The following is a 265,336-nucleotide window of genomic DNA, read 5'->3' on the forward strand; positions in this document are numbered from 1 at the left end:
CACTCTCTGAGCCTTAGCTGGGATGACTAAAATAGCTGAGAGATGCTGGTCTTCTCCACAGGGTTTACCATCCTCCTAGAATGGCAAACTTAGGACAATAGGTCTTAGACAATGTTGTGCTTCACCTAGAATGCATGTTCAAGAAGCTCCAAGACTTCTTAGGACTTAGCCTCAGAGTTTACCCAATCACTTTTACCATATTTTTCTGATCAAAACCAAATAACACAACCAATGTAGAGTTAAGGAAAGGAGATTATGCAAAGATAGTAATACCAGAAGACATTGGGGACCATCTTTGAGACTAGGCACCACACCCTAAATATATTTCTTTTTGATCTCTGGCACTACACTTTCATGTTTCATGGGATAGGCTGACATGGTGGAAACACAAGTTCTCCTGGAAGCTCCTCATACACAAGACTAGCAAGGACATAACTGAATTAGAAAGTGACTGCAAGCTGCAAAATTCTATCACACTTAATCCAAACTAATGCTATCCACCAACTCATTTTGCCTGAACTAAATGCAAATATGTTCATAGCCTCTATAAAACTGGAGTGGTGAATATAAAGAGGGCCAACAGACTTAAATAATTGGAATTAAGATATATTTGAAATTCTACAGAACATTGGACCATGTAAATCATTTCTAAAATCCCTCTCCAGGCCTTGGAAGAAGCCTGTTTATGTTATTCTACTCCAATTCTGCCCTTTACCTCCTGTCTCTGCCTCATTTCAGGTTAACCTTCTTCAGACTTATTATCATAGCCTCTGTAACTAGTCTCCTTACCTTGGGTTTTAGTTTCTCTGCCTTGAAACAAAAGTCATCATTCTAAAACATAAATTTGACCTGATTGTCATTCTAGCTCAAAATCCTCAATGGCTTTTTGCCATTTTTAAAATTCCTTAATATGATTTAGAAGGCTTTTCAAAGCTTGGACCATATATATCTTTCAAACTAATTTTTCTATTGACCTTCAAGCACTCTTTGATCCAGTCATGCTGAACTGTTTTTAATTCCTTGACATTCTTTTCAGTCTGGGCCTTCCTAACTCCTAGGTCTAGGTTAGGCACTTTATTAATCATATATGGTAGACTAAATTTCTTTAATAGAAATTTTGACCCTGAAGTTCCATGGTTATAATAATACAAATGTTGATTCATACACATGCAAAATTGAGAGTCAGAACAACTGTCCTCCACGCGGTGACCCAGCAACCCAAGCAGCTTCTATCTTATCACAGCAAGAAGGAAAGAACTTGAAGAATACACATATGCTACTGAAACCTCTACTCAAAAGTGACCTTTAAGGAGCTAGAGATATAGCTCAGTGGAATTGCTGCTTACCTAGTACTTATAAGGCTCTGGGTTTGATACCTGTGATGGGAAAAAAAAAAAGTGCTCACTGTCCTTGGCCAAAATGAATCAAGTGGTTAGAATAATTACTGATCACCACTAACCTGATCGGTTATTCATCTAACCCACTCCTATCCTACCTCTACAACCCTGTCATTATCTTATTTTTTAATTCACTAATTGTTTTGGTTACCAGGGATTGAATCTAGGAGCACTTAAGTTTGAGCCACATCCCCAACCCTTTATTTATTTATTCATTTTGCTACCTGGGATTGAACTCGGGGGAACTTGACCACGGAGCCACATCCTCAGCCCTATTTTGTATTTTATTTAGAGACAGAGTCTCACTGAGTTGCTTAGTGCCTCTGCAGATACTGGCTTTGAATTCACAATTCTCCTGCCTCAGCTTCCTGAGCTGCTGGGCTTACAGGTGTATGCCACCATGCCTGCCTCCCTGCCAACATCCTTATCTCACCTGTCGCCCAGGACTTTTCACTCTCTCTCTACCCTTTACTATCATAAAGCAATTTCTGTGAAAGGAGGAAATATATTTGTATGGCTAAATATTTTGTTCTCTCCTAGCACTTAGCAAATTGCAGGCAGTCAATGAATGTTTACTGAATAAATAAATGAATAATATATATGAACTATCAAATGTTTATTACAAGACTCAACTACAACTTTCCATAATCACTTGAAGAAATTATGAAACTTGGCTGGGTGTGGTGGTACATGCCTCTAATCCCAGTGACTGAGGAGACTAGACAGGAAGATGGCAAGTTCAAGAACAGCTTCAGCAATCTAACAAGGCCCTAAGCAATTTAGTGAGCCCTGTCGCAAAATAAAAAATAAAAAGGGCTAGTTCAATCTCTGGTGAAAGAAAGAAAGAGAGAGAGAGAGAGAGAGAGAGAGAGAGAGAGAGAGAGAGAGAGAAGGAAGGAAGGAAGGAAGGAAGGAAGGAAGGAAGGAAGGAAGGAAGGAAGGAAGGAAGGAAGGAAAGAAGGAAGGAAGGAAGGAAGGGACTGTAATCCCAATGGCTGGGGAGGCTGAGGCAGGAGGATTGCCAGTTCAAAGCCAGCCTCAGCAAAAATAAGGTGCTAAGCAACTCAGTGAGACCCTGTCTCTAAATAAAATACAAAATAGGGCTGAGATGTGGCTCAGTGGTTGAGAACCCTGAGTTCATCCCAGTACCAAAAAACAAAAAAGATCATGATGTTGAAGTTTAGAAATTACAGAGACTTTCTTTTTGGTCATATAACAAAGTTGCTTTGTTCAAATTCTAGATCCCATTTTACATCTGGGCAGAAATGGGTTGATATAACAGGCCTGAGTTGCATAAACCCTACACATTCTAAAGGAAGGATTGCCTTTGGCCACTTCCCAAATAATGGCTCTTGAGTCCTTGGAATAATGTACCTGAATATGTCAGTGTTTTCGTGCATCTGAAGCCTTGGACCATGCTGTATTCATGGTAAATGTCTGTTTGCTCTTGTAGGGGCTGGGGAGCAGGGGTTGGAGTCTGAATAGTTGTGGTCAGTCACACTGGTGCTGCCAGGAGACACAAGTGACCTCCAACAACATCCTGGACATCAAGGCTAGGTTGAACTTTTTTGGTTTAGAACTTTTTGTATTGCTGGGAGAATTATGTTCATCCCATGGAATATCAATAGGAGAAAAAGACCTAGAAACTTGCACCTGGCTACCCCTGGAACTTTTCCTATGTGCCTTTTATTTTGCTGCATTTTATCTGTATCCTTTCACTGTCTTAAATTGAAATGGAGTATGTGGCTGCTTTTCTGAGTCTTGTGAATCCTTCTAGTGAATCAGCAAACCTGAAAATGAATTGTCCCCCCAGCACAATCTCTAATATGCCAAGCTATCTGTCTTGCCAAGTTCTAAAGTCTATACTTATAAATTTGGACTTTTAGTTGAAAAATAAAAGCTTTTTATAATTAACTTTATTTATTTATTTATTTATTTGGTGCTGGTGTTGCCAAAAGTTTGGTCCTTGTCCGCAATGCCAATCCAATAAGAGGACATAGTTTTGAGAAAAAGGAAAAAGATGGTTTATAATTTTGCTAGCAAAGAAGAAACACAGGGGACTCTTGTCCCAAAGGCTGTCATTCTGCCCATCAGCAGGAAGGGGGGGCGGCTGGGGGCTTTTATAGAGGTGATTTAGAGAAAATAAGATTAGGGAGGAGAGATCAGGGAAGGGAAGATGAGGGAAAAGAAGATCATGGAGGACAAGATCAGGAAGAAGAGCTTTGGGAAAAAGAAAAAAACATGTAAGTTTCAAAGCCATAAGGGATATAGTCGAAGCATCAAGTAAACCCCTGTTACACAGGGGATTAAACCTAGGACCTCACACATGCTAAGCATGTAGTCTAACACTGAGCTACTCCTTTAACCTTTCAACTGCCTTTTAAAATTTTATTTTATTTTATTTTTTGGCACTGGGGATTGAACTCAGGGGCACTCGACCACTGAGCCACATCCCCAGCCCTATTTTGTATTTTATTTAGAGACAGAGTCTCACTGAGTTGCTAAACACCCCATTTTTGCTAGGCTGGCTTTGAACTCACAATCCTCCTGTCTCAGCCTCTTGAGCTTCTGGGATTACAGGCAATTGCCATCGCACCCAGCTCTCCTTAACTGTCTTATAATAAAACATTTCCATGCTATTTTTCAGAGATACAAAGTGCTAGATGCGAGTTTGTTAAAAGAATTAAGTTACACACATAAGAGGTTTAAATCATTCTCATGTTTCTTGGCAAGTACCAAGTAAACATTCAGCTCTGAACAGGCATCTTAGCAAAATGAAGAAAATGAGTTTGCAGTATTTTTTTCTTTATTTAAAGAAAATCATAGGGAAAGTAGCTTAATTTTAGCAAGGAGATCTACTGTTATTATTATTTTGACTTGATAATTGATAAAAATTTAATTGGAAATTCAGTAAATCTCTCCCTTAGTCAAAGATTAGGCCTTGGATAAATTTGATCCTCAGCTTTCTCATTTATAACCTGCAATGATAATTTTTCTCTAACTCCATTAAATCAGAGTTAGAAAGAAAAATGATAAAATATCTGAAAAAATTGGGAAACATTACAGCCATCTTTGAATAAAAAACATTATTATAAATTCTTAATTTAGTTGCAATAAAGGTTTATTATCAATATAGTTTAATTGTGCTCTGAAGAAATTGTGCAATTAGGTGGACTTTTTCAATAGAGAGATGTTTGTCATTTTGTAACAGTAGTCCACTTTATGCTTTGAACATAACCCTTGTTGGTCTGCCCCTGCAAGTGATTTTTAAAGAGGACATGTTTCCTTCTGTTCCTCTCTGCCCCTCTCCCTAATCTCAGGGGAAACAGGTTTACCTTCTTGCTCATCCTAGGCAGATTTATCTGTCCCTGAGTATACACCCACCATAGTAATGATGCATCCAGACTTTAGTGATGGTGCCAGAAGATGTCAGAAATTATTATCTCCCAAATTAACAAGTGAATCACAACTCCACACAGAGAACACAGAACACATGGACTGTGGCCTTTGAATCATCTCCTCAAAAGCCCCCTGTTCCTGCTGATGGGCAGAATCACAGCCTTTGGGTTTCTCCTTTGCTAGCAAAGCAACAAACCTTCTTTGTCCTTTTTCTCAGAACTGTATCCTTGTTATTGGATTGGCATCAGGGACAAGTATCAAGCTTTTGGCAACAATTGACTTACAACCTAAGTGGACCCTTTATACTAGTTAGTTGACTAATCAAGAGACTCATACAGGACCACCCCCCTCACCCATGTAGGAACCCAGGCCCAGGGTAGGACCTGGTCCACACTGCAACCTGGAGACCCACACCAGTGCCCAGACTCTGGCCCAGGACCACCCCTGGTGATCTACTGACCTATGCCAGATCCAGGTCTAGACCTAGGTCTAGGACCGCCTATGCCAACCTGCATGGGAGCCCAGAACCATGGTAGGCCGAGGTCTACCCCCCTCCCTACCTGGGAACCCAGGTCTAATCCACCACCATCTTAGGATACTGCAGCCATCACCATAGCCCTCCCCATGCAGTACCTTCACCTTGGGACAACAGACAGGGTCTGGAGGCAGCTGCATCTTGGAACAGACAGCCCAAAGACATAGTAAGTCCTACCATTTCAGCCCTATGTCTGAAAGTGGTTGCATCTGTCTTGGGACATCCCCACTGTTATCTCAACTTACCTCCACTATTGCCGCTACCACCTTTAGTTGTAATAGCATCCATCACAGGACACTGGTGGGGTCTGGAAGCCCAACACCAAGGTGAGGTACAGATAATCTGCACAGATACTACAAGATTATAGGGTAGAAACTGTAATACCTCAGATCTGCACTGCAAGAAAGGAAGACGCATACAAAACATGAAAAAACAAGGGAAGAGAGAGAATTTTTAATATTTATTTATTTATTTTTTTAGTTTTCGGCAGACACAACATCTTTGTTTGTATGTGGTGCTGAGGATCGAACCCAGGCCGCACGCATACCACTTGAGCCACATCCCCAGCCCAAAACAAGGGAAGAAAGTGTCCCAAACAAACCAGGATACTATAGTAACAGAATCCATGGACAGTGCAGTTGATGAAATGTCAGAGAAGGAGTTCAGAATATACATAATTAAAATGATCTGTGATTTAAAGAATGACATAAATGAGCAAATACAGGCAAAAATTGATTACACTAATAAGGAGATAAGGGAGAAAATACAGGTAGCAAAAGATTAATTCAAGAAAGAGATTCTGAAAAAAAAAATTAGAAATCCTTGAAATGAAGGAAACAATAGGGCTGGGGATGTGGCTCAAGCGGTAGCGCGCTCCCCTGGCATATGTGCGGCCCAGGTTCGATCCTCAGCACCACATACAAACAAAGATGTTGTGACCGCCGATAACTAAAAAATAAATATTAAAATTCTCTCTCTCTCTCCCTCTCTCTTTAAAAAAAAAAAAGAAGGAAACAATAAATGAAACAAAAACTCAATGGAAAGCATCACCAAAAGACTAGATGACTTAGAAGACAGAATGTCAGATAATGAAGACAAAGTATACAATCTGGACAATAAAGTTGACCACACAGTGAAGATGGTAAGCAACCATGAACAGAACATCCAAGAATTATGGGACAGCATCAAAAGAACAAATATAAGAGTTATGGGTATAGAGGAAGGTGCAGAGACTCAAACCAAAGGAATGCACAATGAGCTAATATCAGAAAATTTCCCAAATATGAAGAATGAATTGTAAAATCAAATACAAGAGGCTTACAGGACACCAAATGTACAAAATCACAACAGATCTACACAAAGACACATTTTAATGAAAATGACTAGCATACAGAAAAAGGATAGAATTTTAAAGGCTGCAAAAGAGAAGAATCAGATCACATATAGGGGGAGATCAATTCGTATCTCAACAGATTTTTCAACCAGATCCTCAAATCCAGGAGATGCTGAAACAACATATACCAAATTCTGAAGGAAAATGAATGCTAACCAAGAATCTTATTATACAGCAAAATTAAGTTTTAGCTTTGATGATGAAATAAAAACCTTTCATGATAAACAAAAGTTAAGTGAACTTACAGTGAGAAAGCCTGTACTACATTCCCAGGAAGATATTCCAGGAGGAGGAAGTCAAAAACAAAAAATGAAAATCAGCAAATTGGGGCTGAGTTGTGAATCAGTGGTGGAGCTCTTACCTTGCATGTGTGAGGTACTGGGTTCAATTCTCAGCACCACATAAAATAAATGAATAAAACAAGATCCATCAACAACTGAAAAAATATTTTTAAAAAAAGAAAGAAAATCAGCAAATGGAGGAACTACACTGAAGGAAAGGCCAATCAAAGGAGAAACTAAGTCAAGTTAAAAACCACAAATAAACCAAAATGTCCAGTAACATAATTCATATTTAAATAATAACCCTGAATGAGAATGGCCTAATCTCATTAATTAAAAGACATAGACCAACAGATTGGATTTTTAAAAAGACCCAACAATATGTTGCCTTTAAGAGACTCATCTCACAGGAAAAGACATCCACATTCTGAAGGTGAAAGGGTGGGGAAAACATACCACTCACATGGGAACACATAAACAAGCAGGGGTTTCCATCCTCATATCAGATAAAGTGGACTTCAAACTAAAACTACTGAAAAGGGATAAAGAAGGACATTTCATACTGCTTTTGGGAATCATACATCAGCAAGACATAACAATCATAAATGTCTGTTCTCCAAACAATGAGGCATCTCTATATGCCAAACACACCCTTCTCAAATACAAGGACCAAATAGACAACAACACAATAATACTGGGTAACTTTAATACATCTCTCTCACTGCTGGATAGATCTTCCAAACAAAAAATAAACAAAGAAACTATAGAATTCAATAATACAATCAATAATTTGGACTTCACAGATATATATAGAATATTCCATCAATCAACAAGCAAATATACTTTCTTGGGGCTGGGGATGTGGCTCAAGCGGTAGCACGCTCGCCTGGTATGCGTGTGGCCCGGGTTCGAACCTCAGCACCACATACCAACAAAGATGTTGTGTCCGCCGAGAACTAAAAAATAAATATTAAAAATTCTCTCTCTATCTCTCTCTCTCCCTCCTCTCTCACTCTCTCTTTAAAAAAAAAATATATATATATACTTTCTTCTCAGCAGCACATGAATCCTTCTCCAAAATAGACCATATGTTATGCCACAAAGCAAGTCTTAGCAAACACACACAAAAAATAGAGATACTACCCTGCATTCTATCTGACAGTAATGGAATGAAAATAGAAATCAATGATAAAATTAAAAAGAGAAGCCACTCCAACACATGGAGACTAAATGATATGCTTTTGAATGACACATGGATGACAGAAAACATCAGGAAAGAGATTTAAAAAAAATTCTTAGAGGTAAATGAGAACTCTGATATAACTTATCAAAATCTCTGGGACACTATGAAGACAGTGCTAAGAGGAAAGTTTATTGCATGGAGTTTGTTCATTAAAAGAAAAGAAAGTCAACATTACAGCTGAAAGCCCTAGAAAAAGAAGAATAAATCAACACCAAAAGTAGTAGAAGACGAAATAATTAAAATCAGGGAGGAAATCAATGAATTGAAACAAAAGAAATAATTCAAAAAATTGACAAAACAAAAATCTGATTCTCTGAAAAAATAAATAAATTGACAAACCCTTAGCTACCCTAACAAAAGAAGGCAGGAGAAAACTCAAATTAGTATAATTTGTGATAAAAAAGGAAGTATTGTGACAGACACTATTGAAATACAGAAGACAATTAGAAACTATTTTGAAAACTTATACTCTAGTAAAATAGAAAACCTCGAAGACACCAATAAATTTCTAGAGGTATATGATCAACTCAGAGTCAAGAAGACATACAAAATTTAAACAGATCAATTTCAAGCAAGGAAATAGAAGATACCATCAAAGCCTACCAAGAAAAGCCTGGGACCAGAGAGATTAACTCTTGAGTTCTACAAGACCTACAAAGAACAACTAATACCAATACTCCTTAAATTATTCCATGAAATAGAAAAGGAAGAAATCCTTCCAAATTCATTCTACAAAGCTAGCATCATCCTGATACCAAAACCAGGCAGAGACGCATCAAGGAAAGAAAACTTCCAACCAATATCCCTGATGAACATTGATACAAAAATTTTCAATAACATTTTAGCAAATCTCATATAAAAACATATTTTAAAAATAGGGTACCATAATCAAGTGGGGTTCATTCCAGGGATGTGAGGTTGGTTCAACATGCAGAAATCAATAAATATAATTCAATAGACTTAAAGATAAGAATTGTGTGATTATATCAATTGATGCAAAGAAAGCATTTGACAAAATACAGCACCCTTTCACATTCAAAACACTACAAAAACTAGGGATAGTATGAACATACCTCAACATTATAAATGCTATCTATACTAAACCCAAGGCCAACATCATTCTAAATGGAAAAAAAATTGGAATCATTTCCTCTAAAAACTGGAACAATACAGAGATGCCCTCTTTCACCAATTCTATTCAACATAGTCCTTGAAGCTCTAGCCAGGGCAATTAAGCAGATGAAAGAAATTAAAGGGATACAAATAGGAAAAGAAGAACTCAAACTATCATTAATTGTTGACGACATGATTATATACTTAGAGTATCCAAAAAACTCAACCAGAAAACTTCTAGAATTAATTAATAAATTCGACAAAGTAGCAGGATATAAAATCAATACCCATAAATCAAATGCATTTCTGTACATCAGTGATGAATCCTTTGAAAGAGAAATTAGGAAAACTACCCCATTCACAATAGCCTCAAAATAAACAAACAAACTTGGGAATCAACTTAACAAAAGAAGTGAAAGACTTCTGCAATGAAATCAACAGAACACTAAAGAAAGAAATTAAAGAAGCCACATCAATGTTTATAGTGGCACAGTTCACAACAACTAAACTATAGAACCAACCTAGATGCCTTTCAATAGATGAATGGATAAAAAAAAAAATGTGACATATATACACAATGGGATATTATTCAGCAATAAAAGAGAATAAAATCATGGCATTTGCAGGTAAATGGATACAGTTAGAGAAAGTAATGCTAAATAAAGTTAGCCAATCCCCCCAAACCAAATGCCGAATGTTTTCTTTGATACAAGGAGACTGATTCATAGTATGGTAGGGAGGGGGAGCATGGGAGGAATAGACGAACTCTAGATAGGGCAGAGGAGTGGGAGAAGAAGGGAGGGGGCATGGGGTTAGAAATGATGGTGGAATGTGATGGACATTATTATCCAAAGTACATGTATGAAGACATGAATTGCTATGAATATACTTTGTATACAGCCAGAGAAATGAAAAATTGTGCTCTACATGTATAATGTGAATTGTAATGCATTCCACTGTCATATATAAATAAAAATAACAATAATTAAAAAAAGAAACCCTCTTGTTAGACAATTACAATGTTTCACCAAGCTCCACTGCACCTGAACCTGTCACAGAACAGTAATTTTAAACAATGGACTTTCCTGAGAGCTATACAAAACTCCTAATGTTGTACATTGTAACTATAGTATGTAACTGAAGAATAAGCTGCATAATGTTACTAAATCTGTAACCCACCTAAGGACATAATAACAATAATGTACTATTGATGTCTGTGGCCTAATGTAACCTATTGATATAAATAAAACTGGCAGCTTGGACAAGGGGGGAAAAAGAAATTAAAGAAGACCTTAGAAGATAGAAAGATCTCTCATGCTCTTGGATAGGCAAAATTAATATTGCCAAAATGGCCATATTACCCAAAGCACTATACAGATTCAATGCCATTCCAATTAAAATCCCAACATCATTCCTTATAGAAATAGAAAAAAATCATGAATTTCACTTGGAAAAATAAGAGACTGAGAATAGCCAAAGCAATCCTTGGCAAGAAGAGTAAAGCTGGAAGCAAAATAATACCAGACTTTAAACTATACTACAAAGCTATAGTAATAAGAACAGCATGGTATTGGTACCAAAATAGACTTGTAGACCAACACTACAGAATAAAAGACACAGAGACAAACCCACGTAAATACAGTTATCTCATACTAGACAAAGCCACCAAAAACATACATTGGAGAAAAGATAGACTCCTCAACAAATGGTGCAGAGAACTGGAAATCCACATGCAGCAAAATGAAAATAAACCCCTATCTCTCACCATGCACAAAACAACTCAAAGTGGCTCAAGGACCTAGGAATTAGTCCAGAGACCCTGTGCCTAATAGAGAAAAAAGTAGGCCCAAATCTTCATTATGTCAGATTATGCTCCAACTTCCTTAATAAGACTCCTAAAGCACAAGAAATAAAATCAAGAATTAATAAATAGGATGGACTCAAACTAAAAAACTTCTTTTCAGCAAAAGAAATAATCAATGAGGTCAAGAGAGAGCCTACATTTTGGGAACAAATTTTTGTCACACACATGTCAGATAGAACACTAATCTCCAGGATATATAAAGAACTCAAAAAAATTAACACCAAAAAAAAAAAAAGAAAAAAAAACAAACAACCCAATTAATAAATGGGCTAAGGAGCTGAACAGATAACTCTCAGAAGAAGATTTATATTAAATCAACAAATATATGAAAAAATGTTCAACATCTCTAGTAACTAGTAAAATGCAAATCAAAACTACCTTAAGATTTTATCTCACTCCAGTCAGAATGGCAGTTGTCAAGAATACAGACAACAATAAATGTTGGCAAGATGTGGGGGGGAAAGGCACACTCACACATTGCTGGTGGGACTGCAAATTGGTGCAACCAATCTGAAAAGCAGTATGGAGATTCCTTAGAAAACTTGGAATAGAACCACCATTTGACCCAGCTATCCCATTCCTCAGTCTATACCTAAAGAACTTAAAATCTGCATACTGCAGTAACACAGCCACATCAATGTTCATAGCAGCTCAATTCACAATAAACTGTGGAAGCAACCTAGATGCCCTTCAATAGATGAATGGTTAAAGAAACTGTGGTATACATACACATGGAATATTACTCAGCATTAAAAGAGAATAAAATTATGGCATCTGTAGGTAAATGGATGGAGTTGGAGAATATCATGCTAAGTGAAGTAAGCCAATCTCAAAAAAACAAAGGCTGAATGTTTTCTCTGATATGTGTATGCTGATCCATCATGGGGGGCGGGGCACAGGAAAAATGGAGGAACATTGATTGGGCAAAGGGGGGGGAGGGGTGGAGAGGAGTTATGGGGGCGGGAATGATGATGAAATGAGATGAACATCATTACCCTACATACATGTATGACTGCACACATGGTGTGAGGCTACATCGTGTATAACCAGAGAAATGAAAAGTTGTGCTGCAATTGTGTATAATGAATCAAAAAGCTTTCTGCTGTCATATGTACCTAATTAAAATAAATAAATTAATTAGTTTTTAAAAAAGACTTATACATGGCACTTAACCACTGAGCCACCAGCCCTTTTTATTTTTTATTTTGAGAACAAGTTCTCACTAATTCACTTGGGGCCTTGCTAACTTGCTGAGGCTGGCCTTAAACTCACAATCCTCAGAGTCCTGAGCTGCTGGGATTACAGGCATGCACTGACCACATGGGGTCAAATAAAGTTACTTTTAAAGGAAGAATAAATGTAGGTTGTGAAACTGCCCCACCCAAGTAGTGGAGATGGATAAGAAAGTCATGTTTAATGTACTAATTTATAGCCTTAAAAGAGATAAAGATTAGGCCATAAAGAGAGAACATTTCAACAATTCTGCCAATGTAAAAATCATTTCATAAATAATAAATAACAGAACTTAGAACAGTCCCCAAATAATTCCAAACACAATACAATACTGTTGTTGTCGAAAGCTCAGTCCCTGTCCCTGATGCCAATCCAATAACGAGGACATAGTTTTGAGAAAAAGGAAAAAGTTTTGTTGCTTTGCTATCAAAGGAGAAGCCCAGGAGACTCCTTTACCAAAGGCTGTGATTCTGCCCATCAGCAGGAACAGGGGGCTTTTAAAGAGGTGATTCAAAGGTGACATTCTACACATTCTCGGTCTGGAGTTGCAATACGCTTGTTAATTTGGGGGGTTAGTCACTTCTGACATCTTCTGGTACCACCCCCAAAGTCTGGATTACTTCTTCCTGTGGTGGGTGTGTACTCAAGGACAGATAAATCTGTCTAGAATGGGTAAGAAAGGTAATCCTGTTTCCCCTGAGACTAGGAAGGAGGACAGTTTCAGATGGAGCAGGGAGAGAAGAAGAGAAACTGATTTTACAAATCAGTTGTATTGGGAAAGCAGCAAGGGTTATATTCAAAACATAAAATGGACCACTGTTACACTGTGGCCAAAATAATTTGATCTCGATAGACTAGGTTATGATGTGGTATTGTTAACACTGAGATCTCATTGATTAATTAAGGCATAATTCATTTCTTGTTTTTGCTGTATTGTCAGGGATGGCAGACCTTATTGTGTTCCATATTGTCATCCGGTTCAGGTTGATGAAGATTCCACCATGTAGTGATCTGAATAGTTATTTATATAAGATTTTTTCTTATTCTTTTCATTTATTTATTTTTGTGCTGGAGATTTAATCCAGGGACACTCTACCACTGAGCTACTCCTTTTTATTTCTAATTTTTAAGACAGGATCTCACTATCTTTGTCTCACTTGCTTTGAGCCTTGCTAAATTGCTGAGGCTGATCTCAAAATTGTAATCCCACTGCCTCAATCTCTCCAGGCACTGGGACTATAGGTGTTAACCACTGTGCCTAGCTCTTTATAAGACTCTTAGGATCATCATATCATAGGAAGAAGAAGCACAGAAAACTTGTACCTGTTCTAAATATCCCAATCATTTCTGACAGCTCATTTTCTGAAGTCATTCTGGCAAGTTACTTTGGCTAGGAAGTTTTCTAAGGCCAAATACAATAAGTGCTATTCATCTCCACCTCAGCTGTGTCACATGCTAATGAGTCACCACTAGTATGAAAGTATGGGAAAACATGCCACCCAGGTACAATCTGAGCCTTCCCTTCACCTAACAGAACTAACTTATGTGTGCTATGTGATTGTGTGTCATATGATTTTAAGAGACGTATGTTGGCCTATGCTGCTTGTTATGGATTGGGCGCCTACCATGTGTTCATTTGTTTCTGCCACCACATTCTCCCTTGGTAAAAGAAAACACTATTTTCCAAAAGCAGCACTTGGAACTCAGAAGAAGCTGATGCCACTCTAGTCTTCAAGACTTAGTGGTCTTAGTGGTCTGTCTTTGGTGACAGGCTTTGATTCAGGGGAAAATATGTAAACCAAGTGGTCTAATCGAGGTCAATCTCACTGACCTTGCTTGATGTGTCAGGGCAAAAGGTTCCTCTCCCAATAGGCAGATATAAAACAAGAAACATTGAAGGCAGGTATCACCTTGGGAGTGTAATTTTTTTTCTGCATAGGAAGGAATAAGCCATCTGAGAAAATAAAGCCTGAAGTAATTAGAGAAGAAATAAAAGACAAAGTCGGAATTATGCTTTTAAAGGAGCACCTGATAAATTCTTCAAGTCCTAGTAGGAGCTGGAAGAGAACAATTAGTAAGTGGCTCCAGTAGTTTATTTAAGGTACATAGAAGGCAGGGATAAAGTTTTAGGGGTAGAGTCTTGCTTCGTGATGTGTTACAGTCAACAGGTTGATTGGCATCTTGCAATCACACCCATCTCTGAGGGGTTGTGTGGCTATTTAGCAGGTCACCCCATCTCCAGCACTGTATGGGACCTGGTAGAGCTGAATAGAAATTCTCATGTATCTGGGTAGTCTTAACCAGGAGGATTGCCACTGGAAGTTCCCAGATACCAGATTTTCATATTCACTGACTACAATGCCATTTTATTCCACACATAGTCCGTGGATGGCTCTCGACAGAAGGGTACCAAAGGAAAAACCCAGTCTGAGAAGAATGCCACAAAAAACCTCATAGCAAATGGAGGCAAAGAGAAAGAGAATCCCAGCTCTGGAATTGCCAACCATGAAACCCCTGTCTTTCCTCTAAACTTGCTATTAAATGAGTCAACATGTTTGAATAAGGTCCTTGAGTCCAGGACTCTCTTACATGCAGCCAAAGACACTTTAGCAGAATAAAGACCTAAATCCTGAAAAGACCGGCAGACATACCACTTGAACAATAAATTGAAATGTCTGCAGGGATTGACAAATGAAACTTTATTCAAAGATCAGAATAAAACCAGGTTCACGTGGTAGCACACATGCTTGTGGTCTGAAGTGAGCTGAAACTTGTGACTTCACTAGAACACGATTGTGAGCCCCATTAAATGAAATGATCCCTTAAAGTCATCAGCTTTGGTGTCTTTCCTTTTCCTCCTTAGCTTTTGCTCTTGACTTCAGAGTATTTTTATCTTTTTTTCTTTTTCCAAATTTATGAAATACTATTCTCCCCTCTGTTCTCTGTCTTGCATAGCAATATCAAAAGCAACATGTATTCCTTTGCGTATTTAATTAGTTTTTTGTACTTAATGCTTTTTGTTTTGTTTTTGTTTTGGGCACTGAGGATTAGACCCTGGGGTGCTTTATCCCTGAGCTACTTCCCCAGTCTTTTTTCTTTTCCTTTATTTAATTTTTATTTTGAGACAGAGTCTCAGTCTCCTGAGTTGCTGGGATCAGAAATGTAAACCACCGTGCCCAGGTTAGTTATTTTTTATGGGGTCCTACTATGTTGCTCATGCTAGTCTCAAACTCAGAGGCTTGAGTGATCATTTTGCCTCAGCCTCCTAAGTCTAGGAGACCACAGGCTAGCACCATCATGCCACAAATAATATTCTCAAAGGCAATATCTATCAACTGCTTGGACCTAATTGTAAATTGGGAGCCAGTACACCCAACATATTACTTTTAGTTCATGAAATAGAAAATACCTGTATAAATATCAGCATGGCATTATTGTCAAATAAATTTAATTATACAAGACTTAATGTAATATTAACTAAAAATTATCATGGGCAAATCAAAATTAAAGTAGGAAATAATTAAAGTTAACTGAACATTTAAATGTGGCTACTATATCATGGCATAAATTATTGAGGATACAATTAAAAACAAAATCTCCTGTCAAACCTCCACAAAGGTAGTAGAGAAAGAGAACATTCTCATTATTGAATAAGCAATAACCCAGAATGTAAGACACATCATAGTATGCTAAGAGATCACAAAGACAGAAAGAAATCTCACCTCTTTATACAGATATATTAGTTCATTTTTTTTTGTTGCTACAACAAAGAACTTTAGGTTGGATAATATATAAGGAAAAAAGTTACTTAGTGCATAGGTTTAGAGATTGAAAATCTAAGATTGGACAGCTCTATCAATTTGGACTCTACAGAGGGTCTCACAGCCAATGGCATCATGGTGAGAATATGTGTAAGGAAGATTGCATGCAAGAGGGATCATGTGGTGATAGAAAACCATAGAAAATGTGTGGGTAAGTGTAATGGTTAATTTGAATTGTCATCTTGATTAGATTAAGTGATTCCAATGATTAAAAGGCCTCTGGGTGTGTCAATGAGGGTGTATCTAGCAATGGTTGCCATGTGAGATAGCAAACTGAAGTGGAGACCCTCCCTAAGCATGGGCAGCACTGTCCAGTAGGATTGTGGCTTGGATGAAATAAAAGTAGGAAGAACAAGGAAGAAGCAACAGATAAAAACTTGACTCTTCTTTTTTCTGAGAGGAAGGGGGATACCAGGGATTGAATTCAGGTGCACTCAACCACTGAGCCACATCCCCATTCCTATTTTGTATTTTACTTAGAGAAAGAGTCTTCCTGAGCTACTTAGCACCTTGCCATTGCTGAGGCTGGCTTTAAAATCCAGATCCTCCTGTCTCAGCCTCTGGAGACACTGAGACTACAGGCGTTTGTCACCACACCCAACTTCGATTCTCTGGAAAAGGCTATTAATTGCTGCTGCAATTGCTTGAGAATATCAGACTCTCACTTCTTCATTCTTTCAAGGTGGACCAGGCCAGTGATTCTCCAGGGAGTTTCTAGAAGTCTCCATCTAGGACTAGGGTAGCACCTTTGATCTTTCTTGTTCTGAAGATTTAGTCTCCTGACTGGTGCAGCAACTGGTTTTTCCAGTTCTTCAACTTGCAGATGGCCATTGTGGACTATCCAGCTTTTGGTCATGTAAGCCAATCTTTTCAAGAGCCATCCATGGAGTGTGTATGGACCAAACCAGCATCGTGGCCAGTGAATCTGGTATCTGGGAACTTCCAGCGGCAATCCTGATGGTTAAGACTGCCCAGATACATGTGAGCTGTTATTCAGCTCTGCCAAAAAGATCCCACACAACACCAGAGATGAGGTGAGCTGCTGCAGCCACATAGCCACACAGACTCTCAGACGCATGGCCTGCCAAGATGCCAGTCAATCTGTTGACTGCAAGACACCATGAAACAAGACTCCACTGTGGAGACCTTATCCCTGCCTTTGATACTCTCCCTTAAATAAAGAATTGGAGCCATTTTTTAAACTATTCTGTTCCAGCTTCTAACAGGACTGGAAGAACCTATCAAATGCTCCCTTAAAACTGATTCTGACTCTGTCTCTTATTTCTTCATTAATTACTTCAGTCTTTAATTTTCTCAGGTGACTTATCCCCTACTGAGGAGGAAGAATTTCCTTGGTGAGGTGGTGACCGCCTTGAGATAAACCAAATAAATTCCCTTTTTATAATCATACTTCCTGTTGATTCTGTCCCTTTAGAGAACCTTAACACAGTGGGGCTTGCTCTTATGAAACCACTCCCTCTCAGAGGAACTAATGAGATTTCCACAAGCCAATTCTGAGGGCAGCACCTTCCATGACCTAACCACTTCTCTAGGGCTCTTGAAGATTTTACCACCTCCACACTGCCACACTGAGGACCAAACTTCCAACAAGTGAACCGTTAGGAACTAGACTACATACAAACCGCAGCAACAGCCAAGCTTACAACTCATTACACATGTTTTCAAGATAAACAATGATTGGTTCTCAAGCAAGAGAAACACACATAGACCATCCTAACTTTACCTGGAAATGGGAGGAGGGCGTCTCTATTAGGGGCGATTTATATTGGCTAATGGACTTTTTCCAGGATAAAAGACAAATTTCTATCTTTACAACAGGAAGTAGTTTTGCAAATTGAAGTAACATTCTCACTCAAGTAGGTTCCATAGCAACTGATGTATAGGAGTGCTATCCTTATAATGTGTACATTTCAAGAAGATGGCTCCAATATCTTTTAAACAGTCAATTCAATTTAATTTGATTTTTGTGATAGGTTTTTGCTAAGTTGCCCAGGCTGGTCTTGAACTTTCCATCCTCCTGCCTCAGTCTTCCGAGTAACTGGATTATAGGCACGTACCTTTGTGCCCATACTCTATGGTTCCTGAGAGAGGCATTCCTAGGTCATAAATCTGGCAAATTGTTAGTCTAGTTTTCAAAGGGATTTATATATATTTTAGAAAGAGAAGAAAGTATCTCTAGCTATAAGTTTTCTCATGTAAATTCTCTAAGAAAAAATGAAGGTGTTACCAAAAGCTTGGTGCTTGACACCCTAGTAACCCAATAACAGGAAATGGTTTTGAGAGAAAGGAAAAAGAAGCTGTGTTGCTTTGCTAGCAAAGAAGAAACACAGGGCACTTCTGTCCCAAAGGCTGTGATTCTGCCCATCAGGGGAAACAGGGGAAACAGAGGTGATTCAAAGGCTCCATTCCATGTGTTCTCTGTCCAGAGTTGTAATCCACTTATTAATTTGAGAGAGAGTCATTTCTGAGATCTTCTGGTACATCCCCATGTCTGAATTGCTTTATTCCTGTAGTGGGTGTGTGCCCAGGATAGGGAAGAAATCCTCTTTTCCTGAGTTTTTGAGGGGAGGATTATGGAGGAGCAGGGAGAGAGAAAGACAAAGAAACATGTTTGTTTTAAAAATAAGTCACAGTGGCAGATCAGTAAGGGCTATATTCAAAGCATAAAGTGGAATACTATTACATTTCTCCACTGTCAATATCTACATTCCATTTATGTGGAAAAAAATGAGTGACAACATCTCCAAGCTGAGATAGAGCAAAGTTTGGGGGACTGACCAGAAGTCCTTGTTCTATATCAGGTAGGGCATGGATAAGTAAGGGTATTTAGCATCAAGGCAGTCCAGAGGTCCATTGGCCGTTGGTGAGTGACTGGACAAGGCATATAGAGGGCAGGGATCACACTATGACAACAATGAATGAGAAAGCAAAGCATTACTTTTTTTTTGTAAACAATTAGCACAAAAGCCATTAGTATTTCAGCCCATCTCTGAAAACCATGAAAACCATTGTTATCTCAATCATAACAGTGAAAAACAGATTGAGTTTATCTATGTAGAAGGTTAGGAAGATGTGAAGGTCTATGAGATCAGGCTCAAATTGACCAGGACTAATTGGTAACTCTAGAATCCTTTGTGATCATTAATATTGGGCACTCCCACACAAGAATTCTTCTTTTATAGCCTCCAGCATTACTTATTTTTGGTAGGGCTGACAAGTGTACAACTTAAGTTACATTTAAAGAATCATTTTCCTTCCTTCTAAATGTTCATGCATGACTGTGCATTGGTCATACTCTCCTGCCAAGTGTTTAAGACCAAGTTGGTCAAAATTGACCTTGTTTTTATCTTCTCTTAAGGGTCAGCTGAGATTGCTCAGAGATCACTCTTGGGAACATGTGAGAAGCCTCTTGGCTTCCTTAGCCTTCCTTTACCAGTCACACCATCTGGAGGATGGATTAGAGTCTTGCTGATTGTAGGTAGCTTCTCTTGGAAACATCAGGGACATTTCCCTCTTGGATGACTCTCCTCTTTGCAGAATGGGCACTAGTTGGCTTCCTGTTCTCTAGGTTCCTCTAGATTCCACTAATAAAGAGGTTGGGTGACTTACTGGAGTAGCAGGGCTTGGAGAGGGGTCCCATCATTTTCTGGGTCCTGGCTAACCTCAGAAGACAAGAATAAAAAATGTTGGCTGATTTTTCCTTGGTCCTTTTACTTCCTTGACTTTGGTCTCCAAGTTTTTGGTTCTAAACATCCATCAGGCCAGTTTCACTAATCTTAAAGTGAGAGTCATGGGTTATAACTTCAATATTTAATTTTACAGTTACCCCTTTCATTTAATTGGGATCAGCATTAGTACTGGAAGTCAGTATTATATTCTATCCATCCTCCAGGTGATGACTCATTGTCTTAAATTAACTCAGATTGTTCCATTAGAAGTGATACTTCTGCAAAACACTGAGAGGCAACAGTTATAAAGTTTTACAAAGAAAATACAAAATGAACACTAATGTATCTTTAGTATCTCTTGAGCCTCTACAAAGACCCATGTATCATAAATTTATCAACTCAATTACATACAAGTTTTACTTTCTTTTAAAACTCTTTTACAAACCTAAATATCTTTTACAATTTGCCCAAAACTCTACTAAAGTTTTGTATTATATTCCCTGTTTATTTTTATTTATTGATTGATTGATTGGTACCAGAGATTAATAAATCAGTAAGCCACATCCCCAGGACTTTTTTGTATTTTATTTAGAGACAGAGAGCTGCTGAGTTGCTTAGGGCCTCATTAAGTTGCTGAAGCTGGCTTTGAACTCAGAATCCTCCTGCACAGCCTCTTGAACTACTGGGATTATAGGCATGCACCACCACACTAGGCTTCATCCTTGTTTATTTGAGATCAGAGTAATTTTTTTTAGGGTGGGGTATAGGTATTAAACTCAGGGGCACTAAACCAGCCACATACCCAACACTATTTTGCATTTTATTTAGATACAGGGTCTCACTGACCTTGCTTAGTGCTTTGATATTGGTGAGGCTGACTTGAACTCTGGATCCATCTGCCTCAGCCTCCCAAGCTATTGGGATTACAGGCGTGCATCACTACATCCAGCCAAGATCACAGTAAACTTTACAACAACAACAACAAAAAAAAATCTATCTTTTGAAGTGTCATCCTACAAAGTTATCATATAATCATATATTGTTTCCTGAGTCTATCTGAATGTCAATCAACATGACACTATATTACACCTGAAACATTAATCAAACAGAAAGGCTAAGACAGTTCTGAACTTTTTTCTTGTGGAAACAGTGGCAAAATGTTTTTGTGCTCCTTATTGTCAACCTTTGAACAAACCAGTTTCTCCTTATTTTCTTCTACAAATTTTTATGTATAACTTACTGACAACAGATTACCTTTATTTAGTTATAAAACATTAAATAATAAATACATACAAAATTAGTTATTCTATATAAATCTGAGGAAGACTATTGTTACAGATAATTTTAGTTTGGAGAACACCAACTAGGTAAAGTGTTATCCTCAGCTTTACATTTTGAAATGCTTATATACTTGAAGAATATGAATACATCTAACATACAGAGAAGCTAGTAATGGTTAAGGTCACAATTATGTAGATGTCCTTATATTAAGTTTCAATTTTAAAGTAAAATGTAGAATCTATAGTATATGGTGACAATAACCACAACTGTGTTAGTAGTACTAGCAAAAATCAAAGGATAGCTTTAAATCTCTTATACACTTAGGAATCAATGTTAATGATCTAAATAGACTTAGTCCAGGCAAATAGATATAAGCCAGGCTTTCAAATGGCAGTGTGGTCCTTCTATGTCTGATACAATGTGTAAAATAAGCACTTTTGGTTTCCTTGCCAGTAGACTTACATAAACTGTCATTTTACAAACTTCCACATAACACTTAGACAAGGCTCAGACAAACATAGTTCTCAGATATATACATATGCTAGTTACATATATTTAGGGTGTCAACTATATTGTTCTAACCTAAAATAACAGTTGTTTATTTAACCAGTTATCAAGTAATCATCTAAAAGACCTTACAATTGGTACAAACCCTAATTCCTTTAAGACTTAGTTTCCCTAAGTAACAAAACCTAACAGGCACAAGAAAAAAAAATGGGGGGAATTGAACTCAGGGGCACTTAAACACTGAGGCACATCTTCAGCCCCATTTTATATTTTATTAGAGACAGGGTCTCACTGAGTTGCTTAGTGCCTCCCTAATTTGCTGAGGCTGGCTTTGAACTCACAATGTTCCTGCCTCTGCCTCCAGAGCTGCTGAGATTACAGGCATGTGCCACTGTACTTGGCCAAGAAAATTATTTTGATAGACAGGAGCAGATCAAAGTTTCAGATTTTGCTGTATATCATCAATACATTGAAATTTAAATAACTTTGACTTCGCTAATTATAGGCAATCTAATCACAAACTTTCTGAGATTTACCTTCCACTAACCTTCTGTAACTCACTTGGACATGCTACAACTTATTTACATTCTTAGTTTTGTCCTATCTTTATATTGGACTCGTAATACAAGAAACTTACTTCACCATACAAAATACTTTCTCATCCAGAAACATTTATTTTATCTTCTAATTTTTTATACTGCAATATATTTCTATACCTGTAACTTTTTATGTCTTTTTTTCTAGTTTTAGACCCTTTCTTAAAGTCATATTCTGAAATAACCCTTATGAATATTATCTGAGCATTTAATTTACACAATAAATTTCATCTTAGGAGAGGGTTGAACAATTCAGCATATAAAAAAAAAAAGAAAAAGAAAAACTGTCTTAATCTTTTTTTCTCCCAGGTTGCATTCAAAGGGTTTGAGCACAATATATTTTTGAGCCTGATCTGTCTGTGTTATCATTATCATGATGCCATCAACTTTAAGTGAGTTCACCATTGTCAATAGTACCCAGAGGCTCCTTTTGGGCCTTTTTCTTATACTAGGCATATTGATATTCAGTGGAGGATGCTCTGTCCATCTTTTTCTTTAGGCTTCATTGAAGATCCCTTTGCAGAGGCTGCCAACAGAATGCAGCTTGGCCTTAGTGTCTGTTTTTTCTTTTCTGGGTGCAGTTATTTAACCTGCTAGTCTCCCTATGCATTCTTTTAGTTTGATGGATACTTTGTTACAGCAAGAATTGCTCACCCAAGTGATGGCCAAATGGGGTGTACTTTCAGATCTTAAAAAGAAAGACCTGTCCCTAGGTAATAAACTAACAGGGCTGAAACCTACTGCCACATCCTTTGTGGCCAGTAGCCTCTACCTTCCATGGGCAAAAGGGGCTGGAAGGCAGGGCAGAGGTCAGGTCCTTTTTGTATATTCTTCTACAGTTCAGGCAGCTTTCCTGTTTTTTATTTTCCCAGCCCAGGACTGGTGTCCCTGATCCACAGTGAGATGATCTTCAGTTTCCTGGGGCCAGGCTAAGAAACAGCGCTGAGCAGAGAGCTGTCAGCGCACAGTCTAAAGGATTTAAAATTTTTTAAAAAACCTTTTCTTCTGGAGTCCTGGTATCATTGCATGCCAGAGGCAGTGCCTTTTTTGTAGGCTCAACTTAGTTTCTGACTCTTCTCTTTATCATGCAATTATATAAATGCTTGCACATATAGTTTTTCTTCCATGTATTTTCTCTCTGACAGATCAACTCCAACTGCAAGATTGTGTAATAATCCAGAAAGCCATTCAAAGGCCAGATTGTGCTATAGTAAAACATCTTTCTTTTAGGCAGATTTATATCTCCAGGTGGCCCATTCATGCAAGATCTTTCTTCCCAACAGACTACTGGAAAGATTACTATAGCATGGCCCATATCGTAAAGGGCCAGTAAAAGATGAGAGAGAGAGAGAGAGAGAGAGAGAAGAAACACAGACAACCAGAGAGGATCCCTGAAACCATGATCAACAGATGGGAACCTTTAAAACAAACAGACCTGTACATGCAGAATTTCTTTCATTTACTTTACTTCTGATAAACCAACTCCAACTAAAAGATTCTATAATAATTTAGAAAGCCATTTGAAGGCCAGATCATTACAATAAAACATCATTTTTGTTCCTTAGGCTTATACGTATAGGTGGCCCTTTCAGTCAAGATCTTTCCTAAGAGACTACCTATAGGATCAATGCAGCATTGCTCATGTCTTGAAGGGAGGCAGTTACAGATGCAAACAAAAATACAGACAGACAACCAGAGGGACTCCTGAATCCAAGGCCAACAAACTGATGAGAATCTAGAACAAACCAGAAGGGAGTAAAAATCCCCAGGTTCTCAAATCTTGCTTAACCGTGACTCCTACGCTAGTGATGCCACAGATATCCCCACAAAAAGGAACCAGATGTGTGGAATCAAGGGTCAGATGTGTGAAACCAAGGGTCTTGACATGCTCACTGGGGGACTTACCAAATGGCCAAAGGTGTCACAATTTTACTATTTCAGTTACCTTTTTCAAAAGTAGACCAAGATGAAGAAAACTGTACTTATTCAGGTAGAAAAGAAAGATGTTTCCAGAAGCAAAAGAAGCTTTGGCAGCTATTGCAAGAATCCCTCAGTATTCATAGGAAAAGATCCTCTGGTTTGACCTGAGGAAAATTCACCCGTCTCCTAAATCTCCAGCAGCTGATGCTCAACAAGTTCATCAACCATTGTTCTATTTGAGCATGGAAGTGGACATGTGTGGCATGCCTGGCCTGCCCAGGAAGGCCAGACTGGGAAGTGTTCTTGGGTTCCATCTGGGGTGCCAACATATTAAAGAAAGCTTGGTCCTTTTCCTTGATGCCAATCCAATAAGGAGGGTGTGATTTTGAGGAAAAGGAAAAAGAAGCTTTGCTGGAAAAAGGAGAAACACAAGGGTCTCCCATCCCAAAGGTTGTGATTCTGCCCATCAGAGGGAACAGGGACTATTAAAGAGGTGATTCAAAGGCTACATCCTATATGTTCACTGTCCACATCCTATATGTTCACCTGTTAATTTGGAGATAGTCATTTCTGAGATCTTCTTCTGCCATCCCCAGAAATCCAAATTACTCTATTCCTGTCATGGGTGTGTGCTCAAGGACAAGATAACTCTGTCTAGGATGGGGAAGAAAGTGATCCTGTTTCCCTGAGATTGGAGGGTAGCAGTTATAAAGGAGGAGGGTGGGAGGAAGAGAAAGAAATATGTCCATTGAAAAAATAAATCACAGTGGCAGAGCAGCAAGTGCTATATTCAAAGGATAAAGTGGACCACTGAAGCTGGTTTTGAAAATCAGGATCAGGTTTTGTTCCCTGGGATGTTGAATATTGAACACCCAAGAAACACTGAGGCAGGAGAGGGGAGGGGAGGGAGGGGTAAAGGACGATGGAAAAGCTCCAAAAGCTCCGTAAACTCAACAAGCCAAAACAACCATTTACCTGTCTAAGATTTTATTAGCAGGACCATAGTGGCCAGTCACAGAAGAGAAGGGGGGAGGGAGAGAGAGAAAGAGAGAAGAAAAGAGGGGGAAAGGGGGAAGAGAGAGAGGAGGAGGGGAGAGAGAGGAGGAGGGGAGAGAGAGGAGAGGGGGAGAGAGAGGGGAGGGGGGAGAGAGAGGGGAGGGGGGAGAGAGTAGAAGGGGAGAGAGAGAGGGAAAGGGGGAGAGAGAAGGGAAGGGGGAGAGAGAGGGGAGAGGGGAGAGATGGGAGAGATGGGAGAGAGAGGAGAGAGAAAAGAGAGAGTAAGAGAGAGTAAGAGTAAGAGAGCGAACAGGAACAGGGTATTGATATTTATGGGCTTAACACAGGATGAGGAGGAGCAAGGCGAGTGGACTGTTACTTCTTCATTGGCTGAGAGTTCACGCCACTTCAGGGATTGGAGGTGTGCCATTCAAAGTTTGCGCCATTCACAGGGATTCAGTGCGTCATGGACCTGAGCTCCCAGAAGAGAAGCGCTCCAGGGGCCATCTTTACCAATGAGAGAGAGAGGGGGGGGGGGAGGATTCCTGTGGAGAGAAGGGGGTTGATTGGGGATGTTTTGTTCCTTTTACAGATTTTAGGTTTCATTTCTTCCCTTGTCCCCTCCTTTTATCTTGCTTACATGTCCAAGGGCAAAAAAGAGCAGTCCACAGGCACTTTCCCTATTCTCCATATCTGCCCAGAAAGGCAGAAGGGAGTCACCCAGGGGGGCATTCTTTAAAGACTGCTTGCTCAGATGAACAATTCCCTGGAGGCAGGTGATCCTGGCAACAGGTGAAAGAGGGGAAGTGTTCTGGAGGTGTTAGCATTTTCTTTTCTTTCTTATTTTTTTTTTTAAGAGAGAGAGGGAGAGAGAATTTTTTATTATTTATTTTTTAGTTTTCAGCAGACACAACATCTTTGTATGTGGTGCTGAGGATCGAACCCGGGCCGCACGCATGCCAGGCCAGCACACTACAGCTTGAGCCACATCTCCAGCCCAGGTGTTAGCATTTTCATTTTGAATCAGCACCCATCTTCCTGACCCAATTATTCCTTATATACACTGACTGTCCTTTCACCGTGGTCTTACCACTGTTGTAAGGGGAAGGAAATCTCTTCCTGTCTTCAACAGGGACAATTAAGCCTCTTTTTTTAGAAATTTGTATTTGTCCTTATGATCTACATATTTTGATTTTATTTTAAATACCAAGACAACAAAGTTATTGAGTTTTTTTTTCATTCCCTAAGTATTTCTCAGACTGCCTACTACACATTAGGCATGAGCTTGGCAACCCCGAAATCTTTTATCCTATCTCATAATAAAAATCTCTGAGAATTATACAAATTTTTATAAGTCTAGTGCTGAGACTCTTCTGGGAATAAAACTTGACCTCAAATGACATGAGACTAAGTATAATCTTTATTTAGTCCACTTATGAATAACCTTAACACATTTTTCTGAAAAGTATTAATGTACTTGAATACATAGACAGTACCCTAGACTGCTTAGTTAGTTTCAGTTGTTGCTTAACTTTTTATTTTAAATGTTGAAGTAAAAAAACATTAAAATGTGGGGTAGGGGTAGAAGATTAGATTTTATATATATCTGCAGTAGCAAATATACCTAAATACTAGGGATTGATCTGTTATGCTCGAATTCGGAACCCCCAAAAGACCACCAGAGACCAAGATCGATGTAAGCAGCAAAGAGGTGTTTATTGGGAGCTTGCTCAGTCCTCCACATGCACACAGCAACTGGTGACGCTGAGAGGCCCAGAACCCAGGGTTTGCAGCAGTTTTATTCACTCTTTGGGGAAGGCAAGGACTTCACATACATCATAGCATCTCTTAGCAAATCATCACACACCGTGGGAAAATCATAAAACAACTCTAAAACATGATTAGCACATTCACTGGCGGGAACAAGTTGGGTAAGGATGATTGGTTAGTACAAGAGGGGGATTCATTTGAACTGATTGATTTAAGCCATGGGGAGAGTATGTGCTGACCTACATGGTTTCCCAACATGTTATCAACCACCATAAACTATTGGGAAGGTCATCTGGCATCCCAGGTATTTTCCCTGTCTCATGCTGATTGATGGTTGCTAGGGGGTTGCTATGGGTCCTCACCTAGCCTGACACCTGGCTCCGCTGATCTCTCCTGTTATTTGTAGATAAACAACTCAGCAGGGTGGGTATGTGCCTAAGAGTGCTCTGTGGATCTTTCCAAGGACAAGAGTCATGCCCCTTTCCTTGGACAGGCTTTGCTCTGAGGTAGAGGCTGGTTTCTCAGATTCTGTTATAGAGCTGGGGCCTTCCAAGAAATGGAGGCAGCATGAAGACCACCCCCTTGAAATCTGCAATTCTTGTGATCAAGTTAGAAAGATTTCAGATATTTACCTAAAAACAATAGGAATGAGTTTAGTGAAGAGATAGGAAAAGGGAAAATGGACACTCTCAAGCGAGAGAGAGACAAAGTGCCTCTCCTGCACTCCAGTTTTACTGGGGATCCCAGGGAAGTTTCCAGAGTCCTGTCCAGGTCCATCTTTTGACTTTTGACTGACAGCAGGGTGACATCAGACTTTCAAGTCCCTATTGCTATGACAATCTGTCACCTTGACCCAAGCTGACTGGTTCTGATTAGATTCAGGCTCTATGGTTAGAGGAATTATCCTTATCTTCTGGAATCTAGTCTGTGAACAGGGTCATAAATAGCCCTTCAAAGTAACTTGGGTTCCTTTTATGGTTATTTCCTGCCTGCATTTCCTTGGGTAGTTTGCTGAGGAATGTGACATTTCCTGTCCACTTAGGATAGGCAAAGAAAGCATGTGGGGGTCAAGAAAGCATATGGGGGTCAGAATAGTGGGCACATTTCATAGAATTATAAAATTAACCTCTTTTTCCCTCCATCCTCATCTGAATGAACCTAACAATACCAGGGGCACTTTACCACTGATCTACACTCCTAGCCCTTTAAATTTTTTTTTTTTTTTTTTTTTTTTTTTGAAACTGGGTCTTACTAAATTGCTGAGAATGACCTGGAACTTGCTATCCTTCTGCCTCAGCCTCCTGAGTCTCTGGGATTATAAGCATTCACCACCACACCTAGGACAAATGGTATTTTAAAAAATAAACTACACTCATCAATATGTACCACTTAATATAATGCAACAATTAAAAATGTGGGAAAAAAACAAAATAAACTCCACATTATATCCAGTTATTGAGATTGAAGAAGTAAAAAGAAAAAGTGGGGGAAAGTACCAATTGAAGTAAAGGGGGAGATGCAAGCATTTTGTACATAAATATACACATGCAAAATATTGGCACAGAAACTAAAACAAAGTAGAAGTTGAATAAATATTTGTTACGAAAGGTACAAGAGTAAGAACAACTGGATAGGCAGAGAAAATGGAAAAGATGATCATAGAGTAACCACAAAGAAAAAAATACAAATAACCTATTTCTAAAACTGAGGAGGAGAAAGGGGATGGAGAGGCGGTGAGGGAGGGAGGGAGAGAGAACACAGCCTAGAACAAACAGATAGTAAGAAAAGACCAGGACCATCTGCTTTGTACTTAGATAGCTCTACAGGTCTGTGAGAAACTTCAAGAGGCCAATTACCTTTGATTTTTGAAATGCTAATTAACTGACTTTGGATTTTACCCAAAGTATGTATACTTAAACTTTTAGAGGAGGTCTTTGAGAAGCCTGGGCCTAACTCACTCAAAGGGAAATTATTCCTATAGTCAAACTGACAAAGATGAGGTGGTGGGTAAAGTCCTACCCAGTCTGAGGCTGTCTATTCTTTCTTTAGAATGAGTGAAAGATACCCCAGCATTTGATAGGTTTACATTTGAAAAGAAAGGTTATACAGCATTGCAGTAACAATGTCCTTTTTCCCATGGTTCTTTTTGTTTTGGTAATGTCATCCACAGCCATTCAATCTTTAAGGAGGCCTCTGCATATTAATTATTCAGAAGATACTGAAAGCTTCCAATTGTTCCATTGATAATGTCTTCTTTTTTGATTTTTTTTTATTATAAATCTTTTTTTTTTTTCCTTTCCTCAGTTCTGGGGATTGAACCCAGAGATGCTTAACTGTATTTAGCTGAAAGCTTGGTCCTTGTCCCCAATGCCAATTCAATAACCAGGACACGGTTTTGAGAAAAAAGGAGAAAGAAGGTTTATTGCTTTGCTAACAAAGGAGAAACACAGGGGACTCCTGTCCTCGAAGCTGTGATTCTGCCCATCAGCAGGAACAGGGAAGGGGCTTTTAAAGAGATGACTCAAAGACAGTCCATGTGTTCTCTGTTGTCATTAGCTTGTTAATTTGGGAGGTAGTCATTTCTGACATCTTCTGGTACCATCTCTAAAGTCTGGATTACTTCTTTCCTATGGTGGGTATGTACTCAAGGGCAGATAACTCTGCCTAGGATGGGTAAGAAAGGTAATACTGTTTTCTCCAAGGTTAGGGAGGAGGAGAGAGTAGGAAAGCTCAGGGAGAAAAGAAGAAAAGGAAACATGTCCAAAATCAGTTGCAGTGGCCAGAGCAGCAAGGGTTATATCCAAAGCATAATGTAGACCACTGTTACATGACTAAATTCCACTCACTCTTTAATTCCCAAGCTGTGATACTGTGAGATATAGAAAGTCTGGTGGTCCATGTTCAGAATACAGTATTTAGCTTAATTGGGATATAAGATCCAGTCATAGACATTTTGAAATCCAATTGTAGCCATTTTAACTGTAGTCCTTCCCTTTGCCTGCCCCAATTTTAAAATTAGCCAATTGCAGAGATCATGACCCCAAATTCCTCTTATCAAAGCAAGGTGCAGTTGCTGCAGTTAGGGATTAAAAACAGGTGGACTGAGTAGGGTGTGGTGGTACATGCCCGTAATGCCAGCAGCTCAGTAGGCTGAGGCAGGAGGATTGTGAATTCAAAGCCAGCTACAGCAATGGCAAGGTGCTAAGCAGCTAAGTGAGACTCTGTCTCTAAATAAAATACAAAATAGGGCTGGGGATGTGGCTCAATGGTCAAGTGCCTCTGGGTTCAATCCTCAGTACCCTTTCCCTGGAAAGAAAGAAAGAAAGAAAGAGAGAGAGAGAGAGAGAGAGAGAGAGAGAGAGAGAGAGAGAGAGAGAGAGATTGAGAGAAGGAAGGAAGGAAGGAAGAAAGAGAGAGAGAGAGAGAGAGAGAGAGAGAAAGATAGATTGAGAGAAGGAAGGAAGGAAGGAAGGAAGGAAGGAAGGAAGGAAGGAAGAAAGAAAGAAAGAAAGAAAGAAAGAAAGAAAGAAAGAAAGAAAGAAAGAAAGAAAGAAAGAAAGAAAGAAAACAGGTGAACTGGGGCTGGGAATATAGCTTAGTTGGCAGAGTGCTTGCCTCACATGTATAAGACCCTGGGTTCAATCCCCAGCACACACAAACAAACAAGTGGACAGCTCTCCCAAGTGTGTTTGCTTGCCATACTTTGGTAGCATGCCCTACTGCAGAAGTAAAGTTTGCCTTTTCAGAAGTATCTGGGCATGTGTTCTATTCCTTGTGGTACCACAGGTCTTTCTCAGTTACCCTTATTCTAAATTAGACTCACTTAATAAACACTCTTACACTGTATATTATTTCTTCAAAAGATTCCCAACAATTGCAGAAGTTTATGTATTCTCCCTTCTCAGTAGAAAATAAGTTCCATAAGGTCAGAGATCATGTCTGTATTGTTAGTTCTAAATACATACTATCTAGCACATTTTGGTCTCCTAAGTAGTTGAGTAGTAAATATTTGTTAATTATTAAAATCGAAGCTTCCTCTTCCTTGGCTATGCTGATGAGATTAGCTTAACTCTGGAAGATTGATGTGCAGTCATGATTTTCATTTCCTCATAGCAAGGAGCTGAGGTTGAAGAAATCATCAACATACAAAGAAGCTTAGATGGGATACTGAGAGGGTATAGCACTGAAGTTTCCTAATAAATTATGCTACTTTATCAGGTCATGTTTGATTGATGGTCTTCCCTGATGAAAGGGTCCTTGCTTGCTCAAGGGGTTGGGGATGATCTCTGTGGCAATGTAATGCTAAAGCACAGATTTGACATGTAGGGTGTGATGTACAGCATAGAGAATGAGCAAAGAGGGAGACAGGACAATTTAGAATAGCCTCTGAGTCACTCACTGACCCATTAAACCACTTGTTTTTGTTCAGATATGTCTCCCTAATAGCCTCTGAGTCACTCACTGACACATTAAATCACTTGTTATGGTTTAGATATAAAATGTCTCCCTAAAACTCATGTATTATATAATGCAAGAATTTTTAGAGGTGAAATGATTGGGTTATGAGAGCTTTAAACTAATCAGTAGATTAATCCACTGATAGGGTTAAGTGAGTGTTAATTGTAGGAAGGTAGTGTGTGACTGGAGAAGGAAGGTCACTGGAGGATTTATATTTTGTCCCAGCTGAGGGAAACTCTGTCTTTGCTTCCTGTTGCCATGTCCTGAGATGTCTTCCTCTGTCATATTCTTCCATCATGATGTTTTGCCTCATCTTGAGCCCAGAGCAATGGAGTTGCCCATGTATGGACTGGGACCTCTGAACCCCAAATAAAACATTCCCTCCTCTGTGTTGTTCAGGTCCTTTGGTCATCGTGAGATAGGAAAGGATAGGCAGTGGAGAGTAGGGAAGGGACAGTGAAGGTTGACCAGAGGGCAAGCCCCAGAACAGTCATTTTAACATCCCTCGTCATGCTATAAAACAGTTCCTATTTCTCAGAAAGGGTATAAATTTCCTTGTCTAAGAAAGTGACTAAATAATCTGTATTCCAGCCTGTGTCTACTGTGGAACAACTGTAATATCAAAAAGGAATCCAGAGGACCTTATCAACTTCTTATCTACTTTTAAAGGGAGTAGTGCTCTAAGTCTTAAATGTACTCTTGCCCTTCCCAGGCACGCTGCACTGGGATCCTGAGTCTTTCTCTCATTTTGCTTCCCCCTCCACCCTTTTAAACTTGTTTTAATTAGTTATACCTGACAGTAGAATGCATTTTGACACATCATACATAAACGGAGTATAACTTCTCATTCTTTTGCTTTAAGTGAAATTCCTGCCCCCCTTGCTTACCTCGGCAGCATTTGCCATGTTCATTCTTCAACTCCATGGAACACAAACCCAATCCCCAACTTCTGTTGGTAATGACAGCAAGGAAGAAACTAAAACACCACTGACCTTCATCCCATCCCCTGGTCCAGCAACATCAGCATATCGCTCACTTTGTACTGAACAACCCAGCACCATTGTTACTTACTACCACATGGACATTTCTAAGGCTCTTCCAATATTATATATTTAAAGTTTCTATTTAGTTCTACTAGTTCAATCATTTCTGTTACAGAGGATACTCACAGAAATCCAAAATGTTTCTGCCAGTCTTGTTTTGACTCAAGGATATGTGCCAAATATTAAAACCAGCAAAGAGCCATCTGCGCTTTATTATTGTGTGCATCCATGTGTGTGTGTGTGTGTGTGTGTGTTTTAAATCATCTAGTCATCCAATCACCATTTTAAAAACAAAGCAATCTACAGGCTGGGGATATAGCTCAGTGGTAGAGACCTCGCCTAGCATGTTCACGGCCCTGTGTTGGATACCTAGTGCTACAAAAACAAAACAAAAAAAGGCTGGAAGAAAAATCCACCTTTTTATGGTAATCAGCAAAAATAAATAAATAAATAAATAAAGGGAGATTATAGCATCCTCAACTCTTTGTAACAGAGCAGCTCCCTCACTCTCAAACTCTCTTTAAATGGAATGACTTTCTCCTCTTCTTCTTAATCTTTTCCCTAATCTTTTAAGGACCCATCCCTTTCACAGGGTATTCTGATTCTAAAGAGAGATCTCCATAATACCCACTCTATTCTTTAGCTCATTGAATTGAATTGTAGAGAAGTAATGTGCTTGTTAGAAAAGAAAATGCTGGGCTGGGGATGTGGCTCAAGTGGTAGTGCTCTTGCCTGGCATGCGTGCGCCCCAGGTTCGATCCTCAGCACCACATACCAACAAAGATGTTGTGTCCGCCGAGAACTAAAAAATAAATATTAAAAAAAAAATTCTCTCTCTCTCTCTTAAAAAAAAAAAAATGCTGGTACTGGCCTTAGGAGATGAGGTATTTTTAGACATTCTGAGAGGGAGCAGAGACAGGCAGGTATGCACTGTGGAGAGCAAGGCCCTTCCCAGCATGAGCATTTCCTGCCCATTGTCTCTCTGCACCCTCTTTTTCTCCTATAAAAGCCCTTTCTGCTCCTGAACCCCATAAAATTGTTTCCTGCCACCAACTTTGAGTGGCAAGCAGCATGGGCATTTGATTCTGGCAACACTATGGAAGAAGACAGTGCAGACATACTTTCCTACATCCTTGGCTTCAATCTTTTGAGACTGACATAGCTAATGAGGCTCTAGAACTCGTCAAGGAAATTTCCAGAGACTTCTAAAGCAATCATCCTGCATAAATTCACATAAGCCTCATCTTTCTAAGCATTTGATATCATGGCTTGATCATCTTCATGAGAAGTGGCACATTTCAATTAATTTAGCTCTCAAGTTAGCATTGCACAGGAAGAAATCTCAGAGCAGTCAATGAAACCATCACCCGTAGTTTGGAGAGCAATTTTCTGGTCATGGAGGAGTCCTGGAGAATGAGACTCAGGTCATGAAGTATACCTGTAGGCTCTAAATCCAACAACTGTCCAGGTATCACACCTTCCCCCTAGGGCCTCAGGAGCAATCTGGGTCTATTGGCTTAACTTTCTGGAGTATCCCTATGGATGAACAGGTAAAAGCCCAAAATACAAAAAAGAAAAAAATTATTTACATTTTGTTTTAATTTATTGAGTATAGATAAAGGATTATTTCCCATTTTTTAAGAGAGAGAGAGAGAGAGAGAGAGAGAGAGAATTTTTTAATATTTTTTTTTTTTTTTTAGTTTTCGGCGGACACAACATCTTTGTTTATATGTGGTGCTGAGGATCGAACACGGGCCACACGCATGCCAGGCAAGCACACTACCGCTTGAGCCACATCCCCAGCCCCCATTTTAAACCATCCTTTTATTATAAGACTGTACATGATAAATGATTCATTTTTATAACAAAATATTATTATTATTATTATTATAATACCTGGGGTGCTTAAACACTAAATCACATCCCCAGTCCCTTTTTTTTTTTTTTTTTTGAGACAGGGCCTCACTAATTTGCTTAGTGCCTTGCTAAATTGCTGAAATTGGCTTTAAACTTGTGATCCTCATGCTTTAGTCTCCCAAACTGCTGGGATTATAGGTGTGTGCCACTGTGCCAAGCTCTTTATTCATTATCAAGGGAATCTCATTGTTATTACTAACAACTAATACATAATGAGTGCCTATACTGTGCCTGACAATATGTTAAGCATATTGTGTGTATCACTTCATCTAAGATTATAGTTTTGTGAGAAGCTTTCTTTTTTTGTTTTAAATGACATCACCGTGCTTTATTGATGTAAAACCAAATGTTCTACAAGGTTGTTCCATACATCCACAATACTGTTCTTTTTCCTTCTAGAGGATGCATTTAACATGCCAACTCTCTTTCACAAAAATACATTGTTACATTTGTGTTGAACAGCCCCACACAGGATTATTATGTTGGGGATAACACACATACTTCTAACACTCAAAGCTGCTCTCAGGTGCTACAACTAAATGAGATTGCCTTTACAGTTAGGGGAGCAACTACTGAAATCATGTACAAATGGAGAGAACTGTACTCCCTGCATAACAAGAGGATATTTTGGAGACAGTTGATAAAAACTACACATCCTTTTTATTGTGAAGTCATAAAGAAGTATCAAAATTAAAAGCAAAAATTACAGGGAAAGACTTAACAAAACTATTAGAGTGTCAAAGGACGTGAAAATGGGACTAGACGCAGGGCAATATGAATCAATGAACACTGGAAGGACAAAGATAGGGAGAACAGTGAGCATACACTGAAGATACCAGGGGAGAGGATCTGGTGACACTTTGATCATAGACAAGCACCTAGGTAAAGAAATATTGGGATAAGATTTCTAAGCCCCACTATGTGCTGAAGAGTCATCCTCGCCATTGCCACTGTCTCTGTCATCCTCTCCTTCCTCTGCCTCTTTTCCCATCATCCTTGATCAACTGCAGCTGGTCATCCCCCATCTTCATTTTCATTATCATCCAGTAGGTCCCCCTCCTCAGCAGAGTCATCTGCACCCCCATCTGCACCCGCCTCAGACTCCATCTTCATATTAGTTTCCTCTTTCTTCAGGGAGTTGCTGCTCTGCTTCTCTTCCGATTTATCATTCTTCATCTCTACTGCTTGTTTGCTCTGCTCCTTTTCAACTTTTTCCAGGCTTTCCAGAAGAGAATCCATTTTTTGTTTTATTTGGTTCATCATCTCCTTTCAACTTTCCAGACTTGGAAGAAGATCCCCGCTGTCCTCTCTTAGAATTGAAGCCACTTTTGCCCCTTCAGGTGGTGTTTCCTGATGCACGCTGGCGTTTACAGGGCACTACCCGCCCTAGCAATGGGAGGAGGAGGAGGAACACATGCGAGGTAACTGTACATTCTGTCAAAATAATCACATTGAAAGTCATAGTGCAAGTCATAGTCCAGTTCTGCTACTGGCCCGTACATCTCCGCTGCAGATCCTATCACACCTGCTTTTCCTCTGTCCACTTTTGGCTCTGCAGCCAGATTAATATCTAAAATCTGGCCAGAAATCCTTCGGCCGTTCTCTCCTGCTACAGCAGCCCAGGCGTTTTCTCATTAACATAGTGGATGAAGGCAAAGCCCTTATGGAGAGAGCAACCCACAGTTTTGCCATCCTTGGAGAAGATTGCTTCCACATCGACGTCCTGACCTACATACAGTGTTGACATTCCCAGTGAATACACAGGAGTTCACGGAGCGTGGATCTGTCTTGTTGGTAACGTTGCTAATCATCGTGTTTGATAAGGTTTCTTACAAAAGTGAAAGAATGTAGCTGAAGGTCAAAATAGATAGATAGATAGATAGATAGATAGATAGATAGATAGATAGATAGATAGATAGATAGATAGATCTCACAGGAATGGGGATGGGGAGAAGAGATTCGTTCTGAATCTCCTACTCCCAGATTCTATGTGAAGAAGTCGACCACTGCTGCTCAAGGTCAGCAAGGTGGCTGACATCGCTCAGCCTTCCTCTCTTCACAAAATGAGAAGCTAACTTTTATAAGCTAATGCCTGAGATGCATTGTATAACTAACTGGTTATTTCAATAACTATTGTGACAGCAGCCCTTTGGAAGGTCAATTCTCTTTCTTTCTTTTTTTTTTTTTTTTTGTAATGGGGAATGAACTCAGGAACCCTTAACCACTGAGCCACATCCCCAGCTCTTTTATATACTTTATTTAGAGACAGGGTCTCTCTGAGTTGCTTAGGGCCTTGCTAAATTGCTGAGGTTGGCTTTTAAATAGGGATCCTCCTGCTTTAGCCTTCCAAACTGCTGGGATTTCAGATGTGTGCCACTGTGTCTGATGTCAATTAACTTTCAAATAAAGACTATATTTTTAAAAGGAAACTTGGAGGATATTTGTGGAAAATTAATAATTGTGGCAAAACCACAGATAAAAATGAGCAGACAAGTTTGTCTCAGTGTAATAGGTGGTGGTGGGAATGTGGGGATGCGGCTCAATGGTAGAACACTTGCCCAGCAGGTTCAAGGTCCTGTGTTCTATTGCCACTGCCAAACAATCAATGTATTTAGTAGGGAAAGACTGATCTGAATAGAACATAAGATTACAGATTTCTATATTAACACCTATGTTCTATATTATCAGTTATAAGAAATAGCAATATGTCTTTGCAAAATACATGTTAGTTTCATTCTGTTTTTATTCTTCAAATACTAGTTGGAAAAGTTAAGTAACAATATGTTTAAGAACCTCCAAACCTGGGTGCAGGGCACATGCCTATAATCTCAGCAATTTGGGATGCTGAGGAAGGAGAATTCCAAGTTCCAAGTTTGGCCAGTCTTAGCAAATTAGTGAGACCGTAAGTAACTTAGTAAGACTCCATCTCAAAATAAAAAATAAAAAGGGTTGGAGAAGTGTTGCAGTTATTAAGTGCCCCTGGGTTCAATCTGTGGTATCAATCAATCAATCAATCAATCAATAATAAAATGAGCTGAAGGTGTAGTTCAGTGTAAAGTGCCCCTGGGTTCAATACCCAGTACTATGATACCATGAGAGAGAGAGAGAGAGAGAGAGAGAGAGAGAGAGAGAGAGAGAGAGAGAGAACCAAAACCATACGAAATAAGGCGTCCATCAGTGTTGAGTTTAAATTTTACCTTTAAGTCTCTACTTAAGGGGAAAAAAGAAAAAAAAAGCTAAGATAATACCTTGATTTTTTTTTTTTTTTGTGACACTAGGGATTGGACCCAGGGCCTTGTGCACATAAGGCAAGTACTCTACAAGATAATATCTTTAAATATATTTGAGTATCATCACATACTTCAAAGAGTTTGCCTAAACATATAGAGATGGTAAATTCCAGGGATAATTTTCATTCTTTTTATTAAAACAATGATACATTTGCAAAAAAAAAAAAAAAAAAAACCTTTAGAATTTGTATTTGAAAGCTATGCATTTTCTTTAAGGATACTAGAGCATGAACAGAAGTATCCATGCCTGGGAGTCAGAATTCATAACTCGTTATCTGTAAAAATGTAACTCAGCTTTGCATGTTGGTTTACCAGCTGTAAAGTCAGATTAATAATGGATTTAATCTGCAGAGTTGTTTATAAGATAAAAATAAATTTAATTTTTTTGCCCTAGAGAATTAAATATAATTAATGAGATGACAGTTGTATTTGCCTATGCACATTTATAGAAAGTTTGTGTATTTATTTGATGGCTGTATATTTAATTTGGAAATTTTAAATTAGATCTGAGTGGCAAGAGTCCCAATGCTGAAGCATTCTTAGTTTTCTTTTTTTGGTACCAAGGATTAAATCCATGAGTGCTTAACCACTGGACTACATCCCCAGAATTCCCACCCATTCTTTATTTTATTTTATTTTTTTTTTTAACTTTGAGACAGTGCCTTCTTAAGTTGCTGAGGGCCTTGCTAAGTTGCTGAGACTGTCCTCAAATTTGAGATTTTCCTGCTTCTGCCTCCCAGTCTCTGGAATTACAGGCATGTGCCACTACATCTGGCTTTCTGAAACATTATTGAATTGAATATTAAAGTGCACATTTAAAAGTATTTGCCATATTTATCTGTCTCTAAAAGTAATTTGTGATCAGTTTTAGGATTTTCACAAATTTGGTATTTTGTCATAATTATCTCAAATGTTTAAATAGAAATTTAAATGTAAACTTGACTTTAGCAACCAACAGAGCTTTCTGTGCCCATCACTCAACTTTGAATTTCATGTGGGATACATAGTTTCTTTCTTTTTTTTTTTTTCAGACACGTTTGTCTTTTTATTTTGTTCATTCTCACTCAACTGTATGTTCTATGACAGTCTGATAGAGATGTTACTTGATATTATTTAATACCTACTGAGGTCAGGCAATCCAAGGTCATCATTATGCTAAAATTAAAGTTACTTATGGAAGTTCATAGACACTTCTAGAATTGGTTTTACCTCCTACATGGGAACATAATCAAGAATCCCAGAACAGGTTTACTGATATGACTCAACTCTTCCCATTCATCAACCCCTGTTCACCAGTGGTACAGAAAGAGGGTTCTTTAACAAAGCATTACACATAACACCTCTACTAAACTAAACAAAAATTTTTTTTGTAGTTAAATGCAGAAAGTCTTTTTTCCCCCAACCCTTAATTGTTTTTTTTTAATATTTGTTTTTTAGTTGTAGTTGGACACAATACACTTATTTTATTTATTTATTTTTATGTGGTGCTGAGGATCAAACCCAGGGTCTCGAATATGCTAGGCGAGCGCTCTACTGCTGAGCCACAACCCCAGCCCCAATTGGTTTTTTAGTCAGCTCAGGTAGTTATAACAAAATACCATAGACTGAGTGGCTCAAACAACAAATATTGATTTCTCACAGTTCTAGAAATTGGGAAGATATGGATGCCAGCATGATTGGGTTTTTGGTGAGGGCCCTCTTCTTGGCTTGCAAAGGCAGCCTTCTTCTTGTGTGCTCACATAGTGAGAGAGCAAGCTCTCTGGTGTTTCTTTCTATGAAGACACTAACCTCATGGTGGAGGCTCTTCTCATGACCTCATATAAATTTAATTACCTCTTAAAGGCCCCACTTCCAATACTCTCACAGTGATAGTTAGGGATTTCAAAATATAAATTTTGGAGAGACAGAAACATTCAGTTCATCATATTTGGCTAGGGCTACTGTGATCAAGTACCACAAACAGGGTGACTTACAAAGCAGAAACTTATTGTGCCACATTTATGGGGGCTGAAAGTCTGACATCAAGGTTTCAGTAGGGCTGGTTCCTGCTGAAGGCTGAAGGAGAGACTATTCCATGCCACTCCCCAGCCTGTGCTGCCTTGCTGGCCACCTTTGGTGTCCCTAGGATTCTGCTGCTGTATCACCCCAAGCTCTCCCCTCAACATCACCTGTTGTTCTCCCTCTGTGCATGTCTAGGTCCACATTGTCCCTTTTTATGAGGACGCTAGTCATATTGAATTAGGAGCCCACTCTATTCCATTACCACCTCATCTTAAATAATTACATCCGTAATGACTGTTCCCAAACTCACATTCTAAGATACTGGGGGTTAAGACATCAACTTATGAATTTGTAGAGGACATAATTCAACTCATAACACCCAGTTACACTTCATATCTGTGAAAAAAAATCGATGAGGATATAAAACATATTATTTAGCTCTCAAGTGTTTATAGATTATATTATTTTTTACAATATTATGAAATATTTGACATTATGAAATATTTAATATAGTATGTGGTCTATATCATGTTCTGTGAGAAGTATTATTAATATTGAAACAAAATTCTAGGGCCCGAGAATGTAGCTCAGTGATAAAGCATTTGCCTGCCATGTGCAAGGCCCTGGATTTGATCCACAGCAGCAGGAGCAGGAGCAGCAATGACAACGTTTTTTTTGAACATTGTGTAAGAAACATTCATTTACAAAAAACAAAGTGAGTGCTATGTGTGTTCTTTGAGAATATTGCCAGATAAAATTAGCAATTTTCTCAGTGTTCTGGTATGATGCTTCCAGGTTTAAAATGGTTTCTAAAGTAGCTGTGAAAAAGCATTTAATTTTATATAAAGCAGTTTTCAATACAAAGCCTTAATTAAAAGTCACTACTTAATTATTTATGTACCACTCAGGGTTATCAGAGGATTTAGAAAGAACTAGCAAGCAACCTTTTACATATCTGGACCCACTGACACATAATAACTCAGTAAATTCAAAATCCTATCATGATTTTACTTTTTTGAGTTTGTATCATTAGCCTTAGGGAAGGCTGTGGCCAGCATGGTCTTTGATAAGACCAAAAGTCAAGAGATGGGGGGAAGTATTTTGGAATACTCATTTGAAAGTCTAAAGAAATTTAAAGCTGTCCCCCAGCACCTGACAATGACCATTCTATTTTCTACTGCTATAGATTTGATTTCTATATACACCTGCTATAAATGAAATCATACTTTTGACTTTTTGTGACTGGGTAATTTCACTTAGCATAGTGTTTCCTAGGTTCATCCATGATGTTGCGTGGGTGGCAACATGTGTCATATTTGTTAATCCATTTATTCATGGATGTTTGGTTGGCTGCTACTCCTGGAATATTATGAATTATGCTGCTCTGAACACGGGTATATAAGTCTTAAAAGTTTTAAAAAACTGCTTTCAATTATTTTGGATATATGCCCAGAAGTGGAATTGCTAGTATTTTTAGTTTTTTGAGGAATCATCATGTTTTCCTTGGCTGTGGAAAACATCACACAAACATCATACAAATATCACACAAAGTTTCTAATTTCTCTAGATCAGTGCCAGTACTTGTTGTTTTCTAGTTTTTTTTTGTTGTTGTTGTTGTTGTTTTGAAAGTAGCCGTCCTTTTGAATGTGAGGCAGTATCTCATTGTGATTTTTATTTCCCTAATGAATAGTGACTGAAAATGTTTTTTTTAAATTATTTTAGTTGTCAATAGACCTTTATTTTTAAAATTTATTTATATGTGGTGCTGAGAATCGAACCTAGCACCTCACACATGCTAGGCAAGGCCTCTACCACTGAGCCACAACCTCAGCCATGAGTATTTTTTTTAATACACTTGTTTAAATAGTAATTTGGGGTGTGTGGTTTTGGAAGGTGCTAGAGATTGAACCCATACTAAGTGCGTACTCTACTACTCTGCTCAGATTTTGTGTGTGTGTGGGGGGGACAACTGGGGATTGAATTTAGGGGCACTTTACCACTGAATAATACTGCCAGTCCCTTTTACTTTTTATTTTGAAACAGGGTTGCATTAAGTTGCTGAGGCTGGTCTAGAATTTGTGATTCTCCTGCTTCAACTTCCAGAGCTGCTGGGATCACAGGTGTGCACCACTGTACTCAGCTTAAAATATAATTTCAAGTGTATTTTTTTTTTAATGTATAGTTTTGAATGATTATAAGAATAGTTTAGGTCTGGTATTGTGGCTCAATGGCAAGGCACTGGGTTTGATTCTCAGCACCACATATAAATAAAGGTCCATCAAAAACTAAAAAAATATTTAAAATAAAAATATTCAAAAAATTTTTTTTCTTTTAATTAGAAAAAATTTTGAATGTGTGTGAAAAAAGGGATGCCAGGACACCTGGATATATACATGCAGGACACAACCACATGCTACTGAAAGGTGTTGATAAAAGAATCAGAAGACTCATAAAAACATTGCGCTGCTGAGAAAGCATTTTATGTTTGTGTTTTATTCACAAAATAAAACACTGTTTTTTTCCTTAAACAATGAATTGTTCTCCTCCTCCTCCTCCTCCTCCTTCTTCTTCGGCTGAGTGACTTAAGAAAGAATCCATGAATTCAGGATCTGTAATGATCACAAGGCTGGTGAGGAAATCCAACCTCCTAGGTAAACACGGTTTACAACTATAAGGAAACAAATGCAATTCTCTAAAACAAATATTGCTTTCCATAAAACAAAATGTCTTTATGGCCAACAGTACTTAAGAGTTTAACTAATACAAGCATGTTAAGTGTAAATATAAAAAACATACAAAAATTGACAAATCAGGAGGAAACTCTTTTTCCCTTTTTGTAATCAGACTAAGATTTAACTTTAGGCCAATAGAGAACATAAATAAAGGCTAGATATTTAGCTTTCTCCAATCTCTCTCTCTCTCTCTCTCTCTCTCTCTCTCAATACTAGGAACTGAACCCAATCATGCTTTAACCACTGAGCTGTATCCCCAGCCCATTTTATTTTTTATATTGAGACAGAGTGTCACTAAGTTCCTGAGGCTGCCTTTGAACTTGCCTTCTCCCAGCTCAGCCTCTGGAGCCATTTCATTTAGGTGAGCATCTGTGAGGCTCAGGCTGCTCAGGTCCTTGGCTACTGCCCTGGAAGGTAGCTGAGCCTCTGGTGAGTTGCCTGAGCTGCCTTGTAGGGTGGGCTCTCTTCTGTGTGTGACTGCCCAAGATATAGTTTGGAAGGATCATTCAACATAACGAAAATATAATTTTTTTTTTTTTTATACTGGGGATGGAACTCAGCGGCACTCAACCACTGAACCACATCCCCAGCCCTATTTTGCATTTTATTTAGAGACAGGTTCTCCCTGAGTTGCTTAGCATCTCACTTTTTGCTGAGACTGGCTTTGAACTTTCAGTCCTCCTGTTTCAGCCTCCTGCGCCACTGGGATTTACAGATGTGCGTCATCATCCTTGGCTAGCATTTATTTTAAAGATGACAGTTTAGAGGAACATTCAAAGCAGCTCCAATCTCCGTATCCAGCTAGTGACTAATCAGGATTTTTCAGCTCTGCTTCATTACTGTTGGATCGAATTTAGGTTTCCTGGGAATTCAAGTAGAATTAACTAGAATCTTTATTCTGTGAGATAAGTCTGGATCTATCACAATAAATTGATATAAAAATGTTTTCCCACCACAATACTTTTATTTTCCTTAATTAAATATCGATCTGTGATACTTTTTCTGACTCTCCTCTCACCCATTTGGTTCAGAGCCAGGTGCCTTTGGCTTCTGTTTCCAAGCAAGTTTAGAATATTGTTTCATCTCCCTTTGTCTGGGCTGGCTTCTGTGATTGCTTTCTCCTTCAGTCCCTCACTTCTCTTCTGGAGTAATGACCTGGGTGTGTGTGTGTGTGTGTGTGTGTGTGTGTGTGTGTGTGTGTGTATGTGTGTCCACTGAAAGATGGTCTATGTAATTCCACTGAAAGATGGTCTATTTAAGAACAAATTCCACTGAAAGATGGTCTATGTAACAACAAATTTTAAAAGGGCAAAGCATGAAGCTAAATTTGGTTCACTCTGGATATTAGAATTCTGGAAACTAGCATCACCTCTATCCAGTCCAATCAAGATTGATAAATCATCTTTAGCACTAAGTATTTTACTTTTAAAATCATTTTTTCAGTATGTTGAAAAGGTAAAGTGAGGCATGAAAATTATTTTGAAGAGTTTGAGCGAACAACAATTTATAAACTTGGCAACTATAAATCAAGTAGATTAGGAGCTCCATTGAGGGCATGTTACAGGATAGACAAAGAAGGAAAGAAAATATTTAGTTATAGTTATGCAGTTGTCTTTTGGTCTATTCTCATGGACACTCCCTACTTATATAATTATAAATTTGTTGGTAACTTTACATTGATTAGCTTAAATTCTGTCTTTTAAAAATTATTTTATCTTACTTTTTGTACTGGGGATTGAACTCAAAGGCACTTAACTAATGATCCACATACCCAGCCCTTGTTATATTTTGTTTAGAGACAAGGTCTCCCTAAGTTGCTTAGAGCCTCCCTAAGTTGCTGAGGCTGGCTTTAAACTTGTGATCCTGCCTCAGTCCCGAGTTGCTATGATTACAGGCATGTGCCACCATGCCTGCCTTATTTTCACTTGTGAGACAGGTTCTCACTATGTTTCCCAGGCTGGTCTCAAGCTCCTGGACTTCTGATTTTTCCTCTTCAACCTCCTGACTAGCTGGGACTATAGGTATGCACCACCGTGCCTGCTTAAATTATTATTTTTTTAACATAAGCATTTAATGAGCTCAAATTAAATTTTGCTTATGTTTACAAATCAAGCAAGGTCCTGAAAGAAGCTTAACTGGTTTTCTCTGCTTTTGGATTCTTCAGGCCTGATCTCATTTTCATTTCTGTTTTTGCAATGAGGGGGGGATTAAACCCAGGGCTTTGTACATGCTAAGCAAGCACTCCCCTACTGCAGTACACCTCCATACCTCAGGGCACATTTTAAAATTTACTTTAAAAGTGCTGACCGGGTGCAGTGGTGCATATCTGTAATCCCAATGGCTGGGGAGGCTGAGGCAGGAGTTCAAAGCCAGCCTCAACAAAAAGTGAAGTGCTAAGCAACTCAATGAGATCCTGTCTCTTAATAAAATACAAAACAGGAAAACAGGGCTAGGGATGTGGCTCAATGGTCGAGTGCCCTGAATTCAATCCCTGGTACCCCTTTCCTCCATAAAAAGTGTTTATAAAGGGGAGGGAAAATGAGCGTCTCCAAAACAGACACCCAGAGACCACATTTTTTTTTTTTTTAAGAGAGAGTGAGAGAGGAGAGAGAGAGGGAGAGAGAGAATTTTTAATATTTAGTTTTTAGTTCTCGGCGGACACAACATCTTTGTTGGTATGTGGTGCTGAGGATCCAACCCGGGCCGCACGCATGCCAGATGAGCGCACTACCCGCCTGAGCCACATTCCCAGCCCCCAGGCCATATTCTTTAGTTGGCTATTGTGTTGTACAATTCAAGCTAATTACTAATTGATAATTACTAGTTAAATCTCTATGTTTCCGTTTATAAAAATGAAAATATATAATGAGTTACCTAAACTCCATATTTTTATGGAAAAGGAACCATTGATGTTTTGGAGCCAGTATCCTTCATTGCTCTAGAGCTAATTGCTAACTGAGATGTGGACAAAAGTAAGTGGCCCTGGAGCTGTCATTTCATTATGTCAACACCGATTCCTCTTTGTGTCCCTTCAATTACTTAAACTCAATGCCCTTCTTTCTTCTCTATTTTTCCATTGTAAGAATATGTTGGAAAGAAGGGGGAAAGTCTCCCTGACCAAAAATGAGATTCCCATAGGGGACTCTGATATCCAGAGTGGCACACATATTTCACATGAGAGAGAGTTGTAGGGCTGTGACTAGCTTCTAGAGTCACTATGGCTTTGCAAGCCCTCACCAGCTGGAGGCTATTTGTTTTTCTTAGAAGTAGCATATTCATTTAAGAGTTCTTTGTAATTTTCCTGAATGCCCACATTTTTAACATATTTTGCAGTTCAGTCTTCAAAGGCATCCACTGTTCTCCCTCAGTTACTCACAAATCTTTCACTGTCAGAATCATTTTCAGCATGATTTCAAGAACACTTCCTCACACCTAAAATAATGAAATAATACACAAATCATAATTGCTTCTGGAGAGTTTGTTAACTTCTAGCTTTATTTCTATTGTATCCAGAAAATAACATCTTTTTTTAACTCAAATTAAATTTGAAGGTGGAAAATAGGACAAAACTTGGAACTGTAACTAAAACAACTTTAGGCACAAATGTTTGACTTACACGATTATTTTAAACCATAGAGTGGGAAAGACCTTATTAATAGCTTCTGCGAATTTCATTGAGCATTTAAAAAGTATGATTTGTAGAATTAGCAAATCTTTAAATCATTCTACTATTTTTTAGAGTCCCCTGAAAACATATCAACAGGATTCAAGGAGGTCAGGAGGCAATTTCAGAGTATCTCCAAGTCTAGGTCTTATTTATGGAAGTGTAGACTTATAGATGGAAGTCATTATGTTGAAACATCCTTCCACCCCCGCCATTTTTTCCCCTTGGGTGGTGCTGGGAATTGAACCCAGGGCCTCTCACATGCCAGGTAAGTGCCCTACCTACATCCCCAGCCCTGAGTTTTCTGACTTTTTAAAAGAAGGAACCAAAGTCATATCAAGGTAAGAATGAAGGGCTGGGGATATAGCTCAGCTGGTAGAGTGCTTGCCTCACATGCACAGGGCCATGGGGTTCAATCCCTAGCACCAAAAAAAAAAAAAAAAATCATTTGTCTACAGATCTATACTACTAGAAATTCTAAAAATAGGGTTTTGTTTTAGAAGAAAGAAATCATATCAGATGGAAACTCTGATTATTTATGAAGTGGAGCACCAGAAATGATAAATAGGTAAAAGAGTCTGTTTTCTGTTGCTATAATTGAATATCTGAGATTAAGTTATTTATAAAGAATAGAGGTTTATTAGAGTCATGGTTCTGGAGGCTGGGAATTCTAAGAGCTGGCAATGGCATCTGCTTAGCATCTGGCAAGGGCCTTCTTGCTGCAACATAATGTGGTGGAGGCATCACATGGTAAAACACAGCTAATGTGCCAGCTCAATTCTCTTCCTCTTCTTATGAAGCTACTAATGCCATTCCAAGTTCCTGGGTGACTTCATCCTTCCCTAAATACATCCCAGGAGCCCAACTTAGAAATACCATTAACCAAAGAATTTGAGGATTAAGTTTCCCAAACCTGAACTTTGTGGGAGACATGCTTAAAACTTAGCACAGATGTTTCTGAAATTATTTAAAATATGCATAGAACTGGGGGAGGGGGACATAGCACAGTGGTAGAGTATGTGCTTAGGATGTGCAAGGAATTGGGTTCAATCCCCAGCATCCCCCATAAAAATACACAGAATTGTCTAAAACAAAAATTAACAACATTATATTCTGAAATCTATGTTTTTAGATTTAATACATATGACAACTACTATATGAAAGACTGGGGAGAGAGAAAATGGAAGTATACAATCACAAGGCATTTATATGTTAGATAGTGTATTACAATAGCAGCTCCACCTAGAATGAAAACTTAAGATATTATAAATCCTAAGAATCACTACAAAGATAATTGAAAAAGTAGGAGATATAACTAATGGACAATAGACAAATTAAAACAGAATTTTAAAAAATATTTGATGAATTCCAAATGAAGTCAGGAAAGGAGGGACAGAGGAATAAATACAGCAGTGGGCAAAATAAACTATAAAATTGTAGACTTAAATGCAACTACATGGATAATGGACCAAGCCAGGCAGAGTGCACACTTGTAATCCTAGTGACTGGGGAGGCTGAAGCAGGAGGATTGAAGGTTTGAAGCCAGCCCCAGCAATTTGGCAAGACTGTGAGCATCTAGTGAGACTCTGTCTCAAAATAAAAAAAATAAAAAGGGCTGGGGATGTGGCTCAGTGGTTAAGCACCCTTGGGTTTAATCATCCCTGTAATAATAATAATAATAATAATAATAATAATAATAATAGACCAAACATAACATTTAAAAGGCAAAAATTATCTAAATAGATTTTTTTTTTCAGTACTGGGATTCAAACCCAGGGCAAGTGAAGTGCTCCACCACTAAACTACATTTCCAGTTTCATGGATTCTTTTTCCATTTTTTTTAAAGCAAGAGTCTATAATGTACTATGTACCAGAGCCATATTTTAAGTACAAAGACACAGATATAAGTTGAAAGTAAATGAATAAAAAAGATATGTCATGCAAATAATATGCCTAAAAGGGTAGAGTGCTATGCTAATGTCAGATAAAGTAGAATTCAGAATAAAGATTATTACCGGAGACAGAGAGATATTTCATAATGAAAAACCAGCCAATCATTTGAAAGACATAAGTTTTCATATGTCTAATAATAGTGCTTCCAGATACATGAAACAAAATTGGTTAAATTAAACAGAGAAATGTATAGTTTATAATCAGAGCCAGAGATTTTAATACCTCCTTTTCAGTCACTGATATAACTATGCAAATAAAAAAAAACATTAAGGATGCAGAATCTCTGAACAAAGCTATCAACTACCAAGAGCTCATTGATATTTATAGAACACTCCACCCAACAACTGCAGAATACACATTGTTTTTAAGTGCACATGGTACATTCACCAAGACAGACCATATGCTGGGCTATAAAACAAGTCTCAGTAAATTTAAAAGCACTGAAATCATACCGTCCATGTGTGTTTTCTGACCATAATGGAATTCAACTAGAAAGCAGTGACTATAATATGCTAGAAAAAAGCAAATATCTGGAAATTAAACAAAGTGCTTGTAAATCATCCACGGGTCATTGCCCCTGCTCGTAATGTTCAGAAGTCATTTAGCATGTACGTGCTATGATGTGAAACATGTTTTGATTAGAATAAAAAACTAGAGGCCATATGGGCAAAATGAATAGCTTTTCTAAAATCCATGGGAAAACTTTGAAGTTGGGCCAAAGAGATAAATGATCAAATATTTCATGCGTTGCAGTGCGTTAGTTCTGCCTCAGAATTTTTCAATCTTTTGTTGCCAGTTCATTAAGTTGTGTTCTGCTATGTAGATTCCTATATGCAATTATACATAAAATCCATTCATTTTTTACTCCTCTGCTGCCCTTGGGATCCTCTCTATTATCTATCAGTTTATTTTGAGGTTTGTTATAAATAATCATCTCCTAGATTCCATCGTATTTGCAAGAGCTGCCTTTTGGTATTGCAAGATGTCTTTTCCTACTGAAAAGAAGGGGAGAAAACTGAGTATATTTTTCTTTCTTTTTTTTTAAAAAATATTTTTACTTAGTTGTTGATGGAGCTTTATTTTACTTATTTTTATGTGGTGCTGAGAATCGAACCCAGTGTTTTACATATGCTAGGCAAGTAAGTGCTCTACCACTGGGCCACAACCCCAGCCCCTATTTTTATTTCTTTGCTCAATAAGGAAACAGAAAAGTTGAGAAGAGTCAGTTCCCACATATTTGGGATTGAGTTTATGTCAGCTGCCAGCTATTTCCATGGCTCCATCTGAGTCAGATGGCTACAGGGTGCTGACATGCATCCTCTTACATCAGGTAAAAGCTGCCGAAGGACGCTGTTACCTTGCCTCCAGAGATGTTTTCTAGTCTCTCTGCCTCTCTAATGTTTCAATCTTTAATCAGCCTTTAAAAACAAAATTAAATCTTCCATCTCACTAATCTCTTATGTTGTGCCAATGTCTGGACCTGCGTCTGTTCTAATTGTCTGCTACCCTTAGGTCTCTTGGGAGATGTGTTCCAAGGTGGGTTGGCACCTGAAGGTTAGGTTAGTTGTTTTTCAAGCTGAGCATGCATCAGAGCCACCAGGAGGTCTAAATAGAGGAACCCTCCTCTTCTGATTTAGCAGGTCTGGGGTGGATGCTAACAGCATGCATTTCCAGCAAGCTCCAGGTGGAAGATGATGACGCTGGTCTGGGGACTGCAAGTACAAAGTTACTGGCTTTCCTGGTAAAGGGGAAGGAGAATGCTGAGATAAGGTCTAGATTTATTCAAAGATTTAGTCTGTTGTAGGAAGTTCAGGCTTTTCAAGCCAAGGCATTTCCAACGCTTCCATGCTTCTTGAAACTATTTTAGGGTTTCAGAGAAGACAGGAATTAGAGTAAAGTTAGAAATTATGGAAATTCATTAGCTTTTGAGCTGGCCTAACCCAAGGCTTCATTCTATGGTCTTTTATGGGGTGGGCTTGCTTCAAACAGCCTTTTACTGGGGTTGGGAATCATCCAGCCCAGTTGTTCTTAATCTGAAGTCACTGGATGAGCGCAGTAGCACCACCTGGGAACTTGTTAGAAAAGCAGATCCTCAGGCCCCACCACGGTCCAGGGGTCCTGAGTCAGAGCTCCTGGAACTATTATTGTCAGCTATCTATAATTACCAAGCCCTCCTGGTGATGGGATGCACATTAAAGTTTGGGAATTGGTAACCTAGCCCAGTGATATTTTACCATCTTAGACCTTCTCTAGGGTGTAGACGAAGTTAGGCTGAAGAACTCAGCTGGCCAATATTTTGTGGTTAATACCCACAAATGTGTTGGCTGGGTTGTTATAGAGTCAAGTTACATAACCCCCCTAAAGTGTGAAGACGATTTTATAAATAAATTATGGAAACACATTTTATTGGCTCTGTCTCAGAGAATGACACAATCAATAATGTTGCATTTCTTTTTAGTGCACTAATCCAAGCACTCACCAAGAAGCAGAATGTGGTCCAGTGTTGAACTTTAAAAAGAAGGTATAGAAGCATGTAAGGATAAATTTATCATCAAGCCTTCAAAAAGGAATTCTTAATGCACATTTGCTCATTTATTCATTCAAACATTCACTGAACACCAACTTCCTGCAGGCTACGTGTTGTGCTAAATGGCAATCAAAAACACAGAGTTGAGCAAACTACAATCCATCTTTTTTGGCTGAGGACATGATGTACTTTAGAAAGTCAGCACAAAAATAGACCTTAGTAACCACTTGTCCCAGCAGTTTTCAAAGTGTGGTCCTGATACAGAGGAATCAGCACTGCCTGGGAACTTGTTAGCAATGCACATCTTTAGACCCTGCTGGACAGACCCTGGGGTGGGGCACAACAATTTTAACCTTTGTTAGGTCACTGGTCTAAGAATCTAATGGAAATAGTTTTGCATACTTCTTTCTATAGTTCACGGTCTGAGTTTAAGGACTAATCTTGTCCAGTTCCTCATTGTATAATTAAGTGAAATAAATACTAGTGGTAAAGTGATTTGCTAATTACTTAAACAGCGAATTAAAGGGCACACTGGTGGTTCCAAGCTCAAGTCAACTAGTTCTTGAATCCATCTCTCCTGTACTTAGCAGCAAAGGTCAAATGTGGTAAGACATACAAACTGAAGCTTCAGTGATCTATGATTTCTTTTTAAAATCTATCTTGCCTCTTTAAAATGTGACTCTACTCTTTCAGAGAAAGCCAAGATCATTTTCTTTTTGTACTGACTAGTAGAGGAAAAGCCTGTGATCCCAAATTATCTCTGAAGAACAGAAACGTGCTTAGGAGTTATGCTCTGTGCCAGAAGAGAACAGGACAACCCTCTGGTTCATTAAAAACAATGCTTTCATGATTCATGTGTTCTTGCTGAAAGAGCTAGACATTATTGTTGGTAGATCAACCGTGTTTGCTTAATCATTCACCAGAAAGCAACTAAGCACAGAGAACCACAGAAAGCAAAACAAAGTTGAGTGAAAGAAAATATTAACAAAATAATACTGCATCCATTTCAAACACAGGCAGAAGGAATCTATGTGGCCAGAATTTTCCTTGAGGGTGGAGACTAGGATTGGCAGGAGGCAGGAGGGAGTTCCGTTCGATTTCTTCATTTGCTGATCAAATAGGTGTGTTCTGTTTCCATTCAAGGTGTAGATGTATCTTTCTACATGTATTGTATTAATACTAGGTAAAAAACACATAAAATCTAGGTGTAGAAATTTTTAAATATGTGAAGACCAGCTCTAAAACTTGTTTTTCATGGAAAAAAAAATATTTTGTAAGCATCTGTTCCACAAGTAGGAGCCATAGCAGTGCAGGGGTATCTACCAGGAGAGACCTTGAAGTCCACCATTTTTCTAAAGTACAGACAGCAAAGGAAATAATTGCCATTAGCTCAGAGAAGGTGAGGTCAGATCACTGAGGAGCCTGTGCTGGGAGGTGTGTTAGTAAGAAGTAATGAGACACACATTGGCTCAAACCATCGACCCTGGGACCAGGAGGGACCTGATGTGTTTTATGATTGTTGGTTTCTTGGCATGAAGATAAAAGATTTTTACTTTCCTCTGCCTCTCCAAAATTTTATAATTTGATAACTGCTGAATTCAGAAAGTTCCATAATTTCCTATTTTTAGAGGTTGTAATAACAAATTAATTTTTCATTTCCTTTTTTTGGGAGGGATCTTAGGGATTGAACCCAGTGATGCTTTATCACTGAGCTACACCCCCAGTTCTCTTTATTTTGTATTTTGAAACACTGTCTTACCAAGTTGCTGATGATCTTGCAAAGTTGTGTAGGCTGACCTCAAACTTGAGATCCTCTGCCTCACTGCAATTATAGGCTTGTGCCACCATGCCTGGCAAATTTATTTTTCCATTTCTCACTGAAAGAATCATTTCAAAATATGCACCAAATGGGAATTAAATGCATTCAAATGTACAAATGAAAATTCAGAGAATGGGATCATGTTATATTTAAATCTTTTGACCCAAATTCCATTCGTTTTAATAACCATGAATGAATAATTTATGTAAAGAATATTTTAAATGGCATTTTTAAAAAGTAATGTTATAAAATATCATATTACAGAACAGAATAAAATTATACCTCATCTATACCAAGAACAATTATTTACATTTAAAAATCATGTTTTTGAAGAATAATTACTGTGTTGATATGGTAAAATGTTACAGAATACTGTTAAATAACAGGGTAGAAAACTGGTATAGAGCTTGATGTACTAGTACATTCCTGTAATTCCAGCTACTAGAGAGGCTAAGGCATGAGAATCAAAAGTTTGAGGCCAGCCTCAGCAACTTAGTGAGGCCCTAAACAATTTAGTGATACCCTGTCTCAACAAATAAAGTTTAAAAAGGGATGTAGATGTAGCTGAGTGGTTAAATGCCCTTGGAGTATAATCCTTGGTACAAAAAACAAACAAACAGACCCCCCCTCCCCCAACAAACAACCCGGTATAAAAAGGACTTGAATTTTTAAAGAATGAAGCAAAACCATCTTTTTACAAATATAAGAATATTAGAAATGGTCTTCTCTATGGGTGAATACTGTTCAATGTTGTTTCTTCTAAAAGCTCTTTAATGTTTTAAATATATAAGGATTTTTAAAATTATGAAGATATTGGATGATCTTTTTTAAAGAAATACAAATAAATGTGTAGAAAAAAATCATCTTTTCCTTCCTACCGGTGCCTGAAACATAGTTAAGAAAAACAATTATTCACAATAATTATTAAATTTATGCTTTTTCTATGTACCTATAAGGTATATTATATATACACATAGTTCTTTTTCTTCCCCTTGACACTGGGGATCAAACCCAGGGGCTCATGCACTAAGCACACACTTTACCACTGAACTACACCTTACCTAGTTTTTAGCAGAGAAAATATTCTTTTGGTTAAGTTACATTTTTCCTTCCTTAAAAAAAATTGTTCATTTTTTCCTTGATGATACATTGTAAACATCTTTGAGCCTACCTCAGTCTCTGATAAGGATTCATCATAAGCTAATTGGTCCCTTTCTCAGATGTTCTAATTTACCAGTTTTATTACTAACACAATAAACAGTCATCATCGTATTTAGTACACCTGTGGCATGATTTTTCTTTTTTTTTTTTTTGGTACTGGGAATTGAACCCAGGGGCACATGACCACTGAGCCACATCTTGAGTCCAAAATTGTTAGTTTTAAAAACACATTTGCTTTAAGTGTAGAAAGTTATTAAAATAGGCCATAGGTGTGGGTGTCTAAAGATGGGGCTTCCAGTTCCATCGTTTGCTGACTCTAAGCCTTCAGATACCTGTACAGTCTTGGGTCTCAGCTTGGTTACCATAGAAATAATGGGGCAAAGTCAAATGTGCTGGAAAGCAGGGGCCTTTGCACTTTCTCATGTTCCCCTATATACAACTAAGTGTAAAACATAAAATAAAACTCACACAGTCTACACAGAAATAACTTGCACATAACTTCCAAAATCTTCAAATACATTTGTCAGCATATTTGAGAAGCAGACTGAATTTCTGAGGCACACCTGTTGAGTATCCTGACTGGTAATAGACATTTGTCAAATTAGTTGGCCAATTTTATTTAATTAAAAAATTTTACTTTTTCAATCCAAAAAGGCACACTAACACACACTCTGTAATAGGAATACCATTTAATTTCATAACTCCAAGTTTTAGATGGAAAGATAGGTAATGGAGACTTGTCATAGGAACATAAGAACATAAGAGTGGAGATTTTCTTTAAGAACAATACATTCCAGAGTTGTCCCTTTGTTTAGTACCCTGTGCTTTTCATCCCCAGGGCAGTGAACCATAATGGGATAAGTGAGTTTAAGTTTCTTTTATTAAACAGAAGTTGGGCCATTGTGAAGTGGGAGACTGGGAAGGAAAATTTTGCATATGAAAGAGGGATGTTATCCAGTAGGTCAATTTTAGGAAAGAATATAAATGTGCATCCAGAGGTATGCTAAGCACCTTAGGGTACCATAGAACTCTTTATTCTGTGACTTCCAGTCATTCTGGCCAAAGTTGTCCTGTCACATTTTTTTGTGTACTAAAAATAACATTTTAACACATAGATGATTTAGGTGTGTGGTCAGGTCATAGGGAAAATGTTTTTTCTTCCTGAAGACAAATAGAAAACTAGGAAGCATCTTTTGCTACAGGATGATGAGCTAACAATAAAATTTTTCATATTCTTATCTTGGAGTTACCAATATCTCCTTTTTGTTTTGATTCTTTTTTATATAAAATGTTTGCCTTCTTGGAGACTACTATTACCTTAACAACATTAGGGCAGTATCTTAAAGAGTTTTGTTTTTGTTGTTTTTTTTTTGTACCAAGGATTGAACCCAGCAGTGCTTAACCACTGAAACACATCCCCAGCCCTCTTTATATTTTATTTAGAGACAGGGTCTCATTGAGTTGTTTTAGAACCTTGCTAAGTTGCTGAGGATGGCTTTAAACTCTCCATCTTCCTGCCTCAACCTCTGGAGCAGCTGGGATTACAGGCATGCACCACTGCGACTGGGTCATATATCTTAGGTTTTTGATGAGTAAGACTTATGTAATAAAACTGTAAGCTTTCCCAAATGATCAGATGTTTCATATTATTATTGAGAACAGGATAATTTTGAGAATTAAATCACCCACTTATAAATAAACATAAACAAACATCAATATGCCTATACATCTGTTAGTTCCCCTTTATTTTTATTTTTTTGGGGGTACCAGGGATTGAACTCAGGGACACTTGACCACTGAGCCACATCCTTAGCTCTGTTTTGTATTTTATTAGAGACAGGGTCTCACTGAGTTGCTTAGTGCCTCACTAAATTGCTGAGACTGGCTTTGAACTTGTGATCCTCTTGCCTCAGCCTCTTGAGCTGCTGGGATTACTGGCATGCACCACCAAACCCGGCCAATTTTTTATCTTACTTAGATTTATTCTTATCCATTATTATCTTTTACCTGGGATTATAGGTGTGCGCCTGGCTGTTAGCTCCCCTTTAAATAGGGAAGAAATAGAACTGAGGAAAACACGAGAAGTATGGAACTATATTTTACATGTTTAATAATTAATGTTAAGAACTTCATAGTGTTATTGCCAATATAATAATATATTTTGGGCTCACTTCTATTTTACTATGGAGATAACTGGAACGTATTACTTAACGATGATAAGAGGCGCACATCAGTTTTTATGGGTGGTAAGAAATGCAATTATTCAATACCATGGACAAAACGGAAGAAATCCACTTGTGTGAAAAGTCGTGTAAAGAAATGAAAGCTCTGAGAATATAAGCGCAGATTTTAAAAAAGCCATTTATTTTAAAAAACTGGTTTGTCAAATCACATACACGAGCAGATACACAACTACCAAAGTGGCCCTGTAATAGACACCAGTGGGGCGTTCACCACACAGTACCTGAAAAATACAGCTAAAAAAGAGGAGTCTGCCGAGTATTGAGTTTCAGATTCCTACTGGACTCCTGGTTGAATGGCTTTAAGTTAGCAGACAGTGAGTGAGAGGTAGAGTCCCAAGTGTCCTAGCAATGCCTCAGGGCTCCATTAAAACAAAACAAGAACAGAAACCATTTCCCCTTTGCACAGGGGAAGCCTATCCTATTTTTTTTTTTTCCTTTGTGAAAACTGAAGCCAAAAGTTTCTCTTCCCAAATGCATCAGGTTCTCAATCAAAAAGTGTGTGTCATAATCCTAGGTATTGTGCTCGTCTGGGGCCTTTAATTTTCTTCACCTTCTGATTCAGATTCTAGGAGAGAAGACAAGAGAAAAGTCAGGTATTTCTGGCCAGGTTCCTTTAAATAAGATCATGAAAAAATTCCTAATCACCATCCCTCCAACCTTGTCATGGACCCAGGTCCGTTTACCGTTACTAGGTAAAACAGATAGCTATGGGGACTGATAGCAAACTCTTACTCCTTTTTGCCTTCAAGGGAAATGTTGCCTTTCTGAAAAATGCAACCTGCTCATATGTATTACTGAAGAATATAGACTCTTTCATTCTACGGCTCCTAAAATAAACTTTTTATACCCCCCCCCCGCCCCCCGTATTGGGGATTGAACCCACGGGCGGGCACTTGACCATGGAGCCACATCCCCATCCCTATTTTTTTTTTTTTTTTTTAATTTAGAGACAAGGTCTCATGGAGTTGCTTAGTGCCTCACATTGCTAAGGCTGGCTTTGAACTTGTGATCCTCTTGCCTCAGCCTCTTGAGCCGCTGGGATTACTGGCATGCACCACCAAACCGGGCCAACTTTTTATCTTACTTAGATTTATTCTTACCCATTATTATTTTTTACCTTGTGTTCACATTTTAAATATTGGTTAACTGGTAAAGGTGCTATAAAAATCCACATAGCTCTGTAATGTGTGATAAAGCCAAATATATTTTTTTTCTTTTACATCTGCTGATTATTTCTTCCTCATTGTCTCCTATCAGGATAGATCATTAGTTTCTTTTCTTTCCAACTTTGTACCATCTAGATATAGGAAGGAACACTAAGATATAGGCAAAATGTTTGATAAGGGAGACACATCAAAAACTTTGGGCCAGGTGCAGAGGTGTACACCTGTAATCCCAGTATTCAGGAGGCTGGTGTGGGAGGATCAGTTGAGCTTAGGGGCTCAAGGCCAGCCTGGGCAACATAGAGTAAGACTCTATTTCAAAAAGAAAAGAAAATTAAAAAGAAAAGAATAAGAATTTTAGTCTAAGAAAGCAAAGGCTGGGGGGAGCAGTGGAAGAGGTATATAATTTAAATGATAAACTATTTGCCTCATGACTCTCAAAGTTGTTAAACGAAAGAAAGCATACCTTCTTCTGCATTTTGTAACCACTCAACAAATTTCTTCATCTGGTCAAGAAAAACACTTTTGCCTTTGGCAACGTGTGCTTCTTTATACCACTTCAGTATTGCTTCTTCACTGAGAACATCAGCTGCAATTTCAAATCAAAGATTTTAAAGTTACTACATGAATGTCACGTTTTATTTTCATTTTTAAACGTATTTTTGTGCTGTTGGGGATTAAAGCCAGGGCCTTACACATGGTAGGCAAGTGCTTTACTCCTGATCCACATCCTCAGATTGACTATCATATTTCAAAAGAACCTCAGATCCTATACCTTAGTACAAAGTGATCTCTTAAGAATAAAAGCTCCATTTTAAAAGAAATCCAATCTGAAACTTACCAGAAGATCTAAGCTCATTTCCAAGTAGCATAGTGACACATCCTAACAGTTTAGTAATTTCTTTATCGATGATGATGGCATCTTATCAGGCATGATATAACACAAGCATATAGCTGGGTAATGGCATGTGGAAATCTACAGCATTGGTTTGCTGGTAGGAAGTAGGGTTATTATGTAATTTTGCAAATGAATCAGCAGTTCCAGCATTTTAGAATACTCTGTGTCCTGCCAAGTTCAAACATATCTTGATTAAAGAGCAACCTCAAATGATTATTCTTTTAAGGGAATTTTATTTTCTAGGGGAAATTGGCAAAGGGGGGAAAAAAAAGTAGATAGGGTGCAATAATGATGCTAATAATTGGACATAAAGATGACCTTCTTGGGTATGCAGTGGGATCAAGATATTTATAACCCAAAGTGCTACACTTAGGCCATCACTAAATCACTCATTTACTTTCATTCAGCACATTATCCTAAATCATACAAGTAATATTATCCTTGTACTTCATTACAAGAAAAACAGAAACACAGTAGATAAATTTCCTACAGGTTTTAAACAAAAAGTGTTAAGCACCTATTACTAAAACTTTAAACTCTACCATGTACCGTCATACTCTCAAGTTACCATTGAGATTATTTAATGTTAAAAAAAGAAAGGCAAATATGGAAATAATAGCCTAATGGTCTGCCAGGGTTCTGATGGATTGTCGTTTGGGATCTGAATAAGAAATGAGAGAGAAAATATATAATGAGCATTTATTTCTGTCCCCACTAGCACCAAATCCGTTACAAATGCTTGTAAATTCATGCAATGTTGACAAATTATTATAATGACACATTGCAAGTAAAATATAATTCTGCTTTATGAAAATGATTCAATATTATTTTATTTAAAACAAAACTAACCGTTTCATAAGAAAAAACCAGTAAGGGTTATTTTCTTCCTTCCTTGTAAAAAGAAATCGGCTCTTGAAAGAGGCTCGTGAATTGAACTGGAGACTAAATTGACTACAAATGGACACGAATCGGTCTTAGAAAACAGGTTTTTTGGTTTACTTTTATCATTAAATGCACCACACATTGGGTAAAGGAAGTCTGGATTTATTCATTCATAAGGCTGGAATCCCAAGAGCTATACTCAAGAGGTCCAAGAGAATGACTCTTATCTTCCAGTCTTTCAGCTGTTTATATTTGCTGCTCTCCATTATCTACTCAGAAGGATGACAGAAATTTCCACTAGACATCAAAGGCCAGTTTTTACAGGTGAGCAGCAGGCAGCCCTGGCTTCAGGAACTGACAGTGACTGTGGAGGACTGCCTTGCAGAGATTTTTCAAGCACACTGTTTTGGGATTGTAAAGCCCCTTTTATATAATTGGTAAACTATCTTTAGGATGCTTGTGATTTATGCAACCCTGTCAGGAAGATAATTTTGAGCATATTTTTGAGTTTATAAACCACAATATGCAGTTTTAAGCTATTATTATTAATGTTATAAAACACACAAAAAAAGTAGATTTAAAAGATATGACAAAAATGTGAAGGGAGATTCTATTTTCTCTCCATACCTTAGTGAATTGGGGGTGTAAAAAGAACATTTGGAAAGCTGATTTAGTCTGCTGCTTAGTGATAGTTTTTGTCTGCGGTTTCCTTCTGAAGATTGAGAGAGCATTCCTGTGTTTTATTGCCCCACAGAGGCTGAAAGAGGCCATGCATTTACTAAAATGCTTGTCAGTGACAGTATGAGAAGAACAGAAAATGATAAGTAAAGCCTATGAAATGCACTGTTCCCATACAATCAGAAAAGCAGGGCAAGTTGAGTTCTTAGATATTAAGACCCAATTTAGTAATAAATACTTGCTGGAAGAACAAATTTCTAGTACCAGGGAATTAATAACAAAGAGATCAAAGCAGCACACAGCACAACTTATGAGGCAAATCTGGAACATTAAAAAGTTTAAGAACAAACTTAACATCTATTTAGTGAAAAATCTCATCTAAAAATAAGTCGTTGAGGAATGAAGAGAAGCATTTTTTTTTTTTTCCTAACAAGGAAAAGTGGGAAGAAGGGCTAATTAGAATTGGGAAACCATTAAGTCGTTTTTTTTTTTTTTTTTTGGTGCTGGGGATTGAACCCAGGGCCTTGTGCATGTGAGGCAAGCATTCTACCAACTGAGCTATATCCTCAGCCCCACCCATTAAGTTTTTATTGAGATTTTCCCAAATGTGCCTACCAGCAAGATACAACATCAGTGAAAGCACAGTACAAAAGGAGACGTTCTACAATTGCACTGAGTTCCCTCAGATTAGAATATATATTTTTTCCTTCCATCTGGCCATCTTCCTCATTATGTCTGCAGCAATTATTTGCACCCCTTGGGTGCTTTCTCTTCTCCTTCTCCAAATGAGCTTCAACCCTAAGTTAGGTTCCCTTCTCTGTCTTCCTCCCATTATTGACACCCTCTGTGAGAGGCTTGTTTTTAGCAACTGACATGGGACTGTAATTCTGTTTTTTTCTATATCCTGAAATTGAGATAGTAGGCAGCTACTTCAGCATTTAACATAAGATCAGAAATTTAGTGTATATTTAATACATGTATAATGGACAGATACAATAAGTTGATGAGAAAATTTAATCATTTCTCAATTTGTAGAGTTCTAATTTAAAATTTGGGTATTTATAATGATCAAAGAGACCATATTATAAAAGTGGTTCAAAAAGTGCTAAGCTTTAAAAAAATGCTAGCTATTTAGGTGTTTAGTCTAAAACTGTATTGCTTACAACTTAAGAAATTCAGAATTTTTAAAATTAATGATGTCACTTAGGAACACAAAAATTTCCTCTAATGCTGGGAATATCTGCTAACAAGGCTATTCTTTCCTTTTCTTTCTTACTTTTTAAAAATAGAACCAGAATAAGACACTTCTTTTAGAAAAGTTTGCATGAGGGACAGAATTTAACCTAAGAAATTTCTGCAAATAAGAAAACCCATGAGAGAGATAATAATAGTACCTGAGAAGGCAATTTTATTTATAGACCGATATGCTGAGACTGTGGCATTTACCTTCAGGAGAAAGGAAGGGAGAAATTATTTTAAAAAGTGAATAATGCGATGGTTGAAAACAGCAGATTTACTATTTATTCCCACTGTCTTAGGAATATAAAACTCTAGATTTTAATATAGAAAGTAAACCTTTGTTAAATGACTAATCACCAGTTTCTTTTATAGCTGAAAGGCATGATTTATAGTCTATTCATTTTTATTCTACTATTTCTATCTTAAAAATCTTTATAATGGCATTGGACGACACTTAGTTATAGGGACATTGTTAATCATATCCCTAAATTTCTGTTATCCTCAAGTTCTGGAAATGTTGGGAGAAGGAGTGTGTGTGTGTGTGTATGTGTGAGAGAGAGAAGAAAGTGAAAAAGGAGTAATGGCTTCTGTGACATTTTTGAAAACTTGCTTTAAAACAAAATGCTCCTTAAAGTAGCAAGCTTGTTAAAATGCAAAATCTTGAACTCAACCCTGGACAAACTGAGCCAGAACTCCTGGGGAATCTGTTTTAACAAGCACTCCAGGTATCTATGCTCACTGGAGTTGGAAAAGGAATGCTTTAAAACTCACTGTTCATCCTGCCTGAATTCAGAATGAAGGCATGCAGATTCTCAGAGACAGGTGAAATACATGCCTCCTGCAACACAGGGTTTGTCAGACACAGTGATGTCAAAGTAAACAACTGGTTAAAAAAGACGAGAGAGCTGGGGTGGTGGCTCAGTGGTAGAGTACTTGCCTCGCATGTTGAGGTACTGGGTTCAATTCTCAGTACCACATATAAATAAATGAATAAATTAAAGGTCCATCAACAACTACAAAAATATTTAAAAAAAAAGAGAGACGAGAGAGAGAGATGGGAGAGAGTACAAGTGCACGTGAGATATCTAATTATGTGTGTGTGTGTGTGTGTGTGTGTGTGTATACGGAAAGAAAACAGTAATACTCATTCTTCAGGGATTCCATATTCAGAAAAACATGTAATGACTGGCCATTGATCTTACCAACTAAGGTTATTTAAAAGCCAATTACTTGGTTAATGAATATCCTAAGGAGGAACTCATGCCTCCCTTCCTGATGCCTAGTTCTGGGTTATTTTATAGTATCGGGTCGCTATCCCTTTTTCATTTAGAACTAAAAAAGAAGAAATAACTCAAAGTAGCGAGTTCCCAGGCAGAACTTGTTAATAAGAACCATAATGCAGAAAGGTGTCCCACTTCTCATTCATGGCTGCTGGGTATCACATGTAGGTTGGCAATATGACCTGCAAGTTTGGTTCTGATGGGTCACCTTATATGTAATTTGGTAAACCCTAATCAAGAAGACCTGACTGTGACCAACTGAAAAGAGATTAGCAGGTATCACGTTCTCCTACTAATATAATTGTTGCTGAATAACCTAGTGGTCTCCAAAAGTAAAATATCACCCAAACACTTGTGAACAAGATGTGTACATTTGAAGAATATAAAAGGCCAATTAAAATTAATTGTGAATGTTAATTGTAAAAGGTTAATACTTAATTAACATTTTAAGAATAGCTACTAAGCAATAATGTAAAATGTTTATACACCAGATTCCAAAGTTATCATTCAAAATAGACAATTTTAAGACTACATCAAAGGGAAATATTTAGTATTATTACTTTATATTTTTATTTTTCTGATATTAGCCATCTATGTTTGCAATAAGTTCTTCTTTTTTTGTTTGTTTTTATTTGGGGGCGTATCAGGTATTAAATAGGGGCTCTCAACCACTGAGCCACATCCTTAGTCCTATTTTGTATTTTATTTAGAGAGAGGGTCTCACTGAGTTGCTTAGTGCCTCTCTTTTGCTAAAGCTGGCTTTGAACTCACGATCCTCCTGTCTCCGCCTCCTGAGCCACTGGGATTACAGGCACACGCCACTGTGCCCAGCTGCAATAACTTCTGATAAGAATCTTATGATGTTTGAAATGTCTCTTAGGTAGTCTCCCCTGCCCCCAATAAAACTATGCAAATCTAGGCCACAGAATAGTCAAGGATCGTTTTTTATATGCTGTAGGTATAGAGATTGAGATCAGTTAAAACTTTTATAACATTCATTTTTAGTGCCAGTTGTCAAGGCAACCTAATCCTTACAAATACAATGAAAAGACACTAACTGTGAAAATCTAAAAATACTCATTTCCTTGGAAAATAGGAGAATGGCTGGGCCAGATAACTAAAATGCCAAGTGAAAAGCCTAATTATTTCAGTAATTTTCAAGTCAGCTTTATGGCACCTAAAAAGGCCTGAACATAATATATATAGCGTTTTGATAATCATTGTTATTAGAGCTAATTGTTACAATTCAAAAGCAGTCTCAATTATCTTATATAATGACATTCTTTCACAACCCCCAAGAAACAACCAGTTCATCCTGTCTCCTCAAAACTTCCACCAGTGAGAAGTGCCCAGGAGCCTAATCAGGACTCAGTTCCTGAGGCAATGCACACATGGCCTGTGCCTCCTCTCCACATGATATGGTTGTCTCACTAAAACTTTGACAAACTGGCATCTTTGCTGTTCTCCCATTAGCAGAAGCTATGCTCTTCTGTGCCTCCCCCGGCTCTGCCCTTGAAGGGCTTCAATAAATTCAGAAACACAGTTGTGGAACAACATGCATGGATACCTTTGTAAAAGAGGACCACAATCTTCTGGAAGGCTTTCATGAAGTGGATGTTGTCGTAGCAGTATTCCTGAACCTTCTGGAGGAGGATCAGCTCTGACTGGCCTTGGGAGCTGAACACAGCCAGCAGGGGAGCATATTGCTAGGAGAGAAGCAGAGGGTAGAACTCGTTACTTGTGTGGGAGGTATGGGGTCAGCATTGCTGGAATCTTAACAATAATCCTGAGGTTTGTTTAGAAAACATTCACTGGGGGGAATTACCACCCTTGTCTTATATCCAATCAAAAACTTTTATTTTCCCAGTATCTTATTGGATTTCTCTCACTCTGTCCATGAAAACACCAAATGTGAGACTCTGCCTGTATTAAAGATAACTGCTGCTGGGGCTGGGGCTGGGGCTCAAGTGGTAGTGCGCTCGCCTGGCATGCGTGCACCGGGTTCAATCCTCAGCAACACATACAAACAAAAGATGTTGTGTCTGCCGAAAACTAAAAAATAAATATTAAAAAAAATTCTCTCTCTCTCTAAAAAAAAAAAGATAACTGCTGGGCCCACTATGTGTCATAGGTATTGTGAAAATGAATTACGTCCTTTTACACTATTTATTGTGTTAGTGACTCTGCCTTAAGAAGAGTGGGATTTTCCTTCCCAGAAATCCCAGAACCTTCACAGGTCATCTGGAAGGCTTTGTTCCTACTATTTCCTTCACCTCAAATGTCTCTACTCAACGCTCTTCTCTAAAGAGCCTTCCCTGAGCTGCACAGTGTACTTCTCTGTTCTCACGAACATGGACAGGCATCTTCTATGACTTATATGCCACCTAGTTTACATTCTGACGCTGACTTCCCAACTCAAGTGTAAAAACTATACTTAAAGGCAGGATCTAAACCTTCCACTTGCTTTAATATAGTTTAATAGGGAGAAGCCAACATAGGCAAAAAATCTATGTAACTATGCTAAAAAATACACAAAATATAGTACGTTGATTTTTTTGACCACTTACTTTCAAATTCTAATGTCAATTCATTGTTTATTTAAACAAAAAAATTTGATATCTCTTTTTTCACACAGAAAAGATAGAAAACCAATAGTTAGATATATTTCTCTTTAATGTAAAACACTGAATATAATGATTTAATGAATTTTTCTGATATTATTTTTAATAAGAACATATGCTAAGATATTTTATATGTTCTTACATCTGAAACATCTTAGGTAGTGGGATATTTGAAAAGGAAAAAATTAGGAAGTATATGTTTAGCCTGATTATGGAAAATCACATTTAGAACCCATTTGTTAAACTGTTAAAGAGTTTCAGTTGGTTCAAAACTGAGATAAATTCCTTGCTAAGATTTTTACCTTCAGATGCTTAAGAGCTTGCTCTGCAACAAGTTCTTCCTTCTTGTTCCATTCAACTGCATTCATTATACAGGTCCACAGAAGTCCAATCACTGCTGTTTCTGGAATATCATTCCTCTTCATTTCTTCTTTGACATAAAGCACCACCTACATTTCATGGAAAGAGGATCAGAAAGCAACAGGCAGATGGAAATATGCCCTCTTAAGCAGTAAAAGGTTTGACACAGGTAACAATATTCTGTCCAGTTCTTTCTTTCATGGAATGTATTCTCAGATTACAAGAGGAAGGGAAAACAATGATTAATTCCCAAAGCACAGCATCTGAACCAATTTTGACTTTCTTGGGATTTGACGAAGGCAACGGGGCTGTGAATTTTTGCCTCCTATCAATCAAGGTTAAGCCTCTTGATGAGTGATGTCTTGAGTTTGCATAAGCCTATTCTCTACAACTTATTAATACTTTCGCTGATCTCTCTGCCTCCACCTCAGTGAAGTTAATTTTTTAACAAATCATGAAGTGCAAAGTCAATTTCCTTTATTTGGCACACATCAGTTCAGCCATACTCATATGTAAATTCATTCTCAACTCTGACAGTATGGACTATAGGTTGGTCTAACAATGTATTGCATATCAAACTTATCGGGAATGCTTTTTCCTTTTGAAATAAAATCACAAATTGAGATTAGGATTTTAGATGTGATTAAAAATCCTATCACATCAAGTATACTACTTTGTGAGTATTAGTACAACCTTTTTCTTCTCTTTCTTTTTTAAGTGAAAAGATAGCACTCTCTTTATTTCCATCCTAGATTGCAGAAATAGCATCAGTGGGTTGAACAGTAAGAGCAGAAGTGGCCAGGTAATTCCAGTCCCCAAGCTGCCTGGGGAGGGGGCAGGGAGCCCACAAAAAAGAGAGACATCCCTGCATCTAAAAGTGTTACAGTGTTTTTTGTTTTAACTTTTTTTTTTTCCTTACATGGAAAATTATGACTTTACTGCCACGAGCTAACAATATTCATTTTCCAACATCTCTCCACCTGCTGGAGAGTATCAGTCTGAAATTTTCCACCTCTCAATCACATAAGGAGCTCTGTAGGACTTATAGCATGGTAGAGGGTGGTAGGGATTTGGGAGTAAGTGGGAAAAGGAAGAACTCTTCAACTTCTCCATTATAGAGATACATAGCCATTATGAATGAGTTCAAACAAGAAATTAGTCCAACTTGTCTTTTTTTTCTTCAAATATAAAGCCTACGGTTTAGGCTAGAGTGCAGTGGTGAGCACTTGCCTACCATGTGTGAGGCCCTGGGTTCAATCCCTGGCACCATTATCTAAATAAATAAACCCTACATATTCATACCCAGTGATGCACAAGATATCACGTATTGATTCCAAACACTAATCAAAAGCTTAACCAGGTTAGAAAATCTAATATAAAACAGAAAAACCATCACATAAAAGGGTATTCAAAGAATAAATAGTTAATCCATTTATCAGATGAAATATCTTCATAATCACAGTAGCCTGGCAAAATAAGTCATTTAGGTAAACTAAACATTAATTTCGTATACCCCCTAAAATGTATTAAAATAGAGGATTCTGAAGCAATACTTTGAACTCATGTAAATAGTAGGGAGGCAAAGCTTGTGGTACATGACCTACATAATTCCTCTCATTTGTATATATATATTTTTTGACAGTATGGTGTTGGGGATTGAACTAGAGCCTCACATATGTTCATCAAGCACTCTACCACTGAGTGATACCTCCAGACTTTCATTCATTTATTTTGACCATGACAGTGTCTGCCTATGGTGTCTCACCTCCTTGATTGGGCATTCCTGAGACAGTCTCTCTTGGAGCTCTTTCTGCAGTTCTTTCCTGGTGCCCAGAGATTGCTGGACTCGGAGGAAATCTGAAAGCTCCTTCAGACCTGCATCAGTGAAGTATTTAGCAAAATGATCCACACTCTGTCTGTTTACTGGAAAGAGTTCCTGAAAGAAAAGGAAAAGAGACTGTTATACAACAAGCTATTTAAATTTCAATATGCATAAAGGTCAAATTTTCCATTTTAAAATACTGCTTAAGACATTTCTTAAGCCGGGCAAGGTGGTACATCCTTGTAATCCCAGTGACTTTGAGAGCTGAGGCAGGAGGATCACAAAAAAAAAAAAAGGCTGGGGTGTAGCTTTGCAGCAGAGAGTCCCTGGGTTTAATTCCAGTGCTCCTTCCCCCATCCTCCCAAAAAACCAGAATAAATCTCTAGTATATTTATTGAGCTAAGTATTTTCTCAAATGTAGCAATTTTATAAAGAGAATGTTAAGCAACCTATATAAAATAGTTTCATTCATTTTGAACTATCAATTCCTTCTTGTTTTATTTTAATTAATGATAGTGTATGTAAATACAGAACCAATTGTAAATATAGAACAAAATTGGCTGAACTAAATGCAATTAAGATAATAACTTTGAATAGTATCTGAATTGTGATAAACAAAGAAAATTATTGAAATTATTAGATATTTACACTAATTGTTTCCATAACAATTACCAGATAAAAGTCAGTTTTAGTAATGTTGTATATAATCATTGGAGAGAATATTAGAGAAACAACACTGACCATTATCTTAAGGATCTTTATTCTTGTTTTGAGAAAATGCTATTATTCTAATTATAGAATAATAGAAAATGCTAATATTCTAATATTATTCTTATTATACTAGCTCAGGAGCTATGGAGAATTTTGTCATTGTCTACTAATAATGGCGATTCTCAATTAAGTTCACAGCCAGAGCTAATCTAAACCGTCTCCCACTAACTCTCCAGTTTATTACATAATTATAATGATTTTTTTAAAAGAGCAATATAACATAGCTGCTCTCATATTTTCTTGCATTTCATTATACCCTACAAAGCTTGGCAGGATCTCAGTAACACTTAGTCATGATCTAATCCTATGTGAATTCCAACACCCAACTATGAAATTAAAGCAATTTTCAAAGCTCTCATGTTATTCAAACTGCTGCAGAGTATAAAAAAAAAAGACCCCAAACTTTATATTGGTTACATCTATAACCAAAGGCTATATGACTCCAATATAAGTCTCAGTGGAGAGATGTGCAATAGGTTTTTCCACCCCATATAGAAACATAGCCAGAGGGTTTCTATACCAGTGCTTATTTTTTAATATTCCCCGTATTTTCATCCTATAATTTCCCTTGAGTCAGATGTTTCAAAATGTCAGAACAGAGTTGGTGGGAGCAGTTATCAAATACATATTCATGTTAAAGCAAACATTTCACAAGACTGAAATTTTGTCACTATTATTTCAACTATCACTTAAGAGCTTCCAAATTTAGGGGAGGGAAGTATTTAATTTTTTGGAGTTTCAAGATATATTGGCATTTTTCTCATAATCACTGTGTAAAGTAGAATTTTTCCTGCAGGATAAGCTAAGTCTCAAGAAGGTTTAGAAGCTTAACCCAATTTCTACAGCTAGAAATAATATTTAAGGTCAGAGCAGTTGGCACCAAAGTCAATACTTATTCCGTTACTTGGTGATAGGACTCAATATTCTTAGGGAGAGTATAATAACTACAAAATTTGATCTAAAGTCATGTTCACAGCAATATGTTATCATATATAACACCTGTGATTTATTAATGAAGCCTATCCAAAGTCATTATAAATGCTACATGATATACTGAAAATTATTATTCAGATTAAACTGAGGTAAAGACAGTCTAAAACCACACCATGCCATGTTTTGGTTTAGAACATGGTCTATGTTTGTTAAAAACCCTTCCTTTGTACAAATCTCCACCATTTCATCCATAGATTTAGGTCTTCCTGCTTCTGCCCTTGCTCTGGAGCCTAGTCCCAATGCATCAATCAGAGTGACAGCAAGAGGAATCAATCATATTAAGCACACAATTCTTCAGGGAAAATGCCAACAGCTTCCATCTGACTAGGAATAAAAGCCCAAGTCCCTTGGTTACATGGCCTACTGCTTCTCTAAGCTAATCTATACTCTCAGCCTTACCAACCTTCTCCTATTGCTAACCCTAACACTCCATGTTTCAAGGAGTATGCATTTTCTATTCCTTTTTTCCAGAATACTCTTCTTTGAAATATTCCTGTAATTCACTTACTCATCTCTTCAAGTCTTTGCACAATGTCACCTTGCCATATTGGCCTCCCTGACTACTGAAAATTGCATCTCAAATTTTGACACCCTTTAGCTTTTCTCTAATTATTTTTCTCCATAGCATTTGTCACCTTTTATTTCAATGTTTTACTTGTTTAAGTCTAAATAGGATGTAAGCTCTATAAAGGAAGGTCTATTTGTTTGTTTCCTTTCAATATCTCCAGTTCCTTGAACTGTTTTCTAGTATTTAGTGGTTAAGAGTTAAAGAGAATTTGTTCTACGGATTCATGAAACCATGAAAATGAAATAGATCCTCTAGGTCCTCATTCATGTGTTGAATCAGCAAATGCTAGGCAGGCACAGTTCTAGTGCACTGCCAGCTACTCTGTTCTCAACCAGCTTATGTTGCTAGACATCTGGTAGAAGCCACCAGATTTCCAAAATATGTACAGACGTATAAATCTAGTAAGAATATCTTAATAACACGTATTTTCAAAAAGGATTTTTTCTTTTTTACATGAAGTAACAGTCTTTTTTGACAAGTTGAAATAGACTGTACGTTTGTTTCCAATCACCCACCTACATTTTTCAATAGTATCAAGAGATTCCCCTCCTTGCTTTCTACCTGCAGGGGTGCAGAAGTAACCTATGAGTGGACTGGATTTTCCTACTCATTGCCAAGCCTGTAAGTGATTTCCTTTGGCCAATAAAAGGTAAGTTTTATGTACTTGAGGGTTCAGTTCAGTCCCTGTGTTGTTGACATGAGGAGAGAATGACCTAGAGGGGAACCTTCAGTCTGGGTTCCAGAATGAAAAGACATATGGAGCCCAGCTGGGCCCAGACAAGATACAGCTAATCCACAAACAACTCACAGACTCATGGGTGAGAAATACGCTCCCTCCATATGAACTTCTAGCAACATGTATTCACTCGTCATTTGATTTTTGCTTCTATTTACAGAGATTTGCCCTAAGTACAGTTGAAAATAGGCTCCATGAAGGCGAGGAACTTTTTAATACTATTCTCTACTGGTTTCACAGTTTCTAGGATGATGTTTAACACAAAAGCATTACTCAAGAAATATACCCTGAATGAAAACTTATCATTAGCAGAAATGAGTCAGAACCTAAAATCCTTTTCTTCTTTACCATAATACAAAGACTTTAGAGTTAAGGCTACTTTAAGGTAAACATCCGGAATTTTAAGTGATTGAAAGTACAAGGACTTGTATATAAAATCATTTTCAGGTTTTCTTGAAGAAAAGAGTTTTAGAATTATCCATTGCATAGGTCCCTTGCACAATGGAAGAAAAAAACAGAAAGGAAAAGAGAATATGGCAGGAGTGTCTCAATTTTAGACTTTACCTCAGAAAGCAATTCTACTTGGAAAAATCTTTGCATCCACACAGCTATTGCTTTTAGTACAAAGAAATTATAGGGAGCAGATAGAAATTTGAAGGACAAAATCATTTTCTTTGAAAAATTTAAAGATGGAGAAATAAAATCATAATCAAACAATCGTGACTATGGAAACTTCAAATGAACTTGTTTACTTTCTTCAACAGCTCAAGTATTTCCAGAGTTTCCATAAGGTTATTGATTAGGAAAAAAAAGTCTTAATTCTAATAAAATGTCAACATTGTCAACAAACTTTCAAGTCTACATCCCTGATCCTTTAAACCTATCAGGCTGTTATTCACCCTGAAATGATGAAAATAAATTTGCCAGTTATACAGAAATAAAGGAACATAATTCCAATTCAGGTGAGGCCCAGGCATCTGTGTCCTTTGTGCCACTGTGGGCCCAGCCCCAGTCCTGACGGCAGCATCCTGCACACGAACCCCGGATGGAAACACTCACAAGCAGCCTCTTGTCTAAGTTGGCTTTTCTCAAGGAAGAGGTAACAGAGTTGGCGTCTTTTTCTGCCATCCAGGCTTTGAAAAGCTTGACAGCAAACGAGGCTGCAATGCCTGTTTAAACAAAGAAAACAAGAGAATTCCATTCTTTGTATAAGTAAAACCATTTGTGATGATGCATGATGCAACATTTCTTACTCAGTTTCCTGAAATAAGTAAATAACTAAACGAGTTGATTTGGTACCAAGAAAAAAACAAAATGAATTCATCTGCAGACTTCTCTTTTCATTACAATAAACAGAACATTTTCATATGAAAGCAGTTAAAATATTTTTTTCAAAGTTGGACACCCTGATTCCAACCTGGTTTATGTATTTTATTTTTCTTTGGTCAAAATATACTCAAAGGCAGAATTCTCAGGGGTTCTGCATCTACTTCATTCTGTGGTTTCATCAATATTTCATGTTAACAATGTAGTCTTATTTATTTATTTTTCTTTTGCAGTACTAGGGATCGAACCCAAGGCCTTTTGAATGATAGGCAGGTGCTCTATCATCACTAAGCTACACCTCCAGCCCCACAATAGTGATCCTGAGGCAAAAATTAGTTGTCAACAGATGGCAACTAATTTCCTGATTAGGGTTTCCAGTAAAAGAAAACTAATAGGACTAATAAAAGTATAGTTATGAATATGATAGCATCATTTACTTTATATTTCTCTTTTAAAAAAAAAAGGCATTTAAAAGTATTCTTGAGTAGGGCACATTCTTGTACTCCCAACGGCTACAGGCACTGAGGCAGCAGAATCACAAGTTCAAAGTAGGCCTCAGTAAAATCGAGGTGCTAAGCAACTCAGAGAGATCCTGTATCTAAATCTAATCAGCTTACGGAAAGATAAATTACCTTGTGTTCAAGAGATGTGCCCTTCTACTGAAACTGAACAAGGAAGCATGTACCAGAATGTACCAGCAGACATCCTACAATGACTAGGGCAACCATCCCTGGAACTGACGCTCTGCCTGGTAATGGGGGAACCATATTGCTGTTCATTCTAAAGTCTGACCTATATTTATGTCATTATATAAGAAATAAATATCCTAATGTAACAACGTGGTGCAGGTCTTCCTGTTACTTGCAAGTAAAAGCATTCAAATGATTTATCATTTATTTATATAGATACCAACTTTGCTTGATTTTATTCACTTGAATCAACAGAGGGACTAAGTAAAAAATTTGGCAATGACAATCAAACATGCATTATGAAATTGTTGAATTTAAAGATAAAAATTTATTAACAGGGATTTTAAACATTATTGGTTCACAAAATTGATATAAAATTTATGTAATTAAATAACATTAGCACAAGGTTGGAATCTGTCTCATAGATAAAAAAAAAAAAAAGTACACTGGAAGCTAAGAGTTTTAAAACTAGATTTAAACCTTATAGTTACTCTTCTAATGAGTGGAGTAGCCCTGCCCCTTAGCATTTGCTGGATACATTTTCTGGGCAAAAAAAAAAAAAAAAAAAAGAATTTCTTAATCCTTTCCTAATTAAGAAGCAAGACTTTACAACCTGAGTTTCTAAAGATGGTCGTGTAAAAGGAAAAACCATGACAAAGTCACTATTTTCCTTCCATAGCAAACACATTCTCTCCTCTCAACATTTTATTACAAAAAATTTCAAAATTTCAAAGCTACAAAAAAGTTGGACAAATTGAACAAAGTATACTCATATCCACACCATCTAGATTCTACAACTATTAATATTCTAGATGTTTCAAAGGAAGTAACAGACATCACTTAGGTTTTTAATGTTAACTAGAAAGGCATTGGTATGATGGCTAGGGTAATTTAATTTCATTAATGTTCAAGGTTTAAATTAGACCTCGTTTTTCCATGTAAAATGGCTAATAACTAAATAAGATGTGTGAGGCACCATGAACTCTCTTCAGGAGAACACTTTCAAATGTCCTAACATTAACAACATACTAATAACAATTACAGAACCTAGATAATCTGAATTATCATAAATCTGAGCTACTGTAAGCCAAACATTATAGAGAGTCCTTAAATAATACCATTTGACTCTTGATTTACTTTCCCCCCACCCTCAACTAAAAGAAAACTATAATCCGTTTTACTATGGGCATGTCTTTAGGAGAAAAACTTTTTAAATTCTCCAAAGAAACAGATGTTCTCACAAAAGCTCTTTTAATATATTTTTAAGGAAAAATAACTGTGTTTCATGTTGCATTAATTTGAATATCATTATCCTCCTACAAGAAAACAGCCCACATTTGTTTTATTCTATAACCAAATCATTGTGTGCATTCCCATCAAATTTTAATGCCTTAAAATTAAGACAAGCCTCTTTCTGACGGAAGAGTCTCAACTTCTTTCTAAAAGTGGCCATTGTCTTTAAGACAATGAATATCTTAAAAATGTGATCAAAATGAACACTTGAGAATGTTTCCCCAGATCTTAGAGAGGAACTGGTTTACAAGAGTGGCCCTATTTGGGGAACATTTAAATGCGATGCGGTATTTTTGTTGTTTATAACAAATGTTGAGTAGGTGCTATCAGCTGGCATTTTGTGCCTAAGGTCAAAAAGGTTAAAAGTCCTACAAAGCACAAAGTGCTGGGGCACAATGAACTACTGTCCCAACGAAGCATGCCAGAAGAGTCTTAGTGGAGAAAAATGGTTTGGACCTGATCAATTTCAGGGTCTCTAGATATTTATTCTTATGCCTAAGAGTTTAGTTTGTTGTACATATGCAACATTTACACACACACATTCTGAGGATAAGCACTTAGGACACTAAAAAGAGGTACTGGTGCTTTTTCTGTTTATAGTTTTTCTTTCCTTTTTACACCCGACAGGTGAGAAGACCTGAGTATAATTACCTTCTTTGACTAAGCTGTCAGTGAACAGACTGGTGAGGATGGTGGCGGGAAGGGTGCCATTGCCCAGCAGGATCCCAGACAGCATCGCCAACTTTGTCTGCTCTGTTTCGGAAAAGGCTTTAAGGAAGAGGAGAAGCTGTGGATCAAACAAAAGAAACCGTGTCTATAAAGCATAGCAGTAAATTTAGGAGAGTAGCAACTAGAATGTACATTCATGGTGCACAATAGTATGTCACATGTAGCACAATGCTGCTATACCTTGGCGAAACACATGCTCAGTTATGAATAGATGCTATGGAAAGCAATGCTATTAGACTAGTTCCCTTCCTCTAAGCTCATCCACACACCTCTGTAAATATTCATGAAAAGGAAAAGACATTGGAAGAACAATGTATAGAGATAAATAATTTACATTTGGTTACAAACATGAAAAAGGGTAAGTATACACAATGAACAGAATGTTTTCTGAAATACATTGACTTCCTCATTTTTTCACTTCTTTGGGTCACTGCTTCTTCCACCTGTTATATATATCCATTTTCTTTGGGGAAAGAACTGAATTTTTGTGGGGGAAAAAAACCACCAGAAAAGAAGCCAAGGTGCAAGGTTTGTTTGGTACTTTCTGCAGCACTGGGGATTGAACTCAGTGCTACTCTATCACTGAGTTACATCCCCAGTGCTTTGTAAAAAATCTTGAGGGGGCTGGAGTCATGGTTCAGTGGCAGAGCACTTGCCTAGCACATGTGAGATACTGAGTTCAATCCTCAGCACCCCATAAAAATAAATGCTTAAAAAAAAAAAGATTCCTTTAAAAAAAATTTGTTGAGACAGGATCTTGCTAAGATGCCCAGGTGGCTTCAAACTTGCAATTCTCCTGTCTTTGCTTCCAACCTCAATGGAATCACAGGCATGAGCTACCATGCCTGGCTCATGTGAAGCATTTCACAGCCAATTTACACTTTTCTGAGCTTACAATATACAACAGTCTTCAAAGCAAAACTGTCGAGGGAGAAAATGGCTAAGTTCTTGATATTCCTTACTACTACCAGTGTTAGTGAGGAAGTACTGGAAAGAGCAATTTGAGGGGTGGGCTGGAAAGAGCAATTTGAGGGGGCAAGGATATTGAGTCCCAGAAGTGCCCAAGCTCTAATTCTCTTGCCCTAAGAATAGTGAAACTGAATAAAAGTTGACTCTAGAAAGTTTGAATGAAATACAAAAGAGAAAGGATTATAACCCCACGTCCCATTTTGAGTTTTAAGAGTAGCCAGCCTGGTGAGAAGCCCTCATTTTCTCTAATACTTCTCTGCTTTGTGCTTTGAATATGCCCCAACATTTTTTCCATCATCTCATCACTTCTCCAGCACAGCACTGAGATTCTCCAGGGGCAACTCTCACTTGCTGATTCTCCAACACTTAGCACCAGTGAAAAGTCACTGGCACCAATATACACCAAGTGCACACGTGCTTAAGACTCACTTCTTCCCTGGCTGACAGAACAACAGTAACTGACTTTCCCCAACAGTTGGAGGATTAGTATATATTGCAGGGAGCTATGTAACTATCCAAATATTAACACTGTGAATAAGGAACAGTTCTAGAGTGAAATCAGTCCATTTGAGTTTCAGTCTATACCCTTTCAATTCTCAACAAACAGAAGTCAATATCTAAGTGCCAGGAGAGACAAAATGAGAATTTCAAAGATTAAAGCTCCCAAAACACCAGAAAAAGAGTAGTGGGAAAGAACTAACAAAAATAAGAACTTCCAAAATAAACTTAAGCACATTAGTATACTCATTCATTTAAACATATATTTAATCATAAATCCTTGGAAATAAATAATCACATTGCTTAACTGTATACGTCAACATTACAATTATATGTTTTATAACAGTTGGCTTAAAAACAAATATTACAAAAATAGAGTACTTATTATTTTCAGAGCAGCTAGCAGTGTAGTGGACAATTTTCTTTCTCATTTAATTTTTTTCATATTAAAAATTATCATATTAAATTTTTCATATTAAAAATTATCAAAACAATTTAGAAGACTATAAAGATGTGAAAAAATACCCTCTAACTCTACTCTTAGAAATGACATAAACAGTTTGATGTATCCTTCCAGATATTTTAAAAAATTTGTTCTTTTTAGTTATACATGACAATAGAGTATTTCAATGCATTTATGTATGTCTACATTCTAATAATCACTCATGTACATACAGTTTCTATAGTATGGAAAGGTGAAAACTCCCTGAGTGAACTAGAAATGTTCCGATGGCTTGATGTGTATCTATGCCTCTAACACTGATAGAGTTTGTACATAGTTTGAGCATACCCCAAGGACTCAGGTGCTGAAATTTAATTCCCATTGTGAGGTATTAAGAGGGCCGAAACTTAATCCAACTATGGAGTGTAGAGATGGGGTTTAGGGAGGTGATTAGGATTAGCTAAGGTCACTAGGGCAGAGTCCCTGTGACTGAATCCCGGTGGCTTCATAAGATAGGAAAAAACCAGGAGACAGACACACAGACACACAGATACACACACTCCCCAACTCTTGCCATGTGATCCCCTGCACCATCTGGGAGCCCTGACAGCAAGACCATCATCATCACCAACTGGAGTGCCTGCCTGCAGACCTCCAGAACCATGAATTGAAATAAACTTTTCCTTACAAATCACCCAATCTGTGTTATTGTCAGCAAGAAATGGACTCATACAAATAGCCACCATCCTTAGCAATTACAGAAATGACATCTAAGAAACAAAAAAACTAACTTGGCCGAGATAAAACTGTCACTAAATGGTTGTTCTCTTTTCACTTAATTTATGGTGGATGTTTCCCCTTAATCAATGAATACAGCTATGCCTCAGTCTTTACAAGACTGCATGGTACTCCAATGTGTAGATAGGCTGAATCGAGACTTCACCAGTGAACTTCTCAATGTTGTTATGAACATCTTTATACATTTATCTTTAGATATCCATGCTGGAGAATTCTTATAAATGGAAGGAGACTCATGGATTGTTATTTTTTCACATGATTTTACTAACAAAACTTCCTCAATATTACCCATGGGACAACTTTGAACAGGGGTAGAGTAAATAGAAAAGAAATAAATGTTATGGTAACTTTTTTTTTTTACATGTGGTTACTTTGGTTAGGCAGATATATAAACTTTGAAACAATGACCTTGCAACATACAAAGCTGCAATTTAATACATTGAGTACTGAATGTAAATATAAAGGAATTACAAATTAGAAGAGGAAACATGTTGCAATTACTAAAAACTTCAACTTTTCAAAAAAAGTGCTACTGTTGATTTGGCATCTTATTAGAAGCCAATGACTATTTTAATTACCTTATATTATCTCATTTATTCCCACAACACAGGTATAAGAAATATCCTCATATTATAGCCATTCAATGAAGAGAAAAAGCACTGAATTTATACCTATAAAAAAGATGTGATTTTACCCCCTTTGTAGCACTGCATTTTCAAAAATTAAAGAATTTTACTGAGTGTTAGTAGCTGTTGCTATACTCTTACACAGGCCTTACGCAATTAATCACCTTATCTTGAGTCTTGCCTTGATAAATAGTCATGTACTACATAACATTCTGCTCAATAATGGACTGCAAATAAGATGGTGGTCTCAGGAGATTATAACAGCCTAAGTATGTAGTAAGCTGTACCATCTGGGTTAATGAAAGTACATTTTATGATGTTTGCATAACACAAAATCAGCTAATGATACATTTCTCAGAATAGATCCACTTCGTTAAGTAACAAATGATTGCATTTATTTTTCTTGTGCATCATTTAAAGCTTTGGGATGTAAGAAATCACAATCTGTAAAACTATTTGTATTGAACAAAGCACAGTGTTCTAAATATCAATCAAGAAAGCCTAGGATAATCATATACTGCTTCCTTTAGCTATAAGCTAATGATCTGTCATACTGAATCATTTATTCAGCAAGTGTTTGTTAAAACTCATCAAACCTACAGCACTTTAGGGCTACCATGGTGTGTGTAAATTTTTTGTTCTTCTCCATTCCATCACTTTAAATAGGTAGGCATTATATTGGATTTGTTACCTTTTTCATTTCATCTTCAAATGCCTTTTCCAAATACTTATATCTCCTGATGAGTTTATTGAAGACCTGCACATAAAACAGAACCATTAAATAGTAAACAATTTTTTTAAAAAGTGTAGAAACTCACCAAAACTACCCCATAGACTAATCATTATCATCATCATCATCATCATCATCATCATCATCATCATCATCAAATAATAGTGGTTAAACATGCTCATGCATGATATGAGAACTACAAATGCATTATAATGACCTAAGGGAAAAGAGGATCAAAATGCACATGCAGGATAAAATAGATCTACTCAAGAGCAGAACAGGTAGAGAAACCAAAATTAATGTTGATGAAAATGAAATGAATGTGTGTGTGTGTATTGCTGTGGATTGAACCCAGGGCCTTGTACATGTGAATCAAGCACTCTACCAACTGAGCTATATTCCCAGCCCACGAGTTGAGGTTTTCATCTTTGGGAGGCAGTGATTGAGAAGAGCTGAAAGAAGGGGTCAGAGGTACCAACCCTTAGATAATGACATGCTGAGGGGGAAAACAGAGCCCAGGGCAGATTGCGCTCCAGATGGATAACAAAACATGTTTATAGACAAGCAAAAAAAAAAAAGTTATAATTTACTGGCAGTAAAGGATTATTGGTTCCTACAATCCAGGTAGAATTCTGAAACAAGGTTTGCCACTATATCAGTCAGATTCTAAACTGTTTTATCAGTGAAAATGTTTTTATTTAAGGAGGGAACTTGTAAATATTCTTAATTTTTAAAAACTGTGGAAATGTTTTCTGATTCTATTTCCTTTTTCTTATACCTGCATGGCCTACTCTTACAACTTTTGCTACACTTATTAATATAGTTAAGATGGAGTTCAAGAGTGAAAATTATGGTTGTCCTTTATGGGCTAAAGACTAGTGACCCCACAGGGAATTGATGATATCAGTAAGAAAAAAAAAGAAATAAACTGTATCAAAGCCCTACAAAATTTGATTTCCAACTTCTACTAATGCTCATATATTTCTTAACATGATTATTAATATGAAAAATAATTTCCTTTAAGAATGATACTCTATATTTGCATAGGTAAATGTCTACACAAAAAAGCAAAATTTATCATTAGAAACAAAACCAAACAAAAAAGCATTCTCCAATGAGTTAACAGCTTAAAAGACTAAGCTACATTCAGATATTCCCCTCCATTTAACTTCTCTCTGACCAATCTGGTCAATCTGTAAATACATAATAATTTAAAAACTCAAATGACAAGTGAAAGGGTGTTTCTTCAAACATCCATACTCCACATGCAAAATAAAATCATTAGCAAAAAGAAACCATCTTCTGTATACATAATGAAGAGACTAAACTCATTGTCTTTTTATGTTTTGGGGAATGGCTATACTAAATTTTCTTCTAGGCTTTATCTTTCCATTCAGACCCAAAATAATGAATAATGCAACTTTTATTTGCATTAATTTGAACCTGAAAAAATTCTATGGAGAAGGTAAGAGCCATTTATCATGACTTGGCAGAGCTGAAAACAACTACTAAGTATCAGAGAAGAAATATGCACTTAGAGACTGTGATCCATTGTGAACTGCCCTTATTCAGATGAGTGGGACATTTAGAAGAACCAGCTTTTGAATTGAGTATATTTACTTCAGGATACACCTTCTCAAGACATTTACAATCATTACACAGCAGAATAACAGATTTTTAGAGGACAGATTAGAGTCTGACCCATTCAATCCTGTCTGTTCAATTCTTTGCTCTATTTTAAAAATATTTCCTTTGTTTTTATTGGTTGCACATTTTTAAAATATAAAAAGTGAAAATATATCTTTGCTAAAATAGTGGTGGTTAAAATAATTTCACAAAATTTAACTTATTAATGGCCACATATCCCAAATCACTTGGCTAAGCATGCCTTTTCCACTTTAATAACTGGAGTAAAGGCATACTCTCTAACATCTTAAGTTTGACCACTTAGCCACGGTTAATTCCCATGGCTTTTTCCATCTTGTATACTGAAATTGTATAACTAGAGGACTTGTTGCCCTGGGACTTGTCCTAAGAGCTTAGCTGGAATCAATAACTGCCTTTTAAGAAGGATCAATAATAGAATCCAAAAATAAGTATGCCAGCCCTAAGCTAGACAGAGGTAATGCACATATATTTAGCTTTATAAGGTAAAATCTAATAGGTTGGTCCTTTTTACAGCCCTGCCACTTCCTGACCTTACTAGAACTAATGATTTCTTAATTTTTTACCAAGCTAATGCATGCAAAATGATATCTCATGGCTTTAATGAAAACGTCTACGTACCAATGAGTTCGGACATGCTTTCATATATTTTAGGGAAACTGTGATTCCTTTCCTTTGAAATATCAGTATGTATATTTTCCTAATTGGTTACTTATCTTTTCTTTCTAATTTGCAGTTCTTAATCCAGATATGAATCTTTTATTGGTTTTATGCACTACAAATATCTTCTTACCTCTTTCTGATGGCTACATAGTATTTTATTAATGTGAATTACCAAATTTTATTTGCATAGTCCCCTGTTGACTTTTATGTTGTTTTCATCCTTTGATTTTACAATAAGCAATACTATGTGACCATAACCAAGTCATTTCACACAGTGCAAGCAGAGTTCAAGACAAAGAACCAGAAGTGAAACTGCTGGGTCAGAGGAAATATGAAGTTTTAGTTTTGTAAGATAGTACAAAATGGTTTTCCCCAAAGATAGGACCAATTTTCATTCCCATCAGCAATGGCAGTGGGCAGCTGGTTTGCCATGTCTCTTAAAGGTGAAAGGTAAACAAAATGGTATCTTATTGTACTTTTACTGCCTATTGTGTTATGATGAATGCAATTTGGTATTATTTCATGTTTAAAAGCTATCTGGCATCCCTATTTTGAAAAGTGGGCTATACAGTTTTATTTTCCTCAATGCTGTTCAAATGATTCTCTTCTAACACAATGACAACCTCTCAAGGCCAGGTTCTACCTGAGCATAGTTTCGGATGGTTTCATGATCTTCATTTGCTGAAAACACACAGTGGTTGGTCATCTTAGTTTTGTCACCATCATCTATGCGTGTTCCTCCAGGGGCTGAAAAGAGAAAAGCAACTACAGTCAGGACAAGAGCACCCACAGAACATATCAATTCCTGCATATCAAGGAAAACAATGAAAGGAGATATAAAATGTGAGGCACATAAAATTTCAGAGATAATGTGCATGTGTAAATATACACACGTTACTATAAATTTATGTTTCCAATATAATACAAATCAGTTGCTTCATTTCATATGCCAACCATTGTTCATATCCATGCCTTTACTAGAGTCTATTGCTAAAAATCTGGTTCTTTCCAAAGTATATCTTTAACCATGGAAGTTAAGGAATAATCTTTATTCAGTGATTTTGATTTTAGCATTTTCAGTACAACTCCTGATATTTTCCACACTAGGACTCGGTTCTCTTTCCAGGCTTGACAACATTTTTCTCAATTCTAGTTCACCCAAGCATGGGACTGACCAGATCTGACTCTTACAGATCTTGTTGGCTTCCACTTGGGTAGTTCTTAAACTTTTCCCTCCTCCACTAATCCAGTTATCCACGCCTGGTTGAACAGAATGATGCCCTGCCATATCTTTTTTTCCTGGTATACTAAATGCACTTGAACAAAAGAATGCCTTTCTTTTCTATAATTCAACTTTCCATATTCACAGGTTCTTACTCTAACTTTTAATGATGGCCATTACAAGCATTGATTGGTCAGGACAGAATGAGAACATTAGGTATTTTTGTTTTCTGGTTCTTCTTCCTGGTAATTAGAGTAGGCAATATAAATCAACCAAGTTACAGTGATATCTTTCATATACTTGACAAGTATTTGTAGATATGGACTCATATTAGCTACTGTGATAGGCACCAACAATACCGTCGTGATCAAAGCTGAAAGATGAATGTTGCTTACTCATCAGCCACTCCTTTTGTGTATTTTACTGCATATCTGCCTTGATTTAACTTGTGATTTCAGATCTTTGGATGAAAAAGGCCACACATAGCGACATTTGTTAGAAAACATAGGCAAATAAAAATTCAATAGAGTTACTTTCTTTTGCTTATTGCCTCCTTCATGTGCTTCTGACTCCAGCAAATAGTCTTATAAGTAAATTAGTTTTAGAAGAATCAGTTCCTTCAGAAGTCTATTTTCACTCAATTAATTTATGTACAATATTTAATTAGCCCTTTTTAATGAACACAACCACCTGGAACAAAATTTTATTAAGATGATAATCTTCAAAACACTCTGGGCTAATTACTCCTGATAAAAGTTATATAGCTGAAAAGTTTGACTTTAAAAACGATAGTCTTTGTCTTAAAAAGTAAAAGTTTTAAATTCATTATACTTCTTTTCAATTTTTTTTGTAGTTATAGATGAACTGCATGTTTTATTTTATTTGTCTATTTTTATGTGGTGCTGAGGATGGAACCAATCCTCACATGTGAGAGGCAAGTGCTCTGCTACTGAGCTTCAGACCCAGCCCCAAAATTCATTATTTTACACAATACTTGTTACACATTAATAATATTGCCACAACATGCATTTAAATTTTTTTTCCTGATGTTGAAATCAGGTATTAAATTACCATTTCTGAAGTTTTTTGAGGTCCTACTATTTTTCTCAACATAGAAGTAAAAGAAAAGTAGAATATATCTTGTAGCTATTAAGGCAAGGGTAAAACTGAAAGAAGAATATGGTTCAAGAATAATAGAAGATAAATTTTTTGTGAGTGTGAAGAAAATTCCTATATATGTGATAATTAAACAAGATGTTTATATTAAAAGCATGCAGATGGCTGACTTCATTAATCATACTATAAATCTGGATTTAGTAGGCATGTGGGATTATACAGGCTGTGCTAAGTAAGTGGAACCAGACATTTTCCCCCAACCTCCTTCATGGATGTATGAACATAGGCCAAAGGAGTGAAACCTGGACTTCAGAGATTAATATGCTGCTTGTGGCAAACAAACTTTGAAATATTTAATGCAAAGTATACAGATAACTTAATGTAAGGAGCATGGTTAAATAGAAGCAGAAATTATGTAACTACTGATATTCAGAGAGGTTGGAGGGTCCAGGTAGTCTCAAGAAAGAAAATAAAATCAGCTGGGCACAGTGGTGCATGTGTATAATCCCAGTGACTCGGAAGGTTGGTGCGGGAGAACAAGTTTGAGGCCAGCCTCAGCAACTTAGCAAGGCCCTGTCTCAAAAAAGGAAAAAAAAAAAAAAAAAGGGGTGGGGGTGAGGGGTGGGGCTGGGAATGAGTCTCAGTGGCAAAGTACCTCTGAGTTCAATTCCCAGAACCAATAAAAACAAATAAAAATAAAAACAACAACAACAAAAAGCAAATCTCAAAAATGACAGAAAGATCAACAATGCAGCCTGGAGGTCACTCAGAGCTGAAAACACTACATATAGCTTTTTATACCCTGACTTGGATTATCTACAGTGGCAATGAGCAATCTGCATAAACAGTAACAACAACAAAATCTCTATGATTGATTAATGCAATCATGTGGAACTTTGGTAAGAACCTGCTGAAGATTATTTTTGCATGGAGTTACCAGTGTATTCATAAAATATTTCATAATAAATGCAATAACTACAGCCAATAATCATATTAGAAAATCTTTGATTTTGCTAACAATTATAAATTGTGAAATATTTGTCATTTAACTGATTGATGACGATCTAAAGAGGCTGACAAATCTCAGTTATCTTAACACTGTTGAAAATGCATATAAGTAAGTATTTATGATTTTTGACAAAATATTAACTAGAGCATTCATTTTGATGGCTAATTTTCTCTCTCACATAGGGAAATACAAATAGATACAGATATTTCCATCCTTTAATCCATTAATCCTTTGCTATGTAAATAAAGATATAATTACATAATAGCACAAAGATGTGTACACAGACACTGATACCATTGTTGTTTACAATATTGAAAACTGTAAACAATATTCTTTAATATCAGTTTGGCTTTTAACACTCATGGGTGTGAAAGGCAATAATATATTGCTGAGTAAATGTAAATTCCCATGTATACCTTCACATTCTGAGTATCACTGCATTCTCAAAGTTTATGAGGTAAAGAGATTCTAGAAGAAAATTAAGCAAAATATAAACAATGATCATTTTGGGGTATTGGGAGTGGAACACAATGTATACAGTTTTATACTTGAATTTGAATTATCTAAAGTGATAATGAGCAATCTATGTAAACAATAAGAACAATAAAACTGATTTAGTATGTGTTGAAAATCAGCAATGCAGGATAATAAGGGCCTGGTAATAAATGAGACCAAGCACCAAAACAAGTATTTGTAATAAGAACTTAGAATAGGCTCCACCTCAAAGTGGGGGAATTGACACACCTTGTCTTGAAGTCAAAGCAAGTCGGCTTTCTCAGTGAGAGGCCCAGATGGCATTTAGGGCAGGGCAATTTTTCATTGTGTTGAAATATCTTTGTATAGCAGAATCAGAAGCATATGTGTCCCAACCAACTCTTTAATCAAAATACTTCCATACATTTGCAAATGTCCCCTAAATAACTGAAAACTGACCACAGGTAGTAATTTATGACTACTATACAAACTAATTACAACAACCAAGACCTAAGAATGACCTTGACAAGAAAAAAAAAAAAAAAAACACAAAACAAAAACAACAACAAAAAACAAGTGGTTAGGATACCTAAGTAAGCTTTTTGGTCAGCTGTGTAACACAGGATACAAATAGTATCCTGAAGCCTTTCCTTCAATTGCTCTGGTAGAAACAGCTTTTATTGTGTGTGTGAGTGCTTCTTTTTTTTTTTTTTTTTTAACACCAGTCTTTAACAATTTTCAATGTTCTCTCTTTAATCCTAGTTATGTAGAGTATTCACAATTAAAAGGAAAATTAGGTAAGCTTAAGGCAGTCATGACTATGCACAGCTATAATCCTTCCTACTCTGGAGGCTAAGGAAGGAAGGTTATAAGTTCAAGACCAGGTTGGGCAATTTAGTGAGACCCTGTCTGAAAATAAATAAGGGCTGGGAATGTAGCTCAGTTGTAGAGCACTTGCCTTAAACATGTGCAAGGCCCTGGCTTCAATCCCCAGTACTGCAAAACAATAAAAAGAAACTAGGCTTAAACTGTATTTCTTGGATATTTTATTACTTATGGATGAAATGGCATTAACTAAACCTCGAAAAACTGTTTTTAAATTTGTTGACAGTTAACACTTCAATGTACTAAATAAAGGGATGATGTTCAAAAGAAAAGCTGCCATATGATAAACATGTGGTCTCATAAGTATACAAGAAGGATCCAGATGACATACACAAAACTGCACTCTTCGGTAGAAATTATCCTTCAGGGCCTCTACATAAACATTGAAGGATTAGGGACACATGGGACAGTTGGCTTTTAGTGAAAGAAAAGTAGCTGACAGTTGTAATGTCAAGAGAAAAATTTCAGTTCTATGCATTTATTAGCGAGTTATCATTTCAAACCCACATTAATATAATTCCAAATTGTCATTTAGGTAAAAAACTGTAGACTCTTATTTGCATTTTAAAAATGAATTTTAATAAATGCAAGCTTATAGGATTTTACAAAGAAATATTAAAATAGAATTAAAACATATATACATATATTATAAAAAGATGCTATAACACATGGCTTACCAAGCATACTGCCTGCCACCAGGATATCAAAGAGTGTGTCTGCATAGCGACGATAATCTAATCTTGAGCCAGTCGAGTCCAGAAATTTGGCTACAGCTTCAAGGTCATCACCAGCTTCATTAAGCCCCTGGACAAGTGTATCCCTGAAGACCGTGGGTTCGAATTTCTCTTTTTCATCTAAAATTGAAAAATCCATAAAATTATTCCTTTATATATACACATTATATTCCCCAAGGTGTTTTACACATATTCTCTTTGTCCATTATTCTTTATTTAATGTGATTATTTAGAAATTAAAGGGCAATTTAAGTTTTTCTATTAGAATCCCATGTTCTTAAACCCCTTGTTCAAACATTTACTCAAGCAAATAATGCATTTCTGTTCAAAGGGGCCACAACAATATTTCAATTATCTAATATATAATAAAATTAATGATTGTTCATTTGTCATTTGTCGGCTAAACCGATAAAATCCATTAACTTTAATCAGAGGAAAAAAATAAAGAGTGTAACAACTGCAACTTAAATTGCTGTTTCACCTTAGACAAAGAAAGAAAATGATCCAGAGAAACACCAAAGAATTTATAAGAATAAAAATAAAAAGCAAAGATTGAGAAGGAAGAAATGAATAGGAATATCTCCTTTATAAGACAAATCACTCTAGAATACTTAATTCTTCAATAAATGTTATAAGCTATAGATGTATAATACTGCCTCAGAGCAGAGGGTTTAAACATTTTGGTCTCTTCACCCCTTGATAGTCTTAAACAGCACTGAAAATTAAAAAGAGCTTTCTGTTCATGGAGGTTATATATGTGGATACTTATTTTACTAGAAAACAAGAATGGTATTGTTTTACACTCTTGCAAATCCTTTTAACACCTGATTAATAGTAGATGGACGCATGCTTACACCCACTGAGTTCAATCTACTACAACATTACATACTGTATAGACTCTATAAACTCCACTGCAAACTCAGAGAACATCAAAAAAGTTTAATACTGATTTGTAGATCCTCTGAAAGGACTTTAGAAGATTTAAAGGAATATAGATATTGTATAGTTTTTTTTATTCTGAGCAAACATTGAGGAGAAGAAAAATCTAAAACAACCACAAAGGCTTTTATTTACAGGCATAAATGAACCGCTGCAGGGAACGAGATGGGTGAGCACAGAGAATCTGTCAGGAAGGGAAAGAATTGGCAGGAGTTTTGGTCTAGACACTAAAGATACTTCTTGTGGAAGGTGGATTTTAAGTCAGATGGAGGAGGAGACAAACTAGAGATGGAAGGGGAGGGAATAATACTATAAAAATTTACAAGTAAAAATGAGTTCTCAGAAATAAAAAAAAATAACAAAAATGTGAAAAACTCAATGGAAGAATTGAAAGAGAAAGCTTAGAATATCTTTCAGAAAACTGGGGAATGATATTGGCTAAATTATATTGCTATATTGTGTGCATGCATGAATATATAACGACGAATCCCACCATTATGTACAATTATAATGTAACAATAAAATATGGGGGAAAAAAGAAACAACATATATATAACAGAGGCCTAGAAAATAGAAGAGAAAAATGTTAAGAGCAGATCCGTCAAATATTCACATAAGTATGGTAAAAAGATAGAATAAAAAAACTGTAAAGGAAGTTATTTTAAGAAAGTGTCACAGATTTGAAGAATGCAAGTTTCCAAATAAAGGGCTTTTTAAGTGTCCAGCACAGTGATTGAAAGGGGATCCTTTCATTATCACGAATTTACAGAATACTGGGAACAGAGCAACCATCAGGAGATTCTGGGGAAAACAAAACAACAACAACAACAACAAGCCATGCAGAAAGCAATAAGAAATAGAGTGACAAGAACTACTCAACAATTCATGACATGTCAGAAAGCAGAAGAAACTTGTTCAAAAGTCTGAAGAAAAAGAGCTTCCAACCTAGAATTGTAGTGTTTAGCTAATTGTAGTGTTTAGCTACTAATCAAGAGTGAGAGCAAAGTAAATGTATAGTGAAACATTCAAGCTTCCAAAATAGAGAATGACTAGGGAATAAGTTGTGAAAAACAAACAAAAATAAATAGTACTGTTGAGGATAATGGTGAAAGGACATTTCAAACACATCAAGCCAACAGCTCTACAGCTGACCTAGAGTTTATCAATGTGATATGACATACAAATCCCTCCACTAGCCTCTCATTGTTAGAATACTGAAGTGTCTTGTAAGAAGAGATTTACACAACAGGAAAGATGAAGGCTGCCTAGTTTTCATTTTTGTTTTTCTTTTACAGTGTAGAGGGGTGGAATCCAGGAATTGACACACGCTCTGTATATGATATACCACTGAGCTATACTCCCAGCTAAAGGCTGACTACTTTTAATTATTTAATTCAGAAAAAAATATGTTAAAAATAATCAAATAACAGTTGAGCTGTGAACAGCATGCACAAAGTCATAATACTATGAATCCTAAACACAAGTCTAACTGAAATTATGATAAAGAGGTATGAGCTGGGTGTGGACAGTGAGAAAGCAGAATCCTCGAATTCTTTAGTGGGAAGTGCATATTTAACACCTCCAACAGAAAAATCAAGAAATAGCTATAAAGAATGCTGTTTGACTACATGAATGTAAATATCAAAAGTAGCAGTTAAAAAGGTTCAAAGAGTTCCCCTGGGGAAGAGCAGGCCCTGCTGTTGTTAGAACTTGTCTTGCAGAACCGTTTGACTATTTAAATGATGTGCTTGCATAATTTTAATAAAATTAAAACTACATGTAAAAACCAAACTGTCTGGTTTGCATAGACTGACTACTATGTGTAACAGAAGGATGGGTTATCAGTGGTTAACAAAACTTACATCAGCATTAGAGCCAGAGAAGAATGGCATTCGCAGTACCAGTCGGAGCCACAGGGTGTGAGATGCCATAAAGACATACACGAACAGAACAATATTCATCACACATGAGATAAAAAGTCCTTTTGATGCCATAAGCAAAACATCATGCAGCCAAGAACACAAATGTTGACAGCAGAAAAAAATAAAATAAAATTGGGTTCCTGTGTTGGACAGTGGAGATACATAAGAGGTCTAGAGAAACATTTTTTTTTTTAAAAATATTTATTGTTTAGTTGTAGTTGGACACAATACCTTTATTTTATTTATTTATTTTTATGTGGTGCTGAGGATCAAACCCAGGGCCTCATACGTACTAGGCGAGTGCTCTGATGCTGAGCCACAACCCCAGCCTCTAGAAAAACACATTATGTAGAGCTGGAAGAGAGGAAAACTGTATCTCTAAGCAAGAGGAACCCATTAGCAAGCAAATAAAACTTCACTTCTTATTCAGGATCTAACTAAAAAGCAATTCTCCTTCCTCTTAGGAGAAAGATGTTTTCTTTCCTATATCATGAGAATACTGGAAATGAAAAGACCACAGCCTGTTGATTAAGTCTTGTGGCCAGCTTCCAAAATGAACTGAGGCCATCCCCACAATGACACAACATGTTTGGATGTTGACTCAGGTGGTAGATCAGATTTTGACGGTTTGAAAATTACAAATTGAGGCATATTGGGTAATATATGTTGGTAAATAAGGAAAAACTTAGGCTAGGCCAAGAATCCATGTGGAAGAACTTGTTTTGAATTTAAGAGACAACTTAAAAACTTGTGTTTATAAAAAGGCCATAATCGTCCCATTCTAATTTTCCAAAAGAATTGCCAAGGAAGAAAAATAAAAGGAAGATAATATATCATGGCCAAGGACATTCCAACAGTGAGCAATAATGCATTCAGTCAAAATGACTATTTATAGCTTGGAAACCTTAAAAACTTAGGATGGCATGATGGGACTAATAATTCTTTTGCACACCCCCAAAATCTCTCACCTACTAAGATAGTCTCTATCAAGAGAGACAGAAACTCCTATAGAAGAAAATGACAAGAACACTAATGGAAGTTTGGGGGAAACAAGACAACATTTTACCCAAAGATTTCCTTTCATCTGAAACAACAGGATATTGTGTAGTTTTTATTTCATTTGAGGACAAACTAGCAGCAATACTTTAAAAATCCTAACAAAAATATATCATTGCCTCTTTTGGTTTCCATTTGGCAGTTTGAACCTTTCCTGAAGTAGGAAGTATATAATTAGGGTCTCAAATTTATACTGTGTTGGTGAATCACAAATATGACACTGAGGAGTTAGTCATAATGGCCCTTTCGCTGACAGAAAAACAGGCCTATTCCTGATGCTCAAATATGCCTGTAAGTTTTCTGACTGTATTACTTGTTATAAGAGCTACAGTAACTGGTTAATAAAGCATTTGTCTAACCTGTTAATGAAGTGATTAATAATACAACCTACATACTTCCCAAAAGTCACTGAAGCATAGTAAATGAGTAAAAAAAAAAATCACGTATTTTCTAATTATATACAAATATTTCAAGATTTATAGGTATACTCAATTAGTTATTAATACACTTATCATAAATCTATTTTTTTTGGCAGTGCTGGGGATCAAACCCAGGACCCCACATTAATGCTAGACAACTGCTCTGCTACTATGTTAAACCCCAGTCCTGTAAATCTAATTGTGATTGAAACCCAGTAGCACAAAGCTGAAGTCTGAGGGACAAGCCCGAGAACATTGTCACTTGGATGCCTGCATTTGTTCCTCTTTTTTCCTTCTCTTAATTTCACCAATTTTATCTAGTTTCTACAAGATCCTACAAGTCATAGTAGAAAATATAAATTTGGAGAACATATGATATGATGTATTTCATAGAAGAGGGTGTAAATGGGTCCTATGTGATGTGTTCTACCATATTGTTTATATTTGCATTAGGCAACAATTTTTTTTTTTTTTTTTTTTTAAACTAACTTGGCATGCAAGAGCATTATCTTTGTTTGGAACTAAGTTTCAAGGTAATGATAAACCTTTGAAAGAGAGACTATCAAATGTCCTTGAGATAGTCCTTGTAGTTTCCCCCACTCACCCCTATGAAACTACTAACCATTTATATGAAGTCAATCCCATGATAAAGGCAAAGAAAAGCCAAAGCACAATAAATTATCAAGAGGCAATTTAGTATGAAGAGCAGAAAATGAGGTTGATACAATTTTATTTTTCCCAGTCAGCAGTTTGGCACAAAATGGCTCAAGTTTTGTTTAAATCCTCAACAGACCTGAGTTATATAAGTCTAGATCAACTGAGAAATAATATATATCTCTCAGTATCTCTCCCTGAGTACTCTTACTGCATAATCTTGACCACCCGATGAAACAGAGGCAAACCTGTTCAGAAGTAGAGAAAACCTTTGTGGCTCCAAGCTGCAAGCTGACGGCAAGGGCCAGCTTACTGATGGAGTCAGGGCTGCAGTTGTGCAATAGTTCTTGGGCTTTCCTGGCTCTAGAGCTCAGTTACAGTGAATCAGCGTCACGCTCATCACACAGCTTGAGCTGGAGATCCAGGTCTGAGATTTGCACATACCCTCAGCAGGCAGGCAACAGCAAACCTCTCTGTGCCTCACAGTTGGGCTTAGATTAACTGGTGTCACATTACTGGGCCCCACAAAACCTGTAATAAGGTTTCTAAACTATATCGCTCATGACTGTTAAATTCCTTTTGAAATCATTTGCATCTTTTTTTTTTTTTTTAAAGAACTGTTTAAATAAGGAGACAATAAACACATGCTGGTCAGCACCTCATGTTTGTTATTTGCTTCCAGATTCCCCAGTAGGAAATGCAGTGAGGGTAAGACATTAGATGAAAAATAAATGCAGGTGCCACAGCCTATACCTGTACTTATTCAGCTTATGGGACAAGCCAGGAATCAAAATAAAAATAGGAAGAAGAAAGTGGAAAACAGAAATACTATATGCTGCAGGTACTGCTTAGCACTAACAAACTCTAAGGGCACACAGTGGGTCATCAATGAAACAATTCAGCACTCAGAGATCACTGAGTGGGACTATATTTCAAGGCTGTTTATACAGGATACTTCCTTAAATACTTCTCAGCCATCCCTCTCAATATTAGTTAACTTAATAATTCACCTCATGTTTCCTCTTTGAGTTTCAGTTCAACTGTCTTTATATTCAAGGACATAATTGCATAAAACTTACTAAATGCAAAATATATAACATAATTGTATAAACCCATGTATTTGTATAAAATATAACTGTAAAATAACAATTCATGTAACTGCAATGTAAAATGTAAAATAAATATAAAATAAATGTAAAATCATGTTAAAATAGTCTTTACACAAGAAGAGCAGTAAGATGAATAGCAGATAAAAAAAGAAATTTTATCTGTCATTGTCAAACTGTATCTATTACTTTTCTACTCACAATAAAAGAGATTTGAAAATTCTATGAATTTAGAGGAATTTAGGACAGTAGATCTAATTTGACTTCCTAAATTCTGAGAAAGCAAAAAACTCAACATCTCTTTCTGTAACTCACTTTTCTCTCGGTATTACCTTTGCTATCAATATTTTCTCAAAACAACAAAACAAACAAAACCCAAATACAAATGCTGATGTTAAAAACAGTCAAGTACATCAACTTCCCTCAAGCTAAACAACTTGTCCAACAAACATCTAGGAAACTGGTAGTTATATAGCTTGACTGCAGAACTTCAGATTGTACATTTAGAGCACATAAGTGGAATTTGTGAGATTAAGTGGAAGCACAAAACATTGAATTCTTCTCCAATCTGATAGTTTGATTAGAACTTTAAACACACACAAACACAACAAGGCCTACCTACCCCTTTTCCGAGTTTTGAACCGCTGGCCTGTTAGCACTGGCTTCTGATGCTTATTCATAAAATTTCTGAAAAACAAAATAAAGGTTATATATTTTAAATAAGCAGTTCACACGTATTTTTATATATGGCTAGTGAACATATGTTCCATGTCAATCAAAAAATGAACATCTTTCTAAAATAATTGGATTAGGCAAAATTTTAATGTTTACCAATACCAGCTGTTTTCAAAGGACACAGGGAAAACAACACATGTCAACTTTGGCAAAGGTTAGACTCAATACCATACTTTCGAGGAGCATACAGCGAGTTATCTATAAATATTACATGTATATAACCTATGGTCCACCAATTCCTTTCCTAGGAATTTATCCTACAGCTATACCACACAAGAATGTCAACATATGTGTGTATGTGTAAAAGTATTTAGTTGTGGTATTGCTGGATTCATTGGGGGGAGGGGGTGTCAAATGACCATAAATATGAAGTCTGATTAGGCAAGACCTAAGTTAGCCACTGCATGAAACATTAGGCAGCTTTACAAAAGAATGCATTTGATTTCTAGCCCTGGCTGGGTCTCTGATTACATATGTATGTTAAATCCACATCTCTTCCTATTACTCAATGAGTTTCAGCCACACTGCCCCACTGTGGAGAAGGTTCTATTTCTAAGGCTCTGCACCTGTCTTTTCAGGAAGCATCTTCCCCAGCTGTCCACATGGCTTACCTACTGCATTCATTCAAACGCCTCATTTTCAGAGAGGCCTCCCTAACTATTTTTTTAAAATATTTATTTTTTAGTTGTAGATGGACACAATATCTTTATTTTATTTATTTATTCTTATGTGGTGCTGAGGATTGAACCCAGGGCCTCGCACATGTGAGGCAAGTACTCTACCGCGGAGCCACAACTCCAGCCCCCTCCCTAACTATTCTGACAAACATGGCCTCTTGTCACTCTCAAATCTTTACCTAGTTTTTTCTCCCTTCCTAACCTTTAGCATTATCTGCCATTTTATTATCATCTGTTTGTGGTCTGCTTCCCTCATGAAAGTTAACCTCAATGAGCTAGGAGTCACGTAGGTTTTTACTCAATAATGTATCTTTAACACCTAAAAAGCTAACAAAGTTTAGCTTTTAATAAATGCTTCTCAAATACACTGGTCTGCTGATATGGAAGGATGATTCAGGCACAATGATACTGAGGGGAAAAAAAAACCGACCAGAAAAATGAAAGAATGGAATGTATAATTTTACTTGATTAAAAAAGGGATAAACAGAATATGTGCTTTTCTAAACAAGAAAATTTTGAGAAGGATTAAAAAAATATGTAAAACTTGCTCCAAAATACCTCTTAACAATTGAGAATAACCATGCTGGTATTAATATTATACACTAAAATATATCTGAATTGCTTAAATTATGAAAGCCAAACAAGATAAAAGGTACTATTCAAGCAAATTATCTCATCTTTCAGAGTTTTAAAAACATGGAAAAATCATTATTCTGTTTATTAAACAAACCTTCCATTCCAGGGCTGAGTATATGTAGCTCTGTGGCAGAGCACTTGTTTACCATGCTGGGGGCCCTGGCTGGATCCTCAGCACCAACAACAAAGTAAAACAAAATACCAATCTGCCATGGAAAAGTTCTAATCAATCATTATTTTAAAAGTGAAACCAATTACAAAAGCATTAACAATGCAAAAGTGAATTCAAGTTTTACCATTTGAATTGAGAGAAATTCGATCATTTCTATGAACTAAAATGAACTTAATAGAGCATGCCTGGAGAAACAAAAGGTGACTAAAGCAGAATCCACACCCTCAAGGAACTTAGTGGGAGAGATAAAATCCAAACCTTCAAAACAATGCAACCCTTGAAACAGAAGTACAGACCAGATCCAGGGTAAAGACAGTGACTGATTGCAGCTCAAATATGGGGCAAGAGCTACATATCGAAACACAGGGAAAACAACTTAATTGATAAAATCTCATTTCATTTGATGAATGTTGGAAATAGTTTCTAATCCATTATTTATGTTCACTGTAAAACTCACTCAGAGATTTCCCTGTTGGCGGTTTCAGAATTTACTGTGGATCAACAAACATTTAATTGGTGCAAAATTGATGTCATTGTGTAAGTAGTTCCCTCCTTGTCTCTGTACCTCCCAAACATAACAAATATTCAGAATGTATTCTTGTTTTATTTTATTTTTTAAAAAGGGCAACATCAAAAATCTGTCAAGAGTTTGGTTCTCATTCAAAGCCAAAAATAGAGCCCAAATAGCTTGAAACGTCTTCAGCAGGCAAACATTCAAGGAGCTGTTCTCTGCCGAAGATGTTTTGTTTCATAATTAATTTTAAAGCAATTTTAAGCATGAACCATATCTAAAATTTTTATTTTTAGTCTAGGTTATAAACTCATGGATTTCTCTGTAAGTAAGACCATATTTGTACCTTGTTTCTATTTTCTCTGTTAATGGATAATTATCAACATACTATGAGAGAAGTACTCTATTTAAAAAATCCTTAGCTTTTTTTTTATACGTACTTCAGTTCTAAATAAAAAAGTTCCTCTTCAGAGCCCAGTTATGAGGACTTATTTTCTACATCCTCAATATAGTTTATATAGAAAATAATATAATAAAATATAAACAGACATATATGCAAAAATTTTGACATAAAGACCACCATATAAAACTAACAAAACCCCAAACTCACCCACTTAGTGAAAGACTAAATGAAGGTATTCTCTTCACCAAGAGTATCTATGGTTTAGCTGTTACTATTTGGAGCAGAGACACAGCTTTCCTCTAAATTTAGCTCCATGCTACAGTATAATCTGCTCAGTAAGGGTCAGCCTTTATAAGGTCCTTGCTGAGCCCTTATCAGAGAGAGCCCTGGCCTAAGAGAAGCGAGGGCATTTTGAGCAGAAAATGGTGCTAACTTAAACCTGGGAAAGTAATTAAGAAACAGTAATAAAGACAATTCTATAGCTCACTGTAAAACGATTACATGTATTACTTTGCATTATAATTTGAAATCAACTAACTTTCCCCTTTCTAACAAAATGGAACAGCTCTATGGTTTAATACTATTAAAACTTGTATGCAGAATGTCAAACAAAACAGATTTAAGGTTTCACAGGTCATCTAAGAGACTATCTCTTGGATATCACACAAGAAAAAAAGAGAACCATAAAACACTTAACTGATTCAATAATTCAAAATTTGGAAAGTAGTCATTATTGAATTAAAAATCTCCTTTTCTGAAGGAAAAATCCTTTTAAAGTCAATGTTGTAGGGTTTAATGAGAAGGTTTTCAAGTCTGACATGTTTGATACATTCCACCCCACCTAACTACACTAATCAATCCTCTAACCATCCTAGTGTCCACTATAGGTTCCATTCTTTAACTCAGGCCCAGGTGTGACAAGGGGGACAGCAGCCTGGATACTAAACCTGCTGGTTTTCCCAGCCCACTTGAAGTGGACTTGGATGTTGACTATTCAGTCTTGACTGGTATTCTTGTTTCTTTAATTCTCTCGGTAATGGAAGGAGCTGATTTATCAGAGGACTCTGTCTTCCAGTTGTCCCTACAAGGAGGTGATTGTTCTTACCCAGCAATCCAAAGGTGTGGTCTTATGCTCTATTTTTAACTCTTCTTCTGGTTTAGCTCATCTTTAGACTATGAGACACTGCCTTACATGACATGCTATACTACCAATGTATTGAATATGTACTATGAACATAATAATCACATTATTTAACCTCAGTCTTATGAATATATATAGTCAAAAGCAGAGGTCACAACATTTGTGTGTGTGTTTGTTGAGAGCCACAGTTTAGTTGGAATGATGCCTGGCATTTTGCTAGAGGGAATGGCTGAAAGGTGACCCTGCTCCAGGATTAGGGCGACTCTGGGATTAGGGTGGCTCCTGCTGCCTGGGGCGCCAGCTACTTTGTAGTTCCCATGGAGTTCTTGCGGGGGTTCTGGGAGAATTGGCGGTGGAGCCCGGTAGAGGGAGTGTATTCCCAGGCAGTGTGTGTAGAGTGCCGGTGAGAGTTCGGGAATAAAGAGTTGCTGTTTGAACCTACAAGGCTTTGTGGCGGCTCGGTTATTTATGCCCAGCCAGACTTCGAAGTGTGTGTGTGTATGTGTGTGTGAGAGAGGACAAAAAGAAAATATTTTAGGCTCTGTGGGCTATATAGTTTCTGTTCCAACTACTTGATTCTGCTGGTCTGACAACAGCCATAGACAATATGCAAACAGACAGTAATGGCTGTATGCCAGTAAAATTTTATTAGCAAAACAGATAGTGGTCCACATTGGCTCCACAGGTCAGTTTGCAGACCTCTATTCTATAGCAGGGTATCCAATAGAACTGGACTTGATAATGGAATTATTCTGTATTTGCGTAGTCTAATATGGTAACCATAAGGCACATTTGGCCATTGAGCACTTGAACTGTGGCTAGTATGACTGAGGAGATGAGTGTTTAATTCTATTTCACTTTAGTAGTTGAAACTTAAATAGTCAATGTGCCTGATGGCTACCATATTGGGTACTGCACTTATGAAGTTATCCTTCCATCCCCTAATACTTAATTTGATAAAAAAAAAAAAAAGTAAAACTAGGGGCTGGGGCTGGGGCTGAGTGGTAAAGCGCTCTCCTGGCACACATGAGGCACCGGGTTCAATCCTCAGCACCACATAAAAATAAAATAAAGGTATTGTGTCCATCTATAACTAAATACATATATATAGTAAAAATACATCCAAAAGAGAAGTTTTTAATAAATATTTTTCAAATAAAGTAGCCCCGAGGAGCATCTTACCCAAATATCAAAGTCACATGGCTACAGTAGGCAAGGAAAGAAAAGGCATCACACTTCAAAGAGCCCTGTATACAGTCAATAATGCTTAAGATTTTAGGGAAGGAGACTTTAGAGTCTAAAAATCATAAGGCAAGAATATCACCTTCAAAGTTGAAAGAATTTTATAAAGATGACACACCATCACCCCATAAAACTCAATAAAGGCCATTTTCCCTATTAGGACCAAGAATTATCTTTTATTCCATACCCTAATGAGATAACTCACCACAAGAAGAACAAACTAAAAATTACCCAAAATCATAAACAATTTTTCTTTTCATTAAAGTTAAACTTCAAGAACAAGCATCATAAAATCATTTATAAAACATGTCCAATCAAGAAAACTTTTGGGTCAGTAACATTGTAGCAAAGTTTTCTCAAAAGAAACAAAAATAATTAAACTGTCTCTAAACGTTTAAATTATTACCGCTAAAGCAATCAACTAAATGTCTATAATAACACCATGGAATGTGTCGCCCAGAATAACATTAGTTTTTTTCATATCCTTATTATAACTTTGTAACTAATAGCCTCTTCATACTCAAAATCACCCAGCTGCTGCAAAAAGCTTAATGAAATACCCTAACAAATTCTAAGCTGCAGTAAGTAGTTAAAAAAAAAAAAAAGAAAGAAAGAAAGAAAAGGGAATTTAAAACAGAAGATAGTATAGCTATAAAAGAAAAATGCTTCTAAAAAATTTTAAATTCAATATTCTTTTAGGATTAAAAAAATTCATGTTCTCTTCTTATACTTATTAATATAAAAGAACATAAACAACTTTGTCAAACAGCATAAAACTTAATATTAGTTTCTTCTAAAAAATTTACAAGCATATTTTTCAGTGGGGAACATTGATAGTGGAATCAAATTGTGCTAAGCAATTTCCTTATGAGGAAAGGATCAATTAATGACAAGGCACCATGGCAAAGTTGGCATTTTCATGTTTCCAGAACTATTTTTCTATCTCAAGTGTAATTAGTACTACCTAAGTTCTGAACTGATATTTCCTTTGGAATAAAAATAGAAATGTTCCAAAAGCTACATGCCAAGTATCCATGTACAACCTTTATATAGAAACAAATTAAGGCAATTACATATAATTTGTTATCTTAATGAAGTTATTTTCAAAAACTTTTAAGAAACATAGTTTATTCCTAAAATACTTTCACTCTACCAATCAACTCCTGCTGTCCACTTCATCTAACCTCGAAGCTCCTTAGGGCATGGATGTTTCTTTGAGTACTTAGGTTTTCCCAAGATGGAAAATCTCCCAGATTCTTAATCCCCTCCCTCCAACTGACTAGGCTCATTAGATCTTCCAGATGCTCCCATCTTGCTGATGCCATTCTTATTTCTCTCAACACTTGCAAAGACATGGACACATGTACCCTACCAACATTAGAGAATACTTTGGCTTTTCACGCAGGATAGTTGATAATTTTGTCCCCCAGGAGTACTTGTACTTGGCAATGTCTGGAGACATTTTTTTTTTTTTTTTGAGGGGGCTGTTATTGGGAATTGAACCCAGGGACACTTAACCACTAAGCCTGTCTCAAAATTTTTTATTTTGAGATAGGATCTTACTAAGTTGCTTAAAGACCACGCTGAATTGCTGAGGCTGGCCTTGAACTTGTGAACCTCCTGCCTCAGCCTCCCACGTTACTCAGATTGCAAGTCATGGACCACTGTGCCTGGCTTCTGGAGAGATTTTTTTTGATTGTCACAGTCAGAGGATGGGTATAGATGCTACCAGCATGTAACAGCAATGGTGTCAAATATCCTATAAGTTATGAGCATAAGAAAGCCCTCCACAACAAAGGATCATGTGGTCCAAAATTTCAACAGTGCTATGGTTGAAAGATATTACATTAGGAAAGAAATAGTGGTACATTTAAGAGCTAAAAATTTTGCACATGGGACTAAACACACCTCAGCAGCAACTCAGCAGGTATTTAATTGAATAACTGTTTATGTTTAGCAAACACTGATGTCAAATATTAGAGAAAATAAACTTATCACTGAGTAGACCATTTTATATGAAAGCAAAAGTACCATGATGTATGAAATAAATGTTTCCCAGTCTCGGATTTATTTCTGCATTGATAATTTTACATTCTATGATATTCATGGATGGTAGAGGACAGGTAGAATATAATTTTAAAGGAAGAATTAGAAAAAATAAGGTTGGGCACCAGCAGATGAATTTTTCCTACTTTAAGATGATGCAATAATGAATAGGAACAAAAAAGACAACAAAGACAGATTTTAAAATGAAATACATTTACTAAAAATGAAATTGCCTATTTTTTATGACTTGGAGAAAACAATGATATGCTAAGTGGATATAGTAAAATGCAAAATTTTGTATTCTGATGTGAATTTGGCTATGTAAAATAAATCAGCAATCAATGAGCAGTGGGCTTAAGGGGACATTTAATTCCTCTTATCAATACATCTCTAGATTTTCTATAATATAAATACAGGTAATAGATTTAAAAAAATTGCACATATATAAATGAAAAACTTTAACCTCCTCTGAAGTTCCTATCAAATCCAAAAAGTTACAAGCAACAATATTATTTGTGTATGAAGAAAAACTATATTAGACAGGATATAAATAAAATTCTGTAATGTTAGATAAATTTTATCCTAAAAGAAACCAGGATTCCTTGAATAAATGGTTGATACCAAGGCTATTCGAGGAAAGGTTCACTATGATCCTGGGAGGTCTTGTGCCAGAAAATATATAGTTTAAAAAAAAATCAGAAAAGTATTGAAACAATACAGGATCCTTCTTTTGAGACTGAGTCTCACTAATTTGCCCAAGCTGGCCTCTAACTTGTGATTCTCCTGCCTTAGCCTTCTGAGTTGTTGCAATTACCAATACTTTATACCTGGAGCCACGTTCATAGGAATAATCTTGAGGACAATTCTGCTAAAGCTAGCTTGGGGACAATTTTATTACCAAAATAATTAAAGAACAGCAATGATGAATATTCTATTAAATAAAATAAGAGCCTACAACTTCATACTTATAACTTCATGTTCCATTTATTTATTCATACCAAGGATTGAACCCAGGAGGGCACCTAACCATGAGTCACATCCCTAGACCTTCTATTTCTTTTTTTATTTTATTTTGAGATTGGGACTTGCTACATTGCTTAGAGACTTACTAAGTTGCTGAGGTTGGCTTTGAACTCAGGATCCTCCTGCCTCAGCCTCCTGAATCCCTAGGATTATAGATGAATGTCACCATACCTGGCTCATATTCCTTTTAAAGAAAACAACTTAGCATACAACGGAAAAGGAAGTAATTGGAGAGATAGGAAAAATTTTCTTTCAATAGAATATCAACAAATAGAAAAGGAAACATGAGGCCTGGGGTTACAGTAGTTCATTAGTACAGTGCTTGCCTAACATGCATCAGGTCCTGGTTTTGTTCCCCAGCACCACAAAATCAACAATAAACAAAATAAATAAAAACAAGAAAAAGAAACATGGAATTAGAAAATTCAGTTTGCAATCATCACACTACAAATTGATTCATGCATTGAAACATGGGAGATTCATCCATGTATATTAAATCAAGATGAATATGTGCATGTACATTGGGAAGCCCATGATAATCAACAGGATAACTGCATAGCCTTAAATCATCTTCACTTGAATCACAAGAAAAAATGGTGACTACACATTGGAGAAACATGGTCATCAACAAATCTTCAGAGGATTCATACTGAGGAGCATGGGATATTGCTCACGTGGTATTCCAGACAAAAATGCATGATCTGACTCTAATTGTCAACAAACAAAAGTATACCTAGGAATACTCTCCAAAACCAGGTGGCTTGTATTCTTAAAAAATAGAAATGTCTCAACAAACAAAAACCGAAGAACGGTTTTATTAAAGGAGAACCCAAAAGACGTAACTAAAAGTAACATCTGTTAAATTAACTGAATTTTATTATTGCACTGGGGTGCTGTAAGAAAAGTCTCTTAAGAAATACTCTGTAAGAAAAGATTCTTAAGAAATACTCAAGTAAGAGAAACAGGTTAGAGTGTATACAATCTATTTTCAAATCCTTCAGAAATATAAATGATTTGATTATGTATACACAGAACAAAGGTAAACACAGGAAGCCATCTATATTTTAGGGAATGAAGTTTGGCAAGGGGAATGATTCAGGGAGCTGAACAAGCCCAGGAAGCTCAGAACTACAGGGATTTTGTATTTTCTGGGACTGCTTAGAAAAAAAGCTTGCCACAGAGGGAGGTAACATCACTCTCTGGATCCTTCAGGATTTGCTCAGCTGTAAAGAAGGAAACAACTCAGCCACATCAATCACTCAGGAAAAACCAAATTAACTCCTGATATGAACATGTTTATAATAAATACATTATTCTGGTTAATATAGTTTGTATTTGACTGCTCTATGCATAATGAAAAGGTTTTGAAAAATGTTTTTATTGCTGTAGCACAGCAGGGGGTTCTTCACCTTGCTGCACACCAACATTACATAAAATCCTTGGCTTAAGTGAGCCATGAAGTGCTTAGCCACACCTTGTACCACCTCTGTAACTCCTGCTGTGGAAATATTTTTCCATATTACATTGTCAACTAATCAGCAATTCAGAAATATATAAAATGAAAGTGATAAAGATTGTCATCATGAAAATAAACTCAATGGTGAAAAAGTGTGTGTGTGTAAAGTAAGGCGTGGGGTTTTTAAAGAAAATAAATTCTGACCTGTGCAAATTCAAAGCAAATATCTTTAAAACAGAAAAAAAAAAAGATTCCTGAACAAAAATTTTTAAAAATTTGTTAAAACCCATTATTTTTTCTACATTAAAAATATTTACCAAAGTAACACACATGTAAGTACACAATGCTACATAGTAATTTAACTCATAAAAAAGCACATATTTCGGAATTTACACATGGAACAACTTCCCTCAAAAACAAAAAAAACTCACACAGACTGTAAATTAAGCTAATAATGCTGCTACTAATCAAAATTCCTTTTAATTAATATATTTCTGAACTCCAACACCTGCTTTATAAAGAATTTCCCCCCAAAGTCTACAAGACATTCTTTTCATTATCTTCAATGATGAAAAATTTTACTGCTTGATAGAGGGTTTAATTTTAGGAAATCAGAGATAATTCAGAATTTAATCTGTTGAAAAGGCATGTGACCATTTTGAAGCCACCTGGTCTGTGTATTTCTATGTTCAATCATGTCATATTTCCTGATATACATACTTTTTATGTACTCGAAATAAATACTGAAAAAAAAACCAATGGCATTCAAGGCATAAAAACTTTTCAAAAGAAATTTCAAAAACATTATTCATTAGTTGAAGTATCAGCACAGTGAATATACAATCTTGCAAGGTGATGATTTGGAAGGTCCATATGTTCCAACATTTGGGTTTATTTTACCCATTATGATTGTTTTTTTGTTATTAACAGATGGCCACATATTTCATATACAATAGTATATGCCACTTCCTTATTTGACAAAGGTGTGAAAAAATACTTGTATGAGAAAATAATTTCTTTAAAATGTAAATTCCTTCTTCTTTATCATAGAGAGCATATATGTAGAAAAAATTAAAATTCAATTCTATCATCTTTTCTAATCTCAAAGTGTAACTTAAAATAAAAATTGCATTAGGACTTGAAGTTAGTTATATGACTTAATTCAAAGAAAGTTTCTAGCATCTTTTTTTAAAAAGCATTGTTTTGGGCTGGGGATGTAACTCAGGGTATAGCACTTGCATAACAAGCACAAGACGCTGGGTTTGATCTCCAGCAAAGGGTGGGGGTGGGGGTTGTGTTTCAATGCTTCACTTTAGGAAAAATAGAAACCTTTCTTGGAGAGGAAAATATTCTAGAAATTTGGTTAATCATATCATAGTTATAAGCTCAGAAAATAACAAGATGGTTTCTATATTGATAATGTACTTATAGCAAACAACAACAAATACTAACAATGTATAAAGGGGCATAAAATAAAAAGTGAAGTCCATTTCTCAATTTTTCACTCTTGTTCTAATGTGCTAGTTGCACTCTATGGGAATGATAATAATTCTAACTCTTTAACACTGTACTACATGATTTTCAGAAAATACATACATATGAGATTTCCACCTATATCGAAGAAAAAACAAAGGGAAAAAAGTCTCCTCATCTCCAGTGTTAATTCCTCCAGAAAATGTCTACCTCTTCAGAAGGTTCCTAAATAAAGGTTGAGCCCCTCTTGGTACAGGAGAAAGATGATCTTTACATGAGATTTGCCTTTCACCAAATGCACATACATCCAAGATGCACATACAACCAAGGCCTTCCTAACTGAGGTAAGAAAATCCAGTCAATGCAAGGAATGCATGTCATATGCCAGAGAGCAGTCAGTTTATAAGGGCCTGATGAACATAAATATCATGGGAGTGTTTGTGGCTAGTGGGTCAACATGGAAGCCAGGATTGAAGTTACAACCATGAGTACCGAAGTGTCTCTCTCTTTCTCTCTCCACAGGATTTTAATCAAGGAGAAAGGAAAACAGAATCTTCTGGGGAAAAATAATGTACAAGACTGGTAATAGTAGAAGATTTTTGCATCACAGCAACTGTTTAAAACACATGGTAATAGACTCTCTAGAAGCTTAAAGGTGGTAGTGGGTACATGTCCAAACATTTACTCACTTATTAGTTCTCTCAACCAAGAAACTCCTGCCCCATCCTCCCAGAGACATGCCCAAGCCTGTCTAGCAAGTGAAGCTTTATGTGAAGAGTTTCTCATACCCCCCCTCCACGTTCTCTCTCTCTCTCTCTCTCACACACACACACACACACACACACACACACAACATATGCCTATTACACACAGTGAGAACATGAACTACATAGGGCACAGCACACCAATGATATTGGACTATATTCCCTGATACAACTGTATAGAAGTAGACTACAAGAATTCAAATTAAAAGAAGGTGGGCTGGGGATTTAGCTTAGTTGGTAGAGTGCTTGCCTCAAATTCACAAGGCCATGGGTCAATCCCAGTACCACAAAAAATCAAAACAAAAAACAAATTAAAAGGAGGTGGGGGAGATCAGTCTAACACCACAAACTCTCTCAATTACACTTTTCAGTAAGGTTCAAACATAGAGAATAATTCATTCATTTGTTTGCCAAAATACAACCAGGTCTGGTACGTAGTTGATAGGGGAGACAGTAGGGAGCAGGTCAGAGAAGTTTTTGATGCTCCCTTTCTAGCAGGCAAAGCTTTGTTCCAAGCACTGACCAAAACAAACAAAAAAAAGAAGGATAAGAAAAGAAATATGGCAGTAGGATGATCAGTCATACATTATATCATGCATCTGAGTTGCAGTTGTTTCTATTAATGTTTTAGTAACACTGCTTTTTTTTTTTCTTTTTAAATTATAATCAACATCTATGAGGAATGGAACACTTTGAAAACCATGGCTCTAAACCCAGGTCTCAGCTAACCCCAAGATAAGGTGTGGAGATGATAAACCACTTGGCTGAGGGCATGTGTTTCACTTTATATCGATGATACAGTGGAGATCAAAGCAGAAAGATCTTTGCTTATCTGGAGCTTACAAAGTCAGAAAAGTAGGGGCCAGAGCCCATCAACTGTCTCTACTCAACGCACTTTTCAAAGAGCCAAAGTTATGGCAGTATCTTGGAAAGTTATTTATATGATCCTTAAAGGCAGTTTTCTCATTATTTGCCTCATAGATCCTATAGTCTAGAATTAGGTCAAGTAAATATAGTTCATCATTTTTTCTTTGAGCACCAGGAATTGAACCCAGGGGCACTTAACCACTCAGTCACATCTCTACCTCTTTTTATTTATTTATTTTAGTTTGGGATAGGGTCTTACTAATTTGCTTAGGGCCTCACCAAGTTGCTGAGGCTGGCTTTCAACTTTGTGATCCTCTTGCTTCAGCCTCCTGAGTGGCTGAAATTACAGGTGTGTGCTACCATGACTGGCTTGAGTTCTTTTAAGGAAAATAATTGTATTTATATTTAGAGAGAGGATTTAACAAAAATACTGCCTCTTAGGAACATACTAACATTAGGAAATTTATGGTACCATGATTTCTGTTAACACTATAGGATCTAGTTTCTAAACTGTTTCTGGTAGAAATCAATTCTAGCAAAAAACAATCTTTAGCCTCCCAAACACCAACCCTACATCCTCTTCCTTCAGCAAGCAGTTTCCTCTGTACCATCAACTTAGGGTCCCCTTTCCTGTTTATAATAGCCCCATTCTATTACTTTGTACACTGAGAAAACATTTTGTCATGTCCTTTTTTTCCTTTAGAAATGACCATAAATCTAGAAAGCTGTCTAGATGAGTTTGAAAAGCATTAAAGACCTTTTTGTGAATACACAAAAAGGATGACAGGAGAATATTAAAATACTGCACACTCCATAGAAGCTTATGACATGTTCTCTACAATGGCTGAGTCCTAGTACCCTTACTATTTCCTTTTCTTGAAATGTATTTGAAGTCCTCAAAAATAAAGGTACATCTAATAATTATTCCTAAAAGTCTTCATCTTGTATAAAATAAGTTGAAATATGAAAAGAGAACTTTAATTTTCCATCTTACAAATTTATTGTTTTCCTATTAAAATATTAACATTTCCAGAATCAAGAGAATTAAAGATAGTCAAAGGATTATACTATCCTTAATATTAGTGTGGGACATTATTCTTTCTTACCCACATCATCATATTTTCTTTGTTCTTAACATATATCAAACAAAATCAAAGGAAGCACCTAATGCTACAATCCAAGAAAGAATAAAGAGAACACTCTCTCTTTTGCATTTAACAAAGAATGGTTCATTCAGTGAGCTACCTAAACCTTTATTTTCAATGCAGATAGTTTACAAATATGACTATCTGAGCATTTTTGGCACCCTTTATTCAACACATGCCAAATTTGGAACAGGCCAAATTATTCCACTTGGCACCTGACTGCTTAAAGGATATCTGCTGAAGAGATCCATGGCCTCAATACACAGACACCAGAGTGAGCTAAGAATGGAAAGCATTCTTGTGCATGAACTACTAATATGGGTAGATTTTATAGTAATTAAATGATCTCTAAAAACCCTTCAAACAATGTGTGTGAAGACATGATAAAAATAATATTAACATATCCAAAATATAAAGAAAAATTTTCCCCTCTTTTTTTTGTGTGTGTGGTATTAGGGATTGAACTCAATCCTCACACATGCTAGGCAACTACTCTACCACTGAGTCACAAACCAGACCCACAAAGATGTGTGAACACCAGGAAACATAAACTACAAAGTTATAAGAAGCAGAAAGCAAGCATCTAAGTCAGTGTTCAGTTAAGCAAACCCTGAATAAGAAACTAGCAGGCACAACCTGTCCTGTGCCTGACCCTGATTTTTCTATATTAACATAGTTATCCTAACAATGCTGATACTGCTCACAATAGTTTTCATACCTCTTTTTGGGGAAAACTTTCTGAAGTTGGCTTAGGAGGCACAGAAGAGAATTGGTATCTCCACTTCATTCACATTTCAATTCTTAGCTAAGCTAAATATATTTGCACCCCTTCTGTAAATTACTTTGTTGGTTTCCAAAAACGATGGAGATTAACTGCCAGCAAGATACTCATAAAACTGTGAAACAAGTACTGAGTGATTCCACCTACCATCTAGTTTTGTCAAGAAGTTTAAAATGTGATATGATTTGCTTATGGAAATGTATTGTTCACAAGGCAGTCCTTTATAGATTTAAGTGTAACTGTTTTATCACTTAAATGAATAATTGCATGTCAAACTCCAAATATAGAGAAATTACATTTGCATTCATATTAGTTCATGTTATGTGAAAAAATAAAATAAAACCAGCAATTTCTTAGGGGCTGTAATACTTCCAAATTTTCCCTTTAAAACTGTCATTACAGAAAATTTCAAACACATCCACAGAAGAGAGAACAGTATAATGTAGCCACCATCCAGCTTCAACCACTAACAGCATAGTTAATTTTGTCTCATTTATATCCTCACTCAGTCCCTCTCCCCTGCCACAGAATTACATTAAAGCAAATCCCAGATGTCATACCATTTTCCCCCCATTTAAATAATTCAGAACATGTCTCTGAAAGATAAGGGATGTTTTAAAAACATAACCATAACATTATTTCAAACCTAAAAACAATTAAAATTCCTTAATATCAAATATCAGTTACAATGTGGTCCCAGTATTAAGTCTAAGAAAATGTCAAGGAAAATAGTATCTGGAAGATATAATATTCAAAACTCAAAAAGGAGCTGTACACTGCAATAAAAAGGACACAGGGTCCTCTTAAACTGGAGCTAGAGATCAGAGGCTTGAATGGAGGAATCCAGGAATGATATGACAAATTTCTAATATTGCCTATGAACAATTTTTCTTTTCTTGGTTGACAGCATTCACTCAAATGTCAAGAAGCTTGAGACTCAAAGCATTTAAAGACTTTCTGCCCCTGGTTATGGTTATATGTGCTCAGTGCCACATCACCTCACATTGCCAGGAAGGATTAGTCAAGTAGGAAAGCAAATCCACCTAAAATAACTTAGAGATCAAATGAATTCATCTCAGCATTCACTGAGCAAGTTACCGGGTTATATCTTGAGAAACAAAGACGAATTTGACCAAGTTAATTTATAGCATAGAAGAGGAAGGGGCCAAATAAATTAACATAAGCTATATTAGAATATGATGATAGTGGTGCAAGCTTTATGTATTTTTATGTGGATACATATCCAGAAGCACAGAAGTTAATTCAGAAGAGGTTAAGGGGGAATGGGCATGGCCTGGGGTCCATAAGAAGATAGGAGAGAATTAGAGAACACCAATAATAGTACTAGCTACTAGGATGCTTGTCAATGCCACCTTTGTGCAAAGATTTTCTTTACTCACTTGCTCATAGACCTGAATAATGTGTGTGATAGGGTCTATACTCCCCTCACTGGATAGGGTGGGAGAAGCAAATCATAGTTGGAGGAAAACAACTTATATTTAAGTCAGGTTCTTGAGAGTTGAGCAGCTCATCAGATCTGTGGAGAAGAGACTGGGTGAAGAAGGAAGGGAGGTTATTCCAGGAAGAGAAAAGCAAGAACAAAGGGGTGGAAATTACTGGCAGGTTAGGGAACCAGCAGTGTGGTGACCTCAGGGCAATGTGGGAGGGACTGGCTGACTGGAAATGCTTGCTGGGACCACAAGATGGAATCCTGTTCTGTGGCCAGTGGAGAGCCAATAACAGCCTAATGAGTGTTCAATATATGTTGAACTGAGAGTTCCTTGAATTAGCTGGATGGGTAGAGAAGAGAAAGAAGCAGGCTATTTAGGATCCACCATAATAGGCCAGAAGAAGTCTAAGGCAGTAGCAGTAGAAAAGGAGATGAGAGGACACATAAGAGTATTTCAGACATTTCAGAAATGATTATTTTTAAAAAGGTGGAGTAGATATGGAAAAAAGTACCACACAAATTTCATTAAACAATGGCCTATTAGTATATTCCCAGTTCTGGAAAAAGAAAGGGAAGGAAGGAAGGAAACAAAGAAAGAAATAAAAAGAAAATGTAGTAGAAATATACATATATGCTATATTTCAGAAAGAAGACATACATTCCCTTTGGTTGTAGGTAATGGAGAAGGGACTTGGGGAAGCAGTGGGAGAGACTTCTGTACCTTTGCATGCTGAAACACATGGACATATTAACTATTAGGTAGTCAAAAAATGTAGTGTGCATCACCTGGCAGGCACATAGGGAATAATGAAAAGAAAAAGTTTTAGAGACAGACCAACCACTCTGAGTTCCAATTCTGGCTTCGACACTTTCTAATGATAGGGTCATAAGCAAATTAATTTACCTTAATTTCTGTTCTCTTATTTGCATAAAGGGACAATACTGGCTAATTCCTGGGTTGTTAGAACAAGGAAAAAATAATCCCATGCAAAGCATCTGGTAGAATAGCTAGAACAGACTAAATACTCAATATCGAGTAGCAATTTTATTATCAAAATATTTATTTGATGTGAAAACATTTTAATATGCTCATTAATTAATTCTATCCATACACCAAATGTGTATATTATATAAAGTTATTAACTTAATCTGATGAAGACTCTCCATTAGGTATATTTCTGGAAATTTAAATGGAACATGTGATTTATCTGCATTTCTAGGTGGATGTTAGTTTTTCTTTGTCTTTAAATGTCATTGACTCTAAATTAATTAAAGTCATTATTCCCAGACTAACCAGGTATCATAAAGCACCAAGAAAATTGATAATAATTTGTATCCTCAAGGAACTGACAACCCAGCAAGACAAACAGGTGTGACCTTCAAGTAACCATGACCCAGATTTGGCACAAGAGATGGAAACACTGGCAGGGAAGCACCCAATTCTGCCTATGCATCTGCTGGTAAGATGTTATGTCACATGTTGAGGTTACTCCTCAAGCATTTTTTTAGGCTCCTGGGTTCCTTTGGCATGATACATTATAAATTGATTGTAACTGTGGCAGTAAAGCATTTTCTGAGTGTTACAAAAGACTGGTCTCTCTCAAAAGCTATGCTACTTGTTTGAACAGCTACATCATTATTAAAGCATCATCAAACAAAAGTTTCTTTGTTATACATGGAGATGAATAATTTGAAACCATTTTCATATGAGATATTCTGGCCCAGATCTACCCTCCTCCCCAAAAGCCGAAGCCTGGCAGGGGGATCAGGGGTGTCGTGGAAAGGCAGCTGGAGTTTAGGAAAGATTTTTGTTAAAGGTAAGAAATAATGATGAATATCTTCCCTGGATTTCAAAAGAGTCAGTAAATGCTTTCTGCACAATGAAGACATAAGGCTAGAGAAAAATGCATTTCACTTTCTATATGGCACTATGGGAAGAAAAAGTGGTCCTGGGGATGCTTAACAAAAACCATCTACATAATTATTCAAATATTTCTCTTTGACACAGATGGGTCTTGAGAGAAACATCAATACTTGCCTGTAGACAAACAACAGTAAAACTGCAAACAGTAATTTCTAAAGAAGCTTTCATTGATGCTGTAAAAACATTATGGATGTACACCTTGGAGGAATGACTGACTACATATTTCAGAAAGCGAGTCTTGTTTCTAAGCCACTGAAGAGTGAACACTTTTATATACCCCCTATTTACCTATGGGAAGCTCGGGCTACATTATTACATTTGAATGAAGTTTGGATTAAGAGGCTAATCTAAGACTATATATAGACAGCAACACCAATTTAATCTCCGCCCCTCCTTCCCCCTCCCTATTCCATAAATCTCAAAATCTTAGTTACAAAGAGACTGGGAACTCTAGCAGAGTGAAGAGGCCCTTCCTTCCCCTTCCTCCAGGCTGTATCTCATAAATCTAGCATTAGTGTAAGTGTAAATTGCTTCCAAACATCCTTAATAGGCACCACAGGGCGATCAGGTCCGGTTTTCTCCTACAGCTTCCACAGAGGCCAAAAGGAGATGACAAGTAATGGGGGGGGGGCGAGGTTTGCCAAAAAAAAAACTACCTTCTCCGAGTCCTTTACCATGAGCTCATCTCGCTCGCAAAGGGGAGCTCTAGTCCTTACTTCTAGACCAGAGCCCCAGTGCCCGCCTCCCCGGAGGTCGCATCTGGCTGTGCCACGCACGAGACCATGTGCACCCGCCACTTCCCACCGCGTGGTCGGCCCCCGCCCGCTAGTGCTCAGAGGATCTCCTGGGACGGCCAAACGTGGCGAGTAGGGAGTCTCCATCCCAGGGCACTGATACATGTGGCGATGAGCGGGTAGAATGGGGGCTTCTTCACCTAGAGGCAGGAAGCCACCCCAGGAGGCACATGCTTTTTCCCCGCCTGCTTTGGCCGTGTGGAAGCCCCCGACGCGGCGGCGGCCACGGCTTCCCCAATCCTGCTAGGTCTCCCGGTCCCATCTGGGCTTCCTCTTACCTGTCCGAGGAGGTAGCGACGACGCGCGAGGCTGGGGGCTGCGGAAACTCCTGCAGCTGCAGTGGCGGCGGCAGACAATGGAGGAGTGAAGGACAGACACATTGACATAGACACACGGAACCCAGCGAAGCTCCGCCTCCCGTACCGCCCCCGCCTCCGAGCCCGCCCCCATCCCGGATCGCACCACTACCGGGGTTTTTGTGCGTTTGTAGCGAGACTTGCAGGACTTTGCGCACGCCAGAAAGGCAATGTCAGACAGAGAATGCAGGATACAAGAATTTTAAATATTGCTTATTCCCAGATAACTGAGCCGGACGTGATGTCGGCGTGGGATGGGTAAGGCGAATTTAATACCCCCCTCTAGTTTTTTCCATTTGATTTTTCCCTCGTAGGCTGCTCCAATTGGAATATCTTGTAGCTGCCTATTGCAGCTCCTCCTTCTGGCCGGGCCAATGACGCGCGGGGGCGGTGACTGCAGCTGCATCTGCGGAGTCCGCCTTCCCGGCTCGCCGGAGCTCGCTCTTAGCCCGCCAGCCTGTAGGAGCCTGAGAAGTGCTTCCGCGGTTGGCTTCAGTGCCCTGGTCGCAAATTGCCTCTTTGCGGTTGACGTTCGAAACACAGGCACATCATTTCTTTTTTAACACCTCCTTTTTAAATCTTCAAGCTGGCGGGAACAATGGTTCACATAAAGAAAGGCGAGCTGACCCAGGAGGAAAAGGAGCTGCTGGAAGTTATCGGGAAAGGTATGGGTGTTGGGCTTTGATCCGGGAGCTGCAAACTTGACTGCGAGAAGTAGCTGGGCCCCAGGGGTGCCCCTGGTCCGGGTGAACCTTTTCTGTGGTTCTGTGAAATTGGCAGTCTGGGGTCGGAAGAAAACCGTTTCTGGCTTTGGTCTGGGACCCTTTGCGGAGGCGAAGGTATGGTAGGCAGAAACACTGCTGGTACAGGTATGGAGCTCTGCAGAGGAGCGTCCTCTAAAATCAGCTTTGGAAACGCACGGATTTCCACTGCCCACCTTAGACTATAATGAAGCATCCCCAGGGCGAGTGCCCTAGCGTGCATGTTCTTCAAAACTCCCAGGTGATTTTAACCACAGCTCGTCTTGGCGACAGTGGCCTGTTAGTTCCAGGTTATTAGGCGAGTATCTAAAGGGCCCTTTCGACTTCCGGAGGCCGAATTATCTGGATCCCTTGCTAGTCCCCGCCCGCGCTTGGAGGGTGGTGGGAGCTCTCACAGAGCGGGGTTCCTATACGGGCTTAGAACTAGGTCCAGAATTTGCCGCATTGAGGTCCCCTGCATTCAGGGCTTCCAGAAGCCCTGGTCGCCGCAGGTTTCTGCAGAGAGGCGAGAAAATTGGCAAGACGTCCACATCCACCCCTCTGCCAGTGTTACACTGCTGGGATCTTCTAACCCCGCTCCTCAGCGCTTTCCCTTCCACCCTCCCTGAGCGTGTTCCACTTCCGCTGCTCGGGTTTGTAGAAAGGAAGCCACTGGGACGAGCCAGAAGCCATGTTTTGCCCTCAGTCCCAAAAGTGGACGTCCCAGAGGAGTTCTCTGCTGAATCTCGTTACCTGGCAAGTGACCCCATGACCGCATGCATCTCCTGCACTGTCAAGGTGCTGGGACGAGGATGCGTGGGACTGTCGGCATGATTAATGTGGTTTTAAATTCAAGAATTAGAAAGCCACGTCTGCCCTCAAATGGCAGAAAGGCCCAGAATTCCATCATAAGGCTGGCTCCCAGGTTCCCTTCTTCTAAGTAGCGAGAATAAGGCCAATTCATTCTTCAGAACAACAAAGAAAGCCCAGATGTAAAGGAGGGGGAAAAAAGAATTTAAACTCAACAGGTGATGATGGGCTAAGCCCATTTGATTTTATCTCAACATTTCAAAGTCAGTTGCAGCTAAATTTACCATGTGTTCTTTGCCAGAATTGAGGGACTTTGGGTTGGGTTGTCATTGTTTGTACTGCACAGTTCTAGATGACCTATTTGGCATTGCAGTCTTTCTGTTCTGTCTCTGAATAATCTCTCCCTGTCTTTGGTGTCTCAGAGATTCATTTCATAAAACATGAATTCCACTTGTCTACCTGCTGTTTTTTGCTGGGCAAAAAGGGACAAAAGATCAACTCGCAGCCCGCCAAGGATAAGAATCCTGATTTTGAACAGGCCAGAACTATCACATATACTGTTAAAAGTGAAAATCAGTGAGCAGTTTTATAAACTAGGTCTCTGAAAGAGGAGGTGGGCATTCCCGAATAAATTCTAAGAGGTCCACCAGTTTTTATTCCAAAGATTATACAAAACAGAATTGATGAACATTTACTCTACTTAGTGCTGTGGTGTTTCTGGATTCACATCATGGATCAAGTTGTATGAGTGCAGGATGCTATGTTTCATCACTTTTATTGGCCCATATCAATGAGAAAAGAACTGAAGTGGATTTAGTAGGTGATACATTGTTCATAAATTAAGGTCTGTGGGCAATCATTGCCCTCTCAATATGGGTAATGGGAGATATGAGACAATAACAACTATAGCCAGTATGTTATTACAAGCAAGGCACAATTTTAACCACTATGCATGTATTAATGCATTTAATTTTAATGAGCTAGAGATTATTTTGTTATAAGATTCTTTATGGGGTGGTGGTTAGCCATGTGGTCTTGTTTTGAATCTTATCTCAATCATTTATTACTGATGTGGCATTGTGAAAGTTATTTTTCCTGAATTTCACCTTTTCCATGTGAATAATGGAAATAATAGTACCTCCCTCACAGCATTATTGCTAGGATGAAATGAGTTTGTATAGGTAAAGCACTGTTATCTGTTGCTATGGTAAATATGTTAATTTCTTCTTTATAGACAATGAAAATGAAGTAGGAGAACTTTTAGAAACTTCACACAAATCCACTATTTTAAATGAATGTGATAGATACTCTACAGAAATATATTTTTAGCTTTATATCTGTGATTATATAAAAGTCTATGTCTATGTATTTAAATTAAGGCACTTTAAATGTTTTCATATAACTTTTTTTTATACCTTATAGCAACTAACAAGCCAAATGATTTCCGTACCTCGGGTACAGATTTCTTCCAATGTCCATTTTTGGGGATTCCACTAAAATGATTATTCAGATATACACATACCTAGTGGTTGAGGGTGTAGCTTAGTGATAGAGTGAATAGCCAGCATGTACGAGGCCCTGCTTTCAATCCTCAGCACTGCAAAAAGACAAACCTATACATGCCTGAATCTCATGATTTTCCAATGGACTGCTGGAAACAGAATGTCACAAGTTTGTTTCTCCCTGTTTGCTTTAGCTGTATCTGATGATCTTCAGTAATGACCTACGGACTCTATCTGGATATTAGAAATGTAACAACAAATTATATTGTGATGCTCTGAATATGAAATAAAAAGAATGTCTAATATGTAACAAAGGCTTACAATGTACCCATATAGGATCCTCTTAAGAATCCTATGGGATGGATACTACTGTCTTTGCTTTGTATATGGGGAAGCTGAGGGTTTTGTAGGTCATATTGAATTTCATAGTAGTCCTAAAAGGGCAGTAGTATGGAGGAAGAAAAGATAATAACAGAGAATGTCACTCCCTTGCACCATCTTTTCCCTGATGAAATGCTGGTTTATTCAGATAAACTGATCAGTTTCACCTTAATGAATCAGGTTGTATTGTATTCTTTTGTTTTGAGCAACCCAGAAAAGTCCTCAGAAGGAAACAAATTTTAGTATTACTTTCATTAGTTTAGATCTGTTAATTTTTTAGACACAAAAGTCAATATTTATTTAAAGTAGCAAAAGAAATTGGATCTGTTAATTTTTTTTTTCTCCAAAGAAGGTAAAATTTGGCTGATATCATGTCTCCTTTCAGTGATGCATCCTTACCTTAAGAATTTGTTAAATCATATTTAACACATTTCTGACTCAGACTATCACAGTTTATCTTTTAAACTTCACTGCAAGATATTGTTTGAGATGTACTATGAGTGGTAAGGTAAGAATAAAGTAAAACCTCAAAATGAACCATGTTTCTCATTTCTATGCTATTCTGGACTGTTTATGTTTTCTTCCTAATATCATTAAATTAGGAACACTAAATTAAAAGCCACCACAAGGTTTTTTTAATTGATATTGTTGCTCATCCATTTTCTAAAACCTGTTTTAATTCCATAGAAGCCCACACTGTTTCAGAATTTTCTCATCCTGGTCCTTGCATTTCAAAAGGCTAACCATAACTTATTGAGTGGTGTGTGTAAGTATGTGTTTTCACATGTGTGTGCACATTTGTGATAAAATAAATATGTGTTTGCTCTCTGCCCCCAGTTCCTGACACAATTCCTAAAACCCTCATAAACTCCTAAGCAAGAGTGTTAGGTGCATCTTTTGCTCTAACATTTGGTCTTTGACCCTGGTTACTGAAAACAGTTGCTAATGCCTTGGAATACCTGGGGTCACAGGAGTGTATTTTGTTATAATTTTATAAGTTGCCTCTTGGTGGGCTCTTAGATAGCTTCAGAATGGGGCTGGTCACTCTAGAGCTCAAGTCATAATTAGAGTCTCTTGCCATCCTCCAGGAAGGACGGACGTGATGAAGATTAAGTTAATAATAGATTATGTCTGTTTTGAAGTCTCCATACGTATTCTTGAACTCTGAGATTCAGAGAGTATCCAAATTATTGCTAGTTGGAACACCCAAAGAAGGTTGTGTCCCCCTTCCCATATACCTTACTATCACATCCATAGCCCAGTTGTGCCAGTCCAATGGTAAGGTTGCTAAAAGACCCAAAGAAAGTGCCCAGAGATGGTATGGGAGACATATGACTTATTGGGAAAAACTTAAATCAGTGACAGTTCTACTCCCATCCTTCAAAGTGCTTCACCAAGTAGTGTCTCTGTTCCTCATGGATTTTGTCCCATGGTGGCTGGCTAGATGAATGACACATATCCTTACCACAGTGCCCTCAGTTCTGCACTAGTCGCCACTGACAGGGCTTTTATGTGTTAAGTTACAGAAGCAGTGACATCAGCATTAGCTTGCTTAGTTTGCTTGTGTGACAAGCAGCTCTAGGAGTAATTTTCCTGGCATGCAAGAAGGTAGCTTTCAGCAGAGAGCACTAACTTGCCCCTAGTGTGCATGAGAAAGTCAGTGTCCTTCAAGATAATATATAGCTGCACATTTTGGCCCAGGCATGCTCTCTTTGTACCTTTAACTTGGCTAGGTTTTAGGGAACACGAAGGAGGCATTCAGGGACATGGTGTTTTACTGTTCCCCTTTTCTTTTTTAGAGGATGACCGTTCTGGGGATTGAACCCAGGGAACACTGCAGCCCTGTTTTTTTTTTTAAGACCATGTCTCACTGAGTTGCTGGGCCTGGCTTCAAACTTGGGATCCTCCTTCAGCCTCCCAAGTCCCCCTTTTCTTTAAAGACCATACACTTGCCCTATGTGTCTCTTCCACTGAGCTTTTCAGCTATATCCTTTGAAATGTCCTTTAAAATTAATAGGGAAATGTTAGTAAATGGTTTTCCCTGAGTTCTTTGAGCCATCCTAGGAACTTGAGGAGGACACCCCATTGGTGTCGGCTGAGAATTGCTTGGTATGTGGGGGGAAACCTTCACACATTTGGTAATTTGGTGTCAGAAGTGAAATATTGAGACAACTGAATAAGAGTTTAACAGGAGAGAATGGTTCATTTTTTTGTTTTTGTTTTGTTTTTCCCTTCATTACAGCTTGCTTTGCTTTTCTTCATTACAGATTTGCTTTTTTTACACTTAAAAAAAAAATTCCTTGACCAAACAGATTAACTCAGATTGTTGGCTACTGGGCAAACATTTTATAGAATTAGCAGATTGTTTGCTAATGAGAACCAAATGTTTTTGATCATAATCCCCATCCTCACCTTGACATGTAGCAGGCTTTGACATGCTCACAATCCCTGTAGTGTTCGTAATACCCTGGCCAGAAAGAAAGCAACTGCAGTTAGTTCGCAGTGGAGAATGTGAAACATCTTTAAGTGAAAATGGGATGCAGGAGTTTTTGTTCAGTTTTAATTCTTCTCTAGAGCTCTTTGAGAAAGTCTCTGACAAGAAGCCACAGGTATGGATAAGGTTAATGTAGAATTTGCTTACAAACTCAAACCTCCCCTATCCCCACTCTACCCCCTGCCTTTTTTTTTTTTTTTTTTTTTAAGGCATTCAGCTAAGATACCAACTGCCTTTAGTTGGAGTTCAGGGTCAGGAAAATGCACTCTTTACAAAAATAGCTGCTGTCATACTCCAGGGACATGTAGATCATTCTCTTGACATTTTCCCAACAGAGACATGCCTCTGTATACGGAGGGGACATTTCTGTTCCTCTGTTGGAGTGCAACACTCAAGGACTTGTCTAAGGGGCAGGTTGGGGAGAAAGAACATACTGATCTTCATTTTGTATTCCACCTTTATTCTGGAAGGCTAGCAGAATTTAGTACATTCTCGAACAGTAATTCTGAAAAGCAGAGATAACCTGGTTGGGGGATGATCCTATTCTTTATAATGTTCTTTTAGAAAAGAGGCTCATCTTATCCTTTCTCCCTGAGAACATCAATTTCTTTGTTCTCTTCCCAGTCAAACCAGAAAATGATTTGGCAGAACATGTCTTGTATTAATGATGATAATCTCAACATTGTCTCCTGAAGTCACTTGATTCTGCCATTATGCCTTACAGAAGACTGGAAAAACCTGATAATCATGGCCCAATTTCAGTTGGTTTCCAAATTCACTGAGGACTGACCTTCAAGTTTAAATTTGATCATTTTCAGCATGCTGGTTTGAATATTGACCATAGAACATTTTCAACGGGCACCAGATTTTACAGTTTAGTTTCACCTAAGCATTTCCAAACCAAGCATTCCATTATAAACATGCATTAATTCACAAGACCTAGTGCTGACAAATTATATAAATACTGACTGCGTTTTGAATTCCAAGTATTACACTGACTAGAATTTAAACTGTAGATGGTGATTTGGATCAGATGCCCTTTAAGATTTGTTTCAATATTAAATCTTACACTTTGTGGTTATTATATTGTAGCCAAAATGAAAATGTGGCTAATTTAACATAATTTAAGGTCAGTTAAAGTAAAAACAAGATAACCTATTTTAGTTTCTATAAATCTATTCCTCTCTACTTTGTGAATAAATGTTATGTGATTGGATGCCTTATTTTCTTGCAACCCAAGGGCTGACTGGTCTTAGTTTTACAGATAATCCTTTTAAGTTTATTATTTTGATATGTTTAATTCTAGTGGTAAATAATCTTAGTTTTCAACTTTTTTTCAGGTACTGTCCAAGAAGCTGGAACACTTTTATCCAGTAAGAATGTTCGTGTTAACTGTTTGGATGAGGTAAAATGAAAAATATTAATAAAATGTTTTATTTCCTGTGTGAATGGATGACACATATAATCTGTCAGTAAAAGTTTTCTAGTATTTGTGTTCAAATTATGCTGACACTCTCCAAATCAATGTAAACAGGCAAGTCACAAAAGACATGCATCTGAAACATGTATAATCTTGTTAGTAATCAAATAAGTACAAATTAAGCCCAAGTCATATTGTTCTTTGGTCAAGTATAAGAAACAAGATCTTTTATATATTAATGAATCATGTGTTATACTATTTTGTAAAGGAAATTCTAACTGATATCAAACAAGTTCACCAAATGCAGTGTGTGATAGATGAAAAATAAAAATATAATCAAAATAATAAAGAATATATCTGGGAATATGTGAACTCTAAATAATTTTTTAGCACCAGGCTAGTGGTGGTATACATGCCAATAATCCCAGCAACAAGGGAGGGTGAGGTAGGAGGACAGCAAATTCCAAGCCAGCCTCAGCAACTTGCAAGGCCCTAAGCAATTTAGCAAGATCCTGTCTCAAAAAATAAAAAATGCTGGGGATGTGGCTCTGGGTTTAATTCCTGGTACAAAACAAAAAAAAAATAATAATAATTCATTAATTCTTAGATTAATGAATAAGTAGAATAGAAATTGCCTTTTGAATTGAAAATACAACATTTATCAAAAGCTGTTTAGGTGACCAGAGTGATATTTAGAAGAAATGATGTGCATTTATCATTGCCTGTTTTACATGAGTATTTTTTTATTTTATTTTTTTAAAGTTTGAGACATGGTCTCACTAAGTTGCTTAGGACCCTACTTGATTGCTAAGGCTGGCTTTGTACTTAAGATCTTCCTGCCTTAGCCTTCTTAGCCTTCCTGCTGGAATTACAGGAGTGTGCCACCATGCCAAGCTATCATTGTACTTTCAATCTTTGTGGTGTTCTAAGTTTTCAGTTCATGAAATTATATAAAAAGAGTAAGGTACATGCAAAAAGTAGGAGAAATGAGTTAGGAAAAATAAAATTAAATACAATAAAATTTAAAAAGCAATAAAGCCAAGCCACAAAAGAAGTCTAGATAAATTGGAAGTCACCAAAATAAAACCTTTTGTGTTTCAAGGCACACCATTAAGAAAATGAAAATAGAGCCTATAGAATAGGAAAAAATTTTTACAAAGTATATGTGATGAGGGACTTAACAGCAAGAACATACTTTAAAAACATCTATAAATTAATTATTAAGGTACATATAACTTTATTGAAAAATTCCTTTGCTCCACATAAAATAGATCAATGATCAATATACATATGAAAAAATGCCCAATATCATTAGCTACCAGGGAAATGCAAATCAAAGCCACAATGAGATACTACTTCATATTTACTTGGGATAGTTCTAATTTATAAAGTAGGTAATAATGAATATCATTGAAGATATGAAGAAATTAGAGCTCCTACAGACGTACAGCATAGTAGCCTAATATTGATGAATTCTTTGATTTAAGAATTGTGGAAGATGAATATCAATCATTTTTAAAGTCATTGTATTTAAAGAATGTAAAGGCTTTTTTTTTTCATACAATTCAGGTAAATAGATATTTCTAGTTTGTCTTTGAGAAAAGTCAAGGAGGTGAGAAGTTTCATTCTGATCTTTCATTGGATCTAAGGTGCCATAGATTTAAAAACTCTAGATTTTAGAAATATTAAAAAAGGCAGAAATGGAAACTCAAATTCATAGATTTAATATAAAAACCAAATATTTCATAGAATTGATGAATTACATTTAACACTATGATAACATTTTATGAAACTTCACTACTTTCCTAATTTGAGCAGAGATGAACATTCAATATTTTAATTTTCTTCCTCATATTAAGCTATTCTATACTTATAACGGGAACATAGCATATTAATTTACCAAATTTATTTTAAACATGGGAATATTATTTTTCTTGAAGCTTAGCTGTTTTGTTTTGAATTATTCATTTCCTTTGATATTTACCCTGAAATAGTATGATGTTGAGAGCCACAGTTTAGTCGAAATGATGCCTGGCATTTTGCTAGAGGGAATAGTTGAAAGGTGACCCTGCTCTGGGATTAGGGCAGATCCTGCTGGGATTAGGGCCCATCCTGCTGCCTCAGGCGCCTGCTGAGTTCTCCCAGGGTTCTTGAGAGAATTGTGGAGCCCAGTGGAGGCAGTGTGTTCCTGGGAAGTGTGTGTAGAGTGCCAGTGAGAGTTCAGGAATAAAGAGTTGCTGTTTGAGCCTACAAGGCTTTGTGGCGGCTCAGTTAATTTGTGCCCAACCAGACTGCAGCAGTATAAAAATACTTGAAAGGGGCCTGGGGATGTGGCTCAAGCGGAAGCGCGCTAGCCTGGCATGCGTCTGGCCCAGGTTCGATCCTCAGCACACATACAAAAAAGATGTTGTGTCCGCCGAAAATTAAAAAATAAATATTAAAAAATTCTCTCTTTCTCTCTCTCTCTCTCTTAAAAAAATACTTGAAAGACTAGAAAATTTATAGTATGGTGGCTTTATATCTCTTTGATGTTAACATCAAAACTTGTTAACATCATTTTTTTTTTGTGGTCCATTTAAATATTTCCATAAATAGTACTAGAACCAAGGTGAAACACAGTAACAGTGCTCTCAAATTTTATAATTTCCTTTATACTGTTTTAAATTTGTATATTGCAAAATTGAACTAAGAGATCAGGAAATATGTGTGCTACCCAATTCTTTGAAAGCTAAAGTTGTTACTATGAGTTTGGTTTCTAATCCCTAGAAATATTCAGCACACCACTGAATTGATATGGCAAAAAATACACACTACTTTATTGACACAAGAAAACATCAGGTTCAGAGATTGCCCTGCAAATGATGTAATTGAGATAACTTTACATTTTGGAAAGAAGATCACTCATTGATTGATTGACTCTAGAATACAATTCCTGCTGTGATGATAGCTGGTAAATGAGAAATAACAAGAGAGAAGAAAAAAGAATTTGAAAATGAATGGAAAAGGAGTAGTGGGAAACAAAGAGAGGTAGGCAGATCAATGGGCAGAACTCATTAACATAGAGAGTTAAAGCACAGACAAGAAAACAGGCACCCTTTGGCTGCCTACTGTTCTGGATGAATAGAAAATATTAAACTCCCTGATTGAAGCCTGAGTCCTAAAAATTTGTGAAAGAAATACCTGATTACTTCATTGTTACCACCATGGTACTAAGTCCTTCCAGCCTGCTCTACACACTATCCTTTTATGTACAGGTTTCATCATCCATTAGGGTAGTCACCCTATGTTCTTTGCCTTATTCAGAGGCTAATGACTATGCAGTTCATTCCCTTTTCCTAAAGCACTCCACTGGTGGCCTGTGTACAATGAGTGCCGCACTAACCTGCCCACTGCATTCCTGTAAAAACACTCAATTAAGGATGTCTTAAGTTATTATTTCCTTATTTTTCCATTCTTACACCCAAGAAACACTGATTACTCCCACTGAGTTTCCTCTTGTGCAACCACCTGAAAGGTCCTATCCTTCTGTCAGCAACCTTTTTAAGAACAGTATGGCATTGTGTTAACAAGAATAATAGTCTGGCCAGGCATGCTGGAACAAGCCTGTAATTCCTGCTACTCAGGAGGATGAGGCAGGAGGATTGCAAATTCAAGGACAACCTGGGCAACTTAGAGAGGCATGTAAAGATTTTCTTTAAAAAGGCTAGAGATGTAGCTTAGTAGTAGAGCCTCCTGGTTTCAGTCCTCAATATGAGGGTGGAGGTGGGCGGGATGTTTGAAATCATCAAGAACAACTCAAATTATGTTAGCATTCCAAGATTACAATAGTAAGGGATTGTATAGCTTAGAAGGTTTTTAATCCTAAACCACTTTGGCATTCCAGCATATAGTTTAGTTTGGAGAAAATTCACTCATAAATAGCTCATTAATTTATTCATCAAATAATATTAGGAGCACAGTACATATAAAGATGACTGTTTCAACGAATATGCACAAAATATTTGGAGACCAAACAGTATAGTCCAGTATGAATACTACCAACCAGCTCTGTGTGTGTATGTGTGTGTGTGTGTATGTGTGTATAAAACATATGTGATATCATAATGTGATTAAACTATGTGATTTGGGTATATTTGTTTTTCGAAATGATATCACTCTAATAAACATTTGCTACACCTTTTTCTCATTGGTAGTCATTAAAACTTTTCCAATTCAGTAGGTACAGATGAATTAGTTTATTTGATAGCTTAATAATATCCACTGTTAAGAATACGCTGTACTTTATTCAACTTTCCTTTTGATGGGTTTCGTTTGCTTCAAGGTTTTTCTTTAGTTTGATATTATGAGTTTATATGTTCCCCAGGAGCTAAGTATGTATGGTAGAGATGAGAAGGTTGGAAATCTGTGTACTTGTTTTTGCCCCGCCATGTATCAAAGAATCAAATACATCCTTTCCAAATCTGTATGTTGATGTATAAAAACAATCTCAAAAGTTGATGAAGGATTCAGGTGGAGAAATGAATATAAAAATAGTTTGCATATAATGAACTAGAAAAAATTTAAAAATCTCAAAAGTTGATGAAGGATTCAGGTGGAGAAATGAATATAAAAATAGTTTGCATATAATAAACTAGAAACAATAAAAAATAGTTTGCAGGCTTTAACATGCTTTTAATTCATATTTATTTTATATTCATGGTAAGGAAAATGTAAATATGTAAAATTAATACATTTTTACTTTTGGTTGAAGAATGGAATGACTCCTCTCATGCATGCAGCATATAAAGGAAAACTCGACATGTGCAAGTTACTTTTGCGACATGGAGCTGATGTGAATTGTCATCAACATGAACATGGATACACGGCCCTCATGTTTGCTGCACTTTCTGGTGAAGTCTGAGCCCTTGCTCTATTAATATTAGATACCTTTACAAGTTTGTTTTAAATGCCTAGGTATTTGAAATTAAATGCATTTTTATTTTAGTAATTTTAAGATCAATTTTGATGGGATGGAGTGGTAGGAATTGGTTTTGAAAAGTTATAAAGTATGAACTTAATTATATACCTAAATTGGCAATCTGTTTCTTTAGAGATTCAAATCAATTGGTTCATTATGTTGACAATATAATTTGGTGTAATTGAGAAGCTGGGTTTGTTACGTTAGTTACCTTGATGTTCTGTTTCTTGATATTTTGAAGCAAACACTTCTTGGTTCTCTTGATCCGGTAGCTGCTATGATAGGGCAATTTGTCTCACTGCAATTTTAACATGATCACCCATTTAGAAACTTATTTATGATATTTATTCTTTGCTGAATAAAGTCAGTTGAGAAATGTGATGTAAAATTAAGTGAGGTTATCTGTGATTATTGCAGTTGTTTTAAGAAAATACAGATATAATAATCTCATTTTAAAAACAGTAATCTGTGTTTTTATAATCTTGGAACACAAATGCATTTATAAGCCCCAAAAGGACAATATTGTCTAATTTATTAAATTTAAACATTGGCATATATACCATGATATATACCATAAAAAGAGTTAAAATACAAGTGAAAGGGCTGGGTTTGTGGCTTGGTGTTAGATGCTTGCCTACCATGTGTGAGAACTGAGTTTGATCCTCAGCACCACATTAAGAAATAAATAAATAAAATAGAAATGAAAAATGGAGGAAAATATTTATATTTTAAATGGTTGTATTGCTATATTTGTATATAAACAATTTTTATATATCCACTAGAAAAAAACAAGTACTATGTTACCAAAGAACAAAAGAAATATTTTATCAACATACAAAACATTTTCAACAATAATCAAATGAATCCTAATTTTATGCTTATTATATTGGCAAAGGTTAAGAATAATGCCCAGGAACTTTTTGCATTGTGTTGGTGAGTAACATTGTAGTCCAACCTTCCTAGAAGCCAAACCTGGCAAAATGCATTTAAAATATGCCTAACCTTCAATCCATCCATATTTTCTAGGAACTGTTCCTCAGGAAATGGTGGTTCAAATTTGGAAGAATGGACAGAAAATAATATTCATTAACTGTAGTGTTTATTGGCAAAGCATCTATAATGATTCCATTAGTGAAAACAACTATGGATGTTTAGATAGAAAAACATCTAGAAAGATAGATCCTAAGTTGTTGATAGTTATTCCAGAGCCTTTAGTTGTGAGGGTTAGAAAGAGTTAGTGGGTATTAAAGGAAGATTCCTATTCATTCTTTCTCTTCTGGTTTTTGTGGTTGTTGTTGTTGTTTGTTTGTTTTGTTGTTTTAAAATTATCAATGGACCTTTATTTTTTTTTTTTATTTATTTTTATGTGGTGCTGAGAATTGAACCCAGTGCCTCACACATGCTAGGCAAGTGCTTTATCACCGAGCCACAACCCCAGCCCCCTGTTGTTGTTTTTGATACTTTTGTATGGTTGTTTTGATTTTATATTGAGGATTATCATTAGGGAAATATATTTCAATTATTTTTAAATGTGATAGTCAATCCCATGCCATTCCTTTTTTTATTGCCTGATTTTTTTTCCAGAAAATTTGGTTAATTTTTAAATAGATCCTGTAGAATTTTATTTTATTTTTTTTATAATTATGATTCATATTTTGAAAAACATGACAATGTTCCCATGATGGAAAGCTAAAAGTAAATGTGGGAGGAAGAAGAGATACAAGAGAATTTTGAAGGTGTTTACATTGTATATTCCTTATATTAACGAATATATTCCCTTTAACACTAGGTAACAAAGACATCACATGGGTAATGTTGGAGGCTGGTGCAGAGACAGATGTTGTCAACTCTGTAGGGAGAACAGCAGCTCAGATGGCAGCTTTTGTGGGTGAGTTTTGCTATAGTTTTCCATTAGATTATTCTCAAAGTTTCCCTTCTGGGAAAAGATACCACTTTGCTTTTCAGAATGAAAATTTTGTTGTTATTTTTTATTTTATTTTTTTGTTGTTGTTATTTTTTAAAAGAAAATGTAACCTGTAATCCCAGCAGCTTGGGAGACTGGAGACAAGAGGATCTCGAGTTCAAAGCCAGCCTCAGCAACAGCTGGGCGTGAAGCAACTCAGTGAGACCCTGTCTCTAAATACAAAATAAAATAGGGCTGGGGATGTAACTCAGTGATTGAATGCCCCTGGGTTCAATCCCAAGTATTGGACTTAAAAAAAAAAAAAAAAAGAGAGAGAGACAAATGTTCACAATCCACTCTCTTTTAGCATATTAAAATAACTAGTGATATTTGTGGAAAATGAAGGCATATATCGAATTTCCATTTTGTGAGATACAAAGAATAGTAGGGCCATTTTAATTGTAGCCAAGTCCTTTGTTTTATTTCTCTAATGGAAGTAGTTTGACTTAATATTTAAGACTGTAAACTGTGAAGTCAGCAATTGTAAAGTGAAATTCTGGCTGTGCCATTTAATAACAAGGCATTTAATAATTCTTTCAGCTTCCTCATTGTAAAATAGTTACAAGGTCATTTTAAGGATTATAAGAGATGATAGACTGAAAGGACCTTACATGTAGCACTAAACAAATAGTATCAGTTTCTATTAATAATTACAATAGTGATGCAATTCTTTTTTAGGAAGGAATGTTTTATAATAATATTTAGCTGCTTCATTATCATCTTTATCAATTACAAATGTTTATTTTTGTGTGTCCAGTGATTCTTGGCATGTTAGTCCTGTTACCTGACATAATGTTTTGGTTTAGGAGAATGAATGTTTGATCATTGGTATTTTGGCCTCGTTGATTGATCTGGTAGTTAAGAGAGTCCACTGATTAAAAAAAAAAAGTAAAGATAGAAACATCTGATTTATTTAGTGGCCTTGTCCAATGATTTGTTTAAAAAAAATTCTTAATGTTTATAACCTGTATACACAGTATCACTCTCAGGTGGTTCAGTTATAGTGGTGAACAAGATAGAGGTTGGTCATGTTTTCATGGCATTTAAAGGCAAATAGCAATGGCAGTGCAAAACGCTATATCAAGGGAGAATTTAATTCCATAGAAATATGTAGAAAGAGGAGATATTCTTTTTTATTCCAAGGGGGTTTTGAGAGAAATTATGTTTGAGTTGAGCTTCAGTGGGAATTAATCAGATGTATACAACTGTAACTGAGTATCTAGTTAAATTTTATTATTACATTTTTTAAAAATATAGAGACTTTCAGTGATTAAATCAGCTACTCATTTGGTTGCCTTGTGACAGCTTTATAAAAAAAAAAGTATCCCTATTTTATTTTATTTTAATTTCATAAGGATTTGAGAAATGTATGGCCTTGCTGTGCAAGCTTCAGAGAAATATTTTGTCTCCCTGTTGGAGACCCATGGTTGCTTCCAACTCATCTCTAAGTTAGTTTTGAGCAGGTTAGTGCAGTGGGAAAAACCGCTAAACTACTGACATGGAAACATATTTTAGTTCATTTCTGCTGTTATTAGCATCCTGGTCAAATCCTGTCACTTCCAATGAGCCTCAGTTTTCTTATTTATATGCAATGAAGCAGGGGAATTAGAACGTGTCCCAACTTTTATTTAGCTCTATGAGTGATCATTATGTCCATGATGAAACAAAACAGAGCTCAGGTAGAGGTTAACCTTCCCAAGTTTACAGACCTGGAAGTGGAGGAGCTTTTTCTTTCAGTCATTAACGTGTGCTCTTTTTTCTTTATGCTACAAAGCTAACAAAGATCTAAAGCATAAATTGTCCACGGTCACATTCTAAAATAAGAATAGCATTTTACATGCATTTTAATCTATTTAGACTAGTTTTACAGACTGAACATTTTTTCAATTGGAATAAATTTTCCATATAAAAAGACTGAAAAACAGTCATTCTTCCCAGTGTGATGGTGCATGCCTATAATCCCAGCCGTTCAGGAGGCTGAGGCAGGAGGATCACAAGTTCAAAGCCAGCTTTAGCAACTTAGTGAGGCCCTAAGCAACTTAGCAAGACCCTGTATCTAAATAAAATATAAAACGTGCTAAGAATGTGGCTCAGTGGTTAAGTGTCCCTGGGTTCGTGCCCAGGTCCAAAACAAATAAGTTATTTTTCCCTTTTTGTTTGCTTCAAGTGGATCAGTATATATACATGTGCATACACAGGTACAAAATTTTTTTAAAAATGTGATCAACTATACAGTAAACATTCCTTGCAACTTGTCTCCTTCACTTATCAGTGTACCATGGGAATTCCTCCCAACTCAGTAGGTATAAACCAATTGTTATTTCAGTAGCTATATAACATTTCTTGATATAAATGTTTCCCAGTTCATTTAGCTCTTCCTTGCTGACAGATTTTAGTTTTTTTAACCACTTCCCTAGAAACTATGTAATAATCATCTTTGTTATAATTTTTTATTTTTATGTATCTATAAGATACATATTCTCAGAAGTAAAATTCCTGAGGCAAAGGATATATAGTTTTAATTTTAATGTAAGTCTAGATTGTTTTCCAAAAGGATTAGTATCCTTTTACATTAGTGTCCTTAACTGGATGTTATCACTCTTTCAGTTTTGCCAGTCTGATAGTTGAAAAGATGGTATATCATGAATTTACCTTTCTTTATAAAGGGAAAGGTTTTGTTTAGTGAAATTAAAGTGCTGTTGCTGATCATTTGTATTTTCCCTTCTGTGGGTGGTTTGTTCATATTCTTTAATTGTTTTTCTTTGGTGTTGTCTTTTCTTCTAACAAGGAGCTTCATGTATTTTACAGTTGTTAACCGCTTGCTTGTCTAAGACCAAATGTCTTTAAATTATTTTATGCCAGTATTTTTTTTCCCTTTGATTCTTATGAGAACCTTTGCCACAGGGAGTTTATTTTTAATAGTCTTATTTATTTTTATAAATTCCATGTTTCTTCTCTTGTTAGAGATTTTCTTTGATCGGGGGATTACACAAGTTGTCTCCTAAATGTTGTTTGGATTTTTGTTTTTCCTAAGGAGTTTTGCTTTGGTACTTCTAGAGTTTATTTATTTATTTTAACAATTTCTTTTCTCCTAGGTATATAGCTATGATAATACTATTTATTAACCACCCAAACTTTTCCCACTGCACTGAAATACCATCTTGTTTTAAGTTAAATTCCCTTTTATGTAATTTTCATTATGTATATGCAGAGAATAAACATCTGTATGATGTAAGAACTTACTATCCAATTCACATAGTATGACTTTATATGGTTTTTGGGCAGGACTTGTTTGGTCTCTCAACAATATTTAGTAGATTCCTTAATAACAGTCGTTCTTAAAAAGTTCATATCTTTAGTAATTTGGAGTTATTGCCCCATTGCAAGGAGAATTCTTACTACACCTCAACACTCTTCCACGTCTCCTAGCCTGTTATGTGTAAAAAGAGAAAAGCTATTGATTCCTTTTATTTTTTCTTGTCATTTCTATTAGTCTCTTGGATTTTTTAGCTATTCAATTCTATTTTATTTTCTATTTGAATTATTGTCAAATTTCAAACTAAAGAGAAGTACTAATAGTGATAATTGGCATGTCCTTTTCCTGGTTTTAGTGAGAATGTTTTTAGTATGATATTGTTATTGATTTTATCACTTCTAGTTTTGCAAATAAGAATTCAGTTTATTTTCTTTTGTACACTTTTCATCTCTTTCTGAAAGAATGTTTGATGTTTAGTTCATCCTTGAAACTAAACAATTTTACCAGAATATGTCAGTGAGTTTTTGTAGGCTACAAGACTCAAGTCTAGTCATTGTAATACTAGAGCAAAATGATGTGCTGACTTTCCCCCCCTTGTAACATTTATTCTCTATATTGATAATTCTTTTTATTTGTGTATTCAGAATTTGTAAATTAAAACCCAACAAAACTAAATATTTTATAATTCTAATTATAAAACTTAAAACACATTATCAAATAAAAATTACATTTATAAAGATAAACTTTAAACATATATCACTGTAATGTAAATCATTAGATTAGTTAAAACAAAATGTCACATTAAGCATTACCTAAAATTAAAAAGATTGACTTTGACAAAAAGTAAGTAATATTATTTTTTACTTTTCATAAAGGTATAATATTAAACCCCTAATCTTAGCCGGGTGTGGTGGTGCACGCCTATTATTCCAGAGGCTCAGGAGGCTGAAGTAGGAGGATAGTGAGTTCAAAGCTAGCCTCAGCAAAAGCAAGGCGCTAAGCAACTCAGTGAGATCCTGTCTCTAAATAAAACACAAAATGGGGCTGAGGATGTGAATCAGTGGTCGAGTGCCCCTGATTCAATCCCCAGTACCAAACAAAAACCCTGGTCGTATAACAGTGTGATTGTTATGTAGTAGATATTTTTATGTACAGCTACTTCCAACAGCTAGCAGCTTTTTCTGACTGTACTAGTTGGGGGAGGTACAGTTTTAAATTAATTCCATATTTTCCTCTGACCCCTTTATATTAATACCAGATATAAAAGTATCTGGTTTGATAATTTCAATGAGATACTTTGGAACAACTTTTTTAAAAATAGGAACATATATGTTTTATTCAATCTGAGTGTAGATTGTATTTCATGGAAGCTTGTGCAGTCTGTCTCATCTTCTCTAGTTTCTTCAAGTACAAGTTGTAAATTCACATGGATACCTGTACTGCTTTTGATGCTGTCTTGTCCACAACACACCTCCCTTAGGAGATAAAATTCATTGAACATCATTTTTCCTCTCTTCTTGAAGATTCTGGAGGTAGACTTGATCATTCCCTAGACATCACCTTGGCTCATTACAGATTTTTAATATAGACTGCTGTTGTTTGACTTCTCAAGATGTAGGCAGTGGAGCTTTCTGACATAAGGAAAGGGAGAGAAAGAAAAAGGAAAGAAGGGAGGAAGGGAAAGGAGAATGAGAGAGAAAGAGAAAAGAAAATGCCCCTTCCCCACACAAAGGAAAGGAAAAAAGAAAGACAGAAACTAGTTAACTAACTGGTGATTTGGTATTTAATGGTAGCATGGAATACCAAAAAATGATGTTGTGATCACTACTAATTTCTCTTTCTAAATTGGTGACATATTCTTTTGTCATTTGCTTAATACTTTCTCCATTTCTTTTTTTCCTCTCTGGGATTTTTTACTATTAGCTCTCTTGGATCTCTTAGTTCACTTCTCTCTTCCATATAATTTTTATCTTTGAGTTGTTCTCTGTCTTGAGATGCTTTGTCCCCTTGATCTGCATTAATGATTTAGTTCTCAATAGTCAACAGGATTACCTCTTTCAGTTTGTGTAATAATCTTTAAAATTGGTATCTTTCTGTGGTTCTTGAAAGTCTCTATATACTGTAATAGAATCTGCTGAAGGGCCATTATTTTCCAGCTCTGATTGTGGCCCTAGTTGTCATGGTTAATGTTACTAGTCCACTGCCATTCCAAGAAGCCATCTGTCCTAGTACTGTGTAATCTTGGAGTTGCTGGGTCTCCCTGGGTACTCTGCTCTGTGTCTGTTAGGCAGTCCGGTGAAGCTGTGAGGGTTGGGCAGCAGAGAAGGAGGTGCCACAATCTCTATGCCTTTGGGCCCAAGTTCACCCTACCAGCCGAGGGCACCGAGAGGTTGCTCCACTCCCACGTTCTCCCAAGAATGCTCAGAGACAAGCAGAACCCTCTGCCAGCCTCAAGTGCCAGGGTCCAGTTGGCCCACCGTACAATCCCCCTGCAGGTCACCTGTTGTCGAAAGGATCAAGCAGATGCTCCCAGGACCATGCACACTCGGGCAGGGGCCTCACTGGCCACCCAGGGCAGATCACCCTCCGGGAGCCGCAGTGACGGGGCACTCTACCCAGGACTTGCCACCATTGGTCCCTCTGCCCTCGCCAGGCAGAGATGCAGAAGAGGTTTCTCCTTCAGAGATCTCCGAAGAGCCTTCACCCTGGAGTGTGCCCTGTAGGTTTTGCCTGATTCCCCAGAGTGGCTGCTTCCCAGCTCCAGAGAGGTAGTGGAGAGGGATCCCGGGATGGGGAGGTGGCAGGAGCACACTATGAGTCCATCAACCTCCCTAGAAAGGTTTTGCTTCTGTAGAACCATTTCTAAAGCTAGAGATGGCTCAGAGGAGTGGCTTAGAGATTTATGAGAAACCAAACTTTTGGGAGCAAAAATTTTAAAAAATAATAAATTTTTTTTTCTGTGATTCATTTCACAAAGAGGCCATGCTTTTCTCAAATTGGGGGAGGGGGTAGTTTAATAATATTAATTATTACTAGTATAACAATATACTTTATATAGCATATATTTGAATTAAGTATAAATAAAACTGATTATAACTAGGGAAGCATGATTATCATTTGTGTAGTGGTAGAAGAAGAGACATTTAGATTACAACCCATTTTTACAAAAGACTTCCGGGCCATTTATAACTTGAACACTGCTTTTTTGTAATCCACATAATCTTCAGATATGTTGTGGCTCTGTGCATTTAAAAGATTGTTTCTTTACTTTAGAATGCTTATAAATGTTCTCTAAAATAATGTACCTCTCCTTTTCCTCCTATACTCTCCTCTTCTGATGCATGGTTACTTAATAAGGAAGCAGCAACATAGTTTTAAAAAAAAAAATCCAGATGATGTCTTGTTTTTAATGATAAAAATGTAATTTTTCTATTTTTCTGTTAAAAGGTCAACATGATTGTGTGACTATAATCAACAATTTCTTTCCACGAGAGAGACTGGATTATTACACTAAACCCCAGGGACTGGATAAAGAGCCAAAACTGCCTCCAAAGTTGGCAGGCCCATTGCACAAAATTATCACCACAACAAATCTTCATCCTGTCAAGGTAGGTTGTATTTGCTTTTCATTTCAATATTGCTTCAGAGTTTGAACTGCTCTTATTATATGGGATCATAATGGTCTGGATTTGAGTTTTGTAGATGTGGAGTTTGGAGTGGGCCCCTTTGTTCATTAGATTTCTTGAACAAGTGCATTTGGTTGAAACCTAAGAGACAGTAGGAGCAACAGGTTGGAGCTGGAGGAGAGGCCAAGCAAAGAGTGGGGCCCACATGAAGCCGGCTTCACACCATTGTGTTCTGCAGCAGGTGTGGCTCCAGAGTGGCCAGTGAGTCAGGCTTTTGTATTCATTTCTGGAGAGAAGAGACAATCTCCCAGGTAGAGACAAGCGAGATGGCTCCCATTGAATGAGGAGAAGAAGGAGGCCACTCTGAGCCTTTTGCAGCCAACACTTTGAGTGCCCAGAGCCTGATTTGTAGGACTGTTAGAAAGGCTCCGAGTAGTGTTCTGTTGGCATCTACTATTATCTTTCTAGGAAGTATGAACATATTTTTAATGCCAATGATTCTTTGATGATTTTAAGTAATATAGTTTTTTTAGCAGTCAGTCAAATCAAGCAGATTGTTCAACTTTCAGACCAACACTTAAGTTCAAATCACATAACTAGGATGCTTTAAGAATCATTCCTCACTATTTTCACTGCTATTTTTTTTTGGATTTGTCATTTTAGAAACAGCAACAAAAGCTGCATAAAAAATTATGAAGAAAATGGTACTTAGAATTTACCCTTTTAAAAAAAAAAAATAAATGCCTCTTTTGTGTTAGTGGCTCCTTCCCTCCCAGCACACATTTAGAAGAGAGAACTCCTGGGAATAGCAACACCTCTTTGTCTTTGACACTCTGGTGTGTTGCAGGCTGGGCTGGGAAGACAGGTTTTTCATATGGATACCATATTTCTTACTGTAGAGAATGTGTGTGGTTTTATAATACCTTTGTTCCTCTTTGGCATGAGTATTACGGGGAATTCTAGTTTAGGTGGATTTGAAGAAGTTTCCTGTATTTTTCTGACTTACCAACTCTTTTGTTTTTTTATCAGTACCAGGGATGGAAGCCATAGTCTCTCATGTGCTAGATAAGCAGTCTACTACTGTGTTATATCCCCAACTCTGGATTTACTGACTTTTATATCTACATTTCTATGCCATTAGACTGCAAGAAAGTTCTGGAATAATTTTTGATGTTTACATGGAACCTGGTCTCTCAGGTTTAAAAAAAATCCTAAGAATTATTCTACTTTCAGATATCTTTAAAGGCATATATTTTGAGTAAATTAGATTAAGGGCATATTTATATAGGTAATAAATTGCAAAAGTATATAATCTGAAATATTCCACATAATACTTTTGTATCACATAGTCTTATGAAAGGAGACTGTTATATAACCAGAGTAACGTCCTTCAGACCTGACTTTGCTTTTTGTAGGTATAAACAATCTATTCACTTGAAAATCTTTCTTTTATCCATACTTTGGAGATAAAACTGGCCAGTTGCTTTCATTGTGGCCCACTTTCATTATTTTATTTCTTTTCAAGCTAGCCTGGTTCTTCCTAGTGAGTATTATAAAAAAGTAACAGGCAACCACTGTCTAAAGTCAGATAGCTTTTAAAATAAGCACAGAAATGTCTTCAGTATGCAACTTACCTTTCCATTCCCTTGCACGTTACATAGCTGAATTTGTGTCTAGGTTAAGTGGCTGCTATGGTAATAAGGATGTGTTTATTTTCAAAAGGGACTTGGGGAATTATGCTGATACCCAGAAAATCAAGGTTATCTAGAGAAAAATAAATCACAGAAAAACAGAGCTGAGCAAAGTCTGGGTTTGATCCTCAGCACCACATAAATGTAAAATAAAGATACTGTGTCCACCTAAAAAAGCTTAAGAATAAATATTTTTTAAAAAATGCTGCAGAGATGAAAAGGAAGGAAACTAGCACAAATATTCCTTTGGGTACAGCTATGTAAATGTTTCAGTAAATGCATGGTAATGGTTCATTACACTAAATTTAATCTTAATCTGTGTATACATAAGAAATGTGAGACTCAAAAGAAAATGAAAGGTAAATAAAAAAGAAACATGGACTATCGTATTTCTTTGTAAATATTTGCTCTATAAAATAAGTGTCTCGAGACAAAAAAACCTCATTAATCTGGGTTCTTTTTGAGATTTTTTAAAAAAAGAATTCCCACTTGTAAGTTAAGAGCTTGTACTTTGATTATAAATGCTATATATAAAAATATTGAGCAAATAATTTTAAATGATTGCAGTAAGCAGACATGTAAATAAGCTAATTAATGAGTCTTCTTCACAAATTAATTTTGATATATATTTGGTGGGGGGAATAATCAATAAATTGACCACTAAGTATTCTGATTATATATACTTAAGTCTAATAATTTATTGTTATTAAGTGTTGGATTTTAAGAAAAATTCTAGGTTATATATAAAACTAGTAGTATCAAGAATAAGTGAAAATCCTGTTTTAGTTTCTCATGTCCGTTTAATCTGTGTTAGGAGGCTAGGTATAGGTTTTATTTAAACTAACAACTGATCTTTTTCATTCCTGAAGAGAGAAATGTAACTTACTAAATCTGCTAACTCTTGTTCCCTGACATTTACAATCCCTAGGATAAATATTTAGCTGGAACATGTAAATTAGTAAGTACTGACTGCATACCCTTGTGGATATGTTATATACATGTTCACCATAGGTCCCCATGCAGGGTCTCATACAGACCCAAATTCAAGTAATCTACCCTGTAACAAAGCCAGCAAGAAACATACTCCTCATTACACTAAATTCAAGCTTAATCTGTCCATTCATAAGAAATGGGGTAGTTAAAAGAAAATAAAAAGGTAAATGTAGAAATGTGGGACTTATAATGTGTAAAATTTGATAATTTTTGACTTTTCACTTTTTTTTTTTTTTTGGTAGCAGGGATTGAACTCTGAGGCACTCGACCACTGAGCCACATCCCCAGCCCCATTTTTTTTTTTTTTGTTTTTGTTTTTGTTTAGAGACAGGCTTTCACTGAGTTGCTTAGCACCTCGCCCCATTGCTGAAGCTGGCTTTGAACTCGCAATTCTCCTGCCTCAGCCTCCCGAGCTGCTGGGGTTACAGGCATGTGCCATCATGCCCGACTTCACTTTCCACTTTTAAAATTACTTATAGTTTCTTCCTTGACCTATTCTCATTAGTATAGATAATTTGAAGCATCTTTAGGAAAATTTCCTCAGAGAAATATAGTTAATTGGAAAGAAAAACAATTTCATTTTTAGACTTTTTATTGTAAAAATCTCATTTTCTTATAATTAAAAAGAACTAATGAGAATTATACTTATAATCATGAAATTATAGAGTTCAGTAATGTTAACTAAGAAGAGTAATTGCTCAGTGATTTGATTTTATACGTAAAGATTGTACAGTGTGCCATGATTACTCTAGAGGCAGTAAAACCATTGGCAGATCATATTTTACTTTGATATTAAGAGATACCATGGTGTTAGGGTTCTTGTGTATTAGTTTTATTACTTTGGTGGCAATTTGCATTCTAATTTGGACTAGTACACTGACTATATGATCCTAAGAAAGACTTTATTTGGTAATCTCTTACCAGTTAGTCAACTAACTACCCAATTTGTAAATTGAAACTATCTCATGGAATTTCTAAGTTCTCTGGAATTTCTTTTAGATCGTGATGCTTGTAAATGAGAATCCTCTGCTGGCAGAAGAAGCAGCCCTTAATAAGTGCTATAAAGTGATGGATTTGATCTGTGAGAAATGTATGAAACAAAGAGACATGAATGAAGTATTAGCGATGAAAATGCATTATATCAGTTGTATATTTCAGAAATGCATTAACTTCTTAAAAGATGGAGAGAATAAATTGGACACACTGATCAAAAGGTACTGTTTTTTCCATGTCTAGTATAAAATACAGACAAGTAGGATAATATTTTAATATATAAAAACTAGTTATAAATGTCAAAATTAAGTATTTTAGCAGCATTTTCTACTGTTGGGATCACATTTAGTCTGCAAGAAATAAGGGGACAATGTTATACTAAGATTAGTTTTGTAGGCTTTGCAGTAATTTTTTTGTTATCCTTGGTTTACACATGAGGAATCTGAGGTTGAATAGTATGTATAAGATCAGGCAGCTAAAAAATGCCTAAGTACAAGTGTGAGGTTTAATGGTGTTGGTGCTGGAGGTTGTACTGCGGACTCAAAATGGCATTTAGGGTATTTCTGTTGTATCTGAGAGAGCTGAGTGTTGTTCTTGTTCTCTGACCACCAGAGATAAACTTTTCTTGCAACCTTACTGAGAAAAGGGAACCAAGTCAGAAGAGTGTGACTCAATGAGAGTTTTTATTCTTCCTACAAATAACTGACATGGTAATAAGTAACCAGCTTATCTGATAACAGTGTTTAGCTTTTTCTGGTGGGTCACCTTTGCCTGTGCATCTCAGAACCTGGAAACCTGTAAAGGCCTGAATTGCAGGTTGAATTGAGTCATCTTCATGATTTACAGAGATGATGAAAATCTTACAAAACAAAGAAGAAACTACTAAAAGCTATTGGGTTCAGCTATAAGGAAATGCTTAGTGATTGAACTTCAATATGTCCTTAAAAAATATCTTTCAGCTTGTTAAAAGGCCGAGCTTCTGATGGCTTTCCAGTGTATCAGGAAAAAATCATTAGAGAAAGCATCAGAAAATTCCCATACTGTGAAGCTACACTGCTCCAGCAGCTGGTGCGAAGCATTGCTCCTGTTGAAATTGTAAGGCTCCTCTTAACCAAGTTTACAATCAGTAAGACCTAGTTTCTATGCATTGTATTGTTAAAGATGAATTTTTTTTTTTTAGTATTTTTATTTTCATAAAGTTTTTAGGAACAAAAGTGGGGATAGGTTTGCCTGCTACACATGTTCCTGTTTGTTCATTTCTCCTCTTGTGGTCTTCTTACATTTTTATAGCACTCAGTTTAATTATCAGTGTTTCATTATGTAGGAAGGTAAATGGTTATAATTGACACTTAGGTTTTAAATACATTTGTGAAACCTGTGCAGGTGGGTACATATCTACTGTTTAATACAGATGAACACATGTACACTTGTAGCTATTAAGAATTACTGGTATGAGGTCTTGCATCATGTGTAGATGATAAGGGGTGATGGTATCTAGACTGTGGGTGTGTAGCTGAATAAGCCATGAGAAGGTTCATTGTAGTTCTTAATCTCAATGTATATCCCAGCTTCTTATTTTCCACCTTAGTGACTCTGATTAGGAACTTTCCATACTTAAAAAAACAAAACAAACAGAAAAAAACCTGTGAATATTTCCCACATATAGGAAGTGGATTTTGTTAACTTTTTTGTCTGTTTTTTAAAATTAATGGTTGTCCTTTTGCCATATATTTAAGTTGTATGTCTTAAGACATTCTCTGTCTTCCTTATTTTGAGTAGATTTCTGTTCAGTTTATCCATCCCATTCATGCTTCATATATTTTAATCAAATCCTTCTTAAGTGTCAGCTGTTATATCTCAGTCAAGAAACTGATCCTAAAACCAGTCCCATTCCTTACATGTTCTCTCCTGGCAATTTGGCTTCATTCTCTAGGCTGTTATATTATTCTCAGTGCAGAAAATCGAGATCGAGGCTAGAAGTGAGTTCCAGGGGCTCCTTTGTACATTAAGAATTCACCTACTATGAATCATGAAATGGATAAGAAGATTTCATAGAGTCCATGCATTAATTTATTCATGAGAATTCCGCATCTGTTTCACACAGATTCTTTTTTTTAACTTGTTCTTTTTTACATATATGTGATAGTAGAGAATATTTTGACATATTATACATACATGGAGTATAACTTATTCTAATTAGGATCCCATTCTTGAGGTTGTTTATAATTTGGAGCACACAGAAATTCTTTACTCTTCCATTTTAATATAGTTGGCTATTTGGTGTTTAAGTCTTTGAAGATAAAAGTGAGCAAATTGTGAGGTTGATTTATTAATTATAAATAATTATAAATATGTTTTGGCTGTACATATCAAATTCCAACTAAATGCCTTAAATAGATAAGGGTTTATATATTCACATATATTCAAATGCTCAGGTAGGCAGACCACGTCCGGTGCATGGCTCAAAAACACTTTCCACCCCGTTTTCCTTAGCTGTGTGTAGGTCCTCATACTCAGGCTGATGTCTACACGTTCACGATGCTTTTGATACTTCCTGCAGGCTCACATTCCCATCCCAGGCAGGCAGGAAGTCCAAAGGGGCCTATAACTAAAACATATAAGCTCTCCCAGACACCCTCCGTGTCATATGACCATTCTCAGCTGCACAGGAATCTGGGGAAATGAGTGTTTTGTCTTACTCCTGCTGCTTTAAACAAAATTATGCTTGTGTTAGTGAGAAAGCTGGAGAAACTGACATCAGAAAAGGAACTAGTATAGGCTGCTGTGGGGGGTTGCAACACTAACAAGTGCTGGCTGGCTTTCCACCTTCATGGGAGAAAACAGAAAAGCTTAAACAGCAGCCCAGAGGACTTAAAAAGTCAAAGCAGGTCAGTGTAGGGTAAAGCAATTCATCTTAGCCCCACATGATAGAATAATATGATTAAAGTTTACAGAGTATGATGATTCATATTTACCGTAACAATCTAAGTCATCAAGAAAAGATTCATAATAAAGTTAAGATAGTACTTAATACAATTTAGAAAGATGTTTCTTTTTAAAATTTTTGTCCTTTAAGAGTTATATAATCCACTCTCTGGAAAACTTTATTTTGAATGCTTGTAGTTGAGTGTCCCAGATAGCTACTGTTTACTGCCTAATAGTTTTGGTTGTACCACAAGTTCTTAAGCCTCTGAGATAATGCTGACCTTTTCCTGTAACACAAGGTTCCCAGGGCTGCTGCCCTGAGGATCACCTGTTGCTTTCTGACTATTCATGCCTGGGTCCACTTGTGCAGGTTTTGATTCCTGTTTTTTTTTTTAAATATTTATTTTTTAGTTGCAGTTGGACACAATATCTTTATTTTATTTTTATGTGGTGCTGAGGATTAAACCCAGGGCCTCACATATGATGGGTGAGCACTCTACTGCTGAGCCATAATCCCAGCCCTTCTGCCTGGTTTTAATTCCTGGGACTCTGGCTTCTGCCTGTCACAAAGCTCAGTAGGAAGTGTGGCACATGGCCAAATTTAAGAAATATTACTCCAGCATTGCAGCAGATTATGCTGTTACACATGTTTTGCTATATCCATTGCTAATGGGTATTTTAACTTTTAAGAGCCTAGCTTCTTTCTCTGATTTTATAGCATACATTGAATAAAGCTTCCTGTTTGTTTCCGGGCTGAGTATCTTTTCATAAAAGAAGCTCTGGCACCTAAACAAATTCTTATTTAACCAAGTAGATAACAAGATTTTGTTTAACAGGAAAGTTCTTGTCACACATCAGTGACAAGAAAGATTCTCTGTGGTTACTCATCTGTTCCATCATTAATTTTTCTTTGGAAGTAGTAGTTCACATGAACAGCCATACTCCTAGGAAAATATCCTTTGGTTTTACCTTCAGTTTTATCTATGCAGATATTAGTGTGTTGATGACTCCCACAAAAGTCCCATTTGGAGGGGTATTTTGAATATTTTTGGGTAGTTCTGTAAAGAACTATTTGGATATGAAAATGTAATTGTTTTGATGTCCATTGGACATATCGTGTTCTCTTTTAATTTGTGGATGGGATTGCTATCTAATTTGATATAGTACTTTGGAGGCAAAAGAATTATGTAGGTTTATGAATTTCCAGTGCTATGTTAAGTACTAGTGATTCTCAAACTTTTAATATGCTTTAAAATTACCTCAGATGTTGGTAATAATGCAGGTATCTTGACTCCACCCTAAGAAATTCTAATTTAGATATGGGCCAAGGGGATGGTTCTGAATTTTTAACAAGTTCTCTGATGCATTTCAGCACAATTGTCACCTTCATTTCTGGAGGAATTATTTAGAAAAGTATCTGATATCCAAGGGTTCATTTCACCTAATTTTTTCTTATTAATGCATCATATTTATTGCAAAAGAGAATTCTTAACATCTTAACATGAAAAGTTAATATTATTGTCATTATTATTTGTGTTCAGGAGCATGAGAGTTTTTTAAAATTAATTTTTATATATAATATAAAAATTATATATTTTTATATTATATATAAAAATATATTAAAAATATATATGACATTCTGCTGTCATATATATATATATATATATATATATATATATATGACAGCAGAATGCAGTACAATTCATAGTACACACATAGAGCACAATTTTTCGTATCTCTGGTTTTATGCAGAGTATATTAACACCAATTCGTGTCTTCATACATGTACTTTGGATAATGATGTCCATCACATTCCACCATGATTTCTAACCCCATGCCCCCTCCCTTCTCCTCCCACACCTCTGCCCTATCTAGAGTTTATCTATTCCTCCCATGTTCCCCCTCCCTACCCTACTATATGAATCAGCCTCCTTATAGCAGAGAAAATATTTGGTATTTTGTTTTTGGGGATTGGCTTACTTCACTTAGCATTATCTTCTCCAATTCCATCCATTTACTTGAAAATGCCATGATTTTATTCTGTTTTATTGCTGAGTAATATTCCGTTGTGTATATATGCCACATTTTTTTTTTTTAATCCATTCACCTACTGAAGGGCATCTAGATTGGTTTCCACAGTTTAGCTATTGTGAATTGTGCTGCCATAGACATTGATGTGGCTGTGTCCTTGTATTATGCTGTTTTTAAGTCCTTAAGGTATAGAACAAGGAGAGGGATAGCTGGGTCAAATGCTGGTTACATTCCCAATTTTCCAAGAAATCTCCATACTTTCCATATTGGCTGCACCAATTTGCAGTCTGAGTGTACCTTTTCCCCCACATCCTTGCCAATACTTTTTGTTGTTAGTCTTAATAATAACTGCCATTCTGACTGGAGTGAGCTGAAATTTTAGAGTAGATTTGATTTGCGTTTCTCAAATTGCTAATGATGATGAGCATTTTTTCATATATTTGTTGATTGTTTGTATGTCCTCTTCTGAGAAGTGTCTCTTCAGGTCCTTGGCCTGTTTATTGATTGGGTTATTTTTTTGGTGTTTAGCTTTTTGAGTTCTTTATATACCCTAGAGATTATTGGGGAGCATGAGAGTTTTAAAAAGAATTCTACTTTAAAAATACTTCTTTAAAAATCATTAATTATCTTAACTATATAGAACAGTATAGAACTTTGCTTCCAGGTTTTATTTTCTAAAGATCCATTATGTACAATTGGTAAAATAATGTAAAAACATTCTTAGGAAGAAGTAAAGACTCAAATGAAAATGAAAATTATGAAAAGTGGCAAAATATTGGTTCTGAATAAGTAATCCAGAACACAGAGCTATTAAGAATAGGTAAGAAAAATAGATGCTGCTTGATTATTTTTACTTATTCTAGATAGGTTTTAACAGCATCACCTCAGGTAGCTAAATATTTCCCCTCATAATTTTCTTCATAAAAATTTTTATATATCCTCTTTAATAAGCCATTCTAATTTTAATAATCCTGCAATAATAATTTCACACTGTTGATTTTTCTTAGTACTTAATTTAAATGCTTAAGTTGCATCAAACTTAAGAATTAAGATGATTAAACATTCATGATGTGCCCTATAATAACTGTCCCACAATTGTATGAATATTGTCTTGATGTCAGTTTTCAAAAATTGTACTCTTGAGTTCATTGTCCTTTATCTGAAATCACTATGGGCTTACTGAATAATGTTAATTGAAAAACACTTGTATTCAATAATAGGTCATATTTTTTTCTTTATAATTTTTGGGATCTGGGACTTATTTCTTATATGCTTTGTATAGAAAAAAAAGTGTTCTCAAAAAATATTTGTCATTTTGTCAAAAAAGTCAATGTAAATGATTTCTTTCTTGAGTATATGTTTCTAGATGACATTATTCATGGGGTGGCATCTTAGTATTCTTTTGTGGTGATTGCAGAGTTTTTCTTTTTTCCCCCTCCTCTTTATACCCCTCTAGGGTTCTGATCCCACTGCATTCTCTGTTCTTACCCAAGCCATCACTGGTCAGGTGGGTTTTGTGGACGTTGAATTTTGCACCACCTGTGGAGAAAAGGGAGCAAGCAAGAGATGTTCAGTGTGCAAAATGGTGAGAATGGAGTTCTTTTAAATTCATTGATGTCTGATTAATATTGCATCCAAGCTAGCAATTGGGTTTTAGTATTCTGTAAACATAACAGCTGGTGTTAGTATTTAATAAGTTGTAATACATGAAAGTATTGCATCTAATATTTTAAAAACTAGTTTTGAAAGAGAATTATAGAATAAATGTAGTTCTGTGTTTTATCTTCTGCCAAACTACCAGTCTGCCTTAGTTTCTTTTCTACTCCACAGAAAGAAAGGATATTACTGGGTGAATATAAGAAAATAAGAAATAGGTAGAGAGCAGGAGATTGAGGTTGGAGCAGATATGGAAGCTTAGATTAGGACAGTTCTTAAATACATACTTTTAACTCTTTTGATGTTGACTTTAATTACCATCTTTTCACCAATTCTTTTTAAAACTACCACTTCTATCCCAGTTACTTAGGAGGCTGAAGTAGGAGGATCCCAAATTTCAGGCCAGCCATAGCTACTTAGGGAGTCCCTGTCCAGAAAGAAAAATGGGGTGGGGGTTGGGGGGTAGCTGGGGATGTATTTTCAGTGGTAGAGCATCCCTGCGTTCAATCCTCAATATGCAAAAACAAAACAATCTACAGCTTATTCTGACTGTCCCCAAACTTTAATTCTTAGGGAATACACTGCCCACTTCTGCCAGAATTACCTTTGTAAATGGCATATGTGATTGTGTTCATCTTCTTAGACCCCCATATAACTCACATACTTGTGTCCGTGCATTCACTTAATCCCATAGGTAATAATTTCCTATTGATTTTAAGGTGAAATTCTTCAATGCATTATACAAACCCCATCATAATCTGCCACAGTCTACTTCTCCAGCTTTATCTCCTTTAATTACTTATTTCTCTGAACCTCAGTTTGCCTATGTGTGAATTGGGGCTAAAGGTGTGAAAATTCAATTATCTGTGTTGGCTAATTATTGCTGCATGTGAAAACAGTGCTTATAGCAACAGTCACTTCTTTTCTGTTTGTCATTGGCTGGCCTCAGTTGGGACAGTTGGGCAGCTGAGCTTGTTCTCATGCTAATGGAAAAGTTCAGTTGGGCAACTAGAGCACACAGGGGCTTCTGAGGCCGGTCCTTGTAATCGTCATGCTGTCTCCTTCTGTGGGCCAAAACAAGTCAGGTGGCCAAATCTAAAAGTCAGACCTCTCTCCTTTTATGTGCATAGAACTTTGAAATCCTATCTAAAGTGTATGAATGCAGCAATGAGTAAAGAATTGAACCCAGTAATGCTGTCCATAATACCATGCATGCATGCATAACAGCCTACCACAGGGCTTGGCATCTAATAAGTGTGTATAAGTTCATTTCCATTCTCACTTGGAAAAATATAAGCTCATTTATAAAGTATTCTTGCTTATCTTTATATATGTCATTCCCTTCCTTTTCCCTGTATTTTTGTTCGAGATACTCCCCTCACTTGGTACACTTCGTTCCTATTCTCTGCCTTCCCTGACTCCCCCAGTTAGAGTGAGTCACTGCTTCCTCTCTGCCTCCTTTGCTCCTGTGTCGCGTTGCTGTTACCAACTGTATTGTTAGGCATCTGTCTCCTTCCATTCTACCCCACCCTGCTCTTTCTCAGGTTTGGCTTCCTCTATGATGACAACTTCATCTTGTCATTTATTCTTCCAATTGTGTCATGTAGCAGGATCTTAATAAGTCATTTGTCAGTCTTTTGTAGACTGTTGGTTATATATCATTACTGTTTTAAAGTGTAAGCTAAAAATTGCAAACCTAAATCAATACATAGCCATACAGTACACAATATGGAAAACTAAAACGTTTTTACAGAATAGTTCTTGGTTTAAGGCTATTGTTGGGAATTCATGCAATCCTAACTCTTAAAATGAAAACAAACCTACAATTGCTTTCAGGTGATATATTGTGATCAAACTTGCCAAAAGACACACTGGTTTACGCATAAGAAAATATGTAAGAATCTGAAGGACATTTATGAGAAGCAACAGTTGGAGGCTGCCAAAGAAAAGAGCCAAGAGGAGAACAGTATGTATATATAACCACTGATCTCATTCTGCTTCTCAGTGGGGAAAATGAAAGATAGTTGATGTTTACACTGAGAACATGGGAACTGAATCATCTCTGGGGACCAAGGAAGCTCAAGAGTGACCAACCTAAGGACCACACTTAAACTTAAATGTGTCCCCTTCTAGTCTTTGGAATAACGCATAGAATATAGTCAGAAGAAATGCCACTGGGAAACAAAGGAACATAGGATACTGAGGGAATGTGATTTATTCCACATTCTGTATGTAAGCTCAGGAGCCTGCCCTGAAAATGGTGGGACTCTTAATGGATAATCACTATGTCCTGCTCATGAAGGATTTTCTAATATAGAAATACTTAAATTTTCCCTAATGGGTACCAGAGGATTTTAAAGTTGGAAGCCTTTAAATTTAATTAAATTTCAGTATTACAGATGAAATTACAGAGTATATTTGTAAATTACAGATTAAATTGCAGATCTAATGTACAGATTAAATTTCTTCAAATGTCAGAGTAGTGAGTTTCACATTCTTTCTTTCTCCTTCACTGGTAAGTTTACATTTTCTCCAGTAACTGAATTGTTTCAGCAATGATTCTCATATGCAAGAGAGGAACAACCCACATCCCTATAGCCCACCCCAGAGAATCTATTCTGTGTTCTTGGGGAATGTATGTAGTTTGAAAAAATTGTTTAAATGACCGATCCTAGGTATTTCTATCTCCACTAGTGATGGGACAGTGTCCTCTTTATCACTTGATTTAAAAACACTCTTAGTTTGATTGAATGGTTTGTATAAAATTAAACAATTTATCATTAAGAGAATAGTCAGGCCTCCTGATTACCTTGTCCTCTCTTGTTCTCTGGACCAAACCTTCTTTATCCTATGCGGAGGACAGAGAATAGTACCTCTTTATGTACTAGCATCATGAGAGGATAGAAGTGTCAGTAGAATGAGAATTCCCAGCCATGTGCCAGACACTATTCTAAATGTTACAGATATCTTTTTCTTTATAAATGCAGGGTAGGCTTTATTACAAACACTGTTTTATAGATAAGAAAACAAGGAATAGAGGTGATTACCTACCCAAAGACATCAAGCCAATTAAAAGGAAAGCTGTATTCAAATGCTGATTGGGTTAAATCCCAAACTGCAATCCTGGGTTGGAGGATTGGCTTTGGAGCCAAGAGTCTGAGTTCTGTGATTATTCTGCTATTTTACTATGAAGCTTGGAACAAGTAACCAAACCTATGTCTTCTATTTGTAAAGCAATGATGATAATTATAATAGAGATAATAATCTATCTCTTGTAGTTATGAGAAATTAAGTGAGTACACATAAAGTATTAATAGACTGTCTGGCACATGTAGGAACAATTTTTTTTTTTTTATCTTTTTATCAGATGGCAAACTCGATGTCAATTCTAATTGTGTTAATGAAGAGCAACCAGAGGCTGAAATGGGCATCTCCCAAGAGGACTCCAATTCTAATGATTCTGTGGAAGGGAAGAAAGAATCTCTTGGAAGTGAGGCTGGGTTGGAAGGTATACAGGACGCCTCTTCAGGTCCTCAGGTGTCTGAGGAGTAAAAGCCATAGCAGGTGCCATCACGGAGGGGCCTCACCTTGGCAGATAGCTGGAAAACTCGTGTGAATGTACCCTCATTGCTTCATGACACCTGCAAGGCACCACGGCAGGATTGCACATTTCATAGAACAGAGGCTTTCAAGCAAAGCTCTGTCTACCATGCCCCAATTCCCCATTGATCTCTGTTCCATAATTTAACAGGTAGATATATATATTTTTTTTCTTTTTTTTTTTTCCCCTTTCAATACAGGAAAAACATTTCTGTCCCCTTTCTGAGGCTGGCTCCCCAGCAATTGTTCTCAAAGGAATATAAATCCCCTTAAAGAAGAAATATAGACTCTAGGGAACAAAGGGACAAGAAGAATAGATATGCGAGAGAAGAGATTTTCAGGAAAGAAAAATTTTATACCCACAGAGATGTGTAGTTAGGGAAAAAAAATCATATATGTGAACAAAATACCTCTAAATAGCATTTACTATAATGAAGTTCTACACATTGAAATGTAAGGAACTGAAATGTAAGAAAAGCTGTATGTTAAGAGATCTTTGCCATAGTTCAGCTAAGTGTAGTCGTATGTAGAAATTATCCTGAGCAAGTCTGAACTTTATGCAGTTCTTGTAGCGATGTTTTCTCTGTAGTATTTTTACCTTCAGAAATGTCAGATCTTTCAGAAGGAACCAAGGCAGAGCCAGGGCTGTCCCAGCATGTGCATTAAAAGACACTTCCTGAAATTCTTGACTCAATATTGGCTAAATACACTGTATACACAATTCTTGTGAAATTCACTCATGTGCCATACACCACCTGAAAGGCTAACTTGTATCTTCCGGCAAGCTTTTCATGGGACTCCCTGCTCAGAAACTGATTTTTAACTGTCATTTAGAAGATGTGCTGGCCCCCATATTCAGCATATGTGGTATTTAAACATAGCTTGGGTATGAGGTCTGAAGATGATTTTGTGTTTCAAAGTTTCTTGTGTTGAATTTAAAATAAATCGTGCTTACTAATGTAAACAGCACATCTTGTTTCATAATTTATTGTTGTCAGGAGGTGGCAAATACTAGAGAGCATGACAAATAGTAGGAAATATGGCCAATATTGGAGAACAAAGTAAAAGTTATTTTTAATATGTGCAGTCAAGGTCCAAGTGACTATAATTCTTTCTTCTTTGCATATCAAACTCTTCCATCTTGTTGACTCTCACTTCTTTATACTCAATATTTTTCTCCTAGCCTGAGCACATGCATTTTCTCACACACCCTGTGCCACACTGCTCCAGGATGACTTCATGCAAGTAAATCCAACACTTTGGGATTTAGAGTAGGAATTCAGTGGGTGATTTCATCTGAATTGTCAATTATAATAAGCCTCCCTTGACAAAATAAAAATCAGAGTATTTCATCTATACAGTGATAAGCATTTATTTTTCAGTAGTGAAAGTGTCTTCGTAGACCTTGCTCTCCCACAAACATGAGTTTCTGGTTAAATTTTAATGGTTTTGCATGTTTGTGTTGCTATCGTTCTCCTCCTTTCCCTCTCCCCACTCTGCCAGTTTGGACTCTAGTAGACTGGCTAAGGACCCTGGGATTTGGACAATTACACTAATTGGTGAGTCTCCACGTGTTCTTTTTGCCTTATATATCCCACACTTGGAGCTGAAGAAGCCTGCAACATGGAAACTCCAACAGCTACAGGCTAAAAAATTCCAAGAGCCTGCCAGTCTGCTAGCCAGCCCTGTAGATTTCAAACTAAAGATTGTATCTTCCAGTCAAACCTGAATTGCCAGTCTGCCAGCCTGTCTTACAACTCTGGACCTCCCTCCCAGACCCTACAGGGCCTGAGCCAAATTCTAAGAACAATTTAGTGTGTGTGTGTGTGTGTGTGTGTGTGTGTGTGTGTGTGTGTGTGTTCCCACCCCCCACCCCCATCCCCTTCTGTTGTCTTTGGGTTCTCTTTCTCTGGAGAACCCTAATACGTCCAGTGTCTTGGTGAATTTGGACTGCTATTACAAATTATCATACACCACATGGCTTAAATAACAAATATTTATCGCTCATGGTTCTGGAAGTTGAAGTCTGAGATCAGGGTTCTCAGCAAGTTTGGGTTCTTGGTGACTGACTCCTTCCTGGGTTATGAAGGACCCTCTTGCTATGTCCTCACATGAAGAAAGAGGGAGAACTAGCTTTGGCCTTTTAATAGGGCACTAAGCCCATTCATGAGGGCTCTCAAGGCCTCCTTACCTCTCAAAGGCCACAATTCCAAATGCCATTACATTAGTAATTGGATTTTAACAAATGAATATTGAGCATACACCAACGTTCAGCCTATAACCTTCAGAATAGTCCCTAAGGGGCACAATTGTCCTTGGGATAATAATAGCAGTAATAGCTAACATACATGGAGTACTTATTTTAAGAAGACTATTATTGTACCTTGAACTTTACGTGTGAATCCTTTAGACTGTGAGGTCACTTTTATTATTTTAAATAAGAGGATAGTAAAGCCTAGAGAAGTTAACTAATTTTTCTAAGTAAAATATGTGGGGTGGGGGTGGAGAGAAGCAAGATTTGTCTGGTTCCAGAGACCTAGCTTTCAGCTACAACCTGTATACCTCTACAACTGTATATGTCAGGATTTTCTGTTTCCTAGTCACGAGACCTCCCATTAGATCCTGAAATATATTTTTAATTGAGTCAACTTGAGTCGATCTCTGTTGTTAAAATAATGTGATCTCGTGGTAAAAAAGAGTTCCTCCCAATAATGGTGTGGTTTCGTTTGGGTAGAGTTTTAGCTAACTTATAAAAAACTTCATTTTTGTGTTTTCCCAAAATGATATTTAATACGTGTTTTCTAATTGCCACAAGCCCTTCAGTATTGAGTAAAATATATCCTGTACAAAAGTATGCACTTTACAGAACATCTTTTTCTTTGAGGCATGATTCCTTTAATTCCCTAACATGAAAAACAAGTAACATATGTTAGATTTTTTTTTTTTTTTCTTTTTGCAGTGCTGGGGATTGAGCCCAGAGTCTCACACATGACAGAAGCTCTACCACTGAGCTTACATTGTGAGTCCTGGACTCAGTCTTCTTTTAGTGGTTAGTCTAGAGATTATAATATCCCGTCCTTAATTTACTACTGTCTAATTGAAGAATAGTGCTTATGTAACTTATGGACCAGCTTAAACCTAATCCACAACACACCATTTTCACCATGAAGTGGATTGCTGCCATCCAGTGTTATTGCTAGATGCTTGGGCTTGTTCTCAGTTCATGGTGAGTAGCTTTAGTTAGTTACTTGATTAATGGTCAGGCTCTCAGTACTAAGATGGATTCAGTAGAATGAATAGTCCTTTGCGGCAGATGGTGTGTCCTTGCTCAAGAACCCTTGGAGACTGTGTTGTGAGTTTCCTGTTGGAGCCTGCCAGGGACTCTGCGAACACCATGGATTAGCCCAGGTTATTGCATCTGTTACCTGTTGCTGTGTAACAAATTTCCCCCAAAGTTATCAGCTTGAAACATTACTAAACATTAGCTAATACAGTTTCTAAGACCAGAAATCCTGAATCAGCTTAACTGGGTAGATAGTTCTGGTATGGGCTTTCTTGGTTTGAGGGTACTGAAAAGCTTTCAGCCAAGGCTGCAGTCATCTGAAGGTTTCAGTGGGTATGGAGAATCTGTGTCCATGATTGTTGGCTGAGAGACTTGATCCTCATTGGCTTTTGGAAGAGAATCTCAGTTCCTTAGAATATGTACTTATCTGAAGGACTGCTTGGGTGTCATTATGGCACGGCAGCTGGATTCCCCCAAAGTAAGTGATTCTGGTGGAGCAGGTAAATGTGTCAATTCCTTCTATCACCTAATCTTGGACATGCACTCACTTTTGCCTTCATATCAGGCACCCTCATAAATATGGAAATCATTGCTTTTTCATTACCCTAGCTACAGTCTACTACCAGGAATCATACTCAAATTTTAGACTCTTTTCTGTGACACAATTCTTAGGTGTTCACAGCAGTAGAATCTTGGTGTCAAATTCACTACTCTAAAATTCACATCTCTTGCCTGTTTTGCCAGTCTTCTTTCTACAGTGTGTGTGTTTCCCAGTATGGACAGGATAGGGAGAAATACCAGTCTGCCTTTTATAAGGTTTTTTTTTTTTTTTTAGTTCATTAGTTGGGAAAAAACACCAATGAGTTCCCTCAAGTGTCTAATTTTGTCACTCAGCAGCAGGCAGTTGCTAAAAGCTTGTCTGGTTTCTTTTTTCCCTAGCAGCAGGCTTCCAGTTAGGCCCAGCCCAGATCATTATAGCCCATGTGTGAAACTGGCAAATGTCTCCAGAGGCAAGGAAAAAACCAGTACACTGGGTAAATAAATTGTGTAAAGTTATTTGACAATAGCGAGAATGATAGAACTATTGCTGCAAGCAACAAGGATGAATCTTACAAGGTCAAGGGAAAAAAACTAGACACAGACTATTCATCTGTTATAATTCCATTTATATGCCTCTCACAAAACTTATTATCTAGAAATCAGGAAAGTAATTACTTTGGAAGGTTGGGCAGTGACTGGTAACAGAAATGAGGGGCTTTTAGAGTGCTGGTAATGTTCTTTTTCTTTCTTTCTTTCTTTTTTTTTTTTTTTGGTGGCCATGCTGGGGATTGAACCCAGGGCCTGGTGCATGCAAGACAAGCACTCTACCAACTAAGCTATATCCTCAGCCCCATGGTAATGTTCTATTTCTTAATCAAGGATGCCACACAGTCTTCATTTTTTGAAAATTCATTGAATTGAACCCTTATAATTTGTGTACCCTTCTATGTACATGTTTTATCGTAGCAAAATCTTTACATTAAAAAACCTAACTATAACAATTATTTTTCATTCTTAGTGTTTCTGTTTACATTAACTGTTTCAAGTCATATCAACTTAACATATAATATGCTAAGTTACAGGGAGGTTTAATACACAACTAAGTACCACTAGGATTCCTGGTAGTACCAGGGGTTATCTCAGGGTTAACTGAGCATTTGCTGGGGGTTATCTCAGTGTTACTGTGAGCAGCTGAGGAGGTTCTGGGCCTTTCTCTTCCAGGAATTTTTCCTCTCGCATTGGAACAGAGTCCCAGTTCAAAGTGGTCAGAGCCATCAGTGATCTCTTCATGGACCTTACAAAAACAGCATCTTCTAGGTTGTCAAACATAGTTCTGCAGGGGTGGCAATCAGGAAAAAAAAAAAAAATCAGTTTGATCCAAGTGAATTATTTTTTATTTAATAAGTGCCCTATATTTCTGTGGTATTTGCAGTATAGCATTACTAATAATTTGTCAACTCTGACAATGATTTTCAGGCTATGTGACACTATTTTTATTGCATATGTTTTATATAGAAAATAGAGTATTTGGGTATGTTTAGGGATCTAGAATTGTAGTTTGAGTCTCACACAGTCAAGTATTTGTGTTTGAAAACAGTGTTAGATGATTAAAATACTTTCAGAAATCATATGCATATTAGTATCGTAAATACATTTTATTACAGTTATTATTTTTCTTCACTGATGTATTTTAAAAATGTGCTCAATAATATTTTTCAACTACTGAATCCAAAGATTCATAAGTGCAAAAATAAAAAGAATGATTTTTAAATTCATCAATATTTATAAATTTGAAATACCTTCCACAGAATTAATGAAGTGTTTGCTTTTTAAAATGTAAATTACAGTGAATGTAAAATGTTAATTTACAGGATAATTACTCTCATTGAACCTATTTACATGAAGAGTAAACAAAGCCGCTCATTTGGAATAGCTTATAATTTTCAGGTTATATTTTCTAATACATCAAATCACTTTTTCATTTATTTGGGGTTACAATAATTATATTAAAAACCTAAATATGACAAACATGAATACATAACTAGAACTCATCACAAAAAGCCATAGTCATTTTCACATTTATTGAAGAGCTAGTCATTTTTTAATTCATTAAAATTTATTTTAGGAACTAGAGCGAATTTAGGAAAATAATTGTGAAACAATCTGATCATAAAAGAGTTTTTAAAAAACTTACTTGTCTACATTATCCGCAAATGTAAAATCTGAAACAAAAAGTTCTAAATTAGTATTTTTCAAATGTTTAATAGCATTGAAAAACAAAGAAGCATGCTCTAAATAAACTATTAGCTCTCTGTTTTCAAATAATCTATCAAAATTGCCTTGATACCTAACCTAAAATGGAAATTTTCTTAGATATGATGGGTTTTCCCATAGTTTGGGGCCAGAGTCTTTAATACAATAAAATTCTCAAAATCCTGAGAATAGAACACTTCATCATTTTAGTTAGTAATGGAATCCAAGTGGGAATTTTTATAATTAAGATTTTGAGTCTCATTGCCAAAGTAGATCCTTTTTCTTTTGACAGGCACATGCACCTGTAAATGGAGGAATAGTCCAAATGAGAATATTTAGAGCCATTTTACCTATTTAGGTTTTTGGCATTAACTTCAAAGAAAGAGAATAAACAAATCCTAGATCACAAGAGTCTCTATCTTTTCCAGCTTAGAGCTCAAGGACTAGTCCTCAAAGCCAGGAATCCTTAGGATGTCTTCCAGACTGCCCTTGCTTTGTTTATTCCTCTCCAGGAGGCCTAGTGCCAGGCTAAAGGCAGAATTTACCAGCACCTGTTGGGCCACTAAACCACAATGTGAGCTCTTGCCAATCCATGAGCATCAGAGAGCACAGCCGCTGCCTTGGGAGATTCAGGGCACTACTCCTCTTCATGATGGCTGGCCAAGGTCGCCTGTGCCTTCCTATCTCTCAGTCTCTTTTCTCTTTCTATATTCTCCCCACCTTCCAGTGTTATTGCGGTATAATAAAAAAAACTCAAGAATTGGAACATTTAGGATGCCAACTAGATATTTTGTTATACATTGCAAAATAAGCTAATTAACATATCCATCACTTCACGAAATTACCATTTTCTTTTTCTAGGGTGTGTGTGGGTGGTGATGAGAACATTTAAGATCTACCCTCTTAGCAGATTTTAAGTATATAATACTGTAAATAGTCACTTTACATTCAATCTTCAGAATTTAGTCATCCTCCATAATTGAAACTTTGCCCCCTTTGACCACCACCTCCCCATCTCTCCCTCTCCCTAGTCCCTAGCAACCATCATTCTACTCTTCTCTGCTCTATGAGTTTGAACATTTAGATTTCATAGATGAGATAATCTGCAGTATTTTTTTTTTCTGTGTCTGGCTTATTTCACTTGATGCCTCCAGGTTTGTCCATATTGCTATAAATGACAGGGTCTCCCTAATTACAAAGAGCAAACACATCTCCTATAATTAGATAAATAATTATAAACAATATGAATATTAATAAATATATCTTAATTTATATAAATTATAAACAAAAAGGAACACTGGGGAAAAAGTAAAATCTCCCTTTTACCTTTCTGATTCTTTTTTTTTTTGGGGGGGGGGCGGGCATGGCATTGAACCCAGGAGCATTGAATCATTGAGCCATATCCCCAGCCCTTTTAGATATTTTATTTAGAGAAAGGGTCTCGATAAGTTTCTTAAGTCCTTGTTAATTTGATTTGCTTCTGGCTGGCTTTGAACCTGGAATCCTCCTATCTCGGCCTCCAGAGCCTCTGGGATTACAGGTATGCACCATTGCGCCCAGCCACCTTTCCAATTCTTATCAGAAGTAACACAGTTAGCCGGGTGTAGTGGTGCATACCTATAATCCCAGCGGCTCTGGAGGCTAAACCACAAGGATCTCAGGTTCAAAGCCAGCCTCAGCAATTTAACAAGGAGACCTTTTCTCTAAATAAAATATATAAATGGGCTGAGGATGTGGCTCAATAGTTGAGTGCCCCTGGGTTCAGCCCCCAGTACCAAAAAAAAAAAAAAAAGAAGTAACACTGTTAAGCACTGGGTTTTGGGATTCCCTAGCTCGATGGTAGACATATATAGCATGTACAAGGCTCTGGGTTTAATCCTTAGCACCAAAAAAGAAAGAAAAAACCAAAAAGTATTATTGAGTTTTTTGGGTATACTTCCAGCCTGTGTGTATACTCACATATACACATATACACAGATTTATTTGTTGGCAAAATTTAATTTTTTTTATTACTCTGCAATGTTTTTAAATTTTTTTATATTACTCTGCAATATGTTTTTAAACACCTCAAATATATTCATAGAATAATTCTATAGTGGAATTGTTTGTAATACATGAATGTGCCATAGTTTAGTATTCCCCTATAAATGACCATTTAGTGGTCTCTACTATATTTGGTATTACAAAAAATGTTGCAGTAATCAATCTTAGACATACTTATATATTTTTGTTCATGTGCGTTGGGAATTTAGTAGGGGAGATTTTCAAATCAATTGCTGTGTTAAATGGTTTGCACATTTTATATGTTGATAGATAATGCTATGTCGTCATCCAAGAAAGTTCAATCAGTTTGTATCTTCCTCAATAATATGAATTGTATGCTCTTTCTCCTTTTGTTTTTATAGTCTAAAGATTTTGCCAACTTGTTGGATAAAGATATGTTTTGATTTACATTAATTTGGTCATTAGTGAGGTTGAGCAGTATATACATTTCTTTCTGTTAAAAACTTGTCCATGTTTTTAGTCACTTAACTACTGGAATTCTTCAAATTGACTTGTAAATTCTTTTAGAAATATAAGTATTAACGTTTGCCTGTTATGTGTTGCAAATACTTTTTCCAAATTTGTGTTTTAATTTTGTTCCCTTTCTGTCTCAGTTTTCATTTTTATGTAGTTAAACCTGTCAACATTTCTCTTTTATGACTTCTGGGTTTGGTGTGAGACTGTGTTTATCTCTCAGAATTATTAGAGTTATTTGCTTCTAGTACTCTTCAATTTTACTTACATTTTAGATATTTAATCTTTTTAGGATCTATTTTTGTGCATAATATCTCCCTTAGAAAGTCATCTAGTTTATCTCTTGGCCCAGGCCTGTACAGGGCAGAACTCCAGAGGACCCCAGTCATCCTTTCCTATGTAATTGGTGCCCACCAGAGTTGTGGAATGTGGTAGCTCCGCTACTGCTGATACTGTCTTGACAAGTTCTGACTGCATAACTCTTGCAATTGCACAGTTCCTGTGCTAACCAGTCTCCAGGCCTCACTTTGACCTCAAGAACCTATCTTAGACTTCGGGCATAAATAACACCTGGCATTCACTTTTCTGGGTAAACCTGGTGTCATCATTACCCAGAGTCAGAGTTTTCTTCAAGACTAGACTTCCTGAGCTTTTGATTCCCCAGCTCCTCACTTAAATTGTGTTTTCTCTGAATGCTCTCCTGTCTTGTGTCTGTATTGACCAACTCCGTGGTGAATTGCCATTTGTGGAATAGTCTGGCTGATTTTCCTCCTCTGTCTCTTGCTGAATAGTAGGATAGCTTAGCACTCAGGCCCAGGCTCTGTCATAGTATACCTCAGCCTGGTCTCTATACCTAGAACTTTATCTTGTTTGGAGAGAAGAGCAAATATAGTAGAAATCCAGCAGGCTCACTTTTTGAGTCATTAGTAGATATTTTAAAGATGTATTGATATTTTACTATAGATATCCCTTAATGTTTTTCCATAATTGCGTAGTTGCAGGGAAATCAGCAAATGTCTCATTTTCCACATGTAAAAGGACAAAGTGTTTTGGTTCTGAGAATATTGCTTCTCATGTAATAAGACACAAAAACATTAATGGAAAATAGGTACAAGCCTTTAAACCTATACCCATCAGATAAGGATTGATGGCTGAGATTTGAAGAAAACTTAAAATTGACCTTGCTTCCCAAGCTGTTTCAAATGTAATTGGTTTCTTTCTCAATTTAAGATTAAGGATAATAAAATGGAAATATGTTATTAACAATTGCCTCATAAACAATTTCAAGCATGGTTTCTTTGCAAGAAAAGAATATAGACCCCTAAATGTGCATGCCACAATAAGATAAAATTTATATCAAAACAAATTTCAAAGCTACAAAACTGTAAGCCATGAGTTTTGAAAACTTACATAGTGTGCTTTATTAGTTTCATTATAAATGTTTAGCTCACTAAAGTAAGCTAAAATAAGTCACATGAGCTAAAAATGCTTTTTAGTTGATCTGATGCAGTGTCATTTTTCTGGAGAATAAGTAGATTGATAGAGTCACACTACCAATTTTTAGATGCCTATTGTCAAAATATCTATGAATTAAGAATATGAATTTAGAAGAAAAAGTTTCAAATGCAATAAAATACTCTATCCTTTTTTCCTCTGGTTTTGATTTGGAGGTAATGAAAAACAGTAAAAAGGATCATCGTTTTTTAGCAATCTGTTTGTATAAATACAGTGTACAGCACCAAAGGTACAGATCAGTTCTCCTCTCATACCTATGATAATTATAGCACTGAAACTAGACTGGAGCAGCCTGTGTTTGCTGTTCTAGTGTGTATCAGCTTATTTTAAGAGGGGATTTTGTCTCTCATAGATTCCTTTCCCACCACAGCATAACTTGCTCCCATTGCATCCAATAATATTTAGTTTGGGCCATCACTTCTCACAAGAAGCGAAAGAAAACCAAGGAAGTGACTAAGAACAGTCAACTTCTGGTACATTTGGTTGTCAGATCCAATGTTAAAATGTTTTACATATTAAGCATCCTAACAGTCAAAGGAAGATAAAAATCTTTGTTTTAAAATTCAGAAAGTTGAAGCAAATTTATGTCCCAAACAAATCTTGCCATGATCAGCAGAGCAGGTATGTGAACCCAGGAATTCTGATTCCACGGTTTGGCCTCTTAACTTTGCAATGGTGGTTGTGTGCCAGAAGCCATCCATGAATTTTTTGTGCATGAACTAAAAAACGACATGGAAGCCACTAAACAGGAAAGTCTGGTATCTGGGAACTCCAAGCAGCAATCCTGCTGGTTTGAGACTGCCCAATACATGCGACTTCCTACCTAGCTCTAAGTTCAGCACAGAACTGGAGATGGGGTGACCCACTGGAACCACACAGCCTCTCGGAGATGGGTATGGCTTGCCAAGATGCCAATCAACCTGTTTGTTGCAATACCCCTGCCACACCAAGAAGCAAGCCTCCTCCTGCTGAAACCTTATCCCTGCCTTTGATGTATTCTCCTTTCAAAAAGAAATAAAGCCATTTTTTGGTTGTTCAGTTCCAGCTCCCATGTAGACTGGTGGACCTATTAGCTGTTCCACTTCCTTTAAATCTAATTTCTGGCTCTGACTCTTATTCTATACTAATTATTTCAGACTTTCTTTTTCTCAAGTGGTTCACATCTTCTGAGCAGGAAACTACCCTGGCAGGGTGCTGGTCGCCCTCCATGCCAGGTTGTCTAACTTGAATGGGCATCAGAATCACTGGGAAAGCTACTTAAAACACAGTGTGGGGTGGGGAGTGCTTGAGTTTCCAAGTTGGTAAATTAGGCAAGAATTTGAATCACAAGTTCCTAAGTGATGCTGATAATGGTAATTTGGGGACCACACCCCAAGGCCCACCCCTGCTGTACATGTTACTCTCTTGCACCCATTAAGACTCCTGCAGACATCACTTCCAGTCTGTGGGAAATATAAGGGTTAAAGGAACAAGTTTAAGGACATCCGAAGGAAGCAATCATCAAAAGTGACACATTCTGTAATATAATTTCTAGGTTATGGGAAAAAAATTGACGAATCTATTCTAAATTTAGAGTAAAGACTCATACAACCAAAGGTAATTATGAATCTTGACTGAATTCTGGTTTGAAAAAAGCAGCTGCAAAAGGCTTCTTGGGACAATTTGGAAAATGGAGAAACTGATTCTATATTAAATAATTGGTTATTTTTCTTATGTCTGATAGTGGCATTGTAGTTACGTAGGGGGATGCCCTTATTTTCCAACTTGCAGGCCAAATTATTTAAGAGCGAAGTGTTGAGATTCTACTACTGAAACACTTAAGTGGTTCCACTGCATATTGATGTTTTCTAGCTGGGTATGAACAATAAGTGTAAATAGGAGCTTCTGAGGAGGCCTGTCCTTTCTTCCCTCTTTTTTGCCACACTGGGGATGAAGTGCTCTTCTACTGAGCTACATCCCAGGTCTGAGATCTGTTCTTTGAATAAAGAGGCAAACAAAGCCTCATATTTAGAGGCTGGTGAATATGGCAGAATATTAATAATTGTTGAATAAGCTTGGACATAGATAGACATTCATTTTAATATTCCTTCAACTTAGAAAATTTTACAGCAAAAGATTAAGAAAAAAAAAGTTTCATTTGACCCTCACTTCTCTTCCTTCCTTCCTTCCCCTAACTCCCTCTCTTTCTCCCTCATTTGCTCAGTGTTGAATTTATTTGATTTGTGGATTCTGTTGGCCATTACTTTCTCCCAGCATTTTAAGGAATTAATTCACTGTCTCTTGACTTCCATAATTGCAGTTGGGAAAAAAATCTGCATTTCTTCTCTGACTTCTTTACCTTTGGTGTAAACAGTTTTTTTTTTTTTAATTTTGGTTATGTGTCTTTTATGTGTGGATTTATTTTGTCATCCAAACCTAAGGATTCCTATAATTTATCATCTTTGGAGAATTCTTAGTCATTATTACTTCAAATATTACCATCTACTGAATTTCTCTCTATAATTTTTTTCTTTAGGAATTATTACTAAACTTTCATTGGATTTTCTCTTTTAAATATCTCCTTTTCTCAACATTTAATTTATATCTCCATCTCTGTCACTTTCTTCATAATTTCTTCAAAATTGTTTTCTAGTTTCATATTTTCCTTTTTGTTTCTGTAAAATCCATCTGGTTCTTTTTAAATAAAAATGTGCATTTGGCAAATGCCAAATAATGAAGAAAAAGGTTATATTTTTGCACCATTTTTCATCTCCTGTTTCTTCCTTCTTGGAATAAAGATGTGACCCATGATGGTATAGCAACCACCTTATAATCATAAAGCACACTAAGAAAAAAAAAGATAGATGTATTCCTCAACATTGATGATATTATAGAACTTTACACTAACTCTGCATACCTATCTTTGTACTCTGCTCTGTGAGAAAAATAAACCCCTATTTATTTGGATTTCAGTTACATCTAAGAAATTCCAACTAATGAAATGTCACTGATATATTTGTTATAGTTGCATATATAAAAACTTCATATGTGAGATAGCCAAAATATTAATAGTGCTTATTTCTGGGAGGCGAAATTGCAAATGACCTTTATTTCCTCTTAATATTTTTTAATATCATCAAAAAGTGATGAATTTGTCTTGTGTTAGTGGTAATAATAATTTTCTGCTGTGGTAGATACTGGAGAAGAGACTTTAATGTATTATCTCATTTTATCACATTACTTCATTTAATTTAATATGTACGAATGATGGTGAAAATCATATTCACTCTAATTAGGCTAATAAAACTATAAAAATATAATGTTAGCAAGTAACTAGAAATTATTTCACTATGTAGGTACTTAGTTTATTTTTACTTACCATTATTATTATGATCAAGTTCTCCAACAATTAAGGAATTTAAATTTCATTCTTATCCCCCCCTCCCCCAATTACCTGAAGGTAGTCTCTGGACAGGTTTCTGCTTTAATGGTAATTTTGGGTTCCATGAGGTATCTACTTTTCCTCCAAATGCAATTGATTGAATGATATGAGCCTTTTTATGGTTAAAAATAGTAATCATTGATCTTCTTTCTTTTTCTGTAACCTCTGATAAATGCAAAAACAATGTTATTGCACAGTATTAAAAATAGATATGGAGTGATTCAAAAGAGAATGGAACAGTTTCAAAAACATTTAGGTGAACTATGTTATGTGGGAACATCTTGTCAAAATAGATTTGTAAAGTAGCTGTCATGGGTACTTCCATAATCTTACAAGCACTTGATACATGCCCCTCATATCACAAGGTGGAGCACAATCCTGCAGTCCACTGCACGATACAGACTTTCTGACACATCATCATCGGATGACTGACAGCACATGTTGCCACCCTTCCTTCCCTCAAGGCTATCCAAAAGCAGAGATAGAACCAGGAAGTCCTGATAAATCCTCACAAATAGAAGTTACTAGTAAATTATTTAAAATGTTCAAATCTGTATGTGTAGACAGGTAAGGAAGTAGGTAATATAGCACAAGGGGGTAAGATAGTTTTCAAAATATGTAATATGTTGTACAGTGATGTGGATTGTGTGTATGTGGCTTATATAAACCAAACATTCTAGTTTGTCTATAATGCATGAAGATATATTTATAAAGAAGTTAACATTGATTATATTAATTTTAATATACAAGAACTTACAGAATTTCAAAAGAAAATGAATTTTAGAACTCAGGTCTTCAGAGTTCTATTCAACTCCCTCATTTTTGGGGGGAGGGGAATTGGGTGACTGGGATTGAACTCGGGGTCATTCAACCACTGAGCCACATCCCCAGCCCTATTTTGTATTTTTTATTTAGAGACAGGGTCTCACTGAATTGCTTAGTGCCTCGCTTTTGCTGAGGCTGACTTTGAACTTGCCATCTTCTTGCCTCAGCCTCCTGAGCAGCTGGGATTACAGGTGTACACCACCATGCCTGGCCATTCCCTCACTGCTGAGATGGGAGACTAAGGAGGCCAACATAAATGATTTGGCATCCACCTCGTCAGTGTGAAACGCAGAACCAGGAGAACCTTTCTCATGCTCAGTTAGATGGCTCTTCCTATAGAGTGGAAAAGACATGAATTCCTAAACTAGGGCCAATTTCAGAGAGCAAGCATTTCAAAAATAAATAATTAAAAAACTTTCATTTATAAAGAAAATTATCCAATGGTATTCTGTTACAAAAACACATTCAAAGGTATTCTGTATTTTTCAACCATTGAGTAGTAAGGCTGAGTTTCAAATATTTCTTTACAAAAGAGAGTTATCCTTACGATTTCGATCAAGCAGCTCCACTCCTGGAAGGTGGTAGATTATATATAAACGATATAGGTTATATTGGCACAAAGGGTTTTGGTATAGACCTACAATGGAAGAGTCCGAAATAAGACGTCAGATTTCAAAATGAGCTTTGTATGTCATTTTATAAAACATGAAAAATTGCAGCATTCATGTACAACATAAGGATACATATCAAGCCAGTGGCCTCATTAAGCCCTCTTTCATTTAGAGCAGCACTTGATTTTCCTATCTGTTATATTCATTCACTCAATAAATAATTACTGGGAACTACCATGTACTAGGAAATGTGCTAGGTGCTGGGGACATTTTATTGACTCAAATCTGCAACAGATCAGGAAAAATTTAAATGTCCATAAGGAAATTCCTAAAGGACAAACTAGGTATCAGCTCCATGAGAATCTTGAAACTGCTTTTGACTAAAATATCACTTGGGACTCTTCTGCTAAGTCTCAAAGGTCACCATAGGCCAGTGTGAGGATGGGCAGAGATATAGTGCACTGTTATAATAGATATTTCTCCCTCCACTTTACATCATTATGCATTGCTCAGAATATGTAAATGCTAGTAGCAGCTTTGGATCTTAGTTGGAGCAGCGGCCAGCAGATGTGGATGTTGCATCTTGTATACCTTTGGCCAGACACTGGGGCTCTGAGAGCCTCGTGTGCAGGTGTTCTGATATGTAATGAACCTGATTCTGCAATGCAGGGGCTGAAGGAGGGAAGCACATGGGTGCAGAAGAGCTCCTGGCTCTTCTGCCATCACATTCTTTTAGGAATCAACATGTAGATGCATTTTTAAAAATCTTCACCTAGAAGGGTTTTGTTTCCAAGTAAAGAATCTCGCCTATTTATCACTGGATAATATTAAACAAGATTATTTCAATACACTGTGCAATAAAGCATTTATAATTTCAAGTTGGGTATCGTTAGCTTTTTAAATTCTGCTTCCATGCAACACTAGAAAATATTTCCGGAAAATACATACAGTGAGGGAAACCACTAGATGGCAGTAGCAGAAAGAGCTCCAGCTGTTGCACAGATACATCAGTAACCGGGGCTCCCTCAATGTCCATGTTAAATTTAAGAATACTGCTGTAGATGATTCATAAAATATAACGAAGCTTAATAAAGGCATGATAATATAAGTATTCAAAACCCAGAGTAAACTGATTAACATAAAGAAGATTGGTTGGGGCCTGATTAAAAGATAGCAAAGTAGTTAGAAACTGAAAAAAAGAAAAAGAAAAACCTGGACATATTTTCTGTAGGTAATAAAACATTCTTATATTTGTTGTATAAACACAAATTTCTCTGGCTAATAAAATCCTTATATATAGCTATTCCCAGTGGAAAACATGAGCTTTATAGGGACATAAAGCAGGCAATAGAAGACACCTGGTGCGTAACCAACAAAGTTATTTGTGAGGAAAGGCAGAAAAGAAAACACAGAAAGGAGCAACAAAGAAATTAAAAAGAAAGAAAATCTGTATGTACTGAAAGAAATGAGAAGAAAAATGAAATAAATTTTTCAAGATGTCTTAAATGACAAAAATGACGTGAATTTTATTCTTAAAAGAAATTTAAAGTGGGAACACATAATTGTAATTACAGGATAGGGAATAGAAGGGATGTATATTAAACCAGTAATAAGGACAGATTTTTAAAGCAATCCACAGGGATAATGCATTGTAGTTGGAGCCAGAGAAAGTAAAGAAAAGGACACCCTTCAAGGATATAAAAGCAAAGCACATTTGTTTTTAATGAGAATTTAGGAGGAAGAAAAAGTCACAAATGTTTTAGTGCAGAAGTCTGCCTTGTGGTTGCTGTCTTGGGGAATCACATCTGACACCTCATTACCCTGTGTTACATTGTAGCAGCTGGAAGCCAGGTCTGCCTCTGCACAAGATGCTAATGGAAAATGTACCAATATCTTCCAATGACCTTTACTCTTTTTGGGGGTGGGGGAGTTTTCCAGGGATTGAACTCAGGAGCACTCCACCACTGAGCCACATCCCCAGCCCTATTTTGTATTTTTGATTTACAGACAGGGTCTCATTGAGTTGCTTAGCACCTCACTTTTGCTGAGGCTGGCTTTGAACTTGCAATCCTCCTGCCTCAGCATCCCAAAGTCCTTTACTCTTGATACACCTTTCCAGTGCCTTTTTCCTCGAAGAACATAACCATTCACTGCTTTCCTTGCTTTTTCTCCTCATCTCTAGTTAAGTAACTTCTTTTTGCAAGTTTAAAGCCCTAGCTTCAGTTAAACGAAACTCCAAACTTGAGTTTACATTACTTTTTTTTGGGGGGGGGGGGCAAGGATTGAACTCAGGGCATTCAACCACTGAGCCACATCCCCAGCCCATTTTTGTATTTTATTTAGAGACAGGGTCTTGCTGAGTTGCTTAGCACCTCACCCTTCCTGAGGCTGGCTTTGAACTTGCCATCCTCCTGTCTCAGCCTCCAGAGCTGTTTAGATTACTTATTAACAAGGTGTCTGGATACTAAACACTCTTGTGCATGTTGTGGTTCACTATTCATCTCATCTTAAAGTAAAATCTAAGTGACAGGAAGTCAGAAAATTGAGCTCCTTGTGTAGCCTCTGCTCACATAACTTAAAAAAATAAATTGAGCTAAATAATTTGAGAGGCATTTCATCTTTATTATCCTTTACTTTTTCCTGGCTCTTCAATTTTAGAAGGAAGCATTTTCAACTTTTTTTCTCCCTTTTATACTATTAAACATTTAACATTTTGGATTTATGAGTTTTGGATGGATGCTACTAAAATTACCATAAATTAAGTTTCCAAGATATGAAGTCAGTTTCCTGTGTCTGAATGTTCTGAAAGCCTTCTGTGATGTATGGGCACATTCCTTTAGAAACTATGAAGCAAAACTGCTTACACTTTCACTTTCAATAGGTTAATACCATTTAATCCACCTTCCCTCTAGGCTACTTATAGAGTACACCTCCGTGGCGCCAGCGCTGTCTTGCTTATCTTAATTTGGGATTCAGAGTCTAAGCAATTTACATTTTCCCAATAATATATCAAAAAGTCTCTAGCACCTTACTGCACAAGCTGGAGTTACATGACTCATGCGTAAAGCTGCTTCTTAATGAAACAGAAAATAAGAAGATTCAGCGATCTAAATAATTGGTTTCAGTGAATTTTTTAAACTTTGAAAACAGAATTTAACAAACCTATCATTTAAATGAATCCAAATGTTCTTAAGGTGCCTTTGGAGAAAATTGATGTAATTAGTAAAATGCTTTTTAATAGATGGGGAGGAAATGATACAGAGAGGTTTAAAAGCTTATGCATTACCTACAGTCTGTGGAAGGGAATTCAGCTGCCACCCATCAGACACCTAGATTTCGAGGTTCTGGGGGCAAGGTCACATCCATGGGTTAGCAATTTGATTGCTATATAATTTTAACTTAAATCTGTGGGCCACCACACTACACATGCTTTCACTGAATATGGAAATCATCTTTGATTTTAAAAGGCAAACTGTGATAAAGCAGGAGATGAAGAAAGGGGAGAGATTAGAACATTCTCTTCAAGATAAACAGCTGTAAAAGACCCAGTTAGTTCTTTTCACTTGGTGGATTGTTTTGTGAAGTTCACTTTGATGAGCATTACAGGTAGAGGGGCTCAAATAAAGAGTCCTTGGAGATCATAGTCATACCCTACCTCCCAGTATCTGTCTTCACCCTAGCTTTTTGTCATCAGCAGAGGATGGGGGTCACTGCTGTCAGCAAAGTTAGAGAATATATAAGAGCAGTATCTCTGGAAACATGGAGACCTTCTCTTAAAAGAGCAATTCTTCTTCCCAGTGGTCACTCCTGGAGTGACCCAGGAAGTATGTCCTAACAATTATGAAAGGTAGGAGTCTAAGGGTACTTTCCAACAATGAACTTAATAAACACAGAGAAAACTTTAGAGAAATGAGTAGAACAAAGGTATAGATAGAGAAGAAATGGTTTAAATGTTGTGTTGCTGGTAGTGTTTTTTCTAATGCTCAGAAAAAGGGCAGGAAGGCTGAAGGCAAATAATCATCATCATCTATAAAGTGGGTCTTTGGCACAAGCAAATTCTGATTTACAGTTTGGAGGAGGGAAGGGAAGAGGAAAATGGAACTGGGAGAGGAGGGTGTGGAAAGGTAGACCTCCTGGAGAGAAGAGGTGGGGCCCCTATTTTGCCCGGAAGACAGGAATTCCAGTTACCAGGACCTCACACTCTGTGCTGGTTTCAGGCCTCCCTGAAGCTCCCAGCCATGCGTCTCCTGGGCAATCACTTGGCAGTTCTCCTCACATGCCAGGGGAGGGTGCAATGCTGAAGTGGATTAGAGGTTTACCCTCCAGGCTATTTTCTCACCCTCTGAAGAACTTGTAATTGAAGTGGAATAATAATAACACTTTAGATTTTTATATGGTTTTACAACTTGAAAAGACAAAAATTACAACAACATTGGAAAATACATGGTTTTCTCATTTTATTTAATGAGCTGAATCTAATCTCTGATTGCAAATGAGGCTCATAGAAACTTAATCTGAGGACATAACTGAACAAATAATGTTAGTTCCGTGAATGCAGACATTTTTTCCCTGTATTAAAACTTGAACCAAAAAGGGATATGGGATCAAAATGTTAGTATTCACTACCAAAAATTTTCAGAAAATGTTTTTTTTTTTGTAATTAGACATAGCATTTTATCCACTTCAAAAAAAAAAAAAAAGACTCCATGACAAGTTTCTCAGTTGAAACAACTGTAGTTATAACTTGAATCATATCACTACAATTTTAAGTAGAAGTCCCTTTAACTGTCATGACAAGTAATGATATGGATAGTATATTACTTGGCTGGTCTTCAAAAAATGATTAGGGCATTTCATCCCCACCCATGTCCCCATCCTGACAATTCTGTGCTCACACACACTCTTGACAAATAGGACATGGGCTAGATTTTCAGGGTTCACTTAGTTCTGGACCTGGCACCTTGACTTACAGCCTAACTCTGTTTACTGCTCTTGGGCCAACCTTGCTTACTACTCTATGAATGTTGATTTATACCATAAGTTTGCTTAAATTATTGAATTTTTACATGTAGCAAATTATATGCTCAAATAGTGTAGCATCAAACCCCTTCAACTGTCTAAGACATCTTTAGGCTATGAGTTATAAAAGTGTAAGTCCCATCAAGGTCCAGACTGGGTCTTTTGTACAACTTTGTGTTGTATAATCTAGTATAGTGTCATATAGTAAATGTGTCATAAATACTTATTGAAAGTGAATAAATTATGAATATTTATTGAATGAATGAATGTATAAATGATAAGTGAAACCAGGCATGAATTAAACTTCAATATTCCTTGGTACTCTGGCTAAATCTCGGAACCTTGCACTTTGATCATTGAAGAGAGAATAATTTTAATTATATCATAAGATTGCTGTAAAGGTTTAAATAAGAATATAAAAAAGCATTTTATCGGGTTGGGATTGTGGCTCAGGGATAGAGCGCTTGCCTAGCATGTATGAGGCACTGGGTTCAATTTTCAGCACCACATATAAATAAATGAATAAAATAAAGGTCCATCAACATCTAAAAAATTTTTTTAAGAAAAGCATTTTATCAACAGGTAAGACTCAAATATGCTATTCTAATGATTCTTATTTAAAATATTAGTCTTATTATACTGAGTTTAATTCCAACTTAGCAGAATTTCTAGACTACATGAGACTTCTTCATTTATTATATTGTTTACATAATATACAATAAAACAATTTTTACTTTTGTTGTTGCTTCAAAATAACATTAATGGCAGGAAGTGTTTTACAGAGTTATCTCAATGTTTGAAGCAATCCTGAGAGGTAGCTGTTAGCCCATTTTTATAGAAAAACGATGATAGGTAAGAGTTCCTGATCTAGTATAACTAGTCTTTTAATCATAGAAGCATTTGTTCAGCATAGAAGGGCAAAATAAATATGCAGGCCATTGGCAAATACAAGTCTCTCACAGAATCTCAGAAGGCTGTGAAAAACTCCCAACAGTAGGTGGCCTTATGTTTCCAAAACAATCCTGGAATCACCATGAGCTTGGTGTGATTTTGTGATTTTAATATTTGGATTTGAAGAATCTACCTGTAAGCACATGAATCATTTCTCCTCAGTACAGCTGACGTTACTGATAGAATGAAAATACTCGGAGACTTTCCTAACTATGTGTTGACCTCAGCAGAACCTTCTCCATCAACACTAGTTTACACATATTCAAAACACTGACACAGGCAATTCTCAAAAAATGAACAGGAAACAATAGAAGAAAACATCTATTTCATAACAAATGAAGCATAACATGTGAAGAGATCTTCAAATTCTAAAGTCTGAAAACCTACTCGTTGACCTGAGGGTCTTTACTGTGGGCCCTTGGACTCGCTTGTCCTATATTTCAGTTGTATACATTTCTATTTTTTTTAACCCCCCAAAACGTAAGTGTATTGAGAGTAGGAACTGCTTATGATTCATATTTTTAATCTATTTCCAGACAGACTTCTTCATTATTGAGGCCAATTCCTTATTGGATGTGATTCAGTAAATGTAAATGATGTTTGCTCATCACTCAGTTGAAAACTTAAAAGCTTACTCTTTTTCTTTGCTCTTTATTACTTTATTCATATACTTCACCTACAACACAATTAATCTATTTAAAATATACTATTCAGTCATTTTCAGTAGATTCCATGACTGGTACAACTTATCACTTTAGGCAATTTAGAATATTTTATTAACCCCAAAAGACCCCCCACAATGCACCCCTTACTCCTTAGCTATCATCATCCAATTCTCTCAGTTCCCCAGCCCCAAGTGAACACTAATTATTTAAAAACAGTTACTTCTCAGTATTGCTGTATTTAGAGATGTGTCTGTGTAGAATATCTCATGTCAAGAGAATCATATATGTTAAAACTTACTTTTGAGATAAAACCAAAAACAAATTTAAACATGTAAATCATCTTTTGTTATTTTTGCCATTTTTGTTTGACATGGTGTATTTTTTACATAGATAATTCTTTTCTACCTGTTTCTCTTTCAAAAGCATGCCTTGAAAAAGAAGAAAATATAGTCATCTAAGTATTTTAGTCAGAAGCAATCCTCCTCTAAGGAATTTTAAACTTCAAAAGTGGAAAAATGTCTTGGGCTATTGCCAATTTCATTTGTGACCATATAAAAGTACAAATTGTTACTTAGGGTCTTCAGGTTCAGCATTCCCTTTAATTCCTTCACTGTGTCATCAATTTTTGTTAACTCATTGTGATGCAGCAGGAGGATATGCAACGAAGGCAGATAGTGCAGGCCTAAAAAAAATGAACAAGATTTGCAGCATTTTTAAATTTATTATTTATTTTTAAATTGATAAATGAAAACAAACATTCAAGATGGCTAATTAGACATGCTAACTAAACAAAAGATATTATAGCTGGTAAAAGAGGAATGCCTATTAATGATATTATAAATCATTGTTAAACCTACAAACAAAGCAAATGAATTCAAATAGTTATTTGAATTGTGATGTAGAAATATCTTTCCACTACTACTGCTTTACTGGGTTTTCTGTTAACACTGATTTTTGCTTGTTTGAATTTGGACAGGTAATTTGCTTTCTTCCCTTTGTTTTTGTAGGGTGTGTGTGGATGCATGTGCATGAATGTTACTTAGATTTATAATGCCAATCAAGGGAATAACTACTCATCCAATTCAATTTCTTCTTCCAAATTGAAAAGTACTTTTATACAATAGAAAAACCACATATCCGTATCATTTTTATTTTTCCTAAATTATACATTTTCCCACATTTTTAGACATAAATGTAAGTGAGTTAAGTGTGTATCATAGTCCCATCATGTTTAATTGACAACATTTTCTTTCTTAATGGTACATGAAATTATGGTAAGTATCAAAAATTTATGACACTTTGATTCCATCATTTATGGTATTAAAGAGAAGTGTTTTGTTCGGTACTTCTTCATATTTCATGATCATGGCACCTCATATACTTTTATATCTGTCTTGACATTGTTAGGTTAGAGATTGTTGCACTTATAAAATTAACTTGGAGTGGAAACAGGAATATAGCTGGTAAAAATCATATCCAGTAAAATCTTTTAAGACTATAATATTTTAATATTTATTAGTGCTCTCAAATATTGTTAAAATTTGTTTCCACAATATTTAGTTTGTGTCCAACTGTGCAGTAGAGTGGCAAGTTTCCTATGTTAAAAAGAGATTTTTTTAAAAGATCAAATAAGACACATGACAATACTAAGTTAGAAAAGCAATCTAACAGCACATTTCTTGAAATGTAATAAGAACATTTAAAAATAGACTGTCACATCTTTTTAAGAGAATTATTAAAACAAATCTTTGCACATCATTAATGGTTATCATAGTTGAAAATTATTACTTAATTGAAAACCTATTCAATCAAAGAAAATTTAAGACATACCTACTATCTCAAATATTGCATTGTTGTTTAGATATAGTTCGGTCAGACAGTGATTTCTAGTTAAAAATGCTATCCCATGGAGCTGAAAATAAAAGAAAATAATAGATTTTTCTATAATAATGGTAGATATGTATTCATAATCATAATAAGACAATAGAAATGCAGCCTTTGCAGCAATTATTAATTATCTGTGGCCTTTTGGACTAGGTTGTGAATTTTATCTGGATTGCCATTGAGGACCAAGTGATGGAAAGTATAATTTTAACTTAAAATTAACTTCTCTTTCCACACTTGATGAAATTCCATTGCCTGTCTTCATCAACCTCTGTAATCTGGCCTCATCCTTTTGCTCTGGCAATGTTTCCCTTACTTCTGCTCCATGTAGTTTCATGAGATTTGGCTTGATGCATCCATTAATTCACCATCTATTATTATTATAAGCCAAGTATTTTCTCTTCAGATAACGCTGCTGGTATTTCTACATCTGTAGGAGGCAGAATTTCCCTTTGCAGGCATGTCCTTGTTCCTGGAACATTTCTGATTATTTTTAAGGATCAGCACCAGCCCAGCAAGACATAGGAAACCCTACATGAGTGAGTTGTCACAGTACATTTTCACAACTTCAGAGATTTTCTAAAACCAACCTTTGGCCTCCTTGCTTGACTTTTTTTCTATTTTGACCCACATTTGTTCTTCTCTAAATTTGTACCTGCTCCAGCACTTTGAGTTGTAGCTCTTGAATAATAGTCCAATTCTGAACCCTCTTTGCCCTACTCTGAAAACCATCTTTTCTTCCCAGTCTCAATATCTTTCTAGTATGCAGATCTCTCAGTTTAGCTGAGAACTGTGTAATCTGAATGGACACAGGAGGCAACTCTGCCCATCAGGTCTGACGCTAACAACTTAGCCAGCCACTGGTCACAACTAGAGGACAAGGCACAACGTGATCCTGTTCTGTTACTTTGCAGCTCATCGTTTCTCACAAGGCCTCTCCTGACAAATACTGTGTTCACGAACCTCAATTTTCTTGACCACTTCAACATTTATTTGATTTGTACAATTAGTCACTCAATCACTAATGTTTTGTGTCTCCCTTAAGGAAAGGAATCATATTTCCCCAGTAGCTTATATTTTCCACTCCCTGCTCTCCAAACCATATGGTGAAGTTGCATTCTTATTTTTCAGATTTGATTTAAAATTCAGTGTGTATGAGTTAGAAATAAATGCTCTTTTGAAATAAGTACTCTCTTGAAAATTCCCCAAATGAACCAGGAAGTACTATATACATGATAGAAGATATTCAATGCTAAAATGTATTTCAGAAATCCTCTGTTAGCCTTCAAGAAGAACCCCATTTAAAAACATTGACTCTATAATCTTTATAAAATTTTCCTCATTTTGTTTGAATTAGATGAGACATGTCTCATCTATAGTCTTAGAGGAGGGCAGGTATATTCTAAGAGCAGCAGGTAAGTTAAGTATTATATCTTTGCTACTTAAAAAAGGATCTAAGGGAGAAGCTTCTCATGCAATAGTTATCATAATCAAATATTAAGTCCATATATATATATATATATATATATGATCTTGACCATATATTATTATTATTATTATTACCATAGACCTATTATTATTCAATGGAATTGTTTTATCATTTGAGGAGTAGATTGAGTTAAATAGATGTCAACCCATGTGACAGTGAGAATTTATTAGAAATTTTATTCATATCCTTCTCATATTTCAGAAAAACCATTTTGGGTTGTAACCAAAGTTTGAAAACTAGTTTCTTTGGTGAGTTTTCATTTCTTTTTATATTGGTAACGTGCACAAATTGTGATGCTATAAAAAGGTTTGTGTACCATTCATCTCATCACTTCCAGACTCAACACCACAAAATTATGTCAGCACTCATTCCGCAGAACCACCAATGATTTCACCACAGTTTTCAGTAAGGCATGAGAGGACCTGTGTTTCTCCAAGGCAGGGAAACTGTTCACATAAGGAGGGGAAGAGTCCCAGGAGGCCTCTAGGCCCGTTCAGCTTTTCCTACTTCCTTTCACCTCTCCCTGGCTCTAATCATCACCACACTTGACATCAACGTAGGAAAAGAACACCAGTGGAAATCATCACCTCTTTTTCTCTCCTTGATTATTCATCTGCTGACCACACATGAATGGAACATTGCTAGTTAGTTGAGACTAATTTCTCTTGCATTGCTCATTAGCACAGAACACTAACAAATGTGACTGTTTCATCTTGATTATAAAATTGTAGTTCTTCCATTGACATCCTTGGATCATGACCACTGGAATATTAAGATTCCACTCTTTGTTAATGTGAAGTGGGTGAGAGGAAGTAGAATGAGAAGAAACAAAGATCGTAAGGACCTTTGAGGGCTATTAAAATATTTGGTGCAGAAGAGTGGTATTGCTCATTTTCACTAAAGTGAAAAAATGGCAGGGTAGAAGGTAGGGAAGGCAGAATAGTAGCTACAATGGCAAGAGACAAAAAAAGGAAAGTGTTATTCTAATTTATGAAAGCTGATGGTGGCTGAAAGTAGAGTAATGACAGTAGAAAAAGAACAACTTAGAGGAAATTGAGAGATTGTTTTAAGGTAGAATTCACAGAAATTAATACATATGGAAATTTAGCAAATTCATTAGTCAGAGACAGGAATTAGAAGACATACTAATTGTCCTGATACTCAAGCTAGTATTAAATAAAATGTTATATGCTTATTCATTGAAAAAATATGATTCATTCTAAAGATTTCCAAAAAACTTTATATTTAATGTAACAGTTCATAAGTTATAATATCTTAATTCAAAGTTTGGCTGATGGCAAGTGCTCCCTAAATGATAGCTATTATTACTTATTTTTAACCATTACTATTATTTTTGTACAGGTACATACACTTGCATTTAATGTGAAGCACTTACAGGAAACCACTGAGGTGTACTACCAAAGAAAAATATATACCAGCAAGAATTGAAAATGAAGAAGGCATAGTTTAGAGCACAGTTCTCAACCTCTCCCACTTACAATACTCTGAACCACAAAATTCTTGGATTTGGGGACATGGGGCAGTCCTGAGCATTTCAACATGTTTAGCAGCATCTCTAGCCTCCACCCACTAGGTGCCAGTAGCACATACACTCCAGCTGTGATAATCCAAACTTTCTAGATAATATGAAACACCCCTTAGGAAAGGATCATATTATTTATTTTATGCTACTTACTCCATTCTCCAGTAAGTATTTACCTAGGAGGAAACTGAAGCTCAGAGAAGTTAAACAAATTTCTCAAGATCCATGGATCATAAGTAGGAGAACAAGGATGAAAATCCAAGTCTGACTTTCAAAGCATCAATTGGCATATTTTTCATCATAATTCGGCTTCTTTATTTGGGGTGAGGACTTTTATATAAGTCATCTATAAGTTATTAATTTGACATTAGATCAAGTACTAGGAAATATTTTATAAATAAATTTATTTCTAGTATTTCAGCAATAACCCCCAAACATATCTATATTGCACACAGAAACATTTGACCTGAAATGTAAAGAAAAAAAAAGAGAAATATAATAATCTTGGATATATATATATATATATATATATATATATATATATATATATATATATACACTTAATCTTCACTATAAACACATGAGGTAGAGTACTATTTATATTTTACTTTAAGATGTTAAAACTAAGACATGGAAAGGCTAAATAACTTGCCCAAGATTATACAGTTAGTATTTGATGAACCTGGGGTTTGACTCAGGCTCTGGAGTCCCTGTTGGAAACCACTACAGTTGAGTAACACTAGGGTAGGAAGCTGAGCTATCCAGATCAGTTCATTCTAGACTTAATTTGAGCCACTGGCTGGACTGGCTACATCTACCTGATGCATATCTTAACCTCTCAAATTGTATGGATTCTTTTCAACATTTTTTCTAAACTGGTCACCCAACTTCAGCATAGCTTTGGGTCCTAAGTACTCTTCTATTCTTTCCCCACTCCACAAGAGAGGTTCTTATTTTTTTTTCCCAGCAAACCTAGATAGATGACTATGGTTACCAATAAATCCAAACTAAAAGAACTACCCAAAAATAGTGCTAAGCAACCTCAGATACAAGTAAGGATACTTACTCTTGGCTTTTATTCAAACTTTCCTTTTAGCATTTCTTTTTTCTCTTGATATTGTCTTTACCTTGACCCTTGTTATTACTTTTTCCTTCTTATTTTATTACCTTACAACATCCCATTTCTTCTAGAGGCAAAATACTATATAATTCATAAAGATTAAGATATTAGGTATCTCAGGGTATTTTTTTTGAAATTAAAGGATTATGATCAATGATTGACTTTACCTAAGAAAACTTTTAAATATCACTCAATTTATGCTCTAAAACAACTTCCTAAGATACCAGCTTGTAAAATCAGCTTCAGGGGCTATGTTCATGAAAATAAAGTAGTATCATGGATAAGAAAAATGGCTTCAAAAAGTTTATGCTATTGTGAAACAAGACCACAGATCTTAGATTTTTGAGAGAATCTCAAAATTGTACATATGATAAAAACTCTTAAAATATGCAAGGAATGCATCTCAACACAATAAAAATAGGATAAACCTGTAGCTAATATAATTCCCAGTGCCAAAAACTAGAGCTTTTCCTCTAAGATCGGGATCAAGACAAGAATACTCAATCTTGCCACTTCTTTGCCAGAAGATGCTAACAAAAGTTCTGCCAGTGTAATTAGACAAGAAAAAGAAAGAAAAGGCATTCTAAAAGAAAATGAAGGAATGAAATTTGTCTCTACATGCTAACAGAGAAAAATCTGAAGATTACATACATGTGCACAACTTGCTTAAAACAGATAAATGAATTTTGTAAAGTTCTAGGATACAATATCAGCATACAAAAATTAGTTTAATTTTTACATACTAGTAATCATCTATCCAAAAATAAAATTAGGAAAAGAATTCTATTTATAATAGTAATAATAACCCAAATTACTTAGGTATAAATTTATCCAAAGAGGTAAAAGAACTATATATTGAAAATTAAAAAAACACTGATAAAGATATTGAAAAAAAACCCATAAATTTATAGAAAGACTGCATGTTCATGACTTAGAAATTTCTAATTAATACTGTGAAAATGTCCCTACTACTCAAAGCAATCTACATATCCAGTGCAATCCTTCAAAATTCCAGTGCCTTTATTTTTTGAATAGAAAAAATATCCTTAAATTTACATGTAACCACAAAAGACCCTGAGTAGACAAAATAATCTTGAGCAAAAAGAACTAAGCTGGAAGCATCTTACTTCCAAATTTCAAAACACATTATATAAAGCAATTGTAATCAACACAGCATGTTACTGGCATAAAAATAGGCATACGGAATAATGGAACAAGGTAGAGAGCCCAGAAATAAACCCACATATTTATGGTCAATTACTTTTTGACAAAGATGCCAAGAACATACATGAGGAAAGGACAGGCTCTCAAGATGTTAGGAAAACTGTGCATATGCAGAAAAATGGGATTGTATCCTTATCTCAGAAATATGCAAAAGTCAATTTGAAATGGATCAAAGACTTAAATATGAGACCTGAAACTACTAGAAGAAAACATTGAGGGAAAAAAATACACAACACTGATTGGGGCAACAACTCTTTGGTTATAACCATGAAAGCACAGTCAACAAAAGTAAATATAGACAAATGAAAAGAAATCTAACTAAAAAGCTTCTGCACAGCAAAAATAATAATAGACAAAATGAAGAGAAAATGTATACATACACACACATATATATGCATATATATGTATGTATATATAATCTGTATATATATATTGAGTATATAAAAATTCTATAACAAGGAAACAACTTGATTAAAAAATGGACTTGAATAGACATTTCTCAAAAAAAAAGAAAACCACCATACAAATAAATGGTCAACAGATACATGTAAAAACACTTATCCATTACTAATCATTAGGGAATTGCCAATTAAAATCATAATTATGTATTGTACACATGTCAAAATAGCTTTTATCAAAAAATAAAAGATTAGTGTTGATGATGTGGAGAAAACAGAAAGGGAATTTTATATATTTCTGGTGGAAAAGTAAACTAGTATAGCCATTATGGAAAATGGTTTGGATTAATAAACTAAAAATAGAATCACCATACAATTTAGTAATCCCACTTTGGAGTTTATATCCAAAGGAATTAAAATCAGCACGTTAAAGGGATACCTGCATTCCCATGTTCACTGTAGCACTATTCACAATAGCTAGTATATGGAATCAACCTAAGTGCTCATCAATGGATGAATGGACAAAAAATAAATGCAGTATATATACACAATGGAATACTAATGAGTCATAAAAAAGAGGGAAATCTTGTCATCTTCTTTATTTTTTTTTTAATTTTTTGGTACTGGAGATTGAACCCAGGGTTGCCAAGCCACTGAGTCATATCCTCAGCCCTTTTTTTGAGTTTTATTTAGAGAGAGGGTCTCACTGAGTTACTTATGGCCAAGCCAAGTTGCTGGAGTTGGCTTTGAACTTATGATGATCCTCCTGCCTCGGCCTTTCATGCCACTGGGATTACAGGTGTGAGCCACTGTGCCCAGCTTCCTGCCATTTTCAACAGTATAGATTAACCTGAGGACATTATGCTAAGTGAAATGAGCCAGGAAAGGACAAACTCCACATGATCTCACTTGTATGTGGAACCCAAAAAAGTTGAATTTCACAGAAGTACAGAATACAAAGATGGTTATCAGAGGACTGGAGGATAAGGAAGAATGGAAAGTTTGTTGATCAAAGGGTAAAAAGTGTCAACAGGTGATATACGTTTTGAGACTTTCACACAGCAAGGTGACTATAGTCAATAGTATTATGTATTTCCAAATAAGTAAAAGAGTAATTTTAAATCTCTCACCATAAAAAATGGTGAGCAAGCAGAAACTTTAATTAGTTCAATATAATTATTCTATATTGTGTACATATATCCAAACATCATGTGTTATAAATTCCCTAAATGTATGCAATTATGATTTTTAATTAAAATAATATTAATAAAAAATCATACACATGAGATTGTGTGAGGAAAATGACATTGTTAAATGTATAGATTATACACACATATCTAATTTTGTTTCATCCAAAAAGGTATCTAAAATGACAGTAAAGGAATTGTTTTGAAACACATGTTTTAATAAGGACAAAGAAATCAGGAAATGAGACAACAGTAATATAATGTGGGGAGCTGAAAAGTATATGTCAAGTGGCAACAGAATTATCAGAAATAAGAGAATCTAATTCTAAGTCAGAGAATATTACTCAGCACTAAAAAATAATAAGATCATGACATTTGCAGGGAAATGGATGGCGTTAGAGCAGATTATGCTAAGTGAAGTTAGCCAATCCCAAAAAAACAAATGCAGAATGTCTTCTCTGATATAAGAGGGTGACTCAAGATGGGAAAGACAGGAAGAGCATGGGAAGAAGATTTCCTCTACATAGGGAAGAGGGGTGGGAGGGAAAGGGAGGGAGAAAGGGAATTGCATGGATGGTGGAAGGAGATCCTCATTGTTATACAAAATACATGTATGAAGATGTGAGAGAAAAAATAATAGTGTTACCCTATATTAGGTAGAGAGAAGTGATGGGAGGGGAGGGGAGGGGATGGGGGGATAGGAAGGATAGTAGAATGAAACAGACTTTATTATTACTGTGTGTATATATGTGAATGCATGACCAAGTGATTCTGCAACCTGTATACTCAGAAAAATGAGAAATTATATCCCATCTGATTCAAATGCATGATATGTCAAAGTCATCCTACTGTCATGTGTAACTAATTAAAACAAATAAAAAAATAGTAAAAAAAAAGAATCTGAAATATACCACAATGTTTTAAAAAGACTCAATTATTGGAAGTAAAAATAAAGAGGAAGGAATTAAATAAGAATTATATCCTTGTCAACACTTGTCTTTTTTGATAATTAGGTATCCTAACAAGTATGAGCTGACTAAAAATATATTGTATGTTATCTTTTCCTTGTTTCAAGGAGAAAATATCCTCTCTAACCTCTTTTCTTCCTCTTTATTTTTACTTTAAGTTATTAAGTCTTTTTAGAACATTGTGGTGTATCTTTCCCCTTGTCAAGAACAGCTGTTTAAGAAGCCTAGAGAATGTTCTCAGACTACTACTAGACAACGGAACCTTTCTTACCACAGAAAGACTGGAGACTTATAGATGGAATAATGCATAGTCCCCACTAGGCAGAGTTGAATGTAGAGGGTCTGAAAACAGAAGGATTAGGGGAATGCATGAACACTGAAAGCTGAGAACACTCAGCCCTCTGTCCCCAGGTTGGCTTCCTTTATCCTTGGGCAGAGGATTGAAAATGACTTTTCTGGAGATTTCAAATATCAGGAGAGAGATCCCAGTTTACTAATACCAGGGTTTCCCCCAGATCTGCCCAGTCATTCCACTTTACAATGAATCTCACAGTTGTCAAGCTCCAGCCACACATGCTTAATACTTCCCGTTGACATTTTAGACCTCCATCTTAATTGCAACCAGTTAGTCAAGAACATTTCATGAAAAATTCTGTCATAAAAAAAGGAGATTAAAAGAAATAAATGGAAACCAGATTAATTTAGAAAAAAATAGATACAATGTAAACAGCAACAGCAACACCATCATCATGATTATGCTTGAAAAGATTAGGATATTTTATCCTTGAAACAAGGAAAAGATAACATAAAATATATATTTTAATCAGCTCATACTTGTTAGGATAGCTGTTATCAAAAAAGATAATTGTTGACAAGAATGTGGAGAAATTGGAACAGTTGCACACTCTTGGTGGGAATGTAAAATGGTGCAGGCACTATGAAAGACATGGGGAAACTCCTCAAAAATTTAAACATAGAATTTCTACATAATCTAGTAACCTCACTTCTGGATATATACCCCAAAGAATTGAAATTAGGGTCCCAAGGAGTTATCTGCATCCATGTTATTTGCAGCATTATTTAAAGTAGCCAAGAGGAGGAAATAACCCAAATGTCTATCAAAAGGAAAAGGGGATGAAGAAAATCGGTTATCTAAATATAATGGAATGTTATTCAGCCTTCAAAAAGAAGGCAATCCTACAGTTTTGACAACTTGGATGGACCTGTGGGAAATTATGTTAAGTAAAATAAGCCTTTCCTTCAAGAATAAATACTATACAATTCCTCATAAGTGGAATCTGAACTAGCCAAGGACTGCAGCGAGGTGGGTGAGTCTCAGATATACAAAACGAATGCATTCTAGAAATCTGCTGTAAAATATGGTATACTTAACAATGTGGTATGGTATGCATTAAAAAATTTATTAAGAAGTTGAAGCTGGGTAAGGTGGCACATGCCTGTAATCCCAGCAGCTTGGGAGGCTGATGAGCCAGGAGAATCAGGAGTTCAAAGCCAGCCTCAGCAATGGCGAGGCGCTAAGTAACTCAGTGAGACCCTGTCTCTAAATAAAATACAAAGCAGGGCTTGGATGTGGCTCAGTAGTCAAGTGCTCCTGAATTCAATCCCCGGTACCAAAAAAAAAAAAAAGAAGAAGAAGAAGAAGAAGAAAAGAAAAAAAGGAAAGAAAAGAAAAGTAGTTGAATCTTGTGTTGTGTTCTTACTACAAAAAGAAGCAAACAACAACATACAAAAATGATACTTGGAATATTTTTGAGTGATTGATGTTATCCCCTTGATTGTAGTGAAAGTCTCATGAGTATATACATATGTTCAAATTCATCAAGTTGTATACATTAAACACATGCAATTTTTTGTGTATGATTTGTGCACCAATAAAATTGTTAAAAAATATATTCTTTAATAAAACAACGTAAAATTGCATAAAGGTAATACAAATACATTTTAATATAAAATATCTTATTATATAAACATAATTGTGCTATACTATTATAAAAGGATAATATAAAAATAAACACAGAAACTAGGCGAGGTGGCACACCCCTTTAAATCCTAGCTGCTCTGGAGGCTGATATAGAAGGATTGTGTCCTCAAAGCCAGACTCAACAACTTAGCAAGGCCCTAAGCAATTTAGCAACATAAAATATAATATAAAAGGGGCTGGGAGATAGGTGCAGTGGTACACAACTGTAATTCCAGGAGGCTGAGGCAGGAGGATGGCAAGTTCAAAGCCAGCCTCAGCAAAAGTGAGATGCTAAGCAACACAATGAGACCCTGTCTCTAAATAAAATACAAAATAGGGCTGGAGATGTGGCTTAGCAGTCAAGTGCCCCTCAGTTCAATCCCTGGTTACCCCACCACCACCACAAAAAAAGTGGGGGGGGTGCTGGGGAATGGCTCGGTGGTTAAGTGCCTCTGGCACAATAAATAAATAAATAAACAAACATACAAATGAATGAAAAAGAGCCCTTGAAAAATAAAAACCTGAAAGGAGATATAAGGAACATATTACATCCTATTAGGAGAGTTGGAAGAGAAAGTTGAGGAACTCTTCCAGAAAGTAGAAGAAAATGACAAAGAAACAAAAATAAATTTTCAAAAACTGAGAATATAAAAGAAAGTTTGAAAATGAGGTCAGTGTTTAACATATACATATAGTTCCAGGAACAGAGAACTATAGACATAGAAGAGGAAGAAATCAATATACTTTAAGCAAATATCTCCAAATTAAAAGACATGAGTTTCCAGATAGAAGTTTTCTCAAACCCAGCACAGTGGGTGATAAAGTTAAACCAATGCACATTATTGTGAAATGTCAGAACACTAAGAACAACAGAACATAAGAGCACACACACACACACACACACACACACACACACATCCCAAATTCAAGGATCAGAACTCAGATGGCTTCACATGCCTCAACAGCTACACTGAAAATTAGATGACAAAGGAGAGATGTTTTATTGTCAATGTAGAATTCTATTAGTCAGAGAAGCCAAAATATTGGTTGAAATGTGAGAATTGAAAAAACACAAGTACAAGCTTGCAGAATCTTAAAAAATTTATCACCTGCACTTCTGCACTCCTTTCTCAGGAAGACACTGGAGTATGTGCTCTAGGGGGGAAAAGAAAGACATGCAGTCTAAGAAACAGGAGAGGAGCCAAGGACACTCCCAGATGAAGGGTGATTGTAGTTGTATATAGTCTCACAGGGCAAGCAGTCCAGAGCGAGTCAGAAGGCCTGGGAAGACTTCAAGAAAATGAAAGTAGGGCTGGGTTTGTGGCTCAGTGGTAGAGTGCTTGCCTAGCATGTACGAGGTCATGGGTTCAATCACCAGCACCAAAGCCAAAACCAAAACAAAACAAAAAATGTAATTGAATGTATTAAGTAGATATGGTCAATTAACAGAGTTTAGATTGGTTGGATGGGAACAGCAGTTTTAAAATGTATTAGTTTGCTAGGGCTGCCATAATAAATACCACAGAATAGTTGGCTTAAATGGCAGGAAAATTTCCCTTACAGTTCTGGAAGCTGAAAGTCCCTGATCAACGTATTGAAAGAATTGGGTTTCATTCTGGTGTCTCTCCACGTGGCTTGTGGATAACAACCTTCTGGTGCCCTCTCATGATCTTCTCTCTGTATTGTGCACATGGCTAGTATTTCTCTGTGTCCTAATCTCTTCTTTTTATAGACACTGTCATGTTAGATTAGGCCCATGCTAATTATCCCATTTTAACTTAATTCTTCTCTCACTGCACAATCTCCATACACAGTCAAATTCTGAGGAACCAGAAATAAGGACTTCAATGTCTAAATTTGGTGGGGGGCTTGGGGGGGGGACACAATTCAGCCTGTAATGAAAATCAAATAAAAAATAAATCAGACAAATATAAACTCCAGGGAATCTAAGGAAATGCAATAAAGGAAAAGCAGAGTATAATACATGGCTTATTGTTCTGAAAAGCGTACTTTGTTATAACAATATAACCAGTGAATATTGATTTAACTCAAATTACAATACAACCACATCAGGAGACTGGGGAATGGAAAGTATGCATGTGTGTGGTAGATGTGGGGATGAGAAAGAACTAGATCGTCATCTTCCTCAATGAGAACAAAATAGCTATTGTGTAAAAGAGAAAACTCAAGAAGTAATAGCAATACTGGCGGGTGATTTAGAGAAATGTTGATAGGTAATAAAATATCACGTAAAGGAATTGAAAGTTGTTGCATCTGAAAGTTATTTCATCTATTGCCAACTTGTAGAGCTAGCTAATTCTTTAAACAATTGTTATATGTATAAATAGTTCTGTTGAAAGAAGAAATATATATATATATATATATGCAGGGAAATAGTATCTCTCTCTCTCTCTCTCATTGTGGATGAACACAATATCTTTATTTTTTATGTGGTGTCGAGGATTAAATCCTGTGCCCCAGACATGCGAGGCAGGTGCTGTACCACTGAGCTACAGCCCCAGCCCAGGATCTTAATATTTTATCTTGTGACTAGTGTGTGTGAGTTTCTTTGATTAGTACTTCACATAGGCCATCTCATGACAACCTTTGAAGTAATCTTGAAGAATAAATATGCTATATTACACAAGTGGAAACAGCTCTAAGAGAGAGGATGTGATTTGCTAAATACTGTTAGCTGGTTAGTGACAGAATCTGAGCTGTACCTGAACTTATCCTCTATTTACCTAATAACTACTCTCATCCAGGTTCTCTGACAGGAACATAGCAAATGTTGGTGCTATTTCTTTCATTTCAACTTCCTAAACATTACTTAACAAAATTTGGGAGTTACTTGTCACAATTTTTTCAATGCCTAGCATCTAAATATCCTCTCCATAATTCAAGATATTCACCATCCAATGAGTGTTGGTAGGAATCAGAACCCGCTCCCCACTGGACAAGGTATTTGTTTTCACAGTCTAGCAGGTAAAGCATACACAGCGCCTAGGCTAAGTCAATCCAATGCATCCACACTGAACTTCAAATCAAGAAATGGTAAGGCAAAGAGGTTGAGACAGTTGCAGTTAATTCTGGTGGTGGCAGGAATGGAGACAATATTTGTCTTCCATAGCACTGGAAATGATGGCAGTGGGTGTGTCCCGTGGCTGGTGCTGGCAACACCAATAGTGCAAGCTGGGGCTTTTCTTGTGGATTGGCAAGTCAAAACTGTTTGTAGAAACTGGTTCTATGACATGATTTTGACCACAGCTCCCTTTGATTCTGAGTATTTTCAGAACTTGATTCTTAAACTTCTGTAATATCTACCCAATATCTTTTCAATTATTAATTGTTCTGCTTAAAGTAGAAGCATGCTCTGTCCAGTGACCTTCTATTACCTGAACTAGTGTTCATGCAAAGAAAATTTCCTAGCTATGATTCAAATAAACAGAATCTAACATTTTCAAATGAACAAAAGTACTAGGCAAAATATTACCACATTAGTCTCCTCATATTTATAATTGATGTCCAATTACATGCCATTTGTGATTCACTGACAAAATGAGATTATTGTATTCATGAGACAATATCAGGGTTTTTATTTACTCATTCTTCCATTCAACAAACACTGTGGGGCATTTATGTGCAAGTCTCTGCTAAGTCCTGGAGGCATAGCAGTGAATAAAAAAGAAAAAAACAATTCCTACCTTTGTTGTAGTAGGGTGAAATTTAATAAACAACACACACAATAAGTAAAATGCACATTATAAGTTGCTAAGTGCTGTGGGAAGAAATAAAGCCTGGAGATGAGCCTGGGGAGGCAATGAGGCATTTTAGTGAGATTGGTCAGGTCAGCCTCCTGGAGGAAGAGCTATTTGGAGGGACTCATTGAAGGAGGAGTGGGGCCTGTGGTTATCAGTAGGAGAAGCACTAGGGGACAAACCAGGGCCTGGGCCCAGAGATAGGAGGGTGCCCAGAGTGGCTGGATAGAGTCAGTCAGGCACAGATAATAGGTGATGAAGACAGAGAGATATCCAGTGTCACACTTGTGTAGTTCCTTGTAGATTATTGAAAAAGTAACAAGGAGCCATCCAGGGTTTTCAGCAGAGGCATGGCATGTTTTCACTTAGATTTACATAATCACATTTTTTTGTTATACTGAGTGATTTTTGGCAGGTGTGTATGTGTGTGTATGTGTGTGTGTGTGTGTGTGTGTTTGTGTGTATGTGTGTGTGTGTGTATGTGTGTGTGTGTGTGTGTGAGAGAGAGAGAGAGAGAGAGAGAGAGAGAGATTTTTTTTCCCCCAGGGAGTTTTTGACCATGTGTGGGGATATTTTTGGTTGGTTGACATTGTGGGGTTGGGGAACCTCCTGGGAAACAATAGGTAGAGGCCAGGGATGGTACTGAACATTCTAAAATGCACAAGACAGCTCCCACCACCTGGAATTATACAGTTCAAAATGTCAGGAGCATCAAGGTTGAAAAATTCTAGAAAGAAAGACCACAGATTAGTGTGGAGAGCAGGTTGTGTCCTGCTCTGAGTTACTCTTGTTTTATAAAGCACATAGTTTGCCATGAGTTATTCCGTTTTGAATAAAAGTATCAAGGCAGAAGGACTCCATACCTTGTTTGTACAAATAAATAACCACCATTTATCCAGTACAACCGTAGAGCACAGATTGATAATTTATTCACGTGAATAAAAACTTATCAAATTCAATCAGGAGCACATGGACACTTGGGCATATCAGATCATGTCAGAAACACCAGACATAGGAGCTTCTCAATCTCATCAGAGGGAATCCCCTCACCTAACACCCATAAAAGGAAGAATACCCCAAGACTGAACACAGGTGCCACTGACCCTGACATCTGGTCACTTATTATAAACTTGCTCAGAAAAATTGCCACAGCACTGAAATAATAATAATAATAATAATAATAATAATAATAATAATAATTCTTTCTTTTTCTTTGCTTTTTTTTCTGGTATTGGAGATTTAACCTAGGGGTGCTGTACCACTGAGTTACATCTCCCTTTGAACTTCTGACTCTATCCCTGGACTTCTGCTTGGTGTGCTTTCTCCTACCAGTGACAGCCCATGACCCACTCTAAGTGACACTTCAAACTGTCTGGTGTCCACACCCTGGCCTCAACTCTGTGCAAGCTAATTCCTTTACCTTATCTGACCATCCGTGGTGACTGTTTTTGCATCTTCCCCTGCCTGTCCTCTTGGCACTGTCTCTTGAACCTATAGCCACCTTAATACTTTCTTAGCCTGTTTATAACCTCTATCATTGTGTGAAGCATGATGTGTGAGTGTTAATTACATTAGTAATTAAGATCACTTTGGAATAAAATAACTTATGGCCTTGGTCATTATACTAAGTGAAGCATAAGTATTTTGGTGAATTAAAGCTGATCAAAGTAATATAACTTGTAGATTTATTGTTATTCAACAAATTCTGACATTGTGGAAAGACACAATGTGTCTGGTCTGTGTTAATGACAACCAGGGATTAAACAACATAGTAAAATTCTGCAGTATTTTACATTTTTGTGTTAATTAAAAGAGTGTATTATTATATACTTGAGTATTAATATCTCAATATTTGCTAAATTTATATAAAATTTAAATATGAGTTGGGGAAAATTTTTAATAATTACACCAAATTATATAGGAGGAAGAAGAAGAAGAAAAAAACACAATATGTTTTCAGGATTCCTGAAATCACTTTTATGGTGTTCCTATCCTTTAAATTAAAACAGTACATTTTTTTATTTTAAAATATGTATAGTACTTAAAAAATACAATCTGCAGTTTAAAACATTCAGAAATAACTATTTTTATGTAGTATAGACTTTCATTCTCATGTATTTCCCTCTCATTTCCCAGTTACTGGAATTTTTGAATATGTTCTTTCCAAAAATAGATTGTATTGCTTGGTTAAATCATAACTAGATATATATCAGACATATCCACAAGTTTCAAAACTATCCATGGTAGGCTTATTTTGGAATTATATGTTGAGCTTTACTTTTTTAAAGGAGGTATTAAATATATTTTGAGAACATAATTCTTTCAACAAAACTGACATAGCAATATAATAAATGTTTCCCTGAGGTGACAGAAATGTGTAAGAGCACAAATTATATGAAATTCATATAGTTCATTTTGTTCTTTATAACTTTTATACTCCACCATAAGGTTTGTGTGCTTTTAATCACTTTTTAAAAAGAGGTAAGTTGTATACAAATGAATAAATAAATATGTAAATATAAGCTTAATGCACAAATAAATCTGATTGAGGGAGCCAATAAAAATTCTACCATACAAAACATGTTGTCAAACTCTCAGTTAAAAAGTACAGTAGCCTTCCTGAGCCATGCAGGGTTTCACTTCTCTTAGTTTCAGGTACCCACTGTCAACCACAGTCTGAAAATATTAAATGTAAAATTCCAGAAATAAACAATTCATAAGTTTTACGTTGCATGCCATTCTGTGAAGCTTGTTGAAATCTTACACTGTCCTGCTTCATCCTGCCAGGGATGCGAATCATCCTTTGTCCAACAAACCTAGGTCATAAGTACCCGCCCCCCCCCAAAAAAAAATGTCAGTAGACCTTTTGGTTATCAGATACACTATATCACAGTATCCTAGAACTTATGTTCAAGTAAACTTTATTTTACTTCATAATGGCCCCAAAGGGTAAGAGAAGTGATGCAAGCCATGTTCAAGAGAAGCCAGAAAGTGTTCCCTTTATATGAAAATGTGAAATACAATAAAATATTTAAGAGCGAGAGAGAGAGATCACATTCACCTGATTATTATTACAGCACATTGTTATAGTTGTTTTATTATAGCTATATATACAGGGTTTGATACTATCTGTAGTTTCAGGCATCTCTGAGGCATGGGGGTCTTGGATTGTGTCTCTCATTGATAAGGAAGGACCATTGAAAGAATTCCTTATCAAATACTTAAAACAGATTAAAATAATTATTTCTATTTTCAAATTATGACTTGCTAATTTATATATAAATATTTCTTCCTAAAATATAAAATTTTGTGCTATTTTCTAAATTCTCAATATGTGAATGTTAGAGAGATAGAATACAATCATAATAAATCTTAACAGAACAGAAGAACAAGGATAGGATCTTTCCTAAAGCAATCTTATTCTTTTTGTTTGTTTATTCATTCAACCATTTGTGTTTTGGAGACAAAGTCTTGCTAAATTGTCCATGCTGGTCTTGAACTTCTGGGCTCAGCCAATCCTCCTGTCTCAGCCTGCCAAGTACCTAGGACTATAGGTGTACACCCTCACACCCAGCTAACAATCTTGTTCTAGCCTGACCATTCTCTAGTCAGTTAGTAAAAGCAATGTTATTATAAATGTTTCAGTTACTCTTTTTTTTTTTAAGAGAGAGAGGAGAGAGAGAGTGAATGTGTGAAACTTTTAAAAGCTGTTAGGTTTTTGTGGCACAACAGAAACCTAGATTCCACTTTGGATAGTTGCTTGGTAAGGTGTTGTACTGGCATTCATCAAATGCTAATCCTAACCTGAGACAAAATAAAATATACCAAAGTACTGCTGTACTTTCAGAATTAGAAGGAAACTAACAAGTGGCACCAATATTACAAATATAGAACTCAATATTAGAAATCTCTAAAAGAAAAAATTTGAAGTAAAAGCCAAAATAGGAAGAGATCATATGTATGTGCTATACTAAATGTATAAAATAGGAATCACTTAGGTCGCCTGTCTGAACCATACCCAACTTTTCATGAGAGATCAGATGGGATGAGACTGTGGATCTCTAATTTCTTTAGTCAGACTTGAATAGAGAATGAGACAAGAAAGGGAGTCTTTAGAAAGCCCCAGTTAATATGCACCTCGGAACAGTTATCTCCCTAAATATATCAGGCAGAGGATATGAGGGAAACCCAGCCCCAAAAGGGAACATACACAGTACTAATCAAAAGCTGTGAAGTATGAGGAGGAAATGAAACCAGCAAAGAACCCAGAGTTGCCAGAGGAGATCTAATCAGCTGGGACAGTGGAGGTACTTAGAAACAAACCTGGGTCTACCTCATCATCTATTCCAGGTTCAGACTAGAAGGTCCAGTTTTGACATCCACTAGATAAATGTTTGGAAGAAGTAAGCATCTTTCTACCATGCTAGGATGCTAGGCTCCCAAATTACCAAATTACTTCATTGCCTCCAGCGACTATTGCATTCTCTCACTGTAGGCAGCTTGCAAATACGATGTCCTCACCAGGAACACAGTCACTCCTGTATGCCCCTGCTAATTCTGGCATTACATCGGGGACCATCACATTTATTCTGTCAGGAGTCTAATGGGAGCATAGAATAAGCAGTATCAATTAGGATGCTTGGACTCCAGGTGGCTTCTAAGATCAATTCAAACCAGCACAGAAGACAAGAGCACTTATTTATTATCTCACCTATTAGGAAGTTCAGGTGTTGTGAGAGCCTCCCTCTTGCCATCTCCATGATTTTCTGGGCTTTTTCTGTATGTTGGATTCATTAAGTTGGTAGGATAGTTCCTGCCTTCACATCCAGGCAAGAAAACAAGAGAGAGAACAGGGATTTCTCTTCTTGTACTCTCTTTTAGGAATAAAGAAAGCTCTCCCAGAAGCCTCCCAGCAGATGTGCCTTGAAGTCCCCATTATAATTGGGTTACAAGCCTTTCATTGACTAGCTCAGCCCCTGAAAAGGAGGAGGGGATTTTTCTGGTTGGTTTATACAGCCCCTGGATCTGAATGGGGCCACCTACTGGAATGAAATGGAGGAAGAGTATGTTCCAAAACCCAAACCCAGATTTTGTTGGATAGGAAAAAGGACAGAATGGATATTGAGTGGACAACCACTAATGTCTTCATAGACCTCAGTAAATATTGTGGATTGAATAAGTGAATAAACAAATAAAGATGTCTCCACTTCATTTGACTGTGCCTTATTTTTTTCTAAATAGAGTCTAAAATGTTCACTAATGTAAGAATGATGTTATTCATAAAAATCAGATTGTTCTTCACAAAATATTATAATTCTAAATATTTATCTTCATATATCAATGTTAATTTTGTTCAACAAATTTTCCAGACCATCTTACAGTGGTATGGTATATTCTTGGTGGTCAATCTAGTACAATCTAGGTTTTAAAGAAAACAGTATTTTACATGTGAACTTTGATTTAGCACCAAAATATCTAATATGCCTGTTAAGAGTTTGGGAGTATAAATGCTGAGGCAATTTAGCACTCAGTTAATTATCAATCAGTAAAAAAAATTTACATTAGCCTATTTACTTATCTCACTCACAATCTGCTTTAGCAGTGATATCTTTTCAGTGTTATATGGACTACACAGAATCTGTGTCTTAAAGAACAACAGTGATAATGGTTTTAGAAATATAGTGAATTTGTTGTATATATACAATCAGGCACAAGAGGAAAATTCAGTCTCTTCTTGTATCCCCCTTCCCTACCCCATCCTCTTCAAAAACAAAAGAATAAAATAGTTGATAGAGCACACAATCTTTCCTGTGTGCATGATGCATCTGCAGGTCAACTGTGTGAAAATCCAATGAGTGGCTGGAGGTCAGACAACATCCACTCCCAGAAAGTGAAAAAATATTACTAAACCCCTCATTATACCTCTCCTTCTAAGACATAATGCCAACATTTGTACATGTTATTTCTTTCAAAATTTGAAAACCACTAAACACTACAAGGAGCGCACTCTAAAGACAAAGATGAGTCATTTTTGCCGTGCCTGATGATTCCCATCTTTTTCTAATCAGAGGTCACATGCTATGACCCAGGATAATTTTTGGTAGAGTGTTTAGAAAAGTTTTGAAATTCTATGCCCTTAGGTGATGTGTGCACTTTCCATTTCATTAAGCTGCCTGGGCCTTGAAGGTATTTGTGTTTGTTCTCCTAAAAATTACTTCAAGCTTATGAGACTTAGGCTTATAGTTAATACTAGAACACTTTCATTTTCCATTTTTTTGCTCAGTTTGTTTAAAAAAACATTAGAAAATGCAATGAAGTATTGAAACATTTTCATAAACATGGATGTTTAAAGACTCAGTGCTGTGGATCTGGACTTGTGCATGAAGGCAGATTATTAATGGAAACAATTATTTTTATCAGCTGGTGTTGTGAAGTCTAAATTCAAAATGCTAAGACTGAGTTATCAACACACAATGAGCAAATTACTATTGGAAAGCCATATTTTTAAAAGTTCAAAACCTCATGACAAGTTAACTGAAAGGATTTTCTAGTTTTGAATGATAGTTCAATCTTGCTCTTTGGTTTGTAAAGAGCTTAGAGCCCCACAATCAGGCCTCTATGATGAGAAAGGGTAGGAGGAAACTTCTTCCACTCTAGCCTCTAAAAGAGAGAACTTAAGCACCATACTCTATGACTTTTAGGCCTCTTCCCTGTAGGTGAGTGAATGTATGGTGGGCTGGTGCCTGATTCTTCTCAAGGAAGCTAAATTGGTTTAGGTAGCAACTGGGTGCACTGACCCTCTTGGTCTCTGACTGCAGGTCCAATGGTGTATAAGTCTTTGGAGGTAGACGCAGGCCTACTGTAGAAATGCTAACCTGGAACACATAACAAGGTATTCTGCCTAAGGGGATACTTTTCTATTAGCAACCCTCAGCTGCCAGTAGCATTGGGATAAAAGTAAAGTCAGGTCAGGGGGCATTATAGTTTGAGGCCTATCGGCATTAGAGGCTTAGTAGGTAGGCCACGGAATAATCCAGAAAGAGGAGTCAGCTTGAGCATCTGCTAGTATTAGAGGGTACAAAGGAAAGAACCTTACTTCTGCCTTCCCCTTCATCTACCTCCACACCACGCACTCTGTATCAACCTGAGAAAGGCTAGGGTAGAAATGATGGGGAAGGAAAATTGCCAACCACACCTTCCTATTTAAAAGGGAGGCAGATGGCCATCTGCTGTCAGTCCTAGCTAGGGCAGAGTGTGTATGTGTGTGTGTGTGTGTGTGTGTGTATGTGTGTGTGTGTGTGTGTGTGTGTGTGTGTGTGTGTGGAGAGAGAGAGAGAGAGAGAGAGAGAGAGAGAGAGAGAGAGAGAGAGATTTGTGAATGAAAGACAGTTGATTAATGTATTCCCATTTATGAACTGAACTTATGCCTATGACCAAATAGACTGTAAGATTGTGTATTATCCAGGAGAGGAAACATGAAATTATCAAAGTTTTTTTTTTTTTTTTTCCAGGATCCAGGAAAGAAACACGGTCACTGAACAATTTCAACAGGACTTGAGAGATAGACATCAAACTGCATTCTGATAGAATCTTACAGATTGCCTTTATTTAATATATCATGTATACATATAATGGATATATAGATCCCAAATACATATGTAGTAGCTATATATGATATATATATACAGTCTTTATCTAAGTTTAAATTTTAGGTATGAAATATTATAACTTTTAAATATTAGCTCTATTAAAACATGAAATTAAGATAATTTAAAGATAAAATATAATACTACCTTATTATGATGAAGCCATAAGTATTTTAAGTTTTTAAATCTAGATAGATCAATGACATCTGTCAGTTCCCTGGAAAGAAAAAAAAATGTGAATATTAGCAACAATGAATTTGCTCTTTGGTAAACCTGGACCTAAGAGTTGGTATGGTTTGGGAGTAACCAAAAAGGCCTATCTCTTTTTAGGCCCTTTCAAAATTGTAGGTACACTTGCCTGTAATTTCTGAAATTCCATCATTATAAGTTCTTCCCTTTGGATAAGATTTGTCAGCTGGTTAAAGCTAATATATACTTAAAGGAGAGCACTTTACAACATTAGCAGAAATTTGCATCTCATTATGACTGAATTTACAGCAACTTCAGTTCAAAACAGATTTTACTGGGGAGAGGGCAGAGAGGAAAAAGAAAGTGAAGAAGATATCGGGACTTTCCAGTAAATGTGAAAACATAAATTGACTCCTGTTTCAGTCTTGTCTGCAGGGTTCTCACTTTGGGATTGGTCCTGATCTTGGCAGACGGCAGAATGGGCTTAGGAGATGAAATTGCAGGATGCCAAAGGACAGAAGCTGACCAGAGTGCTTTATTTTTTATTCACAGTAGGTTCAATATGTTACCTTTCCCTTTTGCACTATGTGGGACTCCAGCTATCCAAGTGGTCCGGATCATGGTCGATGATGCAGTTTATTTTAAAAAATGGCAGGTGATGGGTGAGCACGGGGAGCTAACAGAAAAAGTGGGCAACACCTCTGAGGAGCATTGGCCATTTGACTGCTGTGGCCAGGAGTTTTCAGTTCATTTTATTTCTCAGAGCAGAAATTATAGGTCTCAATTATGTATACACAGAAGACCTTTGTGTTCATCAAACACTTATGTAGCACATACTGTTTTATCAAAACTTACAGAGCATATGAGAAACAGGAACTTATGAAAAAACTTTAAAAATACTAAGGTTACTAATGTTAATTATTATATATTAATTCATGGTATATCCTTTTCTTTTTTTTTTTTTCTTTTTAATCTTACGGATTGAACCCAGGGTCTCTCACATGCTAGGCAAGCACTTTACCAATGAACTATATCACAACCCTATTCTCAGATATTTTTAACCTTAGGACGCTGCAGGACTAAAATTTTCCCAACGTTTTTTGAAACTGTATATATTTTAAAAGTCATACAAACAATATTTTAAATGAAATAAAGTTTTCTTACCAACTTTTTGTATCAAGATTTCAAACCTAAGAAAAGTTGAAGGAATGGTTCAATGAACACTTGTAGGACCTTCATAATTTTTAATATAGTGCCATATTTTTTTATATTCTATTTATCTAACATACACCCATATTAATGGGGATAATTTTCTTGGTGAATCATTTGAAAATAAAATATTATTATAGTTTTCTATATTCTCATTCTAGATAGTTTAGTACGCATATCCTCAAAACAGGACAGTCTTCAACAAAATCTCGATATTATTATTATGCCTAAAAATATTGAATATAATTCAATAATCTCATCTAATCTATCATTCATATTCATATTTCTCCCATGAACCTACATATCTTTTATAAGGTTTGTTTAAATCCAAAATCTCATCAACATTCGTATCTTGCATTCAGGTGCCTTAACCCGTTAGTTCTTTTAAAATTAGATTATTCATCTTCCGCCCTTTGTGACCTTTTGAAAAGTCCATCACAGTTGTCTGATAGAACACACCACATCCTTGATTTATCTCATCACCTCCTAATGATGAAGCTCAAGATAGATGACTTCTCAGTTACATCAGAGATAATTAAATTACTACATCACTTCAGGAGACAAATGATGTCAGTTTGTCCCACTCTTGGTAAAGCTAAGTTCAGTCACTTGGTTAAGGTGTTATCTGCTAGTTCTATTTTAAAATTGAAAAGTAATACATGGGACCAAGCTATAATCCCACGTGTATATCTTGTTCCTCAAACAACTCTTTACTCAGTGGTTTTAGATTCAATTGATGATCCTTACCATAATCAAGTTTTTTTTTAATTATAAAAGAAGGTTTTTCTAGTGTTTTTATTGTTTTTACATGTAGGTAGCTGGAATTCTTCTGATAGATGTTTCTGCCCCCCCCCCACCTGTTATACAGCTCTAGGGATTAGACTCAGGACCTTGTGTATGTGAGACAATTGTTCTACCACTGAGCTACATCCCCAGCCTTTTCTCTTCTTTCTATCATTCATTCTCTTCCCCATCCTCTCTGGATTTTAAGAGCTTTTTAAAAAAATTCTTTGTCAGTTTAAAAAAAAAATTCTGTAATCACCAGACTGAAGATTTTCAAGCAAACTCCTGTGTCTTTTTGACAAGTACCATGGTCTTTGAACATTACCTTGGCCCAGCAGAATATTCCAGCTTCCTCCAAAGCCACTTTCAATGGGAAATTTGCACTTAAGACATTCTCTTTATGTAGACCTATAAATAATTTCTGGGAAGGAGCACTTGGTCTTCAATGCACCTTAACTATTGCATTGGGCAATGATGATAGTGTGTTAACTTCATCTCTTTCCATGACAAATAACAAAATAAGCATTACATGGTGGCTTCAAAGGATCTCAAGCCTGTCTTAGAAAATTGACTATAAAATTCATTTTAACACATTAGTACTTTAATATATAAACTGTGTCAAGTTATTATTATTAATTTTTTGTGGTACTGGGTATTAAACTCAGGAATGCTTTACCACTGATGTATATACGAGCCCTTTTTATTATTTTAGTTTAAGAAAGGGTCTTACTGGGCTGGGGATGTGGCTCAAGCGGTAGCGCACTCGCCTGGCATGCGTGCAGCCCGGGTTCGATCCTCAGCACCACATACCAACAAAGATGTTGTGTCCGCCGAAAACTAAAAAATAAATATTAAAATTCTCTAAAAGAAAGAAAAAAGAAAGGGTCTTACTAAGTTGCCAAAGTAGAACTCACAATCCTACTGCCTCAGCCTCCCGTGTCTCTGGGGTTACAGGTGTCTGCCACCTGTCCAGCTTGCTATTAATTTTCTTCTAGTAGAAATGTCAACGTTGAATTTCCAGCTATTATAGGACATAATAAAGTGATTCACTTTTTAAAAGTGCTTTTACTCTTTCAAGTTGGAAAGGTTCATTCTGCATATAACCTGTCCTAAATCAATAATGATCTGTTAACATTTTAAGGAGGTGGCAACAGAAGACAAAAAGAGGTAGTTTTCCTGCTAAAAATCGCCATGACTCATGCTGACAATAACATATCAACACATGTCACCATGCATATTTTTTGTGATTATTCAAGGAGATTTTGATAAGATGCTTTCCATTTTCAAAGGGCAAATAATGCAGTAAACCTAGTTTATTGGCCTCTGAATTGTGAAATATTTTTTGTCCCCCAAAATGGTAATTTAATATTCTGGAGATATAAAAAGTGCTGTCCTTCACACAAGAAAACCACGTTCAGGGGATCAATAGTTCTTATTTTTCTAGTGTTTTAAAGCTATTCTTTTTATCTACTTACCCTAGTGATCAATAATAAACAGTTTTCAAAATCATGAAAGTTTAGACATGCAATTATTTGACCACATGAATTATTTATCATTATTGTAAAACTAACTGATCTATTTATTGAAAGGCTCAAAATATGATCTTAAAGGGCTGAAGTTGTAGCTCAGCCATGAAGCACTTGCCTCATATGTGTGAGGCACTCGGTTCAATTCCTAGCACCACATATAAATAATCAAATAAAATAAAGATCCATCAACAACTATAATATTTTTTTAAAAAATGACCTTACGTGTGTCAGAAATCTTTACTATGTCTCTTTTGGTCCACACTAGATGTGTTTTAAAGATTTCAAATTGGTCATCTCTTTATTCCCTTATTATCAAAAGATTCAGAGCCACTATAAAGATAATTTTCTTTTATACTAGTAAGTTAAAAACAAATATTTAATTAGAACAAAAGAAATATGTTCACTAATGAAGTATTTCCTCAAATCACCAGAGAGAAAATTATTTAATTCACTGATAAATGATAAACCAGGTTGTTGGTTTTTTTTTTAACCAAAAAAGTGAGTTTTACTCTTGTTTACATATTAGTAAAAGTATGTAAAGCCTATTTTTAAAACATAGAATTTGCAGGCATTAAAGATCACTAAGGGGAGCTGGGTGCAGTAGTGTATGCCTAAAATCCCAAGGATTCGGCAGGCTGAGATAGAAGGCCAATCTGGGCAATTTAGGGAGATCCTATCACAAAATAAAATTTAAAAGGGCAGAGGTGTATAGTTCAATGATAGAGTACCTCTGGGTTCAATCCTCACTACTGGGGGAAGAGGGAGGAATGAAGAGTAAAATAGTATGTATCTAAAGTTTAGTTTGTGCTGTTATAACAGCATACCTGATAATAGGTAATTTATGAAGAACCAAAATTTATTTATTTATTACAATTCTGAACACTGGGAAGTTCAAGGTCAATGTCCCTATATTTGCAAAGACTCTTGTTGAATCATAACATGGTGGAATGGCTCACATGGTGTGGGAGGAGTGGGAGAAGACCAAGTACATTTTTTTTTTAGGAACTTACTCCCGAGATAACTAATCCAGTGTGGTGATAATGACATTAATCTATGCATGAAAGCAGAGCCTTTGTGACCTAATCAATTCTTAATGGTTTTACTTCTTAATGGTGATTCATCAGGGATTATGTTTCCAACATCTGAACTTTGGGGGTCATATTCAAACCAGCAAAGGGTCATTGCTATTAAATAAAAGCAATGCCTGTACAGGATTTCACTTATTGGCCTAAAAATGATAGTGTCACACTACAATCCTATCCGTAACTTCCTCTTCTCATACCTAGGTTCTGAGGTACTGTGACTGACCTACAGAAAAACCTACTTTGTCATATACCAGCTTGGAGAGAATTTATTTGGAATCAAAGTGGGTTGTTGATATAAGGAAGGGATTTTCCTATTTAGTAGCAAAATTATTAAGGTTGTTAAGAGTTATAGTATTTAATAAGTTTTATTATAATATAGGAGTGTAATGGGCTATTATTCCTAATGATGATGATGATAATAACAATATTAACTGGACTAATGATAATTGAGGACCTGGATACCAGATCTTCTAACTTCTACTAACTCACCTAATCTTCACAACAACCCCATGTCTAAGGAGTATTAGTACTCACAGGAAATAGGGTTGCTAGATAAAATATAGGCTATCCAATTACATTTGAATTTCAGAGAAACAAAAAGAAGTTTCAAATACTGTATGAAATATATTTTAAAAATTGTATCATTATTTCTCTAAAATTCAAATTTAATTAAATAGTCTATATTTTTTATTTGCTAAATCTGACAATCGTAACAGGGAGTTTACACAATAACCCAAGATTACCCAGCTGGAAGGATAGAGCTGGAATTCAAATTGGGCCTGGCTCAATATTCTTTGTTTTGATCTCTCTTAGTATCTTGCTAATTCAATGGAATTGGTGAGCCCCAACCAGGGGTAAAATAATTTGGATGCAGTTGCCTACCCAGTCTATGAGGTAGGGGAACTGAACCTGTGAAAGATTATAACATAATACTCTTGTTTTTTATTTTATTTTATTTTATTTTTAATATCAAATACACTTACTTTTGAGAAAGGAACAGCTCAAAGACATCAACATCTCTCTTGTGGCCACACATCTTTAGTTGATCTTCAACTGCCTAGTAACATATAATTAATCTGTCAAGCCACATTCCAGTGGGCAAAAGTACCGAGACATTTGCAGTCAATAACAATACGTCTACAAGAAGATCAAAAGGAAGGTGAGCATCCAGTAACCACTCTAAACTGATAAACTCCAACACTGCAATTATATATTATTTACTCATTTTTGTGGTTGAATTTCATTATTTTAAGTTCTGGGCACAGATGTACAAATAATTTTTAATCAGAAAAGAAAAAGTGCATGTATACATATATACCCCAAACAACTTTTTTTTTTCTTTTTTTTTTTTTTTATTGGTTGTTCAAAACATTACAGAGCTCAAGACATATCATCTTTCATACAATCGACTCAATTGGGTTTTGAACTCCCCAAATACATAATACAGACTCACTTCTGTTACATACTCACATTTTTACATAATGGCATATTAGTGACTGTTGTATTCTGCTACCTTTCCTATCCCCTACTATCCCCCCTCCCCTCCCCTCCCCTCCCAACATCCCTCTCTACCTCCTCTGCTGTTGTTCAATTCTCTCCCCTTTTTTTCCCCCCACCCCCTTGCCCCTCATAACCTCTTATTATTTTGTGTATCACTGAAGGTCTCCTACCATTTCCATATGTTTTCCCTTCTCTCTTCCTTTCTCTCCCCCCATTCGTCTTAGTTTACTGTTAGTCTTTTCCTCATGCTCTTCCTTCCTGTTCTATTCTTAGTGGCTCTCTTTATATCAAAGAAGACATTTGACATTTGTTTTTTAGGGCTTGGCTAGCTTCACTTAGCATAATCTGCTCTAATGCCATCCATTTCCCTGCAAATTCTATGATTTTGTCGTTTCTTAGTGCTGCATAATACTCCATTGTGTATAGCTGCCACAATTTTTTTATCCACTCATCTATTGAAGGGCATCTAGGTTGGTTCCACAGTCTAGCTATTGTGAATTGTGCTGCTATAATCATTGATGTGGCCGTATCCGTATAGTGTGCTCTTTTAAGGTCCTCAGGGAATAGTCCAAGAAGGGCAATAGCTGGGTCAAATGGTGGATCCATTCCCAGCTTTCCCAGGAATCTCCATACTGCTTTCCAAATTGGCCTCACCATTTTGCAGTCCCACCAGCAGTGAACAAGTGTGCCCTTTTCCCCACATCCTCGCCAACACTTATTGTTGTTTGACTTCATAATGGCTGCCAATCTTACAGGAGTGAAATGGTATCTTAGGGTGGTTTTGATTTGCATTTCTCTGATTGCTAGAGATGTTGAGCATTTTCTCATGTGCTTGTGGATTGATTGTATGTCCTCCTCTGAGAAGTGTCTGTTCAGGTCCTTGGCCCATTTGTTGATTGGATTATTTGTTATCTTATTGTTTAATTTTTTGAGTTCTTTGTACATTCTGGATATTAGGGCTCTGTCTGAGGTGTGAGGGGTAAAAATTTGTTCCCAGGATGTAGGCTCTCTATTTACCTCTTTTACTGTTTCTCTTGCTGAGAAAAAACTTTTTAGTTTAAGTAGGTCCCATTTGTTTATTCGTGTCATTAACTCTTGGGCTACGGGCGTTCTATTAAGGAATTTGGAGCCCGACCCCACAATATGTAGATTGTAGCCAACTTTTCCTTCTATCAGACGCAGTGTCTCTGTTTTTATATCTAGCTCCTTGATCCATTTTGAGTTAACTTTTGTGGCTGGCGAGAGAAAGGGATTCAATTTCATTTTGTTGCATATGGATTTCCAATTTTCCCAGCACCATTTGTTGAAGATGCTATCCTTCCCCCATTGCATGTTTTTAGCCCCATTATCAAATATAAGATAGTTGTAACTTTGTGGATTAGTCTCTGTGTCCTCTATTCTGTACCATTGGTCCACCTGCCTGTTTTGGTACCAGTACCATGCTGTTTTTGTTACTATTGCTTTGTAGTACAGTTTGAGCTCTGGTATCGCTATACCTCCAGATTCACACTTCCTGCTTAGAATTGCTTTTGCTATTCTGGGTCTTTTGTTTTTCCATATGAATTTCATGATTGCTTTATCTATTTCTACAAGAAATGTCTTTGGGATTCTGATTGGCATCGCATTAAACCTGTAGAGAACTTTGGGTAATATCGCCATTTTGATGATGTTAGTTCTGCCTATCCATGAACAGGGTACATTTTTCCATCTTCTGAGATCTTCTTCCTATCTCTCTCTTTAAGGTTCTGTAGTTTTCATTGTATAAATCTTTCACCTCTTTTGTTAGGTTGATTCCCAAGTATCTTATTTTCTTTGAGGATATTGTGAATGGAGTGGTTTTCCTTATTTCCATTTCAGAGGTTTTGTTGCTGATATACAGGAATGCCTTTGATTTGTGCGTGTTGATTTTATATCCTGCCACTTTGCTGAATTCATTTATTAACTCTAGCAGCTTCTTTGTAGATCCTTTTGGGTCTGTTAAGTAAATTATCATGTCATCTGCAAATAGCGATAATTTAATTTCTTCTTTTCCTATTTTTATGCCTTTAATTTCTTTTGTCTGTCTAATTGCTCTGGCTAGTACTTCGAGAACTAAATTGAATAGAAGTGGTGATAGAGGACATCCCTGTCTTGTTCCAGATTTTAGAGGGAATGCCTTCAGTTTTTCTCCGTTTAGGATGATGCTAGCCTGAGGTTTAGCATATATAGCTTTTACAATGTTGAGGTAAGTTCCTGATATCCCTAGTTTTTCTAATGTTTTGAACATAAAGGGATGTTGTATTTTGTCAAATGCTTTTTCTGCATCTATCGAGATGATCATATGGTTCTTGTCTTTAAGCCTATTGATGTGGTGAATAGCATGTATTGATTTCCTTATATTGAACCAGCCTTGCATCCCAGGGATGAATCCTACTTGATCATGGTGCACAAGTTTTCTGATATGTTTTTGTATTCGATTCGCCAGAATTTTATTGAGAATTTTTGCATCCAAGTTCATTAGAGATATTGGTCTGTAGTTTTCTTTCTTTGAAGTGTCTTTGTCTGGTTTTGGGATCAGGGTGATGTTGGCCTCATAGAATGAATTTGGAAGAGCTCCTTCTTTTTCTATTTCTTGAAATAGTTTGAAAAGTATTGGTATTAGTTCTTCTTTGAAGGTTTTGTAGAACTCCGCTGTATACCCATCAGGTCCAGGGCTTTTCTTGGTTGGTAGACTTTGGATGGCTTCTTCTATTTCTTCCTTTGTTATTGGTCTGTTTAAATTGTGTGTGTCTTCCTGTCTCAATCTGGGCAAATCATATGCCTTAAGAAATTTATCGATATCCTCGCTATCTTCTATTTTATTAGAATATAGGGTTTCAAAATACTTTCTAATTATCTTCTGTATTTCTGTAGTGTCTGTTGTGATATTGCCTTTTTCATCCCGTATATTAGTAATTTGAGTTCTCTCTCTTCTTCTTTTTGTTAGCATAGCTAAGGGCTTGTCTATCTTATTTATTTTTTCAAAGAACCAACTTTTAGTTTTATCAATTTTTTCATTGGTTTTTTTTGTTTCAATTTCGTTTATTTCTGCTCTAATTTTAATTATTTCTTGTCTTCTACTACAATTGCTGTTGTTTTGTTCTTCCTTTTCTAGGTTTTTGAGGTGTAGTGTGAGTTCATTTATTTGTTGGTTTTTTCTTTTTTTGATGAAAGAACTCCAGGATATGAATTTCCCTCTTAAAACTGCTTTCATTGTGTCCCATAGATTCCGGTATGTTGTGTCTGTATTATCATTTGACTCTAAGAATTTTTTTATCTCTTCCTTTATGTCTTCTGTAACCCATTGATCATTCAATAACATATTGTTCATTTTCCATGTGGTGTAGGATTTTTCCTTCCTTTTTTTATCATTGATTTCCAATTTCATTCCATTATGGTCAGATATGGTGCATGGTATTATCTCCACACTTTTATATTTACTAAGATTTGCCTTATGGCATAATATATGGTCTATTTTTGAGTAGGATCCATGTGCTGCTGAGAAGAACGTGTATCCACTTGATGATGGTTGGTATATTCTATATATGTCAGTTAGGTCTAGGTTATTGATTGTGCTGTTGAGTTCTATAGTTTCTTTATTCAGCTTTTGTCTAGAGGATCTGTCTAATGGCGAGAGCGGTGTGTTGAAGTCACCCGTAATTATTGTGTTATGGTCTATTTGACTCTTGAACTTGAGGAGCGTTTGTTTTATGTAGATTGCAGCTCCATTGTTTGGTGCATACAAATTGATAATTGTTATGTCTTGTTGGTGGATGGTCCCTTTTAACAGTATATAGTGTCCTTCTTTATCCTTCTTAATTAACTTAGGTTTGAAGTTGATTTTATTTGATATGAGTATGGCCACTCCTGCTTGCTTCCGAGGGCCATATGAGTGGTATGATTTTTCCCAACCTTTTACCTTCAGCCTGTGTATGTCTTTTCCTATCATATGAGTCTCCTGAAGGCAGCATATTGTTGGATTTGTTTTTTTGATCCAGGTTGCTAGCCTATGTCTCTTGATTGGTGAGTTTAGGCCATTAACATTTAAAGTTACAATTGAGATATGATTTGTACTTCCAGTCATGCTTCTTTATTTATTTATTTTAGTTTGGCTAGTTTTACTTTTTTGGTTATTTTCCTCCTCCTTTACTGAGATACCTCTTGTTGTTAGTTTTGGGCACTATTTTTCAATTCCTCTTCTTATAGTATATTGCTCAGAATGCTTTGCAGTGCTGGTTTTCTTGCTGCAAATTCTTTTAGCTTTTGTTTATCGTGAAAGATTTTAATTTCGTTGTCAAATCTGAAGCTCAATTTTGCTGGATACAGTATTCTTGGTTGAAATCCATTATTTTTCAGCGTTTGAAATACATTGTTCCAGGATCTTCTCGCTTTCAAAGTCTGTGCTGAGAAATCAGTCGTTAACCTAATTGGTTTACCCCTGAATGTAATCTGTCTCTTTTCTCTGGTAGCTTTTAATATTCTCTCCTTGTCCTGTATGTTGGCTATCTTCATAATTATGTGTCTTGGAGTTGGTCTATTATAGTTTTGAATGTTTGGGGTCCTGTAGGCTTCCAGGATTTGGCAATCCATTCCATCTTTCATCTCTGGGAAGTTTTCTACAATTATTTCATTTAATATGCTGTCCATTCCTTTGGTTTGAATCTCTGTGCCTTCTTCTATCCCGATGACTCTCAAATTTGGTTTTTTAATGACATCCCATATCTCTTGAATAGATTGCTCATGGGATTTAAGCATCTTTTCTGTGTTGACTATACTCTTTTCAAGTTGATAAACCTTGTCTTCATTATCTGATGTTCTGACTTCTACTTGATCAAGTCTATTTGTAATATTCTCGTTTGAGTTTTTAATTTGGTTTATAGTCTCCTGCAATTCTAGGATTATAGTTTGATTCTTTTTTAAGATCTCTATCTCCTGGTAGAGCTCGTTCTTTGCCATTTGAATTTGTTTGTTTAATTCATTTTCAAAATATATTTTTATTGCTTGGACTTGCTGTCTCATGTCTTCTCTAATATTCCTTTCCATTTGAGTTAGGTATGCCTTGAGTTCTTTCCCTATCCCTGCTTCTGATGTTTCTATGTCCTCTTGTAGAATTAAGTTGTCTTGCATTGTTTGTACTCCTTTTTTCCCTTGTTTTCTCATGTTGTCCCCGTTGCTTTCCAGCTCTATTTGATTGTCGTGTTTCTACTCTCTTCTATAGATTTGTTTTGGTTCTGTATTACTCTGATGCCTCTCCTTAGTGTTGTTAAATTATGCCTGCTGACGTGGATTCCACTGTGAAGGAAGATCCGACGTCCGAGCTCCAGTGACGACACTACTTTGCTATGACCGGCCCCAGTTCCTTGCCTGGGTATCCTGATGAGGTGGTGTGACTGGACTGTCTCTGTTTGATTTCAGCTCCCAGTCGCGGCAGGCAGGCGGTCTCTAGCCGCCCAGTATCACAGGCCGAGGGCGGGTGATCGGTCACCTGCGGCCGGGTGTTCTCCTACCGCCCAGCTATGCGGGCAGTGGGTGAACTGTCGCCGGCGGGCCTGCAATTTCCAGCTGCCCAGTCTCGAGGGCCTTGCCTCTAGCCTCCTGGTTTCTCCTGCTAGCCTTCTGTAGCCGCAGGGCAGGCCGCACGAATCAGTGGGTCTGTATCTCCGGGGTCCCACAGTTGGCGATTGGGATCCCAGGCACTCTGTCCTTTGGATTTTTCCTGCTTGCCCCTCCCCCAGCTCTAGCTAGACAGGTTTCGTTTTGGCTCCAGATGGGTAGAGGGGGTTGCAGGTCAGGTGCCTCTAGTTCCCCCCTAGTCTTTATGCAGGCTCACTCTGATTCTCCCTCCCCCGGCAAGCCTAGGAGAGAATTTATGCGAGTTCCCGATGTATGGGGGATGGGTTGAGTGCCACACACCTGTTTTGTTGTTGAGATCTGTCGGAGAATGGCGGTGGATATATCAGCTGTTCAAGATGCTGACTGCTGATTCCCTTGGTGGAGTGTCCGCTGTGGGGGATGGGACTGTACCGCTTCCTTCCCCGTCTAAACTCCCGTACTCAGCCCGGGGGTCAGTGCGGACTTGGCTGGTGGGATTCCACCTGATGGCAGCCGAGCCTCTCCCTGCTTGCTAATTAATGGCTTCCCTGGGGCGCCACGCCTTCTGTAGCCGCAGGGCAGGCCGCACGAATCAGTGGGCCTGGATCTCCGGGGTCCCACCGTTGGCGATTGGGATCCCAGGCACTCTGTCCTTTGGATTTTCCTGCTTGCCCCTCCCCCAGCTCTAGCTAGACAGGTTTCCTTTTGGCTGCAGATGGGTAGGGGGGGTTGCAGGTCAGGTGCCTCTAGTTCCCCCCTAGTCTTTATGCAGGCTCACTCTGATTCTCCCTCCCCCGGCAAGCCTAGGAGAGAATTTATGCGAGTTCCCGATGTATGGGGGATGGGCTGAGTGCCACACACCTGTTTTGTTGTTGAGATCTGTCGGAGAATGGCGGTGGATATATCAGCTGTTCAAGATGCTGACTGCTGATTCCCTTGGTGGAGTGTCTGCTGTGGGGGATGGGACTGTACCGCTTCCTTCCCCGTCTAAACTCCCGTACTCCCCCAAACAACTTTTTGATTCTGTCTGAGGCAGGATAATTTGGCCTTTAAATAATTATTCTAAAATGCTTCTTTAAACATAAAGTATTTGTATTAGATAGGTTTCCCATACTTATGAAAGACATAGTATTGGGTTGGAGGCAGAGGGTGCAAGATATAATGTATAACACTATTGAAGATTCTTCTTTATTGTCTATCACATTATACTTGGCACCCAAGAAGTTCACAGCAAGTGTCAAACAAATGAATAAACGAGTGAACAGATGTCATGATTCTTTGAACAAATGAATAGATATATTTCCCCTTGGTTGGTAAGCAACAGCGTCTTCATTTTTCATGAGTCACTAACACACTCATACTGTGGGAGTTTTGGGTGAAGAAGCAACTTTTATTCCCTAGGTTTTGTTTTGAAAATACAAATCCAGCAACAGTTATAAAAGGGCTTTGCTTCTTCTTTTTAGGAAGAAGAACATTTGCTAAATTATAAAAGAAATTATAAAATTATATTTAGAAATTATAAAAAGAACATTTTGCTAAATTAGGAAAGAACATTTGTAGTCCACATGACCTAAAATGATATGGAAAAATTAGAGCCCATCTACAATTTGCCATAGAAGAGTAAAGTTAACAAGACACAAGGAAAGGTAAAGGAATTATTTTTGTGGTTCTGGAACATAACAAACAATGTCATTATCAGAATCAAAACAATCACCAAATTTCAGCTAGGATTTGTTGTGGGTGGTAGGGTTGTAATGTCAGCAAGTGATTTATAAAATTCTGAGAATGGTTTTGCTCTTTAGTAGAGAACTTTAGAAAAACAGTTAAATTTAGTGGGGTGAATAAATATTTAAAGAAGTAAGGAAGGTGGGTCTACTGGAGATGGAAGGCAGCTGCATAAGTATAGTTTCAATCTTACTTTGATTCCTTGTTAAACAATCTGAATCTAGGAGCTTGTGGAATGTACAGGTTTAGGCCTAGGTATTTCTATCAGGGTATTTTTGTTATCCTGTGACATAACCTGAATCTTGGAAAAACTCACTGGATCAGGCTTATTCTCATCTGGGGATTTTAAACATCTAAATTCCCAGTCTCTACTGTGTATTGCTAATCACAATTTTCCAAAGTGTTTGGGTGACAAAGGCTGGTAAAAGTAGAGTTTAAAATTTGCAGTTAACTGTTAAATTTATAAATGTACTTTTAATTTCATCAGTCAGCCCATATCTATTACTCAGAAATACACAGGTATATATACACCAAAATGTGAATATTATTGTTCATCTCTGTCTACCTTGTCTGTGTTTGTGAAATAGTCTCAATAATTGGAATACAGATTAAAGTGTGACCTCACAAAGGAGTACTGTGCATGCAGAAATTTAAAAACTATAGAAATGATGTGATGGCTAATTTTATGTGTCAACTTGACTGAACTAAGGGATGCCCAGATGCTTAGCAAAACATCATTTCTGGACGTGTTTGTGAGTATATTTCCAGAAGATATTGACGTAGAAGAGATTGACATTTGCATGGGTAGGCTGAGTAAAGTAGTTCACTCTCAATAACATGGCACAGGGGGCGGCGGGATAAGGGCATCATCCAAACCTTTGAGAACCAAAACAGAAAATCAGAGAAAGGATGAACTTACTTTCTCTTCTGGATGCCCAACCAAGGGCATCCATTTTATTCTGTGGGTAGACATCAGAACTTCCAGGTTTCAGGCCTTTGGTCTTAGACTGGAATCACACCACTGGCTTTTCTAGGCCTCCAGCTTGTGTACATAAGACTATCGGACTTTTTGTTTTAATTTGTTCTTTTTAGTTATACATGATAGTAGAGTCAATTTTGACATATTTATATGAACATGGAATATATCTTATTCAAATTAGGATCCCAGTTTGTTGGATGTACAAGATGTGGTGATTCACTGTGGTATCATTCGTATATGTACATAGGAAAGTTATGTCAGATTCATTCTACTGTCTTTCCTATACCTATCCTCTCCCTTCCCTTCTTCCTCTTGTCTAATGTACTGAATATCTATTCTTTCCCCTCTCTTATTGTGTGTTAGCATCCACATATCAGAGAGAATATTCAACTTTTGGTTTGGGGGATTGGTTTATTTCACTTAGCATGAGTCTCCAGATTTAACCATTTGGCTGAGTAATATTTCATTGTGTACATATATACCTCATTTTCTTTATCCATTCATCTGTTGAAGGGTACCTAGGTTGGCTCCATAGTTTAACTATTGTGAATTGAGATGAAATAAACATTGATGTAGCTGCATCACTGTAGTATGCTGATTTTAACTCCTTTGGATATATGCTGAGAAGTGGTATAACTAAGTCAAATTGTGGTTCCATTCCTAGATTTTTGAGGAATCTCCATACTGCTTTTCATAATGGTTACACCAATTTGTGAGTGTACTCACTAATAATGTGTGAGTGTACTCTTTTCCCCACATCCTTGCCAACATTTATTGTTTCTGTATTCTTGATAGTTTTGCCATTCTGACTGACGTGAGGTAAAATTTTAGAGTAGTTGTAATTTGTATTTCTTTAATTGCTAGAGATGTCTAACATTTTTTTCATGTATTTTTTGACTGTTCATATTTCTTCTTTTGAGAAGTGTTTAGTTTCTCAGCCCATTTATTGATTGGACTATTTGTTTTTTGTTTGTTTATTTTTGGAGTTAAGGTTTTGAGTTCTTTGTATATTCTGGAAATTAATGCCTTATCTGAAGTGTGGTGGTAAAGATTTTCTCCCATTCTGTAGGCCCTCTCTTTATGCTCTTGATTATTTCTTTTGCTGTGAAGGTTTTTAGTCTGATTTAAAAAAATCAATAAATGGGATGGTGTATTTATTTCACGTCTTGTGCTTCAGGACAGACTGCACAACTTCTGACTTCAAAATCTAGTTATCTAATCCCTTGTCCTAAATCATTCTATGTATTTGTTTATCTTATTGGTTCTGTTTCTCTGGAGAACCCAATCACAAGATAGATATCAAGACACAGAAAGATATCCAAAACATTTTTAAGAAGTAATTGTCATTATAATTTGTGTAAGTACAGCAATATTTTTGTTCAAAATAACACGTACACACAAAATGCACACATTCCAAATTGTTAGCAAAAATCATCACTTGAAAACATGAGGAAATTTCATTTTCTTTTCTCTCTCGCTCTTTTTTTCTTTCTTTCTTTTTTGAAATGCAATCCTCTGACCTCAGTTTTCGAGGTAGCCAGGACTATAGACACACGCCATCGTGCCTCAAGGTAATACATTTTTAAATGTTTGACTATTGTGATAAGCACATATTAATTTGATCATCAGAAAATAATACATATTTTGACAAATTTAGCTGTATAATAAATATTTAAAAGGATTTAAATCAGATTCAGAAAACGAGGAGACAAAAGGGGAAATGGAAAATACCAGCAGTATATGTAAATCACTGGTATAATTATTCACTCAACTTTGAATCCTGGCATGCTTCTTTCCAGCCAACAATTTTGTGTGGATCTAGTACAAAGTATGAATGTTAAAGTGCCAAGAAACCTGAAATTGTACCAAGAAGTTCAAGTTTCAGCCGAACTGTGGAGAATCAGTTCTAGTCCCCACCCACACACAGCTACTCGGTTGCATGTTTTCATCTCAAGGCACGCAACGAGCACCCTTTCCCTATTTTTAAAAACAGTGGTAAAATGCATCCCCCAAGGGATTTACCATTTTAAAGTTTGTGGTTCTGTGGCATCAAGTGTATTCCCATGTTGCACATTTGCCTTGCTGAGCGACCATCACTGTCTTCCATATCACAACTTTTCATCTTCTGTAACAGGCTCGGCACCCAGAGGCTACCTACTCTCCCTTCACTCCTCCCTCCAGCCCCTGGAGCCTTGCGTTCTATCTTCTGCCTCTGAGTTTGACTAGGGACTCCCACCAAGTGGAATCGTCTGGGTGCAACTGGTTTATTTCACTTAGCATTGTCTTCAAGATTCTTTCATGTTGTAGCATGTGTCAGAACTTTTCTTCATTTTTATCTATCTACCACATTTTCTTTACCCATTAATATGTCAAAGGACACTTGGGTTGATCTTGATCTAACTTTTGGCTGTTGCAAATAATACTACTGTGAACACAGATGTACAGAGATCTTTGTGAGTCTTTCACTTATTTGAGCAAATAAACAGTAATGGAATTACTGGATCATATACAATTCTATGTATAATTTTTTGAGGAATTTTCATACTGTTTTCTACAGTGACTGCATACTACAAGCATTCTTTAAGATGAACATATTTTAAATTGTAGGTCCAAACCTATTCACTCAGCCATTTATTCAGTCAAACTACTGAGCACTTAATCCAGGTTGTGACTAGTTTAGTCTGTGACCAGCTGGTAAATTGGAGAATAAATTAGGTAAGATGCCTGTTCTTTATGAACAAATCTGTTAGTAGGGGAGGTAAAAAACATAGAATGATACAAAAGAAGGTTGCAAATGTGAAGTGCTGTAAGAAAAGGAAAAACATGCTCTGGCAAATTCAGAAGAAGAAGAAATTCCTGTCAGTCTGGGCACTATGAGAAGATTTCAGGGCAGGATCAACAGGCAGATCCATAAAGGGTGAGAAGAAAAGAAACAGGATGTTGGGGGAAGAAGAGAGTAAGAACACAAAAGAAAGAAATTATGAGGTGTGTGGTGCTGTGTGGCCTCTGGCTGAAAAGGCAAGTGGAAAGCAACCGTGAAATAAATTAAGAAAGGTGGGCTTGCATTATATTATGAGAGCTAATGTTGAAATTTAGGCTTGGATACGTGTGCTTAATCAGTGCCCAAATAATACTTTTACAGGCTTGGAGAACTCTCACTGAAGTCTACATATTTTAAGAAAACTTATAATTTCTTTATTTGTTTCTTTTTAGATATACATGACAGTATTTTGCCATATTATACATACATGGAGGATAACTTACTCTAATTAGGATCCCATTCTTGTGACTGTACATGATGTGGAAGTTTCACTGGTGGTGTATTCATATATGAACATAGGAAAACTATGTCATAAACTATAATTTAAAATTAACTTAGTTTACGTGATCTATACACATATATGAAATACACACACACACACACACACACACACACACACACCCATGCACTTGGATTAGCTACATAGTAAAATCTAAGAAAGTTCTGCTTTTTCCCATGACAACCACATCAATGCTTTTAAACAGTATCCAATGTGAAGCTATTTCAAAAGCATTTGTCCTCTTTTTCTCTTGGTGCCCTTGTTTTGTTGATACTCTAAAAGCATGGACTTAATTAAGTATTGGGTAATTCAGCATTGACTCAATTCTGGAACAATAGGGATATATTGCAGGATTTCTGAACATGAGAGAAGACGTTGCAGGCTAGGCTTCAGGAAGGTGCCTTTCACAATAAGGTATATGATGGCCTGGGGTGCAGAGATAGCTGCAGACAGCAAGCAAGGCCACCTCTAGAAAATCCAGATCATATCTAATGAGCCTGCCCCAGGGCGATGGCAAGTGAGAATAAGTAGAGAATAAATATGTTATGGTGTGAATAGAGGGCATTGGTGGGAACTAGCAGGCAAATGGAGGTTCTGCAAGGGCAAGAGAAGTCACTGGTGATGCTCATGATGTGATGACTTGATGGTGAGAAAGGTGACTAGGCTGGGAGGGTAGATAGAGTTGGCTGAGAAATGCTGAGACAGAGGCCCTGATGGAATATAGAAGTCAAGGCCTCCACCAGAAAGCTGCAAGTGTGAAAGCAGATCTCAGAGACATCAAGGTGGATTTGAAGCTCTGGTGAGTCCTGTCAGTCCACAGGAGAGAGGGGGACCCAAGTGCAATCATGGTGAAGTGTCTACTTATAGTGAGAGGAGGAAGGAAACAAGCTGGGTGTGGAGATAGAGGAGAGGTGGTTGTAAAGTTAAGGGTGAGATCTTGGGGCAGTGGGACCCCTGAGACGGGATTTCAAGAAGATAGAACTTAAGTCTGCAGGATGGCACTTGGGTGAAGGTATTGAGTTTGGAGACCAATTTCAGTAGCCTGGTGAGGGGGGAAATTAGATTTCAAATTAATTGGTTAACACCACAGGAAAATAAAAACAATCCGACACAGAACTGGGATGAGGACAATTCTAGCATAGGGAGAAAACAACAACTTCCTCCATTGCCCAATGCCTTAGAATCAAGAGTCAACAGAAAAAGGTTTTAAAACTATAGGATTATTCAATCCTAGAATAGTCTGTATTGAAGTCTATAGAAGAAACTATCCCTTTTAAAGATTAATTCCTACACCTACATGCAGCACACCCCACCAGTTAGCACTCGGCATGAGTGGCTTTCAATACGTTCATTCTTCGTGAATCATCGTAGCCCCTAGCCTCTCAGGTCTGAGCACTTTAGGAAGCCTTGCTAGCCTCTGTGTTGCCCGATTCTGAGATCTCCCCACCCCCACCCTGCCCCTAGATATTCCTTAAGCCATCATCTTAATTGCTCTCAACTTTGCTTGTTCTGTCCCTCAAAGAATTTGTCCTCTTCAACTGTTTATTTGTACTTCAGGGAATCAACATTATCAGGGATCACACAGATACAAATATATGTGAGATTTAAGAGTTCAAAATCCCTGGCCTGAAAGTCTCCAAATCACCCTAATTAAATACACAGTCGTTATTGAGCGGGAAAACGTCAATGTCTTTTAGTATGGATCTCTGGTAGATCCCAAACTCTACCCAGGACATTTTCGACCTCTAGTCCAGGTAGAGGGACTTGGTGGCGTTTACAATTGCTGGACCCCCTTCTACCTGAACCCCAGGAGCAGCCCCTAGCTGTCCTGGGAGTCTTTCTCGGAAGGGAGGCGCTGCTTACCCGAAGACTCTTCTGTAGCGCAGTTTCGGGGACCCGAGATTTGTTGGAGCACTGGAAGGCGCGGGACATGGTGCTTAGGTCTCAGGTCATCCGGAAAATGGGCGATCAGTGGCACCAGTAGTCCACATGGCCGGCCCTGCGGTTCATTGTTCTGTCACCAAGAGTTTATGCATTCCGGTCAACCTAAAGCCAATCCCAAGGAGAGAAGATGTGAAGCGGAACCCTGACTTTTGTGACGTTTATGTGTGAAGTGACGTTTATGTGTGTGATACCACAGCACACCTCTGTGCTAGGATGATGCTGGGGCGACACCTGTGGCAAACACAGAAAGAGTAAATGCCTGAAGCCAAGCTTGGGTCAGAGGGCCTGAACGAGCCACTCAGGGATAGTTTCATTGATTTGAAATAATAATATCAGAAAATTTAGGTTTCTGAAAATTAGATACGTCTCGTGACTCCTGGGCAATATTGGCGAGTAGCGGTTCCCCTGCGGAGATAGGGGAGCTTAACGCAAAAGGATAAAAACATCTACCACTGATTCTGTCTTAAAATCCGACATTTGGTTCATCATGGATTTTTTAAAATACATTTTGATTTAAAAATATTGTATTAAGATATTTATTTTAAATGCTGAGTTTTTGGTGTCCCTTACATTTTGCACCAAGGCCAGTGCCTCCCCTTGCCTCATCATAGACCCAGAACTGGCAGGGGAAGGGGTGGCAGTATTAAGGTTCCCCAAGATTCCAAGTGCACAGAAAATGAAATTCTGCTGATTTCATTGGCCAAGAGAAAAAGCAGGTTGATTCGGTAGATGAAATGTCCTTTCTCTGGTATAAAACAGATACATTGAGACATTATTTTGCCAGTCCTTCTAACCTTTACCAAAAAAAAAAAAAAAAAAAGGAGAAAGAGAAGAAGAAAAACATTTTACAACTGATTGTTCTCCACCTAGCTATATTGAAAACCTCTGTCAAGATTATTTTATAATCTTATTTAAATCTTATTTGAATCTTATTCCCCTCTTGCTTGGGTAACTTTAAGATTAGATACTGTTTATGACATCCCTGTATTATACTAGAGCCTAACACAATATTGTTTTTAAAAATGTTAATTGAATTTAATGAGTTGGTGTCTAGTCTCCAAATTTGAACCTGAAATTTTGCAATTAGCTTTTTTAAATGGGTTAAAATAATTGCATTATAGTGTTGGTGAAAAGCAAGTATAGTGGAGAAAGCAAGAATATATTATTTCAGTTCTTCTAAAAGAAATTTGGGTCTGGGTGGGGTTAAAAATCCTCTAAGTTATCATGAAGGGAGTAATCATCTGAGAACTATCATTTAAATAGTCTTTAATCAGGGAAATAAAAATCAGACAAGAGGAATGGTCTACTGAGAAAGTATATTAAATAATTTATTGGCCTCTTCCATATTTGTAGTTAAGGTGTGTTATAGCATTTTAGATATTATTCATGAATGTGCTGTGTTGACAATGGAAATGCATAGTACTTATTCAACTTTTTACAAATGTAATTTTTAAGACCACAATCATAATAGATTTATAGACATCTTACAGAAGTAAACTATTTTTATATTTTCTATAAAAATCACATTTAAAAAAATTCATCCTTTATTTATTTTTAAATCTTTTCATGTTACACTGATTAAGATAGAAATATATTTTTTAAAGCCTACACAACAAAACCTCTTCTTAGGAAAGCAACTCAGAAACTCTTTTATTCTAAGGTCTTAGTGTGTTCTCATTTCAAGAATAATTTACAATTTAATGATCGTGAAGGCTAAAATAATGCAAACTTAACCATAGGATGTCAAGGACAAAGGTTAATGAATATACTTTTTATGTAAAGACTTCCCAGATATCCTCATACTGGGGGTTTAAATTTTTTACCAAAGTAGTGTCACTAGCAGAGTGAGCAGAAAATTTTAACTTCCATAGGGTGGGATTATAGCCTGAGGAATGCAGCCTGAGGTTTTAAGAATTTATGTAAAATGTACATTCTCCTTTGCAATCAATCTTGTTTTAATATAAAAATAAAGTGGTTCATCTAACTCTCCTCAAATCTTTGAGTAATATTTACACTGAAGCAAGACACCCTGTGTTTATCCTGTGGCTTTACCTCCCTGGCTTGCTGCCATTGCTGCGGGGGGATGCATACCCCCTTTTGAAAGCTCTATCATATCATATATGTGGTGTTGGATCAGAAGAAAGAGCCTGTGCTCCAAGTCAGGGCTTGTGGGGTTTAATCTCAGCTCTGACGTTAACTAGTTGTTGGCCAATTCCAAAGCACTTAATGTCTTTGGGCCTCAGTTTCTTCAACAGTAAATGAGCAAGTTGAAAGTTCAGTTAAAATTTCATGTTGTTTAGTTATACTTTCCTGTACAGGTAATATGAATTGTTTACAGAGTTGAAGATTCTTATGGTGATGTTGAAATAGAATCATTTTTAAAAAACTTTTCAGTGGAAAATGTGCGAGGAAACCTACATAAGTTTAAAAATTCTTCCAAATTTGTCTTGAATCATTCCAATGATCAGTCTAGATGCTATCTTTTGAGTAAAAAATATTTATTAGATAAAATGATAATTGACACCCGTTTTCTGCTGAATCAGAATACAAAGATCAATATATTAATCACAGTCAACACATATTTATAAAAAGGTATACCTGGGGCTGGGGTTGTAGCTCAGTGATAGAATGCTTGCCTAGAACAAGTGAGGCCCTGGGTTTGATCCTCAGCACCACATAAAAACAAATAAACAACAAACAAATAAATAAAATAAAGGTTAAATTCTTTATTTTTTATTTTTATTTATTTATTTTTGATATTAGGGATTGAACGCAGGGGTCCTCAACCACTGAGCCGCATCCCCAGCCCTTTTTTACCTTTCATTTGGGGACAAGGTCTCTCTAAGTTGCTGAGGCTGGCTTTTGAACTTGCCTCAGCCTGGGATTGTAGGCATATGCCACTGAGCTGGGCCCAATAGCAAAAGGTTAAATTCTTTTAAAAAAATATGCCTGTTTGCATGATTTGGTGATAAGGTTATGAATATATTCATTGTTAAAAGTTTAGATGAAATAATGTCTCATTTTAATTGATAATTACATTTTTTCTGGCTTACCTAAAATGCAAATAACAATGGAATGTTGGGGGACAATTCTCCATGAATCCCTGTGTTGTTGCACATAAGTAAAGGCATTGACTGCTTTTACTTAGGACTATTTTTTCAAGGATGTTTGTATAGTGAAGAGTCTTGGAAGATATGGTATCTACCATCAGAGCAAAATGCAGGTGTTTTATTTTGGTTTGGTTTTTAATTGGGCAGCATAATAAAAATTATGTCTCTATTCCTTATAATAAAGATAAGGTTAAGCAGACTTATTGCCCAATATAGATTTGCTTTCCCTAAACTCAGGGTTCCTCTTCTGTAACACAACTCGTTTGCATTTTTTTCTACAAGGAAATAATCATTTGCATTTGCATTGTTTTCATATTCATTGCTTAATATCCAAATGCCAACTATAAACCTCACAAGCTAGATCTGTAGATCTAGATCTCTAAAGAGTTTCCTAGTTATTTCTTGAAGTCATCAATGGGTTGTTTCAAATCATCTTGCAGCATCTGGCAAAGCTGTATTCCCTTGCTTTCCTGTTTTACTTAATACCTGCTGCATTCAGACTGTTGAAACAAACTTCATTCCTCTATCCCCAAAGTTCCCCTTTTGATCTCTTGGATCCATGCCCAGAATGTTATCACTTGATGCTCTAAGTTTTGGCATTTTTAAGATATTAAAGTGGTAGTGGGTTCTGAGCTGATAGGGGAAGCATATATCTTTCCCCAGTACCATGTCACATTTTCCCATAGGGTTCTGAAAGAATACCACCCATATTTAGTCTTTATTAAACTGCTTCAGAAAAGCAAAAACTTTTTGTTTTTTTCACCCTTTGTTTCTTTTCAATATTTGTACACAATCCCCTAAATGCCCACCTGGATAGGAAAGGGAAGTATCTCAGGTTTGGAAACATTCAAACTGTCTAGAAGAGCTGGAAACTGCTAGACATAATTTTAGATGAAACGAAGTAAATTCAGTTGCAAACTTGTGCTGAAATCAGTGTGATTTCACATTTTCTCCCAAGATTATGTAAGCCCCCAAGTTTAAGCTCTGTCCATATTCCCAGACAGACACTTATTGCGTTTGGGGCTAGGGGAGCACAACTCCATCATTTTGGGATCCTAAGGAATAAGTGAAAAAAAGAACAAGGACTTCAGGTAGGTACATTTACTTGTGAAATGTGAGCAGAGGGTGGGTGCCAAGAGAAGAATGAAAGCAGGGCATTTAAATAATGGAGCCAAGGACAGAAGGCCCTAGGCTGAAATTAGAGACGGTACAGAGTGGAAAAATGATTTATAAAAATTAATTTCCATTACAGTATTTTAATGTGTGAAATCACTGAAATTTCTAACCCATATTGTGCTCAATTTAGACTTGGTGAGGATTGTTAGAAAAATTTTCCTAAACTAGAATAGAAGTCTTGTTAATGCAGTAGAAACGTATCTTGTCACACATGATATAACAATCAGGAATTTGAAATACGAATTCTCTATAAAAGTACACATATACATGTGTGTACACATGTATGTATTTTGATGTATGTGCCTGTATGTGTGTGTATGTGTACATACACATGCACCCCCCAACACACACATATGTGCAGAATAGGTGCTACGGTTCTGATGTGGTTTGTCCCTTGAAGGGTTCATGTGTTAAAGGTTTGGACCTCAGAGTAGCAGTGTGGAGACATTGAGTGGCAGAACCTGTAAGAGGTGGAGCCTAATGGGAGGTAGTTAGGTCATAGATAGCTGCCCTAGAAGAGCTTAAGGCAGTGCTTCTTAGACCATGGCACTTCCCTAGAGAGTGAGTTATTATGAAAGAGTGAGCTTGACCCCTGAATTGTTCTCTGGTTTCCTGCCTCATCACATGATCCCTCTCCCACATGTTCTTATTATGCTGGTATCTACCATGAGGTCCTTGCTATGGGGAGAAAAAATACAGCTGCCTAATCATGAACTTTCAGTCTCTCAAACTGTGAGCTAAACAAACCTATTTATACACTACTCAGACTCTGATGTTTTTAATCACAGAAACAGAAAATGGACTAAGAACAGCAGCAACCTTGACAGTGCCCTCAGTGACCCCTGCCTCCTGGTGTTCACATCATTGGAAGATCCCCTCTCTTTGCATATGGGATGGATTTATGGGTTCACTTCTTTTTTTAATATTTATTTTTTAGTTGTAGTTGGACACAATACCTTTATTTTCTTTATTTTTATGATGCCAAGGATCGAACCCAGGGCCTTGCTCATGCTAAGCAAGTGCTCTACTGTTGAGCCACAACCCCAGCCCTACGAGTTCACTTCTAATGAATAAGTATGAAGACTGGGAGATCACATTTGAGATTAGATTACAAAAAGACTGTGATTTCTGTCTCATGTGCCCTTTCCCTTGCTTTCTTAGCCCATTCTGCCATGCCATGAGCTGACCTATAAAAGAAGCCCACATAGAATTGATGTCTCTGTCTAATATTCAGAGAGGAACTGAAGTCTTCCAACAGCCAGGTGAGACAGCTTGGAAGGGAACATGCACCTTCATCCCCTGCCAAGGGGGCCTTGAGATAACGGAGCCCTGGCCTCCACTGCAGTCTTGTGGGAGACTTTGATGGGAGGCACCCAGCTGAACAATATATCCAGATCCCAACACTCAGCAATGAAGATAAGGTTTTTTAAGTTGATAAGTTTTTCTTTCTTTCTTAAAATTAGGGTGTTGTAATTATACATAGTATTTCAGTTCATTTTGACAAAATCATGTATGCAAAGAATTTTATCTCAATTCCCATTCCCTACCTTTTCCTCCCTTTCTCCTCCCCCTATTCTCCCTCCTCCATTCTACTGATTGTCCTTTCACACCTTTATATATTTCTCATTGGTAGTTTATATATACGTATAAAGATGAAATTCATAGATATTCATATGTCTATAATGATTTTGTTAAATTCAGTCTGTATTTCTTCCCCTTTGCCTTTACTCCTCCCTCCTTCTCATTCTTCTACTCTGCTGATCTTCCCTATATTTTTATGATATCTGATCCCCTCCCCCAACTCCTTCTTTCACATAATTTGCTCAAGCTTCCACATATAAGAGAAGACATTCAACACTTGATTTTCTGAGTGTGACATATTACATCACATGGTTTTCTACATTTCCATCCATTTACTGGATAAAGCAATTATTTCATTCTTCTTTATAGCTAAGTAAAACTCTGTGTGTGTGTGTGTGTGTGTGTGTGTGTGTGTGTGTATATATATATATATATATATATATATATATATATATATATGTGCCACATTTTCTTGATCCATGATTCATGTATTGATGGGAATTTGAGTTGATGAGTTGATTCCATAATTTGTCTATTGTAAAGTGTGCTTCTATAAACATGGGTGTGGCTATTTGTAATATGCTGATTTTAGTTCTTTTGGATAAATGTCAGGGAGTGAGACAACTAGGTCATATGGTGGTTTCATTCTTAGTTTTTTTTTTTTTTTTTTTTTAAGAAACTCCATACTGTCTTCCAGAATGGTTGCCACATTTTCTTTATCTATTCATCTGTTGAAGGGCACCTCATTTGGCTCTATAGCTTAGCTATTGTGAACTGAGCTTCTGTAAATGTTGATGTGCTGCATCCCTGTAGTATGCTGATGTATACTGAGGAGTGAGGTAACTGGGTCAAATGGTGGTTCCATTTCAAGTTTTCTGAGGAATCTTCATACTACTTTTCATAGTGGTTGCATCAATTTGCAGTCCCACCAGCAATATATGAGCATACTATTTCCCCCACATCCTTGCAAACTTCACTTATTAATTGTTGATTTTATTTTTGTGCTTGGGGGAATGTAGACCCTATGTTTTCTTCTAGCAGTTACAAAATTTCTGGTCAAATTCCTAAACCTTTTATCCATTTCGATTTGAGTTTTGTGCAGGGTGAGAGATAGGGGTCTAGTTTAATTTTTTTTTTCTACATACAGATATTCAGTTTTCCCAGCACCATTTGTTAAAAACCCTATCTTTTCTCCAGAATTAATTTTTGTCAAGTATCAAATGGCTGTATGTATGCGGTTTTGTCTCTGTGTCTTCTATTCTTTTCCACTGGTCTTCACATCTACTTTGATTCCAATACTATGCTGTTTTTTGCTACTATCACATTGTAGTATATTTTGAGATGGGTATTGTGATGCCTCCTGCTTTGCTTTTTTTGTTCAGAATTGCTTTGGTTATTCTTGGTCTTTATTCTTCCAAATGAATTTAAGGACTGTTTTTTCCTAGTTCTGTGAAGAATGTCATTGGTATTTAGATGTGGACTGCATTGAATCTGTTATGCTGCTTAGTTTTGAGGTCATTTGCTATGCAGCTATAAGCAGCTAGTCATACACATACAAAATGTATTATATGCCTGTTATGTAGAAATTAAAACTACAAATATGCTTAAGACCATAAAGGAATATTTCCTCGGTCACACAGTTCTTCTCAAAAGAATCTTCATCCTTGTTATTTTATGTAGTGGAAATTTGACAAAATTCTCATCCTGTCAATTTCCAGATTAATATTTAGATCTAGAAAGATTTACTCTTGAAATTTTATGTATATACACCCATATGTTTAAATGTAAGAACCAAACTCTTTTACCATGGACCATAATTTGAGGATATTTTTTAAAAGGATTTCTGTTAAACTAAAACTTAATCTAACTTGAGAGTTTTTTAGAAAGTTTTTCCAGTTTATTAATCCTCCCATGAAAAATTTGTATGATCACTGCAGATAGTCATCATAGAGTCTTTACTCTTCCTTTTGCCAGCACCCACATGGACCTTTGAAATCCCCCTGACTTTCTTCATTCTATTCTTGAATTCCTTTCCTTGTTTTTCTCCAGGCTATGTCTTGAAAATTTATGTTTAGGCTCATTTTTCTTATATGTTTTTGCATAATTCAAGAATCATAAATCATGTCAAATTTAGTTGTCTAGCCACCACCAAAATGGGTTATGAATTCAAATACAAAGACAACATCCAGCATTGACTCGTACATTTTGGTTAGTTTCCCCCAAATTTTTGTGTACTGCTGGCTTCCCAGGTGAAGAATACTGATAACCATTTATTTCCTCCTACATAGTCCATTGGTCACGTACCTCCTTGTCTGGATAATTACTATGTGGTTCATGATAGCAGCAGATGCTCGGGTAGCTAGGCAGGAATAGGGGAGTGCTCTCCACCCACCAATCCTATCAACACACAGAAGGAGCCCAGGGGTACCAGAGTGGGAACCAAGGCCTCTGTGTGAGACCACTGGGCCTGATGCCTGATTGAAAGTCCTCGGCTGAGTGTTTACTTAAGAAACACATCATTTTTTTCCATAATGTGTACTAATAGCAACTCAATAAATATTTTTCTCATCCCTTCATGGAGTTTTTAAAAAATATATTATACACTTACATCATCACCAACAAAGGGATGGTGTAAAGCATGATCATTATATCAAATCTTGAACATTAACAACATTTGGGTTTATGGTCTATCACCATATATAGTTTTCTTTAATATTCTGACTGAAGCATTTGAAGATATTGAGATTTTTTTCTGTACATCTGAATTATTTTTTAAGGTCACTCTTAAAGATTCAGTCTGGAAATTAATGTCCTTATTGACCCAGAATTGTTTTATAGATGATCACAGATAGCAGTAGCATCCAGGAGTTTTGGCAATGGATTCTTTGTTCCTCTCATCTACATTCTGTGGGGGGCAGAAAGAGGCATCAAAACCAGCTCCAGCATGTCTGGGTCACCATGTGTGGCCAGACATAGGCCATCAAACCATTTAAAGGGCTCTTTTCACGGCATGAGGGAGCTGGTTTAGATAATCCAGCGCTCTGTATTTATTCATTTGTTTAGTCAGGCAGTGAAATGAATTGAATTTACACACACTCTACCATGGACTGGGGATATGGGTAAGAGATTCATAAAAGAATGAAAGTTAGAAAGCAAGCAGCCTCAGTAATCACAGCTTTAAATGAACTTTAATTGTATTTGTTCTGGTTGTTTTTGACTGGCAATCAAATGCATCGTTAAAGATGTTACCATTATTGACTTAGAGCCTGTATTGCTTCAGTTGCCTTCACACGTAATTTCAAACTGTCTTATTAGGCACATTAACTGTGTGTTCTTTGTGGCCTTTATTCAGTTGCTAGGTTCTTGATAATGATGCTTTCATTACCACCTCTTCTTACAAAACAAATTGCAGAGTAAAGGCCAATAATCCTTTTATTAAAGAAACTATATATTGGAGAGTAGTTCAAAAGAAGTCTTTTTCATAAAACTTATGAAGGCATTGAGAGAAAGGCAGCAGAATACAACAGACACTAGTATAGCAATATGTAAAACAGTGGATGTGTAACTGATGTGATGCTGCAAACTGTATACGGGGTAAAAATGGGAGTTCATAACCAACTTGAATCAAAGTGTGAAATATGATATGTCAAGAACTATATAATGTTTTGAACAACCAACAATAAAAATTTAAAAAAAAGTAGAAATGAAGCCAAAGGCCATCAGAACCTTACGGCTTATATAATTGACTCCCTGTGGGCAATTTTTGCAAGCATAAGTCTAATAAAAATAAGAAGGAGGGTAAGGGAGAGGATGATTGGAAAAGAACAAAACAAATAGAGAAGGGAGAGAAAGAGAAGGGAGAAATGAGAAGGAAAAAGGAGTGTAGAGAAGGGGAAAAGGAGATGACAGGTGAAGAGAAGATGAGAGAGAAAAAAAAGAGGTGAGAGGGCAAGGAGGGAGAGGAGCTAAGGGAAGGGGCACACTGTGGTTGGGGATTATTTTACCTCTTGATCACCCTCATATTTGGAGAGATATCTTCTTGGGGGCGCTCGTTCATCTCCAGTCCTGTGTCCCAGTGAAGCTGGCAATTAAAACCCTACCCCCTACCCCCCAACCCCCGACATTAAGGACGGTACAGAGGTGGGCCTGTGATCTGAGCCAGCCTAAGCAAAATAATTCCCCTTAGATTTTTCATATTGGAACTTGGGGAAAGGAGCAGCCTTTTCGTTATATTGAGACTGCATGATGTCAGACCTAAAATTACATGTCTTTCCTTGACTTGTGAGAACCGAGAGGGCGTCTGATGACTGAACTGTAAGTTCTCTGTCCTGTTCTGCTCCTATGGATTAATCCCCAAGCCAGTCAACCTTCTTTATCCAACAGACCAAGGGCAATTTTTATTTATCTCAAGGAGCTGGTTTCAGCTCCTGCAAACTGCTCTGAATCATTCAAATAATCCAATCACATTCTATTGTTGGAACCAGGGGGCCCCTTGCTCTCTGGATACCACAAAGGCTGCTTCCCAAAGCCCCTGGTTACTCACTACTCTGCAGAGTGCAGCCCCTGGTCCTGTGTGTCATGCATCATCCTCTCCTCTGAGCTGTGAGTGTAAGTGACTAATGACCTGCGTAGATCTTATCTGTGCAGTATCAAGTGTCATATGTTCAGCCAACTCTATAGCCCTCAGGTGGGATTCCTCTTTTACTAATGGGGTGGAAAAGAGACAATTAAAACAACATGTGCTTTAAATCAGCATATTATAGTGATGCAGCCACATCAATGTTTATAGCAGCCACAAAAAGCTAAGCTATGGAACCCACCTAGGTGCCCTTCAGCAGATGAATCGATAAAGAAAATGTGGTATGTATACACAATGGAATATTACTCAGCATTAAAGATGAATGAAATTATGGCATTTGCTGGTAAGTGGATGGAGCTAGAGAATATCATGCTAAACGAAATAAGCCAAACCCCCAAAATCAAAGGTCAAATATTCACTCTGATACATGCATGCTAACATACAAGAAGGGGCATGGGGAAGAATAGAAGTTCATTGGATTAGACAGAGGGGAATGAAGAGAAGAGGAAGAAATGACAATAGGAAAGACAACAAAATGCATCAGATATAAGTTTCCCACGTTCATTTACGATACACAACCAGTGTAACTCCACATCATATACAACTACAAGAATTGGAAGTTATACTCCAGGTATATATAATATGTCAAAATAAGGTCTACTGTCATATATATCTAAAAAGAACAAATAAAAAATAGAAAAAAACCTCAACAAAATGTGATGCAAATTAGTTGATACCAGGTCAGCCTTCTACCCTGTAAATTTGTTGGTGCAAAACCAACAGAAAAAGAAGGGCAGAATTGGTACTTACAGAGACAGACTTTGGGACTGAGAATTCCTTGTTCTATTCACCCTGGAGCATCTGCTTTTCCTACTATTTTCTCTTAAATTTTCATTTTCACTTTTTTAGTTTGATTAGAGATTTTTCAACGTCATCAAGAGATTATGGATACAAGCAGTAAGGTAAGAAATCAGGAAGAAAAAAATAATCAAAGGAAAGTTGTTATACATGTGAGTTGGAACAATAACCCCAACATTAATCAGTGAAACCAATGATATTTGATTGTTTGTATTTGAATTGAAATTAGTAAGTTTTTCTTAAGTAAGTGCATAATTAACCGATATATTTCTTCTAGAATGAAAGAGTATATAAAAGATAAAGAAAGCAAGGAATAGTCTATCATTGTGAACAAGGAAAAAAGCTCAGGTTGTATAAGACATGTACTGCAGTAGGCTAATGAAGAAAATAAAATATTAAGAAATTAGAGTATTACCTATCAACTTGTATTTATACTTAAAAGTGCTATTTTTAAGGATATAAAGTTTATATCTTGGAGTATTAAGGGGTCTTAAAGTCCATAACCTGATGATCTTTTAAAAATTATTTTTTATGGAAACAAAATTCACCTAACATAAAATTAACCATTTTCAAGTTTATGATTCAGTGTTCGTTGAGGTCATTCACAAAACAACCATTGCTCTATCTATTTTCAGAACATTTTGATCTTTCCTAAAGGAAACAACATGTACATTACACAGTTTCTTCTCATAGCCAGACCCAGCAACCACTAATCTGCTTTTTGTCTTTTTAGATTTACCTATTCTGATATTTTACATAAATGAAATCAGACAATATGTGGTCCTTTATGTCTATCTTCCTTTATTTAGCAAAAAGTTTTTGAGGTTCATACATCTTTCCCCATGTACCTATTCCTTTTAGTGGCTGAATAATATTCCATTATATGGATATACCATATAGTATTTATCTATTCGTACACCAATTGACATTTGCATATTTCCTTCATTGGGCTATTATTATAGCTAAATACATTTCTTTACAAGTCTTGAATATCTATTTTCAATTCTTTTGGATATAAACCTAAGAGTAAAACTGCTGTGTCATATGTCAATTCTAATTTTAACTTTTGAGGAACCACCAAACTTATCTACAGGAATTGCAATATTTTACATTCCCACCAGCAATGCATAAGGATTTCAACTGCAAAGCTTATTATTATGTGCTTGATTTGCATTTACCTAATGACTGATAATGTTGAGTTTCTTTTCATGTGCTTCTTGGCCATTTGTATGTATTTTTTTAGGAAAATGTCTATTTAAGACCTTTGCCCATTTAATTAGGTTGTTTGTACTTTAGTTGTTGGATTTTTAAGAGTTATTTATATGATCTGAATACTATATCCTTATCAGATGTGTGATTTGCTAATATTTTCTTCCATTCTACAAGATATCTTTGTAACATAATGATTTTGTACAGACCATTTCTATTCTTTCTCTAACTAATGTAAATGAGAATTTCTCCTATGTGTATTATCATTGAGTATCTATTTTCAACTTTATCCATACAATGAGAGGTTTTGCTAGAGTCACTGAATAAGAATAGAGTCTATATGACCCACCTCCCTAGCCACAGTCTTTGGTTTAAACCTAAACTTAACTGTATCTTACAACCCTAGACACAGATATTGGTCAATCATGCAAGCCAGATTAGATTAATCAGAATTCTTCCCTAGACTCTTCACTATCTTTTCATGAAGCTGTGATTATATTAGCTTAGAATCTACCATCAGTCATATTTCTTCTTGCCTAGAATGATAGTAGAAGAAGGTCAAACTAACATATTGTTTTAGTTAGCTTTTTTCATGCAGTGACCACAACACCCAATAAGAACAATTTAGGGGAAGAAAAGTTTATTTGGGGCTCATGGTCTCAGAGGTTTCAGTCCATAAATGGTTGACTCCGTTTATTTGGACCCAAGGTTAGGCAGCACATCATGGAGGAAGGGCATGGGAGAAGGAAGCTGCTCTCTTTATGGCAGCCAGGAAGAGGGTGGGAGAAAGAATATGAGAAGGAAGGGGCCACAGGGAAAGGTACCCTTCCAGGGCATGCCCCCAGTGACCCACCTTCTCCAGCCACGCCCCACCTGCCTACAGTGGTGGGTAGGCAAAATTACCAGTGCATTCAAACTAGGATGGATTGTTTAGGTTGTAGCTTTCATAATCCAATCACTTTACCTCTGAACATCCTTGCATGAACCCAGGAGCTTTTGGGGGGACACATGATACTCAAACCATAACACACAGAGCAAGTCTAACGGTATTTGAGTCCTTGGTTCTAGCTAGCTCCACACCTGCTTTGACTGTAAGTTAGTTATGGAAATAATATACTTCCCCTTTGGTTTAGGCTGGTGTGCTTTAGATTTTTAGATTTCCAGGTGATGTGGTAACATTATCTTGTGGGCATATCTCATAACTTCATAGCATTGTCACATTATAGGTTTACATGCTGCCTAGTGCTAATCTTAACTTGTGCTATAATTCTTCCCCAGAACTGGCATCTATTGGCTTCTCTCAACAAATTAATGACTAATAAGAAAATTGAAATTACTTCTGGTGGAACTATTTTACTGCTCTTTCTTTTTGAAAATATACACTAAAATTATTGGCCAGCTGCCCAAAACTTAAAACGCAGAGGCATTTTGAGAATTATTTAAATACCATGACCCTGTTTGCAGTTTCTATCAGTTACTGGAAGAATGCTATAAAAAGAGCATTTATGAAAAAGAATGTGTTGTGTAACCATCTGTGGTAGATGTAGGTGGTCTAAAAACTATTTATTTCATTCCTACTTTCACTCAGAAACTTTAAAACATGTGAATACCATTCAACCAAAGGAAGTAATCTAAGCCCTTTATTTGGAATTATTTTAAATAATCCTTTCTGTATTTTCTAAATTGGATTGTATAATTAGCTAATCCATCTACCTATTGTGATATTAGGTGGTAAAAAATGTCATGCATCCTGTCTTTGGTGTAATTGCATACATTCCTTTTCAATTTCCTTTTGTTGGCTTTAGCTATATTTTGTATCATAGCTTTAATAACTAGGATGTCTTTGGGGTGAAGAAAATCCCTAGTTTCCGATCTTTGTTATTTGCAAATTAATGGCTCTAAGTATCACATAAGCACTTCCATGATTGTTTGTCTTGGTGTGGCCCATGAGGAAAATGGTTTCCATTATCAAAATTATGCTGTTATTTGATGTGAGCCCTTGGTATTTTTCTGTTTTCAGTAAAAGTTCAGGAATGATCTGTCGGAAATCTCTTGACAAAGTTTAACAAGATCATATTGTTGAACTGGTAAACTTGGAATTTCCTTTACTAAGAATTCTAGCTTCGAAGCTTAAGTTTTTCTAAATTTATAGCTATTTTTCCTTCTGCCTTTGTTTCTTGCACTATTCTTATTTCAATAAACTATTTTATTAACTTTATCTTGTTATTTAATATTGATTACAGCTAAATTGTATAGATAGGGTAACATAACAAGTTCATGCTTTGAATTAATTACAAAGATAGGGAAAAGCTTCACTTAACTGATGGAATGACTCTGAGCTCTTGCCTGGAGTTCCACATAAAAGAGACCAAGAGGAAAATCTGACGATGGCTTTCTCCAAGTTAAGGGACAACTTCTAAGCTCTGGTTCTTACACAGCTTTTTCATAAATTACCCTCATTGTTGATTCCAATAACCTAGAATACAAGACTCTCTAATTTTATTTTTTCTAATTTAAAATTTTCTTTTAATTTTAAATTTATTTATTCTAATTGTTATACATAATAAAAGAAAGCATTTCAATTCATAGTACACATACAGAGCACAATTTTTCATGTTTCTGGTTATACACAAAGGAGAGTCACACCATTTCGTGTCTTCATACATGTACTTAGGGTAATCATGTCCATCTCATCCCACCATCTTTACTACCCCCATGCCCCCTCCCTCCCCTTCCCTCCCCTTTGCCCCATCTAAAGTTCCTCTATTCCTCCCATGCTCCACCCTCCCACCCCCATTAGGGATCAGCATCCACATACCAGAGAAAACATTCAGCTTTGATTTTGGGGATTGGCTTAATTCACTTAGCATGATATTCTCTAACTCTATCCATTTACTTGCAAATGTCATTATTTTATTCTCTTTTATTGTTGAGTATGTGTGTGTGTGTGTGTGTGTGTGTGTGTGTGTATATATATATATATATACAAACTCACATAAAGACAGTTACCTCATATTAGACAAAGGCGCCAAAAACATATATTAGAGAAAAGAGCTTCTTCAACAAATGGTGCTGGGAAAACTGGAAATCCATATGTAGCAAAATGAAATTAAGCCCTTATCTCTCACTGTGCACAAAATTAAACTCAAAGTGGACTAGGACCTAGGAATTAGACCAGAGACCCTGCACCTAATAGAAAAAAAAGTAGGCCCAAATCTTCATCATGTTAGATTAAGCCCTGACTTCCTTAATAAGACTCCTATAGCACAAGAAATAAAATCAAGTATCAATAAGTGGAATGGATTCAAAATGGAAATCTTTTTCTCAGCAAAAGAAACAATCAGTTAGGTGAAGAGAGAGCTTATAGAATGGGAGCAAATTTTTACCACCCACACAACAGATAGAGGACTCTCTAATTTTAATGAAGCTCAGAACTTCTAGCAGATTTACCAGCTGTGATATGTACTAACTTTGGAGTAAACTTGTTTTCAGCTATTAGTTTGGATGTTTTCCATTATAATATAAGTGCACCAAGATCTATTTGTTTGGACAGTAAAGAAATAGCAGCACAATTCACAATAGTCAAACTATGAACCAGACTAGGTGTTCATCAATGGATGAATGTATAAAGAAAATGTGTGTCTTCCGGTTGGGGCCAAGATGGCGGCGGTGAGGCGCGGGCTCCGGGGCGGGCGGAGTGGCGGCGGCGGCTCTCGGCTCGTTGAGGCGCGGGGCGCGGCGGGCGCGGAACGCTCCTGAGCCTTTGGCAGCTGCTGAGACCCTAGCTGAGGTACCTGAACACGTGCTGCGAGGACTTCCGGAGGAAGTGAGGCTGTTCCCATCAGCTGTTGACAAGACCCGGATCGGTGTCTGGGCCACTAAACCAATTTTAAAAGGCAAAAAGTTTGGGCCATTTGTTGGTGATAAGAAAAAAAGATCTCAGGTTAAGAATAATGTATACATGTGGGAGGTATATTACCCAAATTTGGGATGGATGTGCATCGATGCCACTGATCCGGAGAAGGGGAACTGGCTGCGATTTGTGAACTGGGCTTGCTCAGGAGAGGAGCAAAATTTGTTTCCACTGGAAATCAACAGAGCCATTTACTATAAAACTTTAAAGACCTCCCCCAGTCCTGACCTTTGATATTTACTCAAGTGTTCATGAGGCCTTTCAGATTCCTTACTGGTGATCGTCTAACTGTATTCTTCTGGATTAAGCATTCTGTGGGCCAATCGCGCCGGGCGAGGAGCTCCTGGTCTGGTACAATGGGGAAGACAACCCCGAGATAGCAGCTGCGATTGAGGAAGAGCGAGCCAGCGCCCGGAGCAAGCGGAGCTCCCCCAAGAGCCGGAAAGGGAAGAAAAAACCCCAAGAAAATAGAAACAAGGGAAACAAAAGCCAGGACATAGCACCGAAGACAAGTGAGCCAGATTCCACCTCTGCAAATATGAGAGATTCTGTGGAAGCCATTTTATCAGCACTGTTTGTGATGATGGTATTCATAAAGAATTGCAATCTTCTGTGCCCTTATATGAAGCAAGAATAGATGAGTTCATTGGGACTTAAGTGCAGTGACCCCAAGGTGGCCTGGGGAATCAGGTCCTGAAGAAGAAGAAGAGAGGCGTCCAGCTGCAGCCCCTGAGCAGCCAGCCCTTCTCCAGGAGGGGGTCATCCAGGATGCACCACCAGAACTGCCGATCTCCCCTGCTGCCCAAGAACCACAGCCAGAGCCAGATGGAAAACAAGAAGCCACAGATTGTGAGGTGAATGATCTGGATGAAGAAGAGGAGGATGAGGAGGAAGAAGATGACGACGATGATTTGGAGGAAGACGGGGAGGAAGAAGGCGACATGCCAAACGAAAGCTCTGTGAAAGAGCCTGAGATCCGGTGTGATGAGAAGCCAGAGGATTTATTAGAAGAACCAAAAAGCATTTCAGAAGAAACTCCTGAAGACTCTCCAGAAGGGACACCTGTTGTCCAGATCCCCAAAACTAAAGAGGAGGCCAACGGTGAGGCGTTTGAAGCGTTTGTTTCCATGTCAGCACTGTGAAAGGAAGTTCACCACCAAGCAGGGCCTTGAACGTCACATGCACATCCACATGTCTACAGTCAACCATGCTTTCAAGTGCAAGTACTGTGGGAAAGCCTTTGGCACACAGATCAACAGGAGGCGACACGAGCGTCGCCATGAAGCAGGGTTAAAGCGAAAACCCAGCCTGACACTACAGCCATCAGAGGACCTGCCTGATGGCAAAGTTTGTGGAGAAAATGTCACTCCTAAAGATGAATTGAATCCTTCCCATCTTGGGCAAGACTGTCTGATTCTAAACTCGGAAAAAGCTTCCCAAGAAACGGTAAATTCTTCGGTTGTAGAAGAGAATGGGGAAGTTAAAGAACTTCATCCCTGCAAATATTGTAAAAAGGTTTTCGGAACTCATACCAATATGAGATGGCATCAGCGCAGAGTTCATGAACGCCATCTGATTCCCAAAGGCGTGCGCCGAAAAGGGGGCCTCCTTGAGGAGCCACAGCCACCAGCCGAGCAGGCCCCACCTGCCCAGAATGTCTATGTACCAAGCACAGAGCCAGAGGAGGAGGGGGAAGTAGATGATGTGTACATCATGGACATTTCTAGTAACATCTCTGAAAACTTAAATTACTACATTGACGGTAAAATTCAAACTAACAATAGCACTAGCAACTGTGATGTGATTGAGATGGAATCTAGTTCGGCAGACTTGTATGGCATAAACTGTCTGCTCACTCCAGTTACAGTGGAAATTACTCAAAGTATAAAGACCACACAGGTCACTGTAACAGATGAACTTCCTAAAGAGCCGTCCAGCAGCACAAACTCTGAGTCCAAGAAACGGAGGACTGCTAGTCCACCTGTGCTCCCCAAAATTAAAGCTGAAACAGACTCTGACCCCGCGGCACCCTCCTGTTCCTTAAGTCTGCCTCTTAGTGTGTCAACAACCGAGGCGGTGTCTTTCCATAAAGAGAAGAGTGTTTATTTGTCGTCAAAGCTCAAACAGCTTCTTCAAACCCAAGACAAGCTAACTCCTCCTGCAGAAATCCCTAAGTTAGGTCCCGTATGTGTCTCCGCTCCTGCATCCATGTTACCCGTGACCTCTAGTAGGTTTAAGAGAAGGACCAGCTCTCCACCCAGTTCTCCACAGCATAGCCCTGCCCTTCGGGACTTTGGGAAACCAAGTGATGGAAAAGCAGCGTGGACAGATGCGGTCCTGACTTCGAAGAAACCCAAATTAGAAAGTCGTAGTGACTCACCAGTGTGGAGTTTGTCTGGGAGAGATGAGAGAGAAACTGGGAGCCCTCCTTGCTTCGATGAATACAAAATATCGAAAGAGTGGGCATCTGGTCCTACTTTCAGCAATGTGTGCAACCAGCAGCCACTGGATTTATCCAGCGGTGTCAAACAGACGGCTGAGGGTACAGGCAAGGCCTCTGTCCAGTGGGAATCTGTACTGGACCTCAGTGTGCACAGAAAGCCTGGTAGCGACTCTGAAGGCAAGGAGTTGAAAGAGAACCATTCAGTGCAGCCTTCCTGTGGTGCTGTGAAGAAGAAGAAGCCGACCCACCTGCATGCTCCAGAAGGTTCTTCTCAATGAGTATAATGGCACTGATTTACCCACAGAAAATACTCCTGATGTGACCAGGAGCCCAAGCCCTTGTAAATCTTTAGATGCCCAGCCAGATCCTGACCTTGTTCCTGACTCTGGTTTCTCTGCCCCTGCCATCGATTCATCTGCTGAAGTTTGTCCTTCGTCACCTCCCCTACAAACATCTTCCTCATCTTCTGGTCAGCTGCCTCCTCTCTTGATCCCCACAGATCCCTCTTCCCCTCCACCCTGCCCTCCTGTGTTAACTGTTGCCACTCCGCCCCCCTCCCCTCCTTCCAACTGTCCCTCTTCCCGCCCCTTCTTCCAGTGCATCTCCTCACCCATGTCCCTCTCCACTCTCGAATGCCACTGCCCAGTCTCCTCTTCCAATTCTGTCCCCAACAGTGTCCCCCTCACCCTCTCCCATTCCTCCTGTGGAGCAGCTCATGTCTGCTGCTTCACCTGGTCCTCCAACACTTTCTTCCTCCTCCTCCTCTTCATCATCCTCCTCGTCCTCCTCCTCGTCCTCCTCTTCATTCTCCTCTTCATCTTCCTCCTCATCCCCTTCACCACCCCCTCTCTCAGCAGTGTCATCTGTTATTTCCTCCGGAGATAATCTGGAGGCTTCTCTCCCCACAATGACTTTCAAACAGGAGGAACTAGAGAACGAAGATCTGAAAGCCAGGGAAGAGCCCCAGTCTGCAGTTGAACAGGATGCTGTTCAGGAAACATTCAGCAAAAACTTTATTTGTAATGTCTGTGAATCACCATTTTTTTCCATTAAAGATCTAACCAAACATTTATCTATTCATGCTGAAGAATGGCCCTTCAAATGTGAATTTTGTGTGCAGCTTTTTAAGGATAAAACAGATTTGTCAGAGCATCGCTTTTTGCTTCATGGAGTTGGGAATATCTTTGTGTGTTCTGTTTGTAAAAAAGAGTTTGCTTTCTTGTGCAATTTGCAGCAACACCAGCGAGATCTTCACCCAGACGAGGTGTGCACACACCATGAGTTTGAAAGTGGGACACTGAGGCCCCAGAACTTCACGGATCCCAGCAAGGCCCACATGGAGCATATGCAGGGCTTGCCGGAAGGCCCTTTGGAAACTTCCAAAGAGGAGGAGGAGTTAAATGATTCCTCTGAAGAGCTTTATACCACCATAAAAATAATGGCTTCTGGAATAAAGACAAAAGATCCAGATGTTCGATTGGGTCTCAATCAGCATTACCCAAGCTTTAAACCACCTCCATTCCAGTACCATCACCACAACCCCATGGGTATTGGTGTGACGGCCACAAATTTCACCACCCACAATATTCCACAGACTTTTACCACTGCCATTCGCTGCACAAAATGTGGAAAAGGTGTTGACAACATGCCTGAGTTACACAAACATATCCTGGCATGTGCTTCTGCAAGCGACAAGAAGAGGTATACTCTGAAGAAAAATCCAGTACCATTGAAACAAACTGTGCAGCCCAAAAATGGAGTGGTTGTCTTAGACAACTCTGGAAAAAATGCCTTCCGGCGAATGGGACAGCCCAAAAGACTGAGCTTCAGTGTTGAGCTCAGCAAAATGTCACCGAATAAGCTCAAATTAAATGCATTGAAGAAGAAAAACCAACTTGTACAGAAAGCAATCCTTCAAAAAAACAAATCTGCAAAACAGAAGGCTGACTTGAGGAGCTCCTCGGAGTCGTCCTCCCACATCTGCCCCTACTGCAGCCGAGAGTTCACTTACATTGGGAGCCTGAACAAGCACACGGCATTCAGTTGCCCCAAGAAACCCCTCTCTCCTTCCAAAAAAAAAAGTTTCTCATTCATCCAAGAAAGGTGGACACTCATCACCTGCAAGTAGTGACAGACACGCCAGCAGTAGTCACCGCAGACGGACAGCGGATGCTGAGATTAAGCTGCAGAGCACGCAGGCACCCCTGGGCAAGACCCGGGCCCACAGCTCAGGCCCCACCCAGTCTCCACTGCCCTCCTCATCCTTCCGGTCCAGGCAGAATGTCAAATTCACAGCTTCAGTCAAGTCCAAAAAACCAAGCTCCTCCTCTTTAAGGAACTCCAGCCCTATAAGAATGGCCAAAATCACTCACGTGGAGGGGAAAAAACCCAAAGCTGTGGCCAAGAATCATTCTGCTCAGCTCTCGAGTAAAACCTCCCGGAGCCTGCACGTGAGAGTACAAAAAAGCAAAGCTGTTTTACAGAGCAAGTCTACTTTGGCAAGTAAGAAAAGAACAGACCGGTTCAATGTAAAATCTAGAGAACGGAGTGGGGGGCCGGCCGATCACCCGAAGCCTTCAACTGGCAGCTGCCGCCGACCTGAGTGAAGGCAGAAGAGAGGACGGCAGTGCCAGGTCGGAGCTGAAGGACTTCGGGAACTTCCTGTAGAAAAGCCCCCCAAACAAAACAAACCTTAATTGACTAAAAGATATTGCATGCTCAACTTAGGATAAGCACTACGGCAAAGGATACGAAATCTACCAAGCTTGCAAGACCAGTTGAAGCTGACTCAAAAATCGTAACACAGTTGATTGCCGGCTGGCTTCTTGTTGCCCTGGTTAGAGTCAGGCATCTGCTCCTTCAGTGGTGCCCAGTGTGTGTGCTGGGCTCCCAGGTGACTGAGATCCAAAGAGAAGGGCCCTGTAAGATGGGCTAGATGAACTGGCTCCTCGTCATGGGACTGTAACTCAGATGTGAGTGTGGCCCTTGATTTTGGCACATAGCAGAGAAGGGAATGATTTGAACTTAACCTTGCAAAGCAAGTTCTCTATTTTATCAGTAGTTTATTGTAGATTTCAGGGATGACAGATTCGGATGCACTCATTTTAAAACTTCTCACACACCAGCTCTTGATGCCTTTCTTCTAAATGAATCGTAGACAGAGAGAGGCATTTAGCCGATCTCTTACCCCCCAACCCCCTGCCCCCTTTTTAAATCACAAGCAGATTGCCAGCATAACCGAGAGGAAACCAGATTGGATATGGACTCTTTTTTTATGCCTCTTATAGTGTCATGTTTATATATCCTGATGGACATTATCCTCTCAGATGGTTATCTGGCACTAATTTATAACTATTATATTATGAGAGACTATGTAGCAATATATCAATGCACAGATGCATCCAGGCCTGTAGAGATGTGTGTGTCTACATGTAAGTATAAATGAATTTACATACCAGGTTTTATACTGCAGTCTCTAATAGAGATTAAAATAACAAATTGGCCTCTGCCAAAGTATATGAATATCATTTCTCCATTCATTTTTATGCCTCCTCCCAAATTAATGACTGAGTTGGTGGAAAATGGCTAGATTTTATTCATACTGTTTTTTGTTCTCAACTTTAAAAAGTAATCTACCTCTTAAAATTTGTAGTTTAATACTTGTTTAGTGAGTTTGTGCCACTTTAACCCTTTCACTATCATTCCCATTTTGTTACATTTCTGTTATGGGGACTTTATGTTGAAATGTTGTATAAAGCATTTGTAGCAGTTTAAAAATAAAATATTTAAAATTATTTAAATTGTTTTGGACGCTTCAATTGTATTATATGTGATTTACATTTTGCATTTTTGTTTGCATTGTTAATCTGGAGAGTGTTCCTGTATGAAGTTCGCTGTTAGTTATTTTATTGCTTCTTGTTGGAGAGTGCTATAAAAGACTATTCTAATGAAAACATTAAAATTTACAATTTGACATACAAAAAAAAAAGAAAATGTGTATTCAACATCTTTAGTAATTAGAAAAATGTGAATCAAAACTACTCTATGATTTCATCTCACCCCAGTCAGAATGGCAGTTATAAAGAATACAAGCAATAATAAGTGTTGGAGAGGATGTGGGGGAAAAGGTACACTCATACATTGCTGGTGGAACTGCAAATTGGTGCAACCAGTTTGAAAAGCAGTGTGGAGATTCCTCAGAAAACTTGAAATGGAACCACTATTTGATCCAGCTATCGCACTCCTTGGTCTATACCCAAAGGCCTTAAAATCAGCATACTATAGTGATATAGCCATACAAGTGTTTATAGAGGCTGAATTCACAATAGCTAAATTGTGAAGCCAACCTAGATGCCCATCAATAGATAAATGGATACAGAAACTGTGATATATATACACAATGGAATTTTTACTCAGCATTAAAGGAGAATAAAATAATGGCATTTGCAAGTAAATGGAAGGAGTTGGAGAATATCTTGCTAAGTGAAGTAAGCCAATCCCCAAAAACTAAAGGCCGGATGTTTTCTCTGATTAGTGAATGCTGATCTATGATGGAGGAGAGGCATGGGAAGAATGCAGGAACTTTGATTGGGCAAAGAGGAGGGTGGGAAAGGGTTATGTGGATAGGAAAGATGGTAGAATGAGATGGACATCCTTACCCTAGGCACATGTATGATTGCATGAATTGTGCATCTCTACACCATGTACAACCAGAGAATTGAAATGTTGCACTCCATTTGTGTACAATGAATTGAAATGCATTTTCTGTTACATACAACTAAATAGAGCAAATGATAATAATAATAATAATAATAATAATAATAATAATAAAAAAATGTGGTATAGATGTACAGTATAGTCCATAACCTATAGTATAGGGGGAAATGTGGTTACAAAAGGTAGCTCTTCGTTATTCTACACATAGCTGGAACCTTGTTTAATGGTCATCTCTACCCCATGGAACTGTGTTCACCCTGCTCTAAAGGATGTATAGACGCATATAACAAAGGCAGGCTTTATTTTGTGATGAGGAGTATTTGAGATTCTTTTTTGAAGGCAGTGATACTATCCCTGGAAATTGTAGATGTTTTCTCCTTCTACAGAAGAAACTTGGACTGGCACTTGGACAAGAATTTTTTTGTGAGTAGGTGTTGGTGGGAAATGTTCTCTATATTTTGATTTATACCTGGCCCTGGAAGAAAGGAGAGAAAAATAATCTGAAACAAAGTTGTTGTCAGAATTCAATAACTGGAACACCACAGGAGGAGTTATTTAAGATAGAAGAACAAAGATTTAGGGTTTGTGAAGTTAGAATTGGGAACATTGTCTTATTTGCATTCTGATTCTTGCCCTGCTAAGCTTCCCAAACCATCCCTTCCCTCCTTCCACATGGAGATTCTCCTTACCTGATGTGAACTTTGACCGTGCACCTAATTATCCTCCTGCCTGCTGCCCCTAGGGTTGATCTCTTAGGTGTGGTGAGGTCCTAAATCCCCAACGTGGGCCCTCTGTTTACATGGAGGGCTCTTCACCCAGCTCGGGATCTGATACTTATGTTCTAATTCATGCTAGTCACACTGACTGCTTATCTAGTCAGTTTATACCACTAGGAGTTAAAATTTTGCTTTCACAATTTTTATAGCCATTTATTGAAAGAAGTAAATGGATTTGGTAAGAGTTATATTCAAAGTTTTTTAAAATGGGAATTTTTTTATTCTTGAAAAATAGGATTGCCAGAATAAAGAACTGATGGCACATGCTGACATCACTATAGCACATAATACAGCTACTATGTGTGATTTTCATAAATTTAAAAAGTCATATAATGATTCCCCATTTCCCATTAGTAGTAGCTCAAGTTACAGAAACAGGATTCATAATTTGAAATGACATCCTTACTTTTTAGAACTGTACTGTGATACTTACTGATTAGACATATAAAAATAAGAATCTGGCTCTCTTTTGCCAAAAATAAATTTATAGAATACTTGTGTTTTAGGAGTTAATGCCATGATATGTGATTCAATCCATTTAATTGTGTTGCTCTTTACAGCAAAAGACAACTTAGAGTGGCAATAAATCATTTATGAGGCTGTATTATCTGGAAAATTTCCACAGCAGGCTGCCATTTATCTGTTTTGCATTTGTTATAATGAAATACCTGAGGTTGGGTAGGTTTATAAGAAAAAAAAATTATTTTGGCTCATAGTACTGGAGGTCCTAGTTTGTGGGTTTGCAGCAGTGATGTCTTTCTTCCCGGCAAGATCCTGAGGTGGCATAGAGCATTACCTGGAAAGAAACAGGGAGCATGTTTATGTGTTCTGGTCTCTGCTTATAAGGCTATCAGTATTTAGTTAGGGGGGCTTCACTATAATGATTTATCTATTCCTAATTACCTTCCAAAGGCCCTACCATAGTCAGATTAAGTTTCTACTCTCTTAGTATGTCACAGTGGGGACAATAGTGTCACAAACTGTATCTAGGCACCTTTTACAGATGAGAAAACTGAGAGTTGAGTGATTGGTCCAGAGTCATAAAGCTCATAAGAGGCACAGGCAGAACCCACCCATTTGGCCTGACTCCCCTGACCTTATCCTCTAAACTTATGTGGTCTCTGGGTAAAAGGAAACGCGTTGTTTAAATATTATCTGTAACAGGAAAGGACAAGGAAATAGCAATAGAAGAGAAAGGGAAAAAAATTATCAATCATCTCGAGCAAATTAACAGGTACCCAGTGTCTACCAGCTCACCCTAAGTAAATGCTGGACAGAGCTGAGGTCAACAGAGGGTCCCTCACTAGAAAGAAAAGTTCAAGGGGTCCCAAAACAACTGTAGGTCCCTTCTGCTCCTTCTGTTGGGGATTGACCAGTCCTCAGCCATGAATGTTTTACTGGGAACATATTACCCTTGTTTTTGTTTAGCTCCCTTCCAGGGAAGTTGAAGCTCCTCATGTGCCAGGAAGGAGGCTGGGGCTGAGGATGCACCTAAGAATGAACTTCAGCTCTTTACATTGGGAAGTGAACAGAGTTCATCTGCCGTTCTGCTGCTTTAAAACCACTGAAGAGGCCACATTTTGTTTCTCATCATGAGGCAGGAACCACATCCAGAATGTGAGCCTGTTTTAGTCAGCTTTTGTGTTGCTGTGACCAAAAGACCTGACGAGAACAACTTGAGAAGGAAAGGTTCATTTTGGCTCACAGTTTCAGAGATTCAGTCTGTGACTGGCTGACTCCATAGCCCTGGGCCTGAGGACAGTGAGAACATCATGGCTGAAGCGGGTGGAGGAAGCTGCTACATAGCCACCAGGAAGCAGAGAGAGAGAGAGGGAGAGTGCTACTCCCTAGAACCAAAATGTGAACCCCAAGACGCTTCCCCAGTGACCGACTTCCTCTAGCCACACCCTACCTACCTACTGTCGCCATCCAGTTAATCCATATCAATGGATTAGTCCATGAATTAATTTATAGCTTTCATAATCTAATTTTTGAACATTCTTGCATTGTCTCACACATGAGCTTTTGGGAGATACTTCATATCTAAACCATGACAAAACCCCAACAGGTGAACCTGGGTAGCTTGAACCCTTCCTGTTATAGTGACTTCTCCTTCCTTCCTTTTTTCTTCTTCAGACTAGTCATACTTGCCATATGAATTACATGGACCTTCTTCCTAGATTCAAACCACACAGTGGCCAGCTCCTGTCTCCATGTAACCCAGACTCTGTGTCCAGAATCAAAGGAGAGACCCAGTGAAACTCCCAGGGCAGCTCTCTCTAACTAGCCGCAAGGTCCAGCAGCAGGCAGTCAGGAGGGTCCTAGGACCTGGTGAGAGGGAAAAGTTTCCCTTCCTGAATCCCCATCACTAACTTTGAGGGTGGGAGAGGACACCGTGTGCCATGCCGTTTCTCATGGGGGCCTGGTGGTTGTCCTCATCTGGTTTTATTTCTTAGCAAATTCATCAAGGGGTTCAGAGGTCTTTGTCTGGAGCATTTCCTAAGCCAATCTGGCTGTTTATAAAATATCAAAGACTTCTTTTGTATAAAATTTTGGTCATCTATGGAAGTTAAAAACAATTAAAATGGAAACAGTTTTATGGAGGAAAAAAATTCAGCTAGGATTTTGACTAGGTTTGCATTAAATTTACAGATTAATTTAAGGAAATTTTAGATCAACATAAACGATTAAGACTTTCCATATAGATAGAGGAGCATGGAATGTTACTATTTATTGAGATTGAGATCTAAGAATGCAATTCAATCTTTGTCCTCATCCCTTTTCTTTTTAACTTAACTTGGCTCTTTGTGGTTAAATATGAAGGTATTCTTACAGGATCTCAGTTAGGGTAAGGCTCCTAGAGCAATTTGACAAAGTGGTCACAGAATGACTTCAATATAATTGATAAATTATTTGGCTGTGGAAGTTTGTTGGTGATTTGTAAAATAATGAGTATTTTTTAAAAATAGTTTTAGTTGTAGATGGACACAATGCCTTTATTTTATTTTTTTATTTATGTGTGGTGCCGAGGATCTAACCCAGTGCCTCACACATGCTAGGCAAGTGCTCTACCACTGAGCCACAACCCCAGTCTTAAAATAATGAATATAATTAGCCTGTAACATTCTGACATTACTCTCAGCTTTCTTTTTTCTGTCTATGCTTACTTCTCATAGGAGTTTTACTAACCCCAATATTTGTTTAAAATTTCCTATGTTACAGGCACTGTTTTAAATTCTAGAGTCAAATCAGTTAAAAAATTCTTATCCTCATAAAGATTATATATATATATATATAAAGATTATATATATATATATATATATATATATATATATATATATAAAGATTATATATATATATATATATATATATATAATGTTGTGCTGAGTATAGAACCCCGTGCCTCATGGGTGCAAGGCAAGTGCTCTACTGCTGAGCTATAACCCCAGCCAGATTATATTTTAATGGTTACAAAACTTCTTACACTAGAATTAACTGTGTCCAATTAGTACTTGTCTCTTGTTGCCATTTCTATTTTCCCTTTTCTGATCCTTGGTCTCCATTTTATAGCTGCAGGTCTGGTTCCTTTCCTGTTCAGTTCTTGGCAACTTCTCTTCATCCAATCTATAACTGTCTTGAATTTGGATCTGACATTGATCTTCAGTTACAAACACTACGTATTTCTAATTGCTCTCTTTCCACACTCCACATTAAACTAAGTGCAACATGAACATCTTCCTTGAAACTAAAATAGGTTATGTGGTCCAGAGGACACGCTGATTAATATAACTAGCTTAATGTCATACTACATTCTTCCAATGCAAACTAAGAGACAGTTCTATCATTTTTAGCATTAATAGTTTATTTGTAAATGATGTTTCAGCTATCATATTTTCTGTCCTCCCAATTTAAATGAGTTAAAATTGGTCAGATTGATGTGCCATGTAGAACTCTGGCAGGTTTTCAGGTCAGTATTTTTTAATCTTGGCTATTTGGTAAGATAACATGGGGAGTTTTTAAGATCCCCAAACCCAGATATCGCCCTGGACCAATTGCAATGAAAACATTGAAGCTCAGTCCTTGATATCAGTGTCTGTTAGAGTTCTGCAGCATTCTTTTTTTTTTTTTTTTTTTTTGATAGGGATTGAACTCAGGGGTGCTTAACCTTTGAGCCACATCCCAGCCCACCTTTTAGAATTATTTTTAATTTTGAGACAGGATCTCACTAGATAGTTTACAGTCTTGCTAAATCGCTAAGGCTGCCTTTGAACCTGAGATCCTCCGGCTTCAGCTTCCCAAGCCACTGGGATTACTGGTGTGCAGCAACACCATGCCTGTCCCCCAGGATTCTTATAGGCAGTAGTAATTGAGAATCACTCTTTTAGACATTAATTCTGGGTCAGGTGAAGAAGGTAACCAAAGTAATGAGCAGCAGGAAGACAGAGAAGATAAGGATATTTAGGAGGCAAATGGGAACTCTTAAAAAGAACTAACCTCCTCTAAGTCTTGTTAACATGCATGCTAGTTGGGCTTAGAGACCCTTACAGGTCCCTAGGACTCTATAATTTATACTAGCTTCTCCTTTTTCTTTCACTCTCACCAGAGCATTAAAGCTATACATAGGGTATTGAATATTTAAAAGTCAAAGTCAGGTAAACAGAATCATAGAGTAAATCTATAAGGGAAAAAGCAAAGATTGGGCAGATCCTGGGATGGAGTTGGGAACAGGAGCAAAGGCAACAGGAAAGGATAGAATCATGCACACATGGAGCAAATAGACTAGCAAGGCCCCACTCCTTTGGGGGCAGCAATCTGCATAGTGTTTGATGAGTTCGAACAGAATAGGGGCAGGAAATGACATGTGGCTTATTTTGTAATAGAACAAAGATGTAAATAAATAATAAAAACCTCTTTTGTGAAATTGCTTCTACATTTTTTTTGAATAACAGAAATTGATATATGACAAATTATTTAAGCAAGGAATAATGTTTACTTCTGAGAAAAATATGCAAAAAACGGACTGTTTTATTAAAAAGGCACATCTTAAGGATAAGGTAACCTGAGTTTACCTGGATATTATATCTCAACATTATTCTTCCAGGGTGTGTTAGGTGTGAAGTGCACGTTAGTTACACATTTGAAGGTGCATGCAGGGCTCTGTTGGAGGGTTCAGCATCCACTTCCACACTTTCTTTTTTTTAAGTCTTTAACTCCCCTCCCCTTCTCACTTGTTTTCCCCTTTGTCTTCTGCATTTCCTAGGTCCCTTGAGTGCCAGGGCCTCTCCCACCTCCAGATCAGCACATCAGACTGCTCTCACCCTGGCCCCATTTCATCCAGTATCCTCCCTTCTTGCCTTTCGTGTCTATTTTCCAAACTCAAATCTTTGTGTCTACTAGGAGACTTTTCCTAAACAGTGTGACCTCATTTCTCTCCTGTCTCTACAAGACCCCCTGCAAAGCTGGAGCTGCTGCCAAATATCGCCAGGACTCTTTGCAGTGACTTACCCAGGGAAGCTCTGTTTAGAATTTCTAAGAAATGAGTCACTTGAGCCCTCGATGCTTGGAGAAAACTCCTGCTTGTCTGAGGAGGCAGAGAGGGTGATTGAATTCTACCTGAAGCTGAAGTCTGAGAATTCAATTGAGAATGACATGATTTCCTCTCCATAATTTTTTTGCTTTGGGTCCAATAGACCAGCATCTTGTTCTGTCTGCTCCAGCTCAAGACAGACCTTGCCAAGAATCTGCCGGGACACATATCCTGATGCTTCATTGTCTATTGCCTGTCAATGGGGAAACAGTGCAGCTTTGGATAGTGGCGTTTGGTGGAGGCTCTCATGATCATTTTGCCTTTGATTCTCATCCTTGATGCCCCAAGACTTTTTGCTTTTCTGCTCTTGGTTTGCTATTTTATTTTTTCCCCCCAAATATGGAAATTCTCACCTTAACATTGAAAATGAGAGGGAGGGAGAAAGTACTGAACACCTCCGAATTTCTGGAGGTGGGAAGTAGTTTCAAAATGCCTTTTCAGTATGAAAGGAGTGTTATGTCTTTTAAAAATAAACAAACAAGCCAAAACTTGCCCTTCCTTTTAAGTTCTGTCCCAGTTGCTTCACATTGGTTAACTGCAAAAAGTTTTAAAGGTGACTTATTTTTCCCAAAACAAAATTATCTTATTGCTTAATGTCAAATTCCTTACTTGGTTTACATTTATTGTAATACAAATGATTAAATTCTTAAAAACGTAATTGAGTGGATTGCCAATACAAACATATAATATGACTTCCATGTAATTTTCAATATTTTTTTACTTGCTAACATATTTAAATATAATTTCTATTGTAGTTGTTGTTATTGGTAATTGAACCCCGAGGTGCTTTACCACTTAACCAGCCCCTTTTATATTTTACTGTAAGACAGGGTCTTGCTAAGGGCCTTTCTAAGTTGCTGAGGCTGACCTTGAACTAGTGACCCTCCTACCTCAGCCTCCCAAGCCTCTGGGATTGTAGGCGTGTACCACAGCATCTCAATTACAACGTATATTTTAAAGTTAATGATAAACCTTTGCCAAGTGTATTCTTTCTTTTTATATGTCTTCATTATCATGATTCCTGATACTTTTTCTATTGTTTCTTCTTTTAATAAAAAAACCTCAAATAGACATGCAGAAAGTAATATCTTGCTAATCTTGTTTTGTCTGTCTCTTCAATTTTTTTTAGTACTTTAAAGCAAATTCCAAATATCATAGCATTTCACCTATAAAGTACCTTGGTATATAACCATAAGAGATAAATATTTTGAAAATTTAAACATAACCACAATGCTTTTAAAACACTATTTTTAAATAAATTGCTTGATATCATCTAATATTCATTTTATATTCAAGTTTCCTCAACTTTCTCAAAAACATCTTTTTTTTATAGTTCTTTCATTTCAATCAGAATCTGAAAAGGTCCACAATTAAGATTTGGTTAATGTGTTTCTAAAGATCTTTAATCCATTTCCACTTACCACTTTTCCTGTTTTCATATCTTTTACTTGTTGAATAGACTAGCTTGTTGGTGGTTTTAAATGTTCCATTTGGTTGCTTGCTTTCTGATGGTACTAGTTATATTTGTACTTCTTTCACTTGTATTTTCCTGTAGACTGAGAGTTAGATCTATTCAGAGATTTGATTGAAATTTCAGGGCTTCTTAATACTCATTCAGGAAACCCACAGTCTCTTCTCTCCCACTTTTGGAGAATTGAAGGTTAATCAGTGATTTCAGCACTTGTAAGCTCGAATATCCCATTACAATTTTCTATCATTCTTTTACCTGAACATTGTAGCCGTCTTCGATGGCTGTCTAGTTCTTTTATTTCTTTAGAAGTTGCAGAAAAGGGGTGACTTTTCTTTCATTCTCTGTACATTGGTTAATTGTAAATCCTTCATAAATAACTTCTTTTGCCCATGATTTAGCCACCCAGACAATTTGCACAAGAAAATTGTGAAAAATGTTTCATTTTTTTTCTCCCATAGCTGCTTCATTTTCAGAAGGGGAGTTGACACTAGAAACCTCCAATGATGATCAATGAAATGTTGCTCAAGTTTTATTATGCATTTATGAATTCCTACCTGTTTGAAATGTTTTAATCCATTGTGGTCACTACTATTTTTAAATATACTATTACTATATTTCAAATCAGAATATAAAACTTGCTTAAGTTTCCTCGTCTGGTGGGTTCCCAGCAGTGGTTAAGGTGACTTGGATGTGAGATAATGGGGAATAAGAAGTGATAGCTTTATGATTACCAAAATGGGTCTGGTATGGTGAATGGGGCATTGGTAAATTTATGGTAAAGGGCAATGAATATTTGGGTGTTCATTGTAAAATTCTTTATTTCACAGTAAAATATTGGGGAAGCTGAAAAAAATTAAAAAGGACTTAAAAGGTTTTTAAAAGTTGAGACTCACAAGTGAATGAACACATTAAAAGGTATAGCACTACACAGGGAAAAAGAAATTAAAGAACTTCTAGGTTTTATATATAAAAGGTGATATATGTTCTATCTTTCCCTTCCTGCCGTAAAATTATAACAGTGGCACGCTCAGACATCTACAATTTCTACTGACCTCTGATATATGACATTTTTCTCAAATTAAATCAAGACTATTTAACTTTGTAAGGATAAAACAATCTTGATTTGTTTGAGAAACACATTTGGAAAAGTTATGATGAACTTTAATGGGAAACACACTTGTATAGAAGCCTGGGCATAAGATTGAAATTGATCATCACATTGTTTGTTTAGAAAAGAAAACATAACATTCAAAGAATATGTTGGAAGCATTGAATTTCTTCACATGAGAACACACACATTGAAAATGATGAGGCTTGGCTAAAGCATAAATTACAGACTACGTTTTTCTTTTCTTAAAAGTGTTGAGCTTTATAAATATACATATATTATTGCATACCCTAAAAGCTAATTAGAACATTTTGCATGGGGAATACTCTTTGGAAAAAATATACAAAATAATAGGCACTTTAAAAATACTAATGACCAGACTTTGGAAATAATTGTACAAATGGAAAAATGAGATGACAGACAATTTACAGCAAGCCAAATATGTAGATTTGAGGTGGCAGCCTATCATTACCCAGTGTGGGTGGTCTCCCATTTCCCAGAAGAGGGGATCTCTAGGCTTCATGTTAGAATCATGATGCACCTAAGGAGACTTTGTGTGTGTGGGTGGAAGGGAAGGGATAGCTTTTAAATAGTCATAGAAGGGGGTCAAAAAAATATAGAGGGAACTTTGTGATGTTCTATAAACCAATCTGCTTACCCCCCAGAAAAACCACACCTAAATTCTTCCAGATAGATTATAATCTTTCCTGTTTCTAAAGACCTCCTGAGCAGGAGTTTCCATTTACTTGCTTTTGAATTTAACAAGCCTCCCTCTCATGAGCACTCTTCTCTTGCATATATTAAATGCATTATGATACTTCCAAAAGCTTTATCTGTTCTATTATATTCCACCCAGGGAAAGAGAAGAGTGAGACAACTTTCAACTAGGCTTTCAACCAGTAGCCAGTATCACCTTGCCAGGATAACCAGTGAGCCATCTCAGAAATAGATTCTTTAGATCAAATCAAGCTTTTAGATGACCTCAGGAGAAGCTGGCATCTAATTTCCACTATATAAAAGATTCTAAGTGAGGACTCCCCACAGAGCCCTTCCTGTGTTCCTGACGAATAGAAACTTGACTTAGTAAGTGCTTATTGTCATTTTAAATTACTAAATTCTAGGGGTAAATTGTTAGGCATGCATAGATGAAAAAATAATAGGTAGATTTACAGTTGTGCCTCTACAACTCAGGGATCTGTCACTTAAAGTGAGTAGAGTCATCTTTCTATATCGTGGAGATTAATGCTGTACCTGAGGTGCATGTAGTAAAGATTTCCTCACATTCTGTGGGCTCTTTCTTCACATTATTATTTCTTTTGCTGAGTAGAAACTTTTTAGTTTGAATCCATCCCATTTATTGATTCTTGATTTTACTTCTTGTGCTTTAGCAGTCTTGTTAAGGAAATCAGATCCTAGGCCGACATGGTGAAGAATTGGGCCTACCTGTCTGTTTGGTGTCCATACCATGCTGTTTTTGTTACTATGGCTCTGTAATATAGTTTAAGGTCTGGTATTGTGATGCCTCCCACTTCACTCTTCTTAATAAGGATTGCTTTGGCAACTTTGGGTCTCTTACTTTTCCACATGAATTTCATGATTGCTTTTTAAAATTTCTATGAAGAATGTCATTGGGATTTTAATAGGAATTGCATTAAATCTGTATAACGCTTTTAACTTAACACCAAAAACACAAATAACCCCATCAATAAATGGCCTATGGAACTGAACAGACACTTCACAAAGAAGAAAAATAATCAATCAACAAATATATAAAAAATGTTCAACATCTCTAGCAATTAGAGAAATGCAAATCAAAACTACTCTAAGATTTTATCTCACTCCAGCTAGAATGGCAATTTTATCAAGAATTAAAGCAACAATAAATGTTGGAAAGGATGTGTGGGAAAAGGTACACTCATACATTGCTGGTGGGACAGAAAATTGGTGCAATCATTATGGAAAGCAGTATGGAAATTCCTCAGAAATCTTGGAATGGAACCACCATTTGGCCTAATCATCACACTTCTAGGTTTATACCCAAAGGACTTAAAATCAGCATACTTCAGTGATGCCCAGCCACATGAATGTTTATAGCGGCTCAATTCACAATAGCTAAACTATGAAACCAAGCTATATGCCTTTCAACAGAGGAATGGATAGAGAAAATGTGATATAAATACACAATGGAATATTACTCAGCTATAAAAAGAATGAAATTATGGCATTTGCAGGTAAATGGATGGAGCTGCAGAATACTAAGTGAAATGAGCCAATCTCAAAAAACTAAAGGCTGAATGTTTTCTCTGATATGTGAATGCTAACTCATAAAAAGGGGATGGGGGCTAGGGAAGAATAATGGTACTTCAGATTAGGCAGAGGGGAATGAATGGAAGGGAGTAGGAAGGATAGTAGAATGAATTGGACATTATCACCCTGTGTGCATATATGATTACACGAGTGGTATGATTCTATATTATGTACAACAAGAGGAATGAGAAGTTATACTCCATTTATGATGATGTATCAACATGCATTCTACTGTCATGTAGAACAATTTTTTTTTTTAAAGTGAGTAGAATCATCAGTCCTGGTGACTCCTTCTTTTCAGTTTTCTTGACAAGGGAAAGGAGAATGTTGGGTCTTTTCTCAGGTATGTGGAGCCAGAAATAATGTAGAAAGCACTTAATTGTACATGGATACATATCAAAACATTAATTTTTAATTATAGTTCAACTCTGTAGCATTAATTGAACTGTTACTCTGTGGCAGCATTATGATAAGAGCTCTATCTCTTATCTTCGTGTGAACCTCATAGTCGCCCTATGAAGCAGCAACTATTAGCATGGTTTACCAGGTTACTGCACAAAACTCTAAGGACCTGTTGAAATGAGCTGATGTTTAAGTGGACATGATTTGAAAAAAAATGCTACAAAATTCCCCTCCAGAATATTCTAAAATCAGATATCTAATATTCAAAATCAGATATCACAGTTACTTAAATTTCATGAATATGAGCCTTAAGTATTTTCAGAATTAGTCTTCTAACAGGGTACTCTTCCATTACTGAACACATTTAGCAGGCACAATTTTATACCCTTCCTCGGGAAAGCTCCTGTGTTGTGGACAGCCACAAAAGTGAGCCTAATAGATCTGGGACTGCAGGGAGCCCATCTCTTGTACTCTGACATCCATCCCTGTCCATATGCAGGCCATGCTTCCCATGAGCTCTTCCTGGCCAGAGACTAGGGCTGGCAGAGTCCCTTATCCATTCTGATCCTGTGGGAGACAGAATCCCTATGCATGTTGACTCCCAATTGACCCTGATGAACTCTGGGGTGAATAAACTCTGGATAGCTAATATACGGTATGGTAGCTATAGCTCATAACACTCTGTTGTTTACTTGACATTTGATAAGAAAGCAGATTTTGTGTGTACTCCTGACCATGTATGGGGGATGTTATTGTTTGTATATGAGGTGTTCCCTCAAAGTGCCTGAATTAATGCAGGAATGTTCAGAGAGAGGTAAAGTGATTGGATTTCGAGAGTTGGAACTTAATCAGTAAATACTAGTTTGAATGATTAGGTAATAACTGTAGGCAGATGGAGCATGGCTACAAGAGGAGGGTCACTGGAAGTATATCTTCCCTGTGGTCCTTCACCCCTCCCACTTTCTCTCTGCCTCCTTTCTGCCAAGAATGGAGCAGCTTTCCTCCGACACACCCTTCCACCATGATGTTCTGCTCACCTTGGGCCCAGAGCAATGGACTTATTCAACCTTGGCTAAAACTGTGGGGCTGTGAGCCAAAATAAGCTTTCCCTCTTCTGTGTTATTCTTGTTAGTTATTTTGGTCACAACAATGAAAAACTGACTGACACAGTTTAATTGACTGTGGTAGTCATTATACAATATACATGCATATATATATATATATATATATATCAAATCATCTTATTGTACATCTTGAATACATACAACATTTATTTGTCAATTAAATATTTTAAAATAACAATAAACTGTGGCCTAAGATGCTTCTACCCACTTTTTTTTTTTTGCTTGCCTCTCTCATTCTCCTGTGGTCAGATCTGTATCATGTCTGACCAGTCCCCTCTCTTGTCTATACAGCTATTCCTGTCACAGTTATTGTTGGCCCTAATGAATCCATTTTACAGTTCTTTCTTGGCATTTGCTTCTCAAAGGGTCTGGACTAACATGTAGAAAATAAAGCTTCTAGGGCTGGGGTTGTGGTTCAGTAGTAGAGCGCTCATCTAATATGTGCGAGGTAATGGGTTCGATCCTCAGCACCACATAAAAATAAATAAATAAATGTCCAACCGCTATAAACACACACACACACACACACACACACACACACACACACACACACACCCCTTCTACAATCACAATGTAACAAGAAATTGGCATAATCAAACTTAAGAGGACTTGCTAGGATTCAAAAGCCAAGTACCTGATTGTATTATTCTGTTTATGTGGAGCTCGTACTGCACAGAATCAAATAGATTATTTATAGGATGGCTAAGTGGAGACCTTTTTATCAGTAGCAGTAGAAATGTTGACCAGAAAAAAAGGAAGCCACATTGGAATGAGTACGTGTGGTGTTCTGACTGGTGTGATCAGGTTGATTTATTCTTTGCTTAAAATACCAATAAAGCCAGAAAGGCGGCTGTGGAGATCCAGAGGACTTTTCTCTGACCAGACAGAGAGGACAGCTGCTGAGATTGCTGGGATGCCAGACAAAAAGAAGAAACTTTTGAAAGAGAAGAAATTGGCTGTGCTTGTGCTCACAGATTTGGAACCCAACGGTTGTGCCCTGGAGGAGTGTGAAGAAGGAGGCTGGTGCTGAGAGAACTGGTCTGAGTGCACACTGGTTCCCTGGACAAGTGTGTTCTGTCCTCAGCTTATAGGCATCCTCCCCTGGGGCAGATATGTGAAAGCCCTAAAATAAACAAAAACAAAAGCCCCCAGCTGCTCTTCGAGCAAATGCAGTGGAAAACCCATCTCTGTCTCTAACCCCAAGAAAGAAACCTTCTTCCAAGGAGGACTTGGTCAGCAGTGATTTTGAAGAGACAGCTTGCAGTGCAAATCTTCCCAAAGAAAGAAATCTTCACTTAAGAAAATCTGGTGATCCTGAAGAGGCAGCAGAAGGAATGTCTCCAAGAAAAAAGAGGATATTGTCTTCCAGAAAGGAGCCACTCAGAAATGCACCCGAAAAGGCTGGAAGCAGAAACTGCTCCACACAAAAGAAGAGTTCCCAAAACCATCCAGGGAAGATCATAATGGACATTTCCTGGGGCAAGGGTCTACCCCACAGTGATATTTCCCCACCCATATCCTATACCCTAATAAAAATAAGTTCACAAACACAAAAATAAATAAAATAAAGAATACCCACAGATAGCAAGTGCTTTTGGTGACCCACTTCACCTCACTGCTCATTTTAGCTGCCGAAGGGGTGGCAGCTCTGGGCAAGCTCAGACCAGTGCCACAGCATCGCACCTCAAACAGGAGCCAGGGATAGAGTTGTCAGATTTAGAGATAGAGAGAAGGGGTGGCAGGGGTGGGGCAGGGAACATACAGGATGTCCAACAAAATTTGGAATTTCAGATAAACAATGAATAATTTTTTAGGATATGTCATATATAATATCTGTCAAAGTCTTTGCTCTTTAGATGAAATGCTTATTTCATTGGATGTCTTGTTTTTTATCTGGCAGGAGCATTTCCACTTTCTGTCTCAGGGATTTCTCTGGAAGCCACAGGAGCTTCCTCAGTCTGGGCAGACAGAGCATAGCAGGTCATGGGAGTTATTGTTCCCAGGTAACCCTCCACCAGTGGAGGACAGTAGCAAGCAGATAAACAACCAGCACCTGTCCTTTGAGTGGAGAATGTGGGCATGCTGTCTCTCAGAGGTCCTGGCAGCATTGCATGGTTGCCTACCACAGCCATCTCAATAATGTACGCCTGTGGCTGGTTTCTCCTTCCCTTCACACTCTCCTGTTCCTTCACGCCTGCTCCCTGTGAATGCCTTTCCAACAAACCTCGTGGGATATACATATGGGGCAGCCCAAATGAAGACAACATATCTGTGCAGAGTCACAAGTGTCAGAAATCTCTTGCCCACAAAATAATTCCAAGTAGCTCGAAATTTGAGAAATGAGTTTATGGTGATAAATGGTTACCTAATTACATGAAGATACAATATTAGATACTAACTAAATAAAGTTAGTTTATTACTCTTCTAGAAGAGATATTTTCCTTATTTGTGTATAAACAAAATAAACCCTGTGCTCCTGTTAATTGATAGCAAAAAAAACTCAAAACCAGTAACCCGCCAAGATGTATGAACTGAGCAACTAACATTAAGGAAGTCCATGTTGTAGTATATTTTTTAAAGGCCACAATCATTTTGTTTAAGAACATAAAAAAACAACAAATTATATAAGAATATTTGCAGTAGGTTTGGGAAGTTAGTGATTATTAGTTCTCAAGTACATCTGGTCATCAGTATAAATATTGTGATAATATTCAAGAGTTGCATTTATTTTTGGCAATGTTTTGCATTTCATCAACCATGGATTTCAAGTACCTTTGGACTTTGCTGGTTTCTGCATAAAATAATCAATCATCTCCATTTGACTGTTTGGCAGAGATAGCTAATGACTTGTTCTGTCATGAACCAAATTCATAGATATTCATGAGGTACAGAGAAACACCTCATTGTTTCAGATTGCTTTGTTGTTTTATAATAAATCAGGAACGAACCTCCCACTCATACCTGGCAAAGAAATATTTGTGCTCACCTTTATGGTTTTGTACTGTTTTAATTTGCACAGTTTAGCCCACTTCATGTATATTTTTAATAATAAGTTGCAAAATTTTTTTTTAAGTTCCATACATTGCTGACCTTCTATCAGCAAAATTTGGTAACATCTGAATATTGAAAAGACATGTGTCCCTAAGTCAGAATGATGTAGCTTCTCAGACTGTGGAGTTTCATGGCAAACAGTGATTTTAGTAAGGTAAGTATTGTTACCAAATTCCATCACTCTCAACCTTTATCACCCCTTGTTTATTTGTGAAGACCATTCAAGAATCAGATGTAATTGCAAACTTTGTGTCCTGCTAGCATATCTGTGTGTACTTCAACAGTAGCACAAACAGCATGAAATAAACTTGCTGAGAAAGCTATTTTATCACTTCTGATGAACAGGAATAATAAAGGTAAATATTAACATTTTATGCCATTTGAGTCTCTCACTTTGTCTGCCTTTATAATCAGTGTAATCATACACTGGCAAAACCTTACAAAAATCCCCAAACCAAAAAATCTAGGGAAACAAAACCCACCGTCAACAAATCCCAGAGACATAAAGCCATGAAACAGTCTCGATTGCCACCAACGTGGTTCTCAGAAAAGACAGTTTATTGGATCTTCTCTAAGAATTATGTTTTCAGCAACAATACTTGATTCAAACATTTGTCTTGGAGTCTAACAATGGCTATTTGTTTAGATGGCACACTGCCTATTTAGAACTGAGTAGAATTCTTGCCATAGGGATCAACAATATTTAAAAGGACAAACATTATAAGAAATGTGGCACCACATGGGGTTGGAGTCAGATTACTTGGGTTGAATCCTGGCTCTGGATGAATTAGCTGGTGAACTCAGACAATTTATTTGATTTTTAACCCTAGGTTTTCTCACAGTATTTACTTCATCATTATAAGAATTTGCAATAGCATAGAGTAAGAATTTATTAGCTTTAGCTATTTTCTTTATTATTCATTTCAGTGCAATAAGCTGCAAAAAATAAAACCCACCCAGGTAGAGTAAACAGAAAAGGGATTTGTTAATTTTATTTAGGGAGACCAGGTGGCTCACAGATTTAGGGGTAGGGTTGGCCAGGATGACAGAGAGCCAGATTTGATGGTGACATAAACAGGATGATGTATAAAATTGCATTATGGAGGCTGCTGAAGAACATAATCAAACTCATGCAAGAGCTGCACAAAATTGTGAAATCCAGTGCAAAATAAAAATTTGTTCAAAAAATAGGAAAAGTTCCATTCAAGATTCTAAAATATAAAACTCTCCCCTTTCTTCTTCAGTCTCATAATTTGTCTTGAATTTTATAAATTCACTATTTCATGTTGCTCTAAATTTAGTATAAATTTTAAATGAAAATATAAAAGCACTTGTATGTAGAATTACTGAAATTACCACAATTCATGTATCATATCTCAAGAGCACGTATATTCTAACACACTCTGCCTCTGGCTCACCCATGAGAAAAGGAGAACTAAACAGAAAAACGCTATCGATTGCCTTCTCTCTCTCTCTCTCTCTCTCTCTCTCTCTCTCTCTCTCTCTCGCTCTCTCTCTCTCTTCTCTTTTTTCCTTCCTTCTTTCTTTCCTTCCTTCCTTCCTTCCTTCCTTCCTTCCTTCCTTCCTTCCTTCCTTCCTTCCTTCCTTCCTTCCTTTCCTTGCCTGCCCCCACACCTGTTTCTTTCTTTCTTTGGCTACTTCAAGGAAGTTATAGAAGGAAGGAAAGACCAGAGACATTTCCATGCTTGTTAGTGTTTCTTGGATGGACATGCTTTTTTCTGTGTTGAAAACAATTTCTGCTTGGAACAGAAAAGTGTGGACTCTGAGGGCTGCCATTGCCCCCTCCCCAACACCCTTACTCAGTAGTGATTGTTAACTTGTACTTGCTTTGAGCTTGGCTAACATACTACACAGTATAGGCCTAGGACAATGTTGGGCTCATGGTTTAGTAGGTGCTATATGCAAACAGGCACTAAAGGAAGAGGGCAGGAACCTATATTGTGCAAATTATTATATTCATCAAGGTCTGGTTGGGGTATGTCTTGCAAGATTTTATTTGTCACCCTGAAAGGCATAGATTTACTGTCTATGGACATTTCTTTTAAAGAAAGTAAAAGCAAAAGTTAGAAAATACACATTTTTATTCTGTTTAAAGAAACATGTAATATGACTAAGTAGAAGAAATGTGTATATAAATTCATCATAGTCCTGTTAGACAAAAAGGGCCCAAGGACAAAAGTCATCTGATACGGCATGTTGTATAATCATGATTCTAAGCTAAAAAATGCCTCTTGGCAAAGTTCTCAGGAGCTTGAGCCATCTGTTATCCTATAAAGTCAATTTGATAGAGAGCTATACTTTGTCACTCAGCTCATGAGGAACTTCAGTTATGACCTGTTATCAATATTCAACTTCTCTATACACTGATGGGTCAAACTAATATCAATAAAGTGCTTTCCCTCAAATAACTAAGGTCAAATGTATAAATCTACTGTGATAGTGTGTTATATATTCTTGAAGTTCATTTTCAAACTCATTTTTCATTCTATTTTAATTTCATATTATTCTTTAAAACAAAATTCGTTCTCTAAATTTAGAGACAGGTTGATATTGTGTGTAACATGTTTCATCCTACAATATACATTACTCAAAAAACTTAAGTGAAAAATTTCCTGGCTATAAGACTATTGTTATACTAATTTACCTTAAATTAATTTACTTTTACTATAAAAATAAAAGTCTTATACCCTTAATATTATAAGAAAAATTTAAGATATTCATACACAACTTTTTAATGAAAGAAATAGCATTACTAAGCTAGATTCTATTTCTCTCCAAATATTTACCAATTCAGATAACTTGGATAAAGTTCTGTGATAGATAAATGAACACTGTGAGCCTACTTTAATACTTAGTTTCTGGTATATTTCTCAGAATGTACGTAGATAACTTATTGCTCAATAAATATTTGTTTGACAAAATGACTGAGTAAGTTATTATGACCATTCTAAGGAAAGTATTGGCCCAGCTCCTAAACAGCTAATAGATTTAAGTAGAGAAACTTCACAAAGCTTCATTTAACATTTGGATGACTAGCATCTTCAATTTTAATGAGTTTTATAAAGGGATGAGATCAAGTATTTAAAGAAAAAAGTAAAATGCATCCACCAAAAAAGCAATGTTTAGGGTTCTTTTCTAAACTGAATTGTGAGGTCATTGAGCACAGCCTGAGAGTATTTTACTCATTCTCCCCTTCTCTTGAGAATGAAATATTCTCCTTGTGGTCCAGAATAAAGACTTTATTTTCCAGACATTCTTAGAGCTAGATATGGTCATGGGATTCGATTTTATTTTTCATGTGATTGAATTTTAACACCAATGAGATGTAAGCATAAGTGATAATACAATTCATATTATGTTGTTCAAGGAAGAATAAAAGTGGACCTTATATAAATCCATGTAATTCTGACTTTATATTAGATACAGCTAAACTTCTAATCTAAATAATGCAATGCCTAACATAGAGTGTTATTAGAAAAAGAAATGGTAAGAATCCATTAATTTTCCAGTGAAGTAAATTAATGTAGGATGGGAATACACACACACACACACACACACACACACAGGCAAGTATATATACATGTAGCCATGTGTGTATATATTTTTAGTAATAATATTTAAAGATATGACTTACAAAATAATTTGCTTTGACTCTCTGGTTTTAGAGCTCCGATTTCCTCAAGTATGAAGCCCCTGTCCAGCCCAGCTCTAGACTTCATGACTACTTAAGTCTCCTGAAAGAGAAGATCATATGCCAGCACCAGCATTAAGCCCACCACAGTCCTATATGTAGCACAAAGAGCCAATCACTGCAGAAAAATGAAGCTGAATATGATCAAAATGTGACATGTGGAGAATATGCCCCCTTTGTCAGTCTTCTTATAAAAAAGACTCAATCTTTCTGATCTCATGCAATCCTTTCCCAGATTGTATTAGATCTACTCAATATGACTAAGCTCTTCAATCTGTTAGTGTACAAATTAGAAAAAGTTGCCCTTCTTCATCTGCTTGAAAATTGTCATAATAATTTCCTTTTATTAAAACCAGATATATCATTGTCATCTGATAGGGGTGTGTGTGTGTGTGTGTATGTGTGTGTGTGTGTGTGTGTGTGTGTGCAAATGCAATATAAATGGCACATCTTAAACTTGCACAACTGTACAAAGCAATCTGTGCATAACCACAGGTGAGCATTATGGGTTAACTGATTGCTAGCTCTCTTTTGTTTGTTCTACAATGAGACAATCAAAGAGCAGTGACCAAATTTGAGATAATTTCTGTCATGGAGGTTTCAGGAGTTTCAAGTCATAATTACAACTACAGAAACTTTTGAGGCTTCTAGAAAAGAGTTTCAAGATACTGAAATCTTTGACCAACAAATTAGTAAGGGGATACAATGTTTTGCTAGAGACTATACATGAGAAGAAATATGATTTGATGGAGTTTATGACAAATACAATTTGAGGCTTATTAAAATTAAATGTATTTAGGATTATGCCTAATTTTAATACAAATAAAGATGTGTTTAAGGTTGGGCTGAATTGTTTATAGGGAGATGTAAAAAATGAAAGAACTAGCAGCATTAGCTTAAATATCCTACTTGGCTTGTACTTTTATCAGCTGTAGAAGTGGCAGCCCAGTTTTCTTGAAAAAGAGAACATAACAAGTCTCTAATTTTTATTTAAATATATAATAATTTGCATGAAGACCTCAAGATATATTTTTAAGTGAGAAACATAACAAAATAGTTAATATGGACAGTGTAAACTTATGAAAGATATGTAAATGATGCATATGTCCTATATATGATGTGTAAAAAAATTCTCAAAAGATCCCTAGTCAACTTGGGTACAGTGGTACTTGCCTATAATTCCAGCAACTCAGGAGGTTGAGGCAGAAGGATTACATATTCCAGCCCACCTTGTGCTATGTATCAAGACCTTGACTCAAAATAAGAAATAATAAATGCTGAGGATGTAGCTCAGCCGTAGAGTGCCCCTGGGTTCAATCTCCAGTATAGAAAACAACAACAACAAAACTCTAGCCAAATGTTAACAGTACTTAGTGATTTAAAGCGTTTTGCTTATCTGCTTTTTTGAATGTTTTTATAATAAATGTATTTTGGTTTGGAATTAAAATAATTTAGAGTATCAAAAAAAAAAAAAAGACTTCCCAATGTGAGTACATGTATTGGATCCTCCTATACCCTGGACTTCATTCCTAATAATGAAACAAATAGGACACATGATTAGGAACTCTCTGGAATTCCTCATTCCTACTGGCTCTGAAGAATTTCTACTAAATAACAAAGTCTATTTGAGGAGACTGGAATTCTCGTTTCATGGCTACCATGTCCTGAGCTGCTTTTTCTCTGCAACACCCTTTTGCCATGATGTTCTGCTTCACCTGAGGCCCAGAGCTATGGAATTGACCAACCATGGACTGAACCTCTGAAATCCGCTTCTGTTGAGCTTGGTATCTATCCCTTTCCTGAAACTCTCATACCAGAACTGAACAACATGCTCCTGTCCCTGGGACTCTAGCATTGTATCATATTACCAAGAGCTAAGAAAGAGCTCATGTACCTAAGGGTCCTACCGTCATATACCTTTATCTCTGTCAAATGATATGACACTTCCACTTTCAAAAATTTAAAAATTCTGACCTGCTTCCTGGTTGCCATGTCCTGATTTTCTTTCCTTCACCATATCCTTCTACTGTGATGTTTTGCCTCACCTCTGGCCCAAGCTATGGAGTTGGATACATGGACTGAGCCTCTGAAACCATGAACCAAAACAAACTTTTCCTCCTCTAAGTTGTTTTTGTTGGGTCTTTTGGTCACAACCATCCAAATCTACCTAAAACACAAATTGGAACCAAGAATGGGGTCATTGATTTGATGAGGGACTTAAGAGAAATTATGATGAATAATAAACCCTTCCCTCTCAAACACATGGGTGTTAATACTATTCTCTGCAGAATCTTAGGGAACAGAACTTTTTGTTATAGTATAAAAATGTGAGTGAAGTACTATCATCCTTTTGACACCAATCATTCCAAATTGAAAGAAAATGGAATTGAATACATTTTTGAGCACAGGTGTGATTAGGTCTTTAAAAGCCAAAAGTTATCATAGAATTTCAGACTCAAAATGAAAAGACTATTGAAGTCTCATACAGATTTTAATTTCTAAACAAATATCAGTCTCCATAACCCACTGAAACAAAAGCTTCTGGAGTTCTTTCCTATTATTATGAAACTTGGAAAGAGTCCTGGAGGCTAAAAAGCAAGATGACCACTCTGAGTTATGCTCAGATAGGAGTAGGCTATTTCTTGCCCTGACCTCACAAGGAGCCATTGTGAGGAAATTTCAAATGCCAGCTATATAAGGCCCTGGCCTACCTGAGTTTTTGTACCTAAATACAAGGAGCTCTTGGTGATGGCCTCATGGACTCACAGATAGTTGGTTTGTTTGGTAGTTCTGATTCTGGTCTTTTGATATTAGTTTTTAAAATTTTTCAAAAATATTAATTATATTAATTAATTTTTATTAGCTAACATCCTTTCTTGGTTTTGCTGCTTAGGCTGTATAGTGAAAGTAGTCAGTATAGTGAAGTGTGGCAGACCTTTACAGGGTCCTGAGGCACATTGGGCAGTATGGCTTTGCCAAGGTGAAACTAGCCCACCGTCTCCTTACAAGGACAGAGGTGGCCATGAATATCCTGTCAAAGGTAGAGCAGAACTTCCCCTTTATAACTGAACCTGATCTAGTGGAGACTATGGAACACCCAATGCCATCCAATTGTATCAAGTTATTGAAATCATTGAAAATATCTACCTCATGATGGAGTATTTAGGTGGGGGATAGCTACAGCACCATATCCTGGAAGCCAGTGGCATGCAGAAAGATGTTCTGGCACATCATATGCACTATGTGTTACTGCTACATGAAAGACATCTCGCACAGAGACCTAGAGGCAGAGAATATCTTGGTGGATGCCAGAGGAAACATAAAATTCAATGACTTCAGCCTGAGCAGCAGGTTCACAAAAAGGCAGAAGTTGGACAGGTTCTGGGCAACTCTCCCATACTGTGACCCAGAAATCTTCCATTGGGAAGAATGTGAGGGCCCCCTAGTGAACATCTGAAGCCTGAGTGTCATTCTTCAGTTCATGGTTATGGATGACACCCATTTAAAAGAACCCTTCCTTGGCAGGTCCTGCGTGCAAGGTACTACTTTCCCTCTCAGCCATTTCCCATCCATCGGGGCTGTCAATAATGACAATCATGTTTGGCCTGGGTTATTATCCATATAATACCTGGATGTCTGTGGTAAAAAGAAAATCTGATGAGGTGATGGCTTGGACCTATTAATCTAGCACCAGATAACCCTGAGGGCAGGGTGCATGTTCCAGGTGAAGCCTGTGCATCACCCACACTCCACAGATCCTTCTACATTCCCTCTTTTCACAAAGAGGATTGCCAGTGAGCCTGCCCTTCTCACGTTCCCCATCTTGCCCCATGAGCATCAGCTGCCTGAGGAGGTCAAGCAGTCCTGTCAGAGAGCAGCAGAAGATCCAGCCTGCCTGCCTTTCATCTTTAATGCCTGCATTCGAGGACCCCCATTCCCCAGTATAGCCCCCTTGCATGTCCCTGTGTCCACCACACTCAGGATAATTGTCCATCGGTTGACACAGCAACAAGTCATCCCAGGGGGCATGGTCAGAAGAAAACTCCCACTCCACAGGGCAACCCCATGGTGTGCTGCACAGCCTACACTCATGACAACAGCAAGGACCGGAAGAGGGTGACTGGGAGAATTGCTACCTGTGTTCAACAACTATGTTGCTGCATGCCATGTTTCTGCTGGCTGGCCTAAAAGATAGGCCCTGCATTCAGAAACAAAGTGGATCCAATGAAAGGAGGGCAGAAATGTGCTAGCCTCAGAAACAAAGTAGCTCCAATGAAAGTGGAGAACTGAGACAGAGACAAAACCAGAGACAAAGGACCCTGAGCTCCATGGATACTGATATCGTGGTGTGAGCATTCATCTGGGGGACTCAGGTGGCTGCAGAAGTGAGGTATGCAATCTGGTTCTGGTTTCTCTGCATGGATTCTAGCCAGGATCTCAGACCAGGGGTCTACCCTCTCCCTTACCTGCAAGAGACATCAAAGACTATTTTCCCTGGGACACTTACTACTGCCCTGTTCTTCTCTGTCCTTTCTCTAATGCTTCTGGGACAGTAAAGATGGTTCTTAATAAGTTTGTATCTTATAAAAAATAGAATTAAAAAATTCCTGTTAGTCTATTGTTTGTGGAAAATTAAATATAATTCTCTGGTGGGAGGTATATAGAAAATAAATATAAATAGAATCTATTTGTTCAGATTCCCTAAAAACCACAAAAAAATATAGCTCATATGGAGAAAAGAGACTAGTGGAGTTATTTGAAAAGAATGAGTTTGAATGTAATAATTGTTTTTGTTTACAATACAACATCAAAGTTGAGTTGATGTTAAAAACTAATTAAAAATGGAAAGGGAGAGAGAAGGGAAATTGCATGGAAATGGAAGGAGACCCTCAGGGTTATACAAAATTACATACAAGAGGAAGTGAGGGGAAAGGGAAAAAATAATACAAGGGGGAGGAATGAATTAAAGTAGAGGGGGTAGAGAGAGAAGAGGGGAGGAGAGAGGAGGGGAGGGGGGATAGTAGAGTATAGGAAAGGCAGCAGAATACAACAGACATGAGTATGTCAATATGTAAATCAATGGAAGTGTAACTGATGTGATTCTGCAAGCTGTATACGGGGTAAAAATGGGAGTTCATAACTCACTTGAATCAAAATTTGAAATATGATATATCAAGAACTATGTAATGTTTTGAACAACCAACAATAAAAAAAATAAAAATGCATATAAAAAGGAGCCTGGAAAAATATGGAGAATGCAAACTCACAACTTGGGTTAATCTTTCTTTTCTTTAAGATAGGGAGCAATGTATTAGAGTCATGTATTAATGACAGAGATACATTCTGAGAAATGCATTGTTTGGTTATTTCATCATTGGATGAACATTATAGAGTGTACTTACACAAACTTAGAAAAATATCATTTACTACACACCTAGTTTATTTTATCATCTTACGGGACCACTATTGCATATGAAGTCAGTCCATCTTTGACTGAAATGTTATTGTAAAGTGCATGATGTATTTATAATTAAAATACTCAAAGTCTTTAGTTAAGAAATGTCACATTTTCATTATCATAGAAAGCTAAATGTAAACTAACCATTAGAAAACCAATTAAATAAATTATATCATAGATTCATTATGAAATACAATACAGAACTTAAGAAAACATTCAACCTTTGTTTTTTGGGGGATTGGATTATTTCACTTGGCATGACAGACTCCAGATCCATCCATTTACTAGCAAATGTCATGAAGTCATTTTTCTTTATGGATGAGTAACACTGTATAGTGTAAATATACCACATTTTCTTTATCCCTTCATCTGTTGCAGGGCACTAGATTGACTCTACAGCTTAGCTAGCATGAATTGTGCTGCTATATACATGGATGTGGCTGTGTCACCCTAGTATTCTGATTTTAAGTCCTTTGGATATATACTGAAGAGTAAAATGGTGGTTTCATTCTTAGTTTTTTGAGGAATCTCTATACTACTTTTCAGAGTGGTTGTACCAATTTGTAGTCCCAACAACAACATATAAGTGTACCCTTTTTCCTACATCCTCTTTAATATTTATTGCTACTTATATTCTTGATAATTACCATTCTGGAGTGAGATAAAATCTCACTGTAGTTTTAATTTGCATTTAGTTATGGAGGATGTTGAACATTTTTTCAAATATTTGTTGACCAGTTGTATTTCTTGTTTTGAGAAATGTCTGTTTAGTTTCTTTACCCATTTATTGATTGGGTTATTTGAATTTTTGGTGTTAAGTTTTTTGAGTATATACTGGATATTAATGCCACATACAGAGCTTAAAGAAAATAAAGTAGTTTTTTGGATTCTTTTTAAAAAATTTATTTATTCTAATTTGTTATACGTGACAGCAGAATGTATTTCAATTCATAGTACACATATAGAGCACAATTTTTCATGTCTCTGGTTGTACACAAGAGAGTCACACATTTCTGTCTTCATACATGTACTTAGGGTGATGAATCTCATCCTACCATCTTTCCTACCCCCATGCCACCTCCCTTCCCCTTTCTCCCCTTTGCCCTATTCCCCCATTCCTCCCATGTCCCTGTCCCCACACCCCCGCCCCATTATGGTTCAGCATCCACATATCAGAGAAAGTATTCAGCCTTTGGTTTTTCGGAATTGGCTTACTTCACTTAGCATGATATTCTCCAACTCCATCCATTTACCTGAAAATGCCATGATTTTATTCTCTTTTAATGCTGAGTAATATTCCATTGTGTATATATACCACAGTTTATTTATCCATTCATCGTATCCATTGAAGGGCATCTAGGTTGGTTCCACAATTTAGCTATTATAAATTGAGTTGCTATAAACATTGATGTGGCTAAATTCCGGTAGTATGCTGTTTTTAAGTCTTTTGGATATAAACTGAGAGTGGGATAGCTGAGTCAAATGGTGGTTCCATTCCAGGTTTTCCAAGGAATCTCCATACTGCTTTCCATATTGGCTGTCCCAATTTTCAGTCCCACAAATTTCCCCCACATTCTCACTAACACTTATTGTTTTTTGTGTTCTTAATAGCTGCCATTCTGACTGGAGTGAGATGAAATCTTGGAGTAGTTTTGATTTCCATTTCTCTCATTGCTAGAGATGTGGAACATTTTTTTCATATATTTGGTGATTGATTGTATATCATCTCCTGAGAGGTGTCTATTCAGTTCCCTGACCCATTTATTGATTGGACTATTTGTTTTTTGGTGTTTAGCTTTTTGAGTACTTTATATATCCTAGAAATTAGAGCTATATCTGATGTGCATGTGGTAAAAATTTGCTCCCATTATGTAAGTTCTCTCTTCACCTCACCAATTGTTTCTTTTGCTGAGGAGAAGATTTTTAATTTGAATCCATCCCATTTATTGATTCTTGATTTTATTTCTTGTGCTATAGGAGGTTTGTTAAGGAAGTTGGAGCCTAATCCAACATGAAGAAGATTTGAACCTACTTTTTCTTTTATTAGGTGCAGGGCCTCTGGTCTAATTCCTAGGTCCTTGATCCTCTTTGAGTTGAGTTTTGTATATGGTGAGCGATAGGGGCTTAATTTTATTTTGTTGTAGATGGATTTCCAGTTTTCCCAGCACCATTTGTTGAAGAGGATATCTTTTCTCCAATATATGTTTTTGAGGCCCTTGTGTAGTATGAGATAACTGTATTTATGTGAGTTTGTCTCTGTGTCCTCTATTTTGTACCATTGGTATACAAGTCTATTTTGGTGCCCATACCATGTCATTTTTGCTATTATTGCTCTGTAGTATAGTTTAAGGTCAAGTATAGTTGTGCCATTTGCTTCACTCTTCTTGCTAAGGATTGCTTTGGCTATTCTGGGTCTCCTATTTTTCCAGATTAATTTCATGATTGCTTTTTCTATTTCTATAAGGAATTTCATTGGGCTTTTGATTGTAATTGCATTAAATCTGTATAGTGCTTTTGGTGATATGATCATTTTGACAACATTAATTCTACCCATCCAAGAACAAGGGAGATCTTTGATCTTATAAGGTCTTCTTTAATTTCTTTCTTTTGTTTTCCTTAGCATTCCATAGTTTTCATTATAGATGTCTTTTGCCTCTTTTGTTGATTCCCAAGTACTTTATTTATTTTTTTAGGCTATTTTAAATGGAGTAGTTTTCTTAATTTCTCTTTAGAGGATTTTTCATGATGTACAGAAATGTCTTTGATTTATGGATATTGATCTTATATCCTGCTATTTTACTGAATTCGTTTATTAGTTCTAGAAGTTCTCTGGTGGATTTTTTTTTGATCCTATAGATATAGAATCATGTTGTCAGCAAATAGTGACACTTTGAGTTCTTCTTTTCCTATCCATATCCCTTTAATTTCTTTTGTATGTCTAATTGCTTTGACTAAAATTTTAAGAACTATGATAAATAGAAGTGGTGAAAGAAGGTATCCCTGTCTTATTCCAGTTTTTAGAGGGAATGCTTTCAATTTTTTCTCCATTTAGAATGATAGTGGCCTTGGAATTAACATACATAACTTTTACAATGTTGAGATATTTTCCTATGGTCCCTAGATTTTCTAGTGTTTTGAACATGAAGGGGTACTGTATTTTGTCAAATGCATTTTCTGCATCTATTGAGATGATCATATGATTCTTATCATTGAGTCTATTGATGTGATTGATGAATTACATTTATTGATTTCCATATGTTGAAACAACCTTGCATCCCTGGGAAAAACCCCAATTGATCATGGTGCATGATCTTTTTAATATGTTTTTGCATTTGATTTGCCAGAATTTTATTGAGAATTTTTGCATCTATGTTCATTAGAAATATTGTTCTGAAGTTTTCTTTCTCTGATGTATCTTTGCCTGGTTTTGGAATCAGGGTGATATTGGCTTCAGAGAATAAGTTTGGAAGTTCTACCTCTTTTTCTGTTTCATGGAATAATTTGGGGAGTATTGGTATTAGTTCTTCTTTAAAGGTCTTGTAGAACTCAGCTGTGTATCCATCTGTTCTGGGGTTTACTTGGTTGATAGGCTTCTGATGGCATCTTTTGTCTTGTTGCTTGAAATTTATCTTTTTAACTTGTGTATATCATCCTGATTCAATTGGGGAAAATCATATGACTCTAGAAATTTGTTGATGCCTTCGATACTTTCTATTTTATTGGAGTAAATTTTCAAAAAATTTCTAATTATCTTTTATATTTCTGTAGTGTCTGTTATGATATTTCCCTTTTTATCACAGATGTTAGTAATTTGAGTTTTCTCTCTCCTTCTCTTCATTAGCATGGCTAAGGGTTTATCAATTTTATGTATTTTTTCAAAGAACTGACGTTTTGTTTTGTCAATATTTTCAACTGTTTCTTTTGTTTCAATTTCATTGATTTCAGCTCTGATTTTAATTTTTCCTATTGCTTTTGGTATTAATTTGTTCTTCTTTTTCTAAGATTTTGAGATGTACTGTTAGGTCATTTATTTGTTGATTTTTTTTCTTCTTTTAAGAAATGAACTCTGTACAATGAACTTTCCTCTTAGTACTGCCTTCACAGTGTTCCAGAGATTTTGATATGTTGTATCAGTGTTCTCATTTACCTCTAAGAATTTTTTAATCTCTCTAATATCTTTTGAAACCAATTGTTTATTCAATAGCATATTATTTAATCTCCAGGTGTTGGAGTATCTTCTATTTTTTATTTTATCATTGATTTATGGTCTGATAGAATGCAGGGTACTATCTCTACTTTTTTGTATTTGCTAATAGTTGCTTTGTGGCATAATATATGCTCTATTTTAGAGAAGGATCCATGTGCTTCTGAGAAGAAAGTGTATTCACTTGTTTATGGATGAGATATTTTATATATATATATCTGTTAAGTCTAAGTTGTTGATTGTATTATTGAGTTCTATAGTTTCTTTGTTTAGCTTTTGTTTGGAAGATCTATCCAGTGGTGAAAGAGGTGTGTTAAAGTCATCCAGAATTATTTCTGTTGTGGTCTATTTGACCCTGGAACTTGAGAACAGTTTTTTTTTTTTTTTATGAATGTAGATGCTCCATTGTTTGGGGTATATATATTTATAATTGTTATGTCTGTTGATGTATGGTTCCCTTAAGCAGTATGTAATATCTTTCTGTATTTCTGTTGATTAACTTTGGCTTGAAGTCTATTTTATTTGATATGAGGATGGAAAAACCCCTGCTTACTTCCATTGTCCATGTGAGAGGTATGTTTTTTCCCAACCTTTCACCTTCAGTCTATGGATGTCTTTTCCTAAGAGATGAGTCTCTTGAAGGCAGCATATTGTTTGAATATTTTTTAAATACAATCTGACAATCTATGTCTTTTGATTGATGACTTTAGGCCATTAACATTCAGGGATATTATTGAGATATGATTTGTATTCCTGGTCATTTTTTCTTTATTTTTTGTATTAACTTGATTTGCTTTCTCCTTTAATCAAAGGAGAAACCAAATCAAGTTAATCCTTTCTTTCTTTTTTTTTTTCTTCATTTCCTCCTCATGGAATATTTTTCTGAGGATGTTCTATAGGCAGGTTTTATAGTTGTAAATTCTTTAAAATTTTGTTTACATGAAAAGTTTTATTTCATTATCAAATCTAAAGCTTAATTTTGCTGGATATAAGATTCTTGTTTGGCATCCATTTTCTTTCAGAGCTTGGAATATGTTGTTCCAGGATCTTTTAGCTTTCAGTGTCTGGGTTGAAAAATCTGCAGTTATCCTAATTGTTTTCCCCCTATATGTAATCTGATTCCTTTCTCTTGTGTTTTTTAAAATTCTCTTCTTATTCTGTATGCTAGGCATTTCATTGTAATGTTCCTTGATGTGCATCTGTTGTGATTTTGTACACTTGGTGTCCTATAAGTCTCTTGTATTTGATTTTCCAATTCATTCTTCATGTTTGGAAAGTTTTCTGATTTATTTCATTGAATAGATTGTTCATTTCTTTGGTTTGTACCTCTATGCCTTCCTCTATCCCAATGATTCTTAAATTTTGTCTTTTTGTGTTATCCCATAATTCCTGAATATTCTGCTCATGGTTTCTTACATTTTTACT

At 36.9% G+C, this 265,336-nt stretch overlaps 4 protein-coding genes and 2 pseudogenes across 7 annotated transcripts; 2 read left to right on the plus strand and 4 right to left on the minus strand.

The window, feature by feature from the left end:
- Positions 1–35,363: 35,363 nt before the first annotated feature.
- On the minus strand, positions 35,364–36,267 carry LOC101958780 (heterogeneous nuclear ribonucleoproteins C1/C2 pseudogene; annotated as a pseudogene).
- Positions 36,268–55,946: 19,679 nt separating this feature from the next.
- On the minus strand, positions 55,947–111,492 carry Bzw2 (basic leucine zipper and W2 domains 2). 3 transcript variants are annotated; one of them, XM_005328777.4, is made up of 12 exons: positions 111,340–111,492; positions 92,444–92,508; positions 85,669–85,845; positions 80,929–81,032; positions 77,919–77,984; positions 73,817–73,952; positions 70,917–71,026; positions 66,733–66,903; positions 64,910–65,056; positions 63,554–63,692; positions 57,476–57,598; positions 55,947–56,411 (listed from the first exon to the last, which is right to left on the minus strand). In XM_005328777.4, the coding sequence occupies exons 2-12, from the start codon at positions 92,499–92,501 to the stop codon at positions 56,383–56,385; spliced, it is 1,260 nt and encodes a 419-aa protein (XP_005328834.1). In that variant the 5' UTR covers positions 92,502–92,508; positions 111,340–111,492; the 3' UTR covers positions 55,947–56,382. The 3 variants fall into 3 exon arrangements, with proteins under 3 accessions (XP_005328834.1, XP_013215595.1, XP_077896156.1); XM_013360141.4 differs by lacking the exon at positions 111,340–111,492 and adding an exon at positions 95,163–95,262; XM_078040030.1 differs by lacking the exons at positions 55,947–56,411; positions 57,476–57,598 and adding an exon at positions 59,446–60,913 and having other exon boundaries at positions 111,340–111,468.
- Positions 111,493–111,800: 308 nt separating this feature from the next.
- Positions 111,801–147,424, plus strand: Ankmy2 (ankyrin repeat and MYND domain containing 2). 2 transcript variants are annotated; one of them, XM_005328776.5, is made up of 10 exons: positions 111,801–112,082; positions 118,685–118,749; positions 123,515–123,653; positions 125,511–125,609; positions 132,388–132,548; positions 136,250–136,464; positions 137,203–137,338; positions 142,656–142,784; positions 144,692–144,821; positions 146,223–147,424. In XM_005328776.5, the coding sequence occupies exons 1-10, from the start codon at positions 112,016–112,018 to the stop codon at positions 146,405–146,407; spliced, it is 1,326 nt and encodes a 441-aa protein (XP_005328833.1). In that variant the 5' UTR covers positions 111,801–112,015; the 3' UTR covers positions 146,408–147,424. The 2 variants fall into 2 exon arrangements, with proteins under 2 accessions (XP_005328833.1, XP_040147661.1); XM_040291727.2 differs by lacking the exon at positions 111,801–112,082 and adding an exon at positions 112,829–113,185.
- Positions 147,425–151,213: 3,789 nt separating this feature from the next.
- On the minus strand, positions 151,214–211,114 carry Lrrc72 (leucine rich repeat containing 72). Its single transcript, XM_005328805.4, has 9 exons — positions 211,046–211,114; positions 197,032–197,105; positions 191,401–191,470; positions 169,886–169,967; positions 168,627–168,737; positions 161,357–161,446; positions 159,997–160,149; positions 152,473–152,500; positions 151,214–151,611 (listed from the first exon to the last, which is right to left on the minus strand). The coding sequence occupies exons 1-9, from the start codon at positions 211,112–211,114 to the stop codon at positions 151,446–151,448; spliced, it is 843 nt and encodes a 280-aa protein (XP_005328862.2). The 3' UTR covers positions 151,214–151,445.
- A 7,779-nt stretch (positions 211,115–218,893) lies between these two features.
- LOC110598494 (small ribosomal subunit protein eS24 pseudogene) lies at positions 218,894–219,329 on the minus strand (annotated as a pseudogene).
- A 779-nt stretch (positions 219,330–220,108) lies between these two features.
- On the plus strand, positions 220,109–233,789 carry LOC101957913 (PR domain zinc finger protein 2). Its single transcript, XM_078027824.1, is given in 9 exon segments — positions 220,109–220,112; positions 227,314–227,772; positions 227,861–228,107; positions 228,241–228,672; positions 228,674–230,240; positions 230,242–230,544; positions 230,546–232,063; positions 232,065–232,550; positions 232,552–233,789. Coding segments are annotated over 9 exon segments (5,127 nt in total). The 3' UTR covers positions 232,663–233,789.
- The last annotated feature ends 31,547 nt before the right edge of the window (positions 233,790–265,336 follow it).

The sequence above is a fragment of the Ictidomys tridecemlineatus genome, chromosome 2 (genome assembly GCF_052094955.1).
Source record: "Ictidomys tridecemlineatus isolate mIctTri1 chromosome 2, mIctTri1.hap1, whole genome shotgun sequence".
NCBI lineage: Eukaryota > Metazoa > Chordata > Mammalia > Rodentia > Sciuridae > Ictidomys > Ictidomys tridecemlineatus.

Bases quoted from the DNA above. Each gene is read 5' to 3' on its own strand.
- Bzw2 (XM_005328777.4), bottom strand. From the start codon at position 92,501: ATGAATAAGCATCAGAAGCCAGTGCTAACAGGCCAGCGGTTCAAAACT. The intron at 85,846-92,443 runs GTAGGTAGGCCT...TTTCAATTTTAG, and splicing joins GTTCAAAACTCGGAAAAGGG to ATGAAAAAGAGAAATTCGAA. The intron at 57,599-63,553 runs GTATCCATGCAT...TTGAAATTGCAG, and splicing joins TGTGGTCCTCTTTTACAAAG to CTGATGTTCTCAGTGAAGAA.
- Ankmy2 (XM_005328776.5), top strand. From the start codon at position 112,016: ATGGTTCACATAAAGAAAGGCGAGCTGACCCAGGAGGAAAAGGAGCTG. The intron at 112,083-118,684 runs GTATGGGTGTTG...ACTTTTTTTCAG, and splicing joins GCTGGAAGTTATCGGGAAAG to GTACTGTCCAAGAAGCTGGA. The intron at 123,654-125,510 runs GTGAAGTCTGAG...CTTTAACACTAG, and splicing joins CATGTTTGCTGCACTTTCTG to GTAACAAAGACATCACATGG.
- Lrrc72 (XM_005328805.4), bottom strand. From the start codon at position 211,114: ATGTCCCGCGCCTTCCAGTGCTCCAACAAATCTCGGGTCCCCGAAACT. The intron at 197,106-211,045 runs GTAAGCAGCGCC...ATATGTTACTAG, and splicing joins CGCTACAGAAGAGTCTTCGG to GCAGTTGAAGATCAACTAAA. The intron at 169,968-191,400 runs GTAGTATTATAT...TTTTATTTTCAG, and splicing joins TATGGCTTCATCATAATAAG to CTCCATGGGATAGCATTTTT.